Source organism: Asterias amurensis, chromosome 18 (genome assembly GCF_032118995.1).
Source record: "Asterias amurensis chromosome 18, ASM3211899v1".
Lineage (NCBI taxonomy): Eukaryota > Metazoa > Echinodermata > Asteroidea > Forcipulatida > Asteriidae > Asterias > Asterias amurensis.
The window spans coordinates 12727807-12941484 of NC_092665.1; the positions used below are offsets into that span (position 1 = coordinate 12727807).

Below are 213678 nucleotides of genomic sequence, written 5' to 3' on the forward strand. Positions count from 1 at the left end.
CTCAAAATGTTTTATACTATCAACCTCTCCCCATTACTTGTTATCAAGCAAGGTTTTATGCTAATTTTTTTTTTATTTTGAGTAATTACCAATAGTGTCCACTGCCTTTAAAGGGGCTGTACCGTCATGATCAAAGCATGTCTGTAGTCTGTACATGAGTTGGGTAATAGTATTCATTTTGGTTTTTACCCATACACACATAGTGTGTTAGCACTGTAAACTCAGTACTTTCCCGAATTCTGTGAGAAAAAAAATTACAGGCATATCTTGGGTGGGATTCGAACCCACGACCTTTGCAATTCTAGAGCAGAGTCATACTATTCTAGACCGCCACGATTGCCCGGTAGCTATAGGCAGTTCGAATCCTATGTTTTAGCAGCGGGAACTGCAACGCGTTAATAGTCACATCACAATTGTCACATCAAAGCTTATAAAACGTAACATTTTACTCTGGGGATTTTTAAATCTCACATTGGAGAAGTTCAGACGATATCAACTTCCGCCTAACATTAATCGAGAGATAACAGTTATACATTGGAACACAGTGCCGAAACTATAGGTAAACTAAAAGTTCATGATTTCCAGCACCACTGTTATGTAAACTATAACTTTCATAAGATAATCTGAAGTGGAGTTTTAGACTTAAATTGTTTGCCTGTTAATTGGAAAATAGTTTCAGAATAATTGAAATGATCACATGAAGAGTTATACAAATTTTACTCTGGTCATTTTTAATCTCAAAAGTTATTTTTTTTTTAAAATGGGGGCACGGGTTCTGTTGCAAGGACATACATTGGCCCAATTCTAGCAATTGATCAGCAAGGTCGCAGCATTGCATTAGTTGGCATTAGGCCTATAGTTTGAAGCCAACATTGGAAGTTGGTCAGTAATTAATGTTGCGTTTATTTTTATGAGTGTCGGCATCGTTTGAGTCAGGCAAATGAAAGTACTTCACCCTCTGTTAAAGTTGGCCTTCGCAGAATTCCCGGATAATGTTTACTGGGAACTACACACACGATTGTGCTCAAAACATTTTGGGGTCATCACGTTCATATCTCAGGGTAGAGTTGAGCATCCTTCCAACTTGGTGTATCTCAACATATGCATATATTATAGAATAAGAAACCTGTGAAAAATGGAGCTCAATTTGTCGTCGAGGTTGCGAGATAAAAATGAAATAAAAAAACACCCTTGTCACACGAAGTTGTGTGCTTTCAGATGCTTAATTTCGAGACCTCAAATTCTAATTCTGAGGTCTCGAAATCAAATTCGTGGAGAATTACTTCTTTCTCGAAAACTACGCCACTTCAGAGGGAGTGGTTTTTCACAATGTTTTATACCATCAACCTCTCCCCATTACTCGCTACCAAAGTGTTTATGCTAATAGTTATTTCCAGTAACTACCAATAGTGTCCACTGCCTTTAAAGATGTTTTCCAGTAAGCAAATTATTTATGCTTACTATCAGAAAAACATGAACATTAAAAGTTTACAATTCCAAAAATGATTGAGAAGATTATTTTTGCGTCACTCATCAACATTATTTGAGTGAGAAAATTACTTCTTTCTCAAACAAATTATATTTCATGGACGGAGCCGTTTCTCATGATGTTTTATAACTATCAACAGCTCTACGTTGCTCATTGCCAAGTAAGTTTTTAAGCTAACAATTATTTTGAGTAATTACCAATATAGTGCCCAGTGCTTTTTAGAGCTCACCATTCATTCATGATTAATATCGTCACCAGGTCACAGTAAAGTACAGATGTCTTGAAAATTAATTACGGAACAGAAATCTGGTTTTATTTTAGACATGTGTGGTGTTATTACGTGGGAGCATTGGGAAATGTAACCTTCGAGGAGTTGACGTTTTGGTTTTATGAGTGGGATGTATAGCGTTTACTGCCGATAATGTAGTTTTGGTAATGGAGTCCAGGCACAACATACCACTATTGTTCAAACACGTACTGTTGTATTATTTCTTAGTGAACAAAACATGCAATCGTAAAGTGTGGCAAACTGTGACGTCATGCAAGGCTGAACTTGTCGTAAATGAACTAAGATTGTGCTGGGATGGTTGTTGTTGTTTTCATCCCTCCATCTTTTCTTTGGTCTACCACTGGATCTTTTATACTATTATGGCTTGCCAGTAGTTGTGGTTCTCGGTGCCCTTTCTGTTGTGTACATTAATTTTGTACAGAATAATTTTTTTTTTGCAGTATTAACCCCTTCGTCACACGCGGCGATTGATGCCACGCTCACCATGTTAGTAGTCATAGGTTTGTTACGTGTAAACGCCGCATCGCCTAAAAATGCGCACTTCTCTGAATAACACACGTAGACATTGACCACCAAAATGGCGCATCCAAGATTATTCCGATGATGACGTCAGGTGAAATGGATCAATAGTCACTAACTTATTATCTTTGATAGTTTGGTGAGGTATCCGGTCTCTTAGTGAAACCACTGACACTATTCTTTCCATTGCCCTCTGAGTGGTGGAATGTATTATGTTTCTTAGTTATTGCCCAAGTTTGACACCCATAATAAAATCGTTGGATGTGCACACAGCGTGCGTTCGATTAGCTTCCCTGGGTCGACCCCGGTCTGCCCCTGGTGCGTTCGAATAGCTTTGACGTCATTCCACGGGCTCACCCGGGTCATCCCCCAGCGCCCTGCTTGTGGAGTGGGTCACTTGGGGGGTGATCCGAGGGCATGACGTCACCACGAGCGGGCGAGTGTGATCGTTCGATTAGCTCATGGCAGGGGCTCACCCGAGTGAGCACCGCGGGGTCGACCCAGAGGGAAGCTAATCGAACGCACCCATTGATCAAGCGCATTTTCTTCAGAAATAGCCTCATGGTGGATTTGTATAGACTTATCTACTGTAGGCCTACCAATCAATACTCGGCCTATTAATTTTAAGTGCAGTGAAAATCAAGTAGGCCTATACAGTCATTAATTTTATGACTGCTGTACTCGATTTTTACTCAGCTTCCCCGGCCTTCCACATCCCCCAAAAATTTTGATAAAATGTTTCATTGTTTGTATATGAATGGAATAATTGTTGTGTAATAAACCTTATTTCCGATCTGAAGCTAGGAGTGAAATGTCCAAAGTGGTTGCCCAGCTGTAGTTTCATCATCATGAATGGGAACTCTGATGCACGACCTCGGGCACCCGATTTATATCGAGCTCGCATGATATAATAATTCGAATTTGAACAATTTGATAATTATATGAACTACTGAACTCTATAACTTAAACCTTGCTTTAGTCTCGATATAAAGTCGCGTTCCTTATTCACAACGAGTGTAATCCACACAATGCGTAATACAGACATTGGGCAATCGCACTGATGGCACACTCTAAAGTAGTTTAAAGGGAAGGTACACGTTTGGTATTGTCAAAGACCAGTCTTCTCATTTGGGGTATCCCATCATAACCATAAAATAACAAGCCTGTGAAAATTTGGGCTCAATTGGTCATCGAAGTTGTGAGAAAATGATGAAAGAAAAAACACCCTTGTTGGACGAAATTGTGTGCTTTCAGATAAGAATAAAAGACTTTTAGCTAGAAGTCTTTTATTATTTTAGTGAGAAATTACCTCTTTCTCAAAAACTACATTACTTCCGACGGAGTCGTTTCCCGCGATGCTTATACCATCAACAGCTCTCCAATGCTTGTTACCAAGTCAGTTTTTAAGTTAATATTTGTTTTGAGTAATTACCAAACGTGTACCTTCCCTTTAATCTCGCCAAGTTGTATCCTCGCGATCTGTATTTTTTTTCTCGCGAGGCCAAAATTCACCGTTCGAAAACAGTGAAAAGGCCACTATTTCCTTTTGGCTCCGATGACCGATTGAACTTATCCCTTCACAGAATTTCTTTTTTTCATTTTGTTGAATCCCACTTATAAGTGCATAATAGGAGCCTATACGCCCACGCCCATTGTTTATTGCCAATGCACTCACGCAAATTTTACATTTTTATTGCGCGAGCGAGGCAAATTCAAGGTTTGAAAATGGAATCCCACTGGCTCATCAGGATGCACTTAAATGTTCACAGGTTTGTTGTTTCATTTTTCGGGAGTCCAAAATTGCAGAATTTTGTGGATAGGCCCTAATACGCCTATAATTTATACGCCTATTGTTCATGCGGCTTATAGTCGGACTAGTTACGAAATGGGAACAACCTTATTATTCAAGGTTGGTTTGATTCATTCAGACATGATATTAGTGTGGGCATATAATGTTTCACTTTGTCCACGTTCTGCTACACTGAATTCAATACATACATTGTACACGGCCGGATACACCCATCCGGATTGTTGATGGGGATACCAGCTGTTGCAGTGCACTAGCCAAGGATGACCAGCAAGTTGACTGGTCCCCTGATTATGGTTTATTTTATCTGAATAAAAGAAACAACCAAACAGGTCGATACATTCAAATTTACAAAGTTGTTACGGTGTCCGCACGAGCCTTGAAGTGTGACGTCATAAGATAAGATAAGATAAGATAAGATGATATAAGAACTTTATTATCCCTCAATGGGGAAATTAAAAAATCATTATTTTTTCTTGAATTAAAAGTGACACCATTCATCCATCGCTTCATAATGTTAATTTATGAAATGCTGGCTGTTTTAATTAAATTGGCCGTTTTACTAAAGCGCTTAACCCACCAGTGACATCAAAGAATGCCGCGCGGAAAGTATGACCACAGTTCAGCGTGTTGCTGGAAATTCTGTGTCCCCCGCCGCCCGGCCCCTCTTGAATCGAAGTTTGACGTCTTGCTGTCAATGGGGGCGCTATTTCTGTCAAATGTTTCAACAGTTGAGGGCGCACTCTCTGTAAAGTTCTTTCATTTTGTCATGAGATTGCATGTGTTTTGGAAGTTAACATTTTCGTGAAAAATTCCGACCGAATATTGTTCGTTTCAGTGATCCACGATGTCTGGCCTTGACTGGGATAAGGAGATAGAGGAACAGGAGAAGAGAGAGTTGGCATCCAAGGTTAGTTTATGTTGGATACTTTGTTAATTTGGATCGCAGTGGAGTGAATTCATTTGCCAACGTTCAATTTTTGGCATTTTTGTTTGTTAGAATTAGACGTTTTGACACCGCGCTACGTACCACTACCAGTCAAATTGGGGGATTTCCAGATTTTGTAATACTGTACACACAATCATATGAGACGGAGAGATACACACGTGACGTGTCAAGTTGGACAGAAAGAGGAAAGAATTGATACTCTGTAAAAACAACCAAGTATTGGCAGTCATGCCTCCGTAAAATATAATTATAATATTAATAATAGGGGTCTCTCTCAGTCTACTCTTACCTCCATTCTTTTAATTTAATTTTTAAAATTAAATTTAAAATTTACATTTTTTTGTGGTTTAAGTAATTAAATAATATTTAATTAACTTAATTATAAAATAATGAAGGCTAAAGCATGAATTCATGGATATTTTAATCATTTGGAATCTGATGGAATCGTACTCGACTTCAAGGATTTTCGAGATTGAACTTTTCAAAATGTCTCAACGATCTTGACAACTTGCTCATGAAGAAGTTGTGCATAAATTCTCGTGACATAAATTAGTTGTGATAATGTAACCCTCCCGGCCGTCGGGAGGAGGGTTACGTTATCGCAACTAGACATAAATATGTTTTCAACATTATCGTATGGATTGGTCAAGCACCAGCAACATTCAAGATAGAAAACTAGGTTTGGTTTAGCTCAGCTGCAACAATACAGTATGATCAATTGCTACAGCTAAATTTAAATTGGACTGTGGAGTTAATCAGTTCGGTACAAACTGAGGCCTTAATTACAATCCAATTATTTTTGTTCCACAGGTTCAGAATATTCAACTCAACCAATCAGACAAGCCGAAACAGCAGGCTGGAGCATCGGGTGATACAAAACCAGCACAACCTCCACCACAACCCTTGGCACAACCCTCGGCACAACACTCGGCACAACCCTCGGCGCAACCCCTAGCAGATACCCCGACAGACAATGCTACAGCAACAGAAGGTTTGAAACCAAACTAATTCACAGGGGGGTGATTGATTCTGTCCGAGCAATTTTTTGTTTAAATCCAGCATGCGCTGCTTGCTCATAAAACTCTGGTAATGGTTAATCAAAATGTTCCAGATATTAGGCGCGCCTGTGTCGGATCCACTCTACGTACATACAAGATGCACTCAAGTATGGTAGCCCACTAAGAAGACATCAAGTCAAAGAGCAACTGGTACCCTGTCATTCTTCTTTCGATCTTTTGACATGTCTAAGACTCTAACTATTTGTTCTGTGAAAAAAGGAGATTGATTTTCGTATTTTAAATTTGTTTTAATTGCATCTAAATATATTATTTGTTTATCTGATCATCTTTTTTTCTTTTCGCACATCCCTATGAGAGGTCTCGATCTGTACACTGCTCATGGTAGAGAGGCTGGTTTGAAACGGCATTTTTGTTTAAAATACGATCGGGAAAACCTTGGTTAATAAGTTGTGATATATTTTGTTTTATCTCCACAGATAACAACAGCAAAGGAGATGATGTTAATGGTAAGACAAACACCCAAAGTTCCATAAAAACTGAAAAACACTTAAACAAAGTTGTTTAATTCAGACAGTTTCCTCTTTCGGGGGCCAAACCAAAGCCGCATTCCTGATTTAAAAACATCTCCCCTCATTCTTGTTCTACCCTGACCCACAGATGCCGAAGCAGCCGCTGATGCCTCATTGCTCAACAAGGCCCTTCACAACAAACTACAGGACATCTCACAGACGCAGCTTGAAGTTCAACAGAATGATCCGAACTCTCCGCTGTACTCTGTCAAATCCTTCGAGCAGTTGCGCTTGTGAGTCTTTACTTTGTTATTACTGTCAACCCGTCTTAAAGGCACTGGACTCTACTGCTAATAACTCAACAAATATCGTGATAAAAACTTACTTAGTAAAGGAGCAACGGACAGCTGTTGATAGTTTTTAAAACATTGCAAGAAATGAATCCCATGGAAGTAAGTAATTTCTTTCTCAAATGTTAAAAGCCCTGAAGTCTTTTAATATTGTTTTAAGGGTCTGAGAGCACACAAGTTTGTGCAAGAAGGTTGGTTTTTCTTTCATTTTTCTCTTGCAACTTCGATGACCCATGTTGAGTCCAAGTTTCCACAGATTTGTTATTTACGTACGTTGGAATACACCAAGTGAGAATACTGGTCTTTGACAATTACCAAACGCGTCCAGTGCTTTTAGACAGCCCTGTGGGAGTGATCCTTGGAAATTATTTGTTTTATAATTTCCAACTTAACTTAATATATTTATTAATATTTTCATTATTGTCCTCTAGAAAACCAGATTTATTGAAAGGTGTGTACGGGATGGGTTTCAATGCTCCGTCCAAGATCCAAGAAACAGCGCTTCCACTACTCCTTGCAGATCCGTAAGTACTCGACGATTCAATGCAACTTTTACGTTTCATTCCTAGAGGACCCAAATCATTTTTTTTTTGTCTCGGAGAGCTAGCTGGTGAACTTTACTGAACATTTACCAGGAATGAGATAGTTCAGACATTTGGCCAAATTTAGACTTTTTATGTCGGCCTGGTGAGGAAAATCAGACAATATTTTTTCCCCACAAATAAAGAAATCCTGCTCATTGGTCTACTTCTCTAGTGCTTTGGATACTGTTTCAAAAAGCTCCTTGGAATCTACAACCCCAGGCATGCCAGGGATAACCAATGAGTTACTTAAGGTTTGGCTCATGACAAGAAAACCGAGACACCCCAGAGTAATTCTGAACAACTGCAACAATCGATCTTTCGATTTCTAGCACGTCCAGTTGTCCTAACTGTTTCAGACGTCAAACTTTTCATGTACTTTATTGAACAATTTGGTTGGAGCGACTCTAGAGCACCTGTCTGAACCAGATGTCACACAGCATGTGCTAGGTTCTGGGGTTTTCAACACCCCCTGCCAATCAAATCATGTTTGGCTTACTGGGGAGCTGGTAACTAGTGGTATAAGTTAAGAGTGTGTAACATTTTCTTTGTATTTTTTGTTTACCTCAGTCCAAAGAACATGATCGCCCAATCACAGAGCGGTACGGGCAAGACTGCAGCGTTTGTTTTGACGATGCTTAGCAGAGTGGACACCAACAAGAACTATCCTCAGGTATGCACAGAGATTCAGTAGAAAAATAAAAACCACTGTTGCAAACTGCTTTTACTGAATTAAGGTAGTAGTTCTTGTGTCTGCATATGATGTATTTTGAGTAATACAATTTTTTTGCAACAACTTGTTCTATGTTTGAACCTGTACTAAATAACAAGGGAGTTGGTTGGGAAATCGGGAGTCTACCAATTTCAGATAAGAACTTGTCTTGCTGTTATCTACTGTCACAAATTCATGTAGATTGTTCAGATAAGAACTTGCCCTTCGTACAAGCTTTGGTGACCATTGCCTACAGGATTTGGGAACCATTGCCTTGGGTACCGTTTCCTGCAAGTTGAGTGTACCTGTTCCCACAAGCTTTGGGTACCAATGCCCACAATTTTTGGGTGCCACTATCCACAAGCTTTAGTTACCATTGCCTACAATCTTCGGAGACCATTGCTTTTTACTATAAGTTCACCATTTGTTTGCTAATTAATGTGGATTTTCTATCATTTTTCAAAGGCAATGTGTCTGGCGCCAACCTTTGAGCTAGCGAGGCAAATTGGTGACGTCGTGGAGGAAATGAGCAAATACATCACAGACCTGAAGATTGCCTACGCCATCAGAGGAAACAGACGTAAGTAGAAGAGTAATATGCCTGTGATTTTTTACAAAGAACTTGGGAAAGTACAGAGAATACAGTGTAAGGGTAAAACCAAAATTAATATTCTTTATCCTTTATTCTTCTGTGCCAATTTAACATCTATCAGAAGAGCCATATAATGCTGGTGCTTAGTGCCCGGTTCCCTGTGTCTACATATTAACCTTCCTACATGTACTCTCATTAACGTTTCCCAGTGAGTTGACCAACCATTTGAAACCATTCAACTGTAGGAGTTGTGTTTTGTTGCAAACTGCGAATAGGGTCCAATTTCTTTGCAGGTATAAGCATACATGTAGGTTTTTTCGGTAAATTTTTTCTTCATAAGCATCATTGATTCTCACCAATACATTTGCTCCCAATTTACAGTGTACTGCTGCTGAACTACATTATGGAACAATCTTCCACACCAAATCAAAAACTGCCCAACCCTGGAACAATTTAAGTAGAAACTTAAAACTCACTTATTTACTCACCCAAGAGCGTAGAGACTGTATTGTATAATGCCCTTTATAAGAACTGTTTTTTATTATAACTACGTCAACCTTTGACATTTGACCTGCAGACGACAGGGGCACAAAGCTCACAGACCACATAGTCATCGGCACACCGGGGACAATGCTGGATTGGAGCTTGAAATATAAATTCTTTGACCTGAGCAAGGTCGGTGTATTTGTGCTGGACGAGGCTGACGTCATGATCGCTACCCAAGGACATCAAGATCAATCCATTAGAATCCAAAAGTGAGTGGCCAGAATAATACATCCTTTTGATCTTTATCAACCCACACCTGTTATCTCTATGTAATTCTTTTTCCAAACCCTTATCTTTTAATTGAATCAACAACAAGCTAGTAGTGCTGCTGACTGCACTGGGCAGATCAACTGCTCATCCATTAAGTTTAAAGACCCATGTTTTACATGACAATGTAAACACAATTAATACCTGCAAAGCATGTATAGTTTCTGAGTTTTGGTGGCCAAACTCGGAAATTCTTGAATGGAGCTTTCCCGCAAAGCTAGAAAATAAAAAAAGGATGTTATTTTTTGGTTTAGACTCTACTTGAGGTTTTTAAGTTCACACAGAAAGTATCATGCAAATATTGTATGCGTATTAGTGCATGAGCGCAGAAGGTGAAATCTGAACTATTTAATGGAAAAGCCAGATTTCATCGAGCATGCGGAGTAAAAAAAACCTGTACGCTCTTATGGACAACTTACACAGTCTATTTTGTTGGCATTTTCAAAAGACGAAATCTGGTTTTGAAATGCATTTACAGGACACTAACCGAACTTTCAACAGATCGTACAAACAAACAGAGAAAGCAACAGGACAAAGCAAAGAAATGACTCTCCTGAACACGAACAGAGTATACTGTTCGAAACGTTGAGACCAAACTGGCTCTTTTCAGAGCCAACACTCACTCATAAGAGATTTACACATGGTTTTACCCGCAAGTTTACTATTTGTTTATAGTTTCTTCATATTTCTCCACACCATGCAAAGCTTCAAACAATACTTAAAGAAATTACTGTTCTAACAAACTGTTTTGTTCTTCTGGTGTTTATCTTCAGGAAGCTGCCTCCGTCGTGCCAGATGATGTTGTTCTCCGCAACCTACGAAGATACCGTCATGGGCTTCGCTCACAAGATCATCAGGGACCCCGTTATTATCCGCCTTCGTAGGGAAGAAGAAAGTCTCTCCAACATCAAGCAGTTCTACGTGCTTTGCAGTAACGAGAATCAAAAATACGAGGCCCTGGCAAACATCTACGGGGCCATCAGCATCGGACAGGCCATCATATTCTGCCATGTAAGTCACCGGAAAGATACTTTATGCTAACTATCTTAATTGCAGCGTTTACACTAGGGTTGTGCATGTATATGAGACCACAAATGATTTTTTTTTGTGCTCGTCCGACCCACTGTCTGTTGAGGTGTGACCAATTTATTTCTCTTATCTTTGTTTTCTTCACATTCGTCACTAAAATAAAAAAAATAATAATAACAATTTAAAAATGTTGAAATATGAAAGAACTATGTATTGAGTATAAAGCAGTTTACCAACAAACGATGGTTATACATTCATGACTTAAAGGCAGTGGACACGTTTGGTATTGTCAAAGACTAGCCTTCACAGTTTGTGTATCTCAACATATGCATGAAATAACAAACCTGAGAAAATTTGAGCTCAATCGGTCATCGAACTTGCGAGATAATAATGAAAGAAAAAAACACCCTTGTCACACGAAGTTATGTGCGTTTAGATGGTTGATTTCGAGACCTCAAGTTCTAAATCTGAGGTCTCAAAATCAAATTCGTGGAAAATTACTTCTTTCTCGAAAACTATGGCACTTAAGAGGGAGCCGTTTCTCACAATCTTTTATACCATCAACCTCTCCCCATTACTCGTTACCAAGAAAGGTTTTATGGCAAAAATTATTTTGAGTAATTACCAGTAGTGTCCACTGCCTTTAACATTCTGGTGAAATGTCAGTTCTGCAGAAGTGCTGTGCACTCATCAGCTGTTAGCTCTGGTCAAGCTTTTATCTCAACATCAACAACTTAAAATCTTGTTAGTTGAACCTTGAAGAGGCAACATGGCCCTGGTTGGTTTGGGTCGATAGCCCAAATCAGTTAAAGACAGTGGACACTATTGATAATTGTCAAAGACCAATCTTCTCACTTGGTGTATCTCAACATATGCATAAGATAACAAACCTGTCATAATTTGAGCTCAATTGGGCGTTGAAGTTGCGAAATAGCTGTGAAAGAAAAAAAAAACCTTGTCACACAAAGTTGTGTGCTTTCAGATGCTTGATTTCGAGACCTCAAATTCTAAATCTGAGGTCTCAAAATCAAATTCGTGGAAATTACTTCTTTCTCGAAGAGTATGTCACTTCAGAGGGAGCCGTTTCTCACAATGGTTTATACTATCAACCTCTCCCCATTACTTGTTACCAAGTAAGGTTTAATACTCATAATTATTTTGAGTAATTACCAAAAGTGTCCACTGCCTTTAAGTGTAGCCCTCACCTTGAAGTGGCCATCTGGCCTTCTGGGCCCAATTTCATAGAGCTGCTTAAGCAAAAATTTTTGCTTAAGCAAAAATTTTTGCTTAAGCAAAAATTTCATTGCTTAGTAAAATCAGATTACCGGCCAAGACTCCACTCAATTGTAATGCTAAGTAAACAACAGCTTAATACTAGTCATAAGCAATGTATATAGCAGGAAATTTTTGCCAGTAACATGTGTAAAATAAGCGAGCTATTTTCGTGCTTAAGCAAATTTTTTGCTTAAGCAGCTCTATGAAATTGGCCCCTGATGTTAGGCGATATCTCATAAGCGCCACGTTGAAGAACTAATTTTGAAAGCTCTGTCTTTCTCGCTTTTGTTTGGTGTCGACAATAAAAATTAAGCCTTTATCGGTAGTTGAAAACAAATAACAATGAGTATTATAATAAAAGATAGATGCCAGACAATTTAACAGCAATACAATGTATAGAAATTTCAAACATAATAACTAGAGAAATTAATGATTTCAGACGAGACGAATGGCTAGCTGGCTGGCTGGGAAGATGGTACAGGATGGCCACGCCGTGGGGCTGCTGAGTGGAGAGCTGGAGATCAACATGAGACTCTCCGTCCTTCAACGCTTCAAGGAAGGCAAGGAAAGAATCCTGATCACGACAAACGTCATGTCACGAGGTATGCAAACAAATCTCATGTTGAATCCCAGAGTCTCAAGTACAGGTTGGGTTTCCAGTCAATAGCTGATGTACATGTGTTTTTTTGCCTCCAACATTCTAAAACTCAACAGGTTTCTTCAGGCCTTTGGGTTTGGTGATGTAGCCCTTTTTTAGTTTCCCTCATTTATATAAAGGAGAAATGAGAAATTGCACTCGTGTCATGGATGAGCGGTGGAGGAGCACTGTTTCTGATCAGCAGAGTGTGGGTTTGAGTCCTGGTCGTGGCACTTGTGTGCCTAAGCAGGACACTTAACAATTATTGCTTTGTCCTTCACAACCAATCCATTTTGACAGCACCCATTTTTTCATGTTAGAAGTTATTGTAGTCTTAGGTATTTTTTATTATACTGATTGTTTACGTATTGTATTGTGTGCGAGGATAACTATAGTTTTTTATGATGTGAGATCAATACTTCAAATTCCTGTGATTGTTTTTAATCATTGGCTTAATCTATTTCAGAAAGCTGTAGGGCACATGTGTGCTGGTACTCCATGTACAGTATATATAGCAGCTTCCTGAACACGAGTTAAGAGGAACCAATTCATGTTTTTGGAAAATTTAGATTGCCCTCTTTGATGATTCTTTGTCGTCTCATTTCTCTCGTCTTCCAGGAATCGACATCGAGCAAGTCACCATCGTGGTGAACTTTGACCTCCCCGTCGACGTCAACGGTCAGGCTGACTGCGAGACGTACTTGCATCGTATTGGCCGGACCGGACGATTCGGCAAGAACGGCTTGGCCATCAACTTTGTCGACCGTCCCAAATCCATGGAAGTCCTTCAGCAGATCGAGAGACACTTTGGTAAGCTTGTGAGAGTGCGACATTAGTCAACAACTGTGTTTCTCACTGATTAAAAAAACAAAAAAATACAAATTTGGTTTTGATTTTAAGCAAATTGGTGCATTTACGACAGCACACAACATGTTCTGAAAAATGTTGGTGTCAAGTACATGTAATAAACCACAAGGACGAACAAAGAAACCACTGACTAAAATTGGATTTGAAACTGCGATCTCTGGTTTTATAAACCACAAAAGAAGCGGAAGACAGGGTATGTACAAATAAGTTTCGGGTGAACCAAGAAACATTGACTAAAACGGGGATTTGAAACTGCGACCTCTAGTGTTACTACTGGAGCTCTACCGACTGCTTTCTATTCCTATGTTGTTCCATATAAACCCTTTCACCTTGTGATATTATATTTTAGGTTGGCTTAGTATACCTTTAGTTTTACCATTTTAAAACATAGTGGATGATATTAAATGGTTAGACAGTAAGAGAGTTAACTGTGTATTGTGTAGATGCTTACGCTTCATTTTTTAGGTTGCCTTAGTTAATTTTCAGTGGTCAGACAGTAGGAGGGTTAACTGTGTACTGTTTTGCTGTTTTTTTTCAAATGGTATTGTATTTTAGGTGGGCTTAGTTTACCTACCATTTTAAACCATAGTGGATGATATTAAATGGTTAGACAGTAGGAGGGTTAACTGTGTACTGTGTAGATGTGTTCACCATTATGAAAAGAAATTGCAGGCTGGCATAGTTTATATTCAAAATCCCAGTGGATGAAGTTAAATCGGCAGACATTGCAGAGGGTGAAAACATGATAAAATAATGAGTGTTTTTTTATTTTCTTAAACAGGCCGCAAGATCCTCCTGTTGAGCACGGACGACACGGAAGAATTGGAGAAGATCGTTTGATACAAGAAAGAGTGAACATCGTCAAAGTCGGACAACTGTCTGGACTAATCTCAAGACACTTTACAGTATCTTGAAAAGTACTGTGATCATATATGTTTGTAGTCACTTTGTGATGGACTCTCCCATAAACTGTTAGTACTTTTTTTATATGATTTTTTTTTTAACCTTACGAAAAAAGGGTGTTATTTCGCTACTCAGCGTATTCTTCTTTTGTCTGGATCTATTCAATTTGAAGAATATGTTACACCTTGGTCAAATGTACGCGTGTCCTTGCGAAAATGATAGAGGAAATCGGGAGTTTTTAAGGAGTAGGTCATTGACTTTTTTTTCCTTTTTTTTCTATTGATCTCTACTCGCCTTTAGATTTTCTTGAAAGAAGCGAATCTTCCATCACTGAGTTGAAAGATTCAGCTCTTGGGTTGACCAAGAAAAGTTGGGCTTGAACCTTTGAACCTCCCACTGATTCTGCCGGATGTTCCCTGAAAAAAAAAAACCTGAATCTTTCCGTGTTCTGATGAACAAATTTGAAATCTCCCTGATTATGGAAACTTTTGTCAAATGTTTGACTCCCATAAATGGCCGACCGTGTTAGTTCGCAAAGTAAAAGGAAAACCACGCAATTTAGAGGCAAATTTGTGTGGATCATTGTATTCTACTTTTAAAACATCTTTCCAACCATATGCATCTTATAACAAACGGTTACAAATGCTTCTTATAGACCAACTCGTCCGATCCAAGGCAACGTGCTCCTTTAAATTTAGTTCTAAATCTTCCCATGATCGTTGTACAAAATGCAAGATGCATGGCTAGCAGGTCTGAGATTATTGTACAGTTTCAGGTTTCATTTTTATAGGATCTTCCTTCTGGAGTCATACAAGTAGCTATTGACCCCTGGCACGCGCGTCACTTGCGGCGACTGATGCCATGCTCACCATGTTGGTGGTCAATAGGCTGACGTGTAAACGTCGCGTCACCTGAAAATGCGCACTTCACTGAATAACACACGTTGACATTGACCACCAAAATGGCGCATCCAAGATTATTCTGATGATGACGTCAGGTGAAATGGGTCAATAACATCACGAAAAATGGATTTAGATTATTACATGTTGGCCTCGATGAAACTTTCATAAATAAAGAACTTCTTAATGTACTGAACAGGCAAACTTAGGTGATCGTTAAAGGGACACACCGGCTCACCGTTTACGCAATGTAGGGGTGTAGAATCATAAATAATGTTTTTATAGATAGTTGCTATAAAAAAAATCATCAAAATGTCACGAATTTAGCGAAAAATTATTTTAAAAAACCAAAGCGGCCAAATAACAAGCTTCCGTTACACGGACTCTTTGAATGTGAATCTTACGTTAGATTTTTCACCATTATTTACATTTTGTAGCGATAATTTGAATACATGATCTTTTTCGGCAATTATTCGTAAATAATTTTGTAAAAAAAAGATTTAAATTTGGTTAAGTAAGTTACTTTTAGACGGCTGAAAGTAAAACTAGCCCGGAAGGTCACGTGATTGTTTGTACCACTTTTTGGTTAGAACAATCACGCGACCTGCGTTTTTGTCTTAAAATGCTCAAAAACGGCTAAATTTGATGATTTTTTTTAAGGACTGTTCTTCTTTATTCCTGGAAGACCGTTGAAGTCATATCTTAGTCTATTTTGTAGCCCAAATAGCCCAATTCGGCCGGTGTGTCCCTTTAAGTCGTGGATGATTTAAAATGACTGTTTTCTGAAATGCTTACCTTTTATATGTCCACATTGTGGAGGAGGGAAAAATAGTCTTATGTTAAGAAAACTTTTACTCGTAGAAATGATGAGCTTTAAGTTGGTTTTTTTTTTCGAAGATAACCACAAGTGTCTTTTGAAGATGGTACATGAACGTTGTTACTCCAGCACAAAACCCCATTGCCTTCTTTAAAGGCCAGTTCGTAAGTTGATTTCTCCAGGAGAATGTTGAAAGCTGATAACCATCATCTTCATGGACTTTTGACTGATGCCTCTGTGAAATCTGTCGGTGAAATTTATTTTGTGCTTTTATACCATCGGTCCATAAGCTGTGCGCAAAAGCTAACTTTATTTTCTAAAATTTTCGAGTGGCAGGCCATTGTGTTACCGACTACAAGCAAGCCTTTTTACTATGGGTTTGGTAACTTTCATAGCCACTACACCATTGTACACCACCATAGTGTTCTCGATTGAGTCCAAATGCCAGTGAAAACATCCGGGGACCAGTGAAAACATCCGGGGACCATTGTATAAGTCGGGCCAGTGATGTGTTTTTAATTGATTTCTCTTCACCTGTAAAGTGACTATTTCACCACTTATGATTAAACAAGCCACTGTTCCAGACATTGTCAAACAAGTCTGACACACAAATAGCTTTTTTTTTGGGGGGGGGGTGGGGGGGAAAGGAATAGGATCGGGGTCCTGTGTAACATCAAGCCCCATTTCCTCGCTCACAAACACTTGGAGTTTACGTACTACAGTGTATGGGAAAGTACCTGTTTTTTATGTAAAGATTACTTTGCTATTGTTTTGTTTTTTAAGACGGAATGGGTCGCACCCGTTTCAGACAGACGCTCAACCGACAGTTGTGCTGAACCAAATTCCGAATTAAGTACATGAAAAGTTTGGCATCTGACACAGTTAGGAGCAACTGGCAACGCGCTACAAGTCAAAAGAACGCCTTGGTTTCATTTTCAGACATCGATCTTTGTCATGAGATGAACCTAATGTTAAAGACAGTGGACACTACTGGTAATTGTCAAAGACTAGTCTTCACAGTCAACCTAGAGGTGCCCCTAATCTGTTTGGTTCGTCGCGACTCTGTCGCGCCTGTCTTAAACAGGTGTAAGGTAGTTTATGTTGGGGGAGGAAAACAGAAAAAGCAATGGGGTGGGGGGAGAATACAAGACTCTACATTTTTTTAGTATGTATGAACGAGATCCGACGAAGTGTTACATGTAATACTGTTCTCTGTTGTTGTCCAAGCAATTAAACATGAGAAGTGTTCAGGACTTGATGACTTAGAGTCGCCATTTATTGAAATTATTGCCACATTTTTTCACACCATTCTCTACCCTGTCACATCTACGTACACATGTTTAAAATATATTTTTTTTAAAGTTTACAATAGTTTTTGCATTAAGTTGCATGCCTGCTGTGGTCCTGTTGCCTTACTGTTTACATTCAGGGCAATGAATCCAGTTCTGTATGTTTTGCCGAAACTATCAAATCAAACATTTTCTTTGTGCTTGTTTTTGTATTTTTTGTACCAGCTAAAAACTGCCGTATAGTTTACATTGCTGCGACTGGTGCCTTGCACTTTTTTGACCGAGATTTGTTATGCAATGTCTGTTTTAAAACAGCTTCACAAGTTTCTATACAGTTATACATGTACCCTGTAATATGCACACATTTAAAGTACTACTAAAATTACAACTGTACAACTGAATTCATCAACCACATCTGTCTAACTACAGGATTGCCTGTAGACATAGAACACACAAACGCTTGAAGGAACACGTTGCCTTGGATCGCACGAGTTGGTCTTTAAAAAGCGTTTGTAACCGTTTTTTATAAAATGCATATGGTTAGAAAGATGTTTTAAAAGTAGAATACAATGATCCACACAAATTTGCCCCGAAGTTGTGCGGTTTTCCTTTTATTTTGCGAACTAACACGGTTGGCCATTTATGGGAGTCAACAATTTGACTCCCATAAATGGCCCATCTTGTTAGTCAACGAGGTAAAAGGAAAACCGTGCAATTTTAAGGCATGTTTGTGTGGATTATTGTATTCTACTTTTACATCTTTCCACCAATATGCATTTTATAACAACCGGTTACGAACGCTTTTCAAAGACCAACACGACCGATCCAAGGCAACGTGTTCCTTTAAATGCCTATCTACAGGAAAAACCCACATTGACCCCCTTGCATGACGCACAGCACACTTACATTCTGTCATGTATGTAGGTAGTCAGATAAAGCCTAACTATCATGTGGTTTAATTCAAGCGGCAGTATATGCATATATTTCTGAATGTGGCTGTCACTAGTAGACTTCATTTTGTGTTTTGTACGCACAAAATTTTTGTTTTGTGGCTAATCAGTTTTAAGTTTTGATTACATGTGTTCAGTTACAGACTTCATTTTCTGGCAGTACTTTTTAAAAGCTAGTACATGTACATTGGACACATTGATCCCAGCTGCATTAGATACTGAAGTTTGTCCCTCTGACCATACATGCTCCATGGTCTAAAGGTGCGCCACTTATATAATTTGGACAGTGTTGTACATGCTCAGTACACTAGTAGCCTACTGTGCTGTCATTGACTTCAACTATTTGTTACAAAACGTGCATTGGATGCTTAAGTTTTGTCCGTCTGACGGTGCGTCACTTTTATAATTTGGACAGTATAGTACATGCTCACACACTGTACTGTACTGTCGTTGACTTCAGTTTCTGGTTACAAAACATGCATTTGATGCTGAAGTTTGTCCGTCTGACGGTGCGCCACTTTTACAATTTGGACAGTGTAGTGCATGCTCATTACACTGACTGTACTGTCAATGACTTCACTACTGGTTAAAAATATGCATTGCATGCTGATCGTTTGTCCGTCTGACGGACCGCCACTTTTATAATTTGGACAGTGTAGTACATGCTCAATACAGTGTACTGTACTTTCATCGACTTCAACTATGTGTTACTAAACATGCATAAAACGGCAGCTGCAAAGTTCCATTAATCTAGTTCGTTTAGTAGCCCATCTATCCCTTGTTTGATATCGTCGACAACTCTGTCTATGTCGTCTCTTGTAGTGTGACGTCCGACACTAAGCCTTAGTGCATTCGCTGCAATATCTGATGGCACTCCCACTGCTAGCAGTATGTGAGACGGCCTGAAATAACCATAAAACCAATTGATATTATTAGTCAAAGATACAAATCAGTTAAAGGTATAGGGTCAATACTCCAAAAATTAATGACCAAATAATACTTAGTTAAGCTGTTGATAGTATAAACTTTTTTGGGAAAGGATTCTTTTTGAAGTAATGTGGTTTGGTCCTGGGAACAATTCATTCTCAGATTTGTGAGGGTAAATGTTCATGAATGATGTGGCCAGAGATGCAGTTTGTACCTGCTACCACCTCGCTAAACACTGCAACGGGTTTTGTTTGCTGTTTGAGGTAAGGGCTTGAACCCCTCCCTTCGGTCGGGCCACTGAGAACCATTGCTGTGATGGTAGAATTTGGCAGCCCTCGTTATATGTCATGGTTTCTCCAACATGAGAAGCTATAGTGACTCAAATTTAAAACTCACTTGCATTGAGACTCGGAATGACAAGCTGCTCCTACACTCGCCTGTAGAACATTCACCCTCTCTAGTACTTTATAACCTGTAAACGCAGATATAAAAAGAACAGCCTTTAAAACAAATGTGCATCGTATGTCTGTTAAAAACCAAGCGATATTCAAAGCTTTGCATGGGTGGAACGTTTGAAAAACTATAGTCTTAAACTTACACCAAGCTAAATCAATCACGAGAACAGTCTCGGCCCTAACAGGTACCCATTTACTCCTGGGTGAAGGGAATCAATTATAGTTTTTATCTTCAAGTAGGCTTGAATCCTTGATTCTGATGGTCGATCCTTCGTATTGTGTGTTATAACTCCGCAGATTGCGCTTCTATAAGCTTTACGCACAACGTAGGCCTACAGCTTATACATGTATAAGAAGTTGATGTGAATCCAAAAGAGCCTTGTTTGCATCAAATGCTGATCGTCACAAGCATTGCGTGAAGTTTGCTTGAAGATAAACTCGTTATCACACGCGCTCGTGGATATGGCACGCAGAGCGCTATCATTTTCCCTGTTCCACTCGCGCTTTTGTGATTAAGTTATTAGTTGCTCAAGGACACAAATGTCTTGACTGGGATTCGAACCCATATCCATGACATCCTAATGACTTGGCCACCAGAGCTTGAGCTCGGTGCATTAGACCACTCGGCCGTGACATCAAGACGTCTTTGACATACCCATGTCGTCCAAGATCGACTTTATATTTTACACTTACCCTGTATTCCCTCTCCGATTACTGACACATTGCTCGTATTTGGGATCCTTCTACTTCCAGATGGAAATCTACTGTTGAAATGAACTCGACTTCCAAACGTTTCCTGCAGGAAGAAACACAAGTATCTACAAGTGAGAAAAGACACCTGCTGTACTTTGGAACTCCATATCTGTATCTTGCTTGTCGTTACAATCTATTCCAGTTTAAAGGCAATGGACACTATTGGTCATGTTGGTAATTACTCAAAATAATTATCAGCATAAAATCTCACTTGGTAACGAGTAATGGGGAGAGGTTGATAGTATAAAACATTGTGACAAACAGCTCCCTCTGAAGTGACGTAGTTTTCGAGAAAGAAGTAATTTTCCACGAATTTGATTTCGTGACCTCAAGTTTAGAATTTGAGGTCTCGAAATCAACCATCTGAAAGCACACAACTTTGTGTGACAAGGGTGTTTTTTCTTTCATGGTTATCTCGCAACTTTGACAACCAATTGAGCTCAAATTTTCACAGGTTTGTTATTTTATGCATATGTTGATATACACCAAGTGAGAAGACTGGTCTTTGAAAATTACCGATAGTGTCCAGTGTCTTTAAGAGGAATATGAATATTTAATTTTCGTCCTTTAACTTTAGACCTATTTGTTCCAAAGGCCATCACTGAGATAATCTACTAGCTTTTTTAAAATAATAATATAGCGCTTTAAGGTTCCACCTATTTCCTCTCTTCTTTCAACTTTCCTTATTTTGCTTCCAGCCCCAATCCCTTAGTTGGCCTTCTGTTGGGTGGTTTTTCATTCTCAAAGACCCAACTTTTACCTGTAATCTTTCCTCAAGATAGTCTCGTACTTCTCTCATCTGCTCCTCGTACCTTTCAATGTTCTCGCTCACCAACTCAGCAGCCTAGTCGGACAAACGATCGAGACATTTAATCTTGTACAAATCAAATGAGAAAGCTCCTTTAAAGAAAGAGGCCAGAACAAAACATCCTTTTCCTCTTGCAACTCACACCTGTAATCTCCATGTAATTCCTTTTCCAAACAGTGGACTTTTATAATTGGATCATGCACAAACCGGTATTGCTGCTTACTTCCCCAGGCAGATTAACTGCTCACCCAGTATTAAATTTTTAATGACCAAAGTAACAGAGCTGACATCTCTTCCTGATTCTGCAGAAAGTTCTCTGAAAGTAAACCCATCCTTCAATGTTCTGTGGAAGTGTCGTGGCCGAGCGGTTAAGAGCACCAAATTCAAACTCTGGTGTTTCTGAACATTGCTTTGTCCTTCGGATGGGCCGTTGGTCCCAGGGGTTTGCCCCAGTGTCCCTGGCTGTGGCAGCTGTATGCGCCGAAGCACCTTGTAAACCTTATAAGGTGCTACATAATTGGGTCTCAGAATGCATCTCTGCAATAACCTATCTTTCTGAAAGTTTGTATATACTCGGCACCTTGAGTACCTTGTTTGGTAGATGCGTGCGCTATATAAGACTTCGATACTAAGACTTCGATACTAACATATTTGAAAATCTCCCTGATAATGGAAACTTGTCCCCCATCAAGTTGAATGCAATTCTAAGTATCTTTCTGATTGTTGTACAGCATCTCACTGATTGCCAGATGCAAATGTTGGAAGCTCTGAAGTAATTCAATGTAAACACACCCAGGCCTGATACTCCAAGATGCAAATGTTGGAAGCTCTGAAGTAATTCAATGTAAACACACCCAGGCCTGATACTCCCCGGAGGCAACGAGGGCGATTGCCTCCGTGTCCCCTGGTCATTACCTTGGGTACCCTTGAAATGCTCCAGTAAAAATTTGCAATTTCATCATAGGATGCCTTTTACCAAGAAAAGAAATGCCTTGGTGCCCTTGCCCTTTCAAAAACGAAGCACACAGGCCTACACACCCACTTCATTGAAAAGGATGTATACTTTCCGAGTTCTTGTGACCAAACTCGGAAACTCTTGAAAATAGCTTTCCAATTATAAACCGTTCATATTTCATCTTTTGTTTTACCATGAATCATTAGAAGGAATCTGTACCTACCTTCCCTAACCCTGCAATCATTCCAGTGTTTTCTGTACTGAAAAGGAGAAAACAATTCTGAAAATTATTCCTCGTTAAACCTAAAAATGCATCCCCAACCCTTCCTGGTCCAAATCCCTTTTCACACTGCTTATTAATTATCCACATGGAATACTGTAGCCCTGGGGAGGCCCCGAGACCTTCTTTGACCCAGGATTTTCTCCTGATTGTAAACTTTAAAAATACCTAAGGGTTTACTGCTTACCCTACTCCGGATCAAGGGTGGTTTATCCCTGGGATTTGCCGGGGCAGACCAGGGGAAAACCAGGGGTAAAGGGATCATACATGTAGTGTGAAAAGGACGACTAGTATTTCCAGGGGCAACCCCGGGGGAATAGAGAAGTGTGAAACTTGCTATACTGTATATGTTCTATGGATAGACTAAATAAGGACTGTACTAGTAAACTGATCATGCTGTATATCAGGGCCCAATTTCAGAAAAAATTTGCTTAGCACGAAATTTCTTTCTTGATAAAAACTGGATTACCAACCAAATTTCCATTTGTTGCATATTGCTTGTTACTGGTATTCAGCTGTTCGTTTCCTTATCCTGAAAAATCATGTGGAAATGTGGTTGGTAATCTTCTTTTTTATCAAGGCAAAAATTTCATGCTCAGCAAATTTTTGTGCTAATAAGCAGCTCTATGAAATTGGGCCCTTGGGTGGAGTAACGTAATGGTGTTGGATTGAGGATTGAGGATTGAGGATTGACTGTGTACTGTTGAGGATTGAGGATTGAGGATTGACTGTGTACTGTGTAGATGTATTCACCACATAATATCATATTGCATGCTGGTTTGCCTATCATTGATAACCACAGTAATGATATTGAACGGTCAGACAGTAGGAGGGTTGACTTCATTGTGTAGATGTAGTCACCAAATGATATTGCAGGATGGCACAGTTTATCTAGCATTAAAAACCACAGTGAATGGTAACAATCGGTCAGACAGTGGGGAAGGTTAAAGAGTAAAAAAAGGAAATCTTTTCCCCCATACCCTGGTCTGTAGTTCCTCTCCTGCCCACCTCCATACAGCATCGGGTAGAGGGGCGTGGTCTTACCTAACCCCCTCACGAAAACCGCTCCAATCCTAGGTCCATAAAACTGCATTTGAATAAAAACACAGTAAGTTTATTGCATCATAGATCCCACAAGCAGAAATTAGTATTTACAATAACCCGTAATTAGAATACTCAATCTGAGAGACGTTACTTTCAGTAATGCTTCTCAGCTCTAATTTTGGGGGATAACCATGACCACATAACTTTTATTCTCAAAATGCTATCGAAAGCTACTGTGACTTCTAAGCAAGTAAGTTTTTATTGCCAAACGTTATCTTCCCTTTAAAGCCATTATACACTTTCGGAACAGAAAAAAAAATAAAAGTTCACAGATTTACAAATAACTTACAGGGTTTACAGAAGGTAATCATGACAGACTTCTCTTGAAATATTATTCCATGAAATGCTTTACTTTTCGAGAAAACTTTAAAACAATTATCAATTCCCGTTGTCGAGAATTACGGATTTATTTTAAACACATGTCATGACACGACGAAACGTGCGGAAACAAGGGTGGGTTTTCCCCGTTATTTTCTCCTGACTCCGAAGACCAAAATTTTCACAGGTTTGTTATTTTTATATCAGTTGTGGTACACGAAGTGTGGGCCTTTGGACAATACTGTTTACCGAAAGTGTCCAATGGCTTTAAAGGCATGACACGATTGGTAGTTACTCAAAATAATTACTAGCATAAAAACTTACTTGGTAATGAGTGATGGAGAGCTGTTGATAGTAAAAAACATTGTGAGAAATGGCTCCCTCTGAGGGAACATAGTTTTTCAAGAAAGAATTCATTTTTCGCTTAAATATTTTGAATTTGATTTTGTGACCTCATAATTAGATTTTGAGGTCGCGAAATCAAGCATCTGAAAGCACACAACTTCGTGTGACAAGGATGTTTTTTTTTCCCATTATTATCTCGCAACTTCGACGACCAATTGAGTTCAAATTTTCACAGGTTTGTTATTTTGTGCATATGTTGAGATACAACAAGTGAGAAGACTTGTCTTTGACAATTACAAATGTGTCCTGCCGTCGATTTCACGAAACTCTTCCTAACTTAAGACTAATCTTAGGACTTAGGACGAGTCCCAACCCTGCACTGTAGCATGCAGACCTTAAGATTAATCCTGAGTTAGATAACTCGAGATAAGACAAGTCCTAACTCTTTGTGAAATCGACCCCAGTGTCTTTAAGCCTCCTACACTGATGTGTAATAAGTGCTATGTGGTTGGTGTTTCAACTCTCCTCATCAAAACCCCAACCTGCTTATTAGATGCTCACCTTGTGGCCAACGATAGTCAGGTAGTCAATGCCCAGCTCCTCTACATTCACCTGAATCTTGCCGATAGTCTGAGCTGCGTCTGAGTGGAGAAGGATCCGTGGCATTTCTCGTCTCGAATCGCGTTTGATGGCTCGGATCTGGCGGCAAATTTCTGGTATAGGCTTCACGGAAAAACAATTCAGAAAATGCAAAACCTAGTAAGCTACATTTAATTTTTTTCTCACTTCTGTTATTCTGGTTGCGAAGCCAAAGTATTCTGGTTGTGAAGCCAAGGACTCTCAGCAAAGCGAACTTTAACCCAAATGGAGAGACGACAAGAAAGGAAGAGTCAGTTTTAGATGTTGGAGGAAAACCCCAGAGAATTATTCCAGCATGTCCAAGGAAAACCTTTGCAGTCAGGTTTGGACTGAAAACCCAATCCACGGCGTGGTTTGAACCGGGTGGAAGGAGAGGAAAGATACCACTACACCAACCTGCCCACATGATCACTGATGTTTGCACCTGGGCCCAATTTCATAGAGCTGCTAAGCACAAAAATTTGCTAAGCATGAAATTTCTTCCATGGTAAAAACAGGATTACCAACCAAATTTCAATTTGTTGCATATTCCTTGTTACTGTATCCAGCTGTTGTTTGCTCATCCTGAAAATCACGTTGAAATTTGGTTGGTACTGTTTTTATCAAGGAAGAAATTGCATGCTGAGCAAATTTTCATCCCTTAATAATTGTGCCATTTTTTCTGAAGCAAGTATTTAGCAAAAAGTGCAGAGGATTGTTTCAACCGTACCTGAATGATGCCTGTCTCGTTGTTTGCATGCATGATGGTTACCAGACAGGTCGTAGGTCGTAGGGCAGCAATGATGTCACTGACCTCAACATGACCCGTGAGCTTTGAAGCTGGCACAAAGGTCACCACTACGAAAAAAATAAGAATTGAGGGATGAGGAAGGGTCAATCAAAGAGAACTGTTGTTTCTATACCAATGTTAATCCACAATAGAAGAGTTTTTAATTGCAAGGGGATAAATAACTTCAACTAGACCAGTCTTGTGTCTTAACACTTTAATCATAGAGAAAGGACAAGTCTCTATGCTTTAATCAACTTAAACATTTGATACAAGACCAAACATATCTTTTTATTTTAATATACGTGTAGGCTGAACTGTTTAGGGTGATCTTTGGACTTGAAAAATGGAATCGCCATAAAGTTTTAAAAAGCATAAATTTACCAGACTTTTTGCAAAACACCAGACTGCAAGGTTGTAGGGTTACTCGCCCGTAGTTTACTCTCCTACTGTTGGTAAAGGTTTTCCAGCATGGTTTAGCCTAAGGGCTAAGGACACATCGTCATGCTTTCAAAATAACTTTGTGTATAATTACTTTTTAACCACACCAAAAAAGAAATTGTTTTAAAAATAAAATGTAACTGTTTTATTTACCGACTTGTCGCTCATCAGCCAGTTGTTCAAGTACTAGTTTGATGGAGTCGTGCTCCAAGTTGGACGTGATCACATGGGGGAGGAATCTATGCTGATTGGTCGGTCTGACTCCGAGGCTCGGGTCACCGGGGTCGAGCTGAGGAAAAGTCTTCCAGAAATGTTGGAGCGCAGTGTGGATCACCATGTTGTTAGTCTTTAAGAATGATAAGTTGAAGAGATTATGATACAACAATCAATTTTTTTAAACATTTTTTATGATCAGCTTTCGTCATTCACCAGGGCCTAATCACATCACGATGCTTAGCACAGAAGTATCTTGCTAAGCAAGTATTCTAAACAAGAGAAAATAGAGTTAGCTGTTGCATACTGCTTACCAACCAAAAGGATTTATGGTATAAATGCAAACAGTATGGCCTGACATTTCTGTCTCTAGAAAGACTCGGCTAGGGTCAAAACGTCAGTCCATTTTAGTACTTTTTGTATTTTAAACAAGTACACAGTTCAACTGAAACTTTCACATGTGATTTCAATTGTATCTTTTTTGTAATTGGCTATAAATCAGCATTATGTTGACAACAACCAATCTATGACCCTACTTTTAACAAGCTCTTGTGGCATTTTCTCTGGGATCTGATGAAAAAAGACGGATTTTGAAACTAAACTTAACAGCCACCCTACAAACCTCTGTGCCGCCTGAAGTGAATACGATGTCATCTGATCGATGTGCTCCAATCATCTTGCAAATGTTGTCTCTTGCCTCAGTGATGATCTGCTTTGCTCTCTGACCTGAACAGAAAATAAAAACAGAACAAAACTCCACCTGGGCTAGATTTCACAAAGAGTTAAGTTTGTCTTAACTGCCAGCAATTAAAAAACACATCTAACAAAACTGAATGGATGAAATTTGAGCATTTTAAACAAGTAGGTTGCAAGTTTTTAGTAGCCCACAGGGCAAGTTGAGAGGTGGTGTTTACTAGTTTCGACAATAGACAATGTATGCCGGGCTTAAAGGGCAAGCCCTGACCATGTTTGTTATGTTTTATTACCCATGTTGGTCTTGCAATTCTGGATTATGCATTACAAAGATTACTGTTCCTAGAATGTTGAGTTGTAAATCTTGACATTTATGACAACAGCAAAGACAAACTGTGAGGTCGTTAACCAATCTGTATCAGTGTTTACACAATGTTGTTTATGGCCCAACTGGAGTTGCCGTCCAGTTGGGACTGTCCAGCTTATAGTTTAATCAAATTGGGCCTGTCACTGACAATACTGTTTACCGAAAGTGTCCAATGGCTTTAAGAAATAAATAAACAAACATATTACCTGCATGATATGGACTACTTGGATTCCCCCAAGCAGCACCCAACGCGTTGTGGATTGCATCAAGGACTTCTGGTTCCAGAGGAGTGGTAGCGTTGTAGTCCAAGTAAACACTGTAAACAAACAACAACAACAACATTACTTTTTTTGCTCCAGACGACGATCAGAGCATATCGGATCAAAACATTGAGTTGAAACCAACAGTTCTTTTCAGAACCACCCCAACTCATTTTGAGATAGTTATTATCTTTCCAAATCTTTCCATTTATAACATTAGTTGTATCTCAAATTGTCAGTCTTTTCATTCATCCAATCCAGCCACCTTTAGTCAAGTTAGTGAGAAAACATCAAGTACACTGCATTTATGACGAACAAAAGCGCACCACAAAGTTTTGAATTCATCATTCAAGTTTTGAATTCAAGTTTTGAATTCAATTCATCCAAAGTTTGTTGACAATTTGTTTGTTATTTCTAATCAACTGGGCCACTTCAGAGTCAGAACCTTACTGGATGCTAGTACTACTACCACTGATACCATCTGTATCACAAAGTACACCATAAAACTCCAATCTGTGACCTTTGTAATAATCAACATGTCATCAACAAATAAGTTAAATTTAAATTGTATTGTTTGTTGTTGTTTTTTCTTATCAAAAAATTATTGCAAATTGTTGTCTTAGTCAAAAACTTACAAATATACTTCCTTTCTTCTAGCTCCTGACATACCTATCTTCTGATGAATTATTTTCATAGCTTGCACATGCAGACCTGCTGACTGGGGTGTTGTCTTCCATTACAAAAGTCTCAGTCTGCTCACTCGAGCCTGTCTGACCTATAATAAAAAAAAAAAATTATAATCAGCTCTCTCAGACTCCAGGCAAAGAATTATTTACAGAATTTAGAAAGTATATGCAAACTATATCCCCCTTTCTAAATGATTGCTGTCCCGTGTCAGTATATACTGAAGTGCTTTTAATTGATTGATTTATCTATTATTATGAATATGGTGACACGATGTGGACAGACAGAAACTCTCAATTAATTAAGAGGAAGGGACTTACCCCGATGTCGTAGCCTTTTTTTTTTTTTACTAGACTCCACCGTCCGTCCGTCACATGTGGACACTGTGTGTGTTCACGAGCTCATCGTTGTACACTAAACAGGTTAGTTTCAATATCCTGATAATTTTTAAAAGATAGTTTTTATTTTAAGTTGTATTACAAGGAACACAAATTGGGGCTCGTCGGCACGTCTGACTTCATCGCAAGAAGGAGATCAACAACATTCACTGAGATTTTTTTTTTTATTAAAAGAGCTAGTCAATAGAGGTCGCCCTTCAATATTTACTGTCATCATCTGCGCGCTCTGCTGCCATATCGCGTGTTGTGTGCATGGTTTAGCTTATCAAGGAATCAAACCGGAAGTGTGAGGGTCGTGTTGTCGTCGTGACTGGGCAAATATCTGGCTGATTTCTCCTGCTCGTTCGTTCCGCTTCGCTGACCTGGTGCATTTTCGGTCAGACTAGTCTGGAAATTGTACAGGTACAAAAAGCCGGTTAGTCTACACCTAGCTAGCAGCACCTTTCACTTCAGTGAGTGAACCAACGTTACTTTACAGCACAGAGAAAAGTTGTGAACACCCAGCAATCGACCGCTACAACGTTGTCAAAACACTCACAGCTCATCAACACATCATCATGGCAGAGTAAGAGAAGTTTTATTTTTCCCTCCCTCCTTAAATTTTTAACTTGAGTTTTCGAATGCATGGTGCAGACTGGAACTGGGTGCAGACTGGAACTGGATGCAGCCCATCCCATTTACTAGCCTAGGCAGTGGTCCGGCCTTGTTGATTTTTGTCGTTTCCTTGTTTGCTGTCCGTACTCTTTCTCAAGGACGTTTCATTCATCGTGTTCCTTCGTGGAAACTAATTATTAAGGAAGGAGTTTTCATCTTGGCTTGGGAAAATTGTCGGATTTCGTCTCGGTCTTTTTTCTGTCATATTAAACAGCAATGATCCACAGTTTTAAACGTTGTTACTATTAGTAAAAAAAAAAATTAAGAGCTACTGACGTACTGTAAAAAAAAAAGACAATTTTGAAGTAATAAGTATTTTTGACCTGGCTTGACCATGGTATGGTTTGACCCCAAAAAAATGACCAAATTATTTCTGAACTGAGTTAATCCAGCCTTCCTTGTGTTTCGAAAGATTTAAAATGTGTAGTGTTGCTTTAAAATGAGTTATTAACTTTTAACTAAATGAGTGTGACTTAAAAATTTTATCAATTTTTGAAAAACAGTTTATAAATGCTTTTTAAATGTGTGGCGTTGAAACTATCATTTTACTCAAATTACATTTAAACTTAAAAAGCATATTATACCACACCTGTGTGTTAGTCATTTATATCCTGGTTCAATCCACTTCCTTGTTCGTTCTAAGTACCACTCCACTACTCTGGGTAAATCTTATTAAATGTTTGTACACCTCAGTTTAAAAAAAAACCAATTAATTAATGAAATGTTGTTAGATGAGAAGAGCTTACTGTAAAATTTAACAAAAACTTTAAAATAAATAATGTTTAAAAATATACAAAAATATTTCTGATCTTAGGGTGGAATTCACAAAGATTTAAGACTAGTCTTATCTCGAGTTAGGACGATGTACGACTTTTTTTTTAGTCCTAACTCATTGTGAAGTCCACCCCTGGTTTGACCATGGTTTGACCAAAATTTCAGGTTTAAATTGTAAATTGTTGCTCTCTAAGCTGTATGACTTTCAAACTTTATAGTAGGCTAAAAGCTCCCGTTTTAAATGTTCCCTCAACAACATGAACTTCAAGAAAGATCCTATTTTACAAGACAAAATTGTATTCAATCTTGCAGTGCATGTTATGCAAATTACATTTACACATGTGTATCCGAATCCCTTGTCAATGGTCTGGCTGGCTGGCTAATTTCTACATTGCATTTTCATAGACCTTTTTTTTTTTTTAACCAGCACAAAATGTTCAAAACAAATTAAAAGTACCATACAAATAACAGGGTTGAAAGAAAATCTTAGTCAATGAAAAAGCTGGTGGACCAGCCATTTGAAAACTAACTGGTACTGGCTAGTCACTGAAAACAAAAGCTATTTTTAAAAGTAATTCTTTTTCCAATGGTACAGGTTGAGATGATCATTTTACACAAATTGCAAGCATTTACCACACCTGTGTGTAAATTTATATCCTGGTTCAGTCCATTTCCTTGTTCGTTCTATAGTACCACTGCGAGGTCAAGCTTTTTTAATGTTAGTACACCTCAGTTTTAAAGGAAGGCCAAGCACTGTCTGGTTACTATTAAATGAACTGTTGTTGACTTTAGGACTGTTGTTGACTTTGGGACACGTGGCGTGTTGAAGCGCTATACTTGGCACTTGGAGTGTTGTGGCTGAGCAAACTACAGCCTCAACACCCTGCATGTCCCAAAGTTAACACCAAGGTGCTTTAGACTCAAGTTCTGGTGGTCAATCAATCAATCAATAAAACATTTATTTCCACATTCACATCACATGGAGGCATCATCCTAAAAGCCGAGGCTTGTGGCGGATGTGCCCGTTACAAGATTACAGAACAAAACAGGAATACAGCACTAAATAGACGAATAAATAAATACATACCACTACGGTAGATAACTACACAAAAGTGCTGTTCACATGACATCAATTTAACTGGGGTCCCTTGCTTAATTTTAGCGTGGTTGTAAAATGTAGTGTTTGACAAGCTAAATTGCAAAAGAACCTAGACGTAGCAGAAAATGATTTTGTCCTTTCACACAAGGTAAATTTTGTATAATTTTACAATACAACCATGCTGTACCTTAGCAAGGGACCCGTGTAAAAATGCTTACGTGTGAAAGGGGCTCTAGTCTTTGAATCGGCATGTGGGTTCGAATCCTGCTCGTGACACTTGTGTCCTTGACTAAAACACCTATAGCTTCACCCAGTGGTAAATGGGAGTGTGTTATGGCAGAGATGGTTCTTTCTTGTGAATGATTTGGCTTGGTGCGCCACATTTTTAGGCAGTACAGGCTGTGTGATGTAATAGTCGATGCTCTACATCCAAAGTAATTTCTTTTGCCAAAGCTGTGGTGCGGTGATGATTTTAATTCAAATTGTGTTCAAAAGTTTTAGCTTGGAGAAAGGTCGTTTTTAGAAAGGAAAGTTATAGTTTTACTGAGTACATTTCTGTAACAGCATCAAATCAGAGGTCATAATTTGTACAGGAAATGATAGACTTTCTATTTTGGCTAAATTACCATGTAGGCCATGTGTGTAAGTTCCTCAGGTTAGTGCTGGTACCATCACATGCTTTAAAGGAACACGTTGCCTTGGATCGGACGAGTTGGTCAAAACAAAAGCGTTTGTAACCGTTTTGTATATAATGGTTGGAAAGATGTTTTAAAAGTAGAATACAATGATCCACACAAGTTTGCATCGAAATTGCGTGGTTTTCCTTCTACTGTGCGAACTAACACGGTCGGCCATTTATGGGAGTCAACATTTTGACCCCCATAAATGGCCGACTTGTTAGTCGACGAGGTAAAAGGAAAACCACGCAATTTTGAGGCATGTTTGTGTGGATCATTGTATTCTACTTTTACAACATCTTTCTACCCATATGCATTTTATAAAAAACGGTTACAAACGCTTTTCAAAGACCAACTCGACCGATCCAAGGCAACGTGTTCCTTTAAAGGCGGTTTTGTTGCTGACAAACTACTTTTAAAAGGATGAATGAACTGATGTTGGTATGCTTAAATTCCTAAGTCAAAATTCATGTGTTTTTTTTAGACGAACTCAAAAATACAATGCCTACTTTTATATGTCGAGCTTTTCAAGTACCATGTAAAGGTCCAACATATTTTTTTTTAAATAAGAAATAACCCTCATGGGAATGCTCTGTACACAGGTACAAATGTACTTAAGACTACATACAGTCTAGTGGAGATTTGTTCCGGAATTCTAGCACAGTTACAAACTATCTGAGCATTCCCTCTATTTTATTTGATCTACGTTTATTACCCTCTTTTGTAATCCATCTTCACAAATGCGGTTGTCGTTCACCATGTTGTTGCTTAAAAATAAATAACTTGGCAAAGTGTTCTCCAACTTTGAATGTTAGTAAGCTTGGGCGATATCACGATATTATCGAATATCGCGATATTAATTTGGAAACGATTTCGATATCGGATGGATTTGGTTTTAATCGAAATATCGATATATCGCAATAATCGCGATAATCGCGATATATCGCAATATCGATTAAATATCGCGATGTATTTGCTAGCTGAGACATCTTGCACCTCATAGGTTTGGAGTAAAAGCAGAAGAATAGGTCATTAGAACACCTCTCTTAAGCTATGACTGTCTCTTCTACAACTTTCACTTGGAGTTTTAAGACTGATGATGTCAAATTTCATTAATCGCGATTATATCGAATATCGCGATATATTGTCGGCGATATATCGTGAATAAAATAAATCGATATCGCCCAAGCTTAAATGTTAGGCCTAAAGGTCGGCGCTTTGGGGGATCAATGTGAGCCCATTCATGCTTCAGGTAGTTATTGTCGTGTTCAAAGACCAAACTGTTCAGACTTTAGACCTTTCATTGGCACTTTAGTTTCCATTGTTATAAAATAGTTTGGTTGGTCTTTCACTGAATGTTGTTTAAATGTCACAGGATGCAGTCCTGACTGTGTGATGGGAGTTTAGAGATGATGGGAGTGGCATACTAATTTGTGTTTAAGGGACCCATGTAAAACAGTGAAGCCAGAATATTGGCTTTCAGCTAGCCACTGTGTGAAGTCCATACATGTAGTAATAGGATAGTCTCTCGAAGGTAACAATTATAGCTATTTAGCTCTGAAATTTGTTTCCCTAGTGCAGCATTTTTGGTAATTTGCATTCATTTGCTTCAAGCAGTGTTTGACATTTGGACAAATGTTGTGCTTTTGATAGGAGTGTATTGAGGGTAGAGCAGACTCTGCTGACTGAGTGGTAGGGAATGGTTTCGTTTTTTCTTTCTTTGTTAACCCTCCTACTGTCTGACCAATTCCAATGGGGGGATGACTTCAAGTAATAGATCAAGTGAACTACGTTATGCCAGCCTGCATTTATGTGATGGAGGACTTGAAATTTACAATGGACCACCACTCGTAGTATTGAGCCACTACTTAGATTAAGTCTGGCAGTCTTGTGGGTTTTTTTAAATGTTTTTTTTTATAATTATCGCTGTACATATTACTATGTTAAAAAAAACCATAGACAACAGATGTTCAGATGTTAACTTTGACTCTGATAATTTAATTAAGAATATACATTATTACTACATCTATTATTATCGTTGCGGTACCCGCTGCCACAACATAGGATTCGAACTGCCTCTAGCAATTGCACGGTTTTCCTTTTACATGTGTACCTCGAGGACTAACACAGTCGGCCATGTATTAGTTCCGACCGTGTTAGTTCGCAAAGTTATAGGAAAACCACACAAATTTGTGTGGATCATTGTATTCTACTTTTAAAACATCTTTCCAATATATGCATTTTATGACAAACGGTTACAAACGCTTTTTTAAGACCAACTCGACCGATCCAAGGCAACGTGTTTCCTTTAACATAAGCCCAGAATTCGGCATTGGAAAGCAGAGCCAAGAAACTGGTCCCTGGTTTGAGCTTTCGAGCAGGAAGTGCCTGGTTTTAGCATGGGTTTGTTGCTAATTGTGTTGTCAAGAGGTGTTCTTCATACTTTTCTTTTGTCATGTCCCACAGTGTACACAGTTATTTTTTGGCATAGTCATGGTGGTGAAAGCTCAATGGTTCTGTGTATAGTGATGCCAGCAGTAAACAATTTGTTGAACAGTCAACTTGCTTAGAAATGTTGCCATAGAGTGGGTCATACACAATCTTAGTATTTTTAGCCTTCATTTTGGAGCTCTGTACTTTAATACCGTGTTATTTAGTTTTTCTGTTATTATTGTTGTTTTCAAGAAATTCATCAAGTGTTTTTTCCTTGTCCATTTGCTTTTACTGCAATTGCTAGTTTCTTGAACCTTAGTAAGTACTGAAAACTTCATCCGACCAGTGTATAAGACCCTCTCCTCCCCGTTTCACTTGACCCCCGCTCCAAAACTCATGGGTAAAGGGAATATGGGTGGTTGCCAAGGCAAAGAAAGCAATGTCCGGGTTGTTCCGGACCATGATAAACCAATTAGTGAAAAATCAATGGATGTAAAGAAACAGGCGAAACAGTCCGTTGACGATGGTCTGAAACATCGAGGCAATGATGAGAGGTAAGAAGGTGGTTTTTTACAAAAACACCGGTGTGTCCCCTTTTTGGTGATGGAACAAATGTTATCTGCCCATATCTTTATTTTTTACTCATTCAGGATTTCAACAATAACAATTTTGCATTAAAATATAATTTTCCATTAACCGTTGTGTATAAAGCAATTGTATGATGGATTGCACTCAGGCCTATATAGTGTAGTCGACCACCATATTTGATGATTATAGTGGCGATGTGCACGCGATGCACACAACTCTTGGCCAATGATAGCCTTTCATGCGTGCACGTTTCATCAAAGATTGTGGTTAATGGCGGCATGCGCAATCCATTTATTATACTCAGTACTTTCCTGAGTTCTGTGAAAAAAGTGCTTCAAAGTTGTTTGTTTTGGTCCCAATAATTAAGGCAGATGTTATAAACCAATTTACTTCCCAATGCAACAGGATCCCAACTTGTGAAAAATATGCTTCAAACTTGTTTGTTTTTGTCCCAATATATAAGGTAGATGTTATTAACCAATTCACTTCCCAATGCAACAGGATCCCAACTTGTGAAAAATATGCTTCAAACTTGTTTCTTTTTTTTTCCCCCAATAATTAAGGCAGATGTTATAAACCAATACACTTCCCAATGCAACAGGATCCCAACTTGGTGCATGTCAGACTTTTGCTTTCAACTGGGCAGTTTGATGCATTTCATGCCTAGATACTCTTTAGCTGTAGATTGATTCAAACTGATCTTTGAAACAGTTTCAACTAACATGCTCACAAGTTCTGTAAAAAAAAAAGTGCTTCAAACTTGTCTTTCTTTCAATACTGAAGGCAGCTGTTATAAACCAGTTCACTTCCCAGTGACACAAGATCCAAATTTGGGATCCCACTTTGCATTTGTTCATCAAGTAGTCAGAGTTTCATATCGAACTTGTCTTTCTTTCAATGCTGAAGGCAGGCATTATAAACCAGTTCAGTTCCCAGTGACACAATATCCAAATTTGGGATACCACCTTGCATTTGTTCATCAAATAGTCCGAGTTTCAAACTTGTCTTTCTTTCAAAACTGAAGGCAGCTGTTATAAACCAGTTCAGTTCCCAGTGACACAAGATCCAAATTTGGGATCTCACTTTGCATTTTGTTCATCAAATAGTCAGAGTTTCAAACTTGTCTTTCTTTCAATACTGAAGGCAGCTGTTATAAACCAGTTCAGTTCCCAGTGACACAAGATCCAAATTTGGGATCTCACTTTGCATTTTGTTCATCAAATAGTCAGAGTTTCAAACTTGTCTTTCTTTCAATACTGAAGGCAGGCGTTATAAACCAGTTCAGTTTCCAGTGACACAATATCCAAATTTGGGATACCACCTTGCATTTGTTCATCAAATCGTCCGAGTTTCAAACTTGTCTTTCTTTCAATACTGAAGGCAGGCGTTATAAACCAGTTCAGTTCCCGGTGACACAAGATCCAAATTTGGGATCCATCTTTGCATTTGTCATGTTTGTACATCAAACAGTCAGAGTTTTGCTTTTGAACCAACTGTGGTGCATTTTGATGCATATCATGCCTACATTCTTCAGGTGAAAATTCCTTGAAACTGATCTAATTTCAGACAGTTTTTTAATAAATAAACATGCCTCGAAAGGTTTGACTGATGATGACGATGAGAACATGTTTTTTTTTCTTTGTTTTTTTCTTCTTCTGATTGTTTTTTTTTTCTCTCTCTTTTGTTTTCAGGGCAGACATTGCACTGATCGGCCTGGCCGTTATGGTAAGCAAAATATTTTCTTGTTGAAGTTGTTATTGACCAATTTCATATTTTTATAAACAACCCAATCCCGCCAATGGCATGTAGCGCTAACATGACCAATCAAAAAAGTCACGAAGAAAACTACAGGCTAAAAAAATGCAGAGCAACATTTATGTAACTGGAATGTTGCAAGGGGCACCACGGCAATAATCATAATGGGCATAGAGGAAGTTGCTTCCATTGCCTCTGTGAAGTATCATGCCTGAAATTGGGACATTTTAAGGTGCACCGAGGCATTAACCAGAAAGGCCAGGCAGTGCTTCCATTTATGAAGTATCAAGCCTGATGAATCTGGTCAGAGCAGTTCAAGGGGCACCAAGGCAATGACCAGGGGGCATGGAGGCAGCTTCATAAAATGTAGACCCCCATTGCCTCTGTGAAGTATCAGGCCTGAAACTAAAACATTTCAAGGGGCACCAAGGCAATGACCAAAAAGGCCAGGCAGTGCCTCTATTTATGAAGTATCTGCCTGAATCTGGTTAGAACGTTTCAAGGGGCAGCAAGGCAATGACCAGAGGCATGGAGGCAGTTGCCTCCATTTTCTCTGTAGATTATCAGACTTTTGAAGTAACATTGTACCGCAGAAGACTCTGATAGCAATGCAGTAGTACAATTCATCAAATTTATATTTCTGATTGTAATATTTCTTATGTTTCTTTTAACAGGGACAGAACCTGATCCTGAACATGAATGACCATGGATTTGTGGTGAGTATTTTATTTTTTGGGCAAAACCCTAACTGTCTGACCATTCTGACTATGCCAGCCGGCAATATCACACAGAACTCGGGGGAAAGAACTGAGTATACAGTGCTAATAACACACATCAGTGTAGTGGTGTATGGATAAAAAACAACATTCTTTAACATTTTTAACCCTGGGGCAAATTTAACATCTCTTATACATACATGTAGCACAGCCAGCCATCCTACTTCAGATTATTCAATATCAACCACTGTGATTGTGAGTGAGGAATAAATTTGCTAACCTGCAATTTGATGTGGTGAAAACAAACATACAAAGAAGTGCGGAAGTCCCTGATCTGTAAGCAGAGCCATCAAATTGGACGCTGTTGGTATTCCCACTGTTTGGCCGTGTCAGAAACGTTGACTTCAGCTATTACAGCTACGGCTAGATCGCGCGTGTCTGCCTTTTCTTCAACACTGGTAGACGTGCTGATCTAGCCAAAGCTATAGCCGAAATTGCCAATTCGAACAAGGCCTTAACGCCAAGTCACACTGCAGCGATAACGATAACGACGCAAAGAGAAGGCATTCTACTGGTTGAATTGCTCCACGCAGAATATACCCACGCTCATTCAACCAATCGAGGGTGTGCATTTTTTCTCGCTTTCGTTCACGTTATCGTGGCCTGTGTGACCAGGCCTTTACTCTGAATTGGAGGACTAGAATTTGTCTTTACCCGGTTTCTATCGGTGACAGGTCTGCGCCTTCAACCGTACCGTCTCGAAAGTGGATGACTTCTTGGCCAACGAGGCTAAAGGTACTAAGATCATCGGTGGCAAGTCCTTGGAGGATATGGTGTCCAAACTGAAGAAGCCTCGACGTGTTATGATGCTCGTCAAAGCCGGGTCTGCTGTGGATGCCTTCATTGACAAACTGGTACGTCGTAAATGTAGGACATGTAAGATGGGAGGTTCTGCATGGTGGAGGTTGTTAATGAATTAAATTTCTTTTTTGGGGGGGTTGAACAAAGAATTGACTAGAGTGGGATTCGAACCAACAACCTCTGGATTAACATGCCGGCGCTCTACCAACTGAGCTATCTAGCCCTATATTGGCGGTGTCCCTATTTTGTCAATATCTTTGTTCGGGGGTGCCATTAAATTTTAATAGACACAAGTTGTGATATTTTTCAGAAATTCTTTTGACTCTCCCCAAATTTTTATTTCAAATTTCATTTTTGTAAGGGGCCATTCAGAATAGTCACTTTTAAAAAGGTGTGAGATTTTTCCGAAATTCTTTTGACTCTTCCCAAATTTATTTTTAAAAGCTGGTCTAACTTTACGTATCTTATACACTGAAGAACAATCAAATGTCTGGTACCAAGCAGAAGATTAAGATCATATGCTGATTTCAAAACAGGGCTAGTGTAGCTAGCTACATGTACGCCCTAGGCTAGCCTATTTGGCTGAAAGTTCTCTTTTGAAATTGGTCCCATAGGTTTTCAAATTACTTGGGGAAAGTACCGAGTTAAGTGCATTTACACTATGTACTGTAGGGTAAAACACAGTACTGCAAGAGTGGCTCTAACTTACATGTAGCCTTGCTAAAGGCAGTCAAATTATTCACTCCGAAAAAAGACCGCAGCTGTATAAAAATCCACCCGTATTCACTGTGCGTAAAATGTGTGTAACCACATCGCACGACACGATGCCCCCGTACACTAACCGCATGTGTCGGCCGTCAGCCTGACGGCCTCCGCATGCGGTTAGTGGTACGAGTGCTTGTGTGCACAGTAGTCGTACGATGTGACAGTGTGTATACGGGTGGGTCATGCGGTGTGATTACACGCACCACGCACAGTGTATACGGGTGGGTTTACAGCGGCGTCTTTTCGGTGCCTTGAGCAAGGCTAGCTCTAACTAAGCCTTATTTTGGGCAAAATAAAGTCACCGCTGGGGGCGCTTGATCCGGGATTGAATAGGTGAATAAATGAATATTATTAAGTCAACAAAGATGCATAAAAAATACGTTTTTTATAGGTTTTTCTGTCCGTCACACCTACATTATAATACAAAGATATTAGTAAAAGTTATAACAATGTGTACTGTTAATGCACTTTTTTCAAGCCAAAATTGCCCTTCAAAGTGCCTTGCATTATTATTTAACTATGATTGTCATCGAGCTCTAAGCCTTCCTCAAGCAATCTCAACCTCTTTGAGGAGTGTAGCACCATCAGCCAGGAGGGCACAGGTTTCTAATCAATCACAACAATGATCTCTACCCTCGCAGGGTCGCAATCTCTACCCTCCCTGGAATGAGATTGCCAATTATAATTAAGTGTTTTGCTCAAGGACACAACTGTCACGACTCAAGACCTGAATTCACACCACTTAGGCCATGCAGCTGCGGACACACATATTAATATTTTGCATTATTATGTACATGTACATGTATGCTGCACATAAGTTATGTCAATCCGAATGTCTCAGGGTTTTTTCGAGGCCAATTATTTCTGTCTACTGGAATGCCAAATCAAATTTGGTTAATTTTATAAATTTATGAATCATAAAAAAAATTTTAAAATTAGAAAAAAAGTAAGGGCACCAGAGCAGCTCTAAATTATTGAGTTAAAATCGCGACTTTTATCTGAATTGTTATTGTGTCTTGTTTTCAGGTTCCTCTTTTGGAGAAAGGTGATATCATCATTGATGGTGGTAACTCTGAGTACTTGGACACGACAGTAAGTATAGCATTATGGTCATGTCACATCTCAAACAATTTACAGGCAACCAAGTTAAAGCAATTACTGTTTTTATTAATAGTATTGGTTTATTGAAATTAATTAGATGTACATTTTTCATCTTGTCTTGTCTTAAATTAAGGGTTCTTTGGCCAAAGTTCAAAAATTTAGGTCCAGAATGCCCCATAGTTGAGAGACCCCTGGTCAAAGATTGGTTAATACCCAACAAAATGTATTGACCAAAAAAAAACTTCTTTTGTAGGAAATGTTGGACATATTGGAAGAAAAGGATTCCCATTCAAAAAAGGGATTCCCTTTTGAAAAAAGGATTCCCAATTGAACATTGAAAATATGGGTAGTGTTAATTGTGTCTTCCGCCATCTGATTAATATTGGTTTATAAATCGTGTTAACAGCGTCGCTGCAAAGCCCTCCAAGAGAAGGGGATTCTATTTGTTGGTAGCGGTGTGAGTGGAGGAGAGGATGGTGCTCGCTACGGTCCGTCCCTCATGCCCGGAGGAGCCAAGGAGGCCTGGTAAGATAGTGATGTTTAAGTTGAGAAATCATTTCATTCACCATGTTCACTTTGAAGTAATATGGCTACTTAAATAGATATATGTTTTTATGCCCCCAAATTTGAATCTGAGAAGCATTACTGCAGTAATGTTTCTCAGATTGTGTATTCCTACTAGGGATTACTCTTCGCTCCGGATTTGATATCTCCAAAAACGTGACCATCTTTTGAATTTAATTAGTCACCAATTTATTTTGTTGTATTGACCACTGGCACGCACGTCACACGCGGCGACTGTGTCACGCTCACCTTTTTGGTTGGCAAATAGGTTTACGTGTAAACGCAGCATCGCCTAAAAATACCTACTACACACTGAATAACGCATAGTGACATTGACCACCAAGATGGCGCATCCAGGATTTTTTTATGATGACGTCGGGTGATTTGGGTCATTACACTACATTATACTGTCATAGGATTAATACGATCAAACGGTTACAAAAACCAACTTTAAGGTATACTTTTCAGCTGCTGTTGCAGGGACCTAATGTTAAAGGCAGTGGACACTATTGGTAATTGTCAAGGACTAGTCTTCACAGTTGGTGTACCTCAACATATGCATAAAATAACAAACCTGTGAAAATTTGAGCTCAATCGGTCATCTAACTTGCGAGATAATAACGAAAGAAAAAACACCCTTGTCACACGAAGTTGTGTGCGTTTAGATGGTTGATTTCGAGACCTCAAGTTCTAAACCTGAGGTCTCAAAATCAAATTCGTGAAAAATTACTTCTTTCTCAAAAACTATGGCACTTCAGAGGGAGCCGTTTCTCACAATGTTTTATACCATCAACCTCTCCCCATTACTCGTTACCAAGTAAGGTTTCGTGCTAATAATTATTTTGAGTAATTACCAGTAGTGTCCACTGCCTTTAATAGACAAGTAGGACTTAGCTCTTTGCGATGGCTTTCTACACAAAAAAACATTCTCCCTATTACTTTGGAATTGGCTCTGTTGATTGATAAGTATAAGAAAATAATTTTGAGAAATTTCCTCTTTGTTTCGTTGTGTTTCAGGCCACATGTCAAGGATATTTTCCAGGGCATTGCAGCTAAAGTTGGCGATGAGCCATGCTGTGATTGGGTGAGTGATTTATTCATGCGTTTATTTTTATAATGGGTCACACTACATGAATGTTCCCTTCAGGGCTTAATGAAACTGATACATATTCAGTATCTTTGGTGTTTATGAATAATTCAGTTACCTCTGCGGCTCAGGAGATTTTTGTAATCACTCTTAAAGCCATTGGACCCTTTCGGTAAAACAGTATTGTCCAAGGCCCACACTTTGTGTATCGCAACTTCTATATCAAATAACAAACCTGTGAAAATTTAGGCTCAATCGGTCATCGGAGTCGGGAGAAAATAACGGGGAAAACCCACCCTTGTATCTGCACGTTTCGCCGTGTCATGACATGTGTTTAAAATAAATCCGTAATTCTCGATATATCGAGAATTGAATCGAGAATTGATATTGTTTTACTGTTTTCTCAACAACAAAAAAGTCTTTCACCATTACCTTCTGTAAACCCTGTAAGTTATTTGTAAATCTGTGAACTTTTTTGTTTCGTTTCTGTACCGAAAGGGTCCAATAAGCCTTTTTGAGATATGGCGGACACATTGCTAAATGTACAACACTATCAGGTTTGGGTAAATTTGTGTGTGTACACCCAAACCAAACAGTCCACCCCTATCACGTTCGCCATACCTCAAAAAGGCTTATGGCTTTAAAATGAATGGCAATAATAACGTTTGGGTAGAAGCTTAAAGCAGCCTTCGATAGTACATGTATAAATCATTTTTAGAAACATTTCACAAAGTAATGTAGTTATGCCCCAAATTTGAGTCTGAGGAATGTCCTCAGATTGTGTATTCCTAATAGGGAGTATTCTTCTTGCGTGGACGTACATAATCACTCCCGATTTTCGGCGCTATCTCAAAAATATTACCACATGTTAGTTTTATTGTATTGACCCCTTGCACGCGCGTCACACGCGGCGACAGTACGCAATACACCAGATGGTGGACTGTACTTTCACGGAAGAAGAAGAAGAAGACTGATGCCATGCGCACCATGTTGGTGGGCAGTTAGGTTCACGTGTATTAACGCCACGTCGCCTAAAATGCACGCTTCACTGCATAATGCACAGCATAGAGTTATATATACAAACGCACAGTGAAATTGCCCACCAGTATGGCGCATTCAAGATTTTTCGGATGATGACGTCAGGTGAAATGGGCCATTACACCTACATTTATATAAGATTGAAACAATCGAGCGGTTAAAAAAACCAAAGGTATATTTTGTCGCAAAAGAAGTTACCTTAACATGATTATCCGTATTGTTACTAGATATCATGAATATTTATTATGTTTGTAAACTATGAATAATTCATTCGTGTCATACAGGTCGGAGATGAGGGAGCAGGTCACTATGTGAAGATGGTACACAACGGTATCGAATATGGAGACATGCAGCTGATCTGTGAGGCGTACCACTTGATGAAAGACCTCCTTGGAATGTCCTGTGATGAAATGGCAGAGGTAATTAAAGGAACACGTTGCCTTGGGTCGGTCGAGTTGGTCTTTGAAAAGCGTTTGTAAACAGTTTGTTATAAAATGCATATAGGATTAGAAAGATATTTTAAAAGTAGAATATAATGATCCACACAAGTAGACATCTGGGCCCAATTTCGTAGAGCTGCTGCGCAAAAAAAAATTGCTAAGCATGAAATTTTTGCCTTGATAAAAATAGGATGACCATACAAATTTCTTCGTGATTTTCAGGATAAGCGGAGAATAGCTGAATACCAGTAACAAGCAATATGCAACACATGAAAACTTGGTTGGTAATCCTGTTTTTATCAAGGAAGAAATTTCATGCTTAGCAAATTTTTGTGCTTAGCAGCTCTATGAAGTTGGGCCCTGCTTTAGACATCTCATGTACAATGATGAATTTTGTTTGTGGACAACAGGTGATGGCTGAGTGGAACAAGACAGAACTGGACTCCTTCCTGATTGAGATCTCAGCAGACATCCTCAAGTTTAAGGACACAGACGGTTCACCGCTGGTGGAGAAGATCCGTGATACGGCTGGACAGGTTGGTCTCTAAAGATATATCTTTGGTTAAACCAGACCGATCCATTAAGCCCAGCCCCATAACATATTGACCAATCACAACCCATTGTGCAACCAAAGGTCCGTCAAATTAAGGTCCGACATGCGTGCGCGTATGCTTGGCGCGCGCGGCAGAGTTGTGCAGAATGGCATGGGAGAGGCACACGTGTTTTTGCTCGCACGTGCGCCGTGGGCGAGCCTAATGGATCGGTGTATTATTTCTCCAATATGAGGTTCTTTCCTCTTCTCTCTTATAACAACTGCTCCACCACTGGTCTCAAATTCGGGTGACAAAACCTCAAGACTGTATGTACACCAGGGCTTGATGCTTGATGTTTGATGATTACCCCTATTAAAGCAGTAAGCTTGTCCAAGGTGTGGTACATGTATAGGGGTGGTCGTGTTGTGCGGTCAGGAAGGTGCAGTATTTTACAAGGTGCGAGTAAAAACATCCTTGTAGCTCGGCATTTTTACTGGACCATAACTCTTTTTACATAACGAATCAAAATGCACCAGACTGCAGGGCTTGTAGCTCAGCATTGTTACTGGTTTTTGAGTATTGATCTTTGGTTTTGGTCATCTTCTTTCTCGAACAGAAAGGAACGGGAAAATGGACTGCCATCTCTGCCTTGGATGCTGGTATGCCAGTCACACTCATTGGTAAGAAGTGATTATGCGAAATATTTTTACTTGGTTATTAAATAGCACACATATCCCAGCAGCTATATATCAAGGGGCTTTACAACATTTTTATCTTAAAGCCATTGGACACTTTCAGAACAGAAAAAAACAAAGGTTCTCAGATTTACAAATAACCTACAGGGTTTACAGGAGGTAATGGTGAAGACTTCTCTTGAAGTATTGTTCCATGAAATGCTTTACTTTTTGAGAAAACATTAAAACAACTATCAACTTTCAATATCGAGAATTACGGATTTATTTTAAACACATGTCATATGACACGGCGAAACGTGCGGAAACAAGGGTGGGTGTTCCCGTTATTTTCTCCCGACTCCGACGACCGATTGAGCCTAAATTTTCACAGGTGTTATTTTATATATAAGGTGTGATACACAAAGTGTGGGCCTTTGGACAACACTGTTTACCGAAAGTGTCCAATGGCTTTGATAATCGAAATGAAAAAAATCTGAAGGTTTTGGGGGGTTTTGTTTTTACCACGCCTCTGACCTATTCATGTTTTTTCTCCCCCACCAAATCGTTCCCTAACTCAGGAGAGGCAGTGTTTGCTCGTTGTCTGTCTTCCATTAAAGATCTACGCATTGAGGCTAGCAAGGTCCTTCCCGGCCCAGGCCCAGCAAAGTTTGAAGGAGATAAGAAAGAAATGGTTGAGCACATTCGCAAGGTTTGTAGTTCTTAAAGCCATTCAGTCTTGATGACAAATCACGACACTGATTAAAAGATTTTGGTACTTTTTCAAAATGTCCACAGATTTACATTAAACTTACTGGGTTTTTAAGATAATGACAGTGGAAAGCTTCCCTTCAAATATTACTTACTGAGGTGCTGTAGTTTTTGAGAAATAGGTAAAACAGTGTCATAAAAATATGTTTGTAAATGTTTAAAATAATTTTCATGACATTGTTTTACTCATTTCCCAAAAACCACAGCACCTCAGCACATAATATTTTCAGGGAAGCTTTCTACTACCATTATCTTCAAACTGTGTAAGTTTAATGTAAATCTGTAGACATTGTGTTTTTTGTCCTACAAAAAGTACATACCGGTACACCCTTTAATCTTCGACCTCTGGATTAATGTATTGGAACTCTACCAACTGAGCTATCCACCCTAATGTTGGCGGTCTATCTATTCATGCTAATGGTCAATATCTTTGTTCAGGGTTGCCAGTCAGAAGCCATAAAATAATCGTTAGATGCAACGTTTTTTGTAGTTACCATCAATTTTGAAGACTTTATTTCATCTGGTTTCAGGCTCTGTATGCTTCCAAGATTGTTTCCTACACCCAGGGTTTCATGCTTCTCCGTGAAGCAGCGAAACAATTCAACTGGACCCTGAACTACGGTGGTATTGCGTTGATGTGGCGCGGTGGCTGTATCATCCGCAGGTATGGAATAAAAAAACATGCAACCCAAACCTACATGTACCCCGATTAATTTAATTCGGGTTTCATCTTTGAGGTAGCAAGGCCATTTTCATTTTGCAGAGGGCACTTTTGGCGGACAATCTCAAAAGTTGTTTTAAAGGGAACACCTTGCCTTGGATCGGTCGAGTTGGTCTTTGAAAAGCGTTTGTAACCATTTGATATAAAATGCATATGATTAGAAAGATGTTGTAAAAGTAGAATACAATGATCCACACAAACATGCCTTGAAATTGCACAGTTTTCCTTTTACCTAGTGGACTAACACGGTCGGCCATTTATGGGAGACAAATCTTTGACTCCCATAAATGGCTGACCGTGTTAGTTTGCTAAGACATCTTTCTAACCATATGCATTTTATAATAAACGGTTAAAAACGCTTTTTACAGACCAACTCGTCCGATCCAAAGCAACGTGTTCCTTTAAAGTTTTGAAGGGGCACCAGGGCAACAAAGACTGTTACCTTTGTGTGACCTTTGTCTAATACCAAGTACATTATTGCAGTTGAATTTTTCCCCTGTTTCGCCTATATTCATTGAAATCTGAATGATGGTATGTCTTCATTTTACAGCCGTTTCCTTGGTAACATCAAAGAAGCCTTCGACAAGAACAGTGAACTTTCCAACCTTCTTCTTGACGACTTCTTCAAGGGAGAAATCCTGAAGTGCCAGGTAACATCATTTATATCCCCCTACCCTACCCCACCCAATACTCTAACCCATCCTTCCCAGCTGCTCTCTCCTCCATCCCATTTTGTAATAAAACCAGTTTGTTCTCGATCTCTCTTCAAGGACTATTGGCGCAAGGAGGTATCCCAAGCTTGACTGGTATAGCCGAGTGCTGCGCCCTGGCACCGCTAAACTCAATTATCAACAAGGCCTACCAGCCCCACCCCAACTCTTACAATCCCCTTTCTTATAATAAATCCACTTTTATTTTTTCTCAAGGACTCTTTGCGCAAGGTTGTTTCCCAAGCTGCCTTGACTGGTATAGCCGAGTGCTGTGCCCTGGCACCGCTAAACTCAATCATCAACAAAGCCTACCAATCCCACCCAACCCAACCCCAACTCTTACAATCCCCTTTCTTATGATAAATCCACTTTGATGTTTCTTCAAGGACTCTTGGCGCAAGGTGGTGTCCCAAGCTGCCTTGAATGGTATAGCTGAGTGCTGCGCCCTGGCACCGCTAAACCCACTCATCAACAACACCCACTTTGGCACCTGTAATCCCGTCCATCAATAATGCCAACCCATCCCATCCCCAACAATCCCCTTCCTTATAATAAATACAGTTTGTGACTTATGCTCCCCTGACCAGCTGATTGCTGGGCCCTGGCATCCCTTAACAAAATCATCAACAATGCCTACCAACCCCACCCCAACTCCATCAATCCCTTTTCTTATAATAATCCTGATTATTCTCGATCTCTCTTCAAGGACTCTTGGCGCAAGGTGGTGTCCCAAGCTGCCTTGATCGGCTGATTGATTGCTGGGCCCTGACACCCCTAAACCCACTCATCAACCATGTCCACCTTGGCATCCTTAAACCCACTAATCAACAACGCCTACCAACCCCACCCCAACTCCATCAATCCCCTTTTTTATAATAATCCTGTTTATTCTCGATCTCTCTTCAAGGACTCTTGGCGTATAAGGTGGTGTCCCAAGCTGCCTTGATCGGCTGATTGCTGGGCCCTGACACCCCTAAACTCACTCATCAACGACGCCTTCTAACCCCCACCCCAACTCCATCAATCCCCTTTCTTATGATAAATCCACTTTGATTTTTCTTCAAGGACTCTTGGCGCAAGGTGGTGTCCCAAGCTGCCTTGAATGGTATAGCTGAGTGCTGCGCCCTGGCACCGCTAAACCCACTAATCAACAACACCCACTTTGGCACCTGTAATCCCGTCCATCAATAATGCCAACCCATCCCATCCCCAACCAACAATCCCCTTCCTTATAATAAATACAGTTTGTGACTTATGCTGCCCTGACCAGCTGATTGCTGGGCCCTGACATCCCTTAACAAAATCATCAACAGTGCCTACCAATTCACCCCACCCCAACTCCATCAATCCCTTTTCTTATAATAATCCTGATTATTCTCGATCTCTCTTCAAGGACTCTTGGCGCAAGGTGGTGTCCCAAGCTGCCCTGATCGGCTGATTGATTGCTGGGCCCTGACACCCCTAAACCCACTCATCAACCATGCCTACTAACCCCATCCCAACTCCATCAATCCCCTTTCTTATAATAATCCTGTTTATTCTCGGTCTCTCTTCAAGGACTCTTGGCGCAAGGTGGTGTCCCAAGCTGCCCTAACCGGTATTGCTACTCCAGCGTTCAGCTCTGCCCTGGCCTTCTTTGATGGTTTCCGCTCTGAACGCACTCCAGCCAATCTCATTCAGGTACTACTCTATACTTTTCTCAACCTAGAATTACTTTAAGAAGAATAATAATATAAATTACTTTTATATACTGCTTAAAGTCACCTGGAAATAGAATTGTTTTTTCTTTCAAACATAAGAGTATATGCTTACGAACAATTCATCATATACATAATTATTATTTTGTTCCTCTGAGCACTTACAGACTTTCTTTTGGAGGTGTTTGGCTCTATAGAAATGCGATTGTAATTATTGTTATTATTAGTGTGGAGATTATTGCAGTTTTTGACAGATACCCAACTATGTATTATTATTATCGCCAAGTACGCACTAATCCTCCAATCAGATTTGCAGAATGGAGTGGTGATAAAAACCTATACTGCACGGCTAATATCACTACCATGCGTCTTGTGTGTTCTATGTCACGCGCCAAGTTTGCTTGAAGATAAATACGTTATCACACGCGCGCTCGTGAAAATACGGAAATTAAAGCGCGTCTGCGACCCATATTCAACTCGGACTTCGGCCTCGTTGGATATTGGACGCAGAAGCGCTATATTTTTCTGTTTTATATATAACTTATATTATCATCACTGCTCAAAATTGTCCTCACTGATGATTGTTTTCCTGATCTTCTCTCGTTACAGGCCCAGCGTGATTACTTTGGGGCCCACACCTACGAGCTCCTGGCTTCCCCAGGCAAGTTTGTCCACACCAACTGGACCGGTCACGGAGGGAATGTTTCTTCCAGTACATACAACGCTTAGACTCCGTAAATAAACAAGGGGATGTATACTGTGTATCCATGGGAAGTGGATGGTTACATTTTGTTATTGTTGTTGTTGTTATTTTTGTTTTGTTTTTTCTTGTGTAGACCAAAAGTTGGAAAGTTTTCTCAGAAATAATTGCTTTTAGTTCTTAGGGAGATTCTCAAAAGTTAGGTATGTTTCCGATGGTATACGTCATTGTGCCAAAGTGCAGAAGCAATCCGACAGCAGCAATATGTGTGTTAGTATTTTGAACGTTCCACTGGAGCGTTCTAGTGGGCTAACGAAACAGTCCATGAACACATGCTGGAATTCTGGACCATTCTAAGTTCTAAAATGCACCCATTATTATATAACTTGGGATTGTCATGTTCCCTGCCTCAATGGCAGTCACTCAAATATCATTTCTGTAAAGGGACCACGCTAATACGGACACTTAATCTCATGGGCCTAATTTCATAGAGCTGCTTTAAACAGCAAACAGGATACCAGTCACAGATGGTACTTGAGTAATGTTTTTTTGTGGGTAACCTTATATTCTGGTAAACATATGTTTCTTGTGCCAAGCTACCTTTTATGCTTATGTATCTCATTGAAATTGAGCCCTGTTTACCAATTGCTGTGTTACTTCAAAAGTCAACTATTTAAAACAAATTTTGTGAGTAAATTTTATTGTTATAGTACAGATTTGGTAACGGTGCTGAGTTTGGGTCATATCTAATGCAGCTGGAGTGGTCTTAAACGCACATGTTGAATTGTTTTCATGTTGTAAACAAAATTATTTTGTCGACAAGAAATCCTTCCATTAAAATGCTCTTCCAAAATACAAAATTTCTTCTGTCTGCACTCTAATGAAACTAAACTTTGAGAAAAAGGACCTAGTTTACCACCATGTGAAAACCACCATAATTGAATGACTGATTGACCAATCGCTCTGGACTAAAGTTCTGGTGTTTTGGATCAGCAGAGTGTGGGTTCGAGTCCCAGCAGTCTTGACACTTGTGTCCTATAAGCAACTCACTGAACCATTATTGCTTCGTCTTTCTGATGGGGCGTAAAGGCGGGTCACGGTTAATGCACATAATATAACTCTGCTTCATTCATCACTTGTAAGGAAGAAGTAAACCCTTGAATGGTGCTACAGAAAAGAGAATCATAAACCAAAAACTTCTTAAATTTGTAAACGTATTTCAAGCGCTTTGAGTACCTTAAGTTCTTGGTAATGATACGTCCACTATAAGACTGCTGTGTTATTATGAACATGGATTAAGACTAAACTATTAACAGTGAGTAAGTTTTGAGAATTGAACAAAGACCCAGCAGCGCAGAAGTTTAAAGATGAATGTTTTTGCTTATCAGATTTTGTTTTTTTTTTGCTTAAACAGATTTATCATTCCTATTTTTGTTAGTCAAAGTACATTTGAAAGCAACTATTTTTGTACATCATAGTTAGTAAGTTGGTTGATCGCCTTTAAAAGTACTTGTTGAACATTATTATTAATCAAATAAATAGTATATGTCAAGCTTTATATATGTACTGATAAAAAAAAGTTACTGATATAAAAGTTTTTCTCAGATTATGTGTTATAGATTCTTAAACTTTAAGTTTAAAATTGGCTTTTAAATAGTTTCAGGGCGCCCTTATTTTAAAAATACTAAAAAGTGTGTGGGGAAAAAATCTACGGGTGACATTCCTCAATTGCATAATGGAGGGCACCCTCTGTCTGTATGAAACTGATAGTTTTTATAATTTTGGGGGAACTATGGTAATGATATCTTTGGAAGTTGTTGACACTCAAAAAAAAAATATTAAAGCTTGCTCACAAACTCCTTGTTTCACACTGGACAAAAAAAAATGTGAAAAGCAATAAGCCACTTCGGAGTGGGTATTGTCAAAAGGTTACGAGAGATAGACAAAGTCTGTTGTCAGCAGTAACAGACATGCGCCACTGACATTCCGAAGTGGCTCATTCACTTTATCAGATGATGCAATCGTAATAAAGTTATTTCAGTTTCAACAAAGTTGTATTTCGAGCAATATTATTGTACTTTTGGAATTGTCTTGATCGAGGTGGAATAAAGTTTATTAGCTTTTGTAATGCTTGATGTATATACTAAGTGTTTTAATTTATATTCCCAGGTCAAAATTCCAGTTGAACCTAGTTAACTGGGGTCAACTGGTTCAACTGGATAGTGATAAAACTCGTCCATTTTCCATATTAACCAACTGGTTTGTACTAGGTTTAACTGTGTTCAACTAGGTTGAAATTATAAACCAATTGGTCCCTGTACATTTTTAATATTAAACCAACTGGTTTTAACTGTGTTTAACTAGTTTATCAACTGGTCAGTTAAACCCAGTTTAACTAGGTTCAACTGGAATTTCGACCTGGGTTTTGTGTATAAGATGATCTTCCCCATCAAGGTAAAACTCGGCAAACTCCTACGCACAAGGGGAGTGAACACTTAGCTGGCAACAGGCAATCCTAGAAATATTTTATTTAATTACCAATATAGTGAAAAACTATAAATATTCATTGGATTAATAGTGGCTGTATTTCTTTGTAATCCAATCACATTTGCAGAATAACTAATATTGGCAGCTCTCCACAAAACTATGCAACTATGCTCCACACAGATGCTGTGTGCATATATCTTACAAACATTTATTCCCAAGCAAGCTTATTGAATCCTCACTGAAGGTTGAGGGACGAAGTCACTTTAAGGTACTACAGAGATGCCAAGTCCAGAGGCCAGGTATGCGTGAGATTTTTCAAAGCTCAACACCCCCATACACAACCATACACAAGTCAATGGGAATTGACACAACCATATACACAAGTCAATGGGAAACTACACAACCATACACAAGTCAATGGGACACTTCACAACCATACACAAGTCAATGGGAATTGACACAACCATACACAAGTCAATGGGAAACTATTTATACACACTCATGCACAAGTCAATGGGAAACTACACAACCATACACAAGTCAATGGGAAACTACACAACCATACACAAGTCAATGGGAAACTACACAACCATACACAAGTCAATGGGAAACTACACAACCATACACAAGTCAATGGGAAACTACAAACAACCATACACAAGTCAATGGGACACTGCACAACCATACACAAGTCAACGGGAAACTACACAACCATACACAAGTCAATGGGACACTTAATGGGAAACTACACAACCATACGCAAGTCAATGAACACTTCACAACCATACACAAGTCAATGAACACTTCACAACCATACACATCAATGGGAAACTACACAACCATACACAAGTCAATGGGAAACTACACAGCAACCATACACAAGTCAATGGGAAACTACACAACCATACACAAGTCAATGGGACACTTAATGGGAAACTACACAACCATACACAAGTCAATGGACACTTCACAACCATACACAAGTCAATGGGAAACTATTTATACACACTCATGCACAAGTCAATGGGAAACTACACAACCATACACAAGTCAATGGGAAACTACACAACCATAAACAAGTCAATGGGAAACTACACAACCATACACAAGTCAATGGACACTTCACAACCATACACAAGTCAATGGGAAACTACACAACCATACACAAGTCAATGGGAAACTACAGTACAACCATACACAAGTCAATGGGAAACTACACAACCATACACCAGTCAATGGGAAACTACACAACCATACACAACATCAATGGGAAACTAAACAACCATACACAAGTCAATGGGACACTGCACAACCATACACAAGTCAATGGGAAACTACACAACCATACACAAGTCAATGGGACACTTAATGGGAAACTACACAACCATAAACAAGTCAATGGACACTTCACAACCATACACAAGTCAATGGGAATTGACACAACCATACACAACATCAATGGGAAACTACACAACCATACACAAGTCAATGGGAAACTACACAGCAACCATACACAAGTCAATGGGAAACTACACAACCATACACAAGTCAATGGGAAACTACACAACCATACACAAGTCAATGGGAAACTACACAACCATACACAAGTCAATGGGACACTTCACAACCATACACAAGTCAATGGGAACTGACACAACCATACACCAGTCAATGGGAATTGACACAACCATACACCAGTCAATGGGAAACTTTACAACCATACACAATTGGTCAATGGGAAACTACACAACCATACACCAGTCAATGGGAAACCAAACAAGTCAATGGGAAACTACACAACCATACACAAGTCAACAGGAATATACACAACCATACACAATTCCAGAGATGCCAAGTCCAGAGGCCAGCTATATGCGTGAGATTTTTCAAAGCTCAACGCCCCCTCCCCCCCCCTCCCCCCGAAAAAAAATTACCAGTTTTAGAAGACCTTTCGAAATCGCCGCCCAACTTTTTTTTTTTATAAAAAAAAATCAGAAATTTAATTATGAACAAAAAAGTGTTCCAAAATGCATCAAAAACCTCTTCATAATAATTAAAACTAACATGAGGTACACAGAATATGTTGATGGTTAATGTGGAGGTACGATTGTGTCAGATTATTTTCTTCCAAACTAAAAAAAAAATTGACTAAAAATGATGTCCAAAATCCTCCTCTCACACTTCCTCTGCCTGTTGTGTCTTCGCTAGTGGAGCGCATAACGAGTTTGCCAAGTGAATCGGCTGGGACGTAAAGGTTGGCAATAGTTCACAAAAAGTAGCTACATATCCAACTTGGCAACAACCATTTCGTTATGAAGGCGATATGCTTAGAATATACCATGAAACATGCCATAATTTCTGTTGAATTGAATTAACCTTTTATTCAAACTAAATATATAGGAACAGAGTTCATCATAAAATAAATACAACAGGTGATCGATGTAGGCCCTATAATAAAGCTTAGAGCTTTTGGTTCAGGTCACTAAAGTTGAAACAAAAAATTATATTCAGTATAGACAACATTAAACACTTTGCATTTTGTAGAGAAGTTATTTTTTTGTCTTAAATCAGGTTTAAATTAAGCCACAATGCTGATGTTGTCAAAAAATCCCCCCTCCAGATATGCCTGTGTTCCCGCCCCCCAATAATTAATTCGAAAGGGCGCCCTCTCGCTTTGCGGAAGAAAATTGGCACAACAAATGGAAATGGACACATGTGAGTCGAACGTATAGACGAGAAAAACACATCAAAATATCTTCATATTTTCGAGTATTTTTTCCCGTACAACAGCCACAATGAGTATTCCTCCGAATCGCCATCCGTGTTGTTTGGGGCATATCAATTTTTACTGGAACAGAACAGGTGAAAAGAGGGGCCCCCGATGCCCAATGTGTCTTTCTCTGCCGTTGCGAGACGCCTGCATCGCGTCCGATCGACCCACCCAACTAGCGGGCTTCGTGAAGCTCTTGAGTAGCGTGACGCGGCGTCAGCCCGGTGAGAAACTGGACCCGGAGGCGATGGCTTTGGCCCTGGGTAGGGACAAGGACTGGAGGGTTAGACAAGTGGAAATCATGAGGGCGATACAGAGGGCACTGACGGTGGCGAAATTTGACCAGAAGGTAATCAAAACAAAAGGCCTAGCATAGGGACTTTAGACTTTTAGATTTTTAGAGTTAGATCCAGTAACTGGGGCGCTGTAGTGTACAATGTTTGTCAAAATTTCGAAAACAGGAGTATTATTATTATTATTTATTATTAACAAGTTCTTATATAGCGCATTTTCACAAACCGTATCAATGCGCTTTTTAGTCCCCTGGTCATAGGGCCAATAAACATCCCTTTAATCTTTCTCCAGCTCCCATTAGGGAGACAGCCCCGAGCTGCCGTGGCGCTCCGAAAGCTTTTCATTCACAATATCAACCTCTACCCTCGCAGATTGATACCCCTGGGTGAAGAGAAGCAATTATAGTAAAGTATCTTGCTCAAGGACACAAGTGTCACGACCGGGATTCGAACCCACACTCCGGTGAATTAGCACCAGAACTTGAATTTGATGCTCTTAACCACTCGGCTGCGACACTCTACAGCGCCCCAGTTACTGGGTCTAGCCTACATTACACTGTACTTCAAACTTGATTTTTTTTTTAGTTTGCCATACTTTTTGATTTGATTTGATTTGATTTGTTTCTTACTATCAATTTATCACTCTGATTATATTCATATCATTGTTGTCTAAATTTCTGCATCGGGATTTGGGGATATTTTTCCGCACCTCGCTACCAATTTTTCACTCATTTTTACAAAAAGGGATAGGCCTATCTCTATAATGAGGTAACTAATTAAATTGGATACTAAATTATTTCATATCAAACATGTCGAATGAACAAGTGGTGGCGTGATATGGAAACTTTTCCAAATCCCAATCCGGATAACTTTCCATATAGACGCCACCACTTCTTCACAAATTTTTACTAAAAGGGATATCTCATTGAGGTAAATTAAAAACTATATTATTTCATATCAAATGAAAAATTGGTGGCCTCATACAGATACTTTTCCAAATGAACCATGCGATTGTGAACCTCATCATCAGCAGACACACAAGGATAGGAAAGATAACATTACCACACTCCTACTCCTACTTAGGCCAAATAACAAAAATTACCAGTTGATCGTCCGGATTTTTCAAAAAAGAGGAGGATGAGGGCCTTACTATTGACTATTTACTGTTTTTTTTCAAGATGGCCGCTAAGTATTTCAAATCAAACAGGCCACCAATTCTTCAGTTTGAATCAACCGCAAACTTATTTATACCATATTGTAGTTGCATGAGGACCTGTATGAACACTAACACTAACAGGGTCGGATAACACTAAAAAGATTTGCCGGTAATAAGGCATTCACTAATATTGTTATTATTAAACAGACGATTACAAGTGTTCGAGAGCATCAAGTTAGATACGGGAAAAGTTCCTAGGCCAGTCCTTGATGGATAACAAATTTCTTTTTAAAAGATCAACGATCAACTGGTATTTCTTTTTATTTTGGCCTAACATGTAGTCCTATCTAGTGAAGTAGAATTATCTTAACAATAGTTTGAGGAGTTGGCAACGCACCAAAGAGAGGAACATTGCAACATTCAAATATTTTCCTGTGGTCTGGTGGATGGTTTTTGAAGTATTTACTTTACACAAAGGTTTACGCCTACAAGGGTGCTGTGGCGTAATATATGCAGCCAATCATATCAACGCCCGTTTTACAAAGCAATAAAATTCATCGCAAGACAAGTTTTCAGTATCACCATAGTGATTTGTATCGTGACATCACACTTTGCAATTACGATCAATTTTAGATCTTTGTGAAATCAGCCCTAGCAACACTGGGGCAAACCCCTTTTTTTTCTCGACAAGTGCACGTTTTCTCCACCCATTACACAGCACAGGATCATCTGCAGACTTGTAGACTAAAAAAAAAATTTGTGGGGAATTGTGCCTTTTCACTGAACCAGTCAATATAAAATGGAGTGTTAAAAAATGAACAAGATTGAAATTATTTATTATTACTCTGTTTCAATTATTTTTCTTTGCAGATTACATTTTGTCAAATCATCGATACAAGGGGACCAATAAGTATCAACGTAAGTACTTGGATATTCATCAAAATTTGAGAATTATTTATCAGCCCAAAAATCTGGAGTACATGTAAGCTTCATGATCATTATCATTTAGAGATAATGGCCCAATTTCATGGCTGATGGACTCTGTTGTATCTATACATATGCCTACAGAAGCTCTAGGCCCTTTTCGAATCATTGGGGCAATTCCAAGCAAACATGGACAGGACACCAAGAAAAATTCATCTTTCCACTTAGAAGTTATAGCTAACATATGAAACAAATTTATTTTTAGTTGTTGACAAGGAATGAAACAAATTTTTCAGAATAAGAACTCAGCTTGGGCTCCATGTAGGTGTGGCTACATTGTCTAGGAAAACTGTAATGCGACTGACCGTAATGCGACTGACCATGGTTTTGCCATGTTTACCTAAAAGTTCAAGTTGCTGACCATTCATAAGTATCCTGTTGGATACTCATGTATAAGAGTTGTGTGTTACATATAGTGACACTTTCGCAAGCTTTTTGATATAGGAAATTTTTGAATTGTGACAAGTGTGTTTTTTACCATGTCCTTTTTGTGTAATGGGACTGACCGCTTTTTACAGCGTTATAACATCCAGAGGTCAAAGCCGACAACATTTCTAATATCCTCGCTTCAAAGCCTTGGGTGTCAAGTTCAAATCAGTCTATAAACTTAGTGGAAAGAATATCTCACATAGAACTTCTAGCACCAAGATCGAGAAGTGACACTGAAAAGTGTAATGCGACTGACCGTGGAATTGTCCGTTGGCTTCAGCTTTGGATTTGGCTTTACGCTCCGCTCTATCGACTGAAGCCCTGAGTATGTATGCAAAGCACGGCGGCGCCCAGCTACCCTGAGCCGAATCTGGAGTCGAAGCCACGGTTTCGAAAAGGCCCACAGTAAGAGTCTATGTTTCTTTGTGACCGAGGTGTTTATTGTTGACTCTGACTCTGTTTTTATTTTCAGCATGACATGGAATGGCGACAGTTAGCCAACCTTCTTATGGATGCAGGAATCTTAGAGGTATCAACTCTACTCCTCAAGATCCGCATACCAAACCTAACTGATGAGGTAATGTTTTGTCAGAGTGATACACAACCTTGTTTCCCTGTTTCAGCTTCAGGAGTACATGTACATTGTAGGCGGCACGTGCCCTGGTGACAGTTGATTTGGGCAACACCACAAATCAGTTAAATCATGTAGGCCTAAGTGAAGCCCTTATTCTTGAAGTGATAAAACAAGAGAGAGGATTTTTTTGGGGGGAATCAGTGTGCTTTGGTTGAATAGTTTTATAACTGTATCAATGCATTGTCAGTTATTTATGTAGCCTTAAAGCTTTGTAAATGGCTTAGATTTTTGTGAGGCACTTTAATATGCCTGTATGTGTAGTATGACAAAGATTTACCAGCAAAAGGTCTTGAACTGTGCTCTTGAAGGGGCACAGGGGCGTTTCTACAAGGAAAATGTCAATTTGTAAATTAAAACTTTGCAAAGGGCACCACAGCAAAGCATCGCAAGTACTGTAGAAGCCTTGGGTTATTTTGAGGTCTACAGTAGGATTATTTTGTTTGCTTGTTTGCTTGGTTTTTTTTAGACTGATGTCTACGGCGACCCATGGGAGTCTATCTATTTTTATACGCTTGAGACCATGTCTAACATCTTGTTGACCAGTCACTGGGAGAACCCCAGAGCCAGGGCGTTCACCATCAAGGCAATAGGAACTGACTACATCCATGCTGTCATGGCCTTCGTCAAGGGTAAGAAATTTACACTCCACTCGTCTGATTTCCCCCCCCCCTTTTTTTTTATTGGTATAATACACACAAAATGACCAGCAGCAAGTAGCGTGTTCTTTGCTCTCAATGAAATAAAAACAATAATAATTTTATGAGAATTTGGCTACTTGAACAAAAATCTCAGAAAACCCCATAGCCAACATTGCACTCACCATCAAGGCAATAGGAACTGACTATATCCATGCTGTCATGGCCTTCGTCAAGGTAAGAACTTAACACTCCCCTCGTCTGATGCTCCTTTAGTTGCGTGTTCTTTGCTCTCAACGAGATGAAAACAATAAAAACTTGATGAAAATTTGGCTACTTAAACAAAAGTTTCCGAGAACCCAAGAGCCAACCTTGGTTTGTTATTTTATGTATGTTGGGATATACCTCATGTGAATACTAGTCTTTGACAATTACCGATTGTGTCCAGTGCCTTTAAATCTCCAAGGACCAAGCTCAGACATTTTTCCATTTTCTACGAGCTGCGCTATTAGAAACTAGTAAAACAGCAAGCTGAATGGTCCTTGCTGGAAAGTCAACTGAAAAAGTTATGTACAAAGTCTGTAGATCTCCATTCAGGGCTGATTTTCATTAATCCTGTAAGCACAACAAATTGCTAAGCACAGGAAAGTATTGCTTAACAGAAATAGGTTACCAGCCAAACATTAATGTTGTTGTGACTGGTAACCAATCAATTTTTACTTAGCAATGACATTTATCTAGCAGTATTTTCTGCTTAAAGGAACACGTTGCCTTGGATCGGACGAGTTGGTCAAAACAAAAGCGTTTGTAACCGTTTTTTATAAAATGCAGATGGTTGAAAAGATGTTTTAAAAGTAGAATACAATGATCCACACAAGTTTGCCTCGAAATTGCGTGATTTTCCTTCTACTGTGCGAACTAACATGGTCGGCCATTTATGGGAGTCAAAATTTTGACCCCCATAAATGGCCGACGTGTTAGTCGACGAGGTAAAAGGAAAACCACGCAATTTCGAGACATGTTTGTGTGGATCATTGTATTCTACTTTTACAACATCTTTCTACCCATATGCATTTTATAAAAAAACGGTTACAAACGCTGTTCAAAGACTAACTCGACCGATCCAAGGCAACGTGTTCCTTTAACAGAGCTCATGAAATTTGGCCCTGATGACATTTTCTGTTTTTTTTTCCCTCTCTATTACCAGAGACCAAATACTTCATGGTGACAATCATGGCCATCTACAACTTCTGCCACATCTTCACGGACTTCCCCGCCGTTGGCGTCAAGCTGGACAGTTCAGGCATCATGACTAAACTCGGCTACTTCCTCCACAAGGACAACTCCGTCCGCATCATGAACAAGTGGATGCAGCAGGGACTCTTTGCCTACGAGCTGGACCAGCTGATGGAGAACCCCGCCGGATTGCTCCCGCTGACCACGGTCGCCAACCCGGACGTCAAGAATCTACCTGACTGCAACGACCAGGAACTTCGAGAGATCGGGATCCAGTTTGCGAGCACCTTGCAACAGACGAGTCTGCAGTGTTTAGGGTTTGTAAGTAGCAATATTAATTTTGGTTTTACCCTTGGCTGTTGCAATTCTAGAGCAGTGGCATACCATTTAGACTACCTAGATTGCTCGATAGCTAGAGTTGGTACCGGAAAGATTTAATAGATGGAAATTGCATCAGGGATTTGCATCTTTGGTTTTACCCATAGTACATGGTACAACGATGTGTATGAAGCACTGTATTCTCAGTACTTGTTAGTAGCAGTCATCAAATTTCAATCAATCAATCAATCAAAATGTGATGCGATCAATCAAATTTCAATCAATCAATCAGTCAATCTGATTCAATCATTCATTGATGTGTGATAATCTATAAATGTGATGCGATCAATCAAATTTCAATCAATCAATCAATCAATCTGATTCAATCAATCATTGATGTGTGATAATCTATAAATGTGATGCGATCAATCAAGTTTCAATCAATCAATCAGTCAATCTGATTCAATCAATCATTGATGTGTGATAATCTATAAATGTGATGCGATCAATCAAATTTCAATCAATCAATAAGTCAATCTGATTCAATCAATCATTGATGTGTGATAATCTATAAATATGATGCGATCAATCAAATTTCAACCAATCAATCAGTCAATCTGATTCAATCAATCATTGATGTGTGATAATCTATAAATGTGATGCGATCAATCAAATTTCAATCAATCAATCAGTCAATGTGATTCAATCAATCATTGATGTGTGATAATCTGTAAATGTGATGCGATTAATCAAATTAAGTCTGTTGTCAACACAGGTATTTCTTTCTTTTCTTTTTTACATTTATGCTTTAATGCTGTTAAAACCCCATGTTGAAACCAACTTTGGTGTAAAAGACAATTAAACTGTGAAAAAGGGGTTTGAAGTCAATTTGTTTTTTTGAAAAAACACTGGCACATTTTATTTCAATGCTTATTTTAACCCCTTTTTGATGTTATTCATAAGGATTCAGGAAGTTGCCAATATCAATTCAAACATTTTTTTTGCATTTAAATTTACATTTAAAATGTTGCCCCTGTTTTGGCGTGTTTCTCCAAACTGATATTTCAGACAACTGACACAAACCTGTATTTACCTGGCAAGTAGATACCCACATGATGTTTCTGCAAACCAAATATACATTGCTATCTCACCATGCATTGCCTCGAATCCTATTAATCGCATCACATTTATACTTAGTGCTTGTGCACTCGGTATTTTAGATTGGTTTATGCCATTGTTTTCCAACATTTATTGTAGTATTTTTATCTTTGATGCAGTTGTCGAAAGATAAAGCTGTGCGATCGTATGTTACAAAAGATCCACTTGCAGGAAGGGTGAGTTGTTAGGTAGCAAGGGAATACAAGAGCGGTGGCAAGGTTTTAACATCTGTTTAAAACCAGCAGGCTTGTGGTTGGACGCTAAAGGACTGAGTCGAAGGCGTGCTGTGCGCAATAAGTGACCACACGCGTGGTCATTTATTCATGTTATTGCGCGGCCATGACCCTGCAAAGTAAGAAGCGGATTTTGAAGACTTAGTCATCACTCTTTTATTCCCATTCATAAATACCTTTCTGTAAAAACATTAAAAAAGTTAAGTACGAAATCGGACAGTTCAAGCTTCTCACTTGGTGTATTCCCGCATAAGCATAAAATAACTAACTTGTGAATTTGAACTCAATTGGTTGTGGAAAGTGAGAGAGAATAATGGAAGAAAAAACACCATTGTCGCACAAGTTGTGTGCTTTCAGATGTTTTAAAATTTGAGACCTCAGCTGGGTCTCGAATTCAATTCAAATATTTTAGTGAGAAATTACTTCCTTCTCAAAAACTACAATACTTCAGAGGGAGCCGTTTCTCACAACTTTTTAAAATATCAACAGCTCTCCATTGCTCATTACCAAGTAAGTTTTATGCTTACAACTATTTTGAGGTATTACCAATAGTGTCCAGTGTCTTGAAAATAAAAGTTATTGATGGTTTTTTGTGTCAGGCTGTCAGTCGATGGCTGCGCATGCCCATCCTGTCTACAGAAAATTGTTACATGCTACAAGCGTGTCTTAAAGTTTTATCGGAGATGGTCCACGTCAACGGCTTTGCCTGGAAGCTTCTCGATGACTATGGCTTTATGGGTCATCTGGAAAAAGGAGGTGAGTTGGTCAGGAGGGAATAGAGAAGAAAAAAACACCATCGATGCACAAGTTGTGTGCTTTCAGATGTCTTTTGTATTTTCTTTTCCTTTTTCAATAATTGTTTGTTTAAATATATTTTTTTGTTGTGTTCCCTTTATAAGCTTCAGTAATGCCCCCATTTAGTATTTTTTCTTGTATCTATTGTTTAGTTTTTTTTAAGATGCTATGTCAGATTTTTGGCCGATTTGACTTAAAAAAGGCATTTTGATTGGGGTCGAGAAAGTTAAAAGCTTTCATTTGAGCCATTGCTCAAAAAAGTCCGCCAGTTATTAGTAGCACTAAAATAAAGTGCTCAAAATTAGTTTTTGTCGGGATCCCGACAGTATATCACGTGACCAATTCTTATGTGTTTTATTAGAAACGTTTTAAATTGTTTTTCCTGGTTCCTGTCCATTAAAAGTAAAAGTTTAACTTGTTTTCGTTAGAGCGGGTGATACTCTTTGAAATACCATACACTCAAAAAACTCTATTTTTTAATGTTTGGGGCCAAAAATCTGACATCTTTAAAGTGCTTTTATCCCTGTGAAAATAAATGTTGATAAATTTTACTGAATTGAATTGAAGTTGAATGGTTTCAAATGGTTGGCCAACCGGCTGGAAAATGTCACCAAGTGTAGAAGGATGTTACAAGGAATGATTTTATTTTTTTGTTAACTGTTTTCTTTCTCGTCTCATTGTGATGCAGCTTTCTACCCCAGTAAAGACGTCATATGGCATTACTTAGAGGTAGCTACGAGAATAGGAATGCACCGTGGTCTTTTGCTAAAGAGAATCGTAGAAAATCCTGTGAGTTTATTTGGCTTTCATTAATGAGAATCTTGAATGCAGTTTTTTTTGAGGAGAAAAAAAAAGAATATTTAATTGAGATAACAGACCTGGAATAACATGGAAGCCAAATTTGCCAATTGCTTCCCAGTCACCTGGAAGTGGTATTTTGTCAAAATAAAGCTTTTTGATGAGTCGAATATGAATACACAGTCACCTAAGGTTCCAAAAAATTAGTTTCCATTTTATTTACAAATTTAAAAATAGGCCTGACCCGAGAGGGGACTGATCGATATGATCATTATCACGTGGTAATTCTCAAATTATGTCCTTTTCTTGTATTCATTCGGACTTGTACATGTAAGCCTGCATCTATTCTTGGTTTGTCTGATAAAGTTAGTCATTAGTCAATAGTTATTTGTTGATAATCATTAGTCAATAGTCAATAATCAATAATTCTATTTTCTTTAAAATGTCTCTTCATTTCCAGTTCGTCATGCGGTCAGCCGGGATCCACATGTACAGCCTTGAGCCCAATTGTCATGTCTATTCCATAGCTCTACTAACACTGGCCGTTGATAACCCTGGGGTGGAATATGTTATCAAATACTTCGGCCCCAGACATTTCTACTACTACTCTGATTATTTTTTCAACAAGGTGAGTCATCGGCCATTTTTAAGAGGAATATCAATTCCTTTCTTCAGCTCCACTGAAGCATGTCTATGTGTTCATCTCTGAGCTCTTTACCTAGAGTGGCTTTTTTAGCCTTGTGTTGGCTGAACTTGCATAAAAGCATAACAAAAAATTGTTTTTGATATATATTAACACAGTTTTCTGTGCTGGCCATTTCCTGTTTTTTTTGTGTGCAATAAACAAAGTTATGTGATCGCGTTCTGAAGTTTGAAGCTTAGGAACTTTTTTACTTGTTTTTTTGTACTTCTTCCTGCAGACACCAATTATAGGAATCAAAGTGTCTGAACTACAAAATGGCTGCCGACGCTTAGGCAAGAAGTAAGTTATATTCAAAACTATGGAGATGGTTCTTGTAATTGATTAAGCCTGGTGCACTACATGTACATACTTGGCAACACAGGTTGTATACTCCCCAGGGAGCTGAGATGGTTTAAGAATGAAGTTTATGGCCCAGTGAACAGGGGTATTAATTTGTTGGTCATTCTTTGGAATTGGGCCATATAAGAGCTGATATATATATATTTTGTAATTATTTTTATTCCGATTCTAACACTATCAATACTTTTCTGTTCTCTTCAGAATGTACGATAGAGCAGAAAAAGAATTCAGTAAAACCCGTCATCTGATTCTGGATGCCAGTAAAGCCAGCGAGCTCAAGGAGAAAGGAAATCAATGCTACAAGAGCGGAAAGTGTCAAGAAGCTATAGCGTTTTACACCCAGGCCCTCAGTGTCTGTCCACCTACAAAACCAGACAAGAAAGGTCAAAAGAGGGAACCGAGTAGTCCACCATTATGGTAAGCTTTAGACTCCCCCCTTGCAAAAAAAGTAGAAGGAAGTTCTCTTTCGTTCCAGTGGCAACCAAACTTCTGAATGGTTGACGTTTTGCACTTGTTTTCAACTGTTTCCATGTGCAGGTTGCAACTGTTGGGAGGTCTGGTTTTGTCATTTTGTCAAATAATCTTTCTATTTTTTAATTATTGTAGATTGTAGATTTCTCTAAATATTTTTAGATGGAGCTGATCTACTGTTGTAATTGTCTGTAAAGGATGATTACAGTTTTTTTAATTGAATTGAATTGAAATTTGTGGTTCTGCTGAAAAACTGACTACGCAGGTTTAATTCTGTGGGAATCTCTGGGGTTTTCCTCCATCTAAAACTGAAACTTCCTTCGTCTTATTCCAATCGGCTGCAGTTAAGATATGGTACAACTTATTATTTATTTCTAGTTTTTTCTACTCATTAATAGCTTTTGACGCACTCAGAATTATTCAAACTAATTCCGATGGTTCCCGCTCTTTCTGATCTACTGCTGTTCAGTTATGAAATGAATTATTGATAATTATTACTTCCAGTTGTCTTCTACTCTTTAATAGCTTTTGACACCCTTAGTTTTTTAAGCTAGTTCCAATGTTCCCCTGTCTTTCTGATCTACTGCTGTTCAGTTATGATATAAATTATTGATAACTATTATTTGTTGTTGTTTTCTACTCATAAATAGCTTTTGACACCCTCAGTTTTTCAAACTAGTTCCGATGTTTCCCCGTTTTTCTGATCTACTGCTGTTCAGTTATGATATAAATTATTGAAAACTATTATTTGTTGTTTTCTACTCATAAATAGCTTTTGACACCCTCAGTTTTTAAAACTATTTCAGATGTTTCCCGGTCTTTCTGATCTACTGCTGTTCAGTTATGATATAAATTATTGAAAACTATTATTTGTTGTTGTTTTCTACTCATAAATAGCTTTTGACACCCTCAGTTTTTAAAACTAGTTCCGATGTTTCCCGGTCTTTCTGATCTACTACTGTTCAGTTATGAAACAAATCACTGATTATAATATTACCTGCTTTTTTCTCCTCTCAAGGTCTCCCCTGCCAGCGACGTTGCTTAGTAACCGCGCACAATGTTATATCAATCTTGGCGATTACGAGAAAGCTGTTGAAGATTGCGATGAGGCGATTGCAAGATGCTTAGGAGGTAATTGAATTCCATCTTAAAGAAAGTTGCAATCTTGATTCCATGTCCAATTATCAGAGCTAAGATGCATCGTCAGGTTTGTTGGTCAATGAATTCATTTTTGGTGCGATTGAAAATATGATTCCTACTGCAACTTAATGGACCTAATGCAGTGACATAATGTGACTTAGCATATCAACCAACTTTGGATCCCCCAAATTGGATCCCTAATTGGACCCCTAGGTCAAAGGTCAATGTCATTATGTTTAAAACAAAGTAATGTTGTCCAAGCATAAGCTCAAGAATTACTTGGCATATCTTGTTTATTAATTTTGTTTTTTACCCATACACCAATGTGTGTAAGCACTGTATACTCGGTGCTTTCCAGAGTCCTGTGAAAAAATATCACAGGCATGTTATTCGGTGTGATTCGAACCCAGGACCCTTGCAATTCTAAAGCAGTGTCTTACCAACTAGACTGCCGAGGTTGTTTGGTAGCTAGAGGCAGCTCGAAACCAAAATTACGGATCTTTATCCCCGATGCAAATTTAACATCTCTTATAAAATTTTGTTTGTTGGCTGGTCTTGGGATCCGCAAGAAGCTCGTTATTTTATGGGTCAAACATCTAGGTCGTTATGGCTAAAACAAAATAAATGTTGTCTACCAGTGATAACTCAATAGTTGGATTAATCTCAGCGGGGCATTTGTGTGTGTTTGTCAACACACCATTCTTGTTCTCTTTTACAGCCACAGACGAAGACGACCCAACCTATCCGGACACGGTGAGATACAAAGCCATCTTCCGCCGCTCCAAAGGTCTGTTTGAGCTGGGGCAGTACTTCCGCTCCATGCAGGATATTGCAGAGTGTCAACTCAATCAGCCATCTGAGATGTTCAAGGCCCATCTGGATAAGGTGAGCAGGGCCCAATTTCATAGCGCTGCTTAGCGGCCGATTTTGTGCTTACTGTGCAAATTCAATTTACTGCGCTGCTAACCGTATAGCGTATAGCACACGGAAAGGCGTGCTAACCTTATGGTGCTTACTGCATGAAAATAAACGACGTCACAATGCAAATCCATGTTGAAGGCTTATTATGGCATGGCTGCCTAATTTTTCTGCGACACTGTGAAATTCACTCGCACGTTACCAAAAAATACAGTGAGCATGAAAATTTGCGTACCGTTAAGCAGTGCCAATTTCATGGCTCAGCTTACCACCAAGTTCTGCACTTACCATTGACATTGTCCGCTTACAGTGCAAGCGCCAAATTATAAAACCCAAACCATAACTTTGTACTATTCCTGTCTGATGATGGAGTCGAACCAGGCTTTTTAAAGATAAAAGGCAGATACAGGAATCTCTGAGACAACCTTGGACTCATTTTCATAGAGGTGTTCAGGGAGAAAATATTGCTTCAACAATTGTCTGCGAAGCAGAAAAAGCGGAATACCAGTCATAAGTTGTACATGTAATATGGTAGTTTTGCAGGTAACCTTATTATGGCATTGTTTGTGTACTTTTTTTGCTATTTTTTGTGCTTAAAGCCAGTGGACACTATTGGTAATTGTCAAAGACTAGTCTTCTCACTTGGTGTATCTCAACATATGCATAAAATAACAAACCTGTGGAAATTTGAGCGCGATCGGTCGTCAGAGTTGCGAGATAACTATGAAAGAAAAACACACCCTTGTCACAGGAAGTTGTGTGCTTTCAGATGCTTGATTTCGAGACCAAGTTCCGATTTCAATTTGTAAACTTGAGGTCTCGAAATCAAACCCGTGGAAAATTACTTCTTTCTCCAAAACTACGTCACTTCAGAGGGAGCCGTTTCTCACAGTGTTTTATACTATCAACCTCTCCCCATTACTCTTTACCAAGTAAGCTTTTATGCCAATAATTATTTTGAGTAATTACCAATAGTGTCAACTGCCTTTAAAAGAACGTTAAAGAATTGGTAAGAAAAAAAAATCGCGAAGATCACAGATTTACATAAATATTACACGGTCTAATCAGTATTCTCTCGTGACCAAGATGGCCGATCAATCTCAAACTTCTACAGGTTTGTCAGTTTATGCATATGGTGGATTACATAAAGTGCTTACACTGCCAGCAACTGTTTTGTTAGCAAAAACTAATTCTGTAATGTTCTTTTAAGCATGTGTATGAAATACCCCGCTAACTCCATTAACTTTTGTTTTGACAGGTGATGATCCGTTTCAGGGCTATGATGGGACCAGACCCGATGCCGCGATGCGACGAGTGCGTGCATTACAACGGAGCCAGGGTCAAACGCTGCGCTCACTGTATGGCCACGTACTGCTCAAAGAAATGCCAAGAAACCGCTTGGGTTAAACGCCACAAGGTGAGTGTGATAAGCGGGCTCATCAGGGTAGACTGGTTTTCAGCTGGAGGTCAAAGTTCACCATATTCTACAACGACAGATGTGTTCTGAAACGGTTTTTGGAGGAAAATGCCTGAAATTATATACATTTGGGAGATCTTTTCACAAGGGGGATGCATTGCTTTTCAGTGGAAGGCCCAGGGGCCTTGTTTATTCTTTTTGGGGTACTACTTGTGTGTGGATTTTTTTAAGGAGGTGGGGGGGGGGGGTTACACCTCATATGCCCCTGATAGCTGTGGCTATGGATGTCGACTTGGCCACCAGAACTTGAGTTTTATGCACATTTTCTTGTTTTGTTTGTTTCTACTTTGCTAGATTAACTGCCAGGAGTATCAAGCTGAGATGGCGGCCAAGAAAGAAGGGACTAGACCCAAGCCTCAAGATCTAGACTAAGGAGCTCTACATGGTACCCTCACTCCTGGGTCTTCTAAGGACTTCTACATGGTACCCTCACTCCTGGGTCTTCTAAGGACTTCTTCATGGTACCCTCACTCTTGGGTCTTCTATGGACTTCTTCATGGTACCCTCACTCCTGGGTCTTCTATGGACTTCTACATGGTACCCTCATCCCTGGGTCTTCTAAGGACTTCTTCATGGTACCCTCATCCCTGGGTCTTCTAAGGACTTCTTCATGGTACCCTCACTCCTGGGTCTTCTATGGACTTCTACATGGTACCCTCATCCCTGGGTCTCCTAAGGACTTCTACATGGTACCCTCACTCCTGGGTCTTCTAAGGACTTCTTCATGGTACCCTCACTCCTTGGTCTTCTATGGACTTCTACATGGTACCCTCATCCCTGGGTCTCCTAAGGACTTCTTCATGGTACCTTCACTCCTGGGTCTCCCAAGGACTTTCTTCTTCATGGTACCCTCATCCCTGGGTCTTCTAAGGACTTCTTCATGGTACCCTCACTCCTGGGTCTTCTATGGACTTCTACATGGTACCCTCATCCCTGGGTCTCCTAAGGACTTCTTCATGGTACCCTCACTTCTGGGTCTCCTTAGAACATCTTCATGTGACCCTCATCCCTGGGTTTCCTAAGGACTTCTTCATGGTACCCTCACTCCTGGGTCTCCTAAGGAATTCTTCATGGCACCCTAACTCCTTGGTCTCCCTAAGGACATCTACATGGTACCCTCCCTCCTGGGTCTCCTAAGGACTTCTACGTGGTACCTTCAACCCTGGGTCTCCTAATGAATTCTACATGGTACCCTCACTTCTGGGTCTCCTTAGAACATCTTCATGTGACCCTCATCCCTGGGTTTCCTAAGGACTTCTTCATGGTACCCTCACTCCTGGGTCTCCTTAGGACTTCTTCATGTCACCCTAGTTCCTTGGTCTCCTAAGGACATCTACATGGTACCCTCCCTCCTGGGTCTCCTAAGGACTTCTACGTGGTACCTTCAACCCTGGGTCTCCTAATGAATTCTACATGGTACCCTCACTTCTGGGTCTCCTTAGAACATCTTCATGTGACCCTCATCCCTGGGTTTCCTAAGGACTTCTTCATGGTACCCTCACTCCTGGGTCTCCTAAGGAATTCTACATGGTACCCTCACTCCTGGGTCTCCTAAGCTTTGTACAGCAAAAATTGCTTAGTACACAAGGCTATATATAGCCATGTACATTTTCCAAGCAAAAATTGCTTAGTACACAAGGCCTTGTGAACCTTTTCAGCCAAAATTTGACAAGTTCACAAGGCTATAGCCTCGTACACTTTTTCAAGCAAAAATTGCTTAGTTCACCAGGCTATAGCCTTGTACACTTTTGCAAGCAAAAACTTGACCAGTTCACAAGGCTATAGCCTTGTACCATTTTTCAAGCAAAAACTTGCTTAGTACACAAGGCTATAGCCTTGTACACTTTTGCAAGCAAAAATTTGACAAGTTCACAAGGCTATAGCCTTGTACACTTTTTCAAGCAAAAATTGCTTAGTACACAAGGCTATAGCCTTGTACACTTTTTCAAGCAAAAATTTGACAAGTTCACAAGGCTATAGCCTTGTACACTTTTTCAAGCAAAAAATTGCTTAGTACACAAGGCTATAGCCTTGTACACTTTTTCAAGCGAAAATTTGACAAGTTCACAAGGCTATAGCCTTGTACACTTTTTCAAGCAAAAATTTTACAAGTTCACAAGGCCTTGTACACTTTTTCAAGCAAAAATTGCTTAGTACACAAGGCTATAGCCTTGTACACTTTTGCAAGCAAAAACTTGACCAGTTCACAAGGCTATAGCCTTGTACACTTTTTCAAGCAAAAATTGCTTAGTACACAGGGCTATAGCCTTGTACACTTTTTCAAGCAAAAAATTGACAAGTTCACAAGGCTATAGCCTTGTACACTTTTTCAAGCAAAAATTTGACAAGTTCACAAGGCTATAGCCTTGTACACTTTTTCAAGCAAAAATTTGACAAGTTCACCAGGCTATAGCCTTGTACACTTTTGCAAGCAAAAACTTGACCAGTTCACAAGGCTATAGCCTTGTACACTTTTTCAAGCAAAAATTGCTTAGTACACAAGGCTATAGCCTTGTAGACTTTTTCAAGCAAAAATTGCCTTGTACACCTTTTTAAGCAAAAATTTGACAAGTTCACAAGGCTATAGCCTTGTACACTTTTTCAAGCAAAAATTTGACAAGTTCACAAGGCTGTAGCCTTGTACACCTTTTCAAGTTCACAAGGCTATAGCCTTGTACACTTTTTCAAGCAAAAATTTGACAAGTTCACAACCTTTTCAGCCAAAATTGTACAAGTTCACAAGGCTATAGCCTTGTACACTTTTGCAAGCAAAAACTTGACCAGTTCACAAGGCTATAGCCTTGTACACTTTTTCAAGCAAAAGTTGCTTAGTTCACAAGGCTATAGCCTTGTACACTTTTTCAAGCAAAAATTGCTTAGTACGTAGCCTTGTACACTTTTGCAAGCAAAAACTTGACCAGTTCACAAGGCTATAGCCTTGTACACTTTTTCAAGCAAAAATTTGACAAGTTCACAAGGCTATAGCCTTGTACACCTTTTCAAGCAAAAATTTGACAAGTTCACAAGGCTATAGCCTTGTACACTTTTTCAAGCAAAAATTTGACAAGTTCACAAGGCTATAGCCTTGTAGACTTTTTCAAGCAAAAATTGCTTAGTACACAACCTTTTCAGCCAAAATTTTACAAGTTCACAAGGCTATAGCCTTGTACACTTTTTCAAGCAAAAATTGCTTAGTACACAAGGCTATAGCCTTGTACACTTTTGCAAGCAAAAACTTGACCAGTTCACAAGGCTATAGCCTTGTACACTTTTTCAAGCAAAAATTTGACAAGTTCACAAGGCTGTAGCCTTGTACACCTTTTCAAGCAAAAATTTGACAAGTTCACAAGGCTATAGCCTTGTACACTTTTTCAAGCAAAAATTTGACAAGTTCACAAGGCTATAGCCTTGTAGACTTTTTCAAGCAAAAATTGCTTAGTACACAACCTTTTCAGCCAAAATTTTACAAGTTCACAAGGCTATAGCCTTGTACACTTTTGCAAGCAAAAACTTGACCAGTTCACAAGGCTATAGCCTTGTACACTTTTTCAAGCAAAAATTGCTTAGTACACTTTTTCAAGCAAAAATTGCTTTGTACACTTTTTCAAGCAAAAATTTGACAAGTTCACAAGGCTATAGCCTTGTACCTTTTTTCAAGCAAAAATTTGACAAGTTCACAAGGCTATAGCCTTGTACACTTTTTCAAGCAAAAATTTGACAAGTTCACAAGGCTATAGCCTTGTACACTTTTTCACGCAAAAAATTGCCTTATACACTTTTTCAAGCAAAAATTTGACAAGTTCACAAGGCTATAGCCTTGTACACTTTTTCAAGCAAAAATTTGACAAGTTCACAAGGCTATAGCCTTGTACACTTTTTCAAGCAAAAATTTGACAAGTTCACAAGGCTGTAGCCTTGTACACCTTTTCAAGTTCACAAGGCTATAGCCTTGTACACTTTTTCAAGCAAAAATTTGACAAGTTCACAACCTTTTCAGCCAAAATTGTACAAGTTCACAAGGCTATAGCCTTGTACACTTTTGCAAGCAAAAACTTGACCAGTTCACAAGGCTATAGCCTTGTACACTTTTTCAAGCAAAAGTTGCTTAGTTCACAAGGCTATAGCCTTGTACACTTTTTCAAGCAAAAATTGCTTAGTACGTAGCCTTGTACACTTTTGCAAGCAAAAACTTGACCAGTTCACAAGGCTATAGCCTTGTACACTTTTTCAAGCAAAAATTTGACAAGTTCACAAGGCTGTAGCCTTGTACACCTTTTCAAGCAAAAATTTGACAAGTTCACAAGGCTATAGCCTTGTACACTTTTTCAAGCAAAAATTTGACAAGTTCACAAGGCTATAGCCTTGTAGACTTTTTCAAGCAAAAATTGCTTAGTACACAACCTTTTCAGCCAAAATTTTACAAGTTCACAAGGCTATAGCCTTGTACACTTTTGCAAGCAAAAACTTGACCAGTTCACAAGGCTATAGCCTTGTACACTTTTTCAAGCAAAAATTGCTTAGTACACTTTTTCAAGCAAAAATTGCTTTGTACACTTTTTCAAGCAAAAATTTGACAAGTTCACAAGGCTATAGCCTTGTACCTTTTTTCAAGCAAAAATTTGACAAGTTCACAAGGCTATAGCCTTGTACACTTTTTCAAGCAAAAATTTGACAAGTTCACAAGGCTATAGCCTTGTACACTTTTTCAAGCAAAAAATTGCCTTATACACTTTTTCAAGCAAAAATTTGACAAGTTCACAAGGCTATAGCCTTGTACACTTTTTCAAGCAAAAATTTGACAAGTTCACAAGGCTATAGCCTTGTACACTTTTTCAAGCAAAAATTGCTTAGTACACAAGGCTATAGCCTTGTAGACTTTTTCAAGCAAAAATTGCCTTGTACACCTTTTTAAGCAAAAATTTGACAAGTTCACAAGGCTATAGCCTTGTACACTTTTTCAAGCCAAAGTTGCTTAGTACACAAGGCTATAGCCTTGTAGACTTTTTCAAGCAAAAATTGCTTAGTACACAAGGCTATAGCCTTGTGAACCTTTTCAGACAAAATTTGACATGTTCACAAGGCATATAGCCTTGTACACTTTTTCAAGCAAAAATTGCTTAGTACACAAGGCTTGTACACTTTTTCAACAAAAATTTGACAAGTTCACAAGGCAATTACCCGGTAAGCCTTGTACACTTTTTCGAGCAAAAATTGCTTAGTACACGAGGCTATAATAGCCTTGTCGATTTTTCAAGCAAAAATTGCTCAGTACACAAGGCTATGACCTTGTGAACTTTTTCAGCCAAAATTGGACAAGTTCACAAGGCTATAGCCTTGTACACCTTTTCAAACAAAAATTGCTTAGTACGCCTTGTGAACTTGTACACTTGTTCAAGCAAAAATTGCTTAGTTCATAAGGCTATTATAGCCTTGTGAACTTGATTTTCAGGCAAAGTACACAAGGCTATTTACACTTTTCAGGCAAAAGTTGATGTGCATTTAATGTAGTGGGACGAACAACGGTCCAATCTAATGACAAGGATTCATTTGGGCTTTTAAATTGTACTTTTGCTTGAAACTATTGTACTCTTGTTAGTAAAATTAAAATCAAGTAATAAAATTTACTTTATATTCTGTAGTTCTTTTCCTTGAATCTCAAATCAGGGAATCAAACAGTTTGTGTTAAACTTTAATGAACTGGTCTTTAACTATTGTACTATTGCAGGTAAGATTTAAATATTCTATCAAACTCAATAAATATTAAGTTCTGCCACTTGAACCTTAAATCATGGACATAAACAGGTTGCTTTAAAAAGCAGAAGAAATGCTCTAGAGACACTGGGTTTTTTTCAGGTATGAAAAAATATTAAATATTATGTGTTTGTTTTACATGTAAGGTTAAAATAGGGTTTTTTTTAAAGACAGTGGACACTATTGATAATTGTCAAAGACTAGCCTTCACAATTGGTGTATCTCAACATATGCATAAAATAACAAACTTGTGTAAATTTGAGCTCAATCGGTCATCGAACTTGCGAGATAATAATGAAAGAAAAAACACCCTTGTCACACGAAGTTGTGTGCGTTTAGACGGTTGATTTCGAGACCTCGAGTTCTAAACCTGAGGTCTCGAAATCAAATTCGTGGAAAATTACTTCTTTCTCGAAAACTATGGCACTTCAGAGGGAACCGTTTCTCACAATGTTTTATACCATCAACCTCTCCTCATTACTCGTCACCAAGAAAGGTTTTATGCTAATAAATATTTTGAGTAATTACCAATAGTGTCCACTGCCTTTAAATATATTTTTGTTTGTTTTACATACATGTTAACGGTTAAAATAGTTTTTTTTTTTTAGGAATATATATATTTGTTCATCATACAGGCCTGAATTATTTGAGGTTGATTCTTGCTGGGTGTTTCTTTTTTCCTGCTTCAAAATTTGTCGTTTCTAAACAAACTATTATGTATTTATAACCTAAACTGGTTATGTTTAATTGTGCTTGTAAATATAGCTCAATAAAATTCGCAGTGAAAAAAAAAAAGCTGGATTGTTGTTTCGTTTAACATCCCGTGTAATTTTTGCAGGATTTTCTCAGAAACTCCTTTGAGCACGGCATTGTTTTGAAAGAAGTTAAAGGAACACGTTGCTTTGGATTTGGATCAGACGAGTTGGTCTATAAAAAGCGTTTGTAACCATTTGTTATGAAATGCATATGATTAGAAAGATGTTTTAAAAGTAGAATATAACTATCCACACAAGTATCACTCAAAATTGCACGGTTTTCCTTTTTACGTCGCCAACTAACACGGTCTGCCATTTATACTGTGTTAGTTGACGATGTAAAAGGAAAACGGTGCAATTTTGAGGCATTCAGAGAAACATTGCTATGGTCATACAAAGAATATGAAGGAGGGGTGCACTTACACTGGTGATATCCGGCTCAAACCGGTTTGAACCAGCTGTGCACAATTCAAGCTCACCATTGACTACGTTGTACTTGCTGGAATGTCTGTATCTGTTTTAGACTGCCTGGCACTAGTGTCATCCATACTGCGCACGCTCACCTCTTTATCTAGTTCTGACTGACTGGAACTGGTTGCTGCTGCTACTGGTGTGGACTGGTTTGAACCAGCTACATCTGGTTTGGACAGCTTGTCAGTTTTCTTAAGGTAGCAGGCGGTCTTGTAGGGTGGATCTATCGGTGATTGCGTCGGAGGATGATAGGAGTAACCTGCACCCGGTTCAAGCTAAGCAAGGAAAGAAGAAAAAACAAATTACTGTTAAAGATACTGGACACTATTGGTAACTGTCAAAGACCAGTCTTCACAGTTGGTGTATCTCAACAAATGCACAAAATAACAAACCTGTGAAAATGTGAGCTCAATTGGTCGTTGAAGTTGTGAGACAATAATGAAAGAAAAAACACCCTTGTCACACGATCCTTGTTTAGATGGTTCATTTAGAGACCTCAAATTCTAAATCTGAGGTCTCAAAATCAAATTCGTGGAAAATTACTTCTTTCTCGAAAACTACGTCATTTCAGAGGGAGTCGTTTCTCACAATGTTTTATACCATCATCCTCTCCCCATTACTCGTCACCAAGTAAGGTTTTGTGCTAATAATTATTTTGAGTAATTACCAATAGTGTCCACTGCCTTTCATCAAATCAACATGATCAAACACTGTCTTCAAACAAGGGTTGGGCTTGCAGTATCTTTAAAGTTCAGTTTTAAAACAATAGTCGGGTTCTTGTATTTGTCAAAATACTATGCAAGTCTTTCGCATATTTGAACAGTGGGACCTGGGCTCAATTTTATAATGCTTGTCAGCAGGTGTTTTCTGCTCATTGAGTGGCCATTAGTACAATTAATATTTCATAAACGCTGCTTACATTAAGCAAAGCACAAGTAGCCGCTTGCTGGGCGTTCTTGTAAGTAATGAGTGATGAAACAATCCAAAGCCATTGTGAATGCGAACACCTGCTAACAAATCATATCGAGCATTGAGGCAACATAACACAGGGCCCAATTTTAAAAACTTGCTTACCGATAAACGCCTTAAATGTAAGGTTTTTCTTCTATAGTAAGAACAAAAACTTGCTTACCGGTAAAAACCTTTATGAAATTGGGCACTGTGTTATATACGACATTCCTCTTACCTCTAGTGGATAGGTTTTGTCCGAGTCGTAGGCACTGAGGTCACCACATGCTAAGAACGGAACAATTACTCTGTTTGGTCCCTCTAGGCTGTTGAAATCTACATCTGGGGAAGGAAACAAAATCAAATTATCAATAATTTCAAATGACCATTTCCAAAGGTAGTAGGGACTGTTGAAAGAATTATTGTATATAACCGTGCAAGTCTCGGCTGTATCAAAAATAAGAAAAAACTTGAGCAGAGAGTTTATTTTTCAATTAAATCAAACCTTTTTAAGTTCTATAGACCCCTTGCATTTGACGACACCACAAGCCAATACAGCGCCCTCGGTTGAGGTCAATGAAGATCTTTCATTGGCTGAGAGTTGTGCACTGCGCGTAGAACTTACATGTAACACGATTCCATTGTTTGAGCAATGATAGTGGCCTATCTAGGGAGCTTTTTCTCTGTTAACTATTTGTGGCCTAGAAAGATGAAGAAACAGAAAATGTTTGCAGAGTTGCAGTTAAATTGTTGGACTTACTATAACGTTGATCAAGTAGTGGGTTAGACATGTTGGGTTTGTAGGCAGCCGGCGGAGCATAGCCCTGGCAAACAATAAACGCTTCTGCAAAGAAGAAGAAAACAACTGAATTAAATAAACAGTTAAAAGTGAACAATTTTACACAAAGCTTTATTTTCCCATTTATAAAATCTGGTTGTGAAACCAAGGACTCTCAGAAAAGATGAACTAATTCACGATAGCCAAGTATCCCAAAGGACATAAGCCAAGGAAGGAAACTTCAGTTTTATGGGGGAAGGAAAACCCCAGCGAATTAATCCTGGTCAGGTAGCAATCAGGTAGGGACTCAATCCATACAGGGCACCAGGCAGGATTCGAACCGGGGTTCCCCAGAGGTGGAAGGCAAGAGAGAAAAAACAACAACACAAGGCCAACCCGACCGCCTGACAGTAAAGACCAATCCTTCAGTTTTCAAGAAACTTCGAACTGACGTTTAAAATGATCAACTCAAAAACCAAGCAGGCAGGAAGAACCACAGAGTTATTCCAGGGAAAACCCATGCAATCAGGGACTGAAAAACCCAATTAACACTGTGCCGCCAGCGAGATTTGAACTTGGGGCACAGAGGTGGAAGGCGAGGAAAAGACACCACAACCTCTCAGTTTCACAGAGGGAGACAATATTTCTCACCTATACTTGAGTTTCTGCTGCTTCTCGGCTTGGCGACTGTTACATTCGGGAAGAAGATCTTGAGTTGTGAGTAGAGGAGAGTGACGTCTTTGCCACGAAATATCTAAGATGTAGAAAACAGATCATGCCATCAATTAGGGTGCAGTGGTGTAGCTAGTAGCCTTGATCAAGGCGCTACAGCCAGCCGCGATCTGCAAAATCCCAGTCCCCATCACTGAATTCCGCCAGCGCACCCCCATACATAACACAGTGCATATAATACGTATACAGCGTATGTACACACATACGTACTGTACATGTACATGTACCATCTGTATACGGTACACTTACGGTACATGGGTACTTCCTAAGTAGCGCCTTGATGGTTTTGTATCTGCCAAAATTTAGGGCGGAGCTCATTATGCTAATGTTTACTAACAACCCGTTCTCATTGGTTGTTGGTTGACCTATAAACTCTCGCTGCGATGTCAATCACAACGTTCTGCAAGCACTCGCACACACGTGCTCGTCGACGTAATTGTAAACAAACCGTGGTTGTAGTTGCAATGGCGGCGAGCGAGGGAGAAATCGCTACTAGTAAAACAAAACAGTAAGTCGCTGGAAATCAGTGGTGTATAATTTGCAACACAACTACAGAAACTTTCAACAAAATATAACAACCGCGTTTAATGCATCAATCATGGGTTTAGAAATAGAAGGAAGAAAATTAGAACATGTGAAATGTGTTTGAGAAAGGTTAAAAAAGTATCCAGGTGTCATAGGTTTCCGGCAAGATGGCTACTTGGTAAGAATTCTTAGGTGTTGGGCATATGACAGTACAACACACCCCATCCCCTTGAAGCACAAACACAGACCAGATGAGATAAGAAACCCAGCTGTTTATTTTGTCTTAATGTAGACATATATTATTTATTACGTTTCTCGCGGTAAATCAAAGTTGGGGATCGAAAATATGTGTTGTCGAAAACATACCAGACGGTAGAAGATGGCGTGTGGCTGAACATGTGGCTGAACAACAACTACAAGTAAAGTTCAATTTCATAAACTAACTCTTGCCATACTACTAGTACTACACTACAACGTCACACTTATAGTACAGCAGCTTTCAATTCAGGGACAAATCTACCAGCTACGTTGTAATTATGATGCTAGTCCTCGTGTTATAATGAAACACAAGACAACGGAAGCTGTTCGAGGTTGTTCAACACCATTACCGACCGGGCGAGTCTTGTCCGGCTCACCCGTCCGGCAGCGCATTCAGACCCCTTACAATCATAGCTAATATACACACCACGCTCCCGACACTGCTATAAAAAGCACGTATTACAGTACATCGTCCATACAGCTAGCGTACAGCGTACACACACACACACACACGCATGCATGCATGGACGTGGCATGATTGCTTGCAGTAATACGTCATTCTCAATCGCGCCTGTGATTGGCCAATGTTTAGAATGACACGCCCACATCATGAATACCCTTTTATCGGAATTCCGATAAAGCTTTACAAACCCATCAAGGCTGTTGTTTGAGCCACGTGTGCGAGGTTGAAAGTAGAAAGACACGACCGTACTCACGACTACGCTATACTGTTCTCGCTGTACAATGTATGGTAATGTACATTTGTGTATGCACTGCATGCGTGTGCAGCGAACCGGGCCGGGGAACAGTACGTCAACAGCCTTGATCAAGGCTATGTAGCTAGGGGCACTCCCTTTGTTAGGGGTGTTAAGATTTGAAAATAACTCATTTTGGTTGAACAAAACTCATAATAGGTTGGATTTGAAACACTGCATGGTGTTGCTGCAATGGGTAACACCATGTAAATGAGTAGGATTTTAAAAAAAGAAAAAATTCAAAATGTACCTTTGCAACAAAAGTTCCTCCAGTCTTCAGGACATGAGTGGTGATATTAAGCGCCTGTTAAAAGCAAAAAGAAATCAAAGACCAACTTAATTTTCTACGAGTGAAGTTATTTCCAACTGAAGTCCTATACAGCTCCTTGGGAAACAAGTCAAAGCCTTCTGCGATTCCAGCATACCATGGTCAGTGGCTACTCAATTTTACCACTCGCCAACATCAAGTCAAGAAACTAATTACAAGAACCTTCATTGTCTTATCTTTGTCAAGTCAGAGTTGTTTTGTGGCAATGATGATATCAAAAGAAAAAGATTACTCAAGAAGCTCAACAAAGTTCGTACAAAAATTATACCATGGGTGGGCACAGACAACTTTTGAAAAAGCCAAGATGTAGTGCTTTGAAAGGTGTAAACAATTTAAAAAGTCACAGGAAAAAAAAACTTACAGCAAGAAGGAGCTGTGCTTGTATATATTCATCGATGTCATGAAGTCCTGTTACGTCTGGTGCCCCGTCACACACTACTAAGTCAGCCTGCTCTCCTTCAAACTGACTAATGATCTCATTAGCTGTTGACTCCTGGTGATGAAACAACAACAAATAATATTGTTTACCGAATGTTTCGTCAAAAATCTAAACTGGTTTAAGAAAAAAACAGCTTTGGTTCTTTTGTCTTGTAACCCTTCAGGCCATGTCAGATAGGGAAATCTTTACAGGCAACTTGGGGTCAACCAACTGCGCTGCATGCAAAAAAAGAACACTTTGGTTGTACCACAGACATTATTCTAACACTACCCAACAGTCCCAAGAAAATTGTGATGAAGTTAACATGTGAATGTTTCTTTTTCTTGGAGAATCATGGAGCTCTGAAATTTGTCCGCCCCAGAAACGGACCCTCATATCTAGCACTCTGTATCTGTGTACAGCACAGAGGAAGAGTCATATAGGACTGGGATAGTCAGGTCGGCGTAGTGGTATCTTTCCTAACCTTCCACCTCTTGGATGGACCCTGGGTTTGAATCATGCTGGGGGCACTATGTGGATTGGGTTTACAGTCCCTAACTGACTGCACGGGTTTTGCACGTGGAATGGTTCTCTGTGGATTTCCTCCCACATCTAAACACTGAAACTTCCTTCCTTGTCTTCTCTCCATTGGGTTCTTGGTCAATTCAGTGATTAAGATTGTTTTGGCGAGAGTCATTGGCTTCACAATCAGAGTAAAAGAAATTAAATGAAATAGGGTCCACAGAGGTGAAAGGAAGGGACAGAAGCCACCTAGCAAACCATAATACCATATCACTTAAAGCCATTGGACCCTTTCGGTAAACAGTGTTGTCCAAGGACCACACTTTGTGTACCACAACTTCTTTATCAAATAACAAACCTGTGAAAATTTAGGCTCAATCGGTCATCGGAGTCGGGAGAAAACAACGGAAAAACCCACCCTTGTTTCCGCGCGTTTCGCCCACCGTGTCATGACATGTGTTTGAAATAAATCCATAATCCTCAATAACGAGAATTTGTATTGTTTTGCTGTTTTCTCAAAAAGTAAAGCATTTCATGGAATAATATTTCAAGAGAAGTCGTTCATCATTGCCTTCTGTAAACCCTGTAAGTTATTTGTAAATCTGTGAACTTTTATTTTTTTTCTGAACCGAAAGGGTCCAATGGCTTAAAGCATGAAGTATGAACTGAGCTTAAAGGCCTATCCCTACCGTTTGAGTCTGTAAAGTCACAGATAGAAGGAAAGCCTTTTCCTGATTCTCACTTTTGTTATATCCCCCTGCAGCTGAATGACCCCTGGTAGAGGAGCCATGGCCTGAAGGTCAACTGCTACAATCTTGACCTTTGCCTTGTCCGCATCGCTCTGTCTAAAAAAGTGAAAAATAGAGTGTCTCTATTTACAAAAAAGGTTTAAAAAAAATACACTAGTCAGTTAAGACTCCTCCACGAGCCCACCTTCTCTGGGCAGTTGGTGAAAGACAACAAACAGAGAAAGAAACACCAAACACAGAAAAAACAAGACGCAACTTACCTGAGTTTTCTACTCAGGACTTGACTCCAACTACCAGGAGCTGCGCACAGATCCACTGCTTTGCTAACACCTGTATAATGAAGAATAAATCATAAGCCATCCTGAAGTTGACCAAAGCACGCTCATAATAATAGTGGATATTTAAGGGCAAGTACCTGCCAATTTTGACATGCATGGATTGTGACAACTATAGTTAATGTTCATTGGGCCATATACTTCATTCCCTAACCATCCCAGCTTCCTAGTATGTAGCACATCAAGCTAAATCAAACACAAGAACCACCTCTGCCCTACAGGTACACATCTACACCTGGGTGGATAGGATAGTCAAAATGTCATTACTGGGATTTAAACCCACACTTTGACGACTAAGCCACCAGAACTTTAGTCCAGTGCACTTGTTTTTTTCTGATATGACACTCAGTTATAACATTGAGAACAAACCCAGTGGCTCTTTATTGAGCACCTTTTTTTCTCTGTTAAATTTTTCAACCAGTTTACTTTGGAGGACTGGGCATACATGTACATGTAGGTCTATGATTAGCCTGAACATCTGACGTCACACTTAGAGGCTTGTGAATATTAACGCCAGAGACCGGCATCACAACCGTTGTGTGGTTTGACCTTTGACCCCCATACATTTCACATGAGATACACAGTCAAATTATATGGCGGATGTGATAGGAGTATACTGCTTGGGCTCATGTCACTGTGCATGTTTAGCCAATATCATTGTATCCAATGGAATCACTGGATCTGGGAAGCTGGGACCTGTCTTTACAGGGGCCCAGTATAGTCTATGTTCAGCTGTTACATTTAACAACTTTCCAACGGTGTGATTGAACTTGACTTGAGAAACACGACTATTAAAATCTGTAACGTCTATGTGAAAGGCTCTTCATTATGGGTTTCCAAATTGACTTTCACTGACGAGACAAACTATTAACATCTTGAAAGTACAAAGTTATTTTTCAGCCAAAAGTTAGCCTGCACGGTGGGGTAAATTTAATCCCAGAGTCTACAACTTTTTTAAAGAAAAGTGTCTCATGTATGTAGTGGTGCTTAGATTTTATTTGTAAAGTTTTTCAACTGATAAGGCCCTACCTTTAAAAATGTTGAATTCCTCGTTGATCTGAAGCAGTTTGAAAGCGCTACGAGCTCGCCAGCCTTCTTCCTTGGCCAATCGATAATAGATATCTCTCTTGTCTTTTGAAGAGCGGCCCATGATGATCTCATCAACTCACATCGACGAAAGTTAAATCTGATTATAAAAATTGATAATTGAAATAAGATGACCAACCCTATAAAAAACCCAGTTCTTTCTTGAAATGATTCTTAACACACAGGGATGTAATCAGTTTTATTTGACGCAACTGGGGGAGTGGGGTGCTACTCCTCAAACTATTGTCTCCACTATTTATATTAGCGGAACAAACCTCATTGTCCAAAATCTGAGGCCTTCTCTAGGGTACAGGCCGTGAGGGACAGCAGAGCCCCGTCCCCCACGAGCTTGCAACTGAAAACACGGTCTGCTCCATCTGAGGGGGTGTGTGGGGCCCTTGGCACACCAAAGAATGTGTATATGTGATGGAGGGGACTGAAAAAACATGGGTGGGATCCCTCATAAAATCTCCTACTTGAGTACTACCAATCTGGTCAGTTGAATGGAATTCACCCGATTGAAAATTTTCATTTATGAAAAAGGCTTACTATTCCTTTTGTAAAATGGTAGTTCAACCTGTCGACATGTCCCCCCCCCCCCTTGCCGGTCCGTCCAGAGCTGAGAGGAGGGTTACCAATTCATCCACACCAACTCCCCAGGTCTCACCATATGAGCAAGGGTCAAACTCACTCACAGCTGCTGTGATGTGTAGTGTTGTCGTTGTCCTAGCCCACACAACAAATACTATTTATTATAATATAGTGAGTTTTGAACTACACATTTTGTGGTCATTGAACATCGTCTGATCGTGTACGTGTGCTTATAATATACTAAAATAAGCTCTGATCCAATGCTCACATCTCCATACTTTTGATTATTAAAGTCGTTATTTGACTGAGTAAATTGTGAAAAATAAACAATCTTACCTCTATCTTTCCATCACCACACAACGGGTCTGTTTATCTTTTTAGTAGTGTGTATCTCATTTTGGAATAGCGCCACCAACAGTTCTCGTCAGGTAAGGTTTTGCCATCACTAAAGCGCGCCCACTACGCCATCCCCATTATTTTGATCCTCGCATTGCCTTTCCTACTTCGAGCTTTGTTTTTGGCTGTATTCATTTGATACTAAGCATTGATTAACAAGGTCCTCCCAGTTTGTTTGCAATTAGAGTTTTAATTTAAACATAAACTTAAAGGCGAGGCTTAATCTAGCCCCACCCCTTTAACAAGGTTGTGGACGAAAGTTTTAAAGTTCCACCCGTAAATGTTCCAAAATAAGAAGCAATTTCAGCGACAACTTTTTATAAAAACTTTTCTGAGTACCAAACTACTTTGTCAAAGGTTTTTTATAACTATATGTGCACCTTGAGTATTTTGAGAAGTTTATGGGAGTGGTGACAATACAGTAAGCCTATAATCATTTATACGAAGCTCTGAATTTATTTTATTGTAAGAAAATAAAAAGGATCCACAAAGAATAATGCAAGGCAAGTAACTAACTATAAACATAACTTAAATAAACTGAGGACAACACGAATAAGAGACTTTTGAAACAATTATTTTTTCTTTTAAAACGAACATTGTATGTTTTATTTACACCAAGAAATTAAACCAACAAAAATTATAATGAAACTCTTTTATATAGACCCTTACAATAATAAGTTCACAAAGTTGACAAAAAGACAACTAAAAAACTGTAGTAGCTCTATTACTATTGGTCTTTTGGCAAAATTGTTGCAAAATGGTTGATATTATTATAAACAATTTTTGTAGTTTTAGAGAAAGGAGGTAATTTTTCTTTGCATTTTCATTGATTTCATCAATTATCATTGAATTTCAGTAATCAAATAGTGAACATTGTTATTCTATTATAATGACTATTATTAGTACTGTTGTTTAAACTAAAGAAGTTAATTTGGAGAGACAAATAATAGATGTTTGGGTGCAAACTAGTAATGTTTGTGATTGTGTTCACTAATACTGATTTTATTTTACTGATAACTGGCTGAATAATAAAGAAACTGTGCCAGTTGGGAAAGTCTCTCTACTCTAAGTGCTATTGGTTTTGATTGTAGAGAGCTGTGACAAAAACAGGTTCCAAAGTTGCAAGTTGACTCAAGCTTGTTTTGAGAGCTGGTATTATTTTGTTTAAAAATTTAATCTTTTTGTTAAAGACTCATCATCAATCCATGACTCATGACTACAATTTGAAAATTCATTTAAGTGCAAAAGTAGCTAAAGAATTTTGGATTTTTCTTCAAGGATGATTATTGTCTCAACTCTCTGATTCATTTTTGTAAAGGCATATCTCTAAGAACCCTTCATGCATCTTACAAGAATGAACCCCCAAAATAATCTAACATGGGCATATATTTTAAAAAACAAATTAAATTTTTAGAAACGGGGCTCATTTTCATAGAGCTGCTAAGCACAAAAATTTGCTTAGCATGAAATTTCTTCCTTGATAAAAAACAGGATTACCAACAACATTTCCATTTGTTGCATATTGCTTGTTACTGGTACTCAGCTGATGTTTGCTCATCCTGAAAATCATGTGGAAATTTTGGTTGGTAATCCTGTTTTTTATCGAGGCAGAAGTTTCATGCTAAGCAAATTGTTGTGCTCAGCAGCTCTTTGAAATTGGGCCCTGGTCTTATAACATACATACTTTTATCATGGTTTGACCATCTAGGTCCCTGTATACACAATAATCTAAGCTCTATATTCTCATTGCATATGGAGGGCCAGACTATTTTTATCCCAGCCTTGGTTTAGCTAATTATATGAATTTATCAGGGGAGGAAAAAATTGATGCAACTTAATAAAAGTATATAGATCTTTACCATGGTGCGGCCATCTTAGTTTTCTGCTGTTGATCACTAAATCAATGCCACCAAACTGAGGGTGAAATGAGAAATAGTCTGGTTCCTTTTTGTACACTGAATAGTAGCATCTGTAACTGTTACTGGATACAGGGAATATTGACCAAGATGGTGGCAGCATGACAAAGGTCTATAGGTCATCTACAAGGCTGTGTCCGAATTAATGGCTACAGCTATGGCTACGGCTAGTTTTGACATCATCATGCAATGAAGTATAAGAATACTTCACTGTCATAGCCGTAACTGTAGCCACCAATTCAGATACAGCCCAAGGCTCTAGTTGTCACTTCAGGAGAGTGCGCCCTCGTGATCCGGATGATGTTGATCTTCATCTTGATTAGACTTGCTCCAGTCAGTCTTCAGCTCTTCTTGTCCAGCCCGGAGTTCCATCCCTGTATCTCTGATGTCATCTTAGGTTGATGTCCATTGTCAAATTGAGTCTCTCCCAATCTGTAGATTGAAAAAAAATCGAACCATTAAATTATTGTAAGATCACTCTCACCGACTGTTTTCAAAGTGGTTGGCTAACAAGAATCTAAAATGTACCTCCTTCATCCCAACCCCAATTTTCATTTTCTGGTGTCTCTCGTCTTAAAGTGGTCTATATCACCGGACCCAAGCCCTGGCGCTGTCAGCAGAAGAGTGTGGGGGTTGATTCTCGGTCACAACACTTGTGCCCTCTGAGCAAGGGTTTTTACTATAACTTCTTTGTAAACAGTTTGGGAGGTATAATGTGAAGGGGTTACTGCTTCAGCCCCAGGAGTAGGTTGCAACATGCCCCTGGTGAATGTTAAGTGTAGCCCTCACCTTGAAGTGGCCCTCAAGGTGGCCTTGTGATGTTAGGTGATCTCTCGTAACACCTTTTTTTTTTTTACAAATCAAAAATGGGTATGTCTAATTGTTCAACTTTTCAGTCCTATGCATTTGTGATTAATTGTGGACTACATCTCCAACTGTTGGTATCAATTTGTATCCAAACAACCGAGGTGAGAGTGAAGTGTCAAGTAAGTGTCAGCCTGAAACTTACTTGAAAGAAAGCATTCTAGAACTTTGAAAACTCAATTCAATTTTGTCTAAGCAAAAACATCATTGAGAAGTGAGAATTTAAAAAGTTATTATAAGTTATTCCTCTGAAAACTTCAAGTCCCATGAGTAGGAGATTTAGTTTGTGGATATAATGTATGCTTCACGCAGCTTGGGGTGAGGTCTCTCTTTTGGTAATTCTTTCAAAATTTTACATTGTAGTAATTTAAACTGGAAATAGAACTGGCTAGCCTGTTGCAAACAGGACCACGGTATAAATGCACAAAAAAAGTTAATGGCCTGATGTTTCGACACTAGCAGAGTCTTGATTGAAGGCTACCATAAAAGACTCTACTAGGTTTGAAACTTTAGGTCATTAACTATTATTTGCATTAATAAAAAGAAAATGCTTTACCGATTTCCCTGCTGAAGTTCAAACTGCTAGACTGCATCAATGAAGTAGCATCACCTTCGGTATCTGTGCTAATGAAGATGTTCTGAAGACAAACAAGGAAAAGCTGATAGTTATAAAAATTAAACTATATATTTATCAACTTAAACTTTTTCCAGTTGCTCAAGAATTTCGGTCCAATGCCTGTGAATTTATCTGTGGACTTTCTAATGTTTAGCAATAATATATCCAAACAACTTGAGATGAAAGGTATAGTTTTTTAAATAGATTTTAGCAAAACATTTCATCAAATTATTTCTATTATAAACAACATCAACTTTAGGGTTGCTCCTTTGAAGATTTAAAGTCCAATGAGTGAGAGCATAATTTTTGTTATGATTGCCTCCAAATTTGTGTACCAATGTAGCTTAGGCGAGAGATATTTTGGAGAAAAAAAAACTCTTTTGATAATTTACACCTGTGAAATAGTCTGTAGATTTTTTTGGGGGAAAGGAGAACTTTAGAACTCATTAAATTCGATCCAAGCTTTTCACAGCTTTGTTATTTTGTGCTTATGTTAAGATACACCAACTGTGAAGGCTAGTCTTTGACAATTACCAATAGTGTCTGTTGCCTTTAATAATTCTTTTCCAGTCAAACCTTGTCATACTTATAATGATACATTACCAAATTCCTTGCCAGGCCCACAGTTGAAACTGGCAGACTACGTCAATGAAGAGCAGTCCTTGAGAAGTCCATCAGCTCAGATATTCTATCTGCCAATGAAGAAGGTCTGAAGAAGTTTTTGAAAAAAGGGTACATTTATAAACCATCTAGACCAATCGTGATGAACGTAAATTAGTTGCTTCTGGAAAGATTTTCTCAGTCCAATGCCAAAGGACTTATTGTGGAGTATTGCTTCCAAGTGCATCAGATAAATCTTAACAACTTGAGATGAGAGATAGTTTGTAGAATCATTTTCAGTTAAAAGAAAGTATTTTAGAACTTACAATTGTACCATCATAATTTAATAAAAGCAGCTTAGGGCCAGAGAAGGTTCCTAAAAGCTCCTTTGTGGTCAATCACCAACATTTTATAATAACCTTGTAACTTAAACTGATACAATACCCAACTTCCTGCCACGCTTGAAGTGAAAACTGCCAGGCTGCATCAACGAAGAGTATCTGAAAAAAAAAAAGTTCAGAAGAATTATAAACCATGTCAAGTTGAACTTCACTGTAACTTACCCAAACTTATACGTTACCCAAATTCCTGCCACCTTGAAGTGAAAACTGCCAGACTGCATCAACGAAGAGTATCTGAAAAAAAACCAAAGTTCAGAAGATATTATAAACCATGTCTAGTTGAACTTCCCTGTAACTTACCCAAACTTACAAACTTAGCTGCAGGCAGTGAATGAGATAACTGTAATTATGTGGTAGGAGTAAGGTTTAAGGGTTGGCTAAACCATACTATTACCTCATGCCTTACTAGTCATCTCTACCTGTCCTACAACCTACAAGGTTGAAGTTCCATCTGCTGAATGGAATCAAGTTGCAATCTGTAAAAAAAAAAAAACAATTATTAGTTGTGAAAATGGAAAGTGATTTCTTGAAATGAAAGGGGAAGAAACGGGGGTTACTGCTGCGAAAAGAAAGGTGGTTATTGCTGTGAAAAGAACGGTTGTTATTATAGGAACGTCTATACCCTGACCCTACTCCTAGAACTATTTCGGTTTTGTCCGCTATCGTCTCCCATAAGACGATTTAAAGACAAAACTGAAATAGTTCTAGGACCTGACCTTACCTATGATCAGGTGATACTTAACCTGTTTGGCAATCAATGTGGACTTCCGGTTGTTCAAAACATCTCTATCTGGTACATCATTAAGGCCCGGTCAAACAGGCCCCGATAATGAGAACGATAAAAATGCACGCCCTCGATTGGTTGAAATGCTCCACGCAGAATAAGCCCACGCTCATTCAACCAATCGAGGGCGTGCATTTTTATCGTTCTCGTTTTTGGGGCCGGTGTGACCACCCATCTTTAGCCCTCAATGAAGGCAAAGGTGTCATGGAGCTGTTGAAAAACAACACTTAGGTTCTAGGCCTTCTCTAGGCTTTACTCTATGCCTTCTGTAACCACCTACCATTATACATACCATAATCACCTTTACATCATGGGATGTCTTCTTCATCTTTGTTTGACGTTTCTTCTTCAGTTCTTGTTTCTCGAACTTTCTTTTTTGTTTTTTTGCTCGCTTTGCAACATAATTATTGCCTGCCTGCAGCACAGTGCTTTTAAAAGTATTGGATTTTTTTTCCCCTAAAAATTAACTGTGATTACTGTTTATTTCTCTCACAATCAATCGATACAATTTATTCAGCAGAAATATTTGATGATTAATTTACCTCAAATAAATTAGCCTTTAAAATATCACTAGCTGAAAGATTTATTGACTGATTAGCGCAAACTACAAATGTGACATGTTGACATGGTTTGACACTAATGGGGAGCACCTTAAATGTGGGAAATAATTTTGTTTTTGTCAAGCTCAACTTGAATTCTTATTTTGTTTCTAGTAACACAAAGCTTAGTCAGTTTGTGCGCTAGTCACATACTGATTTATCATTGTGAATAATTTGCGCTTTTATGGACCTTTTTTGTTGCTTTGAAAAAAAAAAACTGTTAGTGAAAATACTCTGATAAGCCTATTACTTCATTTAGAAGTTCATTACTGGGTGTTTAATAATGCTTTGTCATAGAAAAACTTTACACAAAAGGTTATTCATTATAGAGAACCTACTATTTTGAAACAAGTTCTTGTGAGTTGCATTTCCTTAAGACTTTTTAAAATAATTCTCAAATTTAATAACTGAATGCAATAAGGGTCCCTATTACTGAACATTTTAATGCTAAATTATCAAATTAATTATGCCAATGTACTCTAAAATGTCAACAAAGTAAGGTCGTCATCGGAATCTTCCAAACCCAGGGGAAATGCTCCAAGAGAAATTATTTTACTCTTTAAGGCACCACTCTGGCTACGACCAAAATGCCCTCAAAATCATGAAAACCGGATCAGAAAAACTGTGGATGGCTTCACCATTGACAATATTAGTAGACAACATCAACAAGTACTGAAGCGAGTAAGGATAAGAAAAGAACCCTGCTTGTTATTATTGGGGGAAGAATGTGGTTATAGATCTAGATGCTTACCAAAAATCCATGCCTTATTTTGAGGGCTGGAGAACTTTGAAGTCTTTAAAAAGATCTTAAAGTTTTCCACTCCTCAATGGTGACATATTGAAACTGTTATGGAGCTGTTGAAAAACAACACATTAAGTTCTAGGCCTATTCTATGTCCCTCTAACCACTTACCATTATACGTACCATAATCACCTTTAACATCAAGGGGTGTGTTCATGTTGTCTTTATCTTCGTTTGATCTTCCTTCTGCTCCATTTTTTACTTTGAGGCGTGTCTTCTTTGGCCTTTTCTTTTTTGTCCTTAATTTTTGTTTTGCTCACTTCTCAATGTAGTGCCCTAAAAATATTTTTATTTTTTGTGTGACAATTTAATTTTTATATAGTAATATTGTCTATTCAATTTGATGAAATTGTTTTCATCAGAAATATTAAACGATTAATTTAGCATATCTAAATTAAACTTTTTAATATTCCTTACTAAAACAATTCATCATCTACTAAGGTGTACTAATATTTGTTTTAGTCTTACATGATTTTAAACTAATTTCGGGAGCTTAATGGAAACTGTTGCCTGGGCCGAGTTGAAGTCTTTGCTTCTCTTTTTTTATGGGGGGGGGGGGGGTGGGGCTCACTTCTGAATGCCTGCAAGCAGCACTCTGGTAACAGTTATTTTTAATTTTATTTTGCTCAATAAATCTATTTCACACATTTAATTGATGAAATTTATTCATCAGAAATATTAACTGTTTAATTAAGCTTATGTTAATTACACTGGTGTTTTTTTTTACATTTTGTTTTTACAAAACTTAATTCTGGAAAAAAAAAAATGATTTAGGCTAAACTTTTTTTAGTAATGTATTTAATATTCCCATTTTATTTAGAACTTCAGTAGTTGGGATGTTTTTATGAAAACAAACTTTATAATTTCTGGGAAAAAAAACAATTGAGATGATTTTCAATGTTTCTTTATTTGAATTGGGAACTGACTATGAACTGTTTAAAACTATTTTTTTCTTTTTGGTATAAATCAAACTTTGAAGAAACTTTAAAGAGTCTCTAAGTGAAATATGTTTTTCAGATTTAATCATGCCAATTTAAAGCTTTAGAATGACAACAACATGAAGTCACAAGCTTCTTCCAAACCCGGGAAATGTTCCAAGAAGTTATTGTTTACAGGCATCACTCTGGCTACGACCAAAATGCCCTCAAACTCAAGAAAACCGGATCAGAAAAAGAGTGGATGGCATCACCATTGACAATATTAGTGGACAACATCAACAAGTACCGCGATGAAAATCATGTTATTATTGGGGAGGAATGGGGTTAGATTTTCGCTTACCACTTAACGTCATCTTAATGATCTTGTCTTCTTACCACCTTTGACGACTTGTTGTAGCCACACACCCATACCACACAATCCATAGATAAAAGTTTCAAAGTTCTGACAACAGTCGGACAAAGTGTTCAGTTCTAAAACTCAAACTAAAGAGTCACTTTTTACAAGTTCTTTTTTTTGTCACTGAGACGACTTCTTTTCACTGGGACGACTTCTACCAACTCGGACAACCTCAAGCACGTTGGACGACTTCGCCGAACCCATACCACACAATCCATAGATCTTCTGTCTTCACCCATTGGGCATAACCGCTTCAAAGTTCTGACAACAGTCAGCAAAAAGTGTGCATAAGAGAACAGTTCTCAAATTCAATATCGCAAGTCCCCTTTTCAGGGTAAATCAGTTATTCTGTCCAGGGTAGAGCTTCTCATACCAACTTGACGGAGCTCAACAGGAGAGTGTGAGTCCATTTGAAAGAAGCTCATTTCATACAGTTCTCTGGTTGTCTTTATAGCAGAATTTAAACAAACTCCTGGAACTTTCCAGCCCTACTCGCAAGCTCAACATCGAAGTCAGGTCATGACACCAGCAGGTTGGTTGAATATGCCGGTGACAATTATTCTGTCTAACTTCGAGGAATTCTCAACCCAGCGAAAACTCCGAGGGAGTTCTCAAGCGGGTCGTAAACTCGACTGCAAAATTAGACCAATGTGAGATTTTGCTCATAAAAAAGACTCTAGTGAAACTTGACCAAAAGTCTTCATATTCAGAAGTCATTTTTACTAAAGTTTTACCTTCAGAATTTCGTAGGTAATGTCCACAATATGCAAAGGGTCTATTACAGTTTGTTTCAGTAAAAACAACTGTGAAAAAGTTCATCCGATAAACGAGGTCCAAATTATCCAGCCACGAAGAGTCGCCATGCTTCCCGTCCGCTGTCCCGTGCAAAACTAAACCATGCGGTCTTTGCTGTGCCTGGATTTCTATGCTAAAAGCACAAGGATTCTTTTCTATGCTAAAAGCGCAAGGGGCGATAAATTTGCATAACAATGAAGACTGCTCTGGCACGCGCGCACCTGGATTGGTTTAGTAGCAGTCTCGACCAATCACAACGCGTATCTGGTCCAATAACAACGTGCGGAGTTTCTGGGGAGTGAAGAAATCTCAACCCAAAAAGAATAATTATTAGCCCCGCCCTGTCTGTCTAACGAGGCAATTTACATGCAATTCAGTTTCAGGCAATGCAGCCATTGAATCGACTCTTCAGTTGTCATTATTTTCCTGGGGATTAGTGAGTTACAGTTTAAAGAATGTCCATTGTACATAATCCGAAGTGTTCATTGTGCATTCAGTGCAGTTCGGGTTGCCTTCAAGTTGACCTGACATAAGTCATGGCAACGTTGTAGGATACAAGCTTCTTCGTATATGGACCATTCAGTGTCATCACTAGTTATGGTTAACACTCACAAATGGAAGAAAACACAAAGTCTTACATTTTTATATTTAATTAGCAGAGAGTTTGCACTGTCTGTTTTTCGAGGGGCACGTCTCAAACCATGTTCACATATTATTTTATAACTCAAAATTAAGGTGGAAATTGTGAAACACTGTAAACATTTCCCTTTCGATCAGTTTAGTATATCGCCTGCCACAAAAGCTATGGAATGAACAGAGTCACTCTTTGTTAGCAAAATATTTAATACTCGTTCTATAACCGTACCAAAACATCGCGTCTGTAAAACTGTCCATTGCAAGGGCCCAACAAAATTGGGTAAATATAGAACAATATAGTTTGAAACATTGAGTTATACCCCACCATTGCTACATACAAGTTTTCTATATCGTTATATACATGTATTTCATTTGTTGGCGGGGTCTGGGAGGGCACATCGCTTTGATGACAGTTTTTTTTTTTTTTTTTTTTTTTACCTGCCAACAAAGATTTATGTCCGTAGGTTTAAAATAACTAAATAACAACAAACTTGAACAGCATGTATCCAGACTGAGCTCATTTTCATGAAACTGCTTTCAGAATACAATTTAAGTTAAACAGTTTATTTGAAAAACGCAAATAATGGGATACAGTTAATATTAATTTACGTATAGGCCCTAGTGGTTTTCTAATAGCCCTTTTTACGCTCGGCTCTGCTTCATGAAACTACTTTCAGGTAACAATATTCAAACAAAAATTTGAAAAGGTAATTCAATGGATCCAGTCAAGATCAAAGTCTCGGTATTTGGCTGGTGACCCATTTTTGTAGGGCAAAAATATTGTACTCTTCGTGCAGATTTGTAATTATTTCCTAGATATAGGCCGTTTCCGAATGAGTGGCCTACGGCTGTTTATACGGCTAGATCACCATATTACTACGCGTTGGAAAGTAGGCTTGCCTTAGCAACGCCCTTAGGAACAGACACAGCCGCAGCCGCCTGAGTGCGGATAAGGCCCAATCAAGAATGAGATTAAACTCTGTGATAAACTACCTGGTTACATTTTTTTAATGTCAGGTTGACAAGCGTCTCTATCAATCTGTCTTCAGCCTCTTTTTGGCTTGTTTGTGTCCTGACCCAATCAAGCAGCATTTGATAGATCTGCTCTCTGACGTCATTTGGGTGGTCAATTGGGTATGTGTCAATCTGTGCAGCTTTAATGCCTAAAGAAGTGCCGAGTTGCTTCCAATCCTTTCCAATATTCTTGGCTACGTCTCGTAACTTCTCATTAATACCTGATGCATCGGATGTTGACTGATGTTCCGGTGACTGCCTCTTGCTACATGCTCTTGGGGAGTGGGGTACATAACCTATAAGAAGAATGACAATCACACAAAGGGTTTATCTTAAAATCTTATTAATAAAATAACCTGCCTGCCGCGATGTTTTACTTGTTTCATCGTGGTGATGACATACTTCATGATTGGAAGGTTTACCTGAGGTTTGTGGCAAATCAGTCCTGTCTGCCTCAGGGACTCGTAGTTTCTTCTCATCAGTATCTGATGCATCCGGCGACTTCCCTTTGTTACCTGCTCTTGGGGATGTGGGTTCGTAACCTTCAAGAAGAATGACAACACATAAAGGGTTTTATTGTAAACAATCTTACTAACAAAATAACATGTCACTAACAAAACAACCTGCCTGCCATGATGTTGTACTTGTTTCAACGTAATAATTCATGAGTGGAAGGTTTACCTGAGGTTTGTGGCAAATCAGTCCTGTCTGCCTCAGGGACTCGTAGTTTCTTCTCATCAGTATCTGATGCATCCGGTGACTTCCCGTTGTTACCTGCTCTTGGAGATGTGGGTTCGTAACCTACAAGAAGTATGACAACACACAAAGGGTTTTATTGTCAAATCTTCCTAACAAAATAACATGCCACTAATAAAAAACCTGTCTGCCGTGATGTTTTACTTGTTAGAACGTATTAATTCATGTTTGGAATGTTTACCTGAGGTTTGTGGCAAATCAATCATGTCTGCCCCAGGGACTAGTAATTTCTTCTCATCAGTATCTGATGCATTCGGTGATTTCTCTTTGTTACATGCTCCTTGGAATGTGGGTTCGTAACCTACAAGAAGTAAGACAACACATAAAGGGTTTATTGTAAAATCTTTCTAACAAAGTACATGCCACTAACAAAATAACCTGCCTGCCGTGATGTTTTACTTGTTTCAACGTATTGATGACATAATGCAGTACTAGAAGGTTTACCTGAGGTTTGTGGCAAATCAGTCCTGTCTGCCTCAGGGACTCGTAGTTTCTTCTCATCAGTATCTGATGCATCCGGCGACTTCCCTTTGTTACCTGCTCTTGGGGATGTGGGTTCGTAACCTTCAAGAGAATGACAACACATAAAGGGTTTTATTGTAAAAAATCTTACTAACAAAATAACATGTCACTAACAAAACAACCTGCCTGCCATGATGTTGTACTTGTTTCAACGTGTTGTTGACATAATGCGGTACTGGAATGTTTACCTGAGGTTTGTGGCAAATCAGTCCTGTCTGCCTCAGGGACTCGTAGTTTCTTCTCATCAACTCCTGATGCATCCGGCGACTTCCCTTTGTTACCTGCTCTTTGGGATGTGGGTTCGTAACCTACGAAGAAGGTGTGACAAAACACAAAGGGTTTTATTGTAAAATCTTACTAACAAAATAACATGCCACTAATAAAATAACCTGCCTGCCGCGATGTTTTACTTGTTTCAACGTATTGATGACATAATGCGGTATTGGAAGGTTTACCTGACGTTTGTGGCAAATCAGTCCTGTCTGCCTCAGGGACTCGTAGTTTCTTCTCATCAACTCCTGATGAATCCGGCGACTTCCCTTTGTTACCTGCTCTTGGGGATGTGGGTTCGTAACCTACATGAAGTATGACAACACACAAAGGGTTTTATTGTAAAATCTTTCTAACAAAATAACATGCCACTAACAAAATAACCTGCCTGCCGTGATGTTTTACTTGTTTCAACGTATTGATGACATAATGCAGTACTGGAAGGTTTACCTGAGGTTTGTGGCAAATCAGTCCTGTCTGCCTCAGGAACTCGTAGTTTCTTCTCATCAACTCCTGATGCATCCGGCGACTTCCCGCTCTTGGGGATGTGGGTTCGTAACCTACAAGAATGACAACCGCGTATCTTAAACAGCTACTTCAGCGAAAATGGCCAGGGCGGGAATGCTATTTAATCTTGTTTATGACGTGTTTGTTTACCATTTAAATGTAATTGTTCGTAATTATCGATTCAAAAATTAGGCCCCAACCTCCAGGGTTTCAAAAACAAGGTGCTACGGCGCATCAGCCAGGAACACCGGGGCGAACCCCTTCTTATTTCGAAAAGTGCACTGGTTCTTTGGCATGTGTTACCTACAACACATGGGGGACCAACGGCTCTACGTCCGAAGGATTCGAACCCACACTCTGCTGATCAGAAACACCAGAGTGCTCTTAACCGCTCGGCCACGACACTTCCAAGGCAGCTGTACGAAATTGGAGCTCCCAAGTCTGACGTAACATGAGTGATGACGTTATTTTTTTATTGATTTAGCATTTCAAATGAAATTCAGCAAAGATCACGACTTGCCATTTTCGCTCAAGTATCTGTTTGAAATTGTTTTAATAAAATACTGCTGCAATACCAATACAGATCAGGGATCGATTTCACAAAGGTAGCCCTAACTTAGGACTAGTCCTAAGCTAAGCAATGCTAAGAGATAGGACTGGTCCTAAGTTAGGACCAGTAACTCATCCTAACTTAGGACTGGTCCTATCTCTTAGCATTGCCTAGGACTAGTCCTAAGTTAGGACTACCTTTGTGAAATCCATCCCTGGGTTGAAGAGAGCAGTGCTCAGTTCATGCCAAATAACTACACCACTTCAAGACCGCCTCACCAATAGGCCTACCTACCCACATCAGTCTGCCCCTCATATTATGTTGTCAATTTTCATTTGTCATCGCTGTGTGCATATTAATTTAGTAAAACAAAGAAAACAAAGCAAACCTTTTGTCATCAATAATATTGTATTAATGTAAGAATAAAACATAATAACATGCACGGATTCCTCTTTCTCGACAGAGAGACGGTTATGATGTTTCATATATAAAAATAAAAATAATCCAACCCGCCCTAACCAGGGATCCTTGCAGCCAAATCTCGACGACCTATTTGAGTCAAAGCACTTCTCAACCATTCTCCCGCTTCTCTGTCACCAGCTTGCTGCTCACTCAACCAAGAAACTAACATCTGGTAAGCCTGTTCCTCTGGGCTGCTCTCAGCGAAGCGTTCAAACTTGCTAATCTCTGCTGGTCCGAACTTAAGCTTGACTGCGAGTTGCTGCCAGTCCTTGCAGAGGTTTACCGCTAAAGTCCGAAGCAGTGTCTTGTCTACTGCTTTAGGCCAAAATATTTTAGAGAATAAAACACTAATGAACAACCTTATATTGGAATATTAATGTCTGTCTCAAATACTGTTGCATGTAAGAATGCAAGAATGTAAGATTTTTGTAAACACAAAATAAATCAATAGGGATTGGAATTACTACAAAATGTAAATATATGTTTCCATCTTATGAACGTTATCTCTGCGCAATCCTACAAACTTCCTAGCACAAAATGAACCTGCCAGTCGTTCGGGTAATTGTTTCAGATAATGTTATGAAAAATCAAATGCAGCTTGAACAAAACAACGTCACTGAATTTGAGATTTCGTTCCTTAGTTTCATTTCATTGATGATAAATCAATTAAAAGGTGTAAACAAAGACGAATTTCATTTATTTGACTATGTGGAGAAAAACAACACAAAGACTGACACGTCATGAAAATGCACTACTCACGTGTTGGGGCGCCACCAAGCAAACCTTCTGCTAGTGTTAGATCAATGTTTGTCTCCGGTTTAATGCCAAGATCAAGAAGAGTCAAAGCGTCACATAACTGGGAAAATAATGGGGGGAAAATTTTTGTAAAACTTATATGAACGATGGTCCCTGAATTCTCACATTTCTGCTCGGATTGCTTCCGTTGTTTTCAGTACGGGTTTCATTCTTGTTCTATATCTTCGCAGATCAACTTTTTCTTTTCATATTTTATTTCAAGATATAACACGAGCCGTCGTTGTAACCATCCAGTATTTGTTCTTCCATTTTGTAACCTTTGTGAAAACAACTCTTGGTCCCATCTTGTCCCTTCCCTGAAGTGAGATAAAACGAACCATGGTGATTCATTAAGACAAATTTATAAATGCAAAGGTGAATGGTTCATGAATAAAAATTAGTTTTACGTAGACCAATACCTTGAACCTTTTGTTGTTTGTGTACAGATTTTGCAATGCAGGACGAATGGCCAAATTCCTGTGAATGATGTGTTTAAGGTCGGAGACGGTTGTTTTATGATCGAGTCGTAGACAGAGGGTTATGGGGTTGGTGGGCGTCTTGATAAAGATCTGTATCATGTGATGAGTTTCTTTGCTTCTACGGGAGGAGGCTTCGTCTCTGTAGGGATGAGAATTACAATTTTGATATCCATTATTTCTGATATCAGACGATAAAGATAATGATGGTCGTATTAACAATGGATCTTAAATAAGTACACGTTTAGAAAAAAACTTTCGTAGAGCAATTTGAGCTGAAAAGCATTAATTAACATGCATTTGCTAACGGATATTTTTGTCTCATTGACTTGAGTTCTTGCATAAAAAAAATAAGCGTCTTCTCAGTTCCCTAGGAATGATGGTTACTAGGTTGGAAAAGTCTCACGTCATGCACAGAGTGACTGCTTTTAAACCTCGGTTTGCTGTGACGGCAAAAGCTTTGAACTCCTTGAAAACTCCACATACGCCTTCCCTCTACTCTCGATATTCTGTTCGGGTGAATGCACCAAAGCTACGGTACCTTTTTGCTTGTGCTCCGCATTGTTCTTTGCCCAATGATGAATCTGACGTGTTCGTCTTAGCGTCTTGATGCTGTACCGATGGCTTTGTCCTCTCTGCTAATGCAGACTTGAAAGCCGCCTGTCTACTCTTCTTGATTTTGGTCTTCATCTCTACTGGTTTTGCCCTGGAATGATCATAGACGACCCTTAACCTCTTCCGGTCTTCATACCACTGTTTTAGAGATGGCTGAGACATGTTTGGCGGCGCTTTGGGATGTAATCACTGAAGAGAGATCAATGCTCAATATTCTGAAAATTTAAGTAATTTTAGTAGAATTCAGTATAATTGTGATAACATTTCTTAAAACGGTGATGCTGACCAAATTGCAATTCACATTTTTTATTTATTCATGTATTTATTTTTAAATTGTATTTTATTTCTTTTTATTTTATCCCCCCCCTTTTTGAGTCAAGTTTTTGACTCCATAAAATGGCCGACAGTGTTAGTTCGCAAAGTAAAGGAAAAACCGTGCACTTTGCATATTATATTATATTTGTATATTGTATAACCGTGCATATTGTGTGGATCATTATATTGTACTTTTTAAACATCTTTCTAACCATATCGATTTCATAACAAACGGTTCAAATGCTTTTCATAACCAAGGGTTTCAAACGTTTTACATGGACCAACTCGACCAATTCAAGGCAATGTGTTCCTTTAACATACATGGCCCCGTATCTAAACCTAAAAGACTTGCACACGTACCTCAAACTCATATATGAGTAACAAGTTAAGTTTATTGAAGATTGTTGTAAAGTGTTGTTTTTCGATCCTCTCCTGAAAAAGGGACCTATAACCGAATTCAGGATTATATTACAAAGAGTATATCCATTTTCTTTCGCACATAAAAGTTTTCAGAACTCTATGCCAAGGAAGGGTGTTTTAATTTATTATTTTTACCGGGGACGAAGATGGCTTATTATTCTTATTATTATTATAATTATTATTATTTATTCGGCATAAAAACACATACAAAATAACAAACATAAACAAAACAAAACAAAAGCCAGGGACATATGCCTGGAATACGAAAATTTTACCTAAAAACCTGTAGCCCGAAGCCCTCAAATCCAATATCTCTGGCCATATATTAAAAATCTATAATTATTTACAGTCAATATTATAAGCACGAATGGGCGTATCTTAACTCAAAAGACTTGCAAACACTCTAGGCATTAAAATATTGTTGTAGGTAGACTTGTTTTGTTTATTTACACATTACAATAAAATTATTAGGAACTCTATGCCTAGGTGTGGCACTCCAAAGATGAACTTTTTACCAGGGACGAATGTGGGCTTATTAACATAAAATAAGGGGCTTATCTTAACCCAAAAGACTTGCGCACGGTTGTTGTATGTAGACTTGTTTTGTTTATATAAGTGTTGATATTATTATTGTTAACAGTAATCAGAACTCTATATGCCAAAGTGTGGCGGTCCAAAGATGAGCTTTTTACCAGGGACGAATGTGGCTAATTATTAACATAAATGGGCGTATCTAAACCCCAAAGACTTGCGCACGCACACCCCCCTCGTAGAATGTTAATGTAAAACTTGTTTTGTTGCTCATCTCCTGAAAAAAGATACCTACTTGTTCAGGATTACAAGTCCATGTCCATGTGTATTGCTTGGGCACATAACAATAAGGAACTCTATGCCAAGGTGTGGCGGTCCAAAGATGATATTTGTTTACCAGGGACGAGAAGGTCCCTGGGCTTATCTATAAACCCAAACGACTTACGCAGTGTCGTGGCCGAGCGGTTAAGGGCACCTAATTCAAACTCTGGTGTTTCTGATCAGCAGAGTGTGGGTTCGAATCCCCAGCCGTGACACTTGTGTCCTTAAGCAAGACACTTAACCATTGCTTCGTCCTTCGGATGGGACGTAAAGCCGTTGGTCCCATGTGTTGTGTAACGCATGTAAAAGAACACAGTGCACTTTTCGAAAAGAGAAGGGGTTCCTGGCTGTGGCTGCTGTATGCGCCGCACCTTGTAAACCCTTATAAGGTGCTAAATAATTGGGTCTCAAAATTCATCACTGCAATGACCTATCTTTCTGAAAGTTTGTATATACTCAGCGCCTTGAGTGCCTTGTTTGGTAGATACGTGCGCTATATAAGACTTGAATATTATTACGCACGTAGGCCTTCACCACGCTCATCATGTTTTTCTTCAGATTTACATCACATATGTTATGTCTACTGGCTAACGCACATAAGTACCTTAAAAACACCTGAAGTAACTGTGATTGCACAATGCCAACGGGAATGTCCCTTAAAAAGCCCGGGTGGTGGGATTAATAATTAATTATATATATATATTTTTATAGATTTATATTTGCGTGTCTATCCTGCTGAACGTACGAACCGACACCACACAATAATTATGAAAATAATGTGGAATATACCATATTTTTCGGGTGTTTTCAAAAGGTTGGTCTTGAGAATGAATTACTTACCTGTAAGAACTAAAATCTGCCTTGTTGAAATCGACTGTCCTCCAGCGAGTCAGTATCTGCGAGTCAGTGACAATCAATGCATTATACTCAACATCGTAAAGCAAACTATAGCTAACTTAGAAGATAATCATTAATAATACCCTTCTGCATTCTCAAATCGTTCTTTGAAATAATTCTGACTTAAATTGATCATCGAAAATTACAGAACTGGTTTTGCTATCAAAAGAGTTGCTGGCAGTGTAAGCACTTTATGTCATCCACCATATACATAAAACTGACAAACCTGTAGAAGTTTGAGATCGATCGGCCATCTGGGTCGCGAGAAATAAAACCGATTACTTATTTTGCATGACATTTGGTGCAAACAAAACAAATGAATAAAACGCTCACTGAGCGATAAACTCCAAACGCAAAGTTAAATTATTTATTTGTCATCAAATATGGCATTTCAGGCAGAAATATTTCAAGGGATGTTTTCTACTATCATCATCATTAGACCGTGTAAGTTTGATGTAAATCTATGGTCATCACGATTTTGTTTTCTTACCAATTCTGTAACGTTCCTTAAGTAACGTCGTCACTGTTCAGTTTCCTTCGGGATATGTTACCGTAGGCTTCTTTCTTGTCGTTCCGTAACTTCACTCTACGCCAAGGTGTGGGCGGTCCGTCCAAAGATGAACTTTTTACCAGGGACGAATAATATAAAATGGGCATATCTAAACCCCAAAGACTTGCGCACGCACACCCTGCTCGAATGTTGTTGGTTTTTTTCTCCGCTTTGCCATAATCAAAAGACTGTAGATGATTTTTAAAACTATTATATTCACGCGACTGACAAGTGATGGGGGGAGGGGGGGGGGAGGGTGGGGGTTTGTAATTTTGCCAGAGCCGTGATGTTTTAAATCACTGATACTGCTCTTAACTTTGCGATCGTAGACTGCCCTCTTGTGACGTCTATAAGACCAGTCGTGTCCGGGCTATGCAAAAATCATCCGGCGGACATGTACATGACTGTACATGTATGACCAATGATAATAACTGTGGCTAACATAAGTGTTTAGTTTGCCAATGGTTGCTTGCCTCAGCATCTGGCGTTACACTCTAGACTTGATTCAAGTCCCGTTCTCGTGCGAGAGGTCCCTAAGCATTATTCACCGTCAAAATGTAGCTATTTTGGTCCAATGCAGAGAATGCAGAGCATCACAAAACATTCGTTTTCTGGCGATGGCACGGGATTGGGACTTGAGTCAAGTCTAGTCTACACACTCCAGGCTCGTGAATTACGCCTACGTCAATTCCTGTCAGTATTATCACCTTTGAAAACACAAACAGTACAAAGCACGCTGCAGTCACACGTGGCAACCGAAATTGCAGCTGACATCCACCTTTGACCAATCAAACCACAGATAATTATATGGAAGCTAATACGTCACTGCACGTTTATCCAATGAAATTATTGTATCTATAGCAAATTAATACTGGTTCTGTAAAACCTATCTTTATCCTTGCGGATAAAGACAAGGGACCAATCTGAGGGTTGCATTGGTTAAGTGTAGCAGGGCGCCACCTTGTGATTAATCCTGCCTAATACGTTTGCATTAATAACAGTAGCCAGGTTAGACTATAGGCCTGGATAAAGACAGGTACTAGCTTTTTAGAACCAGCGATTTCATTGGATACAATCATTTCAGTTACAATTCTCGTCATCCGTGCCGTAAATATCATTTGGCACGGACACGGTTTGTTGTAAAGTCTCCTAGCAACAAAATGTGGACTCTTAAGGTAGCGATCCTTCTGTCCTTGGTGTTCTTTGCGGAAGCTGCGATGACACTCTGTGAGCTGTCGACTGTCTACCTACCGTACGGGTACGCACCGAGCGGGGACGGACTTTTCGCCCGAGATACTGGTGCCGCGGAACAGTGCGTGTACGACGCAGCGACGGCGACGGTGTACACTGTCGGTGAGTTTTTTTTTTTTTTTTTTTAGGTCATCATCATGCAATTTGAAATTTGTTTTTTGTTTTTTTGTGGGGAAATCGAAGTTAAATTTGCATCGGGGACAAAGAATAAAGATAACTAGAGATTGAGTGTTTGTGTGGGTATTCGTCGGCTAAGATATGTCGTCAGTGCTTGATTTAATGAAAAGAATGTTGATCAACTGCCTAAGCCCTCTGTTCATCTGCAGAGTTTGCGTGCCCAGTCTATAGGAAAGATCATCAGCGCAAAGAACACAATGGGATTTGTTTTAATCTTGCTCGAGCATTATATGAATGAAACGGCCGGCGCACATTTCCAGCGATTTTCAACATACTGACTCAAATAACAAAGTAGATAATATAAATTATCAAAAAACTGATTCCAGCAATTTTTGAGGCATTGTAAGTGAGCATGGAGAAGCGATACTGCGTGCCTATCCCCAGGCGCTTCCTAAAAGCTGTGTTATTATAGGTAATGGGAAACGGTGGGCGCATCCAAAAGCTGTATGTATTAGAAATGGTGGGTACAGATCAAAGCCGTTTTCATGCGTTTTAAAGGCAGTGGACACTATTGGTAATTGTCAAAGACTAGCCTTCACAGTTGGTGTATCTGAACATATGCATAAAATAACTAACCTGTGAAAATGTGAGCTCAAGCGGTCGTCAAAGTTGCGAGATAATAATGAAAGAAAAAACACCCTTGTCACACGAAGTTGTGTGCGTTTAGATGGTTGACTTCGAGACCTCAAGTTCTAAATCTGAGGTCTCGAAATCAAATTCTTGGAAAATTACTTCTTTCTCGAAAACTATGGCACTTCAGAGGGAGCCGTTTCTCACAATGTTTTATACCATCAACCTCTCCCCAATACTCGTCACCAAGTGAGGTTTTATGCTAATAATTATTTTGAGTCATTACCAATAGTGTCCACTGCCTTTAAGTGAGGAAAGCATGCAGTGGTGCACAATTCAGGCCGTTTCGAGACTTTGTAAGTTTTGAATTTGGTGTAATTACGCTTGTCGGAGCGATCTTTGAAGAAGATGTCAGAAAACGTAATGAATAAAAAAAAAATATATTAGCTCTTGGCCCATATCGTAGCAATTTGTTTTTACAGAAACAGCAATTTTGGCACATCCAAGGGAAATGTCCGACTGATGAGCTATAAGAAAGATCAAACAATACGACTCCATGACACGTGGTCACTTCCTTTCAGGAGAGATCTTTGGCTACCTAATAAGAATTGAATTAGCGTGACCTGACATCTAATGATGTCATGGTGAACAAAATTAACTAACAATTATAATTAGGTCTCTGTTCTACAAACTGGAGTTAAATCAAACTTCAGCTTGCACTGCTGTTCGACATACACTGTAAAAAAATTGGGTAAAAAAATGCCCAACTTTTTACCCAATTAAGGGCGAATAGTGAACTCCTCCAACTTTTGGGCAAAATATTACCCATCAAAGTTGGGCACTCTGATTGCCAAATAATTGGGTAATATATCCTTATCAATAGTTGGGTATATTTTGCTAACCAACAGTTGGGTAATATTTTGTTTACCCATTTTCTGGGTATTTAATACATTATCAATAACACACTTATTGGGCGATGATTTTATTAATGATTTAACCCTTTTCGGTGTTATCCAACAAATGGTGAATATATTTAACCCTTTGATTTACAGTTTCTCCTGTGATACGTCATACAACCAGGCATAGAAAATATCTTTTCCACGTTGGCAAACGGTAGTGAGCTGTGACCTCGACATCTCTCTCAAAATCGAGAGGGTGCTCAGTGGTTTGTAGATGCTTTGGAAGGTTAGTTTTCAACTAAATACAGTTTGTTGCCTGTTCAGTTGTTGTACACGGTCGTGACAGTTGCAGCGCAAGCACACGCATACATGCCACAACCGGCATTGCACATAATGGCATGATAAAACTGAAACAAAAAACTGAAACTAATTCAACTTGTGTCACTGTGTTGCTCCCTCTGCAACTGTCACGACTATGTACGACTGAATAGAAAACACAACTTCATATTTAGTTAAAAACTAACCTTCAAATTGGATCTATATCTACTGGACAACCCCGCTCGTCACAGCCACTCCTCCACTCGCCATGTTGGAAAATATCGTTATGTTTTTTATACCATACCCAACTTTTGGGCAACTCTTTGATCGTAGTGCGCATGATTGGATGATTTTGACCAACTAATGTGCATTATTTTAACCAACAATCAAAATTAATTAAAATTACCAAAAAAGTTGCCCAATAAATAAGCAAAAGTGTAACCAACAGTTATGATAAATTCAGATTACGAATTATTTGCCCAACACTTGCCCAACTTTTATTCCGCTTTTTAAACAAAAAATTGGCAAACAAAATGTTTGCCCAACAACACCAACTACTGGTTTTGTTGGGCAATTATCGACCAATAATTGTTGAAGTTACTTTGCCCAACAAATGATTTGACCAACGTTTTTGCAGTGTAATTATCCCAATTACTGCACTTTGATGGCTTTTATATTTATGAAAACAGATGTAAACAATTAAATGGGGGAGCTTATTGTTTGTAATGTCAAAAGTTACACTAAGAGTTGCTAGCTCATAAATGACAATACAAAACATCCACACCAGCTGTTGGAACCCTTAATTAACAATGCTCTAAACATGAATAATTCACCATTATAAACTAAGGTGCACATTTTAGCATGTGAACTTTTAGTGCACCCCAGTTTAAATCCAGGGACGAAAGCTTGAATCGTGTGGATTGATTGTTCAGACCCTACGTGATTGTTTGAGGTTTCCCTCTATAACGGTTGCCTACCACATCTAAAACTGACATTTCTTAACCACTACACGAGTATCTTCATGTAATAATGGTTCTTTCAAAAAAGATTTATAAAGAAAAACTTCACATGTATAGTGGTTGTATTTTTTACAAACACGGTGTACACAACTCATGTTTGTATCAGAACTTAACCCCTTCAATCCTTACCCAATGTGTTTTATAAAACGGGTGGGATTCGAACCTACTAGGTTTGCCTTGCTGGAGCAGATCGCTAACCACTGCGAAAGCAGATCTCTTACCATTAGACCACCGAACTCGTGTGTCTTTGTTGTGACACCCTACGCTTTTGCGAATAATATAACAAGCCTCGTTCCAGATCGGGTCTTGTATGTGGTGATATCATCCGTTTAAACACCACCACGTGATGTCCTCTCAACCAATCAAAATAGAGAAACTGTCCAATGTATATTTTATGAATAGCACTTTATTCAAGTTAAAGTGCTATAACAGTATGATAATGTATCCGTGTTTTTCTTCAAAAGGTGACAGTTTCATTCACGTCACGGATTACTCTGACGTCACACAGCCCGTTGTCGTTTACCACGAGGCACTTCCCGCTGTAGGAAATGACGTAGAATTATGCGGTAATGTGGTGGGCGTGGCTCTGGATGGACATCCGGGCACTGTTGGATTGTACAGAGTTTACGACGCACAGAGTGGTCAGCTGGAAACACTGGCAATGATAAAAGGTACGTAAATAGAGGCCCATTCGCGAAACGTCACTACGAATTTCCAAATAATCACAACCTGGCCATTGATTCCCACATAGGCCGTCTCTAATTATGTAACATACTGGCTCTGATAGTACCGTACAACGGAGGCCTGGAAGTGCCATTTAACATGTTGAGAATTACTGCTGGATGGTGACATCATAAACGTAAGATGGCCCACGTTAATTTTCCATATGGGGGGACAGAATTTCCGGCGGACAGAACTCCCTGGGACCGCCGGATGTGTAATACAATAAATTAGCGTTTTACTTCTTTCAGTTGGTGATAGGCCAGATATGCTGCAATTCACCGAGGACTGTGGTACGATCGTGGTTGTCAATGAAGGCGAGCCGTACGAGGACTCGGGCTACATCGTTGACGCTGAAGGGTCCGTCTCGCTCATCCACGTTGATGGCGTCAACTCAAATGTCGTGAACTTAGACTTCAAGTCGTTCAATTCCAGGTATATAGACAAAATAATATTTTATATCTCACAATATTTTCCGTGTATCACAGGTGGGAATTATTTGACAGGGCCTTTGACTACAGTCTACTGAAACCATGTATTGATTGAGACTGAACCTCTGACGTCACTCTTCGATGCTTGCGACTTAAGCGTATTGACCTTGCATCCATCACATGGCCATATTTGCAGTCAAATCATACGTGCATGTATACATTAACAGTTGTGCAAACACGTATGTACTTTATAAAATTATACCAGCATTGGTATGTCCGCTGCATGCAGACAACCGACAAAACAGCTGACAATGATCACTTCGGACCAATCAAGACACGGAAAGCTATACGTCACTCTACGTTGATCCAATGAAATCATTGTATCAAAATGAAATTCAATGGCCCGTAGACCAGTGCCTACTGTCTTCATCCTTACGGATAAAAACAGGGAACCAGTCTTGTCTTGGATTGCCTCATTATGTGAAGTTGTTTGACAAAAACATCGAACTGTAGACAAAAGCAGAGTCAAAACTCCATTGTGAATGAAGCGTTAGTTATTTATAGGACAAGAATTAGCATTGCATTACAGTGAACGGGAAGGTACACGTTTGGTAATTACTTAAAACAAAAATTTACTTAAAAACTGTCTTGGAAAGCTGTTGGTAGTATAAAACATTGTGGGAAACGACTCCCTCTGAAATTACGTAGTTTTTGAGAAAGAGGTAATTTCTCACCAAAATATTAAAAGACTTCTAGCTAGAAGTCTGTTATTCTCATCTGAAAGCACACAAATTCGTCCAACAATGGTGTTTTTTCTTCCATCATTTTCTCGCAACCTCGATGACCGATTGAGCCCAAATTTCCACAGGCTTATTATATTGTGGTTATGAAGGGATACACCAAGTGAGAAGACTGGTCTTTGACAATTACCAAACGTGTACAGTGCCTTTAATAAGAAATAAGAAGGCTCATCTGAAAAGCATTGGTAAAGTGAGTTTTTATTACAAATATTTATTCGCTTGCAGGGCGGATCAATACGTTCGTCAGGGAGTCAGGTGGCCGTATAAAGGAGAGTTGGGTCAGAGTTCAAACAATCTATCCCAGTCTCTGGAACCGGAGTATATCGCTTTAAATCATGACGACACCAAGGCCTACATAGGTATGATAAACCTGTGGAAATGATAAACCTGTGGACATTTTGGGCTTAATTGGTCATCGAAGTTGCAAGGAGAATAATGAAAGATAAACCAACCAAATTGTTGCAAACAATTTTGTGTGGTTTCAGATGACTAGGCTTCAGGCGTGAAGTCTTTTAATATTTAAATTAACTCTTTCTCAAAAACTGTATGTTGTTTTTGTCAAGGAAGAAATTTCATGCTAAGCAAATTTTTGTGCTTAGAGCCTCTATAAAATTGGGCCCTGGTGGCGATGAAATTTTTTTTTCCAACTGCCTTCCCTGCTGTTTTTTATAGCAAAACAATGCAATCGCCGTTATCGACCTGGTATCCGAGACGATTGTTGATATCTATTCCCTGGGTTTCAAATCCTGGCGTAATCTCCTACTGGATCCCAGCGATATGGCTGGAGGTAGGCCGTTGTGTTTTACTTCTTTGACACTCCCTATTTTAGTGGACACTATTGGTAAAGTGTCAAAGACTAGCCTTCACAGTTGGTGTATCTCAACATATGCATAAAATAACTAACCTGTGAAAATTTGAGCTCAATCGGTCATCGAAGTTGCGAGATAATAATGACAGAAAAAAGCACCCTTGTCATACGAAGTTGTGTGCGTTTAGATCGTTGATTTCGAGACCTCAAGTTCTAAATCTGAGGTCTCGAAATCAAATTCGTGGAAAATTACTTCTTTCTCGAAAACTATGGCACTTCAGAGGGAGCCGTTTCTCACAATGTTTTATACCATCAGCCTTTCCCCATTACTCGTCACCAAGAAAGGTTTTATGCTAATAATTATTTTGAGTAATTACCAATAGTGTCCACTGCCTTTAAGAGTTTGGGTACTTTTGGGGCTCAATCCGGATACCACTTTGAAGTGCGAATGGTGATTGTTTAAATCACGGATCGCCGAAGCACTAAACCACGCAGCACAAACGAGACGTTTTTTATGTCCCGTTTGTAATTTCACGAAGTGAAAACAAGAGCGCCTGAGTCCACGGCGTCTAACAAGACGTCGAGAAAGAATAAATAAGGGTGGATTCAGTAGTGTTAGTAACCGTCGATGTAGTTTGTACTGATTTTATTTAAAGACCGTACAAAATGGTAACAATAAATTTCACCATTTTAAACATTGTATATTTACTAGTACAAATGACCCAAATGATTATGTGTAACAATTTTTAATTTCCCGGAAAAAAAATATGAAAAAGTGCTTTGCGTCTGCCTGCGCGCAGCCAAAACTCAAACAAAAGCCGTCGGGTGCATTTTGAGAAAGGCCCAAACGGTGATGTCACTGGACGTGGGAGATAAGCAAACGACTGTTTACTGCGCCGGGGACAGATGCCATGTAATACACGTCGCACACGCAAGCATGCAACACACACAACACTATAATAACAGCGAAAGTAAAACCAACTGAAGCATGTCGTCGTCTGAAAGCGAACTCGATTTTGAAGAAGTATCGAGTGCAAGTGGTGAACAGTTATATTGTTCATCTTCTTCATTCGATGAAGAGGATTCTGATCTGGAACAAAATGAAATTCAGGGGATTGAACCATACCAATTCGAACCCGAATTGCCCGATGATGAACCTGAGGACCCCGAAGACGATGCGGATGCCGACGATCTTGAACACCGGCGGAACAACACAGATTGGTAGGCACATTTACCTTTTCTTTTTCTGAAATTTTTACGACAAAACACGCACAAAGGTCACCATGAATATTTGCAAACTTGACTCACAAGTTTCATGAAGTGTAAGTGTTTGTCTATAGTGAATTTCTCATGGTAGTGTCTAGGAAAATATCTTTGTTTTTTGTTTCGCATAAACAGTACAGTTGTGGCGACCTTCGCCTTGTGTGTGACACCAGACTACATGTATGTACCACACGCACAACGTGCAGTGTGTATGTACACTATACATGTACATCATGTACTTTATGTACACGTTGTCTGTGTATGAGAACCTTGCACTAACATGAAGGCTATTCGTGATTTAAAATAGTCGGCTTGTATTTAAACCCGTTTCCTGTTGTCTGTCTTGAATTTTATGTTTAATGTTTTTGAATCTTTTGACCTTATTGCAAATTACTTGCCATGCGTTAATCATCATTTAATTGTTTACAATAAGAAAAACAGTTTCGACAACTTCTTGTTACATTGATGTTTTCAACAGTTGCGTGACACAATAACAATGTGGAATGCATTTTTTTTTACATTGACACATATTACTACTCGTCCCTGTACTTTTATTTTTACACACCTTTTCGAGCTAATAATTTATAACAACTGAACTTTTCTTTCACGTTTTGTTATTTATTTATAATATTTTCACTTCAGAATAAATACACATGACAAAACAAGTTTGAAATAGGCATCCAGTACAGTAAAACATATTATTTTTTATTTGGTTTGTCCCTGAGGCGTTTAACTCTTTTTTTAACTCGAAATTTCCTCTATGGGTTATTTTTGTTGAAGGTGTACCTGTGGCGAATGCGCAATAATGGACAACATCCAGAACCACCGATGCTGCAGAGAGGAGGAGAAGATGGAAAAGAAGTTCCAGGAAATTGACCAAACACTGGACCCAGGCGTGTGTTTTACAACCCACCCATTTTTCGATGCTGTTTGTTTGAACACTGCCGTTTTACAGACAGCATACTTACAATATCGTCAACAATACAATAACCCAGTTCTTGGTGATTTGGCCAGGTAAAACACAATGCTATTTATTTAATACATTTTGGGGGACAAATGCTTTGCCCCTACCCATTTTAAAATAATCATTAACCTCAAAACCCGGTCATATTAACTTAATATTTGTTCCATTTTTCTTAACACTCTACAGCAAATATCGCCATGTGGCATATCGCCAAGTAGTTCGGTGGTGCTGGGGATTCCTCGGCCGTCACAACCGGGTACCGCTACCATCGTGTGTGATGTTGAAAATCAGAGCCACCCATCCTGATGTCAACAGCACCTATAAAGGTTTTAGATTTCCGCCCTTAGATGATTATTAGAATTCAGAGTAACATACTGCTTACTGGAAAACATATAATGGCAGAATGTTGTGTTAGAAATATGCTTACTTTTGTAAATAAACTTGTAAATACTGTAAACTTCACTCCTGGAACAATTTCACCCTGTCAGAGGCACTGTTCATAATATTTTTGATTGTAATTTCAAAGTTTGCCATAATGAGGCCAGTAATGTTTTTTAAGTTTTGTTTTCTTTATGGCCATGGTTATTACTCTTGCAATCATTATTACTGCCTTATTATTAATTATTAACTAGTTTCTGCTTTTTGGAAGTGATATGGGCCGAATTAAACAGAGCCATGATACTGAGCCCTGCTTCCCTGTCCTATAGGATTCTCAAAGCGCACACATGTGTTTCATAATCATAATGTACATCTTATACACCAACTTTGTCTGAAAACTGTGTACAACTTGATTCAGTTGTTTGTATTAAAACGGGATGTTAAGTTGCTAATGGCATCTTCCTTGGTGGGCTTCTGGTATTTTGAACAGACGGGTAGTGGTTTCTTTGCCAATATTGGTGTTCTCTGCCGTAGTGTTTTGTCACCGCCTGAACAGTTTTCTAATGCTAAAACTGTGACCTGATCGGCATAATCTGAAAAGAAAGAAAATATTTAAACATAATGTTGCATAATGTATTTGTGCATTAACTCGTATGCATTCCAACACAGTTTTTGTTTATCTCTAGTGTGAAACAAGCTTGCATAACAAAATACTTACTAAATGTTTCACCTTGAAGAACTTTCACGACAGTGTGGCCTCCACTCTTCGCTCGAGGATATTGTATTCCATACTGTAGTTTTCCGTCTTTGCTCTTTGCCTGAACCCTCCCAGCGTTTTCGTTGTAGTGAAGAGCAGACAAATATAACCTTGAATGTATAAGGGGAAAACCTTCTAAGATATTGTCTGATTTTATAAAAAGGTAACTGAAATACAGTAAATGAGACTATTGTTCACGAAAGATTACCTGCATGTCATTCCTTCATATGAAAAGGCAACCATTTTGGGGGCGAACTGGTTTATCAGTGAATGGAATCCCTCAATTCCCGACGTCTGCATGTAGGGGGAGAGCTTGTAGATGGCTTTCTGCATTCTCGTATTGTCGAATATTTTGGTAACCAACAATTCATATGGTTTGGAACCTGTGTATTAAAAAAACAAAATATTTAATTAAGGTTTTTACATAAAATAAACAAAATGCATTTATACATTCATCTACATCCCTGGTTGTTTGAGGTTTTTAATCACCTACTCCCCCCATGACTACCCCCTGACTAATTCAAGAGTACCACATCTAAAATTACCTGGCTGAAACCATTTTTTTTTTCGTTGTCCAGTTAGTGGCCCATGTGCACAGACCGGGTAGGGCTCGTCATGTTCTTCGTGCACATTTATGATGTGACGGCTTGTGGATTTGAATTTAGCTGCCATCAGTTCTCCGTCCCCGGATGAAGTGGATGAAGCTATCCAGTATATCTGTTAAAAATAGTCAAATTTGATTGAACTTAATTAAATCCCATTTTAACAGACTCCACGTGGTTTTCCCAATGCTGACTGGGTGGGAAAGGAGTGTAACGCAATTTACAATACCATTGGAAAATAATTCTTAATTCATGAAATCTGAACATTTCTCACCTGCCAAAGGAATCACATTATTTAATTATTTATATAAGCTTGTGATGCATGCATGCCCTATGCATTCACAATAAAATTAATAAGTTCATTAGTAAAGAGCAAGTTGTCGAATAATTAACTTACTTGGCTCACAATGGCTTTAATCCAGTCCACAATGATGCCACAGTCCTTCTGTCGGCCACAAGCAACCATCTTCTTTTTTATTCCTGTGAACAACATTATGTGAATCCTTTATAATGATTGTTGTCTCCTGAAACACTTGAAACATTCATGAAACTTGTTGAACTGACAACAAGTGAACACCTGTGCCATGATGCCCAAGTTTCTGCATTTTTTTATTTATTTTTTTTATTTTATAAAAAAAAAAAAAAAAAAAATCCGGCGGCGATTTCGAAAGGCCTTCTAAATCTGACGATTTTTTCCGGGGGTGGGGGGGGGGGGGGGGGGGGGGTGGAGGGGTGGTGGTGAGCTTTGAAAAATCTCACGCAAAGCTGGCCTCTGGACGTGGCATCTCTGCAAACGAACCCAATAAACAGAAGTAATAGGATTACCTTTAGCGATGTGCCAAACATCGAAGTAGTGTGACACCCCATTTTCACAAAGGTTCTCCCGAATCCACTTGGCGACCTGTAGGTGTCTGTCTGTCACGATGGTGTCTATTTCCACGTTCTTTGATGCCATCCATTTGACGGAACGTTTTAGACCTTCAAGTTCCATGGCGTTTGAGTTTTTCACCTCATTGCTCTGAAATCGAGTATATAAAAAGCACACGATAACGCACATGAATGTTACAATTGATGCAAGGTTTAAGCCAGGAGGTGCCGGCTAATCTACAATCAAAAACGTATTTCTCAAAACAAGCGTAGCGTTTTCACAACGTGGGTCAACACCTTTTCACCAAATTTTACCATGATTTTACCAAGGAATATTCATTCGATTAAATTCGAAACTCATTTATCCCAGAACAAATGAAAAAGTGGTGGCAGGTTATGACAAATAATTGTCCAAGTTGGCCTTGAAGCATGCAGGCCAAATTTTGGAGAGCACTTATGGAAGCCAACGCCAAAAACGTTCCGTCACACAAAACCAGGGAGTTCAGCAAAGAACAAAGGCGCCGCGCAAGGCGGCTGGTCTTCTGAGTGAAGTAAGAGTTTTACAATGTATAGCAAACTCAAGTAGTGAATAACAAAATATCGATTATTAGTATTTGTTTTGGTACTAAAATAGATAGGCGAGTAGACAAAATAAAATTTTAACCAAGTGCTAGAAATAAAAAAAGGGATACGTTAAATATAAAGTTTACCTGTACAAGTTGTACATCCAATACTTTGTTGGCTCCAAGATCCATAACACTATATGATCCAAATTTAGCGCAGTGACCCATACTATCACATCTTCCGTCTCCGCCAATTATAATTTTCTGTCCTCGCTGGTTTCTAACTAGCTTCGTTTGTTCCGTTTGCCACACCTGGAGTACATTATATCGAATACTTGAATATTTTACCAAGTTGATAAAAAAAAATATAGAGTCAATTTTATGTATATTAATTATTATTTTAATTAAATCAATATTTTCTTTGTTTTAGTGTACAAACATCGATGAAGAAACGTATACCTTCACAATAGCAGGCTGGATATAGTACCGTTGGTGGTTGAAGTAGGTATTTTCCGTCGTGCATGCCAATCTAAACTGGTTCAACACTCGCAATACTTTTCTAACAGATGCCCCAGAAGTCAGTATTGCCGTCGAAAGCAGAATATTCCCTGCCGGTGTGTCCCGCACATAGGGCTGGCTCTCCCACTTGGTGACGGATGTGCAGTTGGTACATGTTTGCACTACAACAACCATTGTACCAACTGTCCGATCAACTTTCCCTTCAGCAAGGGAGGCACAACTCATGCACCTTCGGAAGAGCACAAGAAGTTTCGACCTGAATACGGTGTACTTTGGCTCGAGGTGCAAAGGGGCGTCCTCATCAGGGCCTGAGTCACTGCAAAGAGACCACAATTAATTGTATTTAGCGCCATTGGCACTTTGATGGATTTGTGCACTTGACAAGTTTTCGTTATCAGTATTATTATTAATACTAATTATTAAAAAAACTTTAAAATAAATAACTTATTTAATGAACATATTTAAAATATTTAAATCATAATTACAACTTTAAATCAACATTTCAATGACAATAAAATAAAATAAATAAGTTTGCAAGCCGAAAAAAGTTTTTATTTTTGTTTTGTGGGGGAGGGGCGTTTTACTACACTGCAATGGCATTTTTCCAACAAGCATGAACTTACAGGGCACATTCGTTACTGCCGTCATCGCTTGATGGTTGGTAGTCATCATCACTCTCATACTCGCAGTAATCACTGTCGCTAGTGTCACTGTCCATTTCACAATCACCATGGTTCATATCTTCATGTGCTTTTATCTGGTCGTCAGGAGCAATAGAAATGGGTCTAAGCTCCAGCTTCGGAGCACTGATCAACTCACATTGTATTGAAATGTCTTTTCGTTTAGGGGACCACTGAACACCTTGAAAAATATAAGGAAAGAAATAATTAAACAATTTCATTTGCAACAAAGATAAAATAAAAATAATTATAGTAGTTAAAACAACTGTGTATAGCTTAAATTTTGTCCATGATGCACAAACCTCTGCTAATTCTTGGATTTCGAATCTTAACTTGCACACTCTTGGATCGTTTCTTGACTACCCTGCGTTCAATGGATGTTTGACAGCTTTTATCTGAGTCGGCCGTTTTAATGTCGACCTGAATTCCTCCATCTACCTGTTTGTATCGGATCACGAACACGTAAATTATTATTATTATTGCATTATAAAAAATATAAAAAAAATAAATAAAAACATATATACAAGGATTGTCTCTGTGTGATGTTTTAGTATAGAACAATGATACACCCCCCCCCCCCACACACACACACACACGCCCACCAAACATAATAGAGGTGCAAACATTTAATAATAATAATAATTTCTTATATAGCGCATTTCACAATAAACCGTATCAATGCGCTTTACATTAGTCCCCTGGTCATTGGGCCAATAAACATCCCTTTAATCTTTCTCAGCTCCCATTTTATACCTTGCAAATCACAGCGGGGTTAGCTTGAAGTTGTCCTTTAGTGTGGACCGGATGTGGCGCTTTAGAAACCGGTAAATGGCTCCCTGCATTAGAGCAGCTTGATGAGGGGCTAAGAAGTTCATCCAATTCCTTTACACAGGAACAGAAACGTGTGATTTAGTTTCGAATTTGAAGTTTGTTCTCTTGTGTTCTATGGTATCATGGAGGTGATATATAGCCCCCCTTACATTTCATTATTTTGTCTGGAACGTATTTATAACATAACCCTTAACCAAAATGTAGGGTCATTAATTCAATCTTGTTTATTTTTTGGATGTAAGCCTACCTTTTTAATTTTTGATTTAGATAGATTGACCCTGCACCCCCAATCGTTGCATAACGTCGGGAACTAATTAAAGACACTATAAAAAAAAAAAACGAAGGACTAAGCCGGCACTGTACAGTGGCCTAAGACTATTATTATCCAGTGACCTGTGAAAGCATGATACTGAAAATGACCATCAAGCCGGGGCACCCCTTCCAAGGACACCTACTTGGAAATGGGCGATGCAGTCCTCAATAATGATGAGCAATGCAAGGTCACTTTGGTTTGTTTCCGTGTTGTGTAAGAATTAATGGCAAAAAAGAAACCCAAGCACTAAAAGGAGATAAGGAGATTGTATCATTAGCTGACGAGTGTGCAAAGTCTTGGGTTGAGGTTGATCTGTAGTCAATCTTACTCTATTATAAACGGTTGAGTCAAAAAATAAAAGTAAATGATGTTGTCAAAGTTTTAGCGTGATGTGTCTACAGTACATTTAAAAGTAATACGAGGAGTCCTTACCCGCTTTCGTACCCACGTATTGCTTCGTCGAATACGTTTGGCAGGAATACTACTACTACTACTAGCAGTATCGACGGCAGCCATAGATGGGTTCTTTTCTGTAGGAATGGCAGTTGGTGTGAGAACCATTCGAACAGGTATTCCCAATTTCTTTTTCATGATACACGTATCATCAAATACATCGTCCAAGAAGTGGGCTTTGCAAATCCTTGAATATTTAGAAAGTATGAAGTCTGATCTTGTAAGGTCTACAAACTTCACCCATTGACGGCGGATAACATTATCTTTGGGAAATCTGTAAAAACCCAACTCGGAATCATCCCTCTGATTTCTATTGCAGCCACCAACAACACAAAATATTGGCATATTGATAATGGAAGAAAGCTTTAAAATAAATAACAAAAGAGCGACTAACTTTCAACCACTAGCACATAACCACAGCGAAACGTAATAACAAAGAGTATTGTGTGTGTGCATTGAAAAGTTCAGTACAACTATGTACGCACGACGGGAACTAGAAGTTCAGTCAGCCGTGCTAAGTGTGAGTCCGCAACCAGACCGTTGCTATGCGGGGGGCGCTTACACAGGCAGAAAGATCCACACGTCCAGCTACGTCACTATTTTTGGCAAAATGTTTGCTGCCACCATCGGTGAAAGGCGCTCGTGTTTGGGGAAGCCCTGATGTTGCGGGGTAATTTTTCGCCGCGAATTTCGTTTTTTTCTCAAATACAAGATGAGTGTAAAAATCTAGGAAAATTGTAGGGTACTTATTAATACATGATCTTTTAAATAGCGAAAGCTGAAGGGGGTATTTTGCATGGTCTTTAAGATATGTGGGGTCGTCATACGCCTCTCTTAATATCCATGTATGACGTCACAATTCTAACCCAACATGAGGCAATTAGTTGCTTCACCACTGTATTACGTCTTCACCTTTTCTTCTTCGTTTTCATAGATCATATCATGTGTTTATTTATCACGTTCGTCTCCCCGGAATTGGGATGGATGTGATTACTGTTAATGTGGTTCATGAACCTCCTTCCAAAAAGTAGTTTATAGTACGCCATTCATAAAGACAGGATTACCAACCAAATTTCCGTTTGTTGCATACTGCTTGTTACATAGTACTCAGCTGTTGTTTGCTTATCCTGAAAATCACTCGGAAATTTGGTTGGTAATCCTGTCTTTATCAAGGAAGAAATTTCATGCTAAGCAAATTTTTATGCTAAGCAGCTCTATGAAATTGGGCCCAGATGGTGGACTGTACTTTTACGGAAGAAGAAGAAGAAGACTCTAAACCACCCCCGCCAACTATAACTGCGCCCTCTTAGCCAACCGGTGTGTTTTGTTTTGTTTAAGAAGCTCTGATGAGCAGTAAACACTCATAGGGTGCGTTCGTTTAGCTTCCCTGGGTCGACCCCGGTGTGTGGCGTTTTTTTTTCCAGGACGAACGTGGGTAATTATCTGCACACGTTCGTCCTTGAAAAAAAAAAACCGCCACACACCGGGGTCGATCCGGGGAAGCTAAATGAACGCACCCACAGTCGCTGTGTTTATTTTAAACGAATACCCCTGACCATCCATAGGTTTATCAAAGCGTCGGAGACCCCATACGGTAAACCGTTACTAGTCGTCACTAGCGCTCAAAGTGGGACAGTGAGTATGTACGAAGTCATCGATAGTAATGACCAAGAAACAACTACCGGCACCAGCGACGGCTACACGGGTAAGTCTGTTCATGGAGGTAGGCCTACCACTTTTGTTCAACAATCGACAAGGGCTCACTGTTTATTTTCAAACCTCATGTGCCGGACATACCATTAGAGTCACTACCAAGTATACACTTTCCACTTTCCACTATAAAACAAGCAATGCAAACCTATTTGTTAAACCAGGCACACTGTCCATGCAAATCACTAACAAATATTCTCATTTTCCTTCTTCTTTTGTGTATAGTTGGCAGTCCATAACGTACGTCAGCAATGGCATGGGTTGTCTCAGCATTAGTGTACGCGGTCACCATGTTATAAATAATCATCTCTGCACGCCACAGACAGCTGTTGGAAAGGATCTCCAAATAAAATGAACCTCAGAATTTGTTTCACAAACCTTCTAAAAAAACAAGTCCATATCGAAAATTATAGTCGGTTATGATTATTCGGCCCTGGCTTTTTAAATCGGTGTTTTTCTTAATTTGTTTCTCTCCATTATTCGGGCGGGAAATTTGAATTGTGTCTCAACTCCACGTGTGTTGATAGGGTAGGCTTACTTGTACTTTACATGTGTCCAACTACACGTTTTATTTGTGTGCCGCAGCACACCCATTCACTGCTGTGCCCATTAATGTTATCCATGGTCATCAGCTACAGGCTCTGCTACAATACAGAGCGTCGGTCGAAGGTCAGGAATAATGAATACATTATACTTATTTTATTATTGTATTTTGTTTGTAAAGAAGCAGCGCAAAACAAAATCTACTTTTTAAAAATGCCATCGAAAGTCTTCCATTTTATCGGGGGTAATGTTATCCATGCATGGTCAAGTGTAAGATGAATCGGCGATGCTCTGTTACATTACCGAATGTCGGTCAAAGGTCATGGAAGGAATAAACATTTAAATTTCTTGGTTTATTTTGTAAATGAATATTACAAAACAAAACCGACATTTTATAAATGTCAGCAAGTCCACTCTACCCCCGAGGATTTTAAATAGAAAAGAATCTTTAATACGTATGCTTTCAATGTTGGTGATTGCACATGTTTTCTTCCAATACATGCGTAATTCTTTAATGATCCCTAATTGATTTGGGAGTGTTAATTTTGTCGGTAAAGATTTTCTAAAATGAACATTTTTCGTTGGAAGGAAATGCATTTGAGGTGTCCAAAAAGTTACTAACCACAAAAGGACTTATTCCACAATTAGACTAAAATACATCCAAACATCATAGAGTAAAACCCTGAACCAAATTAATGTACAATTTAGAGACTATAATAATAGAGATTAAATATAAAATTTAAAAATTGTTTGAAGATACACAATAAACACATTTACACAATGAATACAATTATCTACAGGCCATTAAAATTATTAATGATTTAGCAACTCAATAGTGCGAGGATGCAACTTTTTCTGATGCAACTTTTTCTGAACCGGTTTGTCCTGCACTTGGGCTTATAACTAAATTAAGTTATTCAGTATTTCTCAAGTTCTTATTTCTAAGTGGGGGGGGGGGGGCGCATTGTTTATATCTGTCAGAGTTGAGGAGTGATTTACCAAAATTAATGAAGAGCTGTTCAAGCTGGGAATATATTTCTGCAAAAGACTTAGTTTTACAGTAATTGGTAGGGTCGACAACGAAGAAATAGAGAACTCACACCCAGTCTACATGTATGTATGAGAGATCATTTTATTGATCACCATTCAATTCTGTAAAGTAATGAATATGAACAGTTTGAGTGGATTGAAATTCACTCTACATAGACTCTCTACATAAAATTAAATATTGTAAACAAATAAATTAGAAATAACACAACCTTCCATATATTACTGAATAGTTCTCAAATCAATAACAAATCAATCATCGAAACAACTTATACTCAAATTCCAACAGTGTGCTTGAAAATTATTATAATCACTGAATTACTTCAATTATCTTAAATCAGTACAATAAACTTACTACTGTGACCGGATGCAGTCAAAACTTCTCTGGGGAACACCGATGTGGTAACTGTCACACAAAGGTCATCAGTACAAACAGTCTAATAAATTACCTTTACATATCTGAGGTAAATACCCCCAAAACTGTATTTTCAGCTAAACTCATTCCCGTAAACCTACACGTCTGGGACGCGCCATCTTGTTCTCACTTAGAACCTGAATTTGAAGAGCGCCCTCTGTTGAAATTAAATAAATCCAAGTTTCACTCGAAACAGTTATCAAAAGTTGTTTTTTTCGAAGGGCCTTGCACTGCAACTTTTCTAGGCATCCAAGCTGAGACTTAAAGACCTGCTTGAACGATTTATAATTGAAGGCTTTGCACATTGAAAAGATATTACATAAAGACTTTGTATACTCAACCACCGAAATTGTTATCATTATTAAAATATCTAGCATACTTTATCAGGGAAATTTTATATTTGTTTGTACAAAAAATCAAAAGGTAATTCAAATCTCAAATGACGACCAATGATCTTTATAACCTCATAACAAAATCGAAAGTTATGGAGAATGAGTCTAATGCTGAATGAGAAAATCTAGTAATGTTCATAGTAATGTTCATTCTCATGTTCATTCTTATTTTCTTCAATTGTTTTCTTCTTCATGTAATGTGTTCTTCTGTCTTTCCATATACCTTGAATAAAAACTCCGGATGGAAGCTAATCAAATAAGCAATTTTGAGATGTGGCGGACACACTCGTATGTCACTAATAGGTTTGGGTAAATTTGTCTGTATATACCCGAACCAAACAGTGCAAACTTTTAGTTTTTGGTAATTTTTTTTATTATAATAATATACCCAAACCACAGATGCTATCTACTAGGTTTGGGTAAATTTGTCTGTATATACCCAAACCAAAGAGTGCAAACTTTTAGGTTTTGGTAAATTTGTTTGTATAATATACCCAAACCACAGATGCTATCTACTAGGTTTGGGTAAATTTGTCTGTATATACCCAAACCAAAGAGTGCATAGGTTTTGGTAAATTTGTCTGAGTGTATACATGCCACCAAACCAAACAGTGCAATCATTAGTGTCTGCCATAGGCCTACCTCAAAAACGCTAATTATTTGCATGTGGTATATAGTAGATGGTGGACATTTTTCCAAGAATAGGCTTTCTTCAAGTTCTTCTTCACTCTGCGACGTTCAAGATGTATGAAAATGCAGCTTTCGGCTTCCACTCAGGTCGCCCTGTTCTCTCAAGTATAGACCTTTTCGCAAATACCCATTGCGCAAGCGCTAACTGTTGAAAAAGGTGCATGCTGGTTTAGCTAGCAATCAAATTTGACCACTAGCTAGACTAGTATGTTCCTCATTTATGGTGTTCTAACGTCACTCGTCACGTAGTCCGTCACGTCGTCCGTCGCGTCGTCCGTCGCGTCGCCCATCGCCCGTCACGTTGCCCATCGCGTCGTCCGTCGCGTCGCCCGTCACGTCGTCCGTCGCGTCCCCCGTCGCGTCGCCCGTCGCGTCGCCCGTCGCGTCGTCCATAGCGTCGCCCGTCGCGTCGCCTGTCGCGTCGCCCGTCGCGTCGCCCGTCGCGTCGCCCGTCACGTAGTCCGTCGCGTCGTCCGTCGCGTCGCCCGTCACGTAGTCCGTCGCGTCGTCCGTCGCGTCGCCCGTCGTCCGTCGCGTCGTGCCGTCGTGTGTGTACCGAGTATTTGCGACAAGGTCTACATGGCCACACTGTGACGTTTTCCATGAGGTTTGTCTGAAGGGTTCTTTCGACAGCGTCGGCCAATACCTGCATATAGATGGTTAGATTGAAAACACTACGTGAGTCCCATTGCAGCTGAACAAACTTTGTCTGGTATGATGAGAGCACCCTCTTTTGAATCCTCCTCTAGAACCCCCAACCCACGTTTATGGTGGACATAATCTCTGGGGGCAGATTTCGCCATAACACTAGCCTTTAATCAAGGCGCACGCTTCGGCGGCACCCCCAGATGTCACACGAAAAAATACCAGCGCCTTGAGCAACTCGTTTTTATCTAATCAGTTATTCATATGCAGCTTCTGTGTATGTGTTGCTCTCAGCACGTGACTTTTTAGCGCACCATTATGTGTGTGTGGGTAATGGGGAGTGCACGCGGCATGCAATTAAACCAAAAAGTAAAGAAAAACATAAGGCCCCAAAACGAGTTGCTAAAGGCGCTTCGCAGCTTCGCACTGGTCTTTTTTCGTGCGTGATATCTGGGGTCGTGCTTGACACCCGGGGGTGCCGCGTGCGCCTTGACTAAAGGCTACCATAATACATGTACATTGTTCGTTTAATTATCAGCGCTATGATTTCATTGGCTTACCTGTATGTAGTCCCACAGATGGTAGCAAACATTGTTCGTCGGATTTGCCGGGTCCAAAACGATTGGTCTGTGGGTAGGGGGAGGGGAAGACGTTAGCATGGTTGTGGTTACAAGTACTAGGTACAGGTACAAGTACTCAATGGGAGACTTTTGTGACGCTTGGTGGCAGCAGACTTACCAGGTAAAATCCATTGTTCGCGGTAACGTGCGCATGCTCAGAACTACATAAACAATATAAATTTACCTGGTAAGTTCGCTGCCACCTAGCGTTCCAAAGTCTCCCATTGTTTCTCTTTGCATGAACAATGAAGGTGGTACCAGATATCTTATGAATAGGGAGCGGCATGCTTGTTCGCAAGCAGCCTGTGCGTGGGGTTTCTGGGTACTAGACTTTACTCAGTGATTCTGTTTTCGTGTAAATGATGTCAATTAAGCAAAGTCAGCAAAGTATTATATAACATTTTTATGTTACACGGTCCATTGCTTTTTGCTAATGCAAATTTCCATGCAAATGTTTTGTCAGGCAGAAATTTCAAAGACGGTTGCATAGATATGCAAAAAAGGAAGACAATGTCCTTCATTTGTTTATTTTTTATTCGCGCAAAGCACAATTCTTAGTTTACCTTTTCATGTCGAGTTTCCTGATGATAGTTTCGTTGAGCTGATCATCGACACTGGGCATGTAGTTCCAATAAACACGCAGCTCGTCCAGATTGGTCAAAACCTCCAAGACGCTCCTCAAACCCTGGGCTTTATCAAGATAACTTGGCTTCCCTGCCTTCTCCCACCGGTAGATGGTGATCAACTCCAGAGGGTAGGACTTCTGGAGATACTTAGGAAGGAATCTAGACGCCCAATACTTCACCAGGCGTATTAACTCCTTCACGTGGCCGGGTTGTCCCTTAACAAACCGCACTTGGTGATGAACGAATGATGCAGAATAAAGCTGTCTTGTTCCGTTCCCGACTTCTAGCATAGACAGAAAGAGTTTGCGAAACGCTGAAGGAAGAAATAAGAATCAGAAAGAAACACTGTTGGACATTCCCTTTCTGAAGATGACAACATTATTCAAACTAAACACCATTGGCCGATGGATTAATTTAACTGAGAATGGTAATGTTGAAATGCAGGGATTAAGGGACACCGTCTTCGGACTGGGCGCTTTGGGCTTTATGAACTATTGTTGGAAAAGGTGTTTTATAAGTAAATAGGCCTACATGTATACCTCGAAAGTTATTTTATGTGGTTTGCCTTTTTCTTCGTGAACACACACAGTCTGACATCAATTTTGCAACACCAATTTTGTTTACTCAACTCACAAAAAACTATTGCCCAATCCGAAGAAAACTTATGTTTATCACTGCGTTCTCGATTCACTACTTACGCATCTGACATTTTAGAATGTTCTCCGTCGTGGGAAGAAGATCGAAGTCAATCCACCGACTGCCGACTCTTATCTTGAAAGTCAACATGAAACGATTGGATCGTATGATTTGGATGCTCGGCGAACCATCTAATAATGACTCTACATCGGAAATTATTCCCGCCAAAGTTTCCCTATACTTTTCTTTTCCAATCACTGCGATGGGTTGTAGGTATGGCTTGTTGACAAACGCAACCAGATCCACGTCCGATAGATCTTTTACCATAGTGCCCTTTCCGAATGATCCACCCTGCGAATGATACAAAACAGCTGATCACATACACTTCATTATATACCAACTCAATCTTCAAACTATTCCCAATGTCATGGAGCTGTTTAAGTACAACATGTGGTTAATAATAGACCTTTTCGCAAATACTGGGGCGCGCGCGTAAAGCTTGGAATTTGGTGCATTGTGGTCTAGCTGGTAGCAAAATTTGATGCATATCTATCCCACAATGCACCTCATTCAACAGTCTGCGCTTGCGCATTTGTATTTGCGATAAGGTCTATGTAAGGATCGCAAGTGCGCCCTCGACGGTGTTGAACTTGTCAAAAGTTAACTTTGGGTTCGTTACGTGATAATCCATCTCTTTTGTCCAAAGCTTCGTTCCTCTGAGTGGTATTACTCTCTATATTTTGTGGCTCTGGCCATGCTCCAAAAACTATTTATCTGGAAGGGATAAGCTCACATAGCCTTTTGTGAGTGTCACAAGTTTAAACTCTAATTGTTGTAAGACTCTATTTGACGAACAGCGCCATCGTGCCTTTTTCAACGCCTCATAACTCAATGTAGACTGGGCCCCTGTCTTTATCCGCTTAATGTAAGATCCAGTGATTCCATTGGGTACAATATAATAATAATTATACGTGCAGTGACATGAGCTTTCCATAGTAGATGCCCGAGCAGTACACTGCTGTCACGTCTGCAATAGAATTTGACTGCGTATCTCTATGTGAAATGAATGGGGTCAAAGGTGAAAGTACACGCCGGTTCGAAGGCAGGTCTCTGGCGTTATCACACGAGCCTCGAAGTGTGACGTCAGATGTTCAGGCTAAACTCAATGCGCTTATAAGATCCCATGACTTAACGAATTTCACATGATAGAGCTTGCAACCCTAAAACAAATTTAAGTGCAAAATGGGTAGGATCTTGTTGATTGGTACAGAGAGATGATAATAAAGATCAAAGGTCAAATTTTACCAATTGCATTTTCACATCTATGTAACCTCACGCGCCAACATAAAAAAAACTGTTTACTGAAAACCAGATGAAGAAACAGCTTTCATCTAATGACAGATGAAAAAAAGAATCATGGGATCTCTGCAATTTATATGTCAAAAGATTTGTTGAAAATGTTCTACGTATTGCCATTCCACACGCATTAGTCTAGAATTGGCACAACATTCACTTTACTCAACACGATCCCATCAATGTTTTCTTCTTAAACAGATTTCAAGTGAAACAACTGGGATCACGTTGGGGCACAAAACTAATAAAGGTCAAAGGTCATTCAAAACTACACTATGTTGTGGCTGCCCTGGCTAAGGATTGATGTTTGTTATCAACCACTTGACTAGGCTCGGCCAAGATTTATGTGTACAAACATATAGAGAAAGGACGAACAACCACCCCACCACAGGTTTGGTAACTAGATTTTCAAAGTGAATGAACCCACCATGTGCAAAAAACAACTGTCATATGTTTATCCTATTGACTGCCCAAATGTACTTTAAAAAAAAACTAACAATGCATGGGCGGATCATTATTAAAGAACAAAATAGCAAAAACCTATACACAGACTGTAGAGCCGCCCTTTAGCCGGAGGGTTCAACAGCTATAAGGCCTATGTAAATAGGCCTGGGTGATAGCCAACAAGAAACAAACTGGTTGTGTACTTTAGGACAACAACAATGTCCTCAGAAAACTATTAAAATATAAATATAAATATTAAGAGTAAACTTGCGGGTACAACCATGTAATGGGGAAAATCTCTTTTGAAGGAGTGGTGGCTCTGAAAAGAGCCGGTTTGGTCTCAACGTTTTGAACAGTATACTCTGTTCGTCTTCAGGAGAATGCTGGACTAGTGGTGGTGGTGGAGCTTTTGTATGGCTGGAGGGATGCACTTTTGGGCGGGAAGGATCGAAGCTGTTCTTGTCCGGTGAAGGGTGTGAGTTGGTTTTAATATTTATATTATAGTTGCTCTTATTCTCCACACCACACTCATATCCATATTGGAGTCGAATTACTCTGTACGCAGAGTAAACAACATTTTACTCTCATTAAGGGTCAATTGGACTACAATCAGAGTCATTTTGGCTCCGGCCCAGAGTCGTATTGGCGGGCTTGCAAAGTTAGTGAACTTTTGTCAGAAATTTCGCGCGCGCGCAGTAGCCGTAGTGGTCTGGTCACTAACTCTATACCTAATCTAGCAATGAGAGCTGGCAGCGGTATCCAGACGTACGTTCGTTGCTATGTTGGTTGACATCTTGGATTTCCGATGATAAGAAGAAAGTCATTGCCAATGTCATTGCTGTAACTCAAACTACTTGATTGTCGGTGGAGTCAAATTGCACTTTTTGTAAGTTATGAAAAAACATGTAATTGTTATGTGGTGTTGAGTAGGCCTAGCGTTTAGACATGTTAGAGTAGAAGTGGTGGGAGACAAACAAAATATCCTGGGTACGATCGGTAGGATTCGATCTGGAGCTAGCCTTCCGGATGGACACACACAAGGCATTCATGCAGTCTTGCATTGTCATTGCCACAGCTAACGTTCATGACGTTATGCTTATTATTTAATAAGTTAATTACGGGGATGTTTTTATTTAACATTTAGGCTGACAAGGCTGAGCATTTCATTCAAATAATGGCCCAGCCCCGTACAGTACCAGTTTTTAAAGGCAGCCATTGTACATACACACTACCCGTCAATTCAAGTGTATGTTGAAACATTATGACCTTGTACACACAACAGAACGTAACTTTAAATTCAGTTGTGGGGTCACAAATTGTCCAAAGATGTATAAAAGTGTGCGATCACATTGTAAAAAAAAAAATTGTAGCAAAGGGGGGGGGGGGGTGTCAAAATGGTAGTCTGATTTTATATAGGGGAGAGATTTTTTTGACTAGATTTTAAGAAACTTGTATGTAAATCTGTGCTCAGTTTTACGGTGCTGCTTACTATAAGCCAAAAATAGGTGCTTATGTATAAATGTAAGTATATTTCATGGGTCAGTATGGAATGTTCACTTGTGTATGGTGTGTACTTCACGATACCCGGCTTACTGCAGAACTTTGGCTCTAACCCTCTACTAAGTGAAGAATGATTAAGTCATTGCCCTTTGCCCAATTTTCTTAGAGCTTTTAAGCATTACATATTGCTTGAAATTTATTCAAAGTAAGTAAAACAATTGCGGGGAACCAGTTACATGGCATTTTGACTGGTAACCTCCATCTGCTGAGTAACATTTTTCTGTGCTTTGCGAACTTGTGCGCTTAGCCGCTTTATGAAATTGGGCCCTGGTAAGCAAGCAATCTTGTATGAAAACTGGTTTCCATATTGTTTACTTGAAAAATAGCTACCTGGACAACACAGAGTACAACATCATCGCTCGTTCAATTTTGCAAGATTACCCACACTTGACGGAGGGATTGAAATATACAGATACAGTGGTAAGTATTGCAAAAGCTTGCTGTGAAGTCTCTTGGGTTACCCATGTCTATGTAATTAAAAAGATTACATTTGGTGGGTTCTAGATAAATAGAAAAATAGCATGACCTTCAGCATTTTTTTTATTTGTGACATAAATGTATGTCAAGATCTATAACAAAATAGTGTATGGAATAAATCGTGATGGAAATTGGTCTCATGCATTTAGAATGTGTTTGGCAGAACAAAGCCAGCGTATTAAGGAAAAGCCATAAATTATGTTTACTGTCCAATGCTGCTGGTTTTCCCTTCACAAAAACATCTAACAGGCTTTTCAATCATAGCAGATTTAAGCTTAAGATCTCCATCTTGTTTTTCACTGTGCTTTAATAGAGAGGATTGATTACCCAAAAAGCTGTCATGACATGGTTGGTACTTATCTTTTCTGTTACAACTCCAAAATAACATGTTTGTTTTTCATTTTGTATCATTTAGTACATGTGGCATCAACGTATAAAGGACAAATTTAAAAATTCCAGGAAGCGTGGAGACAGAGATCAACCACAAGTTGTTAAACGTCTTGCTGCCTCATCAGCTACACCAAGTGGCAAGAGTGCTGTGAAAAATGTATGGGGACTAGTTCATTTTCTACCTGAAAGGAGTGCAGCTGACAGTGACGATACAATACAACAATTCATCAAGCAACTCCAGGTACAGTACATATTATGCAGGGCATTTTGTTAATAGTATTGTTCGCAACGGTGTAACTGTATTTTGCATTGGGTATTTTTTTCCCCAATATTATTGTTGGATTGTTTGAACCAGTGGGAACTATATATATTTATATTTTTTTCAACAACTTCACTCCTCCTTATACCTCTTACTTTGCACCAAACTGCTGACACAATGAACCCATTTACTTGCCTGTTTTCTTCTTCCTACCACCAACTCGGATACTTAAAAATCTTGTTCCCGCTTCCTACATTGTACCTTGACTTTCTAGTTTCTACTCTTTCTTTTGTTCATCTCTAGGCAGTTCTTCCACTTCAGTGTATATGCACCTGCAGTCCATAGTTGTTATGTAAAGTTCCAGTAATACTTTACTACTTACAATTACATTTTGTCTTTTTATTTGGTGACACACTCTGGACCAATATAATGAGTAGAATTTATGGATGATGTGGTATTTTGTAACAATGAAAATATTATTAAGTAATGGTTGTCTTTACTTTATTCTTATTTAGAGACAGAGCCAACTGAAAAAAGACAAACGTGACCAGGAACTAATAACATCAAGAATGGACAGTACCTTCGCTGACAGACGTCAAGAAATAGTTGTTAAGAATAAGTCGGTGGCATCTATCAAGGTCACCTATCCGATTTTATTCAATGAGCAAGAGGTAAGTTTTGATTGATGTATCAAAGGTGTGTGTGTGTGTGTCTTGCATTTGATTTGCAGATTTAGGGTATATGTGCTGCTTGAAATAATACAAGTCCAACCTCGTTCTCATTTTCAAAACAGATCACCAGAGAATTTATGAGACTATCAGAGAGAAGCTTGGGAGATTTTACCAATGGTGTGAAGAAGTATTCAGACAGACTGATCTGCTTGAAGTCGGCAAGGGGGAAACTTTCAGAGTTAGCCACTGAATGTATGGAAATGGCCCGGACTTCAGAGCCACCAATAAAATAATTCCAATGAAATCATTCGAATACAAAAACTGGTGCTGTATTTAAATTTTAAGATAAGAGCAATGGCACATTATGCTTATTTAACTTATTTTTATCCAAGCAACCAATGAAATAATTCAAATGAAATAATCCAAATACAAAAACTTGTGTTTTTATTTTATTTTAACAATATGTAAGAGCCATGTCACATTTTAACAAAGAGCAATGTCACATTATGCTAAAAGTAATTTTTGTTTCGTGCAATTTAATTTTCCCCTTAGCATTACTTTTTAATTTGTACAATGTTAGTTCTAACATCGCATTTGAAGTTAATGCAAACAGTTATAATAAAACCATTGAGAGCTATGTATAAGTTAGCCGAAAGAAAATGTTGTTCATATGTCACATACTTATGATTTGCCCCATCCAAAACTATATAAGAATATTATGTGTCACTAGTATTGCAAAATGTTCGCATCATGATTCTGTGGTCCATGTCCCCCCCCCCCCCCGTTACCCCGTTACCACCCCCCGGTTCTTTTGCAAATGCAATTGACTCCACTAGACAAGTCACCATGACTCGTGAACAGAGTCATTTGACCCCTAAAAGGAATCGCTGAAGAGAGTTACCATGACTCTTCAAGAGTCGTTATGACCCTTCCAAAGGAATGGCACTTGACTCTAATGAGTGTCAGTCGAACCTTATAATAGAGTCATTTTAGACATAGTTGCTGGACTCCATTTAGAGAGTAGGCTTGACTCTGTTTTGGATATGAGTGCATGCAAAGCTTCAAACACCATTTGTCCTCACCTTGACAATTTTACCAACACTGAAGTCGAGAATTTCAGGGATACAAACAAGTTGAACGAATGTGACCAGACCGTTAACTGCTGATCGACAGTCCCTCGCGTAGGCGTCCGTTCCACGCTGTATATTGTCGTTATACCAACCACCTAGTTCATCCTGAGGCAAACACCAGGGCTCTGCATGCTCCTCCGCATCAGGGGCCAACGACCACACACCGCCCATTTTGTTTCTAGGAGGAAGTTTTAAAACATAAAATTGAATTCAATCAAGTGAGTATGGGATTTTTAACCCATCTCACGCAAGCCAGACGCTAAACATAAAATAACAAATCTGTGAAAATTTGGGCTCAATAATTGGTCATTGAAACAGCAAGGGAATAATGAATCAATGGCCTGCTTTTATCTAATTGATGTTCAGATTTTAATTGGCCTTTTCCTTGTTTTTCTTGAATGTAACATTTTAAACTCTTGTCTGCTGTTTTGTTGTATTGTTTCACCTTTTTTGAGTAAAATTAATTTCAATTTCATCGGCAATTTTCAATGTGTAAATTTAGGGGAGTGGCTCATCTATTCCACATATTTTTTTTATTTTGTATTACCAATTTGCCTTCTATTTAACTTTAATTTTTTTAATTAATGTAAAATTGTTGTAATTTATTCAGCCTTTGTGCTGCGAGGACAGTTTTTTAATTCCTTTTATCACCATAAAGGATAAAAGGCCTTATACTCAGCGCAACCTTCATCGTACTTGGCATGTTCCCAGCTTTACACACAGGGCATATATATATATATATATAAACTGCGCCAATAAAGTATCTAAACACTTACAAATGGTCAGATATATCGGAACCTGAAATAGTATGCCAAAAAATAATTATTCATTTCTATTCACCGTTAATTTCTGCACATTTTGACACATCTTATGTTGCGCTACGATGTTGTTTGGTGGATTTATGGGCACTTGAGTGGCTTAAGGTCGAATTTCAAAAGTTGCAAAAGCCCCTATTCAAGCTAAATCGTTGTATTGTGACGAGTAAGATCAGCGTTTCTTTTGCCCGCCCTTTATAAATGATTTTTTTGTCGCGTTTTGGATAAATCGGTTGCGATGAACATCAGCAATAATTGTCAGTAACCAAGCAAAGGGGTCAAAGATGGGTGGCATACAACAAAATGGGTTAAGAGCCAGAATCCCTGATTATGGTAAGACAGGGAAAGGTGTTTCAAGATAACAGGAAAGATGGCCATAACAGGAAAGATGGCTCAACTGACCAAACAGGAAAGAGGACGGATCGTTGGTTTGATAGAAGCCGGTATGTCGATTCGAGCTGCAGCTCATCAAGTTGGAACGTCACCAGCGACGGTCAGTAAAATGGTGGAATGGCTACCAAGCTCAGGGAAATGTGGACAACCTGCCAAGGAGTGGCCGCCCGAGTGTGACTTCTGCAGCAGAAGAAAGTGAACAAGTCCATCAAGCCTGACACCACTCTCGAGGGATTGCGACGCATCCTGATCAGGAAATGGCAGGGGATTGACCAGGGACAGATCAGATGTCTCGTTGGGAGTATGAGAAGACGACTCATTGCCGTTAACAGTGATGGAGGACACACCAAGTATTGAGGACAGGATATCAGCAGTTTTAGAGTTAAAGATACGGCCATAAATTTCATGGTCAAGTAAACGAAACGGGTTTGTGTCTTTTGTCTTGATTTTGTCTGTGTGTGAGGCTTGTGTGAGTTCCCTTCTGGATCGAATTGGGGTGAATAGAGGCTTTTGCAACTTTTGAAATTCGACCTTAAGCCACTCAAGTGTCCATAAATCCACCAAACAACATCATAGCGCAACACAAGATGTGTCAAAATGTGCAGAAATTAACGGTGAATAGAAATGAATAGTTATTCTTTGGCATACTAATTCAGGTTCCGATAAATCTGACTTTTCGTAAGTGTTTAGATACTTTATTGGCGCAGTTTATATATATTGCAAGCATTAAGTTGTTGTTTCCCCTGTGCTGCATAGTGCAGAGTTCCAAACTCATTGCTGTGTTTCTGGGTCATGCTGTATTACATTTAGGTAGCAAATCGATGTATTACATTGTTTTTGTTTCAACCAATCAAAGCGCCAGAAGTTTTGTTTTGGCGGGCTTGTTAACTTTATCTACTCACTTTGTCACAGTCATTCGTTTGGAATAGATGTTTTTAATTTTGTGCTCTTCGTTTTGGTCGTTTATTTGAGCGTTTGTTGTTCTTCTAAGATATGTACTCATAGTACTATTTTTATTAAAAGGACTACAATATGTTGTAGTCTTGATACTATTTGTGGGTTTTTACAACTATTACTATCCGGTCGCTATAATAAGTTCGGAGAGGGTGTTTGTGGAAGGAAGGAGAGACGGCAGGACGGACGGTCGATCAACTTTCACATCAGCCCGCCCATGGACGGAGCGGGAAACATCGAACAAGGTGATGTTCGCTTTGGTGCAAAACATTGGAAGGAACGTTGACGGTACTCGGAGTCCGCTGGGAGTCGAACGACTCGTTCTGCTATAACATTGAGCTAAGTAACATGCTTGTTCTAGTTTTGGCACCGCAATTGCAAATAATGGATACTAAAATGGTTGTTTTTGATTGTATTGTAGCCTTAGGCTAGTGTAGTAGTTGTAGGTTGTATGCTTTGCCAAGATTTGGTGTTCGGTAAAGTTGGGCAATATTTTTTAAAAAACTGTTGTTTATTGTCCTTTCTCTGCAAACCTTCATGACACTACCTACGTCATGTGTCATACTGTCATGTATTTGTTTTGGGTTTGTGTGCTGTTATTTATTAAATTCTATGGCAGACATGAGCGAACAATTGTGTTGCAATTCAACACAATTTTCATGAGCCACGTCAGGATTTCGTTGGATGTCCGCTCGTCTTCGGGTACATTTTTTATTATTTGTACAGTCTAATTCTGTTCTCTGTGCATTGCGTATTTGTTGGATTGTGGTAATGTGTTTTTCCTTTGATTTGAAAGTGATCCAGTTTTGGTCATTTGTTACTATAATTATTCTTATCTAGCCAGCCTCTTCTTTTAATTTGAGGCAACAAGCAACAAGTGGTTGCTTAATTCAATTCGGTCATTATCTGACCTATTTTAGTAGGCCTAGTTAGCTGCAGGCAATTCGTGTTTGTTTTGGAGTCAATTTCATTTATGGATTAGGCTCAAGGATTATTTCATTGTTTTGGTTTATTTTCGGCCAGTGCACAGTTTTTGTGAGCTGCAACCTAAGGTCTACTGCTCAGAGTTTCTTGCGCAACGTTTTTAATTATGTATATTATTTACGCTTCTGCACACTCAGTTTTCGCTGTGTACGTATACTGTTGTTTCCCGGCTGGCTTACGCTGTGGTTAATGCGTTTTTAGTTTTAATTAAAATTGTCAATTGCAGGTAATTTTAATGTTTTGGTTGGTTATAACATGCAGTGCACAAGGCACCAGCTATTTATTTCGTCTGGTTGCTTTTCTCAATCAAACGGTGTAAATCCAGTTTAGTGTAAGTTCTGTATTGTTATACTATTAGTTAGTCTGCATGTTCTGCATTTATAATAAATTAGCCTGCCCACGACGGGATATAATTTTCACATCATGGTGGAAGGCAATTTGTTCGTTTATTTGTTTCCATACAACATGTATGTAGCAATTAGACTCGCTGGGTTAGCGGAATCTTTGCAATGGTTGATCCGTTTGTGGTGTGGTTTAATTTTAGTGTTACTTTATGTAAGTGTTGGCCTCAACCCGCTATAACAACTTCATACTTCAATGCATAAATTATCGGATACATTATACATGTAAGTAGTTTATAGTTAGGATAAATGTTGTCCGGATTTAATGGACATTACATGTACCTATGGAGGTGGGTGCGCAATGTTATGTGTTTGTGGCTGATATACACTTGGAAATCATACGTGAGTGCATGCTTTCATGGTTATTTTAGGTAGTCAATATTTTAGGGTAGCCATGTTTTCCTACATGGTGGGACAAATAAAACATTGAATTGAATTGAATATCAAGTTTAAATTGACTGGAAAATTTTAACAAGTTTTATTTTATTTCTTCCTCCATACATGAACAAGCAACATGGCCATATTGACGTTTGCTACATGCATGTGGGGTTTATTTGACCGTGTTCCAGTACCTCGGGTGGTGTTTTGTCGTCATATCCTTTAATGTTTCACAAAGGTGGTTAATTGTTGGTGGTTCAAGCTGGTGGTAGACAGACAAGTTCTACGGACAGTCAGACGAGAGTTTGGTTCCGGGAGTGCCTCCCTCGCTGGCGTTAAGTGTAAACAAAATTGAGAGTAAACAAAATTGGAACAAATCGCTGGAATTCGTCAACGCACACCGGGACTAACTTGCTAATGATGTGGAGTTGTGGTATTTGAGTTGACTCTAATTTGATGGACGTTTAACTGTCTTTAAATAGTGATGTCCAGTTTCATGTACCAGGCCTCATCATCTTGCGCCAATTGACGCGATGGCTCATGCAGCATGGGAAGCAATTTCAGTAGCCGTTAATAGGGTCCAGTCCAGGATGTCCTTTCGGCAATTTGCAAAGTAAATTATTTGGCCCGTAGCCTACATATTGTTTGTAGGCACTGTAGGTATCATTTGTAAGTGAAACTTGGGGTATTAATTGGTGCATTTTGTATAGCGTTTTGCCATGCCTTAGACTTCTACCATGGGGGCTTTTTGCTTTGTTATAATTTTTAGTTGGCTCAAGAATTTTGGGCCTTTTCTCTATATGGGTTGTTTGGTGGCTCGAGGTTAATTTTTTCTCTAGTTTGGGCCTTTATACTTATACTATTCAGTTGGCTCAAGGATAAATTTCTCCGATGTGGGGGCTTTCTCAAAATTAGTTACGTGAGTTTTTTTCTCCAGTGTGAACCTTTTCCTTGTTGTTGTTGCCCGGTAATTGTTAGCTCCAGGTGGGGCTTTCTTGTATATTATTTACATGTGGTTGGCCCGAAAAATGTTTTCTCCAGTTTGTAGGTTGTATGCTTTGCCAAGATTTGGTGTTCGGTAAAGTTGGGCAATATTTTTTAAAAAACTGTTGTTTATTGTCCTTTCTCTGCAAACCTTCATGACACTACCTACGTCATGTGTCATACTGTCATGTATTTGTTTTGGGTTTGTGTGCTGTTATTTATTAAATTCTATGGCAGACATGAGCGAACAATTGTGTTGCAATTCAACACAATTTTCATGAGCCACGTCAGGATTTCGTTGGATGTCCGCTCGTCTTCGGGTACATTTTTTATTATTTGTACAGTCTAATTCTGTTCTCTGTGCATTGCGTATTTGTTGGATTGTGGTAATGTGTTTTTCCTTTGATTTGAAAGTGATCCAGTTTTGGTCATTTGTTACTATAATTATTCTTATCTAGCCAGCCTCTTCTTTTAATTTGAGGCAACAAGCAACAAGTGGTTGCTTAATTCAATTCGGTCATTATCTGACCTATTTTAGTAGGCCTAGTTAGCTGCAGGCAATTCGTGTTTGTTTTGGAGTCAATTTCATTTATGGATTAGGCTCAAGGATTATTTCATTGTTTTGGTTTATTTTCGGCCAGTGCACAGTTTTTGTGAGCTGCAACCTAAGGTCTACTGCTCAGAGTTTCTTGCGCAACGTTTTTAATTATGTATATTATTTACGCTTCTGCACACTCAGTTTTCGCTGTGTACGTATACTGTTGTTTCCCGGCTGGCTTACGCTGTGGTTAATGCGTTTTTAGTTTTAATTAAAATTGTCAATTGCAGGTAATTTTAATGTTTTGGTTGGTTATAACATGCAGTGCACAAGGCACCAGCTATTTATTTCGTCTGGTTGCTTTTCTCAATCAAACGGTGTAAATCCAGTTTAGTGTAAGTTCTGTATTGTTATACTATTAGTTAGTCTGCATGTTCTGCATTTATAATAAATTAGCCTGCCCACGACGGGATATAATTTTCACATCATGGTGGAAGGCAATTTGTTCGTTTATTTGTTTCCATACAACATGTATGTAGCAATTAGACTCGCTGGGTTAGCGGAATCTTTGCAATGGTTGATCCGTTTGTGGTGTGGTTTAATTTTAGTGTTACTTTATGTAAGTGTTGGCCTCAACCCGCTATAACAACTTCATACTTCAATGCATAAATTATCGGATACATTATACATGTAAGTAGTTTATAGTTAGGATAAATGTTGTCCGGATTTAATGGACATTACATGTACCTATGGAGGTGGGTGCGCAATGTTATGTGTTTGTGGCTGATATACACTTGGAAATCATACGTGAGTGCATGCTTTCATGGTTATTTTAGGTAGTCAATATTTTAGGGTAGCCATGTTTTCCTACATGGTGGGACAAATAAAACATTGAATTGAATTGAATATCAAGTTTAAATTGACTGGAAAATTTTAACAAGTTTTATTTTATTTCTTCCTCCATACATGAACAAGCAACATGGCCATATTGACGTTTGCTACATGCATGTGGGGTTTATTTGACCGTGTTCCAGTACCTCGGGTGGTGTTTTGTCGTCATATCCTTTAATGTTTCACAAAGGTGGTTAATTGTTGGTGGTTCAAGCTGGTGGTAGACAGACAAGTTCTACGGACAGTCAGACGAGAGTTTGGTTCCGGGAGTGCCTCCCTCGCTGGCGTTAAGTGTAAACAAAATTGAGAGTAAACAAAATTGGAACAAATCGCTGGAATTCGTCAACGCACACCGGGACTAACTTGCTAATGATGTGGAGTTGTGGTATTTGAGTTGACTCTAATTTGATGGACGTTTAACTGTCTTTAAATAGTGATATCCAGTTTCATGTACCAGGCCTCATCATCTTGCGCCAATTGACGCGATGGCTCATGCAGCATGGGAAGCAATTTCAGTAGCCGTTAATAGGGTCCAGTCCAGGATGTCCTTTCGGCAATTTGCAAAGTAAATTATTTGGCCCGTAGCCTACATATTGTTTGTAGGCACTGTAGGTATCATTTGTAAGTGAAACTTGGGGTATTAATTGGTGCATTTTGTATAGCGTTTTGCCATGCCTTAGACTTCTACCATGGGGGCTTTTTGCTTTGTTATAATTTTTAGTTGGCTCAAGAATTTTGGGCCTTTTCTCTATATGGGTTGTTTGGTGGCTCGAGGTTAATTTTTTCTCTAGTTTGGGCCTTTATACTTATACTATTCAGTTGGCTCAAGGATAAATTTCTCCGATGTGGGGGCTTTCTCAAAATTAGTTACGTGAGTTTTTTTCTCCAGTGTGAACCTTTTCCTTGTTGTTGTTGCCCGGTAATTGTTAGCTCCAGGTGGGGCTTTCTTGTATATTATTTACATGTGGTTGGCCCGAAAAATGTTTTCTCCAGTTTGTAGGTTGTATGCTTTGCCAAGATTTGGTGTTCGGTAAAGTTGGGCAATATTTTTTAAAAAACTGTTGTTTATTGTCCTTTCTCTGCAAACCTTCATGACACTACCTACGTCATGTGTCATACTGTCATGTATTTGTTTTGGGTTTGTGTGCTGTTATTTATTAAATTCTATGGCAGACATGAGCGAACAATTGTGTTGCAATTCAACACAATTTTCATGAGCCACGTCAGGATTTCGTTGGATGTCCGCTCGTCTTCGGGTACATTTTTTATTATTTGTACAGTCTAATTCTGTTCTCTGTGCATTGCGTATTTGTTGGATTGTGGTAATGTGTTTTTCCTTTGATTTGAAAGTGATCCAGTTTTGGTCATTTGTTACTATAATTATTCTTATCTAGCCAGCCTCTTCTTTTAATTTGAGGCAACAAGCAACAAGTGGTTGCTTAATTCAATTCGGTCATTATCTGACCTATTTTAGTAGGCCTAGTTAGCTGCAGGCAATTCGTGTTTGTTTTGGAGTCAATTTCATTTATGGATTAGGCTCAAGGATTATTTCATTGTTTTGGTTTATTTTCGGCCAGTGCACAGTTTTTGTGAGCTGCAACCTAAGGTCTACTGCTCAGAGTTTCTTGCGCAACGTTTTTAATTATGTATATTATTTACGCTTCTGCACACTCAGTTTTCGCTGTGTACGTATACTGTTGTTTCCCGGCTGGCTTACGCTGTGGTTAATGCGTTTTTAGTTTTAATTAAAATTGTCAATTGCAGGTAATTTTAATGTTTTGGTTGGTTATAACATGCAGTGCACAAGGCACCAGCTATTTATTTCGTCTGGTTGCTTTTCTCAATCAAACGGTGTAAATCCAGTTTAGTGTAAGTTCTGTATTGTTATACTATTAGTTAGTCTGCATGTTCTGCATTTATAATAAATTAGCCTGCCCACGACGGGATATAATTTTCACATCATGGTGGAAGGCAATTTGTTCGTTTATTTGTTTCCATACAACATGTATGTAGCAATTAGACTCGCTGGGTTAGCGGAATCTTTGCAATGGTTGATCCGTTTGTGGTGTGGTTTAATTTTAGTGTTACTTTATGTAAGTGTTGGCCTCAACCCGCTATAACAACTTCATACTTCAATGCATAAATTATCGGATACATTATACATGTAAGTAGTTTATAGTTAGGATAAATGTTGTCCGGATTTAATGGACATTACATGTACCTATGGAGGTGGGTGCGCAATGTTATGTGTTTGTGGCTGATATACACTTGGAAATCATACGTGAGTGCATGCTTTCATGGTTATTTTAGGTAGTCAATATTTTAGGGTAGCCATGTTTTCCTACATGGTGGGACAAATAAAACATTGAATTGAATTGAATATCAAGTTTAAATTGACTGGAAAATTTTAACAAGTTTTATTTTATTTCTTCCTCCATACATGAACAAGCAACATGGCCATATTGACGTTTGCTACATGCATGTGGGGTTTATTTGACCGTGTTCCAGTACCTCGGGTGGTGTTTTGTCGTCATATCCTTTAATGTTTCACAAAGGTGGTTAATTGTTGGTGGTTCAAGCTGGTGGTAGACAGACAAGTTCTACGGACAGTCAGACGAGAGTTTGGTTCCGGGAGTGCCTCCCTCGCTGGCGTTAAGTGTAAACAAAATTGAGAGTAAACAAAATTGGAACAAATCGCTGGAATTCGTCAACGCACACCGGGACTAACTTGCTAATGATGTGGAGTTGTGGTATTTGAGTTGACTCTAATTTGATGGACGTTTAACTGTCTTTAAATAGTGATATCCAGTTTCATGTACCAGGCCTCATCATCTTGCGCCAATTGACGCGATGGCTCATGCAGCATGGGAAGCAATTTCAGTAGCCGTTAATAGGGTCCAGTCCAGGATGTCCTTTCGGCAATTTGCAAAGTAAATTATTTGGCCCGTAGCCTACATATTGTTTGTAGGCACTGTAGGTATCATTTGTAAGTGAAACTTGGGGTATTAATTGGTGCATTTTGTATAGCGTTTTGCCATGCCTTAGACTTCTACCATGGGGGCTTTTTGCTTTGTTATAATTTTTAGTTGGCTCAAGAATTTTGGGCCTTTTCTCTATATGGGTTGTTTGGTGGCTCGAGGTTAATTTTTTCTCTAGTTTGGGCCTTTATACTTATACTATTCAGTTGGCTCAAGGATAAATTTCTCCGATGTGGGGGCTTTCTCAAAATTAGTTACGTGAGGTTTTTTCTCCAGTGTGAACCTTTTCCTTGTTGTTGTTGCCCGGTAATTGTTAGCTCCAGGTGGGGCTTTCTTGTATATTATTTACATGTGGTTGGCCCGAAAAATGTTTTCTCCAGTTTGTAGGTTGTATGCTTTGCCAAGATTTGGTGTTCGGTAAAGTTGGGCAATATTTTTTTAAAAAACTGTTGTTTATTGTCCTTTCTCTGCAAACCTTCATGACACTACCTACGTCATGTGTCATACTGTCATGTATTTGTTTTGGGTTTGTGTGCTGTTATTTATTAAATTCTATGGCAGACATGAGCGAACAATTGTGTTGCAATTCAACACAATTTTCATGAGCCACGTCAGGATTTCGTTGGATGTCCGCTCGTCTTCGGGTACATTTTTTATTATTTGTACAGTCTAATTCTGTTCTCTGTGCATTGCGTATTTGTTGGATTGTGGTAATGTGTTTTTCCTTTGATTTGAAAGTGATCCAGTTTTGGTCATTTGTTACTATAATTATTCTTATCTAGCCAGCCTCTTCTTTTAATTTGAGGCAACAAGCAACAAGTGGTTGCTTAATTCAATTCGGTCATTATCTGACCTATTTTAGTAGGCCTAGTTAGCTGCAGGCAATTCGTGTTTGTTTTGGAGTCAATTTCATTTATGGATTAGGCTCAAGGATTATTTCATTGTTTTGGTTTATTTTCGGCCAGTGCACAGTTTTTGTGAGCTGCAACCTAAGGTCTACTGCTCAGAGTTTCTTGCGCAACGTTTTTAATTATGTATATTATTTACGCTTCTGCACACTCAGTTTTCGCTGTGTACGTATACTGTTGTTTCCCGGCTGGCTTACGCTGTGGTTAATGCGTTTTTAGTTTTAATTAAAATTGTCAATTGCAGGTAATTTTAATGTTTTGGTTGGTTATAACATGCAGTGCACAAGGCACCAGCTATTTATTTCGTCTGGTTGCTTTTCTCAATCAAACGGTGTAAATCCAGTTTAGTGTAAGTTCTGTATTGTTATACTATTAGTTAGTCTGCATGTTCTGCATTTATAATAAATTAGCCTGCCCACGACGGGATATAATTTTCACATCATGGTGGAAGGCAATTTGTTCGTTTATTTGTTTCCATACAACATGTATGTAGCAATTAGACTCGCTGGGTTAGCGGAATCTTTGCAATGGTTGATCCGTTTGTGGTGTGGTTTAATTTTAGTGTTACTTTATGTAAGTGTTGGCCTCAACCCGCTATAACAACTTCATACTTCAATGCATAAATTATCGGATACATTATACATGTAAGTAGTTTATAGTTAGGATAAATGTTGTCCGGATTTAATGGACATTACATGTACCTATGGAGGTGGGTGCGCAATGTTATGTGTTTGTGGCTGATATACACTTGGAAATCATACGTGAGTGCATGCTTTCATGGTTATTTTAGGTAGTCAATATTTTAGGGTAGCCATGTTTTCCTACATGGTGGGACAAATAAAACATTGAATTGAATTGAATATCAAGTTTAAATTGACTGGAAAATTTTAACAAGTTTTATTTTATTTCTTCCTCCATACATGAACAAGCAACATGGCCATATTGACGTTTGCTACATGCATGTGGGGTTTATTTGACCGTGTTCCAGTACCTCGGGTGGTGTTTTGTCGTCATATCCTTTAATGTTTCACAAAGGTGGTTAATTGTTGGTGGTTCAAGCTGGTGGTAGACAGACAAGTTCTACGGACAGTCAGACGAGAGTTTGGTTCCGGGAGTGCATCCCTCGCTGGCGTTAAGTGTAAACAAAATTGAGAGTAAACAAAATTGGAACAAATCGCTGGAATTCGTCAACGCACACCGGGACTAACTTGCTAATGATGTGGAGTTGTGGTATTTGAGTTGACTCTAATTTGATGGACGTTTAACTGTCTTTAAATAGTGATGTCCAGTTTCATGTAGCAGGCCTCATCATCTTGCGCCAATTGACGCGATGGCTCATGCAGCATGGGAAGCAATTTCAGTAGCCGTTAATAGGGTCCAGTCCAGGATGTCCTTTCGGCAATTTGCAAAGTAAATTATTTGGCCCGTAGCCTACATATTGTTTGTAGGCACTGTTCTATTTTTAAGCACATACATGGTTGGCTAGAGTATGGTTTTTATTGTGTTATTCTAAAATGGCTAGAAGATATTTTTCTTCAGTGCGGGCCAGTTTTTTAGTATTATTTGGCTTGAGAACATTTTCCCCAGTGTGGGCCTAAACTTTATTGTTACTTGGCTCGATAAGTTTTTCTCCAGTATGAGCTTCAACTTGTTTAATAGTTGGCCCGAGAACATTTTCTCCAGTGTGAGCCTAACTTAATTACTACTTGGCTCGAGATAGTTTTCTTCAGTGCGAGCCTAAACTTTATTGTTACTTGGCTAGAGAACATTTTTCGCCAGTGTGAGCCTAAACCTTTTTTATTACTTTTGGCTCGAGGAGTTTTTCTCCAGTATGAGCTTAAACTTGCTTATTACTTTTTACTTGTACTTGTACTCAAGTACATTTTCTTCAGTGCGAGCCTAAACTTTATTATTACTAGGCTCGAGAACATTTTCTTGAGTGTGAGACTAAACTTTATTATTACTAGGCTCAAGAACATTTTCTTCAGTGTGAGGCTAAACTATTACTAGACTCGAGAACATTTTCTTCAGGTGAGACTAAAATTTATTATTAATAGGCTCGAGAACATTTCTTCAGTGTGAGGCTAAACTTTATTATTACTAGGCTCAATAACATTTTCTTCAGTGTGAGGCTAAACTATTACTAGACTCGAGAACATTTTCTTCAGGTGAGACTAAAATTTATTATTAATAGGCTCGAGAACATTTTCTTCAGTGTGAGACTAAACTTTATTATTACTAGGCTCAATAACATTTTCTTCAGTGTGAAACTAAACTTTATTATTACTAGGCTAGAGAACATTTTCTTCAGTGTGGGACTAAACTTTATTATTTCTTGGCTCAAGAACATTTTCTTCAGTGTGAGACTAAACTTTATTGTTACTTGGCTCAAGAACATTTTCTCCAGTGTGAGCCTAAAACTTTATTATTAATTTTGGCTCAAGGAGATTTTTCCAGTGTGTGCTTAAAACTTGTTTATTACTTGGCTCAAGAAAATTTTCTTCAGTGCGAGCCGAAACTTTATTTTTACTTGGCTCGAGAATATTTTCTCCAGTCTGAGCCTAACTTCTTTTCTATTGGCTTGAGGTTAAATTAGTTGCCAGTGTAAGCCTGGACTATTGTTACTCGGCTCATGAATTTTTATCCAGTTTGAGCCTGGGCTTTTCTGGCTGTAGTTATTTTCTCCACGTCTCGATTATTATAACATTAAAATACTATTTATAGGCCTACCAAGGGTGGGTATAATGGTTGTGTTGGCAGCCCCCAACTGGCAACCAATTCCAACAACCACAACTTTCTATAAGGTCAGCGAGGGTCATTGCTGTGGGAAGGTTAGTTTAATTAACTTGGCAATCTCCTGGTGGAATGGTTTGGTCAGAGCTATTAAATTTGCGCTGGTTGTTAGTAATTGGTAGAAGGGGTTTTCTCACCTCGCAGTTGCTTTGCTAATGTGTACCTCCAAAGGTAATTGCTTAGCTAGGATGGTAAACTATGCTATAGGTTATTTATTCCTTCTGTAGGCTACTTTCTTATTGCCTGTTTTTAGTGTGTCCAAAAAGGAATTTTTTCCCTTCAACCAAAGCAATTTTTGCCTTTTCTCCCATACAGGATTGGTGCAGTAAAATGCCTGTACACGGACCCAGGGGATTTATCCACGAGTTCACAGTTATATAGTATCGTCTACCAGGAAGTATGCTACGACTATAGCTACAATGCTAAATGGTTTCACCAATACGTATTAATACTACTTATTTAGTCATATCTGTCCAACTTACCCAAATCAAGAGACTGTAGAACTCCTATGGCCTTCTGTTAACAAATCCTGTGGCAGCCGTTCTTCAGAAGGCGGAAAGATGATGATAGAGCCAAAACGAATTACGCGGCTATGGCGTGTCAAACGTTGCATTATTCGATAATGTACAATATATGTGCGATGTTTCTCATATATATGCGATAATTGTCACATATGTGCGATATTCATTTGATGTATGCAATAAATGTAATATATATGCAATAAATGTAATATATATGCAATAAATTGTAATATATGTGCGATAAATTGTAATATATGTGCGATAAATTGTAATATATGTGCGATAAATTGTAATATATGTGCGATAAATTGTAATATATGTGCGATAATTTGCAATATATATGCGATAATTTTTAATATATGTTTGATAATTTTGTAGTATATTATATGCGATCATTTGTATGCGATGTTTTGTGACGGTATACATATGCGATAATTTAATATACATGTGCGATGTTCGTTCTTATATATGTGCGAAAACGGAATTGTGGGATATAGTATGGCTTCCTGTCCACTTGATCCCCGTATCCGTAATGTTTTAGATCGGGCCAGACTATACTCTGGACGGTATAGTATGGTTCCTATGGTTCAATGAGATTGGCGTAGGGTTTATAGTGATGGTCAGGGTATGAGACTCGAGCAGCGTATTTCCGAAATAGCCAGCCAGCCGCGTATTCGGATAATAGAACACATACAGTACAGGGAGGTGACAAAATGTTGCATTTTGCTCAAATCTGAAGGTGAAGATCTGTTTTACTCGAACGAATTCTGCAATATTAGCATAATTTAGAATTTTTAATTGATTATATGTGAATTTCGTAGCTTCACATGATTAAAAAATAATTTATAAAAAGTGAAAAACATTAACAAAACGTCAAAAAATGACCCGCAAACAAAAAGGCAAAAATTTTTATTTTGTATTTTTTGCATTTTTTAATATGTCAAAAAACATCACTGTGAAATACAAAACCATAACTTGAAAAGAATTTATACCCTTCGTTAAAACAAAACATTTAATTTGTAATCCAGAACTTTCAAGACTAATATAGTGGGCGTATCAAATTTTGGAGCTGGGTAAATTTGGTTCACTATCTAGTGGTTAATTAACCACAGTTATTCTGACGCATTGTCAATGTACATTCCGCCCAATTACATAGACGGTGGACTTAAACACAATTTGAAAAGAATTTGAACCCTTCGTTAAGACAAAAAGTTGCTTTCTTGTTCCAGAATCTTGAAGGAAGATAGACTGGACGTATCAAATTTTGAGCTGGCTAAATTGGTCAACTATTATTGATTCTGCAATAAAAAGAAAATGTTTAAAGAAAATGTTTGAAGAAAATGTTTGTCTTATCGAAGGGTGTCACCACCTTTTGCTCGCGGCTGACATAACTATAAATGTGGTGACTAATATTCCAAAAATTTGAAAAATGATTTTGCAAACAAGACACAGTTGAATTTTTATAGCACAAGAACTTTTAAATTTTATTGACAACAATTAAAAATAATCAATCATGAGTGTTTCAGATATAGCTCGGTAATTTACTAACTTTAACTGTTCTACAATTTAAAGTCACCTGGAAATAGAAGTGTTTTTCTTTCAAACATAAGAGTATATGCTTACGAACAATAAAACAATTTATTTAGTAATTGATAAGACAAACATTTTCTTTTTATTGCAGAATCAATAATAGTTGACCAATTTAGCCAGCTCAAAATTTGATACGTCCAGTATATTAGTCTTGAAAGTTCTGGATTACAAATTAAATGTTTTGTTTTAACGAAGGGTATAAATTCTTTTCAAGTTATGGTTTTGTATTTCACAGTGATGATTTTTTGACATATTAAAAAATGCAAAAAATACAAAATAAAAATTTTTGCCTTTTTGTTTGCGGGTCATTTTTTGACGTTTTGTTAATGTTTTTCACTTTTTATAAATTATTTTTTTAATGAAATTGACATATTATCAATTAACATATCTAAATTATGCTAATATTGCAGAATTCGTTCGAGTAAAACAGATCTTCACCTTCAGATTTGAGCAAAATGCAACATTTTGTCACCTCCCTGTACTGTATGTGTTCTATTATCCGAATACGCGGCTGGCTGGCTATTTCGGAAATACGCTGCTCGAGTCTCGTACCCTGACCATCACTATAAACCCTACGCCAATCTCATTGAACCATAGGAACCATACTATACCGTCCAGAGTATAGTCTGGCCCGATCTAAAACATTACGGATACGGGGATCAAGTGGACAGGAAGCCATACTATATCCCACAATTCCGTTTTCGCACATATATAAGAACGAACATCGCACATGTATATTAAATTATCACATATGTATACCGTCACAAAACATCGCATACAAATGATCGCATATAATATACTACAAAATTATCAAACATATATTAAAAATTATCGCATATATATTGCAATTTATCGCACATATATTACAATTTATCGCACATATATTACAATTTATCGCACATATATTACAATTTATCGCACATATATTACAATTTATCACACATATATTACAATTTATCGCACATATATTATAATTTATCGCACATATATTACAATTTATTGCATATATATTACATTTATTGCATATATATTACATTTATTGCATATATATTACATTTATTGCATATATGTTACATTTATTGCATACATCAAATGAATATCGCACATATGTGACAATTATCGCATATATATGAGAAACATCGCACATATATTGTACATTATCGAATAATGCAACGTTTGACACGCCATACGCGGCACTCACCGTTCTTTGAGTAGACAATGGTTTTTCCCTGGTATCCGCTGCATGTTTGTCATACGGCGTACCAGGCAAAAGGGAACTGGTGCCCGGATGCTACATGGAAATCCCCCGATGAGAAATCGAGCACGTTACCCTTTGACCTTCTGTAAAACGTCATTGACAGTTGCTCCCTAGCTCCAGTCGAATTATTCGAAAAAGACCGCCGCTGTAGTGTGTTTAAGTGTGTGTGTAATCACATCGCACGACACGGCGCCCCCACATGCGGATTATTGGTACGAGTATGTGGGCGTTCAGCGATGTGGACAGTGTATACGGGTGGGTCGTGCGCTGTGATTACACACACTACGCACAGTGTATACGGGTTGGTTTACAACGGCGTCTTTTTCGGAGTGAATATTGCGACTGCCTTGAGGAAGGCTAGTTACTCCCAAACCCTCACCTATAAGGACTGTTTTTTTTGTTGGAACCTGGGTGGGGACATGGGGAGGGGTTTGGGCGTAGGATGGAAAAAGTGTCATATTTCGTATTCGAAATCGGTTTAAAGGAGAAGAAAATAATATAAATAATGTTTCCATGGGACGAAATGCTGTTTATTGAGGAAATTAAACACATTTTTTGAGGGCATAATTATTTCCTGTTTCGCTACCGGTCCATACTATACGAAGCTATTCAATGTTAGAAACTAGTTATCTTAAACCTTTAAAATCTACCTACATCGTACAATATTTCGGAACATACTAAACTTACTCATTAGAAAATAGGGATCCGAAGTGCGCCTTCAGTGTTGAACTTGTAGAAAGTTTACTTTTTGGGGGTTGTCACGTGACAATCTTCCTCTTTTTCCATTATAGCTTCGTCTTTCCAAGAGCACAATTTATTTGAGTGGTATTTCTTTCTATTTGTGTAGGGGAGCTACCATGCTCCAAAAACTATTTATTTGGGAGACGAGTTATAGATATCAGTGAGTCTTATTTTTGTATGTTAACCAACATTGTATACTTGAATTATTGCGATTTGTAGGGCTCTATTTTGATCGGATTGCCGACCATTACTAGCCCCCCCCCCCCCCCCCTCCATGTGCGTGTATCATTCAAATCACGTGTGTGATGACCCTTTTGTGACCTTTCGTTCACTGTCATTGTGTATACACCGTTTTTGTAACTCTTTGTATGTGTGCTATTGTATTGGATAAATTAAACCTTGTTCGTTTAAAATTGATAGAATTTTGGCGAATGCTTACCCTTTCGCGTGTGTCTCTACATTAATAACTGAACCAACTTATACTAAATTTAAGCTTAAGTTACTAACGGTATAAACATGTTCTACAAATAAGCCACTTCGGAATGTCAGTGGCGCATGTCTGTTACTGCTGACAACGGATTTTGTCTTTCTCCCGTAACCTTTTGACAATACCCGCTGGTATTGTCAAAATCTCCGGCGGACGGATTTCTCAAGACACGGTTCCTCAAAAATAGGAGTCCACATCAGTGACATTTTGCTCCCATCCCCTCCCGACTATTGGATATCCTATATCTAAGGTCACATCCCCTATAACCCCTTATAGACTTGGGTCATCTATACGTATCTACCAAACAATGTACTCAAGGCGCTGAGTACATACAAACTTTCAGAAAGATAGGTTATATTGCAGTGATGAATTTTGAGACCCAATTATTTAGCACCTATTTAGCTATTTAGCTATACGGCGCATACAGCAGCCACAGCCAGGAACACCGGGGCAAACCCCTTCTCTTTTCGAAAGAGAACTGGGTTCTTTTACATGCGTTACACAACACATGGGACCAACGGCTTTACATCCCATCCGAAGGACGAAGCAATTGTTAAGTGTCTTGCTTAAAGCCATTTTACACTTTCGGTAAACAGTATTGTCCAAGTCCCACACTTCGTGTATCACAAGTTATATAAAACAACAAACCTGTGAAAATTTAGGCTCAATCGGTCATCGGAGTCGGGAGAAAATAACGGGAAAAACCCACTCCTGTTTACGCGCGTTTCGCTGTGTTATCGCGTTTCGCCGCACTCTATGTTCACTGTTCACCTACATGCACATAATATCCACACCCTCGCATGCACACAACAACCACAGTTCGTAGTACATCAGATGGTGGACTGTACTTTTACGGAAGAAGAAGACTCTACCACCCCCAGTAGTCTATTATAGTCGCTGTGTTTATTTTAAAGGAATACCCCCGACCATCCATAGGTTTATCAAAGCGTCGGAGACCCCATACGGTAAACCGTTACTCCTCGTCGCTAGTGCTGAAAGTGGGACAGTGAGTATGTACGAAGTCATCGACAGTAATGACCAAGAAAGAACTACCGGCACCAGCGACGGCTACACGGGTAAGTCTGTTCATGGAGGTAGGCCTACCACTTTTGTTCGACAATCGACGAGAGCTCACTGTTTATTTTCAAACCTCATGTGCCGGACATACCATTAGAGTCACTACCAAGTATACACATTACACTTTCCACTATAAAACAAGCAATGCAAACCTATTCGTTAAAGGCAGTGGACACTATTGGTAATTGTCAAAGACTAGCCTTCACAGTTGGTGTATCTCAACATATGCACAAAATAACAAACCTGTGAAAATTTGAGCTCAATCGGTCATCGAAGTTGCGAGATAATAATGAAAGAAAAATAACCCTTCTCACACGAAGTTGTGTGCGTTTAGATGGTTGATTTCGAGACCTCAAGTTCTAAACTTGAGGTCTCGGAATCAAATTCGTGGAAAATTACTTCTTTCTCGAAAACTATATGGCACTTCAGAGGGAGCCGTTTCTCACAATGTTTTATACTATCAACCTCTCCCCATTACTTGTAATCAAGACAGGTTTTATGATAATAATTATTTTCAGAAATTACCAATAGTGTCCACTGCCTTTAAACCAGGCACACTGTCCATGCAAATGACTAAAAAATATTCACATTTTCCTTCTTCTTTTGTTTATAGGTGACATTAGTGTACATGATCATTAAGATGTTATAAGCATGACAACTGTACGCCACAACCAGCTGTTGGAAAGGATCTCCAATTAATAATTGCACCTGGGAATTTTGCTCACAAATCTTCCATACAAAACCTGGGCACCGTTCGTTAAAAATTATAGACAACAATTTTGGATCCTTTGACCTTGGCTAAAAATGTCTTTAGTTATTAAACTTGGGCGGGAAACTCGAATTCTATATCAACTCCACGTGTCTAAATTAGCAAGCTTACTAATACGTGTGTCCGTCCAACTTATTATTTCCGTTGTGTCTCGCAGCACACCCTCTCACTGCCCATTAATGTTATCCATGGTCCAGTGTAATTTGAACTGCTTTACATCAGCTGCTCTGTTACATTACGGAAAAGGGTCGAAGGTCATGTTAGGAATACATACTTATATAATTGTTTAGTTTATTATGAACGGTGCAAAACAAAACCTACTTTACAAAATGGTATCGAACATTTTTCGTTTTATCGGGTGTAATGTTATCCACGGTGAAGTGCAAGTTGAATCGGCAAGGCTATAATGTCACACTACAGAGCGTCGGGCGAAGGTCATGGTAGGAATAAATACTTATTTAATATCTTGGTTTATTTGTAAATGAATAGTACAAAACAAAACCGACTTTTTAAAAATGGCAGCAAGTCCACTATACTCCCGAGGATTTTAATAGAAAAGCATATTTATATATTAAGCAGATACGTTGGCTTCGATTATTAGCTATTGCACATGTTTTATTTTATTTAACGAATACACTGCGTAACAATTTTATGATTCATAGAGTGATTGATGGATAGTAAACTTTGATTTGGCACTGCTCACTTTTTTCGTAATTATTATCAAAAATAAACACCCTTTGGTTGAAGGAAATGCCTCTGTGGTGTCGAAAAAGTTATTTATCAAATGACTTATTCCAAAAATAAATAAATATTGAGAATACAATGTAGTAGCCTTTCAAATTAAAGTTATGTATAGACGTTGTACTAAAACAGGCTTACTGTAGGTGTTTTCATTATAACAATCGGAATACTTTATCAAGCAATTTATTTTGTATTTTTGTGTACTAAATCAAAAGGCCCAATCAAATCTCAATTAGGCCTAACTGTTACATTTTCTTCTCTTTTTTCGTCAGTTTTTTTTTCTCTTCTGCCTCTCCATACCTCCAAAACACCCGATGGATGCTAATAAAGCCATTTTGAGATATGGTGGACACACTCGTATATGACATAATTTATAAAGAATCATATTGTGTTGTGATATTTTGCAACTGAAATGAATTGTTTACTCTTAAAGACAGTGGACACTATTGGTAATTGTCAAAGACAAGTCTTCTCACTTGGTGTATCTCAACATATGCATAATATAACAAACCTGTGCAAATTTGAACTCAATTGGTCGTCGAAGTTGCGAGATAATAATGAAAGACAAAACACCCTTGCCACTCGATGTTGTGTGCATTTAGATGGTTGATTTCGAGACCTCAAATTCTAAATCTGATGTCTCGAAATCGAATTCGAGGAAAATTACTTCTTTCTCGAAAACTATGTCACTTCAGAGGGAGCCGTTTCATCACCAAGTTAGGTTTTATGCTAATAATTATTTTGAGTAATTACTTTTACCGTTATTATCTACTTATTTGTAATTTGACAGCAGTCTTGGGTGCTCCACACAGAAGGCTTTGTCCTTCTCTCGGATGACACCCCTATAGTCTATCGCTTTGTATATTATGGTAAATTGAAAAGATTTTTTGTATGAATGGGAAAAAAGGAGAAAAAACAACAACAAACAAACAACCATTTTGCTGAATTTGTCTGTATACACCTAAACAAAAACAGTGCAATCATAATAGTGTCCCCCACAGCTCAAAAAGGCTAATAATTAGCCCTGTTTTGTTGCATATGGTAGTGAAATGAAAACAAAAACCTATTACCATCGGTGGGCGCGATATTCTCCAAAGTATGGCCACACGGTGACGCTTTTCAGGAGGTCTGTCTTGAGGGTTCTTTTGGCAGCTGAGGCTAATACCTGCATGGTTAGAATTTAAAACACTGCGTGAGTCCCATTGTAGATCCCTCCCCCCCAACAGAAAACTGTGTAAACAAACTTATAGCGCCCTCTGTTGAATCATCCTCCTTCAGTCCATGTTTAAAGACACTGGACACTATTGGTTATTGTCAAAGACCAGTCTTATGCATAAATTAATAACAAACCTGTGAAAATTTGAACTCAATCGATCGAAAGAAACCACACCCTTGTCACACGAAGTTGTGTGCGTTTAGATGGTTGATTTCGAGACCTCACATTCTAAATCTGGGGTCTCGAAATCAAATTCGTGGAAAATTACTTCTTTCTCGAAAACTATGTCACTTCAGAGGGAGCCGTTTCTCACAATGTTTATACCATCAACATCTCCCCAGTACTCGTCACCAAGTAAGGTTTCATGCTAATAATTGTTTTGAGTAATTTCCAATAGTGTCCACTGCCTTTAATTTCCAATTGTAGTGTACAGAATCTCTGATGGACAGCTTTTCATATGACACTATAGACTAATGCCACCATACTATACTTAAAAACACACTGTTCGTGCATTTATTAGCCATTTATGACATTGGCTTACCTCTATTTTGTCCTCCTTGTACATGAAACAAACGTTGTTCGTCGGATTTGCCGGGTCCAAAACGATTGGGCTGTGGGGGGGGGGGGGGTACACGTCATAAGTTAAAGAGCATGATTGTAGTAAATAAAAACAGACTGTGCCAATTCTCATGAGCATTGTGCAAGTACTAAATTGCATTCATGATCACTGAAGGTGGTACCCGAGGTCAAACGAATAAGCAGCAGAGTGCGTGTTCGGCGCCTTAATTCCATAGGATTCAAGCCTTGTGAGTGGTGTTTCTGGGTACTAGACTTACTCAGTCGTGCTGTTTTCATGTTAATGATGTTACTTAGTACTTAGCGAAACCAGCAAAGAACTCGTGAACCCATTATTAGGTTGACAGGGTCCCTGAAACTTATTTCTTAATGTTAATTAAAATGTCCATATTCATGAGGAAAAGCGTGATGTTTTTGGCCAGGCAGAATCCCAATTCTTTTTTTAAAGGCACTGGACACCTTTTGTTATTGTCAAAGACCAGTATTTTCACTTGACATGTATCCCAAACATATGCAATTTACACTCTTAGTCATCGAAGTTGTAAGCGAGCAAAGAAAGAAACGAAAAGAACACCCTTGTTGCACAAAAATTGTGTGCTTTCAGATGCCTATAACAAAAAGGCTTCGGGCCTGAAGTCTTTTTAATATTAATATCGAGTAAGAAAAAACCTCTTTCTCTAAAACGATGTTACTTTAGAGGGAGACGTTTCTCACAGTGTTTTATACTTTCAGCAGCTTCATTACTCGTTACCAAGTAAGTGTTTGTGCTTATAATTATTTTGAGTAGTTGACAATAGTGTCCAGTGCCTTTAAAGCCACTGGACCCTTTCGGTTTAGAAAAAAAAATAAAAGTTCACAGATTTACAAATAACTTACAGGGTTTACAGAAGGCAATGGTGAAAGACTTCTCTTGAAATACTTTACTTTTTGAGAAAACAGCAAAACAATATAAATTCTCGTTAACGAGAATTACGGATTTATTTTTAACACATGTCATGACACGGCGAAACGCGCGGAAACAAGGGTGGCGTTTCCGTTGTTTTCTCCCGACTCCGATGACCGATTGAGCCTAAATTTTCACAGGTTTGTTATTTGTTAAAGAAGTTGTGGTACACAAAGTGTGGGCCTTGGACAACACTGTTTACCGAAAGGGCCCAATGGCTTTAACGCTCAATCAACTCAGTAAAGTTCACCTTGCCATTTTGAGTTTCCTGATAATAGTTTTTTCGAGTTGATCATCACTGTGCATGTATTTCCAAGAAACACGCAGCTCATCCAGAAAAAAAATGGGATCTTATTTTGACGCTCAACACTTTAGTTTACCTTTTCATGTCGAGTTTCCTGATAATAATTTCGTTGAGCTGATAATCGACACCGGACATGTAGCTCCAATAAACACGCAGCCTGTCCAGCTTGGTCAGAACTTTCAAGACGCTCCTCAAACCCTGGGCTTTATCAAGATAACTTGGCTTCCCTGCCTTCTCCCACCGGTAGATGGTGATCAACTCCAGAGGGTATGACTTCTGGAGATACTTTGGGAGGAATCTAGACGCCCAATACTTCACCAGGCGTATTAACTCCTTCACGTAGCCGGGTTGTTCCTTAACAAACTGCTTTCGGTACTGAACGAATGATGCAGAATAAAGCTGTCTTGTTCCATTGCCGCAGTCTAGCATAGTCAGAAAGAGTTTGCGATACGCTGAAGGAAGAAGTAAGAATCAGAAAGAAACACGGTTGGACGCCTGTTTCTGAAGATGATAGCATTATTTAAACTAAAAAACATTGCATGGCCGATTAAGCTGATCGTGGCGTTGTTGGAATGCAGGGATTAGGGGACACATGTCTTCGGTTTGGGCGCTTTTGGTCCTATGAAATATTGTTGGAGTTTAAAAGAAGTTTTAAAAATAAGATAATTCAAATTATCTATATAAAAAAAACCTTGAAAGTATGTTGTTTTTCTTTTATTTCGTGAACACACACGGTCTGCCATTTTGCAAAGAACCACATTTTTGACTCCACAAAAAAAGAATTATCACCCAAAATCAGAAAGTTTTTCTTATTACTGTGTTCTCGTTTAACTTACACCTCTGAAATTTTGGAACGTTATCCGTTGTAGGAAGAAGATCGACGTCTATCCATCGACTGCCTACTTGTATCTTAAAATTCAGCAAGTATTCATCGGATCGTATGATTTGGACGTTCTGCACACCTCGCAAAGTTGATGTTAGATCGGCAATTATTCCAGACAAAGTTTCCTTATATTCTTCTTTTTCAATCTTTGAGATGGGTTCCAGATATGGTTGGCTGACGAATGCAACCAGATCCACGTCCGATAGATCTTTTACCATAGTACCCTTTCCGAGCGATCCACCCTGCGAATGATAAAAAACATCTGATCACAGGAACTACAGACTATAGACCTACCCAAATTATACCCAATTACATAGAGCTGCTTAAAGACAGTGTACACTATTGGTAATTGTCAAAGACCAGTCTTCTCACTTGGTGTATCTCAACATGTGCATAAAATAACAAACCTGTGAAAATTTGAGCTCAATTGGTCGTCGGAGTTGCGAGATAACTATGAAAGAAAAAACACCCTTGTCACACGAAGTTGTGTGCTTTCAGATGCTTGATTTCGAGACCTCAAATTCTAAACATGAGGTCTCGAAATCAAACTCGTGGAAAATTACTTCTTTCTCGAAAACTACGTCACTTCAGAGGGAGCCGTTTCTCACAATGTTTTATACTATCAACATCTCCCCATTACTCGTTACCAAATGGAGATTTATGCTGATAATTGTTTTGAGTAATTACCAATAGTGTCCACTGCCTTTAAGCACAAAAAGTAGCTAAACGAAACAAAATGATAACAACGATAAACGCCTTACGCAGATCCTCAAAGCGCTTTACAAAAACAGTAAACATTACAATAAAGGGACATGTTGCCTTGGACCGGGCGTGTTGGTCTATGAAACGCGTTTGAAAACAGTTTGTTATAAAATACAGATGCTTGGAAAGATGTTTTAAAAATATAATATAATGATCCACACACAAAATGCCTCGAAATTGCACGGTTTTCCTTATAAATACGTCGTGAACTTACACGGCGCGCCATTTTGTTGAGTCAATTTTTTGGCCGACCGTGTTAGTTCGCAAAATAAAAGGAAAACCACGCACTTTCGAGGCATATTTGTGTGGATCATTATATTCTACTTTTAAAACATCTTTCTAACCATATATGCATTTTCTAACAAACGGTTTCAAACACTTTGCAATGTATAGACCAACTCGACCGATCCAAGGCAACGTGTCTCTTTAAAAGTAGACCTGCAAAGAATAAAAACCATAATAAACTAATGATGCTTACTAGCACACGGTTACCACCCAAAATACCAACCAAAATCATCATGTATCATCTGTGGCTGGATCCTACTCATGTTTGCTTAGCAGAAATTAAGCTATATGAAATTGCGCCTGGGTGATAGCCAAAAAGAAACATACTGTGTGTACTTAATAATAATAATATTAAACAATAATAAAGCGCCTTATGCATGGGATGGCCTCAAAGCGCTTTACACAATATAATAAAAATCAGCGAAAGGACATCAACAAAAATGTTCTCACCTTGACAACTTTATAAACATGAAAGGCGAGAATGTTTTCAGAGCAACGGCAGTAAATGTGTTGGACCACACTGTCAATTGCTGATTTGCAGTCCTTTGCGAAGGCGTTCGTCCCATGTTGTATATTCTCGCTAAACCAATTCCCTAGTTCATGCTGAGGCAAACACCAGGGCTCGTAATTCTCCTCACCCGGGTTGATATGGACAACCACCGACGAACATTCAGGCGAATTCGAGGTTTCGCCATTGAAAATACGTGACAATATCCTGCCCATATTTTGTTTTCAATCTGTGCGGACGAAGTTTAAAAAAATAAAACATTGGGAATAATAATAGATGTTAAATTTGCATCGTGGATAAAGAATATTATTTTGGTTTTTACCTATAACACCGATGTGTGTCAGCACTGTATACTTATAACCTGAGTCCTGTGAAAACAATATCATTACTACAAGCATTCTCGGTGGGATTTAACATATTTTATAGGGTGTGTCGTTTAGCTTCCCTTGGTCGACCCCGTTCTGACCCGGTACTTCGAATAGCTTTGACGGGGCTTAACCGGGTCAGCCCCCAGTGCCCTGCTTGTGGTGTGGGTCACTTGGGGGTGACCTGAGGTGCATGCCGTCACCACGAGAGGGCGAGTGTGATCGTCCAATTAGCTCTTGTCAGGGGCTCACCCGGGGTCGACCCAGGGAAGCTTATCGAACGCACCAAAAGATCGTTGTGGTACCCGCTGCCAAATTATTTATCTCGATACAAATGTAATGGTTATTATTGAAATCAACAATAATTTGTAAGCAAACGATTACGTTATTTTCAAATTGGTATAATCTGAATGAGATGTGTTTATAGCTTAACACAGGCTCACTCGAGTTCTTAAACATAGTTATTCGTCCACATTATTGTCAAGTCCAACAATAATGAAGGAAGTTCTTCAAAGTGTTTAGTTTATAGGATTCGAACTGCCTCTAGCTACTGGCAATCTCGGTATTCTAGTTTATACGACACTGCTCTAGAATTGCAAGGGTCGTTGGTTCGAATCCCACTCGAGTAATATGCATGTGATATGTTATTTTTTACAGGACTCGGGAATGGACTGAGTAAACAGTGCTAACACATATCTGTGTATGGGTTAAAGCTAGCCCTACATAGGACTCTTCCTCTGTACACTGTAGTAAAATACGAAAGTATAAGGCCGCCATGGTTAGGGTTAAACCCAGAGTTAACATTAAAACATTGGGATTTGTGACACATCTCAAGCAAGCCGGGCAAATGTTAAATTATTTCCCTTAGTACACCCACGATATACACCAGAGTTCAAAAATGCAACGAGACAAAAATAACAACTTAACTATTGTTAAAACACACACGCATCCCCTATCAGCGACAATAGCAAAGCATGCTAATTCACAAATCGATCTCATTGGGGGGGGGGGGGGGGGAGCACAACATGTCGTTCTTTGTGTTTACAACATGGAGTTATAGAAATGTGTGCATACAGATTCAGGTACCACCTTTAAAGGCAGTAGACACTATTGGTAATTACTCAAAATAATTTATTAGCAACAAACCTTACTTGATAACGAGTAATGCAGAGCTATTTATAGTATAAAACATTGTGGGAAACAGCTCCCTCTGAGAAGTAACATAATTTTCAAAAACGAAGCAATTTCTCACTAAAATATTTGAATTTGATTTCGAGACCTCAGTAGATTTTGTGGTCCCGAAATGAAGCACAAATCGAATGCACCCACAGACCTTTAAATCTGCATGAAACAGCTGCTTGCACCAATGGCTTTGTATCAGAGCCATACCTTCCTCCATTGTATAACAAAGCCAAATGGTCCAACGACATTAAAAGCACTGAACACCTTTGGTTATTGTCGAAGACCAGGGCCCAATTTCATAGAGCTGCTTAAGTAAACAATTTTGCTTAAGCAAAAATTTCATTGCTTAGTAAAATCAGATTACCGGCCAAGACTCCACTCAATTGTAATGCTAAGTAAACAACAGCTTAATACTAGTCATAAGCAATGTATATGGCAGGACATTTTGGCCAGTAACATGTGTAAAATAAGCGAGCTATTTTCGTGCTTAAGCAAATTTTTTGCTTAAGCAGCTCTATGAAATTGGCCCCAGTATTTCCACTCTCTCGGTTTATCCCAACATACACACAACCTGTAACAATTCATTTGGGCTCAATTATTGGTCTTCGAAAAAGCAAACAAATAATGGAAGAAAAGACACCCTTGTTGCACAATGTGTGTGTGTGTGTGTTTTTGTATATGCCAGAAAAATGCGTCAGTTCAGGCCTAAAGTCTTTCTAAGATTCAAATATTTTAGTGAGAAAATTAACTCAAAAACAACTCCGTTACATGTACTTCCCAGAGGGAGTCGTTTCTCACAATGATGTATACGTTACCATGTTTGAGTACCAAACGTGTACAGTGCCTTCGATTTGCCATTTTGAGGTATGGTTGATAGTGGCACTAGGTTTGGGTAATAGAGAAAGGACCACATTTCGCTATGGTTCGATGTGGTAAAAATGCCTACACGGACACAGGGGGGGGGGGGGGGATATCCACGAGTTCACAATAGTATGCAGTCGTGGAAGTGGACCAACTTACCTGAAAGATCTACTCTAATCACTCCAAATACTCCTACTAGAAACCTCCGTTCTGCTAGCAAGGACGCCCTTATGTTACCCGTATGTTGTCACCAACATTGCGTATGGTCAACGTGGTTTTCAGTTGCTGCACCTCATTTTATGGAACAATCTCCCTCTACATACCAAACAAGCCACCACTATCTCAAGTTCCAAGACTCTTCTCAAAACGTTTCTGTTCAATTCATCATACTTATTATTCTTCTGTTCCTCTGAGCGCATAGAGACTTTCTTTCTTTTGGAGGTGTTAGAGGCGCTGTAGAAATGTAGGTGTGATTTATTATCGTCTACCCGGAAGTGAGAAAGTCAAGTAGGCTAATACGAGCTACGATTATTCAACTCTAACTGGTTACTTTCACAAATATTTACTAATACAATTTTAACTGTCAAACTTACTCAAGTATTAGGAGACTGTAGAAACTCTTCTCTTTAACATCCTTCGGCGGCAACTGCAGCTAGTTTTTCTTCTAAAGGCGTAAGCTACTAATAAATTACCGAACCAAATAAGAGACACTCGTCGTCCTATGTGAACCTAAACACGTCGAACACGATGGTTTGTCCCTTGTGTTCGCTGCCGCTTTGTCATACGGCGTACCAGGCAAAGGAATTTAAAAGTGCCCGAATGAGCTAAAGGGAATTCCCCCTATGTGAAATCGCGCACGGGAGCCCTTGACCTTCTCTTAAACGTCAATAGCTTTCCGTGTACCAACTGGATCGGTGTGTGCGTGTGTGTGTGTAACGGGGTTTTTTACACTCGTGGTAGACTTGTGTACAAGTCGTTATTAGACGTCCATGCAACAGTCACAGTGCGATTATACACTCATGCAACTTTGGGATTGAGGATGACTGTGTGTACCCTTGGTGTACCGTCCCCGCAACTAGACCACACCACAATTACCAGGCAATCTCGGCAGTCCAGTTGGTAAGACACTGCTCTAGAATTGCAAAGGTCGAGGGTTCGAATCCCACTCAAGGAATATGTCTGTGACATTGTTCACATGACTCGTCAGTGCTAACACACGAGAATGGAACTTGAATCAAGTCTAGGGCTGTGGGTGGTGGCTGACACTTGATGTGTGTGTGTGTGGGGGGGAGACATTTAAGTATCACGTGATAGCTATAATCGAACTCTCTCGTGTAGTTTTACTCACTCTCTCTGTAGTTTTACTCAATCGTGTAAGCCTAATCCAACACACCCAATGATGCGGGTTTTTCGCAACCCTGATGATTTTTATTTTATTTCCCATTTCATCAATCAGGACCAAGATGTTCGTTCGACCATGGGGAATGGGTGGGGCGTGCTTTATGGGGAGGGGTTTGAATGTGGGTGGATCAAAAGTGCAATCAATTGTTTTCGAAAATGATTTAGAGGGGAAGACATTACTATTTCTAAGGAACGAAATACTGTTTTGAGGAAATAAAATGATTTTTTATTTTTGTGTATTGCCTTTCTGCTTAATGGCCCCATACTTCAAACAAATCCTCAGACGAAATCATTATTCATTTTAAGAAAGTTTAAAGGCACTGGACACTTATTGGTAATTCCTCAAAATAATTATTAGCTTACAAAAGGAGTAATGGGGAGAAGTTAATAGTATAAAACACTGTGAGAAACGGCTCCCTCTGAGTAACGTAGTTTTCGAGAAAGAAGTAATTTTCCACAAATTTGATTTCGAGACCTCATTAAGAGGTCTCGAAATCAAATTTGTGGAAAATTACTTCTTGAGGTCTCGAAATCAAGCATCTGAAAGCACGTGTTTTTTTCTTTCATTATTATCTCGCAACTTCGATGACCGATTGAGCTCAAATTTTCACAGGTTTGTTATTTTATGCATGTTGTGATACAGCAAGTGAGAAGACTGGTCTTTGAAAATTAGCATTCGTGTCCGTGTCTTTAAACTTGTTTAGGCCCTATCTATTTTTGTTTGTGGTTAAGTGTCACGACTCACGGACCCACACTCTGCTGAACAGATTCACCAGAGCCTGAGTTCGGTGTTCTTCACAGCACGGCCACGACTCCCTTAATCACGAAGATATACGCATAAACCTACGACTAGATTATAATAATGAACATACACTCTAAAAATTAAAGAGTTGAATCCAACACTTGCAAGAGTTCGGTGAGTGACAACACTTTAAAAGCATTGTGAATCCAGCATTTTATATGTTAAATCCAGCATTTTAAAGTATTCAGTCAACAATTTAAGTGCCAGTTTTAATGTTCAAAAAGCTCATTTAACAATTCTATAAAAGAAAATTGAAACAACATTGTTGGATTAACAAACAAAACACTAGATCCAACACTTTCAAAATGTGGTCACTCACCGAACTATTCTAAGTGTTGGATTCAACTCTTCAGCTTGTAGAGTGTAACTTACACTAAAACCTACAACTAACTTGTAAACAGTAATCCGTGCTTGACTTTCATGAACCTACATACTAACTTATAATCATGAAACTGTGTATACTTTAGCTTACATGTCCCCACTACACCATACAATGAAAACTTACTGGTTAAATATAGCCATACTATGCGTGCGAAAATACAAGTTCTATTTTTTTTTATAGTACTGAAAATATTATCATTATTAAACTTTCCAGAATATCTGAAAAAGCAAAAGTTTTTGTAAGTTTTTAATAACATTATATTAACCCCGCAGAGATGTAGCCTTTTCTAAATCCCAAAACAATAGGCATAATTGTTACATAATAACGGAGTCCAACATATAAACTCTTGAAGGGCAGTTGTGTAGAACATGTTGCTGAATGAGGAAATCCCACAATATTCCTCTTTTATATTTTGTTATCTTCTATGTTTACGTGGGTATTTTTGTTTCTTCTCTCTTTCCGTGTTTACCTTCAAACCACCCAAATAAAACACGACAGCTTATGGTTGACCTGTGTAGTATTTGTTACTACGGAAAAACAATACATAAAAGTTGATCATTGCACTGTTAAAGGCAGTGTACTTGGTATTTACTATTGGTAATTACTCAAAATAATTATTAGCGTAAAACCTTTATTCATTACGAGTAATGGGGAGAGGTTCATAGCATAAAACAATGTGAAAAACAGCTCCCTCTGAAGTGACGTAGTTTTCGAGAAAGAAGTAATTTTCCACGAATTTGATTTCGAGACCTCAAGTTTAGAATTTTGAGGTCTCGAAATCAAGCATCTGAAAGCACACAACTTCGTGTGACAAGGGTGTTTTTTTCTTTCATTATTATCTCGCAACTTCGACGACCTAATTGAGCTCAATATTTTACAGGTTTGAGATACACCAAGTGCGAACACTGGTCTTTGACAATTACCAATAGTGTCCACTGTCTTTAAAGGGTCTGTATACGTTTTGGCAATGAAAATTAATGGCAAAACAATTTACATGGTATAAGAAGTACAGCAGCTTTAGATAGTAAACTGCATTTTGAGAAACATTTCATTTCGAGGTACGCCATTTTATGGAAAAATATATCACTTTATTATCCCCAAAAATTTGATTATAAAAGGCGTTACCGTGGTAACGCTTCTCAGATTGTGTATTCCTGTAGGGAATGTGCTTCATGTGCAGACATAATTCGCTCCGGATTTTCGGCAATAATTATCTCAATATACGCGATCACCAAATGAAATGTTCACATGTTAATTTTTATTGCTTACATTAAACTAGATTATTTAATAAAGGATTAAAGTTGGTACTGTGCGACGAATAACTGGTTGAACATGTCACTCCTTGCTTCTACTGAGGGCGTTATATAGTTGGCCATTCACGGACGTTTCCGAGCAGGGCGGTCCTGCGGAGGGTCCTTTCGGCAGCATCCTTTATCACCTGTATGAGTTAGAATTGAAAACACGTATGAGTAATGGTTAATGAGTTTTTACGTGCTAAAATAACTTTATTTTGTGACTTGTGTTACTCATTTCTCATAATTAAAGCACCTTAGCAAGTAATATTTGAAAGGAAGCTTTCTACTATCATTATCTTCAAACCGTGTAAAGTTTAATGTAAATCTTAAGACATTTTGAAAAAGTACCCGAATCCGAACATTGTTCGTTTATATCAACCCTTGATAATTCATTCATTCATCCAACATAATGATGTCCGTACATTCAACATTTCAGAACAAAATGTTGTCAACAATAGGCATAGGTTCAAGTTTTACGTTATACACACTCAGTAACACACAGTGAATTAAGATATGAAAACATGATAACTCCAAGTGATTTGTTGATCAGTTATACAAAATAGTAATAAAAATGCAGTAAGTATGACAGCAATGGTTTAGGTGATTGGATTTTGCTTACCTTCTTGTTGTTCCCCCGGTACAAGCCGCCAACGTTGTTCGTCGGATTTGCCGGGTCCAAAATGATTGGTCTGTAGATGAGAGGTAGAGTTAGTAACGAGCATGGCTTATTGTTATTTTCAATCAACTTTACAAGTCTCGTAGTGTGCAACGTACACGTACGAAATGTAATCCTTTGCATGCTCTGAGGTGTCTGTAAAATGCCGTGGTGACAAGGCCTTTTACATGTGTTTAGCTTCCTCTAAAAAAAGGGGGGGCTATTATTTTGACGCTCATCACTTTAGTTTACCTTTCCATGTTGAGTTTCGTGATAATAGTTTCGTTGAGCTGATCATCCACACCGGGCATGTAGCTCCAATAAGTAGGCGGCCTGTTCAGATTGGTTAGAACCTCCAAGACGCTCTTCAAACCTTGGGCTTTGTTCAGTCGTCGTCGTCGTAGTCGTCGTCCGGGCTGCTCTGCCTTCTCCGCCTTCTCCCACCGGTCGATGGTGATCAACTCCAGAGGGTAGGACTTCTGGAGTTTTTCAGGGAGGAATCTAGACGCCCAATACTTCACCAGGCATATCAACTCCTTCACGTCTTTGGGTTGATTACCGACAAACCGCACTTGGTGCTCAACAAAAGATGCAGACAAAAACGCTCGTGTTTCATGCCCGACGTCTAGCATAGACAGGAACGTGTTACGGTCCGCTAGAAAGAAATAAACCAGAATCAAGCACTGATTATTTAGCGACTGGCCGTTTCTGAAGATGACAGCATTATTTAAAGTTACTCAAATTATGTGCACAAATAAATTAAACAGTGTTTGCACTTTGGGCTATTACAAAAAAGCGTTAGTCATTAAATTCATAATGATTCTTGACACTGTGTGGTTTTCCTTGTGCTTTGAGAACTTAAAAAACAAGGTGCGCCATTTTGTTAAACGAATTTGTTTTACTTAAAAAAAAGTGCGGACCTTGTTAGTTCACGAAGTAAAAGGAAAACCTGACGATTTCTAAGGATGATTGTGAGAATCATGTTCTTCTTTTAAAACATCTTTCCAAACCATATCCATTTCATAACGAACACATGGTTTCTATAAAGATACCCCCAAATAATTCAAAGGCAACGTGTCCCTAGTTAAAGTCACCTGGAAACGGTATTTTTTCAAAATAAAGCCTTTGTCACTAATATGTGTGTTTTCATGAGTGGAATGTGAATAAACAGTTAACTAAGGTTTTAAGAATTTAGTTCTTATGTTGTTTACAAATTTAGGTCCGAACAGCCAATACGAGCTGCACGTTTCATTGACCTCATCGGATCAACAAACTTCATTCAAAACGTTACTGTTCCAACTCGAGAGGCTCATATCCTTGATCTCATTTCATCTCGTTCTACCAATAATTTTGTCGAAGACGTCAATGTGACAAATTATCTTCCTTCTGATCATGCAGCTATTGAATGTTCCTTGAGAATCACCAAACCTGATCCAGTTAGGATGGAAATAAAAATGCGCAAAGTCAGTGACATAGACATTGACTTATTTCGTCAGGAAATTCTTGAATCTGAACTGTATACCTCCCCCTCACCGAATCCTGACGTGATGATACAATATGAATCATTTCTGTCCAGTCTCTTGGACAAACACGCTCCAGTTATTACTCGTACAATCACCTGTCGACCGCATTCGCCATGGTACGACGACAAGCTACGCAAAGCGAAGCAACATCTACGTCGGTTAGAAAGGAAATGGTGCGCTTCCAAACTTGAAATTGATCGTCAGATATTCAAGGAATCCTGTTTTCAATACAAAAGCATGATTCTTGCAGCCAAAAGAATTCACCACCAAAATCAACTTCACAACGTATGTAACTCACGTGACTTCTTCAAGAAAATAAACAAACTGTGTCAGCCTCAATCCCCACAACTCCTCCCATCAGCCGATGACCTGCAAACTCCATTGACTGAATGTTTTCAACATTTTTTCACTAGTAAAGTGAAAACCATCTCGGACTCATTGGCCATCTCTGCCCAAGGTTTAGGGAGAAACTTCCGAGAACATCACCACATAGTCACTTCATTCAACAGCTTCAAACCAGTTACAAAGGACGCGGTTGAAAAACTGATGAAGAAATCGTCCTCAACAACATGCTGCCTTGACCCCATTCCCACCTCCTTGGTGAAACAATGCTCAAATGAACTCCTGCCCATCATTACCCGCATCATCAACGCTTCCTTTCTGAGTGGCCAATTCCCCGAAGGTCTAAAATTTGCCAACATATCACCTCGCATAAAGGATCCCAAAAAGGATACGGATGATCTGAAAAACTACCGACCAATTGCCAACCTCAAGTTTTTGTCTAAACTGACCGAGAAAGCTGCCGTAGCCCAGATACAAGGCTATATCTTGGAAAATCACACAGAACTACAACCAAAAATGCAATCTGCTTATCGACCATTTCACAGCTGTGAAACAGCACTTCTTCGGGTCTCCAATGATGTTCTGATATCTCTTGACAGGGGGCTGGAGGTTATTCTAGTCCTCTTGGATTTTTCAGCAGCATTCGATACCATTAGCCATGACATCACCTTAAACCGTCTATCGCTTAGGTTCGGGATCAAGGATCAAGCATTAGAGTGGCTTCGGACCTATCTAACAAATCGTCGTCAAGCAGTTATGATTAATGGGCAACAATCTACGGTTCATACTCCAACCCAGGGAGTTCCACAAGGATCGGTATTGGGACCCCTATTGTTTACCCTGTACACCTCGCCTCTGGAAGAGATCATTCATGCTCATGGTATTAAAAGCATGTTTTACGCCGATGACACACAAGTCTACATTTCATTTAAACATTCTCAGCTTCAGGAAACCGTTCTCAGCATACAGAGTTGCATAATGGACATCAAGCAGTGGTCATGTAGCAATGGTCTCAAGTTAAATGAGAATAAAACAGAACTCCTTCACATCACATCTCGTTTTCGCAACAGAATCCCATTATCTTCTATTCAAATTGATGGTATACCAGTTCATTCTGTCGACAAAGCAAGAAACCTTGGTGTGACATTTGACAAATCTTTTGCCATGGATAAGTTTGTCAATACAAAATGCCGTTCCGCCTCGTTTGCCCTACACAAGATCGGACAAATTCGCCAGTTCATAAATAAAACAACAGCAGAAAAGCTCATCCATGCTTTTGTAATTTGTCATCTCGATTACTGCAATAGTCTCATCTATGGATTGCCCGACTCACAGCTCAGAAAACTCCAACTCATTCAAAACTCAGCGGCTCGTCTCATCACCCGGTTAAGAAAACGCGATTCAATTACTCCTGCTTTGCAATCTCTCCATTGGCTTCCTATTCATTCTCGCATCATCTTCAAAATTCTCCTTCAAACATTTCAATGCAGTCTTGGAAGTGGACCAACTTACCTGAAAGATCTACTAACTCCATACACTCCTACTAGAAACCTCCGTTCTGCTAACAAAGACACCCTCGTTATCCCTAAAGTTACCACCAAAGCATATGGTCAACGTAGTTTTCAGTTTGCTGCACCTCACTTATGGAACAATCTCCATCTACACATCAAACAAGCCACTGCGATCTCAAGTTTCAAGACTCTTCTCAAAACACATCTATTCAAATTATCTTATACTTAATTATTCTTTTGGTTCCTCTGAGCGCTTAGAGACTTTCTTTTGGAGGTGTTAGGCGCTATAGAAATGCGGTTGTTATTATTATTATTATTATTTTCCTGGGGCCTACAAACGCCTGCAGCTCTCCTGCCTCTATTGAATATCATAAATATTTATAGCGTTTAACAAAGACAACGGGCCGAGTAGGGTGGGAGCCTTCAGTCTCGAGCTTGTGATTGGACAATGGCAAGATCTGAACGTGCAACGGTGCTTTGAACGTGCAAAACGAATGATCACTACTTACTGTCCCGAAAATGTTCAACGTTCTGCTCCGTTGTGGGAAGAAGGTTGAATTCAACCAATCGATCTCTGACATATGTCTTGAAATTCACCAAGTGTTTTTCGAGTCGTAAGTCTGGTTGCAAGCCCCGCGGGCCTCCCACATTTGACCCCAGATGAGAAATGATATTGGGCAGAGCTCTCTTGTACTCTTTTAAGTTCCCAGTCTCTGTAATGGGTTGTAGTGGTGGATTGTTGACAAACAAAACCAGATCCACGTCCGATAGATTTTTTACCATAGTGCCTTTTCCGAACGATCCACCCTGCGAACGACAGAAAAAAAATCTTATCACAGGAAACCGGATACCCAAACTACAAGTAAGGGAATAGCTAAAATAAGTAACATACTCAAACAAGATACCCAAATAGTGTTACCGTAAATCTCTCTCAGAAGAAACATACTAGTAGAAGTCTATACTCTATCATACCATAGAGCAAGGATACTAGTAGAAGTCTACTCTGTTATACCATAGAGCAAGGAAATAAAAGTTTAAGTTGACTTACCTGAACGACTGTATTAGTGAAGCCAAGAGTGTCACTATGACGGGTGGAATCGCGAATCCCTTTGAGCAAAGATTTGATTAATGATATGCAGTCATGTGCGAATAGCTCCGTTCCATGTTGCATGTTCTTATTGCCAGCATGGTACCAAGTCTCTAGTTCATCCGGAGATAAACACCACGGTTCTTCTTCCACTTCTATCTCAAAGTCTAATCCATTTCCACGGGCAGACGGTTTTTTCCCTACCGGTCCTTCATGCGGTAGAAATTGAAAAATAATACATGTATAAACATACTTGCCCACATTGAAACCTAAAGCCCGGTTCGTACTTCCCGTGAATGCGAATGCGAAGCGAAATTTTGACAACACATCAGGGCAACCCCTCGCTGCTAATGATTCACAGGAGACGCACACAAGTCAACTGGTGCGAATTGTTCGTTGCAAATTTGTGATGGCCGGGACATATAACGGGACAATTATAGGGACAATTATAGCCAATCAAAGTTTCTATTTAAAAAAACAACTGATGGTTATGAACCGAAGATCGTTCAGTACGGTAGGCACAGGCGTTATAATACGAAATTTGCTTTGAACCAAAAGGAGTATGGGGACATGGTCAGTATGGATGCATTAATAAGGGAATAAAAGGTTAGCGACGAGTTCTTATTAAACGGCCGTTTAAAACAGGCAGTTTGCAGTGTGTGTCCATCGCCCGTGCAAAGCTTCATACAATATTGTATAAATGTTGGTGCAAAATTTATTATTTGTAAATAAAATTAACATTATGGATGAATAATGAATGTTGTGTTGTATAAAGAATTATATGTAAATACTGCGTTAAAATGTTTTGACATGTGGCGCCTCATAGAGTCGCGATTCCAAAACTATGGTTTTGACGTCGCTTGGGAAAACCACAACCGTGGTCGACGTGAACGAGGTCCACGTTCACCCGAATCTAAACCCCTTAAAGTAACAAACGTGCCCGCAGTGTGTTATGGTTTCACGAACTCCCTCTTACCTGCAAATAACCTTGAGCCTCTCATAGGCTCCTCCTCCTCCTGGTTGCCCCATGACGCCATTTTTACTCAAGTCACTTGCACGGTCTATTCTGAAAAAAACGAGAGAATGTTGTGGAAACAGCGCTTAATATGAAAAAAGGGGAATTAAAGAAAGGATGGCGAGGTCTTTTAACAGGCCGTTTTAAACCGGCAGGAGCTCGTGGTAGAGTAGAAAAGGACTGTATACAATAGAAGTCTTATGGATTAGGACTCATATGTTTCACATCTTTTTGACTTTATGTGTTTCCTTCACAACTTGATGATTAATTGTAAAAAATATTCGGTTCGCATTGTTGTTTTGAAGTGTAGACGTGTATTAGAGTAGACATGTTAGTAGTTTGTTTAGACTTATAAATGATATCTAATTAATCTATAGCTGGAGTTTTTACTTTAGTGTAAAGGGAAAACAAGTGGCTTTATATGCCACTGTGTTTTTTATGGTCCCGGAATTTCAAATAAATGCGCGAGACTTGCGCGAGACTTGCACAGTCTATTGTTAAAGTGTCTATAACTGCATTTTTTAGCGTTTTTTTTTTTTTTTTTTTAACAAAAGGGCATTTATGAATGGGAATAAATAAAGAGTAGTGACTCGTTCGTAAACGTCCGTTAAAAACCTTGCTGTGCGATAAAGGCCCTTGGCTTCGGCTCGGGCCTTTATCACACGGCTGCCGATCCTGCCGGCTGTAAACGGCCGTTGAAGAACTCGTCGCTTCCCTTGTATTCCCTTATTATATAGATCGTTGTGGTACCTGCTGCCAAATGATATATATCGATACAATGGTTATTATTGTAATCAGACTCAGTGAACAAACCATTACGTTATTTTCAAACTAGTATTCAATCTGAATGAGATGTGTTTATAGCTTAACACAGGCTCAATTCGTCCACATGTCAAGTCCAACAACAATGAAGGAAGCTCTTCAAAGTGTTTAGTTTATAGGATTCGAACTGCCTCTAGCTACTGGCAATCTCGGTAGTCTAGTTTATACGACACTGCTCTAGAATTGCAAGGATCGTTGGTTCGAATCCCACTCGAGTAATAAGCGTGTGATATGTTTTGTTTACACACTGTAAAAAATTTGTGTGAATTCACAGTAGCTTTTTTGTTGGAAAGAATCAAAAATGAACAGCAGAAGTTGCCGTTTTCCTATTTCTCTGTGAATATACAAAACATATGCAGTCTCTAAACAGTGTGCTCCTATTCTCTGTAAATTTAAAGTAAGTCTGCTGTTGTAGGAACATTTTGTGACGGTACAGTGAACCCTTGAGGATTTGACACATTCTGCTGTTTCTGAACAGCCGGGTTGTCCTCTAACAGAACTAACTGCACTCTGATATAGCAGCTAATTGCCTTCCATTCTTAGCCACTATAATAAACTGCGGATTTAGGCTTTAATATCAGTGCTGGAAAGGGAAAACTACGGCCCTCATCATCGGTGTGGCGCGGGCGGGCATGTGTGGTGTAGGCTACTCAGTAAAGTAAAAATTGGAATGAAGACTCGTAGGCCCTAGTAGCCTACAGCTAATTTTCGTCCGAAGATTACAGGATATGCCCCTACTCATGTAAAAAAGCATTGCATTTACTATCATAGGAACATTGTGGTGTCGGACTAGAAAGCTCTGAACTTTCCTTGGTTCATTGATAAAAAATTCATTTAACAGAGATCGTCCCCCCTAGCGTATCACACTACAGTGATTTTTCCCTGGTGGCCCTCAAATTTTTGCATTAAACAAAGAGAAGACGGGTACCATTACGAAGTTCTTGTCGTCTTCTGTGTGTGTGCGCGGCAAAAAGGGGAAAAAGTGATCAGCAGGAACTGGTTCAGACCGGCTGGATCTTCCGCCGTCGTTTGTGCGCGTGCGCTCTCTCCACCATCACGTCACATTGTGCGCTCACTTAACTTTTGGAAGAGTTTGTACTTGACCTTTGCTGATCAGTTTCCACGACAAAAAAATTACAGGTAAGATTAAGAACACTATTCTGTGTTATTAATATGATTATTATTACTATTATTGTAAGTCACATGGTTAACATAAGCCTAACGCTCGTTAGGCTTGAACATAAAATATGACAATTGGAAAATTTATCATGTTTAGCGACAGACGATCGTCAGATCGATGATAGACGTGATAGATGACAGATTGTGTGTGTTTGTGTGTGTGCATGCATAACGTCAACACAATACACAGACAGGCTGCATGTGGATTTGGGATGATTTGTTGTTTGCCATGGATGGTCCATGGACATGAATTATAAAGTTGTTTTTCTGGTTCTGGAAATGTCTTGTCTTTTGCTTTACTAGCTTTCCAATTTCAGTTAATTAAAATTAGCCTACCCTCTGGCTCTAGTTTACTAGTAAAATAGTAGTATTTTACAACATGTCTAGTCGATCATCTGACTGACAATACATAGATGTATTACTCTTAGTAACATTACATTACAACTAAAAATCAGCAAATTAATTCAGTAAAATGAAAATGAATGTGATTATTTCAGTCACAATTTTTTATACTAACAATTCCTACACTAGGCCTAGGCCTACCTATTAACCTTACTACTGTTTTTTACTTGGTTGGCAAGCTGATTTATACTAAACTCACTGTGGTGAACATATGAGCAGATGAGGATGCATTAAAACACATTTTTTAGCCTGGCATGCCAGGGGCCGATTTCACAAAGCAATAAAATTCATCGCATGACAAATTTTCAGTATCACCATAGAAATTTGTATTGTGACATCACACTTTACTTAGCAACTACGATTGATTTGAAGTTACGATCAATTTGAGATCTTTGTGAAATCGGCCTCTGGTCTGGTAATGGTATAGTAAGTGACGATCCATTTTGTTTGTACCTTTTTGTCGATTGAGTGCTACTGCTAGTAGTAGTACTGTGTAGTACTGTTCTGTAGTAGTAGGTTTGTTCACAACCGCTAGAGGGCGCTGCGCGCGCTGGACCAATTTCCTGTTAATGAAAACTGTGCCGCGATCTCAAGTAGTGCGCCAATTATTTAATAACTAATGGATCAGTTGAAAGTTTTCTTTAAATACTTTTCAAGTGGGAACATCTTCCAGTTCTGACTTAACCAGATATATTCGGCATTTGTTTATAGACAAAAGGTACAAGTACAACATCAATATTAAACCCTTACTTTTCAATATCATGAAATAACCAGTGAAAAATTCATCGCGTTTTGTATGCTCTTGTTATGAGAAATGCTGACAACAGCTTAAAGGGACACAAAGTATAGCAGTGTCATGGTAATTACCAATGTTGTAAATGGCCTCTGGTATTTATATATTTTGAACGTTATACATGTTTGTGATTTGTTTTCTTTTTCTTTCTGTATAAAGGAAACTGCAAGAAGCTCTGACTTTGACTGTGACACGGATAGCCCTGTACTGGCCTATGCAGGTAAAAAATACCTTCGAAAATAACTGACATTTTAGTTCCCCAATTTAATTTCACCATTAATAATAACTTGAACATTGAATGATAATTTTCTCACCTGAAGTACATTTGAGTTGAAAATCAATCATACTTAAATTTTTGTGCATATGCTTACAAGGATAAGTATAGTATTACTGATGGAACTATGGTGTTTCCCATACTTAATAAAATCAATCTTTAATCAGATGGTTTATTGTTTCCAATAAGACATTTTGTCTACAGCTTTGTGCTCATATTTGAAATTGTAAAGTGAACTTGCCAACATTTTTCTTAAAAACTTAAACTCCCACACCCTGGATCATCTGAAAAATACTGCAATATTTTGTGGTCAACAAAAAATGTCACCGATTCAACATTTTAAGCCCACAGATTTCCTATGCTCATTAGACTTACCCCGTGTGTCTTAAAAATATTAACTGTGGGTAGATGTAAATAAAGATTTGGTAAAAAAAAAATACCTCATTTTATAACCTAAACTGGTCCTTTTGTTATTTGCATTTGCAAATAAATTGATGTTTGTTTAAATGCTTGTTTCTGCTGCAGGTGACAACCCCTTCCTGAGCGCAAAATGTGCAGTCTGCATCGAAAGGAATCCACTACTCCATTGCAGTGATCTTCTCAAGGGTCTTCAGATGTGGTTCGTGGTGTTCTATGTTTTCAATCTACAATACCCACCTAATATTGCAGCTACTCCTGAGTTCATGCAAAGGTAATTATTTTGAAGCACTTGTATTATTCTTCATTTTGGCCAAGTGGAAACAACTGCAGTTCAACTGCACTTAAAGAGCGGCTTTAATGTGACATACTCATTTTCCAATAGATATAGTCCTCATGTGAGTGGTGAAAAAATTACAAGTCTCTTACCTCATGTTAAAGTGGTGTAATTGCCATTCTATTCGATACCCTCCAGTGCAAAATTTGTCAACGTTCAAAACATCCTACATGACATCATTCAAGAGAAAAATGGGTTCATTTTTGTACCGGTTGTTTTGGTTCATTCGTGACTTCAATTTGAAACATGACGTCATTGGATTATCAACAACTAATGAGTCTTTTCCATCCAAGGAGGCATTTTTTGGAAAATAAGTATATCTCAAAATTGAATTTGACATTAAAGACCCTCTTTAACTGTGTGATTAAGTCTACAGTGCACAATCCAATAAATTCAGTAAAACTGTTGGAATAAATCAACCACAATTATTTTGTTCATAAATGCCAACAAAGATACAACCGCTTTTGTTCCAGTTAGTTTACCTGCCAAACTTGTGTGACTTAAGACATGCAAGTGTAAACCGAAATGAATACTTATTTTACACGGTACTGCAGCAAACAGTGCAATAGTGTAATGGAGCATAAAAGTTGGATTTTTGCAAAAATTAGTTGTTGTTTTTTTTTCTGAGTGTGCTTACCCCCCCATGAACATTTTGTTTGCATTTTTTTTCTTCTGTTCTGTGGATTCAGTGAACGTTTTTGAGTCTAATGGTACCATGTTAGAAGAGTTTGTGAGCAGCCAAATTAGTTTTACACGCAATTTCACACCGTACTGCAGCTGACTGTACGATGGGGGGGGGGGGGGGGATAGACGCTTTTGACTGGCATGGTGCAGCGCAGGGTTAAGAGCAATAGTCAAAAAAGAAAACAAACATTTTTTAACAAACATTTTCCCTCAAGAGTATTTACTACTGTTAACTTCCTTTAAGACTACAATCTGTTTAGAACAATGCCCATCAACGAGTATGACAAATAAGCATAATCATACAAATCAACTTTAATATGGATACTGGCATACAGAATTAGATTGATGTGTATAATGTACAGTTTTGTATCTTTTTTATGTGCAGACTGCTGTTCAAGATTAGACCGGAAAGAGGCAGCAAGAGGTCCTCCAACACCAAAGGAGGGCCCAATAACAAAGTTGTACAACTTTGTACCAAGCTGAAAGACTTTGAAGAAATGTGGGTGGTGTAGAAGTAAAACAGTTCAGATAGCACTAAAGTTGAATGTTTTTTTTTTAAACAGCACTACATGGTGTATGTAACAAAATTCCTGAGTGTTTTAGCTAGTTTTCTTGTTAAAGTGAACGCTTTAACTGTTTTTAACTGTTTCACTCTTGAATTAACAAGCAATAAAGTAGGATAGGTTTGTCTCAGTTCATGACCCCCCCCCCCAAAAAAAAAAAAATAATAACACTAACTGGGGGAATTTTTTTTTTACAGATGTTCGCTGTTACCCTGTTGGGCTTAATATCTGTGTTTTTCTCCATGCACTGATGTGTTCAGCACTGCATACTCAGTACTGGGTATACAGTGCTTATAATCTACATCAGTGTATGGATAAAAACACACAATTATAATTCTTTATCACCGATGCAAAATTAACATGAACATTTTCTCTTGGAACCAGTTAAAGTATATACTGTATTTAATGTTTTTATAAGTATTATTGCTGCAATGCTTATAATAGACAGATTGAAATTGTATAATCATTAAAGACTGAAAAAATCTTCCCTTTTAAGTAATTTTAAACAATGTGAAAAACACAATTTTATTCAAAAACATCACCTTCAGTACACATTTGCACACTGGCAGAAATTTAGACAAAAGGCCTATACTTATGAAGTTGGAAATACTGAGCCAGTGTTTCCATTGTCCGATCATTTGAAACTGTATGTAAGTTGCCTCAAGCCGAACTTTGGGGGTTCAAATTGTTGGCAAACTTTGATTGATTTTCGATAAAGGGGCACTTCAGACCAAAACATTTCCCAGGATGCTTACAACCATGATCATCTTTGTAACAGTAGTCTTTAGGTTGAAAATGTTACACCATTTGTTATCAAGGTCATCACCAGTGTATGAACCTACCCCTAATTAATAGTTTCTCTTGAAACAATTTCCATTATGAATTGAACACAAACGTAGTACGAATCGTGTTTTTGTTATTGATGCAATATTTATGGACAATAGAGACTGGTTGAAGTCGGTAATGTGTAATAGTTAAAACATGCAGAGTTGTTCACTTATTTAAAGAGGAAGGGAAATGAGCAATTCATTTTTGTGATGTACTCCTTCTTAGAGTCCTTATGTGATCAGTGGGGAAAAATATCTCTAACCTCACTTTAAAATGATGTAAATGGCCCTTGTATTCGATAACTTTCCGGGGCAATGGTTATCGAATACAATGGCAATTTACACCATTTTACAAGAGTAGAGACTTGTAACTTTCCCCCAATCACACGGGGACTCTACCAAAATTGAATTTGTCATTTCCCTTCCTTTAAGTCATTTTAAACAATAAATTATAATGTAAAAAAAAAACATGCTGCTATCAATTTTTTTTAAAAGTATTACTCCTTGTGTATGACGACAGTTGCATTATTTTGAGTGAATTTCAATTAAAGTTGAAAAAACTGTTAATGTTTTGTGAAACTGAGATAAAACGTGTGTGATATGTCTTTTATTTTCTTGTTTGAATTATATTAATGAGAGGGTGGTCAAGGTAGCAAAACAAAGCATTGTGTATACACAGAAGATTGGTCATCCTATGTGACATAACAGAGATTCAACGTAAACGCGCAGAAAGCAGTGTATGTTCTGTCACAGAGAGTTGTTCGTGTACAAAACACTATGTTGATGAACAAAATCCTTCAAATAAATCTACTGTTGTGCCACAGAGCTTCTACATTTTAGCCAACATCAATTACAGTGGATTGTGCTGTGAAGGTACAGTACACATCACAGGAGATTCTGATGTTGATGCACAGTGGAAAATCACAGTTGAATCTTCTGTAGACAAAAGTAGCCTCCGTAATGCCAATTGACAAAACAAACTACTGTAAATTAACAACATTTTTTTTAACAGTGCAGGACTCGGGAATGGACTGAGTATACAGTGCTTACACACATCGGTGTATGGGTTAAAGCCAAAGTTAACATTGAAACATTGGGCGTTGTGACACACATCTCAAGCAAGCCAGACGCATGTTAAAGTCACCTGGAAATAGATTTGTTTTCCTTTCAAACATAAGAGTATATGATTATGAACAATAAAACAATTTTTTTTTAGTAATTGTTTGTCACGATTTACATGTTTAAACATATATAGAGTCGTTTTGGGGGCTGACTCCGCCTACCGCTTTTGTGACGTCAATCGAGGCAGACTTTGCCTGCAATGCGGAGTAACCACACACGCAAATTTCATGTACGGTCCAGGTCGTGAGTTTGTACGTTTCAAAAAAAGTGTTTTTTGATTCAGCAGCAATACACCTTGTACAGAGGAAGAGTCCTATATAGGGCTAGACTGCACATGTACTTTGCAAGTGTGTTTACTCTATGCATTGCAGGCAAAGTCTGCCTCGATTGACGTCATGAACAGCGCCCTCTCGGGTCGGGGCCTACTCTTAAATTTGTAAATAACATAAGAAATAATTTTTTTAAACCTTAGTTAACTGTTTATTCACATTCCACTCATCAAAACACATAATATTAGTGACAAAAGCTTTATTTTGAAAAAATACCACTTTCCCTTAGTACACCCATGGTACACTAGAGTTCCAAAAATGCAACGAGACAAAAAAACAATTTAAAGGCACTGGACACTATTGGTAATTACTCAAAATAATTATAAGCAAAACAAACTTTCTTGGTAACGAGTGGGGAGAGGTTGATAGTATAAAACATTGTGAGAAACGGCTCCCTCTGAAGTAATGTAGTTTTAAAAAAAGAAGTGTTTCCATTAGAATATTTGAATTTGATTTTCGAGACCTAATAATTAGGGTGTGTTCAACAATAGAGAAAGGACCACATTCCTCTATGGTTCGATGTGGTTAAAATGCCTACACGGACACGGGGGGGGGGATATCTACGAGTTCACAATATATGCAGTCGTGGAAGTGGACTAACTTACCTGAAAGATCTACTCACTACATACACTCTTTAAAATACTAGTAACCTCCGCTCTGCTAGCAAAAAGACACCCTTGTTTTTTACCCGTGTTGCCACCAACATTGCTATGTAAACGTGGTTTTCAGTTTGCTGTACCTCATTTATGGAACAATCTCCCTCTACATATCAAACAAGCTACCACTATCTCAAGTCTCAAGACTCTTCTCAAAACATTTCTGTTCAATTCATCGTCACACATATTTATTCTTCTGTTCCTCTGAGCGCATAGAGACTTTCTTTCTTTTGGAGGTGGTAGAGGCGCTGTAGAAATGTAGTTATGATTTATTATCGTCTACCCGGAAGTGAGAAAGTCAAGTAGGCTATACGATTACGAGCTACGACTAATGAACTCTTACTGGTTACTTTCACAAATATTTACTAATCCAATTCAATTTTAACTGTCAAACTTACTCAAGTATTAAGAGACTGTAGAAACCCTTCTCTTTAAAATCGTTCGTCAGCAATTGCAGCTAGTTTTTCTTCTAAAGGCGTAAGCTACTGTCCTAAAATAAAATCGAACAAAAATAAGAGACACTCACCGTCGTATGTGAAGGTAACACGCCGAACACGATGGTTTGTCCCTTGTGTTCGCTGCCGCTTTGTCATACGGCGTACCAACCAAAGGAATTTAAAAGTTCCCGGATGAGCTAATAAAGGGAATTTCCCGACGAGAAATCGCGCACGCTTCTGCCCTTGACCTTCTCTAAAACGTCAATAGCCTCCCCGCCGTGTGTACCAACTGGATCAGTGTGTGTGTGTGTGTACCGGGTTTTTACACTCGTGGTAGACTTGTGTACAAGTCGTTTAAAGTCGGTGTATGTCTGCCAGCGCTTCCTACTACAAACACGCATTCAGCCGTCCATGCAACCGTCACAGTCCGATTATACACTCATGCAACTTTGGGATTCAGGATGACTGTGTGTACCCTTGGTGTACCGTCCCCCGCAAATAGACCACACCACAATTACCAGGCAATATCGGCAGTCTAGTTGCTAAGACACTGCTCTAGAATTGCAAAGGTCGAGGGTTCGAATCCCACCCAAGGAATATAAGTCTGTGATATTTTTCAAATGACTCGGAGAGTATACAGTGCTATTACACACATCGGTGTATGTTTAAAAAACTAAAATTAATATACGTCATGGTCGAACTCAACTTGTCCCCCGCCATCTAATTGTTATGATACGCCTGCGCAGACGGCAACTACGTCATTACACCCGGGCATCAACCAGTGACACGCTCGCTAACCTGAACATCTGACGTCACACTTCGAGGCTGGTGAATAACGCCAGAAACCGGCCTCCAGCTGGCGTGTACATGCACCTTTGACCTACATTCATTTCAATAGTGATACGCAGTCAAATTCTATGGCTGACGTAGGAGTGTACTGTGTTTGGGCATCTATGGGTGCGTTCGTTTAGCCCCCTGGGTCGACCCAGGTCTGCCCCGGTGCGTTCGAATAGCATTCGAGGGGCTCAACCGGGTCAGCCCCCACTGCTTTGCTTGTGGGGGTGACCCACTCCACAAGCAGGGAGTGGCATGAAAACACCACGAGAGGGCGAGGTGGTCGTTCGTTAAGCTCTTGTCAGGGGCTCACCCGAGTGAGCACCGCAGGGTCGACCCAGGGAAGCTAATCGAACGCACCTTATGGAAAGCTCACTGGGCACGTTTATTCAATGATATCATATTGTATCCAATGAAATCACTGGATCTGAGTAGCAGGTAAACCTGTATGTATCCTTGCGGATAAAGACAGGGGCAGGACCAAAGTCAACCCGCTCGTGAGCTGGGGCTGTAGTAGACTTGACTCAAGTCCCAATCCCGTGCCATCCCCAGGAAACTACTGTTTTGTGATGCTCTGCATTCCAAAACCTCGCGTCCACATTTTGACGGCGAGCGCGCACTGTATTGTGTATGCTACATGTTGTTTTATAGTAAGTAGAGCTAAATGCTTAGGGACCTATCACACGAGAATGAGACTTGAATCAAGTCTAGGGCTGTGAGGGGGTGGGGAGACACTTAAGTTTCACGTGATAGCTATAATCGAACTCTCTCGTGTAGTTTTACTCACTCGTGTAACCCTAATCGAACACACCCAATAATGCAGGTTTTTCGCAACCCTGATGATTTTTATTTTATTTCCCATTTCATCTATCAGGACCAAGCTGTTCGTTCGACCTAGGGAAATGGGTGGGGCATGCTTTATGGGGAGGGGTTTAAATGTGGGTGGATCAAAAGTGCAATCAATTGTTTTCGAAAATGATTTAGAGGGGAAGACATTACTATTTCTAAGGAACGAAATACTGTTTTGAGGAAATAAAATGATTCTTTATTTTTGTGTATTGCCTTTCTGCTTAATGGCCCCATACTTCAAACAAATCTTCAGACGAAATCATTACTAATTTTAAGAACGTTTAAAGGCAGTGGACACTTATTGGTAATTCCTCAAAATAATTATTAGCTTACAAAACGAGTAATGGGGAGAAGTTAATAGTATAAAACACTGTGAGAAACGGCTCCCTCTGAGTAACGTAGTTTTCGAGAAAGAAGTAATTTTCCACGAATTTGATTTCGAGACCTCAGATTTAAAATTTTGAGGTCTCGAAATCAAGCATCTGAAAGCACGTGTTTTTTCTTTCATTGTTATCTCGCAACTTCGATGACCGATTGAGCTCAAATTTTCACAGGTTTGTTATTTTATGCATGTTGAGATACAGCAAGTGAGAAGACTGGTCTTTGAAAATTAGGCCCTATCTATTTTTGTTTGTGGTTAAGTGTCACGACTCACAGACCCACACTTTGCTGAACAGAATCACCAGAGCTCGAGGTCGGTGCTCGGCCACGACTCCCTTAATCACGAAGATATATGCATAAACCTACGACTAGATTATAATAATGAACATACACTTAAACCTACAACTAACTTGTAAACAGTAATCCGTGCATGACTTAGTCGTAAACCTACAAACTAACTTATAATCATGAAACTGTGAATACTTTAGCTTACATGTCCCCACTATAGACCAAACAATGTAAACTTCCTGGTTAAATATAGCCATACTATGCGTGCTAATTAATAAGTTCTATTTCTTTTTATAGTACTGAAAATATTATCATTATTAAACTTTCCAGAATATCTGAATAAGCAAAAGTTTGTAAGTTTGTAGTAACATTATATTAACCACGCAGAGATGTATCTTTTTCTAAATCCAAAAACAATAGGCATAATTTGTTACATAATAACGGAGTCCAACATTTAAACACTTGAAATCCCACAATATTTCTGTTTATATTTAGATTTCTTTTATGTTTACGTGGGTATTTTTGTTTCTTCTCTCTTTCCGTTTTTACCTTCAAACCACCCGAACAAAACACGCCAGCTCGGTTGGGCTGTGTTACCCTATGAAACACATTTACCACCGCAGTGAAAGGTGTGATACGTTTGGTAAATGACTCTAAATATTAATGGAAATACAAACTTACATGGTAAGAAGTACAGCAGCTTTGGATAGTAAATTTCATTTTGAGAAACATTTCATTTCGAGGTACGACTTCTTTTTATGAAAAAAATAAATAACTTTTTATCCCCAAAAATTCTCAGGTTGTGTATTTCTGTATGGATTATTCTTCATGCGCAGTCATTAATAGTATAGATTATTGTTATTATTCGCTCCGAATTTTCGGCAATATCATCTCAAATATACGCGACCACGAAATGTTCACATGTTAATTGTATTGCTAACATTTCAACTCGATTATTTATTATAGGGTTAAAGTTCATTACTGTGCGACGAAGAACTGTTTGAAAATGTCACTCCTTGCTTCTACTGAGGGCGCCCTACACGTTTTACCACGCACTGACGTCACTGAGCAGGGTGGTCCGGAGGGTCTTTTCTGCAGCTGCCTTTATCACCTGTATGAGTTAGAATTGAAAACACTGTATGAGTAATGGTAAATGAGTTTTTACATGCTAAAATAATTTTATTTTGTGACTTGTTTTACTAATTTCTCAAAAACTAAAGCACCTTAATAAGTAATATTTGAAGTATAAAGGGAAGCTTTCTACTATCATTATCTTCAAATCGTGTAAAGTTGAATATAAATCTGAAGACATTTTGAAAAAGTACCCGAATCCGAACATTGTTCGTTTATATCAACCCTTGATAATTCATTCATTCATCCAGCATAATGATGTCCTTACATTCAACATTTCAGAACAAAATGTTGTCAATAATATGCCTTAGGTTCAAATTGTACGTTATACACACTCAGTAACACACAGTGAATTAAGATATGAAAACATTGATAATTCCAAGTGATTTATTGATCAGTTACACAAGATAGTTATAAAAATGCAGTAAGTGTAGGACAACAATGGTTTAGGTGATTGCATTTTGCTAACCTCCTTGTTGTCGTACTCCTGGTACAAGCCGCCAACGTTGTTCGTCGGATTTGCCGGGTCCAAAATGATTGGCCTGTAGATGGGAGGTAGAGAAACGAGCATGGTTATGGTAATTTAAGACAAATTGTGTAAGTCTCGTAGAGCGCAATGTATACGTAAATAATATAATGATATTATCGAAGTCTTTAGATAGCGCACGAGGTACTCAAGGCACCGAGTATAAACTTTCAGAAAGATAGGTTATTGTAGTGATGAATTTTTAGACCCAATTATTAGCACCTTATATAGGGTTTACAAGGTGCTACGGTGCATGCATACAGCAGCTTTAGCGAGGAACACCGGGCGAACCCCTGCTCTTTTCGAAAAGTGCACTGGGTTATTTTACATGCGTTACACAACACATGGGACCAACGGCTTTACGTCCCATCCGAAGGACGAAGCAATGGTTAAGTGTCTTGCTTAAGGACAAAAGTGTCACGGCTGGGGATTAGAACCCATACTCTGCTGATCAGAAAAACCAGAGTTTGAATTCGGTGCTCTTAACCGCTCGGCCACGACACTTCGACACATACGAAATGTAATCCTTTGCATGCTCTGAGGTGTCTGTAAAATGCCGTGGTGACAAGGCCCTTTTCGTGTGTTTAGTTTTCTCTGAAAAAAAATGGGATCGTATATTGACGCTCAGCTCTTTAGTTTACCTTTTCATGTCGAGTTTCCTGATAATAGTTTCGTTAAGCTGATCATCGACACCGGACATGTAGTTCCAATAAACACGCAGGCTGTCCAGATTGGTTAGAACCTCCAAGACGCTCCTCAAACCTTGGGCTTTGCTCAGTGCACTGGGCTTCCCTGCCTTCTCCCACAGGTAGATGGTGATCAACTCCAGAGGGTAAGACTTCTTGAGTTTAGCGGGGAGGTATTTAGACGCCCAAAACTTCACCAGGCGTATCAGTGCCTTTAAGTAGCCGGGTCGTTCACCAACAAACCGCTTTTGGTGCTGAACAAATGCTGCCGAATAAAACCCTCGTGTTCCATGCCCGACGTCTAGCATAGACAGGAACATGTTACGGTACGCTAGAAGAAGAAAAAAACACAGAACCGAGCACTGATTATTTAGTGACTGTCCGTTTCTGAAGATGACAGCATTATTTACCGTCACGGTAAATAATGCTGTCATCTTCAGAAACCTTACTGTGCACAAGTAAACTAAACAGTGTTTGCGCTTTGGGCTTTTACAAAAAAAGCGTTAGTTATAAAAAATAATAATAACGATTCTTGACACTGTGTGGTTTTCCTTGTGCTTTGTGAACTTTAAAAACAAGGTGCGCCATTTTGTTAAACGAATTGTTTTACTTTTAAAAAATGCGGACCTTGTTATAAGTTCACGAAGTAAAAGGAAAACCTGACGATTTCTAGGTATGATTGTGGGAATCATTATTTTCTTCTTTTAAAACATCTTTCCAACCATATCCATTTCATATTATACAAACACGTGATTTCTAAAAGACACCCCAAATAATCAGAAGGCAACGTGTGCGTTTATAATTGACATTACTATGTTCTCGTTTTACTTACACGACTGATATGGAACGTTCTCCGTTGTGGGAAGAAGATCGACGTCAATCCATCGACTTTTGACTTGTATCTTGAATTTCACCAAGTATTCATCGTATCGTATGTTTTGGATGTTCGCCACACCTCGCAAAGTCGACGCTATCTCGGAAATGATTTTGGACAGAGCTCTCTTATACTCTTCTTTTCCAATCTCTGCGATGGGTTTTAAATATGGTTTGTTGACAAATGCAACCAGATCCACGTCCGATAGATCTTTTACCATAGTGCCTTTTCCGAGCGATCCACCCTGCGAATGAAACAAAACATCTGGAACTCGGATACCCAAACTACAACCTCAGGTGGGTATAGATTACAGGAAACATACTAGTTGTCTACAAGAATTCAATTTTAAATGTACTTACCTTGACAACTTTATCAACATCGAAGTCAAGAATATTAGAGGAGCAATTCCTGTGAATATGCCCGACCACACTGAGGATTGCTGATCGGCAGTCAGATGCAAACTTCTCCGTTCCATGTTGTATGTTGCCATTGTACCAAGTCTCCAGATTACCCGGAGATAAGCACCAGGGCTGTTGTACCTGCTCTCCGCTTGTATCATATAGAGAGGCCATTTTGTTTCCACGCACCTTCGGACGAAGATTAAAAACAAACAATGAATTTAGTATTAGTCAAGACAAGATTTAAAAAACAAAATCGAGCGGCATTTTTGAGTACAATTTGGTACACATATCTAATTTACGGTGCTGATTCCGAAAATGATGGATATCAAGGCTAATTTTGAGTCGTTGTCCCTAAAAATTCACATTTAAAATAGCACAGAAAACCTAGCAGACGACAGTACTTTACTTTCAAAAATAGTCATGATAAAACTAAAAAGAACAATAAAACCAAAATACAAGTTACGACGAGTAACTAACGAAATAGAAACCAAGACAAATCCCATCTTCTAAAGATAAAAGACTGATACAAACTAACAAATACCAAACGATTGAGGGCGGTCCTCAAAAGTTAAAGACGGGAAGCGAGAACTCTCAATGTTTTGCACGAAAAAGTGAGAAGAAAATTCGGGCAGTCTGGAAAGTTGAGGTCGATGGTGAAAGCGGAGCATGAGCGGGGCAACCGAAGTGCATCCAAACATAGTCCACAAATTCATGCCTTGTGAAGGAACAACTTTAGATAGAGTCTGGCTTTAGACCAAGTAAAAAGTATTGCAGTGGGTGGGCGCGTATACTTCTGAAAGTAAAAAAATACATATTATAATAATAACAACATCGAAGTCTTATATTATTAAGGCGCTGAGTATAATTATACAAACTCTCAAAAAGGTAGGTTATTGCAGTGATGGACTCCGAGACGCAATTATGTAGCACCATTATAAGGGTTTACATGGTGCTACGGCGCATTTAGCAGCCACAGCCAGGAACACCGGGGCGAACTTTTCGATAAGTGCACTGGGTTCTTTTATATGCGTTACACAACACATGACCAATGGCTTTACGTCCCATCCGAAGGACGAAGCAATGGTTAAGTGTCTTGCTTAAGGACAAAAAGTTTGAATCCAGTGCTCTTAACCGCTATTACATATTATAGTCTGCGTTTGTCAACGTTTGTTTTGCCTTTGTAGTATTAAAGAGCAGGCCCCTAAGCCTGGCAGTGGCATTGGTGTTTATGGTGTGTTCGATTAGCTTCCCCGGGTCGACCCCGCGGTGTTCATTCGGGTGAGCCCCTGACAAGACCTAATCGAACGATCACTCGCCCTCTCGTGGTGACGTCATGCATCTAGGGTTAGCCCCAAGTGACCCATTCTACAAGCAGGGCACTGGGGCTGACCCGGGTGAACCCCCTGGAATGACGTAAAATCTATTCGAACGTACCGGGGGCAGTCCGGGGTCGACCCGGGGAAGCTAATCGAACGCACCCATAATAAAGGCACGTCATTACTAAAAACAAAAAAGCCATCTGCAAAATTGATCATTCCATGCAAAGACCATCATTCACCATGGAGGAAGGAAACAAACTTCCTCCATGCATAGACTATAAACTAGGGCAAGAACATGGTCCATGTTTGGTCGATTGTCGAATTACCATCATTCAGATTTACTTTTGTTCTCAATGGTTATAAATTATAATTGATTGAATAAAATCATTGATAGCTTCTGGGTGGCGGTGCTATAATTTGACTGAAGGGAACATCGACAAGATGTATAACATCGGTAGCATGGCCCGTGTTATTGGACTAGAAATATTATTAAAACAACACACCAGACTCGAAATGAGAAAAATACAGTATAAAATGAATGTAAATTATGTGTGTACGATTTTTAGAAAATGTTTACTCCTACTCTGCTACACTGAAAATTGTAAATAGTAGAAGTTTTAAACAAAACACATGCATATTCATAAAAGTGACGGCGGGGGTCCATGGCATTTTGTACACCCGAGGGGGAAAACGGCACCCGCGAGGCGAAGCCGAGGGTGCCATTTCCCCTCGAGGGTGTACAAAACCCATGGACCCCAGTCACAGCGTGCAACAATGGTTTTGTTATACCTTTGTTTAATTGTTATTCCTCTTCTCGAAGTTCTGCGGTCTATTCATTGTTTAATAAGCAGACGAACAAGAAACAATTCCCTCGAACCCGCGGTTGTTTCGTACACAGCGCTGGAAATCGACCAACGGTGGGAACGATCAAGGTGATGTACACAGGCAGAGATGGACTGGTGGAAAAATGTCAATGAAAGGGTTTGGGTGATTTAATTACCAACCATGAATTACCCAAGTAGGATTTGAAACTTTGCATGGTGGAAATAAGATATGGGAGGTTTGCAGTAACACCATGTAATGACTATCTCTAATGAGTTGGGGGTTCTGAAAAGAACCGTTGGTTTAACTCTCGAGGAATTACCTAGACCGAGGTAAAGATGATACAGTGATAAATCATACATGAGTTCACACAGTATGTACGGAACACAGGCCTTGATCTGGTTTACCACAAAATGAATCACTAAAAAACATCTAATATGATCTTAAATTTCCAACTTACTCAAGATACGAGATTGATGAATCCTCTCTTAAAAATACTGCAACAAAATTGCAGCTGTAGGTGTTCTTCAAAAGGCACAGTTGAGAACACTGCAGTCTAGTCTTATGTCCTGCCACGTCAAACCTCATTCGTTTTACACTGGTGTTCGCTGCATTTTTACATACGGCTTACCAACCAAAGGGAAAGTATTGCTCAGCCGGATGAGCTCATAGGGAATTCCCCGATGAGAAATCGTACAATCTGCCCTTTGACCTTCTCTAAAACGACATGGATGCGAGTTTCTCGCATACTCCATTGATTTTTATCCAAGTCCTCCTTTCACCCAACAAGATTTGGCTTTTTGTTCAATCTAAGGGGACTGTGGGTGTGACATGGAGAAGGGGTTTGGGTGTAGGAGGATCAACAGTGCACTAGTTCGTATTTGAAATAGATTTTGAGGACATGAATATTTCCAGTGAACGAAATACTGTTTTGAGTAAATTAAATCCTTTTTTATTTGTCTATTGCCCGTCTCTTCAGTGGAACATACTACCCCCATACGAAGCTCTTCAGGGGTAAAACTAATTCTGATCGTAAATCATTAATAATAGATCTATAGTACTAATTTAACTACTCATGCCCTTAACATTTTTCTACCAACCATGCGAATTATTTTATCGTATTGTTTCATTTTGAAAGGCGATGTGGCAGGAGATTCTGTATCCAGATACAGTGACATTATAGACCTTATCGCAAATACTCGGTCCACGCAAATTTTCGAACTGATCCCCGATGAAAGGTGGTGTGTGATCTTGTCCCGATGATTTAATACATGTTCAGGTGGGCTTATACAAAGTATTCGTTAGCTTGGCGCATGATTGACACACTATCACTAAAAGTGTAATGCAACCACGAGGGTTAGCCTGAACATCGTGACGTCACACTTCGAGGCTCGTGATGTTACACTGCACCAGAGAGCTGCAATTAGCCTAAATCATCCCCATTAATAATCACCTTTCATCTACATTGATTTCACATGGAGATACGCATGCAGTCATGCTATACATAGTGCACGCCGCTTGCGCAAACTACCGAAGTGCAGCTGTCAAACATCACATCGGACCAATCAAAACGCAGATATGGAAAGCTTACGTCACTGCACATTTTATCCAATGACAAAATTGTATCCAATGAAATCACAGGTTCTGTAAAACCAATACCTTTCTTATTATCCTTGCGGATAAAGACAAGGGACCAGGGCCCAATTTCATCAAGCTGTTATTAAAAGCAGAAAATACTGCTTGACAAATTTCTTTGCGAAGCAAACGTTAAGGAGGGCACCAGTCACTACCATGCAAGCCAAATGTAATTTGGGCTAGTAACCTATAAGCAAAACTATTCTGTGCTTAGCAAGTTTGTGTTCTTACAGGCTTTATGAAATTGGGCTCAGCCTAGAGGTCAGATGTTACTGAACATGGCGATCATTGCTTCGATTGAGGCGCTCTGTTCTCTCTCAGTTAATTATGGCCACGCAGTGACATCACTGAGCAGGGTGGTCTTGAGAGTTCTTTCTGCAGCTGCGGCTAATACCTGCATGGTTAGAATAAAAAAAACACTGCGTGATTTTCACTCAATAAGCTGTGCCCAAACTCCGTCAGTCCTTAAGTGTATCTTTAATAATAATAATAATACGGACATGTATACTGCGCAGTGACCTATATAAATATACTCTACTGCGCATTACAAGGAATAAGCCACTTCGGAATGTCAGCGGCGCACGTCTGTTACTACTGCTGACAACGGGGTTTGTCTATCTCCCGTAACCTTTTGACAATACCCGCTGGTATTGTCAAAAGGTTATTGGAGATAGACAACATGCGTTGTCAGCAGTAACAGACATGCGTAGCTGGAACTCCGAAGTGGCTTATACACAAATTGCAGGGAAAAATGAAAAAACAAACACACAAACAGAGCAAGAATTAATGTCATGGGTGAAGCTATAAAGTTATGTACATTTCATACATATTATGTAATTTTAACAACCTGTCTAAGTTTTAATCAATTTTCTTGAGCTTAAAGCCTGCTTTTTGGCGTTACAGTCAACGGTTCTTTCCGAGTTCTCGGGACATCCACACGTCCACATAGGATCAAACAACACAACTGCAGTAGAATATCTGCAACACTCTGGGGGTACTGATACTTACTCCCCTTGTTGAATGATTTAACCAAGAAAATCTGGCAATGGTGTATGACCCGTAATATTTTGGTTGTCAAGTTTACACTTACATGTACATAGGCATGCAGCAAAAGCACTATTGCTGACTTCATTTCCAGGAATTTTCACGAAGATATGGAATGGAAACTGGATCCAAATATTTTTGGGAACAATTACCGAGTCTTTTCTCAAACCAGAGGTCGATCTCTTTGCCTCTCGGTTGAATGTTCAACTAAAACAATTATGTTTCTTGGCATCCCGCAGAGCCGGGTGCATCCCACGTAGATGCATTCACGTCACGCTTAAAATTGTTTTTAATCATTAAAGTCACCTGGAAATAGACTTTTTATCCTTTCAAACATAAGAGTATATGCTTACGAACAATAAAACAATTTTTTTAGTAATTGTTTGTCACGATTTATATGTTTAAAAAATATATAAAGTTGTTTGGGGGGCTGACTCCGCCTACCCCTTTTGTGACGTCAATCGAGGCAGACTTTGCCTGCAATGCGTATAGTAAACACACGTGCAAAGTACATGTACGTCCAAGTCTTGAGTTGGTACATTTCAAAAAGTGTTTTTCTGCATTCAGCAGCAATACACCTGGTCGGCATTGCCGGAAAAAACAATTTTTTTTTTTTTTTAAACTTACAAACTCACGACTTGGTCCGTACATGTACTTTGCAATTGTGTTTACTCTACGCATAACAGGCAAAGTCTGCCTCGATTGACGTCACGAACAGCGCCCTCTCGGGTCGGGGTCTACTCTTAAATTTGTAAATAACATAAGAACTGATTTTTTTAAAACCTTAGTTAACTGTTTATTCACATTCCACTCATCAAAACACATATATTAGTGACAAAAGCTTTATTTTGAAAAATACCACTTCCAGGTGACTTTAATATGATCTCATACACCTCTTACCTGCTTATTGTTACTCCATTGATACATGTAGCAAACGTTGTTCGTCGGATTTGCCGGGTCCAAAACGATTGGTCTGTACAGAGGTTGGGGGCACAGGTAAACTTAGTAAATAACATTTATTTAAATTTATGTAAATACATTTTAAATAGTATTGTGTGCAGTGTACTTTAAAGTACGAGATTGTGTTCATATAAAAAAATTATTATGAGCAACGAAGGCGGAAAAGCACGGAGTTTTTATGCCAGATGCCAGCGTTGCAAGCGTTTTGATTCTGGGTACTAGACTTTATCAATCGAGCTATTTTCCTGTGTCGGCTTCGTGACCTTGCCTTCTGAGATTCGTGACACAAGGACTAAACAAAAAAATAATGTTTTGTGCATGTCTGTTTGTTTGTTTGTTTGTTTGTTTGTTTGTTTGTTTGTTTGTTTTGTTTATTAAGTGTTTTTTCAAATTTATAAAATTAACAGTAGGCATGTAGGTCTAAATATTTGCATGTTGATAAACTGTGATATGTCAACTACAAGATTTCAAAAAGGGACTAAAATGGTAAACTGTTTAAACGCACTTCAATGGAGGAATGTAAATGTGTCTAAGGACTGTAAGATACGGGTTGACAATATTTTCTTTGGTGATACAAATGAACTCCTTTTTTTATACAGTTGAGTTTGTAGCCTCTGAGTTGCCTGTAAAAGATGCCGTGCTGGCAAAACTCTTTACTTGTTTTACCTTTTTGCATGCAAAACATGGGATATTTTTGTCTTAAAAATCACCTTTTCATGTCGAGTCTCCTTATAATAGTTTCTGCAAAATTATCATCCTGCCAATAAACACGCAGCCAGTCCAGATTGGTCAGAACTTCCAAGACGCTCTTCAGGCCCTGAGCTTTACTCAGTGCTCTTGTTGGCTGCCCTGCCTTCTCCCACAGGTAGATGGTGATCAACTCCAGAGGGTAGGACTTCTGGAGATACTCAGGGAGGAATCTAGACGCCCAATACTTCACCATGCGTATCAACTCCTTCACATAGCCGGGTTGTCCCCTAACAAACTGCACTTGGTGCTGAACAAGTGATGCCGAATAAAACTCTCGTGTTTCATGCCCGACGTCTAGCATAGACTGGAAAAGTTTGCGATGCGCTGGAAGAAATAAGAATCCAGAATCAAGCGCTCGTTTATAGTGGACGTCTGTTTTCTGAAGATGACAGCATTTCATGTTTTACCGTTACTCAAACTGTGCACAAACAACATAAACAGTTTTGGCTGGTGGGTTAAAGGATTTGGGTACTTTTTGTAACACAAAACACAATGTCCACATATTTACGTTAACCTTGTACCGTTTGAACATAATGATAGTAGAAAGCTTACCTTACAATATTACTAGCTGAGGTGCTGTAGTTTTTGAGAAATGAGCAAAACAGTGGCACGAAAAATACGTTTTACTTGCTAAAATAATTTTCGTCTTTAAAGACGAAAATTATTGTCGTGACTTGTTTTACTCATTTCTCAAAAACTACAGTACCTCAGCTAGTAATATTTTCAGGAAAGCTTTCTACTATCATCTTTTTCAAACTGTGTGAGTTTCATGGCCTTTTATGGAACGCATCGTGGTATTGTCGGGATGCAGGTTTTAAAAGGGACAGATGATGTCTTCGGATTGGGCGCTTTATGCTATTAACAAGCGTTTATTATGAAATTTAATATAATTTAGAATTGAACAGAGAAAATTAACTAGAGAGGGACTCGAACCAACGACCTCCGGATTAACCCGGTGGTCGTTGGTTCGAGTCCCACTCTAGTCAATCTTCTTTGTTCAACCCCAAATCGTTTACAAATTTACCCAGTCAGTTTCCCTTGTGGTTTATAAAAATTGAAAATAATATGGTTCCAAAGATGTTTTAAAGTAGAATATTGTTATCCACACAAAATATACCCCAACAATATTCCTTTTACTTCGTCGTACTAATAGAGTCAGACTTTTTGTAGAACCACAATGTTTGACTCCACAAAATAGCCCAAAAGCGCCCAATACGATGGGAAACATGTCCCCTTAAACTTGACATTACTGTGTTCTCGTTTTACTTACACGACTGAACATTCTCCGTTGTGGGAAGAAGATCGACGTCTATCCATCGACTTCCGACTTGTATCTTGAAATTCACCAAGTATTCATCGTATCGTATGATTTGGACGTTCGGCACACCTCGCAAAGTTGACGCTATGTTAGAAATGATTCTTGACAGAGTTCTCTTATACTCTTCTTTTCCAATCTCCGCGATGGGTTTTAGGTATGGTCTGTTAACAAACGCAACCAGATCCACGTCCGATAGATCTTTTACCATAGTGCCTTTTCCGAGCGATCCACCCTGCCAATGAAACAAAAACATCTGATCACAGGAACTCGGATACCCAAACTACAAACTCCGGTGGTAGCTATAATAAACACGAATTTTGTCTTAGACTTGCGGACAAGTCGTTAATGGTTTGTCGCGGTGATAGCCGAGTCGTGGTGGTGGCGTAACGATTCAGGTCACCTGCTCTCTCCAGGGCCCAATTTCATAGAGCTGCTAAGCAGTGAAAAATTGCTTAGCATGAAATTTCTTCCTTGATAAAAACAGGATTACCAACCAAATTTTCATTTGTTGCATATTGCTTGTTACTGGTATTTAGCTGTTGTTTGCTTTTCCTGAAAATCATGTGGAAATTTGGTTGGTAATCATGTTTTTATCTAGGCAAAAATTTCATGCTAAGCAAATTTTTGTGCTAAGCAGCTCTATGAAATTGGGCCCAGATTACTGCACTCGCGCGAAGCTGCTGGCTGCCGACTACTTCTCCGTGAGATTGATGCACAATGCGAAAGCAGTAGTCTCGCGGGGGCAGCAGTCTCGTAAAAATATCCCCAGTGTCGCAGGAATCGCGGAGAGAGTCGGGACGCTATCACCGCGACAGACATTTAACGACTTGTCCACAAGTCTAATATAAATATACAAGATTCAATTTTAAGTTTACTTACCTTGACCACTTTATCAACATCGAACTCAAGAATACCAGAGGAGCAATTCCTGTGAATATGCCTGACCACACTGTCGATTGCTGATCGGCAGTCAGATGCGAACTCCTCCGTCCCAAGTTGTACGTTGTTATTGTACCAAGTCTCCAGTTCATCCGGAGATAAACACCAGGGTTCTTCTTCTAAGACAGAAATAAAAAAAATGTAGTTAGACAATGAGGCTTTCCTATTTGCTATAACCATGTAGCTCCATGGTATAACTAAGACATCGTGGGTGCTCTTAATATATTCCTTCTTTTGTGTCGTCTCCATAAAACGAAGAAGAATGACAACATACCATCCCTTGCACTTATATTGAAAATGGATTCATAAATACCTCAGACAGTTTCGCTTTACCTATTGGTGGAGAGCGCGTCACGTGGGTGTGTATAAACCTTTGTTTATGACCAGTAAAAAGTGTTGAAACATGAGCGTGACACGCGAGCTTGCACCTGTTCTTATAAGACAGTTTCTTCATCCCTATTGATCGAGAACAACGGCTGAAACAGTTGTGCCACATCACGCGATACGCGCGACGCGCACAGCATTTCCTTATAAGGAGTTGTTTACCCGAGGGCGGCGGAGGTCTTTACCATTTCATAGCTGGAGGGGTGTTGTGTTGAAAGAAATCATTGAACAATTATAATTTATTTTACTTTTCGACCAAAAAGTGTTGAAGTTCTTTTACCGAAAAGGTATTTATGAATGGGAATCAAAGTGTGTTGAATCGGTTTTCAACTAGTGGTTTAAACCCGCCGAGGCCTGGTTCTTGATAATTTACCTCGACTTCGTCTCGGTAAAATTATCAAGAACCAGGCCTCGTTGGGGTTAAACCACTAGTTGAAAACCTCTTCAACACACATTGATTCCCTTATTTAAAACGTTATTATTTCTTGGAAAAGTATCTCTATTACTAATGATTCTACTGTGGAATACCACAGAAAATGGGACTCCTTTAAATTATTGTGTCACGGTTAACGTTGATTTTGTAAAGTGTTTTGTCGGTCAACTTTATTATGTTGTTTTCTGTCAAGGCTTTCAGCACGTTTATAAAGTGAGCAGTTGTTCTCAGTTAGAATAGAAAAAAAATTAAAACAGCAACGAAAGTGTTTAGGCGTAAATCCATGCCAAATGCACACCGTCTGGTTTGTACTACAAGTATACAACAAATACATTAGAACAATTACAATGCCACAACTTTAACTGTAAAGGAAAAGGCAGTTCCGTCAATGGGAGACTTGTGGGACGCATGGTGGCAGCAGACTTACCAGGTGAAATCCATTGTTCTCGACAACCAGCAGTTCGCGCGAGAGCAGTGATCTCTCGCGCGAGAGCACCGCAACAATATCTCACCGCGGCAGACCAATAACGACTTGTCTACAAGTCTAGGCACTGCCTCGTGTCCTCACTAAAGTTTCGAGCTGCGTTATTCTTGCTCCTAGTTTGAGGAACACAAAGATAAGTATAATTTGTCTTTACCTTCTATTTTCTGTGATACATTGTTATAAGCACAGGCGCCTACGACAACCGCACCAACTTTTGCAAAAGTCTCTAAGTCCGGGGAAAGCTCTTTCTTCGCCGCTATTTCCTGGGTTAACTTAACAGCAGCATATCCGCCTATGCCAGCTGCACCAACTTTTGCAAAATTCGTTAAGTGAGCTGAAAGGTCTCCCTTCTGTGTTATTTTCTGTGCTGTCTTGAAAGCAGTACAGATGCCTAGGGCAACTGCACAAACTTCTTCAATATCCACATCAACGTTGGTCGAACGACGTGAGCTGTTTACCTGCCCCATGACGTCACTGTTCCTCGGTCACTTCCTATACGGTGGTAAAGAATGAGAGCAAAATAAATGTTTTTAATTATTTGTTCCCCCAAAAACCTAGTTGTAGGGCTAAAGACACTGGACACTATTGATAATTGTCAAAGACCGGTCTTCTCACTTGGTGTATTTCAACATATGCATAAAGAAACAAACCTGTGAAAATTTGAGCTCAATTGGTCGTTGAAGTTGCGAGCTAGTAAACGATGCAAGAAAAAACACCCTTTGTCACACGAAGTTGTGTGCTTTCAGATGCTTGATTTCGAGACCCCAAAATCTAAATTATGATGTCTCGAAATCAAATTCGTGAAAAATTACTATATACACTGTCACAAGCCGTCCTAAACGCGCAGCAACAATACAATTATCGGGCTGCTTGCCTACCCAAAGTGACGACAGAAAAACTAACACAGTAGAATTGTAAGTACAATTAAATAAATTTAATAAATAAACAATGCAAAATAATAAACATACATGATCAATTCTGTTTCATCCCTCACAACCCCATATATCAAGGCTACATTACTGATGTTGGAACCTGTAGTATTTGTTACGGCCAAGTATATTAATAACACAACGCTTTAACCAAACAATTGGTCTCACAATAAAAAGGAAATACACTTGTCTTCTTGTTGTTGTAACCCAAACACAATGGGTGCGTTCGTTTAGCTTCCCCGGGTCGACCCCGGTGTGTGGCGGGTTTTTTTCCCTGGACGAACGTGTGCAGATAATTACCCACGTTCGTCATGGAAAACAAACCCGCCACACACCGGGGTCGACCCAGGGAAGCTAAACGAGCGCACCCAATAATGAAAGTATTGGCTCAGTAGACCCGCTATTGTTTGTTACACCAAGCATATTAAGGATACGAGGCTTAACCCCCCAAACATCGATCCAACAACAAATATTTAAGCACAATAATATGTTATAAGTTAATTAAATACCATCACCACAGTATCCTCGGAATAGTTCATTTTTGGTATTTAGTTCATCTCCATCCAAAATATACTTGCGAGGTTCGCTGTCTGTTATCAACCAACACTCGCCGACTCTGTTCTCAAATCACAAAACACATGCAGCACACAGCCACAATTCACAAGGTGGTTCACAGGGTGGTGTGGTAGCCCGACTACTCGACCGCATCTAGCGCCCTCAACGGTAGTGGCTTCAAGGGGTGTCCTCTGTCTCAGGCAACCCGTTTACCAATCCCCGCTTAAAAGCCGTGGTTTCTCATCCGGAGATGATCGCAGAAGCAAAACCGGCACAACACTTGGGCAAAATCAAACCCACATCACGAAGCAATACAAAATGCTGACCGGCTTCTCAGTCGACAGTCACAAGGCTTCTGTCCCCTTGCAAAACACACATTCCCACACTCCACTCTTACACCCTACTAGTACCCCCATATTACATAATACAAGAAAAGGGTGGTTAATGACCTGAAGTACCAAATAAAGCAACAGATTACAAGTAGTGAACAATCTATCCACTAGTGTAGACACTCTGATCTAAGAGAGGGGTATAAGAAACTCTATCGATAATTAGTATACAAATAGGACGTCATTGTCACATACACTTCAGAGGGAGCCGTTTCTCATAATGTTTATACTATCAACCTCTCCCCATTACTCGTTACCGAGTAAGGTTTTATGCTAATAATTATTTGAGGAATTACCAATAGTGTCCACTGCCTTTTAAAAGTGTGGTGTAAAGTCACAGAAATGTGTCGCATCAAAATCCACTGATAAATTATTCAGAAGTAATAATAATATTATGAACAGAAGTATGTTATGAAACTTTTATTTTTACTATTCATATTTATATGAGAAATTTGGGCATGAGTTTAATAGGGTAATGGGGCCTAATGAATGATTATGAATCTTTGTGAAATACAGCCTAGTTGTGCAGTGGGACAATAATTAAACCATCGGTCCATATACATTGATCACTGTTGTTCAGACCATGAGCAGATAACAGTAGGTCTATGCATGCCCGGGTGCCCACAGTAACCGCTGTGGTGCCCCTACGACCTTCAACAAGGTTATAGGATTAGGTACAAGTACACTTATCAAAACGGTCCTACTTACACAAGTCAAAGAGGTAATTCTGTTGAACAACTTTCTTCAAAATCCTGCAACAAAACATCAGCTATGTCATGTTGATCATATTATCATGGCGAACTTGACAAATCATTATCTAGCAAAAGCCAACGCCCCATAAAAAAACATCAAAATGTAAATAATTTGGTTTTCCTAACTGGTTTCCCGCTGGCCCTAATGAAGTTAAAACACGGCGTACCAGGCAAAAGCGTTGAAAGTCCCCGGATGCATTTGTTTTCTGTTTACACCACAGCGAGGGGTTTTGTACGGTAACACTGCCAATTCCTGTCTTGGGCTGAGTCCAAATTCCATTTAATATTATTACGCCGTTATTCGCCAGTGAAGGATTATTTAAAAAAAAAAACCGTTGAAACGTAGTCTCTTATTCGAGACAGGAATTGCAAGTTTTCGGTTGCGGGTGTAAACAAAAAGTACGTTGCCCGCACGAGCTGCGGGGAATTCCCCAGATGAGAAATCGACCACACACTCTGCTCTTTGGCATTTATCTCAAAGAGCGTCATTGATGATCAACAATCAATCATTAAAGGAACACGTTGCCTTGGATCGGTCGAGTTGGTCTTTGAAAAGCGTTTGAAACCGTTTGTTATAAAATGCATATGGTTAGAAAGATATTTAAAAAGTAGAATTCAATGATCCACATAAATTTGCCTCGAAATTGCGTGGTTTTCCTTTTTCTTTGCGAACTAACACGGTCGGCCATTTACCAACTCGACCGATCCTAGGCAACGTGTGTTCCTTAAACTCGTCTACTCAGAACTAAAGGTCACCTAAAGCATAGTTTGTACGAGTTTCAAAAAATTGCTTTTACATGTTCGGGAGCTCCTTGTTACTGGAGTGTATTGATCAAGGGTGGTGGTTTTCGGGTTATTGTTTGGCAAAAAGAGTCCTCGCTAATGCAAAACGTACAGTTCTTTTCAAAACGGGAAAACAGTTTTATTTATTTCTCATCGAAATTTAATAATTATGACAATTCAGACAGAAATCTTTCAAGGGATTTTTCTACTATCATCAAATATCATATATTAACTAATTTATCATTGCATACTATAACTAATTTATCATTGCTTACTATAACTTATTTATCATTGCTTACTATAACTAAATTATCATTGCTTACTATAACTAATTTATCATTGCTTACTATAACTAATTTATCATTGCATACTATAACTAATTTATCATTGCTTACTATAACTAATTTATCATTGCTTACTATAACTAATTTATCATTGCATACTATAACTAATTTATCATTGCTTACTATAACTAATTTATCATTGCTTACTATAACTAATTTATCATTGCTTACTATAACTAATTTATCATTGCATACTATAACTAATTTATCATTGCTTACTATAACTAATTTATCATTGCTTACTATAACTAATTTATCATTGCATACTATAACTAATTTATCATTGCTTACTATAACTTATTTATTATTGCTTACTATAACTAATTTATCATTGCTTACTATAACTAATTTATCATTGCTTACTATAACTAATTTATCATTGCTTACTATAACTAATTTATCATTGCTTACAATAACTATTTTATCATTGCTTACTATAACTAATTTATCATTGCTTACTATAACTAAATTATCATTACTTACTATAACTAATTTATCATTGCTTACTATAACTAATTTATCATTGCTTACTATAACTAATTTATCATTAGGTGTTCGGGCCAACAGCCCGAAACACCTCTTATTTTTGTTCGTTTTTTTTTTTTTTTTCTTCATACTTCTTCTTCTTCTTCTTCTCCACGTCCCTTGTCCGCTAACAAAAGCGCCTTTCCCAAATTTGTATGAACTTGAAACTTCACACATAGTTAGCGATTTATTAGGAGAAGAAACCGTGTGAGTTACGTCATGATGACGTCATCACTTCTTGAGTTATGAATATTCAAAGTTTATTAATTCAAAAAATCATAACTTTTGATCTACATGAGGGATTCTTACAATCGAAACATCATCGGAATCGTCATTGTAAACTCCGTAAACGCCTCACAAACATGACCCCATTTTGATGTTGTCTTCCGGCTCAAAAGAGAGGTTGAAAATTTCAAAATTCACGTCTAAAGAACAACGTAAATCCCCATTGGTATGTGCATAAACATTGCACGTAGGCATACACACAACGTGTAGTGTATTAGCGGTGCAGCAGAGCACGCTCCAGTGATCATCCATTCTGCTTATTAGCGGCGATTGTCCGCTAAAAAAATCACACTTCCCAAGCACATATAAAATTGAAACTTTACACATAGTTAGATATGTATAAGGAGAAGAAACCGTTTGAGTTATGTCACAATGACGTCATCAATTCTTGAGTTATGAATTTTCAAAGTTTATTATTTCAAAAAATCATAACTTTTGATCTACATGATGGGTTGTTACAATCGACACATCATCGGAAAGTTCGTTAAAAACTCCGTAAATGCCTCGCAGACGTGATCCCATTTTGATCTCGTCTTCTGGTTCAAAATCGAGTTTGAAAATTCACAATTTCTTGTATAAAGAACTACGAAATTTCCCCATTGGTTGTGCGTAACACTTGTGACGTACACGTGTACTGTATTAGGCATAACTTATTTGGTGGCATGCTGTCAAGTTTGTTGTACTATGTACCATAGCGTGATATGCATAGAGCTATATAGCTATGCAGAACGCTGCGAAAACGATTTCATTTCAATCTTCAGCGTCAAATTGTTCAAATGTTACCCTTCTGATGGCTTAGTGGTCAATGTGGAATTGAAGACGAAGTTTCGCTGAAATGGCCACCTACTTCAGTGATTCATGGGACTTTTAATTATGTGAGAAAACAACAGTACAAAATGACGAACATTGGTCATGTTTTGGTTAAACACCGAGAAGAATAGAGACGTTACATCGATCGACCACTCCCCCCGGGTGAAGGGCGTTTTGGGCCCACGGAATTCACGTCAGTATTACGATATCTATTACTTCTTGAACTTAGCATAATCATCAATTGTTTTGATTATTTGTTAAAACAACTATCCAAGTTATTTTGAGTTAAATATTTTGAAGAAAGAAAATCTCTGGAATAACATAAGCCCTTTTAAACTTTCTCTAGTAGGAAAGGACGTTACGTAAACTAATCTATTTCTACCTTTATGCACAGACATGGATGTTACAATACAAAACATTCAAAGAAAACAGAATGGTTAAAGCATAAGGCCCAAGCAATTAGGAGTGGTCTTGCTAAAATAAACTGCCGGATTAAACAAAACTTTAGTACAAACAAATCAATAAAACAATCCAGATTTTCATCTTCTTCTCTTCGCCCTCGAACAAAAGCACACTTCCCAAACTCGTATGAACTTGAAACTTAGCACATAGTTAGATATGCAATAGGAGTGGAATAATGTGTTAGTTAGGTCATGATGACGTCATCCATTCTTAAATAATTTTTACTTTTTTTAAATATTATCAATAAAGCGGTTAAAACATACATACCCCTTACAGTCTTTTCTTCAGTCGTCAGTCAATATTTCCTAAGTTCATATTTCCTAAACTACATAAGCTATTTTGACAATTTGTACATCATATGAAAGGGCTTTACGTACTTTACAGAAATGGATATGTTGGTGAACATTCGTTGACCTTTTGACCTGTTTAAACGGGAAGTGACTGTGAAATGATTTGAAAGGGCGTGGTTTATTGTCTTTTAGGTCGAAATAAACATCCTTTGATGCTTTACCATCACACCATACAAGTCTGGCAAAGGTCTGGTTTAAAACAAATATTACCGATGACATCACCAAACATACACTTTTACTAGATGACGTAATCATGTGGTTTTGACAGTTTTTGTAATTTGAATCATTTATTACAAATCTTGAGACCAAAGCCAGGTGTAATATTTGTTTTTTAATCCAGGCTTTTACTCCCGGAAACCGAACACCTTGAGTTTGTTCACAAACTCTCAATCTCTAGTTGCTTACTATAACTAATTTATCATTGCTTACTATAGCTAATTTATCATTGCTTACTATAACTAATTTATCATTGCTTACTATAACTAATTTATCATTGCTTACTATAACTTATTTATCATTGCTTACTATAACTAATTTATCATTGCTTACTATAACTAATTTATCATTGCTTACTATAACTAATTTATCATTGCTTACTATAACTTATTTATCATTGCTTACTATAACTAATTTATCATTGCTTACTATAACTAATTTGTCTTTGCTTACTATAACTAATTTATCACTGCTTACTAACTTGCGTGTACTATAGTTGGTCTATAAAGCAAACATTCTGATGAGAATTATTAACTAACACCACATTGTAATTTGCACATGTAAATAGAGCGATTTTGCACGAACGGATGGAGTGCCAGTTTCAGATTTTTGGAAAACCATATAAACATACTACGAAAAGCATCCACACAGGAAAACAACCCCACCACTTTTATTGTCAAGAACCTCCAATTATTGCCAATAACAATTTGACATGGTCCAAATATTAACAGAGGGTTTTTTTTCAAGAAGAAAACATAAAGATCTGGGCAAAACATTTCTTAGCGGGTTTTCCTCCCACATCTAAACTGAAACATGTCCATGGATCTCCTACCCAGTTAGCCTTGTTCACCCAAAAAAGACGCCGCTGTAAACCTAGACTTGATGACAAGTCGTTAGGCGCTGCCTATTTGTCTGCCGTTCATGCAACAGTCACAGTGCGATTATACACATGCAACGGTCTTAATTGCGACTGATTCATACACACATACTGGGATCGAGGGTGTGTGTACCGTCCCCGTAACTGCAACGCGCTCCAACTGCACCGCGCTTAATAATTACCGTCTTGACTTCAAGACTACTGTAAACCCACCCGTATACACTGTGCTTACTGTGTGTATTAACACCACCGCACGACATGACAGCCCCCGTACGCTATCCGCACGGCCTCCGCATGCGGGTTAGTGGTACGAGTGCGGATGACTTGTGCACAGTAGTCGTACGGTGACAGTTGAGTCGTGCGGTGTGAAGCAGTAAGCACAGCGGCATCTTTCGGAGTGAATAATGCAACTGCATTGAGCAAGGCTACTACCCATTCTTGGCTAGCACCGTGATTAATTCAATTCAATTCAATTCAATTTATTTATTTCATCACAGATTACAAGTAAAAAGTGAAAATTGTTTTCCCTGTGTGCACTAAAAAGATTCAAATTTGATATTTATAGAAAAACAAATAACATTAGTTTTTTAGACTGTGATGTTTTTGAGTTTTTCTATAATTAATATCAAATTTACAAAAATTAACAGAATTAATTACAAACATTTGTTAAAGACAGTGGACGCTATTGGTAATTGTCAAAGACCAGTCTTCTCACTTGGTGTATCTCAACATATGAATGAAATAAAAAATTAAAAACCTGTGAAAATTTGAGCTCAATTGGTCGTCGATATTGCGAGATAATAATGAAAGAAAAAACACGATTGTCACACGAAGTTGTGTGCGTTTAGATGGTTGATTTTGAGACCTCAAGTTCTAAACTTGAGGTCTCGAAGTCAAATTCGTGGAAAACTACTTCTTTCTCGAAAACTACTCTACTTCAGAGGGAGCCGTTTCTCACAATGTTTTATACTACCATCCTCTCCCCATTACTCGTTACCATATAAGGTTTCGTGCTAATAATTGTTTTGAGTAATTACCGATAGTGTCCACTGCCTTTAAGCAATGAATAGACTAGTTCAAATTTTAAAAAGAGAAACGTTATCAAAATCTCACCATCACTGAGTAAAATAGAAAAAGTTCACTTGTGAGAGTCCTGATAGGCTTCACAACCAGAACCAATGAATGAAACTTAGTTTATAGTTTAGTATGTTTTGTGCATTCGGGATAGAATGTTTGATGTTTTGTAAAGAAGGTCTACAATATAGCTAACAGTGCACTAATGGACTTTGGGAAAAACTGGTGTTATAATCAACGTCGTTAGACTGGTCCCAGTGGATACAATTGGATAAACGTGAAGTGACGTAAGCATTCTGTATCTGTGTTTTGATTGGTCTGAGGTGACGTTTGGCAGCTGCACTTGTGGTCGTCTGCATATGAATCTAGGTGAAAGGTGAAGATGGACGGTGATTGACCCACGCCAGAGGCCATTCTCTGGCGTTACTCACGAGCCTCGACCCGTGACGTCAGATATTCAGGCTACAAGGAAGTGTGACCTGTCAAGCATCAACCTCTTGAGGTCGCCCTACTATTTCCACCCTTGACGGACCGTGACGTTCTTCAGGAGTTGAGTCTGGAGGGTCTGCCCGGCGGCTGAGGCAATTTCTCTCCCGTTGGTCCCTTGCTGGTAGAGCTGGCACACATTGTCCGTCGGCTCGATGGGATCTAACACGATAGGACTGATGGGGGAAACATATATAACAGTAATGAAAGTTTAATTGAACAAATTATTTTAAGGAAATTTCTATCTGAAGAAACTAAACCCTCAAAATTAAACAAACTGCCACGCCCTCTTTCTTGATTCAAAAGTCAGTGACAGAAAAACACTGTGTTTTTGTAACTAACTATACTGTATAGGTCATCCGCCGACCTTTTATCAACAGCCAGGCCAAGTGTCGCACCTATTTGATTTGAGAACTGGCAGCCAGGTTATTCCACGGACTTATGGAGATCAGCTATGAAGCCTTCCATAGTCTGGTTTCGCTTCCCGGTATTTTAAATTTGTGCAACATATCTAATCTAATCATTTATTGTTTAAAGTGCACCGCATACAATTATCCCAGCACACCGTACATAGTGACAATAAAAGTTAATGTTAAAAAGTTGAACAAGAAGAGTAAAAACTTTATATAGTAAACAACGACTACCATAATGCAACAACCATAAAGAGACAAATTCAAAATAAACCCAATGGCTGGGCACTTATAAATTTTACTTCACTTACTTTTGCATTCCAAAGCGTGTAATTGCTTTTTGTGCCATTTCAGTGTAGATTTGATTGGATCCTGGCCAGCTAGTAACACGCAGTGCAGTCAACTTCGTCAAGACCTCAAGGACGTTCTTCAACCCCTGGGCTTTGCTGAAATAAACGGGTTTTCCAGCTTTCTCCCAAAGGTGAATGGTGATCAGCTCCAGCAGGTAAGATTTCTTGAGATTCTTGGGGAGGTAGTCATTCGCCCAGTACTTCACGAGACGTACTAGCTCCTTCACGTACCCAGGCTGGCTACCGACGAAGTTGAGCTGATGTTCGGCAAGGGAACCAGAGTAGAAAACCCTGTCTTTGATGTCGTTAAGATGCAGCATGGCAAGGAACATATCTGAATGATGAGCAGGTGAAGAAAGAGGAAAGTATGCTGTTAAAAATAATATAAGAATATTGCTACATCGGTGCACCGATACAACTTAATTAAGAAATAAGGCCTCATCAAAAGTAACAATAGTATATACCACTTTAAAATAAAGAAAAATATCAATATAATATTTTTTTTTTTTTTTTTCAAAATCATTTACCCTATTCTCAATTTCCCCGTGACCATTATGAAATAAATAATCATAGATTCAAAATATTTATTGACACGTAATTTAGCCGACTTACCTCGACCGGGGCCAGCACACTTGCTTGAAGTTGGTAGAAAATCGATGCTTATACACCTTGAGCCCACTCTGATGTTGAAAATAACCAAGAACTCGTGCTTGCTTACTTCAGATACAGATGCGTACGGCAGCCTCTCCAGCCTGTTCAACGCCGTGTAAAGATCTTCGATGACGGCAGCCAGCTTGCGCTTGTATTCGCTCAGTCCGACTGTTAAGATGGAGTCCATGTCTGGTGGATTGATGAAGGCGATCAGATCGACATCAGAAAGGTCCTTCACCATGGTCCCTTTACCAAGAGATCCACCCTGCAGAAGAAAAGAAACATTGGACCCATTAAATACTCCCACTTAAACAATTTCCCGTGGAATTGTCGGGGTGAATCTTGTCTGTTATATTGAATATAATATTATGGATTGTATATTATTTTTAACGTACACACCTTAACAATTCTATCAACGTTGAAACGTAGACCGCCAGATTTACAAATGCTCTGCACCGATCGGACCACTTCATCGATAGCTCTTCTGCAGTCCCTGTCGAAATCGTCCGTCCCACGTTGAATATTCTCGTTATACCATGTCTCGAGACTGCTTGAATCCATGCACCAAAGCTGTGAAAATCTTCCAGATCCAGCCATTGCGAGTTGGTTAAGTTTATGAATCCTTCCAAGTTCAAATGCAGCTCTTGTCTGCTGAAATTCCAGGCAAATATTGGGGGTTTTTTAAAACTCCGATTTCACAATTGTGAGCGATTGTATCATGTGATTCCCCGTATTTCTGATGATGGTGAGAAATCGTGTATAGAAATATGTTAATCTGGACATCAGTAAACAGTCAAATTAATTATTCATACCACCCTGCGTCTCGAAAGCAATCTGATTGGACAATAACAATAAGCAGCTGCGTGGTGCCGTTAATATTAACGTAGGTTGTGTATGTGGCCGTGGTCTTCGTGAGATGTTGGGGTTTCTGAACTGGAAAAAAAACCGCTAGACTGGTACCCTGTCTTTATCGTTAAAGATGTTATGTCAGAATTTTGGCCGATTTGACTCCAAAATTTTGATTTAAAATGGTATTTTGATGGGGGTCGAGAAAGTTACAAGCTTTCATTTGAGTCATTGCTCGAAAAAGTCCGCCAATTATTAGGAGCAGTGAAATAAAGTGCTCAAAATTAGTTTTTGTCGGGATCCCGACAATATCACGTGACCAATTCTTATTGGTCACGTGTATTGTCTCATATGTATAGACGATGTGACCTCTGACGTCATTCGAAAACCATAACATGATTCGCGCGCATGCAATCGTACCATAACTACGCATCTTTTTGCCCGGCGAAACATAACGTGTACAGTGTTTTTTTCAACAGAGGGTGTTTAAATGTAAACATAGGTCACATCATCTATACACATGTACGTCAGAATTAACTGCGAATATCCAGAACCAAACAGACAATGTGTCTGAATGGGAGGTCAAAGGTGATTCACAGACGTGTGCTCAAATGCAGATCTCTGGCGTAATTCACGGGCCTCGAAGTGTGACGTCAGATGTTCAGACTAATGCAGTGGTGCACTTGTGCCAACCATAACTCAACAAACAGTTGACGTCAGTGCCTCAATATCTGTCCAATGAAATCATCGGGTTTGCATCACATGTTCTTCTCTGTATAAAGATGCGCCCCTCTAAATAAACGCCCATAGCATAGGCTATACAGTGAACAATGCTAAATATTCAAAAGTATACATGACAACGCTACACTTAGAAGTCTAACAGCTTTTAATAGTAAAGGGACAATTATAACATTTATTCTTGAACTTTAATCCTCTGCTCAATTGAATAACAATGGGGAGTCCTTGTCCCATTGAGTTATTCCTTTTCCAAGCCTTGTGCCAGCCGATATTCTACCTTCCGCCCAGGTAGCAGTTAAAAAGTACAGTTCTTTTCAAAATTGAGAAGTCTACCGAAAATCCGAAAATCTACCCCGCGGTAGTAGAATATAACAATACAGCAAAACAGTTTTCTCAAGCACAAAACCTACCCGGCAAATAAATACACACTTGGTGTTACCGCAAACCAAATAGTTATATAATAAGTCTAGTCTGAATGTACTTGTTTGTTTACTAAGATTTTTGCTCTTTGCCCTCTGATATAGAACTGCATGATCACTGTGTATTTGTGTCCCTGGCCGGGTATCAGGTTCGGTAAATACAGTGACTCACTGTAGCGTGAACGTTCACCACTTTGATATTTTTACAAATACATCGGAAGTGTAAAAATGGCGTTCATGAAAAACGCACTGTTAGTGTGTATAACAGCAGTGTTGGTTGTGTACGTACCGTCCCTATGGACCAAGACGCCTCCTACACTTACGGCGGGAACTGTTCAGCCAGGATTCGAACCAGTGCTCAAGGTTTTCAGGTCTGTTGTTTTACCATTACCGATTCTCTTAAGAGCCTCAAAGGTTCCCCCGCTATTATTCAATCTCAAAATGCTACTCATGTTTGGGGAGATTTTGCTTGGGTTTTCTCGTTTGTTTGATTACCTCCATTATTTGACAGTAACTGGTGATTTCAGTTGATCCGCTCACTTTAAATTCTACTGCAATTGATTGCAGAGAGACACACGTACATGGCCACAAAATTACACGCTCAAATGCACAATTCAAAACAAAAACTAAAGGAAAAACGAAAACAAAAGAACACAAATCACTAATCACTGAAGTCAATTCATTCGATTGAAAGAGACCATGGGCCAATTTTCAGAGCTGCTTAAGCAAAAAAATGGCTTAAGCACGAAAATAGCTCGCTTTATTTTACACATGTTACTGGCAAAAAAATCATGCCATATAAATTGCTTGTGACTGGTATTTAGCTGTTGTTTACTTAGCATAACAAATTAGCCGGTAATCTGATTTTACTAAGCAACATTTTGTGCTTAAGCAGCTCTGTAAATATGGCCCAGGTGATGGCGGCGACTTCAGGAGGCGCCCCCATTACAATTTGAGGACGAGTGGGCCACGAACTCAAGTGTATGCCGAATGATGATGATGATTCGATTCAACTGAATCAGTATTATCAATCACACCCATTGATAAATCAATAGGAAGACAAATCATACATGGAGTCAATAATGACACTATATAATCAATATGACATAGACCAATAGGTTGATCAGTTAAATCAACTGCCTCAAATAAATGCAAAGATTCAGATCTATCGAATGAATCCGTTTGTCTAAAACACAAACTAGCAATGAAAATAAATGTCCCATAAAACATAGGTTTAAAGTCTGAAAACGACCGTCGTTGGGTGCCCATTCAACAGTGATGACTAAATAACACAATAATTCATAAAAATGAACATTACATAATTGGTAGTAAAACAGTTGCTGACAGTGTAGGGCCTAAGTACTTTATTTAATCCTTCATACATAAACTGAAGAAAAAACCTGTAGAAGTTTGAGATCGATCGACCTACATTTAGGTACATGTTTGGGGCTACATTTAGGTCAGGCTACATTTAGGGCTCGGGCTACATTAAAGTGCCGCACAATCGGCAAATCCATGTGGGTCACGAGGAAATAATGCAAAACCGATTAAATATTTTGCATTAAATCGATGCAAAGATATTCACTGAGCGATGAACTCAAAACGGGGAACTAGTTTGATTAATTTCTTATCAATAATGACACCTTTATAGGCAATGATAATTCATCGGGTGTTTTCTACACTCATCGTCATCATCGTCACCAGTCCGTGTCAGTTTTTATGTAATTCTGTGATCTTCAAAAAAAAAAATTCTTACCAATTCTGTAACGTTCCTTTAAACAATGATCACTATCATATAATCCTCATCCATACGCAATATACAAACTTACTAATACCAACTAACTAAACCATGTATGACTATATAATTTACTAATACCAACTCACTAAACCATGTATGACTATATAATTAAACGATGCACACTTACTTACTAGTATAACTATAACCATCTTACTAACTGCATGCACTCTACTTGGACCATATAGAAAATCAATCATTCTTATGAGAATTAACTTACACCACATTACAATTTGCATTTTGGACTTTAAATATAGTGATTTTGAACGAAAAGCTGGCTGCCAGTGTTTGGGAAACAACATAAACACACTACGAAAATCATCCACAGGAAAACAAGAACACCACTTTTCTTATCTTATGAACCTCTATAATTTCAATAAGCATTTGTTGCTAATACCATTGTAAACTTTTAACTTGACATGGTCTAAATATTAAATCAGTCTCTGGGGTTTTCCTCCCACATTTAAAACTGAAACATCTTCATGGTCTCCTCCCTATTGGGTTCTTAGTTGGTACATAGTAATTGTTCGTTTTTTTTAGAGTTCTTTGTTCAACCAGGGTTCGATTTCACAAAGAGTTAGGACTAGTCCTAACTTAGGATTAGTCCTAGGAGATATACATGGATAGTCCTAAGTTAGGACGAGTAACTGGTCCTAACTCGAGATAAGACTAGTCCTAACTCTGTGTGAAACCCACCCCAGAACCCCAAAATTAAACTTAGTTTAGTTTAGTATGTTTTGTGCAAGAGGGATAGGATGTTTGATGTTTTGTAAAGAAGGTCTACAATAACTAACAATAGGCCGTTATACCATTAGACTGTTGTTCGGAATCAACGTCAACAGAAGTGTGACCTGTCAGGCATGAAACTCTTGAGGTCGCCCTACCCTTTCCACCCTTGACGGACCGTGACGTTCTTCAGGAGGGGAGTCTGAAGGGTCTGCTCTGCGGCTGAGGCGATTTCTCTCCCGTTGGTCCCTTGCTGGTAGAGCTGACAGACATTGTTCGTCGGATTGGCTGGGTCCAACACGATCGGACTGAAAATAACAAAGAAATGAAAAGTTTCAGGGTTTCAAGGTTTGTTGTTTCCACAGTAACAAAATTGTACCACAGGCAATGTACATGTTCCAAATAATACAGTCAAGCCTGGAGGACAACACAAGAAAGATAAGAAGTTATAACATTTTTTATTTTACAAAATACTACCTGAAGGAACCTTCAACATCAAGCTACACTTAGGTCTCAACTTATACGAACTTCTTGCTTCAAAAGTCAGTGATCGGAAACAAAACTCTGACAGAGAATAACAAACCAACACTGTGTTTCCGTCACAAAATAGTTGCATTGGACCTTATAATGTGAGTGACGTCATCCGCTGAAATCTTTATCAACAGCCAGGGTAAGTGTCGCGGCGTATTTTGACAAGTTTGGGGAACTTTTGGTTTTCATGTAGGCCTATTATTTTAAAAAGTGATGGAAACCGAATTGCCACAATGGTAGCGAGAAAGTGTTCAACGGCCGCGCTGCTGATACGCAGCTTACATGTAGTCTTTCCAGTGCTTCTCGGTGTGGCAGGAGTATCTGCCTCGCATTGCGAACTGCGTACACATTTCTTGTGATAGCGCCCTCTTTTGAATCATCCTCCTTCAGCCCATATTTTTTTCCATTATGGCGGGACAGAATCTCAGATACACCTATGACACTAGACTTTTTAATCTCGTGCACATAGCGCGTGCGCACTAATATTTTGGTTGGCAAAAAAATAATAAGGAAACATCAGACGCGTTTGCGCGTCTGTTTAGTGCACAATTTGGTCTGTACGCATGAATGTAATGAGCATAATTTCATGGGAGGGGTCCATTGCTGGGCAGTAAGTTCACCTACTTTATCATTCTAAGCTGTGTAATCGCAGTTTGTGCCAGTGTAGCGTCGTACAGACGGGAGCCAGACCAGCTAGTGACACGCAGTGCCGTCAACCTCGTCAAGACCAGTAGGACGTTCTTCAACCCCTGAGCTTTGCTGAATTGAACGGGTTTCCCAGCCTGCTCCCAAAGGTGAATGGTGATCAGCTCCAATCGGTAGGATTTCTGGAGATACCCAGGGAGGTAGTCATTCGCCCAGTACTTTACGAGACGGACTAGCTCCTTCACGTACCCAGGCTGGTTACCGACGAAGCTGAGCTGATGTTCGGCAAGGGAAGCGGAGTAGAACTCCCTGTCCTTATCGTTGTGAAGCTGCAGCATGGCACGGAACATATCTGAGTGAGCTGGCGGTATTAAAGAAAACAAGGAAAAGTTGATTTACTTATGATTAATATCGGTGCACCCTCACCCATCCGATCTAATGGTATTTAAAGGTACAAAGGACAACAGAGTTGTCACAATACTCTTAATTACGCCTACATGAAAAGTTACAATAATTTAAACAATTTGTTTACATATTATTAAATAAGTAAAAAGATATAAAAATGCAGCATCAAATTGCTACGTAATTAATTCCAAAAATAGTAACTCTCCTTATTATACCTTTTTTAGACTTAATTGTTGAATTATAACCTCAAAATGTTTCTTGATGAATGACTTGGCTTTCAAACCGACTAACCTCGACCGTGGCCGGCACAGTTGTCTGAAGTGGGAAGAAAATCGACATTCAGACACCTTCTGCCCACTCTGATGTTGAAGTTAACCATGAACTCATTCTTGCTGACATTAGACACAAACGACAGACCCGTCATAGCTGTGTAAAGATCCCGGATGACGACGGCCAGCTTGCGCTTGTATTCGGCTGGTCCGAGTCTGACGATGGGGGCCAGGTTTGGTGGATTAATGAAGGCGATCAGATCGACATCAGAAAGGTCCTTCACCATGGTCCCTTTACCAAGAGATCCACCCTTCAATCAATCAATAAATCAATCAATCAGTCAATCAATCGATCAATCAATCAATCATGCCATGCTAATGTATTTGTTTAAGTGTTAATTTTGGGTATTGTTTCAAATCCAAGCTACTGACCTATTTTTGTTGTAAAAGTTTTTCAATTCAATTCAATTTAATTCAATTCAATTCAATTCAAAAACTGTAATCATCCTTTGCAGGCAATAACAATAGCAGACCAGCTCCATATAAAAAGTAAATTTGGTCTCATGAGACCAAAATTATTTTAGCATGTAAAATCCCCTTAACCAGTTATGATATTATACCTAAACCATAAACGAAAATTATTAATTTTACTCATTTCTCAAAAAACTACAGCACCTCAGTAAGTAAACTTTCAAGGGAAGCTTTCTTCTATCATAATCTTTAAACTGTGTATAAGTTTAATGTAAATCTGTGGACACTGTGTTTTTTGTTAGGAAAAAGTACATATACCCTTTAAGCTAAAGATGAAGGGAATGACAAAATCCAGTTTTGTAATGTAGGCCTAACTATTTTCCAAAAACAGAGTGAATAAAGAAAAGATTATAATTTTATGTGAGTGAGGAAAAACTAAAAAAACGTCCAACAACGTTTCTATTACCCGTCCAAGACAAAATGAATTAATGTTTTAACATCTAAAATATCTGACGAGAAAAAATGGGTCTTCTTCAATTTTGTTGGTTCGACTGACTTTTTCAGAGCAAAAATTGAAACATGTTTTCAGAGCAAAATTTGAAACATGTTTCAAATTTTGCTCTGAAAAAAATCAGTCGAACCAACAAAATTGAAGAGGACCCATTTTTTCTCGTCAGATATTATGGATTTCAAAAACTATCAATCTCATTTCAATGAGGAATTGTTTCGAGAAAATATCTCACGCCTAATAAGATAATGATGAGGCATACGCACCTTCAAAATTCTGTCAACATTGAAATGGAGACCGCCCGATGAACAAATCGTCTGCACCGATCGGACCACTTCATCGATAGCTCTTTTGCAGTCCCTGTCGAAATCCTCCGTCCCACGTTGAATATTCTCGTTATACCATGTCTCAAGACTGCTTGAATCCATGCACCAAGGCTGTGAAAATCTCCCAGATCCAGCCATTGCGAGTTGGTTTAGTTTATGAATCCTTCCAAGTTCAAAATGCAGCTCTGGTCTGCTGAAATTCCAGGCAAATATTTGGGGGGTTTTTTAAACTCTGATTTCACAATTGTGAGCGATTGCATCATGGGATTCCCCGTATTTCTGACGATGATGAGAAATCCTTTATAGAAATTATGTTAATCTGGACATCAGTTAAGAGTCAAATTAATTATTCAAACCACCCTGCATCACGGAAGCAATCTGGTAGGACAATAGCAATGTAAGCAGCTGCGTGATGCCGTTAAAAGGGACACACCGGCTAACGTAGGTTGTGTACAAGTTTGTGGCCGTCGTCTTCGTGAGATGTTTAGTCTTGAAGTCAAGACGGTAATTGTTAAGCGCGGTGTAGCTACGGGGACGATACACACACCCTCGATCCCATTATGTGTGTGTGTGTTAGAGCTGCCTCGCGCTACCTACGACTGTTGCATGTATAACATCGCACTGTGACTGTTGCATGAAAGGCAGAAGAATAGGTAGCGCCATACGACTTGTCATCAAGTTTATGAGATGTTGGGTTTTTTGAACTGAAAAAAAAAACACGCTAGACTGGTACCCCGTCTTTTTTTTATATCTTTGAGGATACGCACGGGTATTGTCTTTATGTACTGCATAGACGATGTGACCTCTGACGTCACTCTGACGAAAAACCATAACATGATTCGCGCGCATACCGCCGGGCAAAACCTTTGTGGTTTGGCAGCCAGCTATAGTGTATGCAATCGTACCATAACTACGCATTTTTTTGCGTAGGTAAAAGTTAATTCATAGACGTGGGCTCAACTGCAGATCTGTGACGTCAGATGTTCAGACTAACCCAGTGGTGCAATTTGGCCCAACCATAACTCAACAAACAGTTGACGTCAGTGCCTCAATATCTGTCCAATGAAATCATATCGGGTTTGCATCACATGTTCTTCTCTGTAAAGGTTCGCCTCTAAATAAACGCCCATAGCTTAGGCTGTACAGTGAACAATGCTAAATATTCATAAGTATACATGACAACACTATGCTTAGAAGTCTAACAGCTTTTAACAGTAAAGGGACAATTATAAAATTTACTCTTGAACTTTAATCCTCTGCTCAATTGAATAATAATGGGGAGTCCTGGGCCCATCGAGTTATTCCCCCTCCAAGTCAAAACACCCCTACACCAGTGAAATAAATGTATTGAAATGAATGAAATTAATTGTCCAAACGTCCGAGCATCAATCTTGACAAAAAAACAACAACCTCAAATCATAAATACCTCAGACAGTTTCGCTATTCCTATAGGTGGAGAGCGCGTCACGAGGGGTGTTTAAACCTTTGATAATGACCAGTGTTTATAACCGGTTGAGAGCGGGACAGTTTCTTCATTCCTATTGGTCGAGAGCAACGGCTGGAACAGTTGTGCCACATCACGCGATACGCGCGACGCGCACAGCAATCTCCTTACAACGAGTTGTTTACCCGAGGGCCTTACCATTTCATAGCTGGAGGGGTGTTGTGTTGAAAGAAATCATTGAACAGTTATAATTTTTGCATTTATTTTCCCTTTTGACCAAAAAGTGTTGATGTTTTTTGACCGAAATTTATGAATGGGAATCTAAGTGTGTTGAATCGGTTTTCAAATAGTGATTTAAACCCCCGCCGGGGCCTGGTTGTTGATAACATTATCAAGAACCAGGCCTCGTTGGGTTTAAACCACTAGTTGAAAACCTCTTCACCACACATTGATTCCCTTTTTAGGAGTAGAACAAATAGTTATAGGGCATAATTTCATCCACTCCTATAAATATACCTACTTCTTTCTACAGTCTCCTGACGATGACTATATCAATACAAGCTAGTCGAAACGTTGAGAGTTCTTAAAAGAACTCACTCCGCGGTTACTAGTGGAGTTAAAAGATCATCTTTAAAGACACTGCACACTATTGGTAATTGTCAAAGACCAGTTTTCTCGTTTGTCTGTATCTCAACATATGCATAAAATAACAAACCTGTAAAAATTTGAGCTCAATCGGT

General features: G+C 38.9%; 13 protein-coding genes, 3 long non-coding RNA genes and 1 pseudogene across 19 annotated transcripts; 7 read left to right on the top strand and 10 right to left on the bottom strand.

The window, feature by feature from the left end:
• Positions 1-4867: 4867 nt before the first annotated feature.
• On the top strand, positions 4868-17309 carry LOC139951070 (ATP-dependent RNA helicase DDX19A-like). The gene is made up of 12 exons (XM_071949892.1): positions 4868-5014; positions 5864-6044; positions 6549-6578; positions 6730-6874; positions 7363-7455; positions 8083-8185; positions 8690-8804; positions 9394-9571; positions 10403-10640; positions 12373-12535; positions 13189-13380; positions 14219-17309. Exons 1-12 carry the CDS (start codon positions 4952-4954, stop codon positions 14275-14277), a joined length of 1560 nt encoding a protein of 519 aa, XP_071805993.1. The 5' UTR covers positions 4868-4951; the 3' UTR covers positions 14278-17309.
• On the bottom strand, positions 17102-28824 carry LOC139951071 (selenocysteine lyase-like). 2 transcript variants are annotated; one of them, XM_071949893.1, is made up of 13 exons: positions 28624-28824; positions 28289-28394; positions 27566-27675; positions 26922-27025; positions 26240-26432; positions 25589-25716; positions 24802-24963; positions 23454-23560; positions 22417-22453; positions 21191-21274; positions 20371-20473; positions 19619-19694; positions 17102-19197 (listed from the first exon to the last, which is right to left on the bottom strand). In XM_071949893.1, exons 2-13 carry the CDS (start codon positions 28354-28356, stop codon positions 19041-19043), a joined length of 1329 nt encoding a protein of 442 aa, XP_071805994.1. In that variant the 5' UTR covers positions 28357-28394; positions 28624-28824; the 3' UTR covers positions 17102-19040. The 2 variants fall into 2 exon arrangements, with proteins under 2 accessions (XP_071805994.1, XP_071805995.1); XM_071949894.1 differs by lacking the exon at positions 28624-28824 and having other exon boundaries at positions 28255-28328.
• A 149-nt stretch (positions 28825-28973) lies between these two features.
• LOC139950608 (6-phosphogluconate dehydrogenase, decarboxylating-like) lies at positions 28974-51184 on the top strand. The gene is made up of 15 exons (XM_071949366.1): positions 28974-29266; positions 36618-36651; positions 37356-37397; positions 38132-38311; positions 40050-40115; positions 40531-40649; positions 41706-41772; positions 43098-43232; positions 43664-43789; positions 44403-44466; positions 45039-45169; positions 45759-45892; positions 46500-46599; positions 48217-48339; positions 48966-51184. The coding sequence occupies exons 1-15, from the start codon at positions 29259-29261 to the stop codon at positions 49083-49085; spliced, it is 1449 nt and encodes a 482-aa protein (XP_071805467.1). The 5' UTR covers positions 28974-29258; the 3' UTR covers positions 49086-51184.
• Positions 51185-54253: 3069 nt separating this feature from the next.
• Positions 54254-69062, top strand: LOC139950512 (uncharacterized). Its single transcript, XM_071949238.1, has 15 exons — positions 54254-54662; positions 56633-56680; positions 57648-57752; positions 58276-58438; positions 59652-60001; positions 61276-61332; positions 61989-62145; positions 62873-62973; positions 63443-63610; positions 63903-63964; positions 64226-64441; positions 65514-65626; positions 66354-66520; positions 67812-67970; positions 68325-69062. Exons 1-15 carry the CDS (start codon positions 54339-54341, stop codon positions 68400-68402), a joined length of 2268 nt encoding a protein of 755 aa, XP_071805339.1. The 5' UTR covers positions 54254-54338; the 3' UTR covers positions 68403-69062.
• Positions 69063-72990: 3928 nt separating this feature from the next.
• LOC139950513 (tRNA (cytidine(32)/guanosine(34)-2'-O)-methyltransferase-like) lies at positions 72991-83411 on the bottom strand. Its single transcript, XM_071949239.1, has 10 exons — positions 83369-83411; positions 82385-82541; positions 81281-81350; positions 81014-81116; positions 79693-79824; positions 79254-79307; positions 77385-77487; positions 76716-76799; positions 76194-76297; positions 72991-75282 (listed from the first exon to the last, which is right to left on the bottom strand). Exons 2-10 carry the CDS (start codon positions 82503-82505, stop codon positions 75022-75024), a joined length of 1032 nt encoding a protein of 343 aa, XP_071805340.1. The 5' UTR covers positions 82506-82541; positions 83369-83411; the 3' UTR covers positions 72991-75021.
• A 1663-nt stretch (positions 83412-85074) lies between these two features.
• LOC139950746 (uncharacterized) lies at positions 85075-91693 on the bottom strand. The gene is made up of 5 exons (XR_011787699.1): positions 91289-91693; positions 88005-88059; positions 87428-87924; positions 86765-86846; positions 85075-85776 (listed from the first exon to the last, which is right to left on the bottom strand). It is a non-coding gene; the product is annotated as an uncharacterized lncRNA (long non-coding RNA).
• Positions 91694-93748: 2055 nt separating this feature from the next.
• Positions 93749-98959, bottom strand: LOC139950907 (uncharacterized). Its single transcript, XM_071949749.1, has 7 exons — positions 98670-98959; positions 98072-98270; positions 97617-97713; positions 96915-97172; positions 95524-95643; positions 94991-95110; positions 93749-94086 (listed from the first exon to the last, which is right to left on the bottom strand). The coding sequence occupies exons 1-7, from the start codon at positions 98903-98905 to the stop codon at positions 93749-93751; spliced, it is 1368 nt and encodes a 455-aa protein (XP_071805850.1). The 5' UTR covers positions 98906-98959.
• A 10734-nt stretch (positions 98960-109693) lies between these two features.
• Positions 109694-111358, top strand: LOC139950522 (P2X purinoceptor 7-like). Its single transcript, XM_071949252.1, has 3 exons — positions 109694-109991; positions 110814-111047; positions 111184-111358. The coding sequence occupies exons 1-3, from the start codon at positions 109759-109761 to the stop codon at positions 111353-111355; spliced, it is 639 nt and encodes a 212-aa protein (XP_071805353.1). The 5' UTR covers positions 109694-109758; the 3' UTR covers positions 111356-111358.
• Positions 111359-111782: 424 nt separating this feature from the next.
• LOC139950521 (uncharacterized) lies at positions 111783-117030 on the bottom strand. The gene is made up of 12 exons (XM_071949251.1): positions 116940-117030; positions 116117-116245; positions 115666-115801; positions 115307-115544; positions 114624-114999; positions 114312-114476; positions 113560-113752; positions 113132-113214; positions 112678-112849; positions 112341-112515; positions 112094-112242; positions 111783-111968 (listed from the first exon to the last, which is right to left on the bottom strand). The coding sequence occupies exons 1-12, from the start codon at positions 117021-117023 to the stop codon at positions 111790-111792; spliced, it is 2079 nt and encodes a 692-aa protein (XP_071805352.1). The 5' UTR covers positions 117024-117030; the 3' UTR covers positions 111783-111789.
• Positions 117031-120380: 3350 nt separating this feature from the next.
• LOC139951085 (2'-5'-oligoadenylate synthase 1A-like) lies at positions 120381-144113 on the bottom strand. Its single transcript, XM_071949914.1, has 6 exons — positions 144068-144113; positions 130521-130746; positions 124347-124635; positions 123586-123961; positions 122963-123029; positions 120381-122403 (listed from the first exon to the last, which is right to left on the bottom strand). Exons 2-6 carry the CDS (start codon positions 130737-130739, stop codon positions 122011-122013), a joined length of 1344 nt encoding a protein of 447 aa, XP_071806015.1. The 5' UTR covers positions 130740-130746; positions 144068-144113; the 3' UTR covers positions 120381-122010.
• On the top strand, positions 126668-130484 carry LOC139951086 (uncharacterized). The gene is made up of 5 exons (XM_071949915.1): positions 126668-126967; positions 127968-128061; positions 128534-128749; positions 129283-129438; positions 129561-130484. Exons 3-5 carry the CDS (start codon positions 128537-128539, stop codon positions 129729-129731), a joined length of 540 nt encoding a protein of 179 aa, XP_071806016.1. The 5' UTR covers positions 126668-126967; positions 127968-128061; positions 128534-128536; the 3' UTR covers positions 129732-130484.
• Positions 144114-149422: 5309 nt separating the features above from the next.
• Positions 149423-159519, bottom strand: LOC139950542 (2'-5'-oligoadenylate synthase 1A-like). Its single transcript, XM_071949281.1, has 6 exons — positions 159248-159519; positions 156189-156475; positions 154645-154933; positions 153885-154260; positions 152527-152596; positions 149423-151934 (listed from the first exon to the last, which is right to left on the bottom strand). Exons 2-6 carry the CDS (start codon positions 156459-156461, stop codon positions 151836-151838), a joined length of 1107 nt encoding a protein of 368 aa, XP_071805382.1. The 5' UTR covers positions 156462-156475; positions 159248-159519; the 3' UTR covers positions 149423-151835.
• A 653-nt stretch (positions 159520-160172) lies between these two features.
• On the top strand, positions 160173-180527 carry LOC139950544 (uncharacterized). The gene is made up of 2 exons (XR_011787670.1): positions 160173-160578; positions 179658-180527. It is a non-coding gene; the product is annotated as an uncharacterized lncRNA (long non-coding RNA).
• LOC139950540 (2'-5'-oligoadenylate synthase 1A-like) lies at positions 160576-178259 on the bottom strand. 3 transcript variants are annotated; one of them, XM_071949279.1, is made up of 7 exons: positions 177471-178259; positions 168629-168713; positions 167614-167861; positions 167075-167372; positions 163442-163844; positions 163154-163223; positions 160576-162677 (listed from the first exon to the last, which is right to left on the bottom strand). In XM_071949279.1, the coding sequence occupies exons 2-7, from the start codon at positions 168687-168689 to the stop codon at positions 162600-162602; spliced, it is 1158 nt and encodes a 385-aa protein (XP_071805380.1). In that variant the 5' UTR covers positions 168690-168713; positions 177471-178259; the 3' UTR covers positions 160576-162599. The 3 variants fall into 3 exon arrangements, with proteins under 3 accessions (XP_071805380.1, XP_071805379.1, XP_071805381.1); XM_071949278.1 differs by having other exon boundaries at positions 168629-168718; positions 177471-178258; XM_071949280.1 differs by lacking the exon at positions 177471-178259 and adding an exon at positions 177022-177435 and having other exon boundaries at positions 168629-168718.
• Positions 170530-175454, top strand: LOC139950543 (uncharacterized). Its single transcript, XR_011787669.1, has 4 exons — positions 170530-170629; positions 172023-172083; positions 172663-172828; positions 173961-175454. It is a non-coding gene; the product is annotated as an uncharacterized lncRNA (long non-coding RNA).
• Positions 180528-180906: 379 nt separating the features above from the next.
• On the bottom strand, positions 180907-183650 carry LOC139951018 (2'-5'-oligoadenylate synthase 1A-like). The gene is made up of 5 exons (XM_071949837.1): positions 183438-183650; positions 183037-183322; positions 182160-182535; positions 181462-181534; positions 180907-180972 (listed from the first exon to the last, which is right to left on the bottom strand). Exons 1-5 carry the CDS (start codon positions 183648-183650, stop codon positions 180907-180909), a joined length of 1014 nt encoding a protein of 337 aa, XP_071805938.1.
• Positions 183651-184020: 370 nt separating this feature from the next.
• On the bottom strand, positions 184021-211899 carry LOC139951019 (2'-5'-oligoadenylate synthase 2-like; annotated as a pseudogene).
• Between the last annotated feature and the right edge of the window lie 1779 nt (positions 211900-213678).

Coding starts and splice junctions, on each gene's coding strand:
- LOC139951070 (XM_071949892.1), top strand. CDS start 4,952: ATGTCTGGCCTTGACTGGGATAAGGAGATAGAGGAACAGGAGAAGAGA. Junction 6,875..7,362: donor TCCTTCGAGCAGTTGCGCTT/GTGAGTCTTTAC, acceptor ATTGTCCTCTAG/AAAACCAGATTTATTGAAAG. Junction 7,456..8,082: donor CCACTACTCCTTGCAGATCC/GTAAGTACTCGA, acceptor TGTTTACCTCAG/TCCAAAGAACATGATCGCCC.
- LOC139951071 (XM_071949893.1), bottom strand. CDS start 28,356: ATGGAAGACAACACCCCAGTCAGCAGGTCTGCATGTGCAAGCTATGAA. Junction 23,561..24,801: donor TGACTATCGTTGGCCACAAG/GTGAGCATCTAA, acceptor ATTCAAATGCAG/TTTTATGGACCTAGGATTGG. Junction 22,454..23,453: donor GAGAGGAACTACAGACCAGG/GTATGGGGGAAA, acceptor TCTCCTTTTCAG/TACAGAAAACACTGGAATGA.
- LOC139950608 (XM_071949366.1), top strand. Junction 43,233..43,663: donor CCTGTGATGAAATGGCAGAG/GTAATTAAAGGA, acceptor TGTGGACAACAG/GTGATGGCTGAGTGGAACAA. Junction 43,790..44,402: donor TCCGTGATACGGCTGGACAG/GTTGGTCTCTAA, acceptor TTTCTCGAACAG/AAAGGAACGGGAAAATGGAC.
- LOC139950512 (XM_071949238.1), top strand. CDS start 54,339: ATGAGTATTCCTCCGAATCGCCATCCGTGTTGTTTGGGGCATATCAAT. Junction 57,753..58,275: donor TACCAAACCTAACTGATGAG/GTAATGTTTTGT, acceptor GGTTTTTTTTAG/ACTGATGTCTACGGCGACCC. Junction 58,439..59,651: donor TGTCATGGCCTTCGTCAAGG/GTAAGAAATTTA, acceptor CTCTATTACCAG/AGACCAAATACTTCATGGTG.
- LOC139950513 (XM_071949239.1), bottom strand. CDS start 82,505: ATGGGCCGCTCTTCAAAAGACAAGAGAGATATCTATTATCGATTGGCC. Junction 76,800..77,384: donor CAGCAGAAACTCAAGTATAG/GTGAGAAATATT, acceptor TCTTCTTTGCAG/AAGCGTTTATTGTTTGCCAG. Junction 75,283..76,193: donor ACAAAACCTATCCACTAGAG/GTAAGAGGAATG, acceptor TTCCTTGCTTAG/CTTGAACCGGGTGCAGGTTA.
- LOC139950907 (XM_071949749.1), bottom strand. CDS start 98,905: ATGTCTCAGCCATCTCTAAAACAGTGGTATGAAGACCGGAAGAGGTTA. Junction 97,714..98,071: donor CAAACAACAAAAGGTTCAAG/GTATTGGTCTAC, acceptor TTATTTTCCCAG/TTATGTGACGCTTTGACTCT. Junction 95,111..95,523: donor TGATTTGCCACAAACGTCAG/GTAAACCTTCCA, acceptor ATTCTCTTGAAG/GTTACGAACCCACATCCCCA.
- LOC139950522 (XM_071949252.1), top strand. CDS start 109,759: ATGTCGTCGTCTGAAAGCGAACTCGATTTTGAAGAAGTATCGAGTGCA. Junction 109,992..110,813: donor CGGCGGAACAACACAGATTG/GTAGGCACATTT, acceptor TTTTTGTTGAAG/GTGTACCTGTGGCGAATGCG. Junction 111,048..111,183: donor GTTCTTGGTGATTTGGCCAG/GTAAAACACAAT, acceptor AACACTCTACAG/CAAATATCGCCATGTGGCAT.
- LOC139950521 (XM_071949251.1), bottom strand. CDS start 117,023: ATGGCTGCCGTCGATACTGCTAGTAGTAGTAGTAGTATTCCTGCCAAA. Junction 115,000..115,306: donor GGCAGTAACGAATGTGCCCT/GTAAGTTCATGC, acceptor GTCTCTTTGCAG/TGACTCAGGCCCTGATGAGG. Junction 113,215..113,559: donor TGTTTGGCACATCGCTAAAG/GTAATCCTATTA, acceptor TGTTGTTCACAG/GAATAAAAAAGAAGATGGTT.
- LOC139951086 (XM_071949915.1), top strand. CDS start 128,537: ATGTGGCATCAACGTATAAAGGACAAATTTAAAAATTCCAGGAAGCGT. Junction 128,750..129,282: donor AATTCATCAAGCAACTCCAG/GTACAGTACATA, acceptor ATTCTTATTTAG/AGACAGAGCCAACTGAAAAA. Junction 129,439..129,560: donor TTTTATTCAATGAGCAAGAG/GTAAGTTTTGAT, acceptor TTTTCAAAACAG/ATCACCAGAGAATTTATGAG.
- LOC139951085 (XM_071949914.1), bottom strand. CDS start 130,739: ATGGGCGGTGTGTGGTCGTTGGCCCCTGATGCGGAGGAGCATGCAGAG. Junction 123,030..123,585: donor AGGAAACTCGACATGAAAAG/GTAAACTAAGAA, acceptor CCCTACCCACAG/ACCAATCGTTTTGGACCCGG. Junction 122,404..122,962: donor ATCTGTGGGACTACATACAG/GTAAGCCAATGA, acceptor ATCTATATGCAG/GTATTGGCCGACGCTGTCGA.
- LOC139950542 (XM_071949281.1), bottom strand. CDS start 156,461: ATGGGCAGGATATTGTCACGTATTTTCAATGGCGAAACCTCGAATTCG. Junction 152,597..153,884: donor AGGAAACTCGACATGAAAAG/GTAAACTAAAGT, acceptor CCCCCCCCACAG/CCCAATCGTTTTGGACCCGG. Junction 151,935..152,526: donor ACAAGGAGGACAAAATAGAG/GTAAGCCAATGT, acceptor CTAACCATGCAG/GTATTAGCCTCAGCTGCCAA.
- LOC139950540 (XM_071949279.1), bottom strand. CDS start 168,689: ATGGCGTCATGGGGCAACCAGGAGGAGGAGGAGCCTATGAGAGGCTCA. Junction 167,373..167,613: donor TCACTAATACAGTCGTTCAG/GTAAGTCAACTT, acceptor TGTCGTTCGCAG/GGTGGATCGTTCGGAAAAGG. Junction 163,224..163,441: donor ACGAAACTCAACATGGAAAG/GTAAACTAAAGT, acceptor TCTCATCTACAG/ACCAATCATTTTGGACCCGG.
- LOC139951018 (XM_071949837.1), bottom strand. CDS start 183,650: ATGGCCTCTCTATATGATACAAGCGGAGAGCAGGTACAACAGCCCTGG. Junction 183,323..183,437: donor ATGTTGATAAAGTTGTCAAG/GTAAGTACATTT, acceptor TTTCATTCGCAG/GGTGGATCGCTCGGAAAAGG. Junction 182,536..183,036: donor GAACGTTCCATATCAGTCGT/GTAAGTAAAACG, acceptor TTCTTCTTCTAG/CGTACCGTAACATGTTCCTG.